At 40.1% G+C, this 279,609-nt stretch overlaps 15 protein-coding genes and 1 pseudogene across 22 annotated transcripts; 4 read left to right on the top strand and 12 right to left on the bottom strand.

Annotated features, from left to right (window-relative positions):
• Positions 1-6,849: 6,849 nt before the first annotated feature.
• si:dkey-251i10.3 (uncharacterized protein LOC553498 homolog) lies at positions 6,850-9,871 on the bottom strand. Its single transcript, XM_061088451.1, has one exon. It carries the CDS (start codon positions 9,815-9,817, stop codon positions 7,544-7,546), a length of 2,274 nt encoding a protein of 757 aa, XP_060944434.1. The 5' UTR covers positions 9,818-9,871; the 3' UTR covers positions 6,850-7,543.
• Positions 9,872-12,261: 2,390 nt separating this feature from the next.
• On the bottom strand, positions 12,262-13,216 carry LOC133021306 (uncharacterized; annotated as a pseudogene).
• Positions 13,217-17,291: 4,075 nt separating this feature from the next.
• ccdc93 (coiled-coil domain containing 93) lies at positions 17,292-57,612 on the top strand. Of its 3 annotated transcripts, XM_061089156.1 has the most exons (24): positions 17,292-17,403; positions 17,796-17,909; positions 20,723-20,817; positions 28,836-28,947; positions 32,067-32,165; positions 33,812-33,868; positions 35,245-35,345; positions 36,127-36,163; positions 39,179-39,277; positions 40,071-40,121; positions 43,540-43,626; positions 43,901-44,014; positions 48,604-48,666; positions 49,003-49,076; positions 51,515-51,596; positions 51,744-51,815; positions 52,706-52,777; positions 55,263-55,371; positions 55,522-55,604; positions 55,818-55,855; positions 55,970-56,054; positions 56,260-56,373; positions 56,700-56,769; positions 56,901-57,612. In XM_061089156.1, exons 1-23 carry the CDS (start codon positions 17,317-17,319, stop codon positions 56,754-56,756), a joined length of 1,902 nt encoding a protein of 633 aa, XP_060945139.1. In that variant the 5' UTR covers positions 17,292-17,316; the 3' UTR covers positions 56,757-56,769; positions 56,901-57,612. The 3 variants fall into 3 exon arrangements, with proteins under 3 accessions (XP_060945139.1, XP_060945138.1, XP_060945140.1); XM_061089155.1 differs by having other exon boundaries at positions 56,700-57,612; XM_061089157.1 differs by lacking the exon at positions 32,067-32,165 and having other exon boundaries at positions 56,700-57,612.
• A 2,584-nt stretch (positions 57,613-60,196) lies between these two features.
• fgf9 (fibroblast growth factor 9) lies at positions 60,197-62,092 on the top strand. The gene is made up of 4 exons (XM_061088084.1): positions 60,197-60,218; positions 61,098-61,226; positions 61,363-61,466; positions 61,910-62,092. Exons 1-4 carry the CDS (start codon positions 60,197-60,199, stop codon positions 62,090-62,092), a joined length of 438 nt encoding a protein of 145 aa, XP_060944067.1.
• Positions 62,093-73,477: 11,385 nt separating this feature from the next.
• Positions 73,478-122,451, top strand: tmprss3a (transmembrane serine protease 3a). The gene is made up of 14 exons (XM_061088083.1): positions 73,478-73,502; positions 73,669-73,721; positions 74,219-74,432; positions 90,406-90,519; positions 105,242-105,358; positions 106,731-106,854; positions 107,779-107,898; positions 112,312-112,358; positions 114,479-114,644; positions 116,363-116,532; positions 117,406-117,501; positions 117,635-117,777; positions 120,269-120,421; positions 121,730-122,451. Exons 1-14 carry the CDS (start codon positions 73,478-73,480, stop codon positions 121,772-121,774), a joined length of 1,587 nt encoding a protein of 528 aa, XP_060944066.1. The 3' UTR covers positions 121,775-122,451.
• On the bottom strand, positions 121,931-143,945 carry pknox1.1 (pbx/knotted 1 homeobox 1.1). Its single transcript, XM_061089160.1, has 10 exons — positions 143,924-143,945; positions 140,383-140,510; positions 138,914-139,085; positions 137,072-137,272; positions 136,152-136,302; positions 135,947-136,044; positions 133,654-133,782; positions 133,491-133,567; positions 125,733-125,899; positions 121,931-123,783 (listed from the first exon to the last, which is right to left on the bottom strand). Exons 2-10 carry the CDS (start codon positions 140,508-140,510, stop codon positions 123,602-123,604), a joined length of 1,305 nt encoding a protein of 434 aa, XP_060945143.1. The 5' UTR covers positions 143,924-143,945; the 3' UTR covers positions 121,931-123,601.
• Positions 143,946-144,435: 490 nt separating this feature from the next.
• ndufv3 (NADH:ubiquinone oxidoreductase subunit V3) lies at positions 144,436-149,793 on the bottom strand. 2 transcript variants are annotated; one of them, XM_061089158.1, is made up of 4 exons: positions 149,648-149,793; positions 148,098-148,209; positions 146,376-147,614; positions 144,436-144,741 (listed from the first exon to the last, which is right to left on the bottom strand). In XM_061089158.1, the coding sequence occupies exons 1-4, from the start codon at positions 149,690-149,692 to the stop codon at positions 144,572-144,574; spliced, it is 1,566 nt and encodes a 521-aa protein (XP_060945141.1). In that variant the 5' UTR covers positions 149,693-149,793; the 3' UTR covers positions 144,436-144,571. The 2 variants fall into 2 exon arrangements, with proteins under 2 accessions (XP_060945141.1, XP_060945142.1); XM_061089159.1 differs by having other exon boundaries at positions 146,376-147,611.
• A 3,274-nt stretch (positions 149,794-153,067) lies between these two features.
• Positions 153,068-162,564, bottom strand: si:ch211-140m22.7 (uncharacterized protein LOC570370 homolog). Of its 2 annotated transcripts, none has more exons than XM_061088909.1 (7): positions 162,500-162,564; positions 161,889-161,942; positions 160,471-160,576; positions 156,876-158,027; positions 155,537-155,600; positions 154,820-154,944; positions 153,068-153,373 (listed from the first exon to the last, which is right to left on the bottom strand). In XM_061088909.1, exons 1-7 carry the CDS (start codon positions 162,548-162,550, stop codon positions 153,342-153,344), a joined length of 1,584 nt encoding a protein of 527 aa, XP_060944892.1. In that variant the 5' UTR covers positions 162,551-162,564; the 3' UTR covers positions 153,068-153,341. The 2 variants fall into 2 exon arrangements, with proteins under 2 accessions (XP_060944892.1, XP_060944893.1); XM_061088910.1 differs by lacking the exon at positions 162,500-162,564 and adding an exon at positions 162,131-162,254.
• Positions 162,565-164,553: 1,989 nt separating this feature from the next.
• On the top strand, positions 164,554-180,998 carry wdr4 (WD repeat domain 4). Of its 2 annotated transcripts, XM_061089020.1 has the most exons (11): positions 164,554-164,668; positions 165,231-165,296; positions 165,540-165,686; positions 165,779-165,935; positions 167,111-167,223; positions 168,819-168,879; positions 169,345-169,449; positions 173,654-173,718; positions 174,560-174,746; positions 176,775-176,844; positions 180,723-180,998. In XM_061089020.1, the coding sequence occupies exons 1-11, from the start codon at positions 164,586-164,588 to the stop codon at positions 180,899-180,901; spliced, it is 1,233 nt and encodes a 410-aa protein (XP_060945003.1). In that variant the 5' UTR covers positions 164,554-164,585; the 3' UTR covers positions 180,902-180,998. The 2 variants fall into 2 exon arrangements, with proteins under 2 accessions (XP_060945003.1, XP_060945004.1); XM_061089021.1 differs by lacking the exon at positions 164,554-164,668 and having other exon boundaries at positions 165,233-165,296; positions 165,593-165,686.
• A 4,033-nt stretch (positions 180,999-185,031) lies between these two features.
• Positions 185,032-193,475, bottom strand: LOC133021412 (uncharacterized). 2 transcript variants are annotated; one of them, XM_061088250.1, is made up of 7 exons: positions 193,293-193,475; positions 192,526-192,646; positions 192,104-192,273; positions 191,071-191,216; positions 190,592-190,736; positions 188,309-188,457; positions 185,032-185,391 (listed from the first exon to the last, which is right to left on the bottom strand). In XM_061088250.1, exons 1-7 carry the CDS (start codon positions 193,330-193,332, stop codon positions 185,302-185,304), a joined length of 861 nt encoding a protein of 286 aa, XP_060944233.1. In that variant the 5' UTR covers positions 193,333-193,475; the 3' UTR covers positions 185,032-185,301. The 2 variants fall into 2 exon arrangements, with proteins under 2 accessions (XP_060944233.1, XP_060944234.1); XM_061088251.1 differs by having other exon boundaries at positions 190,592-190,733.
• Positions 193,476-197,401: 3,926 nt separating this feature from the next.
• On the bottom strand, positions 197,402-218,053 carry LOC133021567 (interferon alpha/beta receptor 1b-like). The gene is made up of 8 exons (XM_061088473.1): positions 217,801-218,053; positions 213,075-213,240; positions 209,257-209,447; positions 208,126-208,286; positions 201,888-202,041; positions 200,007-200,164; positions 198,966-199,138; positions 197,402-198,774 (listed from the first exon to the last, which is right to left on the bottom strand). Exons 1-8 carry the CDS (start codon positions 217,853-217,855, stop codon positions 198,564-198,566), a joined length of 1,269 nt encoding a protein of 422 aa, XP_060944456.1. The 5' UTR covers positions 217,856-218,053; the 3' UTR covers positions 197,402-198,563.
• A 4,233-nt stretch (positions 218,054-222,286) lies between these two features.
• LOC133021303 (interleukin-10 receptor subunit beta-like) lies at positions 222,287-232,167 on the bottom strand. The gene is made up of 7 exons (XM_061088080.1): positions 232,014-232,167; positions 229,694-229,817; positions 228,406-228,587; positions 226,079-226,233; positions 225,763-225,820; positions 225,027-225,172; positions 222,287-223,061 (listed from the first exon to the last, which is right to left on the bottom strand). Exons 1-7 carry the CDS (start codon positions 232,090-232,092, stop codon positions 222,969-222,971), a joined length of 837 nt encoding a protein of 278 aa, XP_060944063.1. The 5' UTR covers positions 232,093-232,167; the 3' UTR covers positions 222,287-222,968.
• A 1,137-nt stretch (positions 232,168-233,304) lies between these two features.
• Positions 233,305-238,392, bottom strand: LOC133021317 (interferon alpha/beta receptor 2-like). The gene is made up of 7 exons (XM_061088101.1): positions 238,256-238,392; positions 237,825-237,957; positions 237,023-237,198; positions 236,674-236,834; positions 235,409-235,571; positions 234,482-234,603; positions 233,305-234,164 (listed from the first exon to the last, which is right to left on the bottom strand). Exons 1-7 carry the CDS (start codon positions 238,290-238,292, stop codon positions 234,138-234,140), a joined length of 819 nt encoding a protein of 272 aa, XP_060944084.1. The 5' UTR covers positions 238,293-238,392; the 3' UTR covers positions 233,305-234,137.
• Positions 238,393-238,693: 301 nt separating this feature from the next.
• LOC133021316 (interferon alpha/beta receptor 2-like) lies at positions 238,694-251,819 on the bottom strand. 2 transcript variants are annotated; one of them, XM_061088099.1, is made up of 8 exons: positions 251,778-251,819; positions 251,041-251,170; positions 250,382-250,502; positions 248,088-248,263; positions 247,196-247,344; positions 244,361-244,520; positions 240,639-240,754; positions 238,694-240,393 (listed from the first exon to the last, which is right to left on the bottom strand). In XM_061088099.1, the coding sequence occupies exons 2-8, from the start codon at positions 251,087-251,089 to the stop codon at positions 239,701-239,703; spliced, it is 1,464 nt and encodes a 487-aa protein (XP_060944082.1). In that variant the 5' UTR covers positions 251,090-251,170; positions 251,778-251,819; the 3' UTR covers positions 238,694-239,700. The 2 variants fall into 2 exon arrangements, with proteins under 2 accessions (XP_060944082.1, XP_060944083.1); XM_061088100.1 differs by having other exon boundaries at positions 251,041-251,135.
• A 1,436-nt stretch (positions 251,820-253,255) lies between these two features.
• On the bottom strand, positions 253,256-265,969 carry crfb1 (cytokine receptor family member b1). The gene is made up of 8 exons (XM_061088098.1): positions 265,872-265,969; positions 265,026-265,146; positions 264,724-264,844; positions 258,253-258,416; positions 257,502-257,662; positions 255,814-255,970; positions 255,182-255,306; positions 253,256-254,719 (listed from the first exon to the last, which is right to left on the bottom strand). Exons 2-8 carry the CDS (start codon positions 265,072-265,074, stop codon positions 253,880-253,882), a joined length of 1,617 nt encoding a protein of 538 aa, XP_060944081.1. The 5' UTR covers positions 265,075-265,146; positions 265,872-265,969; the 3' UTR covers positions 253,256-253,879.
• Positions 265,970-269,851: 3,882 nt separating this feature from the next.
• LOC133021302 (uncharacterized protein C21orf62 homolog) lies at positions 269,852-270,577 on the bottom strand. The gene is given in 1 exon segment (XM_061088079.1): positions 269,852-270,577. A coding segment is annotated over 1 exon segment (726 nt).
• Positions 270,578-279,609: the final 9,032 nt, after the last annotated feature.

Below are 279,609 nucleotides of genomic sequence, written 5' to 3'. Positions count from 1 at the left end.
CACATAGAAATAAAGTCCAACCTTTTGTACATAATTGGTACTATCAGGGAAAGTGATCAGAACTATCCAGATTCATGACCCGACACGATTTATAACTAAATCAATGTTGTCAGTTTTTGTGTGAAGAACTACAGAGACACCCACACAGGCTACAGACAGGAAATAAGGAATATTATCATACAACTTAAATTTCCTTTTAACTTCAATGTTGCAGATGATACGATGCCCCGCCTATCAAGGAATAGATAATTTAGTCGGCCATTATTACGATCAGCTGCGCCACGGTGCCATCAACGGGGCAGGCAGGGCCACCTTCATACAGTCAAATATCTGGGTTTTTGCTTTTAGGTGCTGCACACAAGGCAAAGTGCATTGACATGGAGAGCATAAAAATAACGAAAACAACTACTTTCAAAATTAAAACTTTTTTGTGATGGGGAATTGAGACTGAAAAGTACTGGAAAGGTATATGGGTAGGAGAAGGCATCATATAGCATAAGATATGGCCGCATATGTTCTACATTCATGGTAATGTTATGATATGAAGAACAGTCAACATTCTGCAGATAGACACACAACTCGACTTGACTATTGTAATTCCTTATTATAAGGCTCCACCAATAAGTGCTGTCATGATATGTGTATTTGTATGGCTGCAGCATGGGTGAAGAGCCAAAGACAACTTATCCACTTTGTGGGACAAAGAAGTTAATCTTGAATTTTGAAGTCTTCACAGACTCTGCATCTTGTACAAAATGCTGCAGAACGTGTCCCGACAAGAACCAGGAACAGAGATCACACTTGTCCTGTATTAGCTTCACTACATAGATTTAGAAAATAATTTAAAATCTCCTCCTCACCTACAATTGCCTTTATGGCACCATCATTAAAGAGGTCACAGTACAGTATCACCCCTCTAAAATACTGCGCTCTCAAAATTCAGGCTTACTTGTTGTCCCTAAAGTCCATATCAGCTACAGTATCAAGCTCCTCTCCTTTGGAATCATCTCTCATTTTCAATTGGGAAGGCCCTCTCTGGTTTAAGAGTAGGCCTAAAACCTTTCTTTTTGATAAAGCCTAGATAGAGCAGGTTCAGGTCAGTCTTGGACCAGCTCTTACTTAGGCTGCTATAGGTCTAGAATGTCGGGGAAACATGACACATGAAGCTTCTCTTTCCTTTTCTCCCTCTTCATCACATTAATGTCTCATCAATACACATTACTGACATGGCCTCTTCCCCGGAGTCCTTGTGCTTTCGTTGCAAATCCAGGATCACACTGCTTTCAGACATTCACTGGACCATGTATTGTGGATCATTATCATGGATCGTGATCATAATGGTGGCAGCTGATTGTGGATAATTGCATTATTGCATTCAACAAGAAGAATAAGGTATTGGAGACACAGACAATAGACGATCAACTCATTCTGGATTTTACAAGCAAGTTATTAACAACAATAAATCTATTTTATTTAGAGAGTACCAGTCCTATGCTTTAATGACCACTTTCACAGCCTTTTAATCTTAAAAGGACATTTTCATATGGTCCAAAAATTCAGAATCTTCAGGGCAATGGAAACTGTTCTGAATATGGCTAGTATATAGTGTCAGTATTCTGAATTCAAGACAGCTGATTCACTAAATCTTTTGTTATTTATGTTTTATCTACTCACTGCACCCCTCATATTCCCATGGGATATTCACTTAACCCCAATAATTAGAATGATAAAGGGAGCCGGGTAGGTTGGAGGAGGGTATGGGGGTTTTCAATTAGCTGTCAAGGACTACTTTGAGGGCCCCTGATGCAGCCAGAGAACAGCCAGAGGTACGGTTCATCATTCTGCCTGTGGGCCTTTTCATTATCATACCACTGAGTCCTGCTGTCATTTCCTTCAATATAAATGTGAGTGATGCCGTGTGCGTGTTGGGCTGGGGTGTGGATGGGATGGAGGGGTGGTGCCAGGTTGTCATCGTAAATGTCATCCCCATTGGACCAGTGCAGTACCAGGCTCCCAAATAATAGGCCCTGTGACCTCTCTGTTGTCTATAATTAACCTCTAACCCCCTCCCTCCCTTCCTCTTCCACCAATCCCTAGACTGTCGTGATTTGTGGGAGATGCTGTTTGCTAAGCCTTGCAACCCGTAGCCCCCAATTCTCTCACTATAGGCAAGGGAATAGAATAGAATAAGGGTGTCAAAGAAACACAAGAAAGTGAATGCTGCTCTTGTGTTCCAGTGAACGTGCCATATATTTGGGATGACCTGAACACTCTACATAATGAGGAAAATTATTTGGCACTGCTTGACATTTACTCTAAATCTGCATTAACCACAGCTCCAGCAGCAGGGGAAAAGCTAAGTTTGTACAGACAAGCTTAGCTTGGCTATGAACAAAAGAGAAATGTGCTGGAAAACATAGGTACCTTGCTTGTGCAGGCATATTGACATTTACCACAACAATGACGTATCTGATGAGCAAATAATGACAATATTATGTGTTGGCTAAATAAAGACAAAACTCATTAGAAAGTCAAATGATCCCTAATGGCTGGAGCTGACACTACATAATGGCATTTTGAGGATGTGCCCACAAACAATTAACTAATTAACTAGCAAAGACAGAATTTTACACATAGACATAGATGAGACAAATAAAGTGAAAGCTTTTCTGTATCTTGAGCAGCATCAAGGAGCAAAGGCATCTCATTTCAGGGCAGTGTGTGCTGCAGTGTGTGGTTCATTTCTGTCTGTGCAAATTATTGCTGAGGATATGCAAATGTCCTGTTGCTTGAAGCATCATGGAAGCTATACCAGCATGTGTGTGGCACGTTGAATGATAATGACAAACTGGGTTATATCCCCTGTGAGCAAGCCTGTGGAACAATGATTACAGATTGGCCAGTGTGTCCTTAGCAAGACGGTGATTCTAATGCTAATGCACTCTAATGCATTGAAATATATCTGTACTTGCCATGCAGGAGGAAATATGATGGAATATCACAGTTAGCTGTAATTGTATAAGGAAGTCCTTCTTATTTCTGCTCACAATAAATTATACAGGGGCTTTGGAAATCTTAACTCATTGCACCACCTGCTGGCCATAGACAGGTTCCAGGGTTAATCAAGATTATTTTTGTTCTTGGGCACACTGAAGCAATTATCTACCACTGAGCATACATTTTTTTGATGTATGAGCTTGACTGTATTGTGCACTATTCAATTTTTTCTTTGAGCTGGGAGTCTGTAAAGATGACACAGTAATGTCTCCTCTTTGAATGTACTTTATTTTTATTCAGAGGAGGGTAGCAAGACGGCAAGCTGAGGCACAATGATGCTCAGCTGCACACTCCATGTAGGTTAATGAAAGGGAGGAGAGTCTGAGCTCATGCTGCCTCTGATTGGCTGGTCAGCGATGTGCAGCTTCTCCGCAGAACAACCTGTCACTATTAATCAGACGCCATCTCTTAACAGCCAGCCAAGGCTATCGGAGAGGTGAGCCCATTGCTATTCAGGACGAAACAGATGATAAATCATTTGTACATAATTAGTGCTCAGCAAGGTTACAACTGACACGTATTTTCATCTTAATTAGGAGGTAAAGTTGTTCCATTAATTTAATTTGGTGCGCATGAGCAGCTCTACACCTAACTAAATTAATCTTACACCAGCCAGCAGGGTATGGTGTTGGGCCTTGGATTACAGGAGGAAATGGAAAAGAGTCCTATCAGTTTCATACACAGAACACTGAGGCAGCTAGACTAAAGTGAGGCAGCAGTGGCATAATAAAACTAAATCTTTGTTGTTGTTTTTAGAAGATAGACACTATTGTAAGTATTTAACTCTACTTTACTGTTAATGAAATTGAATTCATTGAATTAGTCTCCATGATGACTAACAGACTCTCAACACACTGCAAGAGGTCATCAGTGAACAGAAAATAAATCAGAATCAGAATCAGAAGTATTTTATTGCCAAGTACGTTCACACATACAAGGAATTTGCTCGGGTAATTGGTGCAAACAATGAACATAGAACATAAAGACGCAATAAATACAACATGCATGGAGAGCAATAAAAAATGGGAAACCAGTATATATTTACTCACTGTTAACTCCTAATTTACTCACTTTTTATCAATATTTATACAAAGCAACATTTATTTTGAGATAAACATTTCTGAATAAAAATATATAAAAAATATAAAATATAAAAAGTGAAGTAAAAAGTGAAATGCCAAATGCAAAACAGTTAACAGTGTCATATTGCAATATGCAATGTAATGCAGTATAATATAATATGATATGATATAATATAATGTGTTAATTTAACACATCCTAGAGGTGTGGGGGTGGAATAAAAGTACGAGTCAGGTGGGGGTCCCGGGCCTTGTTGATAAGGCCCACTGCAGTCGGGAAGGAGCTGGTCTTGTGGCGGGAGGTTTTGGTCCTGATGGCCCGCAGCCTCCTGCCCGAGGGAAGAACCTCAAAGAGTTTGTGACCTGGGTGGGAGGGATCGGCCACAATCTTACCTGCACGCCTCAGGGATCTAGAGGCAAACAGGTCCTGTAGAGATGGCAGATTGCAGCCAATCACCTTCTCAGCAGATCGGATGATCTGCTGCAGCCTCCTTTTGTCGTTAGTGGTGGCAGCAACGAACCAGATGGTGATGGAGGAGGTGAGGATGGACTCAGTGATGCAGGTGTAGAAGTGCACCATCATTGCCTTTGGCAGGTTGAACTTCTTCAGCTGTCACAGGAAGTACATCCTCTGTTGTCCTCTTTTGGTGATGGAGCTGATGATAAGCTCCCATTTGAGGTCCTAGGAGATGATGGTGCCCAGGAAGCGGAAGGACTCAGCAGTGATGACTGGGGCGTCTCTCAGGATGATGGGGGTAGGTGGGGCTGGGTTCCTTCTGAAGTCCACGACCATCTCCACTGTTTTTAGAGCATTGAGCTCCAGGTTGTTCTGCTCACACCAGGACACCAGATGGTCAATCTCCCACCTGTAGGCGGACTCATCCCCATCAGAGATGAGCCCAATGAGGGTGGTGTCATCCGCAAACTTAAGGAGTTTGACGGACTGGTGACTGGTGCAGCTGTTGGTGTACAGGGAGAAGAGAAGAGGTGAAAGAACACAGCTTTGAGGGGAACCGGTGCTAATAGATCTGAATTCAGATACATACTTACCCAGCCTCATGCGTCAGACAGGAAGTCTGTGATCCACCTGCAGGTGGAGTCAGGCACACTCAGCTGGGAGAGCTTCTCCTGTAGCAGATTCGGGATGATAGTGTTGAAGGCAGAGCTGAAGTCCACAAACAGGATCCTGGCGTAGGTTCCTGAGGAGTCCAGGTGCTGGAGGATGAAGTGAAGGGCCATGTTGACTGCATCGTCTACAGACCTGTTGGCTCTGTAGGCAAACTGCAGGGGGTCCAGGAGAGGGTCAGTGATGGCTTCGAGATGGAACAGCTGGAGGCGCTCGAATGCCTTCATCACCACAGAGGTCAGGGCGACAGGTCTGTAATCTGTAAACAAGTATTGCATCTCCTTAATCCTAAAACAAATACTTAAGGGTGTCTCACAAGTGGTTATAATGGAGTAAAATATATAACATTATCAGGGATGTAGGACATTCATATCCATAGCTTTCTGATTTCCAGCCGCAGCAGCCTTTCATATATTTGAGTCAGAATAACTGTCTACTCTTGTTGCAGTCCAGTGGGCAGGGATACGTCCAAGGACTAGGTCTCTTTTCACTGCTGAAGGGTGTATGGAGCTGTAGTAATTGCCCCCAAAAAGTGGTTCAATAGAGAGGAAGGTGGAGAATGACTGATTTAGTAACTATAAGGTTTCAAATGGAATTCTCCACTGCTTCTCGGGCACTCAAGCTGACAACCATTACCTGAACTGATGCGTAGCCCATTACAGCATCCCCTGCTGTAATAGAGTGTCTATCATGTGAAATACAGAGACGTCAGGTGACAAAGCATGCACTTTCACCCATGTGGGAAGGTTTAACCCAAATGTAATGGCTTTTATTTTAGACACTGCTGCATGCTCTCAAAATGTGCTTAAAATCAAGAGTGAAAGAGGAGAGAGGAAGTCAAGCACAGATGTGTAAAAGGCTGCTGTTAGTTGGTGTATAACTCATGAAAGTGCCCACCTCTCTCTCTCTTTCTGGCAGGGCAGTAGAAATTTCCACACTAACCAGTGCTTAACTGAGTTTGAGCAGACTGACAACAGGCTTCAATGACAATGTTCTAAATGATATGATAACTGGTCTATAAAATACTGATCAGTTTCATAAACCTCAGTAGTCCAAAAAAAAGATTTGTATTTAAAAAATGCATAAATGGGAAAATCATTAAATATAACATACTCAAACTATGTTTGATAAATAACTTAAGTCAAATCATCAATTATCAAAGTAATGTGTAATTTTTGATTGACTTGTTGATTCTGCTTTGTATCAAACTGTCAATGTGGGTAGTTTGTAATGTTACAAGCAAAAGAAAGCTGCAGTAGTTTTTGATAACTTACTTTGAGGAATTATAAACATGGTTTCTTTAATTTGACAAAATGAGCATGAGTTCTTAAATGTTGACACTAGCAACTGAACAAGAACTTTGTGTAAATAAAACCCAAGTGAAATGTAAACCAGTAGATCTAATTTGCAAATAGTAACAGTTAAAATTAGACCAAACATATATATCATTAATTTAATGTCTCCTCAATTCATTTATTTTTATATTATGATCCAATTAATAAAGTTTACAATGCCATGTTTATTATGATTGTTACCTTAATATTCCCTTTTTATTCACATCACATTTTCCCTAATGAATCTTCAAAATAGGGTTTGATAGCATTTATTTTTTTACCATGTACATCAGTCTACAGCATGTGTCAGCACTCAACTCAAATGCTGTATTGTCAGTACAGGTAGTTTTGAGGTTCTGGACCATACAAGCATATAAATACAGTATATCTTTCACCAAAATATTGAATTACATAAAAGAGTTGGAATAAGCACCCTTACCAGATTTGTTTAAAAGCATCAACAATGAAAACAGGTAGATAATAACATTTAAAAGCACCAATTCTGCATTATGTGCCTTTTTACTTTAGATTATCTGGAGAAATTGTCTTTTTTGTCCTTACAAACTTTGGTTTAACACACCTCCGGGCGGCAGACTTCGCCTTTTCATTTCACTGGAGATGAAAACTGGACTGAAACACTGGAAAGCAGCAGTTGCTGCTGTAAATGTTATCCTCTTCAGAAGACTCAATATAATCATCTCACATGTTACATATTGTAAGACAACCAACTACAGGGCACATAAGTTGCAAAAATCTTTAACTCCAAAGACATCAATTTCAAATAATTTGATACAATATGAAAAACTCAAGAAAAACATAGATTTCAGGATAGATATTAGACTGATCTTCATCCCAGACAGAGAATTTATTGTTGGCAGTCGTGTTTAGTGGAAAAAAGCTTCAACCTCATCTACTTCTGATAATTTCAGTATTATTTGTTATCCACACTACAGCTTCTTGTCCTTCACCAAATCCTCCCGAGCCATGGGCTCAATGATGGAGCCCAGCTGGGCGATAACCTTTGGCTTGGTGATCTTTTTAACAGTGTGCTCTGTGTTCCAGGTGCGGCCAACGGGAGAACGGACGGTGCTCTCAAACTGCATGTGGTTCTCAAAGGGAAAGGGTAGAGAATTCACCTGGTGGAGGCTAATGGAGCTGTTTCTCTTCTCCGAGATGATGACACTGGGCAGGTGCTGATCTTTCCTGGGTGGAGGCAGCACAGTCTTGATCCTGAACCTCCTGCGTTTGTTGCGAGATGGCTTAAGCCCACCCCCTCCCCACTCACCCCACCCAGGCAGCGTCAGGTCCACCACCTTAGGTCTTCCTGCATCTTCCTGATTCCTCTTGTCCCTAAGGAAGTCTGACATGACATCATCTCCAGCAAAAGCCTCTTTAATGAGCCCCCTCTGTTCCAGTTTTTCATCTGAGTCCTCTGTGTCCTCCACTGCTGGGGCAATCGGAACTTGGATCACTTTTGCCTCTGTGGTGAGAACTTCTTTCAGCTCAGTCCCTCTTTTCCTTTTTCGTTTTTTTCCTGCCTTCAAAGTTGCTGACGGCAGTTTTTCGGTGGCTGGGATGGACTGTGGCTGAACAGGTGCTTTATCAGTTGATAACTCCTGACTGAGGAGATCCACATCCTCCGGAGTACTGATTCTCTGCCCTTCTTCCAGCTGAGCAGAGTCTGTGTGGTTGGCATCCTCTGCTGCATCAGACTGTACTGCTTTGGCATCCTGACGAGAGTTTGCTATAACTTGGAAAAGACTAGTGAACTCACACAGCTGCTCCTCCTCTTTGTTGGAGGTATATTCTGCTGCAAATTTATTGTCATGATCCACAGATATCACAGGCATGATTTCAGCCTCTTGAACCAGACGCAGTTTCCTCCTGTGGTCAAATTCTCTGAGGAGCGCTTCCTCCACAGTTTCCTCCACCTCCTCATAATTCACTTCTTCAGTTTTATTTCCCACCACTCCAGCCCCCTCATCTTTGAAGTCAAAAATGTCAATCCTCTCTGAAGGTTGCTCAGAGAGCTTTCCTCTCATCCAGGGATTTGAAGAATCCAGCCCTCGCTCCGTATCATTAACAAAATCCGGCATCAATTCTGGAGAGTCTACTTCTTCCTCCTCCCCCTCATTATTCAGTGATGTCACCAGCTTCTGGGTCAGCTCTTTATTCACCTCCAATTGCTGCTGCATTGCTTTGCGAGCCCCCTTGTCATATTTAGAAATGATAGCATTTGATTTGGCCCATTTGCCGCTGTTCTGATGCTTCAGTGACATCCTCTCCTGCATCCTGGCAAGCTCCACCTTATTAAGCTCCTCTATAGCAGCTGCTGGGTTTGTCTTAATCATCTCATCAAACAGCTTCAAGAAGTCTTTACGTTTGGCCTTATTATGCACTTTGTGGTATTTCTTGCTCTTGATTTTTCTCTCTCTACGGGCCTTGGCTTCGTAGTAGGACTGCAGTGCCCGGGCCTTCTGTAGCTCTGCACGGCGGATCTTGGCCTCCTCAAGGCTCATGGCGCTCAGAGAAGCCTCCTCAGCAGGGGTCAGGATGGGGTCATTGATGGGCTGCTTGTTGGCAGATAGAAGGGCAAAAATTTCCTGCTCAAGTGGGGTTTGTACCTTCCAGCTCGTCACAACCCTCTCCATAGCTTTGGGTCCAGTGGGCTCCTGATTTAGAGGGAAGAGCAACTGCTCGGCCCTCTGGTTCTGTTTAATGACACCTTTCCACTTAGACACCTCTGTTGATGCCTTCTGAAAAGCAACATCTCTCTGGATCCTCTCACTTTCCTGCTTACTGAGAGAGCATTCGATGGTCTTTTTACTTTGCTCTAGGTTCTTCAGCTGCTTCTTGGTCTTGGCTGGGACTCCGGGGTTTTTTTCCACAGTCACGATGAGCTCCGACAGGTCCATTTTGTCGCCCTCCCCCTCTGCGGTGACGGTAAAGTCCGACATGTAGACGGATGCCTCGGATCGCTCCGCCAGCTTTTTCTTCCTCTGAACCCCGAGAGCGTTGATAGCTTCCAGCAGCTTCTGGCGTTTTCGTTCATCATTGTGGCCGTCGTCCTCCTCCTCTTCCTCGCTGGTGATGTTTACATCTGCCCCATTCAAACGCTCTTCCTCTTCGTCGTAGACTACATGTTTCTTCTTCTCCGACTCTTCGCAGCTATTTTTAACTCTCTTTGAGCTCATCGCCTTAGTCTTGGACATTTTAGCCATGCTGCAGTCACCACACAAGTGTACGGGATAGTAAACACGTGTACTGTCCGTACCGTCAGTCAGACCGTTGTCGGCAAACACTTGCCGTAATGCGAGCAGTAATGTCGTAAATTATCTTCTTCTTTACATTTTAAGGCGGTGACACAAGGGTGTGTTACCGCCCCCAGCTGGAGACAAGGTGTTATAATGTAACAGTTGTTCGGTATCCGTATCCGTGATCCGTTTTAAAATACAGCGAAAAAACAATGATATATTTTCGTTTTAAACCACTAATGGTTGCGTTTTTGTTGAATGAAATAAAGCTAATTCAACAAACGTCACGATTTGGATTTAATATACCTCTTTACATTTCCCAAATGCTTTAAAAAGCAGACAGTGACCTGGAAATGAAAGAAAATATTTCAAAAATAAAATCTAACAAGAATGTTAGATTTGTGTATGTACAAAATACACTTGTCAATAATAAATAAAGGGCTTACATGTTGTTTTATTTTAATTAAGAAATAAAATACATGTCACAGCATGAATTAGCCTTATTTAATCTGTTTTTTGGAATAGTCTGTGTTCTCCTTCCCAAATAGTGACCAAATGATCGAGAGTGACCAGCAAATGTCTCCTCAGGCCACCTCATTCCCCATAGACTATAGACATAACCACCTAATTCTAACTTTTAATGGCCATTTTCGTTCCAATACGATCATGGCACATTATTAGCTACTGGGGCAGAGTCTACAGAAGGGGTGTCCTCGGTTTCTAATGTTCCACTTCTGTGTATTTTGCATTGCTTTGAATAACGCTGAAAGTTCAAGGTAATAATAATATTTCACTACACGTTAGACAACAAAAAATGTACGGAAATGGGAAATTAACAGAAACATAAATTGGTTAAATTATCGGACTTTCTATGTCTGAAATGCCTTTTAAATGTCACTTTTCTGATTTCAATGACTTGTAGCAAAATGTTAATCATAACCTTTACATTCTTGAAGATGTGCATTAATGTTATTTATAGTATTGGTGTTGTGGACAGACTTGTGTTGACCACTATGTAAAGGCACTGCAGTGGATACTTTTACGTAAACAGTAATTCAGAATCATTTTTCAATAATATTAGTATTTAAATAACTTTCTGTATTTTATCTCTGTGTACTGTCCTCTCTACGTTGATTTAACAGTGTCAGTTACTAGTTACAAGTTACACCAGATGCAGATTTTACCCAATGGATAATATAACATATTCTTATAAACACCTGTTTGAAATCAGGGTTCACAATTCAGATGTTTATGAGCTATTAACAGCTCCAACAAATACCATTTTTTTCATTGTAACCATGTTTGCATTTTAAGTAATGGTCATTCTTGCCTACATCGAAGGATCTCAATATTGTGTCCACTGCAAAATAAATGGGACATCACAACCAGTAATAAAAAACATTTATTTTGAAAAGAGCAAACAGAACATATGAAGCCAGCCGAATAAATTAAAGTAGTGTTGAAGGCATTTGGTAACGTGAAAGACTGATTGTTTTTTTTGGGTCGATGTGTGACATGATGTAATTTCTCTATTATACCGTTGAGGGCGGGAGTGGATGAACCCCGGTTAAAGAGTAACGGCCCGGAACGATCTGAAAAATATATGAGTGCAAGCACACAGTTTGAGCAGAAGCAGAGCAGATTTAAGTCCAAAAAGGGGCTATTTGAGTGAAAAGCAATACAAAATCTGAACATAAATACAACAAGTCATGCTCTCAAACTGAAAGACCACGCTCTTTAATAAAGATAGGAGAAAAGCTCCACAGATTGGCACCAGGATCTACAGTTTCAAGATCCTTCTCTGGACACCAATTCATTGCACAAAGTGTTATTGATAAGCGGCATTGTCGAGTTTCTCTATCAACAATAAATATTTGATCGAAATAACTCAAAATAATATAAACGCAAGTTCTGGAACTGCAATGGAGAAAAAAAGGTTAATAGACAAACATTCCAGCCGACTTAAACAAAGAAAAAAATGGAGGATGTGAGCTGAGGCCACATGTGGAGAGGCAGTCTTACTAAGGCCTGCCCAGGGGTGCCACAGCAAAGCACAGCAACAATGGTGCACACAACACTCATATTCCAGTGCTCTCACTTACATGCATTGACGTGGGGACCTCACCCAGAGTGCCTAGCCTCCCAGTTTGGCACTATAACAAAAAACGAATGTAGAAATTAAGAATATAACCAATCACGGTGTAACCCAGTTGATCAAATAAACAAAGATAACAATTCAAACAAACCAAGCAATAAAGTAAAAACTATCAGAAAGGAACAATACATTATTACATTCCATTTAGCTGAAGCTTTTATCCAAAGTGACTTACAATAAGTGCATTAAACCATGAGGGTACAAACCCAGGACAAATATAATCAAGAAAGTACAATTTTCTTTTTTTCTATTTTTTTTATTTAAGTTTGTGGCTGAAGATGTATAGACTTTCTGCTTTCCCGATGTCATTGGGGAGCTCATTCCACCATTTAGGAGCCAGGACAGCAAATAGTTGTGATTTTGTTGATTGTTTAGCTGGCAGTGAGGGAGCAACAAGCCGATTGGCAGATGCAGAGCGGAGTGGACAGGCTGGGGTGTGAGGTTTGACCATGTCCTGGATGTAGACTGTTCACAGCACGGTATGCAAGTACCAGTGTTTTGAAACGGATACAGGCCGCCACTGGTAACCAGGGAGCAGAGGAGTGGAGAAGTGTGAGTGAACTTAGTTAGGTTAATGACCAGTCGAGCTGCTGCATTCTGGATGAGCTGCAGAGGTCGGATTGCACTAGCAGGTAGACCTGCCAGGAGGGAGTTACAATAGTCTAGGCGTGAGATTACCAGGGCCTGGACCAGAACCTGCGCCGACTTCTGAGTGCGAAAATACATATTCTCCTGATGTTGTGCAGCATGAATCTACAGGAACGTGTTGTTTGCACTAATGTTGGCAGTAAGGGAGAGTTGACTGTCGAGTGTCACACCAAGGTTCCAAGCGGTCTGGGTAGGGGCTACCACAGGAAAAGTATTTCAGTCTTGTCAAGGTTGATTATCAAGTGTGCAGACATCCACTGAGAGATGTTGGACAAGCAGAGATTTGTGCTGTTACCTGTGTTTCAGACTGATGAAAAGAGAACTTAGTTGGGTGTTATCTGCATAGCCGTGGTAGGAAAAGACGTGTGAGTGAATAACAGAGCGGAGAGAGTTGTTGTACAGAGAAAGAGGAGGGCACTCAGGACAGAACCTTAAGGGGTCCCAGTAGTTAGTGGACAAGGTTCTGACAGATATCCTCTACACACTGCTGGAGAGTACCTGGTAGGTACGTTCTTTGAGGTAGTATGTGTGGAGGGAGAGTCCAGAGCCTGAGACACCACCATCCTCGGGTCGAACCCTTTACTGGCATCTCACCACCACAGGACTCAAAGTCCAACAAGGCGGCGGCCACATCTGTGAAAGCTCTTAACATATCATTGCTGCTGCTTGCCTACTAGGCTAAGTTGGAGGATGATAGGGTAACTTCACTCACCCCGGCTCATGGGATGAGCTGTTTGTGATGACAGACCTCTGCCTGCGTCTGCACAGGTGTGCAGATCAGGTCTCTGGAAGAGCCATGGCCCTGATGATCACCCAGGTGAGAGCTTGGTGGCTAAACTTATCTAGCCTCTCCAACGAAGAAAAGGCCCAACTCCTCGATGTTCCTGTGGACCCCACAGGCTTATTTGGCCCAGCGGTTGCCACCAAGCAGAAACGAGGTTAGGAGAAAAAGAGAGAGGGGAAGCACTACAGCTTTGCCTCCACAGGAGAGAACCACCTCTTCCCCCAGCCACGACATGGCCAGGTTTCCGCATCCCGAAGCCTCAGACTCATCCTCAGGCTGTCGGCCGGGGCCAGAGCAAGCCACCAGAGCATCACCTGTTGCACTTCTTCTAATGAGGAAGGACAGTGTCGCCAGACGCCTGCTTCCCTCCCTGCAAAAGATGTTTTGTTCCAAGGGGCTTGTTCCAGACCCGGTAGAAGGCATGCAGAGGGAATGTTGTGTTTACAAGAAAACTAATAGGAGAAAGATCAGCGCTGCAGAGAGCTCTGTGGAGCCCCAGCCAAGTCTTCCCCAAAGCACACAGTGCACAAACTCAAACCTGTGCCCAAACACACACCAAACCCTTTTCCTTTCTGTGAAATGTTCAATAAACATCACATGCGGTGCACATCCAGGCCACGGGCGGAGGGTGCAGCCTCATTTGTTCATGAAGAGCATAAAAAACAAACAATTAATATAAATGATGAGGAACGGAGCATGTGGGCTTGCATGACACCACAAGGGGGCAGTATAACTCCACTTATGGGGCAGCAAATCAGCCCGCCTGCTGTATGGGGCAGTGTGAGCTCTGGAGCATGCAGCACGTATTGCTTGCCGCTGCACAGGCACTGGTGAATCAAACCCAGCTGTGTGACAATTGTTGTGGATTATAAAAACTGTGAACAGTGGTTACAAGCTCCAATGTGTGTCCACCAAACCCTGTTTCAATGGGATATTCTAGTAACAGGCCCAGGGGGCAAATGCTTATATCTTGCCGAAAAAATCAATGCTCTGCAAAACATCAAATTTCTAATTCTTGCCAAACTTGCGTTTCAGTCTTCGGATGCGCGGCAATGCAATGCAATGCAATGCAATGCAATGCAAGGATTAAGTGGAATGCAGGAATTTTCTTGTCTGAAAGGTAAGTCCAGGCAGTCGTGTCCATCCATCATTTTTGCTGAGCGGTTCACAATACCCAAGAATTTGACCTATTCTCTGGACATTTCCTCTGTTTCCTTGCTGCCTCTTTCAATGAAGTCATGACTGAACTGTGTCATCAGTAGCTCCTCCAGGTTTATTATCGATATGCGATTGACAGCAGCAGCAGGGCAGCCATTTGTATCCCTGATGTTGTCTCCTCACAGGGGACCATAGATGACCCACCCCAGTAGGGTCTTCACAGCATATGGTCCTTCCCCTTGGCTGTTGACCAGCTCCCAAGGTTCCAATACCTATGATGCATTTGTCCCAATGAGTAGGTCAATGCCAGATTCAATTTCATGAATTTTGATATCGTTCAAGTAAGTTCTTTTTAATTGTTCTTCTTGTGCCTCAAATTCATGCTTTTTCTTCAGGGAAGCAACCCGTTCTATGAACTCATCTGAGTTTGCAACATTCAGTGGTACGGCAATTTCAGTAATGGAGTGGGTTTTTTGTTGTCCAACCTCAAATAACCACACATTTCTATCTTGTATTAACCCATTCAATGTTTAAATTTTATGTTGAAGCCACTGATTTTTCCTTTCAAGTTCATTTTCAGGCAGTGGTAAATTCACCAGAGTGGTGTTCTTTATTTTCAGCACAGAGGTTGATTAACTGGACAAACTTAAATAGTACTTCATTTGCATTTTCCTTTGATTTCATGAGCTCTTTCAGCATTTCCATCAACCTTAGCTTGTTTGCATCTCAAGTTTCTTGTCTTCTGACAACTTTCAATGAACAAAACCCTTGGCAGTATGTTTAATAACCCTTCTCAACATCGCCATCTTGTAACTGAGCATCAGACTTGACAACAAACATATTTGTTCACTGTCCCTTTAAGACTTGTATTGTGATACAGGAAGAAAGTCGTATGCCAATGGCAAAAATGTTTCAAAGAGTTGATATCGTTGTGAGATTGTACTACGATTCAGTCAACCAACTTCATTATAGTAGCCGTTTTCCAATACAGCTTACTATATATAGCTCTCCAATAAAGCTTATAATACTGCACATACCTACTCTTCCTGTACGTCAGCTCTCTTGGTTTCTAATCTTGTCAGTCAGATTAGCACAGGTGGCGACAATTTCCTCTAGATCCAGGATGGCGGTGTCAGGTTTGTGGGTTCAAACAATCCTTGTTCAGTTTTAACGGTTCACAAGCTCAAGTTTCACTCATAGAGAAAGTTCTTTCTTAATTTGCATGGCAATATTCAACATTTCCTGTCCTTTTTCTGCGGTTGTCATTACTACACAGGTGGAATTAGCAGTGATCTTACGCGGACACATCAACAGATTTTCCACTCGATATTTGCACTTTAGTTTGTTGTTTATTGAGATGTCGTTAATGACATGAACATACCAGGTTTTTCAATTCTGTGAGTTGTGTTCTGCTCTGTTCCTGGTCTGGGAGAACTGTGCTTTGTAGATCACTTGTTTTTCTTGACAACAGACCCCTGGGTCAGCTCTTATCACCACAAACTCGCTTGACATCTTCTTTTGTGTCTTCCATGTGCGTATCAGCACTTTTTCACCAGGAGAAATTGTTTTCGTTTTGTTTTTGTGTCTGAGGGAGAAAATGTCTTTTATAAATTCAATGAACAAACGTGTTAAAAAGTAGCTGATTACGTTGCTGATAATGAAAATTAAGGCCTGCCTACTTTATTTCTGCAGAAGATGCCTGATCCAGTAGTCTCCTGTAGTAATATGTTAAAGTTACACCTAATTCAAAGATGCACACACATGTAAAACATTTGTTTTCTTTCTGTCTGCTTCGCTGTAGCTGCAGATAAAGTTAACTATAGTAATAACAGAAGATACGCACAAAATGTACGGTAGCTGTGCGCTATAATAAAGTTTCCTTTCCAAAATAAAATGTCAAATCTTGAGAAAATATGTTTTCAGTTTTTGCAGAGGGAACATTTAATCATTACCCTACTCACAGCAAATAATGAATCAGATTTAATTGAAAATACAAATAAAAGGACTTGAGGATTATAAATGCAGAAAACCTTATATAAGCGGAGGCCAAAACCATTTCGGGCCATTCCACAGTCAGGGGATTTAAATAATTATTTTTAAAAATTTTGAAATCTGACAATCGAGTAGATTCACATCACTTCTGGATCATGTCATGAGAATAAAGCAGATTTTCAGTTTTTTATATTTACGTGGTGTATACCTGTATACATGAGGATATAGTACATATTACACACACCTTCGAATAACTCAGTTCATTTAAAAAGCACAAGGTACTGCAGCTGCCAAATAATATATCCAATTGTTTTAAATATAGATTTTATACAATATGGAACTACATTTATCATCTAAGTGAAGACGGTGTACGGTCGTCTTACATCATATTTCGTTTTCTTTCAAACAAATATTTCAGTGAAACAACCGCAGTACTCTCAAGACGAGCAGAGACGATGACATTATCAAATCCGAGGTACCAATTGCTGAATGACGTAATGCGTCCTCCCGTCCCCGTGTTTTTGCTCTGCAGAGTCCAATCTTCCACGTATGCCACGAACTTGCTATTGATAAACTAAAAGCTCTTATTATAGCAACCGCTGAAATACTTCCGGGTTATTTCACTCCTTTCTAACTAAATGGCCTATTCGATCGATTCGAGTGCACCCAAAGACGTGTACGTCACATTTTGCGATCATGTGACCTATCACGCGCATCGTGTAGCTCAATATGGCGACGGCTTCGTCTGTTTTCCTCAGAGTGAGAACTGGATCGAAGATAGGTGCCCAATATGACCAAGACGGCAACCTTATCCAGGTAAATACAACGTATTTAACACTGCACAAATTATGTTACTGTGAAACAGCAGATATTTGTTAACACATAACATGGACGCTGCTTAGCTAACGGTGGTAAAAGCTAACTCATTCGAAAAAACGTTATTTAAATGTTATTCAAGTGTTTACGGTTAGCGTTAGGACAATGTGAAGAAAAACTGTGGAGAAATGTCAAGCAAAGTGGGACATCAGATGAGAACAGTCCCCCCTACTCGCCTCTTTTCGCACATGTCGCCTAGAAGCAAGCTGAATTAGAAAACTTGACTGCTTTGTGGGAGTCATTGTCTCCATCCGAAGCAGCCCAGCTTCTGTCTTATACTGACGTATACGCTGCTGCTGCTGCTTCTGATTATGATGATGATGTGTCTCCAGGTGGAAACCAGAGAGGACGAAGAGCAGAGTTTCAAACTTGCGGAGATCCTGGAGCTCCTGCTGGCAGCTGGTTACTTCCGAGCCAGGATAAAAGGACTGTCACCTTTTGATAAGGTACACACTGGATCTGTTAAAGTATGGTGTATGGAAAACTGATTAATTAATGCTTGTGCAGTTGAACAAATATCAAAACAAGAATTCCTACATTAATGTAGTAAATTTACAAGAATGAAAGTCGGATATTCATTATAACTTCAAGAGAAAAAAAACAAAACAAAGTCCTTGAAAATTACCCTCAAACAATTAAGTCACATAATTCAGATTTGGTGCAGAAGGAACTACAACAAATGCCGCAGCATTTCCCCTCTCTGCTGCTGGCCACTGTGTTTAGATGTATTACAGGAGATCTCTATGGATCCAGCCTGTCCCCTTTGTTGTAGTTCCTTCTGCACCAAATCTGAAATATGTGACTTAATTGTTTATCAGACCTGGGGTCTCATTTATGAAATATAAATTTATAAAACTTGATGGGAAAATGTGAGCATTTCCACGCAAACTCTGACCCAATCAATACAAACGTTTTGGAGGGGGGGAAGTGGCCATGCAGAAGTTAGGTAGTGATCTTAAGCCAGAATATTGATCCACTTCATCATTGACATTAAAATCAACAGCTTAAATTGTGCGAAAAACAGTATCTGCTCCACCAAAACCTTTTAATTACAAAATATATAAAACAACTTACGGCAAATTAGGTTCAGATGCCATTAAACAGCGGAGTTACAGAGCCGAGTCATTAATAGTTAAATAATATATTCTAACGCTGTGCATGTATCATCAAATCGCTGCAGTGAACTTGACTGTGCCATCAGGCGCACAGAGCGACCTGGAGATCACTTACAAGAAATGAAGAAACTTTCCAAACAATATCCCAGAGTGGAGGTGAGGATCCACTGATGTGAGGGAATCGGTCTGATGCTCTAAATAAATAAATACTGCCGTGACAGTTGGGCGGGGATCTGCGTGATGTGTGCACGTTAATGGAAGGATGAGGAAGAATAGAGGGTTCAGCGATGTCTGATCAGCTGATATCGATTCTATTGATCTGTGATCTTTTTTTTACTTCAGGCTCCGTTCTTTCTCTCGTGTTCACTCTCACAGATTGTATTATCCACAGCAGCAGCAGAGTATCAGTGTATTTTCTTTACTAGTGACATCACTGCTGTCCCATAAAGTTGCTCTTCACCTCCACCTCAATAACAAACACCTCATGTCAGTGTCAGAAAGTATCGCTCCATCTTCTCATCGCTTGATGCTGTGACTCCGTCAGGACTCACGGTGGAAACCCTTTGGTCAACAGCATTTAATATACATGCCTTGCTTTGCATTGACCATTTATGGTTGAAAGTGGGCTTGTGAAGGGCGGATTTGGAGGCAGATCCACGTCGAACGTTTCCAGGTGGACTGTGATTTATAAAGCGAACATTGCGTTCATGTGTGCGTGCGCACGGTGTTATAAGTCGGGATTTTCTGTTGCGTACGCCATTTCCGGCTTTTGTGCAAACGTACACTTTTAGTATGAATCCTACACACTGTTTTATAAATGAGACCCCAGAGCATGTTGTTCAGCCGCGGTTCAGGCCTCGCCAATTTTCTCTGTGTGCCGCGCGTGGTTGTCAGAGAAAATTAACTTTCAACGTTTATCTTTTAAATAAATGTCACAAACATAAATGATTGCAATATTGCATATGCACATTTAATACAAAGCATGTTTCTGTAGACCGAAAATATTTATTCGTTTTCAATTTTTTTATTTTGACATATCTGCAGTAGTAGGAGATGTACGGCTTCATACCTTATGTGTGCAGGACTACTTTTTTAAATAAAAATATAGTAGTCATAGCAGAAACTTCAAAAAGGCTTGAGTTATATTAAAGTTAACTTGTAGAACTTCAGGTGTTTGGCATTAGTCTCTTGCTATCTCTCTCACTCTGTCCCTCTTTCCCCCCCAACTTAATAATGTAAACAGGTAAAGAAACTAAATCGTGATGTATAATCAAATCATCATAACATTTATATTTATAGCTAATTTAAAATATAATATATATAATAATATAGTATTAATATATATATATCCATATAAAATAATATATATAATATGTAATATTTAATATAAATATACAATATAGCAGGGCATTGTGCATGGGGACACACGGGTTGTCCCAAAGCCGACAACACTAGTAGTGTGAGTGAGAGACTATGATGCTACATGTCCGAAAGTATACTAGTGTGTGTGAGAGTATGATGTTACATGTAAGAGTATAGTAGTGTGAGAGAGTATGATGGTACATGTAAGAGACTATAGAAGTGTGTGTGAGAGAGTATACTTGTGTGTATGACCCCAATTATTAATTATCTCTCATAGGGCCTCGTAACAAAGTTGATGTATATTGTCATCATTATATTCATTGCCACTTGTATATTGTATGATGGTACATGTAAGAGTGTGTGTGTTTGAGCGAGTATGGTAGTGTGTGTGAGAGTGTGATAGTACATGTAAGAGAGCATAATAGTGTGTGAGAGTATGATAGTACATGTAAGAGAATATATTAGTGTGTCTGAGAGCTTATGATAGTACATGTAAGAGAGTATACTGGTGTGACAAAGTATTAATTATCTCTCAGGGCTGTACAGTATCTCTCATAGGGCTGTACAGTAAAGTGCAGTGGCACAGGATGATTATACGATCAAGTCAAATCTGTTTGTGCATAAGACAAAACGTTTTTATATGATATCAATATCGACTGATATTAAAAGAAATATTGTGATACGAAATTTCCTTATCGCCCAGCCTACTCAGTCCTACTTATTAATCAATGCAGTTAACCTCCATTCTTGCTAAACCTGTTACCTCTGCCTCCCTTGTTCAGGTGGTCGGGGGTATGACCTGGTGCATCACCACATGTAACTTTGACATTGATGTGGATCTTCTTTTCCAAGAAAATTTGACGATTGGCCTTAAAATGTAAGTGTTTTTTCTGTTTGTTTACTCTTCTCCACAGCTCTTTTTATGCTGAAAGGGTGACTAATTATTATTATTATCAAATCTACTCACCACTATGCTGATGGAGGGCTGGGTGAAGTGTTGGAGTCTACAAAACAGTTCAGAAGTCTCAGGGATAAGCAGTGATAGAGCAGAATCCAATACAATTGAAGTAACTGGTGACCAATGATTGGTGACATTCAAAATCAACTCCAAACGAGGTAATTTAGACCATGTTCTAAGCCTAAATTTCCACTGATATCTTCCGATGAGGTGCGATCAGGGACTGTTAGACATTCTGTTGTCAGCTAGCTTAGCCACTTCCGGTGGACTTTCTGGCCTAAAACACGGTGTAAATCAATCAAATTTAATTTGTAAAGCCCATATTCACAAATCACAATTTGTCTCATAGGGCTTTAACAAGGAGGGACATCCTCTGCCCTTAACCCCTTAAGAGTAAGATTTTTTTTTTAACAGGGTAAAAAGGATATCAAATCAAAATTGCTTGATCGATAAAAAATAACGTAAAATCCTCAGAAAGAGCCACATGTGAGGATCCCTATCCCAGGACGGACAGAAGTGCAATAGATATCACGTGTTAAGCAGAACATCAGCAAGATAAGGGTATTTGCCGCATTGATTAGAATAAACACTTTGTAGCACAATGGAAGGTCAATGAATTGATGGATTATTGTCAGTAATGGTTGAGTATCTGAGGATAAATATTATATATCAAGCAGTCTTTTTGTAATCATAGTCATCACATTATAGATCAGGTTTCCTTGTACTGTGGCGTATTAACCTACCCGCCTGTCCTCCCTCTACACCCCCAAACTTAATTTTTGCAGAAGAAGCGATACTCTGTTTATCATAAACATAAACATTGTTGGGCGTCCTGCCCCTGCTGCTAAAGAAATGGGAAACACTGGATGTTTTTTTTTTAGGGTAATGGGATTAAGGATAGAGGTAGAGAGAGTTGGAGAGAGAAGTCAAGTTGGTGACAGGTAGTGAAATGAATAGCGGCAGGTAGATGGCGAAGTTCTCAGTGCATGATGAAGTTCCCCCAGCAGTCTAGGCATATAGCAGCATAACTAAGGGAGGGTTCAGGGCTCTCCTGATCCAGCCCTTTCTATAAACTTTATCAAAGAGGAATGTTTTATGTTTAACCCTAAATGTAGAGATGGTGTCTGCCTCCTGAACCCAGGTTGGGAGCTGGTTCCAAAGGAGAGGAGCCCGTTAGCTGAAGGTTGTGTAGACTTTTTATATCCACTGTACCAATATTAATACATTAAGCCTGCTGACGTATTTTGAGGGGCCGATTTCATCAATGCAATTATCAATTTGAGGTAATGGATGTGGATCCGGGAAAGTCCATACAAAATCTTTGGCTTCCATCAGACTTGTATCCAGGAAATGTGGGCTCAAACTTGGCACCAAATATCCATTCTGCAAAAAATAATCAACCTCTTTCTTTATGACCTCTCTCTACTCTGCACCAGTGTTAATTTTGGCAGCTATTTATGATTTAGTCTTAGTCTTCAGACGAAAATGCATATTAGTTTAAGTCACATTTAGTCATTTTTATCCTTCTAAAGGCTGCATTATGCTTCTGCGTGTCCGTGGCGCGCGGAGGGACGCACGGATCCCACGGACTCTTTTTGATTTTTGTTTCTCCGACAACTTTACGTGCTGAAGACAATTCACCGCCAAACAGTAGGTGGCGCAATGGAAGACGAGCTTAGAGAAGCCTACCTCCTCGGCGTAGAAGAAGTCCACGTTTGTTTGTTTATATCTATGGTTTAACTCCTCCCGGGTTTCCTCACACACAGTGAACGATTGCAACTAAATAAAATGAAGTGACACCCAGCGGGTCAAAATGCTGATGCTATCGTTTCTTAGCGCAGCGGTTCCCCGGTCTTGTTTCCGAACTGCGTTGCTAATTCCACAGCTTGAAGCTACACGGAGGCAGCTAGCTTCCCCCCCAGCTTCCACACACAGTCAGCCGGGACTCCCGATACTAACTACTACCCAGTGTTTGCTTCTAACCTGACGGTATTATAGAAACAGTGTCATGTTGGCCGTGGAATTAAGTCGTGACAGCAGGTTTTTGCGCTTTTACCACCGCAGTTAGCATGGTGGCTAGCATGCTAGCCAGGGTTCGAATTATCTTTTTGTCGGAGAGGGCGTTTCTCTGTCCGTTTCTCTCCGTACCAGTAAAAACGGAGAAGCATATATCAGCCTTAAGTTTTAGTCTAGTTTTCGTCTACGAAAACTAATTACATTTTAGTCTAGTTTTAGTCACATTTAATAGCCACATTAAACTCCTTATCTTCCCTTCTCAGGTACAGGGACCCCCTGTGTTGTGTCCACAGTACTTAAGTTGTCCATTAGATATCCCTATAGGTCTATAGCAGGGGTCGGCAACCTATACTATCAAAAGAGCCATTTTGCCCTCTCTTTCCCCAAATTAAATTTGGCATAAAAAACTGTTGGCATTTTATTTCTATTTTTACCTGTTACAACAAAGGGAAACACCAAATGCTTATGAAGAGGAGAAGAAAATACACAGGCAAGTGTAGGCCTACTTTGAATTAAATTAAATGCAGAACTATGTAGGGCTATTTGAGTCCTCCCCATATTTGTGGGAAATGTATGAAATAAGAAGTACCCTATTTTGAAATAAATAAAAACATAGCTGCAACCTAATATATTTTAGTTGGTGAAATGTGAAAACAAAAAGTGAAAGCAGATCAGACTGGAGGCGGACAGTGAAACTGCAGCTCGGTACAAACCAACTGCAGCTTCTGCTCTGATCAGGAAGCTGCGGCGCTGATCTCAGAGCAGCTGAGACAAGAGAAACTCTGTGTTTTCAGTGTTTCCACTGTTAAGAAGCAGTTCAGTCAGTCAGTGACTGGCCTTCTTCACGTGAACGAGCTCTCTCTGAGGGAGTGCGCGGGGGCGGAGCCCCGGGACCGGTGCACTATCTGGGAGCACACACACACAGACACACACATTCGCCTGCTCCTGGTACTTCAGGACGGCCTGATACGATGATGTTTTGAAAAATTATTGTGACTTAGTCAACCACCAACATTTTCGTCTCGTCTCGTCAACGAAAGTTGAATTAGATTTAGTCATAGGTTTTATTTTCAAAGATCTGTTTTCGTTACGTCTTCGTCTCGTCTTAGTCACAGGAAAAAGCTGTTAACAAAGATTTTTCGTCATAGTTTTCGTCAACGAAATTAACACTGCATTAACCAGATAGGCATGCTGCTTGATTGGCATAGGGTTTGTCAGAACAATGTCATGAGATATAGCAGAAGTACGGTGGCCCTGAGAGCTTAACGAACAGCAACTTAAGAAAACACATGCAAGTGGACAAAACACAAGCAAAGTTAGAAACATCTCTATCAATTTCTCAACACAGCACAACACAATACGCAGCAAATACAAACCGAGGCCGGTGCGCTCGCCACACACACACACTTACACTTACTTGCCCGCTCCTGGGGCCTCATTTATAACCGTTGCGTACGCACAAAACGGGCCTGAAACGTGCGTACTCCACTTCTCACGCCAACGTTGGGATTTATAAAAACAAACTTGACGGGAAAATGTGCGTATTTCTACGCAAACTTAGACCCTCCCGTACGAGCGTTTTGGGGAGACGGGAAAACGGCGACACAGACGTGACGTGGTGAACTGCAGCAGATTATTGATCCAATTCATCATTTACATTAAAACCAACAGTTTTTCTCGCGCGACGTATCTACTCCACATGAGCCTTTTAATTAAAAAAATATAAAACAACTTTAAGCAAATAAGGTTCAGATTCGATTTAACGGCAGAGTTACGGAGCCGAGTCATTAATAGGTTTTAATAATATCTTCTAACACTGTGCGCGTATCATCAGATCACTGCAGTGAACGGGACTGAGCCAGAGAGAACACAGAGCACAGAGCACAGAGCGCACTGGAGATTACTTATAAGAAATGAGGAAACTTTCCAAATAATATCCCAGAAGAGGTGAGGATCCACTGATGTGAGGGAATCGGTCCGATGCTCTAAATAAATACTGCCGTGACACCGGTGCGGGGAACTGCTCGATGTGTGCATGTGACTGGGAGGACGAGGAGGAAGCGATGGTTCAGCGATCTCTGATCTCACACAGTGTGTTATCCACAGCAGCAGCAGCAGAGTATCAGTGTATTTTCTTTATTAGTGACATCACTGCTGTCCCATAATGTCGCTCTTCACCTCCACCTCACTAACAGACACCTCGCTGTCAGTGTCAGAAAGTTTCACTTCCTCTTCACATCGCTTGATGCCGTGACTCAGTCAGGACTCACGGTGGAAACCCATTGGTCAGCAGCATCATTTAATATTCACGCCGTGCTTTGCGTTGACCATTTATGGTTGAAAGTGGGCGTGTGGAGGGCGGATTTGGAGGCAGATCCACGTACGAACGTTTCCAAGTGGACTGTGATTTTTAAAGCGAACATTGCGTTCAGTTGTACGTGCGCACGGTTTTATAAATCGGAATTATCTTTTGCGTACGCCATTTCCGGATTTTGTACGTACGTACACTTTTAGTATGAATCCTACGCACTCTTTTATAAATGAGGCCCCTGGTATTTCATGATAGCCTGATACGATGATGATTTAAAAAATGAACGTGACGTTCACTCATGTTTATCGTTACGCTTATGTTAATAATATGAAAACTGATTTGTTAATTTCAGCGTTCGCGAAAAATATGCACAACACTGTACTTTACAGCCACTGCAGAGGGGATGAAGAGCCGCAGGTTGCCGACCCCTGTTGACCCCTGGAAGATGGCTACCATAGGCGAGACAGCAGTCTTATCTTATGATGTGGATGGCCCATTCTTAGCCTCTCGGGAGTGATACAGCTTCATCATATTGACATGACGTACTCTGGTCCGTTGCCTGTGGTAATGTGTAGGGATGAGCGAGTACAGCATTATCTGTATCTGTATCTGTTAATCATATGAATTATCTGTATCCGTACTCGGAGTGGGCGGGGCCTAACCCGGAAGTGGGTGTGATTTAACCCGGAAGTGGGCTGGTTCAACATAACTTTCTTTTGAACTTTGAAATTGTTTTATGATTTTTTTATTTTTATTTTTTTTAAATTTATTTCCACACCAGGTGTGTGTGAGTGTGTGTGTGAGTGAGATGCGAGGGACGTTCACTGTCTCCCGGAGAAATGAACACTCTGTGTTTTTAGTATAGAAAGACGTGAATTATATTCGTTCACAAGTCATACAGACTGGTTTTGTTATTTTCACTTTACATTAAGACTTAAAGTTTAGTGCAGTGTAATTGTTTGCCGTGATAATTAAATGCCAGTGTGATAATAAATGACAATTTCAAACCATACAAACTGTCATGTTGTACTGTATTTAATAGAGGTTTACTTTACTGTAAAGTAAGTGTAAATGTAAAGTGAAAATAACAAAACCAGTCATTATGACTTGTGAACAAATATAATTCACGTCTTTCTATACTAAAAACACAGAGTGTTAATTTCTCCGGGAGACAGTGAACGTCCCTCGCATCTCCAGCGCTCCTCTACTGAGCCAATGCAGGTCTCGTGAAAATTTTTCCAAAGACTCGTACCCGAAGACCCAGTCGGGAAATGAACGAATCATTTCTGCTTCCTTGACTGAGCCTATGGAACAGTCCCGATGCGCAGTGAACCTGAGTGACTGAGAGACAGAGAGCTGTTCTGTGAGTGAGTGAGCAGAGCCGTGTGTGACGGGAGGAGCGCTGTGACGCTGTGTGAGGATTTTCATTCAGTCCGATCACAGATAATGACTCCGATTACTCGTATTATACTCGTGATCGGCAAAAGTGCTTTATCCATACCGGATACTCGTTTCAGCCGAGTATCCGGCTCATCTCTAGTAATGTGTTTAAATACCGTAGTATGTGTCACTGAGCTTTTTCTCTTCAACATAAGTGCTAGAAAGTTAAAGGGCCCATATTGTGTAAAATATATTTTCTGTTTTCTGTTTTACTAACCATATAACTTAAAGGGGAACCTCATTTGAAACTCCGTACTGTAACTCAGGACTTACTCCTACATTGGCCGACCGTCCTGCTAAAACTTGAAAAAACACGAGGGCAGTGAAACTTACCGTTCAGAAACATCCTGTTGTAACCGATTGTGAATATATGGCTGGTCTTCTTTAGCTGTATCCAAATACTAACGTGACTTTCAGCTGTGTCTACCAGAGTAAATGTACCAGAATGAGACTGACATATCATCTTAGCGGTACCAATACCTCAAATTACATCCCAGAAAGGTGTAAAATATGGGCCCTTCCGCAATGTCTGTTATAATGTACGTGTTTGTGAATCATACCATTGTGCTAATCTCTGATTTATAAGCTTTTTTTCAGAGGAGCGACAGTGTCTAGGGTTGTACACAACAAGGCTGCTGTACTAGAAAAGTGATCAACTGAGTAAATAGCCTACCAAAGGAATTCTTTCCTTAAAGGTTCAGTGTGTATAATTCAGTGACATCTAATGGTGCAATTGCATGTTGCAGCTGAATGCCCCTCACCTCACCCTCCTCTTCCAAACATGAAAGAGAACCTGTGGGAGCCTTCAGTTGTCATTAAAAACTCAAAATGTATTTAATTTGTCCAGTCTGGGCTACTATAAAAATACATGGCCATAGATAGGATCCACTCCTGATGTAAATATAAAGTATTTAAATATGAAGGGCCCATTCTAGGGTAAAGAAAATAACAATTCATACAATTTTTAAATGAAACACACTAGTGAAAACATCATTAGGATTATTTTATATTCAATTTGCCAATAGATCCCTTTCAGCTAAATCTTACTCACTGGACCTTTTAGAATTCATTTTAAACTTAAGTTATCCTATTGACACTATCGGATAGTCAGTCTCCAAATTCAGTGTTGATAATACCTTACTAGTAAAAATGCCTTGAGATAATGCCTATTATTATGTTTTGGCGCTGTACAAATTAATTGTAAATTCAAATGTAATTGAAAAATGGTCAGACAGAAGGGGGTTTTGCGGAAATATATACTAAATTGTATGTCAGAACAAGATCAAGAGTGTGATTGAAACAGTGACTGGGTTAATTTACATGTTGAATAAAACCAATTTATAATTTATACTAAGTCTATTATTGAATTAAATGCAGAGCTAAGGTTGTCATTAGCAACATGTACATGGATATTGAAATAACCTAGTATGAAAACTTTATCTGTGCTAAAAACTAACTCTTGGCTGAGGGGGTATAAGGAGTAATATGAGTTTTAATGTGGGTGGGGGGCGTTGCTTCATTTGAGCTCACACATTCATCTTTTTGCTGCCAGGTTTCCGTTGACCAACTAAATCAAATCAAATTGAATCAATGACTAGTAGAGATTTCGATCTGACTGGCCTAATATTAAATAGACAACAATTTATTGTTCAATTGTTTGGTTCTGTTATCATAGTTGTATCATTTTGTCATCTCTGTGCAGCACTTTGTCTATCACAATCAATCTTGCACTAGAGGCACAGCTCTCTGGGGCAATTTGGGGTTATGTATCTTGCCCAACAACATTTGGGCATGCTCTACCTCCTGAGCCGCAGCTGCCCCGTTATCCTGAAGGTGAAGTGCAATTGATGGAACATTGTGAATTGGAGTGTGCTTTCGGGCCTGGACAGCTCAACGTCATTGAAGGGAAAATTAATTCCCATCTTCATCATGATAACATCAGGGTGTCTGTCCAAATGCTAAGGTTCAGTAGAAGCTGGTGATATAGCAAGACAATGAACCTGACCACTGAAGAAAATCATTGAATAATATTGTAAAATATTATTTTCTCTGTTATACGATTGAGCACATTGTTTTTTGTCCATACTAATTTAGGCGAAGATCATGTTATATTCTATCACAAGCTTTGCAGGCGATGTTGATCCAGTCAGCGTTATCTGTCTCGTTGCAGAGCCCTGACAGAGAAAATAGTTTCTGTTTTGCCGAAGATGAAGTGCCCTCATCACCTTGAACCCCATCAAATTCAAGGATTGGATTTTATCCACATTTTTCCTGTGATACAAGTAAGAGAGTTCATGACAAACTTTCAGTTAATATTCAACATAAAATGAATCCATTTGCATTGTGTATTAAAAAATGGTAATAATGATATTGTATTTAGCCAATTTGTTTTCCTTCCATGCAACAGCAAGTGGCCGGAGGCATTAAGTTTGCTGGTTCTCAATATATACACTGCTCAAAAAAATTAAAGGAACACTTTTTTTATCAGGGTATGGCATGAATTCAATTGCACTTTTTTGATAATTATCTGGTCAGTTAAGTAGCAGAGGGGGTTGTTAATCAGTTTCAGCTGCATTGGCGTTGATGGAATTAACAACAGGTGCACTAGAGGGGCAACAATGAGACGACCCCCAAAATAGGAGTGGTTTTGCATGTGGAGGCCATTTCAAGTTTCTCCCTCTTGATCACTTCGACTGGTTTTCCATTAGTGTTGGCTTTAGCTAGAGTCATTATCTCTACTGGGAGCATGAGGCAATCTGTGCAACTTCTGTAGGGTTAAGAAACCCTACAGAAGTTGCACAGATTGTCCAACTCCTCCAGGATGGCACATCCATGCGTGCCTTTGCAAGGAAATTTGATGTGTCTCCCAGCATAATCTCCAGAACATGGAGGAGATTCCAGGAGACAGGCAGTTACTGTAGGAGAGCTGGACAGGGCCGTATTAGGTCCTCAACTCATCAGCAGGACCGATTTCTGCTGCTTTGTGCAAGGAGGAACTGGTTGAGCACTGCCCGAGCCCTACAGAATGACCTCCAGCAGGCCACTGGTGTGAATGTCTCTGCCCAAACAGTCAGAAACAGACTTCATGAGGGTGGCCTCAGGGCGCGACGTCCTGTAGTGTGCCCTGTGCTCACTGCCCAGCACCGTGGAGTTCGATTGGCATTTGCTATAGAACACCAGAATTGGCATGTCCGCCACTGGCGCCCTGTGCTTTTCACAGATGAGAGCAGGTTCACCCTGAGCACCTATGATAGACTTGAAAGGGTCTGGAGAAGCCAAGGAGAACGCTATGCTGCCTGCAACATCGTTCAGCATGACCGGTTTGGTGGTGGGTCAGTGATGGTCTGGGGAGGCATATCCATGGAGGGACGCACAGACCTCTACAGGCTAGAGAATGTCAGTCTTACTGCCATTAGGTATCGGTATGAAATCCTTGAACCCATGGTCAGACCCTACGCTGGTGCAGTAGTGCCTGGGTTCCTCCTGATGCACGATAATGCCCCCCAATTTTGGCAAAATGGACAAGTCTGCCACATCACTTTTTCACTATGATTTTCGGGGTGTTAAAATTGAGCCCTCTGTAGGCTGAAAACTTTTATTTCCATCAAAGATGTGGCATCCTTTTGTTCCTAAGACATTAAACTGTCAGTATATCAGTATAAATATCCAACATAATTTTTTTTCACAATGAGATCTGATGTGTTTTCAAAGTGTTCCTTTAATTATTTTGAGCAGTGTATGTACAGGGAACGAAATAAGTATTTGATCCCTTGCCGGTTTTGTAAGTTTGCACCCCCTGACAAAGAAATGATCGGTCTATAATTGTAATGGTAGGTTTATTTTAACAGTAAGAGACAGAATTTCAAATAAAAATCCTCACAAAATATAAATTATAAAGTTATAAATTTATTTGAATTTGATTGAGGGAAATAAGTATTTGATCCCCTACCAACCAGACAGAATTTTGGCTCCTATAAACTGGTCCGATTCGTCCTCTCGCTTTAAGAAAGTACTCAGAATCTCAACTCAATATCTGTCTGCAGAATAGATTTATCAGATTCGGACCTCTCCACCATGGGCAAGACCAAAGAGCTGCCTAAGGACATCAGGGACAAGGCTGGAATGGGCGACAAGACCATCGGCAGGCAGCTTGGTGAGAGGTAGATAACTGTTTGTGTGATTATTCGGAAATGGAAGAAACAAATTTACCATAAATCGCCCTCGGTCTGGGGCTCAACGCAAGATCTCGCCACTTGGGGTATCGATGATCATGACAAAGGTGAGGGAATTAGCCCAGACATTGAAGATGGGTTGTGGATGGGTCTTCCAGCACGACAATGAGCAAAAACATGTCTGACCTCTGTGCTTGCCAATAACAGTATATCCACCAAGTACTAAGTCATGTATTGCTAGGGGATCAAATACTTATTTCTCACAATCAGATGCAAATCAATTCATTATAAATTTATAATAAATTTAATTAACCTACCATTACAATTATAGAGCTTTAATATCTTTGTCAGTGGGCAAATGTACAAAATCGGCAAGGGATCAAATACTTTTTTTCTTTACTTACATACAGTTTGTCCATTCCTTTCTTTTGAACACAATATCTCAAACGCCTTAAGGGAATTTCTTCTATTTTTAAAGGATGAAAGGATGAACTGATTACATTTTGGGGGTCAAAAGTCAAGGTCACAGTGACCTTGCAAAACCCTATTTTGACTTGTCATCATGTCATCTTAAGAACGCCTTGACAGAATCCTTTATAATTTGGCACAATGTTCACTAAGCCTCAAAGATAAACTTCTTGGATTTGGAAAATCAAAGGTCAAGGTCACAGGGGACTCACAAAACATGTTTTTGGCCTCTTGATCGTGATAGCTCATGACAATCTTTTCACTTTCTACTCTACCTTGCTCATTCTTAGTTTGTTACTATACACATATTTTGCTTTTTCTATTCAGACAAATGCATCAAATGGTCCTTTTGTTTATCTTTCAAAATAACATCATTATACTTTCTTTGAATATTAAATACTTAATTTATAGAACTGAATCATCTGCACCAGTGCAGAAACTAACCTCTCAGAAATATGCGGTCTGCGTTCCTTCACATTGTAAATATTCAATAAGTAAAGTTGAATTACAAAATTGAATGAAATTTACATTGGCTGATAAGAAGTGGCTTTTTGGTTGGATCTTTAATTTCCGTATCTTGCCCAAGGACACTTCCGTACAATTAATGGGGGACACTGGGGAGACTTAAGTATCAGCTAAAGAATTCACACACAACTTTAGCCAGAAAATCCAATCTAAGCAAAAGGACCAGTTTGTGGATGGTTGAGTGCTTGCATATATTTGTACTTGTATCTGATCAGCTGTGTGTTGTCTCCTGCAAGTGGCTGGTGAAACGAGCCATAGAAACAAGGGAAGAGATGGGTGACTATGTGAGAGCTTACTCCATTTCTCAGTTCCAGAAGATCCACAGCCTCCCAGAGGTGAGAGTACCGGTATGCCACAGAGCCAGAAGAATAGGCTCAGTGACACTACTTTATAACCATGTGTTTCTGCAATCCCAACATATTGAAAAAAGTGAGGCATCGTAGCTCTTCAGGAATAGGTTATACTTCATGTCACTGTCCATGAATTCTCCAAACTGAAGATAAAAAAAGGAAAGCTTGTGCACTATATGTTTTTGAAGTGTGGTCTTCAGTATTTGGAACAATAAGCTCTTAAAAATTGCATTGTGTCAGTGACACAGGCTGTTCAATTAACAAGAAAAGAAAATTAAGAATGTGACCAGACAGTGTATTGGCAGACACAATATAACAACAATAAAAGAGATGGTGGCCAAAGAAACTTTATATTATGGCACAGATACTGAAATAATATCAAATAGGAATTACAGCTTAACATTAAAATGACAAGAGCAGAAATTGGGCCTCGAATGGATTGTAGATAGATCATCTATCGATTTTCATTGGAATTCATTGCAAAAACTTCTGGACCGATTTAATTGAAGTGGAAAGGTTGCGTTTGGGTTAAAGGAGAACCTCAAGTTTTGGAGTGGATTTGATTTAAAGTGGTGGATCCAGGAACTTTTTTTCACTTCTGTTTTACATTGCGATATTGGATGTTAGCCTTGGCGGAGGTAAACGCTCTTCAAAAGAAGCAACAAAGGCAACAGCACAACAGCTGTCTCAATTTGGGGGCTGCATCCTCTGGGAGCTGCATTTGTAGACCAATTACTTTACAGCGGTGTGACTAAGCTGTCCAAATATCAGCGCTCCTTCAAATGTGTCCTTCCACCCCAGAGCAACAGAGGTTCCACTGGGTTGATACTTTACAGCCAAAAATTATCCCATGATACAAAGACGTAATGGTGGGAAAAAGCGAGGCAAAAACGTCAATTTGGCAATAAAAAAAAGCCATTATTAAATGTTGTCACGCATCCTTTTGTGCACTTTTTTGAAAAAAGTATCGGTTCAGGCACCGTTTAGGCACCGGTATCGTTTTAAAAGTATCGGTTAGGAACCGGTATCGGATAAAAAACAAACAATACCCATCCCTACTTTGGAATGTGCATGTTTTCCTTTGTCGAGGGCCTCACAGCCACAATGGCACTCTCAGCCACAAGCTGTGGCTGAGGGGTAGAGCGGCCGTCCTCTAATCTGATGGTCAGCAGTTCGATCCCCAGTCTTCCCAATCTGCATGCCGAAGTGTCCTTGGGCAAGATGCTGAACCCCGAATTGCCCCTCATAGAATAACAAAGTGCTGCTAATAGATGCACTGTATTTTTAACTGTCATTCTACTTTTTGTATTGTATGTTTGAATTCTGAAAAAACAATTAAGAGTTTTAATCCCCCCCCAAAAAGAGAGCCCTAAATCCAAACATTGAAAATCTAAGTCAAAGTTATGAAGTATATCTTTGTCAGGCATGATGTTTGGTAAGCCAAAAATGTGTCAGATATATCCGCAAAAAATAACAATATGGGACTAAAAAAATCAATACAGTATCAACATTTCATTTAGCAGTACTTTGCAGGTATGTGGTAATAATCCACCACCATGGTTTATTTAACAACTGCATTTAACTGTCCTCTAAATAAGTGTTGATGTTCAAAAGTAACCTTTGTATTGTAGGATGAAGAGTTTCTCCAGCAGAAAGATAAGGCTGTGAAAACAGTGCTGGATGTACTGGTGAGTTGCTACAACTTTAGGCATTGCAGTGGCTTCAGAAAGTATTCAGACCCATGTAGTCTTGGCACACTTCATTGTTTTATTGATTAAATTTTAATGGAAAAACTGATATAATTAAGATGTCTAAAGGATGGGGTGATTTTCTGTGCACATCCCCGGGGAGGAGACCCTAGTGTACAGACTTAACCTATTCAGACCTGCTTGTGGACAGCTCCAAGTACACATGTGAAGGCACCCAAGAAGCATTAGGGTTGCGTTTGAGATCTGACTCATACCACATTCGGACATGATCTGTGACGCATGTGGCCACATTCTTTGTCAGACATAGATTTTTTTAACATATTATCATTATTTTTTTTACTATTTGAAACAAGTGAAATCTTATTTAGTACAGCTGCACATTATGCATGTGTGCAGCTCTATTTAGTGAATGCTCATACCAGCATACACAAACACATTGGCATTTACACATCTGTTTGGTCTATGAACACAAATTATGTAAATAATTATTTTCACATGGAGCGGGGAAGTGAAATCAAATGACAAATGGTCCCTGGAGAGTGGAGACACATTGTAATGAACAGCACCTCATATTTGGATCAAGATCCTCCAGAGAGAGATGTCTGGATTCCCTAGTCCAACATGTTGCTATCATGTCCTTACCCTGAATAAGCAGCAGAAAATGGATTGATGGATATAAAATTTACATTTTGCCCATCAGTGTACATTAAATAGCATACAAAACATGTTTTAACAAATCTTTTTTTTCTGTCACACAATTGTGATGTGATTTGAATCTAGGACTCCTAGATTTGGCCTTGCATCTTGGATCTTATAAAGATGCATCCTTAGTCTTCAGGACAATTCTCTGACTGGCTTTGAGTTGCATAAAGGCCATAATTAATGCCCATAGGACGTCTGTGGAGAGACCTGAAGTTGAACTTCAGATGCTTCATTCATTCCATCTGAGAGTTTGAGAATATCTGTTAGAAAGATTGAGATAAAAAACCCAAATTCAGCTGAGCAAGGCTTGTAGAGACCTACTCAAGAAGACTCTGCCCTCTACTGAGTACTGAGGTCTGGATGCTTTAACCTCTGCCAAGGAGGTAATGCTTTCATCTGTATTTTATTGTGTATCTATTTCATAGCAGGAATACACAAAAACTACAGGACAGATAACCACAAACCTGAGAAGATGTGTGTGTAAGACAGGGCTTTTTTAGGGTTCAATTTGTTAATATGCATGAGCAGATGAAATTTGGTGTGAATCCAGTGTTCCAACAACAATAACCAACAGTTTTCTGATTCCAACAGATGTTACTGTATTTTTGTATTCAATATCATTTTTGACTTGAATGAACACCAACGTTTTGCAGGAAATGTACAAACCGCAAAGAAAGTACAGGAGGCAGAAGGATGCAGGACAGCTTCTGGATGAAGAGTCCAGGGTTCATTCGACCCTGCTGGAATATGGCAGGTAAGATTAGACCTCAGGTATGTGTGTGCTCTCACACTTTCACTGTAACAGAACATCACTGTCATTTTTTTGCATCTCACACATAGGTCTTGACCTATTTAATGTGCCTCGAGATAATGTATATTATGATTTGGCGCTATACAAATTAAATTGATTTGAATCTCCATTTTTAAAGAATTTTTAAATTTGTGAAAAATTCGACCACATGTTAAACAGATTTCCTCAAAAATGTCAGGAATTAGTTGATATAACCCACGCCAGTGCACAAAGGTCCACTAGATAGATATAGAGTGACATCAATTTGTCATCAAAGGGTTTACATGAGGCTTGTACACATTCACAACTGCGCATGCATTCTGCTCCTGCCTGAGTGAACATCATCTCAGGTCGAGTTTGTCTGACATGTTTTTCCATCCATCCTTCCATCACCGCCTCTGTGTAAGAATGTCAGATTTCCTGCTGTAAGTATTGTATGCAGCTTTTTTTATGCAAGCTTTTACTAATATCACTTTGTTTTGTGGCTAAAGGTGTTGCTCAGAGACTGCAAAGTTCTCACATACTGTGTTATTGTCATGATGGATGCACAGTGTGATCTTGCTTTGATGCATTTCTGCATGTGTTTATTTATTTTATCAGACATTCCTCCTTTCGGGAGCTGTTTATCCTAATGTTGCAAACCTTTATGATGTCCTGATGTAATGTGGCATGGTAAAAAATGTTTTATTCCAAATGCAAGGGAAATGGTTTAATTTCCACATCTTTGTCACAATTTTTTCTTCAGGCGATATGGTTTCAGAAAGCAGTCCAAACAAGAAAAGGTTGGTGTTGCAATGATGTAACTTTTTCAAACAACATTTTTCTGTTATTCAAAAAGTGACTTTGCAGATACCATTTCATGTGCTATGATAATTTCACTATTGTTATGATAATTTATTATGTACGCAATCCTATACAGTATGATACAATCCTGTATTATCCTCCCTATTCAGACCAACACATCCGTGTCAAGTTCTAGAGTTGTGTTTTAACCACCTGAGCTACATTGTAGCCACTGATGCTGTTTCGTAGCTGCTTGCCATGGATACAATATATGTGGAAACATATTGATAACCTATACAGCAAGGGGATCCATTACATCACATTTACTTATGATATATATGATTTTGGGAGAGGAAGAGTTTTCCAGATTACTGGTAAACTAACAATCACTCAACAGACGCTTTGGTTTTGGGTTCACTGTAACAACTCGCCATTTAACCACTACACTGTTGTTTAGTTAAACATGTCAACTGTAGACCAGTTAAAACTACACAAATTATTTTCTACATGTCTGTTTAACATGTGGTTATAAATAGAGATCTTAATTGGTCTTTTACTGATTGCACAAAAACTAACAATCGCTGCTGTTGTCAACTCAAGTTAACGTCACTTCGCCTGGTGCACTGTGTGAAAGCTGAGAGAAGAAGTAAATTGTCTTTATTGCTGTACACTATATGACCACTGTCTAAAATTAGATAAGAAGCTTGATACTCTCGTTGTCACCACTCTCGTCAGAGAAAGGATGTTAAAAGCAACGTGAGAAGCTACCTTATGTCTAAATTGCAACATGTCGTCTGCAGTCACTTTTTTGTCAGTTATCACCAAAATAACACAGCAATGTTATAGCAGTAGTTATGTCCAAATATACTCTGATACCATGTAATGTAGGACAGAACTATGTGGATTTGTCAACATAATTCATTTCTATTGCTTAGTTTTCCCCTAATATTTGTGATTTCAAGGCATGCAGGGGCATTTTCTGAACCTTAATTCGAGACAGCTATATAAACCCTAACCTCAAAACTACTCAGATAATTAGTTTTCAAAATATTTGATTACTAAAATTTAGTAATCGTTTATGAATCAATTAATCGTTTGTATTCAGGTTATTGCCTACAGTAATTTCCCAAGAAAAGATCACTTAAAATCTTTTTTCAATGTCAGCCACTAGCAGGAATTTTTTTTATTCATGATTTTAAAGGAGACATATAATGCCCATTTTACCAAGTTGATATGGTTCCTTGGGGTCTTAATGAAATGTCTATAACATTTTTTGGTCAAAATACCACAAGGATCATTTAAAACAGCACCCTTTTTACCCTGTCTAAAACAGCCCTCCTCAGATTGACCTGTGTGTCTGTGTGTCTGTGTGTCTGTGTGTCTGTCTGCCTGTGTGTCTGTGTGTCTGTGTGTCTGTCTGCGTGTTTGTCTGTCTGTCTGTCTGTCTGTCTGTCTGTCTGTCTGTCTGTCTGTCTGTCTGTCTGTCTGTCTGTCTGTCTGTCTGTCTGTCTGTCTGTCTAAACTGTTTGAAATTCTCAATTATTTTGCCATACATATTACTAACACGATTAAACATTCATGCCAGGCTGAGTGATGAAGTTATGAAATGAGCATATCTAGTTCATCAAGAGAAATTCTTGGAATAATTATTGATAAAATAATTTTTTCATCAGACACGTTTAAATGTCAGCTCTCCAACCATAACATAACCTTTTCAACCAAGGTGGACCTGGGCTGATGCTGGAGCTGGTTCGGAGTCATTCTTGCAAACCGCTTTTCCAAGGGCTAAAGGCCGGAGCATGCTTCTGCGTTGTCAGGGGCCCGCAGGCACGCAGCTGTAACGCAGGACTCGTTGTCATTCATGGTTTTCCAACCGTTGCGCGGGTTTCCATGCAATTCCCCGCCAGAACACTAGGCGGAGTAATGTTTTTTGTCGAAGTCGGCTCTTCTTCGTGTGTGGCACGAAGAGGAGCGATTTATATACATCGCCACGGCGGCTCCTCAGAGCCTTTTTCTGGCGGAAAAATCCACCGGTCAGTGACGGGTTATACTAGTGGTCATAGTTTCGGATCTCTTCTGCCAAGTGCTCTTCTATTTGGTCCATATTCGTTCTTCTAAATATTCTGTGGTTTCCGGGCATGAACCGGAAATGCCACTCCGGAAATGATGTAGTCAGCAGACCAATCACAGCCCTTGCGGCCGGGTGACGCTTGCGGGGCTTTGCCGTCTAGTTAGAAAAATTGGCCGACGCACGTAAGGACGTACGAAGGGGCGTGAGGAGCCCGGAAGGGCTCCTGCGTCTCCAGGCCTGTGAAAACGCAGAAGCATGCGCCGGCCTTAAGGCTAAGTCATTGCGTCACTGTAAACGTTACTTATACGTCTCGGATTTCTGAGTAACTCTGGCATCAACTTCAAGAGAAACATCAATAATGGCAGACTACACCAACTTTTTTAAAGTTTGTCTCTTACAATGGTCCTTTTCTTAATGATAAATCTGCCCCCAGCCCCTGACATAAGCGGTTCTGTGTTGGTACCAGAATTGAACCAGTTTTTCTGGCAAAAAGTCAGTTCTTAGGCTTTTGAAAACAAAGAGTTCGTTCTGGATTAGGCACTGGCCCTGAAGCAGCCCTTGAACTGCTAGGTGGAAAGGTGTACCAGTGAGCAAAGAAATTCTAATTCTGTCACTTTTAACACCCAATACAACACAGCTTTTCTGCTCTTATCGCAACATGTTTGTGTGCATGCTTTTGCAGCACTGCACAAGGTGGAGACAGATACGAGCTAACAGGAACAGATCTGAACAAGGCTTCGTATTAACATACATTCAATCTCACATATCAAAAAGCAAAATAGAATTAAAGGTCCCAACCCACCGTGATAAAATTTACTTTACATATTAGTTGCTGCTTGTTGAGAGCACTGGTTATTGTTCTGCCGCTGCAGGGGCTGTCATTGTGGGAGCTGGATGGTAGACGATAACTTAGTTGGTATGAAATGTGTCTTCCCTCCACTAGGTGGATGAGGAAAAGGCTTTGCTGGCCAGCGGCACTCAAATGACCCCTCCTGGGATGGTAGAGGTGTCAGAAGAAGACGACCTGCAGGCAGCAGAGGAGGTGAGTACTTTATGTACTGCGTTACAGATAAAGGGCAAAAGTAGACCTTTTACAAATTCGTTGAAGTAGCAAAAATTTGTAGGAAGTTGATTTTATTTAATTGCAGTTAATTATGCCTGACAGCTAGATATGTGAAATATAATGCATGATACACTTAAGAAACGAGGCAAGAGAAAATATTTATATATAATAGAGGGATTAGAAATAAGTAAAAACCAAAATCACTAACAATTTTTTTTAATCCTTAAATAATTACTTAATTTCAGAGAAAATATTTTAAAAAGTGTAAACTTAATTTCACCTTTTCATCTTTTTCTCTAACAAATTTCATCACATCTTAACAACTGAACAGCTTTACCACCTGCTTTCTTCTTTCTTGTCCTCTTAAATCCAACCCGCTTTTTACTCACTGTGTATTCCTCCTACTCTCCTCACACCAGTTGGGCTCAGAATGCTTATTGGAATTCATAGATTTGACAGTGAGTTTCCTAGGCTGCAATAAAGCTACATCTGTTCAATTAGAAGCGCTCTGTCAAACTTTGACAATTGTCAATGATTTATCTGTAATACGTCCGAGTCTAGATAGGATGGATTCTGGGTCCAGATCCTGACTGTTGCTGTCTATTCATGACTTCTGGTTAAGGAAATGCATTACAATAATTTGTGTTTCCACAGGGAGTGTAGAACAAGACTGCGTTTGTACCATCTGCACCTTGCATCTGTCTGTAAAGTACAGTGAAACTTAACATAGAATTTTCTGCCTTTTAAAATGCAATTTTGTTTTTTCTCTTAGATGCGAATCAAAACTCTGATGACCAGCATGGCTGCTATGGTGAATGAAGAGGTAGACAGAAATCTTTTTTCTGTGTTCTTTCTCTAACCTTACTGACTCGTAAGAAATTAATCACCACAATATTCCTCTATTAATCTGGAATTGTAGTATCCTTCACTATGCAGGTGACCACTCTCACTAAGGACTCTCCTCATCGACATTATGCATAAACACAATCAAAGTTTTTTGAGTTGAAGAATTGTTGGTTGTGACAGAATCATTTGTTTTACTGGAACATTTTATATGGTCCAATCAGTTTTTGCTGTATCCCGCCCAAGGTCAGTTTAATAAATCATTGTAATTTTTTTCTAAACTTAGTGTCATCAAGATTTCACAAAGCATCTATCCTTTCATGGAATATTTCTACCTGAAAGCCATCTCATGGTAACTCTAGGTTACATTTGAGGGCACCCCTGGAGCTCTCCTAATTTCTAAGAAAAAAACAAATCTAAAAATACTCCTGAAAGTAGAATAAACAAATTTGTTATTCTTGAGCCGTTTTGGTCAGTTAAGAGACCTGCTCTGTGATGCCTGTTAAATGCAGGTCTTGGCAATTGAAGGTTTTGTGGCATTGCATTCAGTGTAAACTGAACAAATTAATGTTCAGTGATGTGTGGTTGTGACCAGTGTAGGGATGGGAATCGAGAACCGGTTCTTGTTTAGAACCGGTTCCCAGTGAACCAATTCCTTGGAATCGTTAGCGAAATTCTTTAACGATTCTGCTAACGGTTCCCTGTGCCGTTGCGCATGCGCAAACTTTTTCATTCAGACAGCAGCAAACATGTCAACCAGGCAGAAGCGATCTAAAGTCTGGTTGTATTTCACACGACAAAATGACAGCAACGCCACTTGCAATGCGTGCAAAAGGGCTATTTCGTCGAAGGGAGGAAATACCACCAATATGATGAAGCATTTGAACACGCATGGAATGAAGTTACAGGTGTGTCATGTGTTTGATGCTTGCAGCAGCGCAGCTAACGATAGCGCTGCATCTCTTTCTATCCAAGGTTGTAACAAATCGCCCTGATCAGACCCCAGGGAAAAGTTACGCATTAAATTTTAAGGACACGGGCGGACCCGACCCGCTGTGTTCGTTGCACGCTGCCTGAACAAGTTAACATAAACGAAAAATCACTAATTGGACCGATAACCTTGTTATCGGTCTTACCAAACATTAACTAAATATATATATAAACGAAAAACACTCAAACAGGTTGCTTATAATATCCTGTATTCACACAAAACAGAAATCAAACCCCACATACCCCCGTGTCCGCAAACATTGGCGGACCCATGAACATAAACAAGCTATTTACACACTCAAACATCAATATTTTCCCACCCCAAGTCCATACATAATCCCCAAACAAACGTCCAAAACAAATTGTCTGCAGGTGTGGCGAGGTGAGTGTCGCAAACAAATCAAAGTCCACGCTTTCTCACCCCCTTCCAGTGCCCAGAAAAATGTTCAGTCCACGATATAATCCCTTACAAAACTCCCAGGCAATAATCCCGTTCCAGAGAAAAATAATTTGCAAGTTGTAAATGATTTCCAGTTCCTCGAACCTCTGGCCGCACCGCTAGCCCGCAGCTCCAAAAAAAACACCCCTTGTCGGGACGTCACTTCCCCATATTTAACACATTTCCTTTACAAAAACCCCATATATACATAATCACACAAATAATAAACAATCACACAAATAATAAACAAATGCATACATAGATCCATTTCCTCATTCCTATAGTTTTAAGGTGTCTGACCCATGACATATGTAACTTTTTCGTTCCATAAAGTGCACTGCGGTGACCTTTACAAGGTAAGCTCCTCAAACTTGTGTGAAGCAATTTGCCTTTATTGTGCGTAGTCGATCGAGTTATCTTCTGTCCCGTCGTTTGAAGCATACATTTTAGCTCCGGCATTGGTCTCCCATTATCAGTGATGGGCAGTAGCGACGCGACAGCAACCCGGAGTAGCTCGGCGGCAACTGCGTCGTCGCTCGGCGTAAATAAACCCGTTTGTGCTCTTTTTTCCCCCCCTTGCCCAAAAAGAATCGATAAGGAATCGAATCGATAAGCAGGAATCGATAAGGAATCGGAATCGTTAAAATCTTATCAATACTCATCCCTAGACCAGTGTTAATTTCGTTGACGATAACGATAACGAAAAATATTCGTTAACGCCCCTCTTCCCATGACTAAGACGAGACGAAGACGTAACGAAACGGATCTTTGAAAATAAAAGCTATGACGAAATCTATTTTAATTTTCGTTAACGAGACGAGACGAAACGAAAATGTTGGCGGTTGACTAAGTCACAACAATTTTTAAAAACATAATCGTATCAGGCCGTCATGAAGTACCCGGAGCAGCAAGTGTGTGTGTCTGTGTGTGTGCGCGTGTGTGTGTGCTCCCAGATCAATCCGGTCCCGCGGCTCCGCCCCCTGCCGCCGTGCACTCGCTCAGAGAGACACAGGGAGATCAGAGCTCGTTCACGTGAAGCAGCCGGTCACTGACTCACCGGCTGCTTCTTAACTATGGAAACAGTGAAAACACAGAGTTTCTCTGGTCTCAGCTGCTCTGAGATCAGCGCCGCAGCTTCTGAATCAGAGCAGAAGCTGCAGGTGTTTCTACCGAGCTTCAGTTTCTGTGTCCTCCTCCAGTCTGATCTGCTTTCACTTTTTGTTTTCACATTTCGCCAACTAAAATATATAGGCTGCAGCTATATGTTTTATTTATTTCAAAATAGGGCACTTCTTATTTCATACATTTCCCACAAATATGGGGATGACTCAAATAACCCTACAAAGCCTACACTTGCCTGTGTATTTTCTTCTCCTCTTCATAAGCATTTGGTGTTTCCCTTTGTTGTAACAGGTAAAAATAAATAAAATGTCCACAGTTTTCTTTATTGTTGTTCTATAATTTCATAAATGAAATAATCTACAGATTAGTATAGTATAACTTTATATAAAATTTTATCAGCTTTGTTATCAAATATGTTTTGCGGCTCCAGACAAATTTTATTTAGGGGAAGAGGGGGCAAAATGGCTCTTTTGATAGTAAAGGTTGCCGACCCCTGCTATAGACCTATAGGAGGGATATCTAATGGACAACCTAAGTACTGAAAGCTAGACTATACGCAGTTGTAGACGCAACACAGGGGGTCCCTGGACCTGAGAAGGGAAGATAAGGAGTTTAATGTGGCTATTAAATGTGACTAAAACTAGACTAAAATGTAATTAGTTTGTCGACTACAACTAGACTAAAATGTTCTGAGTTTTCGTCGACGAAAACTAGACTAAAACTAAGAAGGATAAAAATGACTAAATGTGACTAAAACTGATATGCATTTTCGTCTAAAGACTAAGACTAAATCAAAAATAGCTGCCAAAATTAACACTGGTTGTGACTGAGATTTGTCATTCTGCAGGGGAAGCTGACAGCGAGTGCAGTGGGTCAGATAGTTGGACTGCAGTCTGAAGAAATCAAACAGATTGCCTCTGAGTATGCTGAGAAGGTGAGTCTTAAACTAACAATGTCAGTTTTAATTAAAGGAGCAGACTAAATTATATTTTCTACTGCTCAAGGTCAAAGGGAATCAGTCAGAGCACAGTGACACTTAATTGTGATGTATGCTCATAAAGTTGTGTTCAATAATGTTCAATGTTGCATGTAACATCAGGACCATTTGAGTATAGTCCCTGTGTATTAACATTTATGTTACTATCTTTCATCCATTAGCATTCATTTTTTGTAATAATACCTTATTGTAATAATTGTGTGCAAAACAGTCAGAGCTGATCTCAGAGGAGCGTTCAGAGCTCTACGGTCCGTTGCAGCAACACCACAGGGCGGTCACCTCGCTCACCAAACAGATCCAGCAAAAAACGAAACAATTGGAGGAGGTGAGCAGTTCACTGTGGTCTACTTTTCAGTCCACTTAAACCATGTTATGCCTTCCACTGTTTCAAACACTTCTGCAATCACTTGGTTGACATACACTACTGTTCAAAAGTTTGGGGTCACTTAGAAATGTCCTTATTTAAAAAAAAAAACACAGTTTTTTCAATGAAGATAACATTAAATTCATCAGAAATACACTCTATACATTGTTAATGTGGTAAATGACTATTGTAGGTGGAAACGTCTGTTTTTTTATTAAATATCTACATAGATGTATAGAGGCCAATTTCCAGCAACTATCACTCCAGTGTTCTAATGGATGATTAGAAAACCCTTGAAAACCCTTGTGCAATTATGTTAGCACATCTGAAAACTGTTTAGCTGGTGAGAGAAGCTGTAAAACTGGCCTTCCTTTGAGCTATTTGAGTATCTGGAGCATCACATTTGTGCGTTCGATTACACTCTCAAAATGGCCAGAAAAAGAGAACTTTCATGTGAAACTCGCCAGTCTATTCTTGTTCTTAGAAATTAAGGCTATTCCATGCTAGAAATTGAGAGGGAACTGAACATTTCCTACAACGGTGTGTACTAGGGCTGCTCAATTATTGGAAATTTAATCGTGATTACGATTATTGGGTCAAACGATCTCCAAACTACTATAATCGAGTTGAAACGATTATTTTTTAGAAAGAGACGCGCATTCGCAATTCAGCCCCTCCCCCGGAGCATTCAGGCCCCGCTGACTGGCACTCACTCTCCAGCAGCTGTGAAGTGAAGGAGGCGAGTTGTGTGCATGGGGACCGGAGGTATTTAAAAAACCTTGTGAGTGGAAAATGGCAGAGGGAGGGCAGCCCCGTCTGATCGACAAAAAGTGTAAAAAAGTTATGTTGTATGGGAACACGTCGGATTCTTTGAATCCAAGGAGCAGCACCACACGGTGTAGCGGTCGCGCCGCGCAGCGTCCACTCTCTTTAGCGTGCAGCCGCCGGCTGTTCTCACCGGACCCGCGCGAGTCAGCTCGCGATTCTCCGCTTGTTGTTGTATGGAACCTGTTCAATGTCGGGGTTCGGGGGTAAATGATGATGGTCCTCATAGCCCCCCCCCCACCCCTCTCTTTCTCTCTCTCTCTCTCTCTCTCTCTCTCTCTCTCTCTCTCTCTCTCTCTCTGTGTGCTTGTCATGGGGGGGCAGATGGGGACATTTAATAATGAGAGGAAATTTCAAAGTTCTCAGTTACAAAGTGTTTTTATGGAGAGTGTTAATGTTGCCATCATTAAGGGTTTGAATAGCCGGGCACCGATATCCTGGTTTCACGGAGGAATAAGACACGCAGCCGTAATCAGTGTTTACCGGAACCGGAAGTGACTGGTACTTCCGGTTAGTCATTTAAAAATGAATATAAAGCATAGACTTCAGAATAAGGGCACATATTAATAATCGTTTGAATAATCGTGATTTCGTTTTTGTTCAAAATAATCGTGATTATGATTCTTTTCATAATCGAGCAGCCCTAGTGTGTACTACTCCCTTCAGAGAACAGTACAAACGGGCTCTAACCAGAGTAGAAGGAGAAGTGGGAGGCCCCGGTGCACAACTCAGCAAAAAGACAAGTATATTAGAGTCTCTAGTTTGAGAAATAGACGCCTCAAGGTCCTCAACTGGCAGCTTCTTTAAATGGTACCCACAAAACGCCAGTTTCAACATCTACAGTGAAGAGGCAACTCCGGGATGCTGGCCTTCTAATCAGAGTTGCAAAGAAAAAGCCATATCTGAGACTGGCTAATAAAAATAAAAGATTGATATGGCCAAAAGAACACAGACATTGGACAGAGGAAGACTGGAAAAAAGTGTTATGGACAGACGAATCAAAGTTTGAGTTGTTTGGATCACACAGAAGAACATTTGTGACACTCAGAACAGGTGAAAAGATGCTGGAAGAGTGCCTGATGCCATCTGTCAAGCATGGTGGAGGTAATGTGATGCTCTGGGGCTGCTTTGGTGCTGGTATAGTGGGAGATTTGTACATGGTAAAAGGGAATTTAAATAAGGAAGGCTATCACTCCATTTTGCAACACCATGCCATACCCTGTGGACAGCGCTTGATTGGAGCCAATTTCCTCCTACAACAGGACAATGACCCAAAGCACACCTCCAAATTATGCAAGAACTATTTAGGGAAGAAGCAGGCAGCTAGTATGCTGTCTGTAATGGAGTGGCCAGCGCAGTCACCAGATCTCAACCCCGTTGAGCTGTTGTGGGAGCAGCTTGACTGTATGGTACGCAAGAAGTGCCCATTAAGCCAATCCAACTTGTGGGAGGTGCTTCAGGAAGTGTGGGGTGAAATTTCTACAGATTACCTCAACAAATTAACAGCTAGAATGCCAAAGGTCTGCAATGCTGTAATTGCTGCAAACGGAGCATTCTTTGACGAAAGTAAAGTTTGAAGAACACCATTAATATTTCAAATAAAAATCATTATTTCTAACATTGTCAATGTCTTGACTATATTTTCTATTCATTTTGCAACTCATTTTATACATTAAAGTGAGTTTTAATGGAAAACACGAAATTGTCTGGGTGACCCCAAACTTTTGAACAGTAGTGTAAGAACACAAAACTATTTGTTAATGGCGTTGGTTCAGAACCAACATGTAAACAAAACACAGGTTACACTCACCAGGTCAACATAGGGTACAATAATTCCAATAGAACAGACAATACATTTAGAACTTGTATATTGCATGTAGTCTGTTCTCATTTGGTTGGACACATTCATTAACACATTGAAAGGGCTTATTTTTACAATGCTCAAAAAAAATTTTTACGGAACACTTAAATCACACATTAGATATTGATGAACAAATTATTAAACTTGAAAATCTTTTCTGATGTACATTGTATAATTTTTTGATAACAAAATGTATTAACAGTCAATGAAAACCAAAATAGACAACCCATTGATGGCTTTTTACTTAAAGTAAAATGGTCAATTGGTTTCCATTGATATCCAACTGGTGGATCAACCTGCAACTCATCACAGAACGTCCCATAGGTGCTTAATTTAGGTCAGGGGAATATGAGGGCCAGTCAATGGCATTAATGCCTTCGTCATACAGGAACTGCCTACATACAATGGCCACATGAAGCTGGGCATTGTCCTTCACCAGGAGGAACCCAGGGCCCAGCTTGAGGTCTGACAATTGCTTTGAGGATTTCATCCTAACAGCAGTCAGGGTACCGTTTGAAATGACATGGAGGACTGTGCAAGTAGGGCTGGGCAATACGGCCAAAAATAAATATCGGAATACTATTAGCTATATCACAATACACAATATATATATATATATTGATATTTTAAATACCCTCTTAATCACTGTACAAATGTTACGTTCATACATCAAGTATATTCAATATATACCAGCCTCCCGTCTGTGCAACCCTCCAAGGATATGCCTGCCCAGACCATCCGGACCCACCACCAAACCGGTCATCTTGATGATGTTACAGGCAGCATAACATTCACCACAGCATCTCCAGACTTTTTCACGCCTGTCAAGTGTGATCAGTGTGAACCTGCTCATCCGTGAAGAGAACAGGGCGCCAGTGGCAGACCTGCCAATTCTGATGTTCTCTGGCGAATGCCAATGGAGCTCCATGGTGCTGGGCTGTGAGCACAGGTCCCACTAAAGGATGTCAGGCCCTAATGACACCCTCATGGATTCTGTTTCTGAGAGTTTGTTCAGAAACATGCACACCAGTAGCCTGCTGGAGGTTCTTGTGTAGGGCTCTGGCAGTGCTCCTTCTGTTCCTCCTCACACAAAGGAGCAGATACCGGTCCTGCTGCTGGTTTTATGCCCTTCTAGGGCCCTGTCCAGTTCTCTATATGTAGCAGTTGGACTCCTGGTATCTCTTCCATGCTCTTGAGAATGTGCTGGGAGACAGCAAATCTTCTTGCGACTGCATGTATAGATGTGCCATCTTGGAAGAGCTGGACTGCCCGTACAACCTGATTTGGGTGCAGGTACAGCCTCATGCTACCAGTAGAGACAAGGACACTAGCAGAACACAAAACTGGAGAAGACTTGTCTGTGGCAACCACATGCACAACCATTCCCTTTTTGGGGGTTGTCTTGCTTTTGCCTCTATTGCACCTTGTGCTTCCTAAAGGGATGGATTGATATCCTTGAAGTTGGACTGATTTGGTGTTATATTTTGATGACTTAGTTCTTTTGTGGCCCTTACTGCAGCAATTTGTATTTATCTTGTACAGGCAAATTATTGCCTTTTGTTTCAGCTTCGTGAGTGTGAGAATTTAATTCATTCACCAATGTGATATCACTTTAAACGTTATTACCTTTATGGACATTCTATAGACATAAAACATTCTTTGTAGCACTATAACATGATTCTTCTTTAACCTGCAATATAACTTCTTGTAAGTTTAGTTATTTATTGTTCCGACCTTGGGTTACACCCCATGTGGGCCATTATGAATTTTTAATTTTAACAAAATTAAGCTTACAATGATTTCAATCAGTGATCAGGGAAGGTGTTATAATTGTCATTAATAAGTATTCATATATTTATGGCAGCTAAAAGCCAGGCATGCAGAGGTGAAGACAGGCTGTGACGAGGTCAAGAGAAAACTGATGAAGGTAAGATGAAGCTAAAATGTTGTCATGAAACCAAACGGCACAGGAGAACAATGCCAGCAATTTGACAAAAAAACATTGATTACAGAGTTATTGTTTAAGTCTTGGTAGGAACATTTCGGCAGAACCCTCATTTTCAATAGTGCAGAGATACAAACAATACAATAATTACAGACACAAGCATTTTTTTTAAATAATTACTCTCGATAAAATTTTCACTTAAACCTTGGACTTGCCAAAGAAGCATAATTAAGGCAATCCTATTTTGTTTAAAATTAAAGATGGAGAACATTAAAAGATGGGAATATGGCAAAATTGTGAAATCCTGCATCTTCCTAGGCAAAACAGCTCTTGGAGAGCCTGGAAAAAGAGGTCAAGTCTCTAGAAGAGCTGGAGGAGCAGGCTGACAGTGGGTGAGTGGTTGAGAATAATTATTGTTAATTTCTTTTGCAGTTTTCACATATAAACTCTGAACATGTGCAGAGTCCCCCTATTACTCATGCCCATTTAAGATGCATTCTCACTTGCTGAAATATGCCAGGATTGAGTATGCAGGAGGAAGGATAGAAATATCAATACACCCATGCATTCTCTGAATCTTTTCAACAATGACTAGGGGATATCTGATACAACTGTTGGATTAAGAGGAAAAGTGTTTTAATTTATTAAAGTCAATATATAATGAGGAGAAATTAGCTAACAGTCAACAGCCCATATAGATGAGTCTTTGGACTGCATTTTACCTCCTCTACATGACTTGAGATAGGCAGCTCGAGGATGCTGTGTCCATAAAGACCGATGTTGCTCAGACATCTTGGGACATCTAACCACTTTTTCACGTAGGAGTTGATCATTCTCTCCATGTTCTCAACTCTTGAGATAGGAATGTCAACTACTGTAAGTGGCCACATCATTCTGGGTAACAGGCCAAACTGTAGGCACCAGAGCTTTAGTTTATCAGGAAGCATGGACTGGTCGATGTTCTTAAGGCGGCTGCTGATTATAGTCAAACTTTATAATGAACACAAATCTCAAATTTAAGCAACAAAATAAGAGAAACTTCCTGTTTTCACAGACTAATTTCACTTTATAATGACATGTGACCACCTCAGAGTCTGTGTTATGAGCTCTTTGATATATGAAGGGGCTTGATTGTTAAGGCTTTTGTATGTGAGGAGCAGGATCATGAATTATATAGTTTTTTTTATAGGGAGCCAATGCAGCGAAGCTAAGGCAGGAGTCATATGATTTCTCCTTGTTCTTAAGGCGGCTGCTGATTATAGTCAAACTTTAGAATGAAGAAAAATCGCAAATTTAAGCAACAAAGTAAGAGAAACTTCCTGTTTTCACAGACTAATTTCACTTTATAATGACATGTCACCACCTCAGAGTCTGTGTTATGAGCTCTTTGATATATGACGGGGCTTGATTGTTAAGGGCTTTGTATGTGAGGAGCAGGATCATGAATTATATCGGGTTTTTTTATAGGGAGCCAATGCAGCGAAGCTAAGGCAGGAGTCATATGATTTATCCTTGTTCTTGTCAGCACTCGTACTTCAGCATTTTGGCCCAACATGAGGCTTTTCACAGATTTACTGTGACATCCTAATAATAAAGAATTACAATAATCCCCTCTAGAGATAACAAATGTATGGAATACTTTCTCAGCAACCTTCTGGGACAGGATGTTCCTAATTTTCATAATATTGCTCTAGTGGAAGTTTACCTAGAGACTTGTTTTATATGTGGGTCTAATGACATTTCCTGGTCAAACAAATCTCCAAGGTTCCTAACAGTAGAGCTGGGGGCCAAGTTTATACCATCCAAGGTGACTATCTGGTCAGAAAATCTTTCTCTTAGGTGTTTAGGGCCAATTACAATGACCTCAGTTTTGTCTGAATTTAGAAGTAAGAAGTTTTGGGCTTCATTATCTAAGTAACAATTGAAGCTTGCTTGGTGTTTTCTGATGATGTTACCTAAATAAAGCATGTATAAAGTGAAAGTGTCAGTCCAGGGACAGAACCTTGCGGAACTCAATGGCTAATGTTTGTGTGCATCGAGGATTCATTTTTAAGGTTAACTAATTTAAATCTATCTGATAATTATGACTTAAACCAGCCTAGTTCCATTCCTTTATATCCTGCATGCTCTAAATGGGCAAGAGACTTTGACTCCGATTCTTTTTTTTTCTCTGTGTTTTTGGTGATTACCGAGCGAACCATTTGGAGAATGTCTTAGAAGGAATAGCACACCATTCCCAGAACGAGCTGCACGTATTTATGTATTCTTTGTGCATGTACGACAAAAACTGCGAGAGGAGTAGTGTGACGAAATTTCATTTCTGTACCCTTCATTAATATGCTCTATTTCCTCAATGGTTTCAACTCTTGAAGTTGAACTATTTACTGTCATCTGTTTGTAACTTTAGTGCTGTATGATTGATTCTATTTGCTTGTTCATTATGTGTTAATTAAATACCATCTATGCATGTGCGCTTAACTGAACCATGTATTCACCAGAGTGACTGGTTGTCTTGTTAATAAAGTGTTTTCAATTGAACCACACATTTGGAGTATCAACAGGCACATTGACACTGTGGCAGATATTGGAGTGTGGTGATGGAATGGACCCAAATACTGTTTTAAGCGTGGATTTAGTGTCTGTGATAGCACTCAGGTTTTGAAGGATGGAAATGGATTTAATTATTCCTGCTGCCATTTTGCAAAAAGTTTTGAGAGGTTGTCAAACTTTTTTTAATTTTTGACATTTGACATTGCAACCTCTTAAAACTTGTAAAACTTGTGATCTTTGAGTGGTAGCACAATCTAATAGTGTCTATATCGTTAAACAGCTTGTTGGAGAAGCTGAGGGCTCTGGTAACAATGAATGAGAACCTGAAACAGCAAGAGCAGGACTTCCGCACACACTGTAGAGTGAGTACCTCGTCACACATGCACACATTCTGAATCCTGTTTATCCCACTCTGTGTGTAAAGCATAGTATAACTTTAGTTTTTAAGTCTTATATGACAGTTGTATATAATTTGTATGAATTTTCTCTAACATGGATGTGTGGACCAGGACGAGATGGCCCGTCTACAGCAGAACATTGAGGAGTTGAAAATGGCATCAGGACAGGATACAGAGGAAAAGGTATCTAGCACATGTTAGAATTGAGCAATTCTCTGAAACGGTATACAACAAAAGAAGTGGAGAGGGTAGATTGTAGTCTTCAATCCCTGAGAAAAAATAATTGGACGTGAAACCCACCAGTCAAAATTCAGTTCACAGTTCCAAAAATGAACTGTTCATCTGTTAAGTTTTTATTGGGATAGTTATTATTTAGATGACAAACTTACGTTGATGTATTTAGTTATTAATCAATTGTGTCGGATCATGAATCCGGATCCTCCGGCCACTTTAAAACTGAGTCCTGGCTGCGCTCGTCACGTCTCGCGTTGTACTGAGTGAGCACAACATTTAAATTCAGCCTCACAAACTTCGGAGCAAATCAAACAAACACTAAGTAGACTTCATTTACTGATCAGGTCCTAATAACTTGTAATTAGTGTTGGTGTTTATTAGTTATATTGAGTGCTTCTGCCCTGATCATGAAACAGCTGCGCAGGTCGTTGTGCAGCTGAGGACCCTAGTGAAACTCTTTATTTTCACTTTTTGCTGCCACTGTTCTTAAACAAAGTAACTTACCGGCTGATTTACGATAATGGACTCTGGTCCTCTAATCTCACTGTGTGTTGCTCTTACAGTGTACTCTATGGTGTCGCTCTGTTGGAGTGATTGGGGGGCGGTGCCCCAGGGCCTGTGTGCGTATGTGCTCCCAGTATGAGGAGTCTGGGAGAACTCACACCCACCCGCACGCCTATACAATGATGATTTTAAAAATAAGCGGTGTTGTAAAACTGGAGCTTTCACATTATTTGTAAACGGATTAGTTCAGGGCAGCACTCATAAAAAATACGAACGTGTTCATTGAATGCTGTTCATGCACAATACTGCATACTAATCCTTTTTTCTTTTCTCAGGAGAGGAACCAATTGATAGACAAACAGTACAATGCAGACCGAGATAAACTACAGAAGATCCGTCTGGTCATGGTAACTAAATAAACTAAACAAAAGATTTGATGGAGCGGGAGGTCATGGTGTAGTTGACTTATAGATTAACTTGGATGTTCAGATCAATTGTTAATCACTGTCTGGTCTAAAATTTGAGATAGTAAATAAGATTACTCAGACATTAGATAACTCACTCAGGTAACCCAGCTGACATTTCCTAGTGTGGTCATTAGCTCTGTTTACATCCCACCGATCGTTAAAGGGATAGTTCACAGAAAAAATAAAAAATTCACTCATTATCCTCTCAACACCAGCTCAAAGACAGCCATAAGTTGAAAAAGTGAGGAGGGAGGAGTAGAGGAAAGAGCAGAGAAGAGTTGGAGTTCAACATATTAGGGTTTTGCAAGGAGGGAAGATTTTCTTCAATGAGTTTGGAGAAGCTGAGAACTGTGTTGAAAAACCAGGTTGGCGATATATACATGGCTAAGGTTTTGAGACATGGGAATTTGTCAATTGTTTTTAAGAATGAAGAGAAGAGGGAGCAGGCTTGCTGGATGAGAGAAATTGGACGATTCAAAGTGACGAGTGTAAGCCGCATTGAAAGAAGAAGCAAGTGGAGTGATTTGGGGGGTGCCAGTCGGAGTTACAATGGAGGGAATTAAATTAAACCTGAAAGGAGGAACTGTAAGAGGTGATTGGCGGTTGCAGTTGACTCTTTGCTTCTTAAGCTATAGTGTCAGAGAGATACATTCCCAAACCAATGAGATGATAAAATTGTCAAAGAGTTGGTCATACAGCAAAACATGCAAGGGGAGAAAAATATGTGCCAGATCTGGGGAAGATCACAAGTATGAGAAATCAACCATGAACGACCAAAATATTGTAACTGTAGTTATAGTACGGCTTATGGGGGGTGTGAAGTAATGAAAAGGTAAAGGGTGAGGGATCCAACAAGATGATGTATGCAGAGGCTGTGAAAAGGATGAGTTGGAGTTTAGTAAATAGGGAAATAAAAGCACGGAAGCAAGTCATAAAGAATCAGAACAAGACACTGAGGGGAAAGTGAAAATTGACTTGAAGAAACTTTTTTTTTTACTTTCATAGCAGGGGCGGTAAATGCTACAATGGAGGTTAAATCTAAAAACTGAGAGAATTCAAACAATTGTAAAGGCAGCTTCACATCATGCTGAGAGGTTGACATGGGAGGATGTGATGAAAGACATCGGTGTTCAAGGAAATGTAGATGGAAATGGGCCAGCGGCTTACAGTCCCATCACGTGGGCGAAATGCGGCTGGCTGTGGCTCACGGGTAAAAGCAGTCGTCTTGCCCACTGCACCTCTGTACCGTCCAATTTGAAAAGTTCTCTTAGAGAAAAGTGCTGCACATAGATCCACTGTATGAATGCGTTTGTCCTAATTTCCCAATAAGAATCAATAGAATACATACATTTAATGCTCTATGAAGCGAGTGAGAGGTATGCAGACATGGCATTTGAGACAGAGCAACGTGGCTGGAAAGCAATAGTTTGGCTTGTGTAGGCTGGCTGCAGGGGTTTCATTGCAACATCCACCATCAGGTTGCTTAGAGATCTGGGGATCCATGTACAGGCCCTGTGCCAGACCATAAAATAAATTGTCTGCATGATGCTCCAACCAATGGCTATGGATCAGGAGGACGTAGAAACCTTAGACAGAGCTACATGTGAGTGCTCCCTCTCCCAGGAATAAACTGTTTGTAACATAATGGAAAGTGTGTATGTTTAAAGTATTCTGTGCACAATAAAAATGTCTGATAGAGGTGAAGGGACAGCAATGACAAATTAATTGAGGAGTTATTTTAAATAATGGTTGAGTATGTGAGTCGGCATATTGAATATCAAGCAGTCTTGTTGGAAATAATACCCTGCACCCGAAACATTGGCCACATCGTCCGTTTTGATTAAAAAGAAAAATAACAAACCCCCAACACCCTGATTAATAAGTTCCAGAGTCCTACAGAGTTCCTCCGTCTGCCTTTTTCTACTATGATCAGTTAGGTAATTAAACTGGTGTCTTTTGAACATTATTTCCTGACCATAGATTGAAATTGGTGCAGTTTCTGGAGATATTTATTCTTTTATTCTTGCAAATTTTCCCCCAGCATTTTGGAGAAATAGGTAAGGTAGAAAATAGTCTAGATTTACATGGATATAGCTTTCTTAATTTCTTGTGCATTGTCAAGGACATAAAAAGAGCTTTATTCAAAAACATATCATGGGGTTTATCCACTCTTTGATATTATAGTACCTGAAAAAAATATCTGCCAAGGCCTCTTTTGAGAATTACGCGAGAACCTCCATTATTAACATATGATTATAAAAGTATATGATCAAAGTTTCTTGAAACAAATTCACTTGGTTTGTTCACATACTTGAATTCATATTTCATTTAATGGAAATATAACAAAGACAGAGACCTGAGTTTTATTATTTGAAAAACTCCTCTTTGAGCTGAATTACTCTAGCGGTTATTTCACTCTGTTCAGGCTCGGAGGAACCGTGAGATCGCCATCCTGCAGAGGCAGATTGACGAGGTGCCAAGCCGGGCCGAGTTGACCCAGTACCAGAAAAGATTCATTGAACTCTACAGCCAAGGTGCTTTCCACTTCTGTATCTAGTCTAACCAGAATTAGACCAGGAAAGTATTCAGTAGACATTTGATGTATCTCCACTTATGAATTGCACTAAATGTCAGCAGAAGATTAGGAGCAAAGACTATCTACTAATTCTTCTTGTGCCTTTCAGTTTCTGCAACACACAAAGAGACCAAACAGTTCTTCACGCTGTATAACACATTAGATGACAAGAAGATTTATCTTGAGAAGGAGGTCAGTAACAGCATGGTTAGCAACATGGGAAAAAAATGCTAATATAATGAATTCTTCTAGACTGTGGCTTTAAATTAAGATTTGTCTGTGAATTTAGCAGCTCTGTTCAGTTTAACTAGTTATATTAATGAAAAACTAATTAAAGTGAGACACCAGCAGACAATTATACATTCTAAATATTATTCATAAAATTGTGTTTTCTCATATCTGTAGGTGAATCTGCTGAATTCTATTCATGACAACTTTCAACAGTAAGTATAGATATGCTCACCTATCGTATGTTTGTAATATGAGAAGAGAAGTTTCCCATTACCTTCATGGTCTGTCGGTGTGTCAAAGCTGTAATCTCCTGTGCTGGTGTCCAGGGCCATGTCATCTTCAGCAGCCAAAGAGCAATTCCTCAGACAGATGGAGCAAATAGTGGAGGGAATCAAACAAAGCCGGATCAAGGTAGAAATCACTCTCTCTTAAAGAATAATTCAAGTTACGTGACTTTATAGATTTGGAAACATCATTGCTGAATTGAAGTACAGCTGTGGAAGCAGTACAAGAAACCAGACAAGTGATTCAGATGTCCTAACATTGTTTACACTATTACAACACAAGCACAACACAGTTTGTGTGACGCCTGCTTTCTGCCTGTATGGTTTGCCAGATGGAGAAGAAAAAGCAGGAGAACAAAATGAGGAGAGATCGGCTGAATGATGAATACCTGGAGCTGCTCGATAAGCAGAGGCTCTACTTCAAAACTGTCAAGGACTTTAAGGAGGTGAGGAAAATAGTCAAATATCATTATCTTCTTTATTAGTTGTGGATTAAGTTACTTTGCTGAGAGGTGTTGCTGGCACAACAAGCAGTTTATATTAAATAATATCTACAGTCTTAAAAATTCATTCAAATATAAACATAATTACCCACATTTCTCAAAGTCAACAATAGGATCAAGATTTAGATAAATAAGAGACAATCTAAAGTTTATATTGATCATTAGATTTTGTCTCATCATACGTCATATTAGTGAAGTGAAGTGCAGTCATGAAGTAGTTACAAAGAAGTTATGTGACAGTAATGATTCAATGTTTTTTTTCTCTCCAGGAGTGTCGGAAAAATGAAATGCTGCTGTCTAAGATGAGAGCCAAAGGAGCTTCTTAACCCTGACTACAGCGTAAAAAGTTATTTGATATAAACAAAATATTTCCTCTCATGAGCTAAATTAATCATAGTTAACTGTTTGTTTGTTTTTTAACATTACACACATTGTTTCATTGTTATCCTTTATGGCTGATATGTTTGTAGGCCAGCATCTAAAAACCTGTGAGAAGAGTCCAGGATATTATATTGACACTTCGGCATTCACATGTGCCAAATCCAGCTGCCTGAAAAACACAAAGAAACCTTTTAACGTATCAAGTCAAAAGAAGCTATGGAGGGTTTGACGCATGTTGGCGTGATCTTCAACTGAGGTGCGAATGCAGCATCTGCAACAACCAAGATGGTCACCAAATACCAACCAAGTTGAAACTGTTGACTTTCAAGATGAATAATGTTTGGGACCCTTGTAACAATCCTCTTAATCAGAACCTTATATCTGACAACTTTTCACTGTGGGACCGAACAATGTCAAATTTAATCATTACTCAGTTAACATTAACATCACACCTTCAAAGCTGTACTATACTGTACAGTTGCTCTAGCTTGAGAAATGTGATAATGTCGTTTCTGTTGATCCCATGTCAACTCAAGGTGCCTTAACTTTTTTTTTCACTGATAATACATAAATAGGGCATTTATGAACCTAAGTTCTGAAAGTCCATCATAGTATTTTGAACTTTCAAGGTGAAGCTTTAAGCATTGCTCTTTGTTTGATATAATTTTACAGTCAGGCTGCTCGAATGTCATTCTAATGCTTGAGCTCACTTTATGTCTTATATTTGCTTTCACGACCCAATCACCATAAGGTACTTAATATAGCAGCATTTAATGAATAAAATGATCTTAAGAATTGAAATGTCTCTTGTGTTACTAATCTTAGATAAGATGTGTACTGTTAGACGCTATGTGCTGATTAAAGACAGGGTTTTTTATCAGAGTGTTGTCAAAAGTAACATGATGAATCTATGATTGAAACATCCTGTGAATCTCCAAATCAATTCAGATCTGGTACACATGCACAAGCTGGAAAATTGACATCTGTTCCTTACTTAGTCAGCACAAAATGAATTAATTGTAAATGATTAAGAATGCACATTTATCTACTTACAATAACCTTTATAATAACAATATCAGAAACTTTGTGCAAATCTATTAAATATTCAACATTCAAACATCTAATTAACTTAAGTATCATCTATGAGATGTGTCTGCACCTTTGATGATTTGAAAATTGTCAGTGGCCTCAATAATACTTAATTGGATGAAGTTTGGAACAACCGGTGAATTTCCAAGAGCAGGCTCTCAGAACCTCAAATCCGACTGAATATCTAGAGGGACCTGATGGTGGCTGTCGCACTACAGTCTCCATCCAACCTGACAGCTTCAGAGGCTCTGCAGAAAACACGGGCAGAAAAATGGAAACACGGGTGAGGAAACTGTCATGGACTCAAAGCTGTGATGGCTGTCGGAGGTGTTTCAACTTGGTACCCATTAACTGCTCTGAATACGAAGGTCAATGTGATATTTCAGTTTTTCTTAATAAATTTAGCTAAATTGTCTCAATCTATATATTCACTAGGTTATTTTGGAGTATTGAGTTTAGAATGATAGATTATTTAAGCATAAAGCTGCAACATGAAAAGTGGAAAAATTGAAGGGGTTGGAATGCTTCCTGTATGCACTGTGTCTATTTCCTGCTACCCCATGTACAAAGCCAGGTCAACAGTTTAATAGATTTCCCAATCTGGTGTAGAAGAACTTGGCTGAACTGAACATAGCCCAACAACCATCTCCCAACACAGAAATCAAAACACTACCTGAGAGTCTGATTTCCACAGCCTACATCAGGGTTGGACCTCACTAATGCCCATTTGGCTGAATAGGAACAAATCAGGTTCAACATTAGAAGACTGAAACCAGTGGAATTAAGGTTTTTACAGCATCAGTGCCTGATATGACATCTTCAGATCTTGTTTAATGTTTAGATCCTCAATTATGTACCATTGGACATGTAGTGTATTTGTCACTTAAAAGTTCAGTCTAAGATTTAAGTGACAGGGATCTATTGGCAGAAATGTAATATAAAATAATCCTAGTGATGTCTTCCCTGGTGTGTTTCATCTAAATTTAACAATTAGTTAATTTCTTTACCCCACAATGAGCCGTTTTTATATCCAAATACTTTATATCTACATCTGGAGAGGGTCCTCAACGGAGGCCGCCATGTTATTTACAGTCGTCCAAACACGACAAACTAAACACCTTTTGAGTTTTTATGACAAATGAAGGCTACTACAGGTTCTCTTTTGTGTAACTAATTTTTACTAAGCAACAAAATATTTGTAATCTGACAAGGCGAAGAAAAATTGTGTGTTGCCAAATTGTCTTCAGCCAATTTTTTGACGGCCGACAAAAACGTCCAGATATTGCCAGTGTGAACCTGGCTATACTGTGTGTGTCTTGACCCCTGCCGAACCCCCGAGAGTGACTCACCGAACCCCTGGGGTTCGATCAAACCCAGGTTAAGAACCACTGGGTTAGAGGGTATTCAGCTGCATCATGCAACTTCACTACTAGATATCACTCAATTATACACACTGGAACTTTAACATAATTCTGTAAAACTTTCTAAGAAACAAAAATGTATTAGTTGAGGTTATCTTCCACAAGATCACTGAACATTTGTTAGTTTGTATTTAAATTAGGACCATGTTCTTTTCCCTCAGACTACTTGCTGGTTTATCAGCTCACTCTCCAATCACCGTGATTGAGATACTGCACAGACAGTTTACATAACTCTTGTCCATCAAAGGTCTGATTGGGGAACATAAAAACATTTCATGTATGCAGGTCAGTTTTTCTGACTGTACTTTCCAAACCCTTCTATGGTGGGATGAAACTAGATCAGTTATTGTAGGGTACCACTGGAGAGATTGAGTGTGAAAATATAACAAGATGCTTTCTGCAGGAGCTTCAGAGAACATCACATGTTGGTAGTATTACTGATATGTAAGATAATACATAACTGATGTGTGGAAGTATCTCACTGTGCCTCTGTCAGAGCTTCAGAGTAGACAAAGGCACCGAAGAGATAAAAGGAGGAAGTGAGTGAAGAGGAGATGAGCAGAGAGTGCGGTAGAGCACAAATTTGGCAGAGTTAGACAAACAGGAGGCCTTACCTGGTGTTGCTGGACAGATTCTCACTATATCTGAGACTGTGGACCTTTCTCAATAGATATGATTGTTGGTTGTACATCACTGTGTTGCCTGCTGGAAGCTGCTTGATATGTTTCACTATGAATGTTTTCTTGGTGCTGCGTGGTTTCCTTTTGCTCCTGATTTTCTGTGTGTATGATCATGCATTTGGGGCAAAGAGACAACAACCAGTGTTTTCACCTGAAAACCACAACTCTCGCCTCCGAGGTCTCTGGAAGCTACACATGAGGGACTCCCTGCTGAAAGGTAAAGGTCAAACAGCACATAGGAAACTTTCTTTAATGCTTATCCTCTTGTGTTTTTTTTTGCTCTTGATTAAACTGTGTTATGAAAACATGATGATGTTAGTGGGACATGGTGTGGAAGAAAAGCTGTTAGGAAATAAGAACCCTGACTATGTGTCATACAAATCTCTTTCAGGGCTTTCTGTAACTTTTACTTTAGGGTATGATTTTCTTCTATCAATATTGTTGACTGTCTCCTTTGGTCTTCATTAGCTCACACTTTGTTTAACAGTGTAGCTGGTCAAGGCATGTATACTGTCCTCAGGGGTCAAGAAAACGCGTGTCATTTTGGAAGTGTACTATTAAATTAACTTACCATTCCTGCCACCATAATGTGTGTTGTCAAACAAGACTGAAATCTTAATGGACATTTTTGACTGTCTTAATATAATACATGATAACACATATTTTGTATATGTTCACAGATTAATTTTTCACTGTAATCATTAATATACAGAAGCTGCTTCATATATTGAAGTTAATACTATAGGTGTAAGCAGTCTGATTTAAATCTCCTTTCTCGTGATAGCTGTGTGTAGGTTTATTACTGGTGTGAATACTAAAATATATCACTATCACCACTCAGCATGGAAACTGTATCTGTGCAGAAAAAAGGTATTCAATAAAAAAAATAACTGTGGACAGTAGGCACTTCTCTAACTCAGACTACTTGAAGCCTTGTGTCACCATCACATCGACATACGGCCATTTTGGCTTTAAACCAGGAATCTCTTAAAAGGAGGAGGAACAATTCTAATAACATGGCATTTCACCAACAATTATAACTGTTTTTTAAGTACTTTGTACATCAGCAACAACAAATTATCTTTTCACATTGCAGGTCCTAGTCCTCATCCAGTCGAAGAAGGGGTCAAACAGCAGCTGCTTTACTGCCGTGTTGGCATTGGCTACCATCTCCAGATTCTGCCCAGTGGCTCTGTTGGAGGCATCCACAAACCCACAGAGTATTGTAAGTTCAGTCCACACATACAACCTCCTTATCTTACCCATGTGTTAATGTTTCAAGTTTATAAGTCAAGTCTGTATTGTAGATTTGGTCCTTTCATTTATGCTTTGCTCTACTCCGCATTCTAAATCTCAACAAGCTTGGCTCAAGGTGTTTGCTATGAAGCATGGAGTGGTGGGAATCAAAGGAGTCGAGAGTGGTTTGTACCTCTGTATGAGTCGAGAAGGCCTGGCATATGGCGCGGTATGTAGTCCCCCTTCACATCTTCAATACTGTATGGTTTAAATGTATCATATATGTTTATTCCTCAAACCTGAGTCAAAGAGCTGTAAAAAAGCTGTAGATGTAAAAAAAAAAATGAGATTGTACCTAAACACTATAAACAGGTAGCTGGGTGGTTGTGGCTCAGGTGGAAGAGCGGGTCATCCACTAACAAGAAGGTTGGAGGTTTGATCCCTTGCTCCTTATTGCACAAAATGTAGTGTCCTTCAGCAAGATACTGACCCCAAATTGCAGCTGATGGCTGTGTTGGCAGTGGGTGTGTGATGTTTGATAGATACACATAGAGCCACTGCATGAATGTGTGTTAATGTCACAAACTCTAAAGCGCTTTGAGGGGTCATAAAAACAGATAATATTGCTAGGTCTCCATAATGGGACATCATAAATGTGGTTTTCTCTTCCAGGAGCACTTTTCTGCTGACTGCTTGTTGAAGGAGATCCTGGAAGAAAATCATTACACCACCTATTCCTCTCTGTCTCATCCGGGCATCTACCTGGCTCTTTCCCACAAAGGAGACCTCAGAAAAGGTAGCAGTGTGGGCCGCCACCAGTCCTGCACACACTTCCTTCCTAGAAGACCGCCATGATCCGGGCACAGGACAGCCAGCTTTTTGAGAAATAGAGCCAAATTACAAATATAGTTCATGTTGCCAGTCTATCATGTGAGGAGAGCAACAGACCTCCACACAGTAGTTTTCAGGTTTGTCATTTCCACACGTGTATGTTTGACACACATACGTGACAAAATGGACCTCAGTGAGACAGAACAGACGCCACACAGTGTTATGGATACTAGTAACAGTGAATACTCTTTGCCGAAACAAGGTTAACATTCATGCACTTTTCTTTGTGACTGTAACCATAGTGCAAAAAGATTAGTCTCACCAGAAAGAAATGATTTCCCATTGTGTCAGTGTTGAGTTAGCCCATTTTGATGGCCATGTCTTGTCATCTTGTAGAATTTCAATGAAAACAAAGGTCGAAGAGGATTCATTTCATAGTGAGTTTACAACCATGCTCACTCTACCAGTCTCCAAAAGGCCCTGGTGTCTGTAGCTGTAATTGTTTTTTGATTGGATTACTGTTGAAATTATTCAAACAACAAAAGCAGTGAAATATTTAGTTTATAAAAGGCCTCTGCCTCAAACAGTGCCACCTTGGTAACAAATTCAAAAGTGGTTTAGCAATTGTGGCATGTGGGAAGACACTAGGTAATTGTCTGGGTCTTTTTCTGATACCAGTGCTAAAACCTAAAACAACTCCATTGCCTAAATGGTGCCAGAAATGATTCTTTTTTCTTCAAATGACCAAAACTAGGGTTGACTGTAAATTAGATTTTGCTAAACAAATTAAAAGTTGAAATTTTAAGATCTAAACCGTTATCTGTTTAAAGTAAATTTGATAACTAAATAACAGTTTCAGTGCTTAATACAGCAAAATGTTCCAGTCCCATCTTGTGATCAGTTGTCTTCCTACTCCTGTGGCTAAGGACATCCACACTGCCATGCTTGGTATGGGTCATGCAAGCAGTCAAACACGGAGCATCCCTGTTTGCACAATATTGTTTCGCCACCAGATAAAACTGTATTGTTGTCCACAAAAGGTAATAAAAAATTTTATCGACAATATATAGCACAAACATTGTGGAAATATGGTACTACTGCAAAAAAATGTGTAATTTTGAGTCGGTGTGTGCTTTTGCAAAAATGATGTGGGACACTGTAGTTTTCTCTGGACCTCTTCCTACCACGACAGGTGATGACATGTTTAAGGCCGGCGCATGCTTCTGCAACTGCTTTTCAGGCAGCTGTGTCGAAGGACTCGTTCTAATTTATGCTTCCCGAAGGGTTGCGCGTGTTGCAAAGCAATTCACCGCCAGAACACTGGGCAGAGTAACGTTTTTGTCGAAGACGACCTTAGAGACGCCTTCTTTGTGTGTGGCAGTCGTCGTCGACTGTTTATTTACATCGCCACTGCGTCTCCTCATAGCTTTTTTCTGGCGGACAAATCCGCCAGTCAGTGACGGGTTATACAAGTGGTCACACTTTCCCATCTCTTCTGCCAAATGCTCTTCTATTTGGTTCATATTCGTTCTTCTTAATCTTCCGTGGTTTCTGCCGGTATTATGGGGCATGAAACCGGAATTGTGACTCCTGAAAGGATGTAGTTAGCAGACCAATCACAGCCTTGCGGGCTGCGTGAGGCTTGTGGAGCTTTGCCCTATAGTTAGAAAAATTGGGCGACGCACGTAACCACGTAAGAAGGGATACGCAAGCACGTAAGGGGCACGTAAGGGCTCTTGCGCTTGCGTGCTCCTGAAAACGCAGAAGCATGCGCCGGCCTTTAGCTGCATGTTGTCTTTTAACCACTGGCTGTCAAGGTGGTGTCCTGTAAATTGTGTGGGGTTTGTAGATAATTGGCAAACTTTTTGGATGAAACATGGTCTTGTGAGGAGAGACAGCGCTTAATCCCACTTGGGATGGGGGAGCTCTCTTATCTAGGAATATAAAACTATGAAATTACAACCCAGGGTTGGGACCCGGTCGCAGAGCTGCAGTGCTACACACTTCTCTGCGCTCCCTCTTGATCAGTCACACAACAATCCCATAGAGACTGTGTCTGTCAACCATCCCATTAAATTATGTAAATCAAACAATAACAGAGGGAGAATTCTGCACAAAACTCATAAAGATTAACACAACCTCTGCAGCAGCTCAACAAACAAAGACTTTTAAATGTGGACTTTTAAACATAAGATCACTGTCATCAAAGCCTATTCTAGTAAATGAACTAGTCTCAGATCAAAAAGCTGATTTATTGTCCCTCACTGAGACGTGGCTGCATCTCAATGAATATGTCAGCCTAATTGAATCTACTCCCCCCAGTCATGTAAATACACACGTTCCGAGAGACTTTGGCAGAGGAAGTGGAGTTGCTGCTATTTTTAACTCCAGTCTATCAGTTAATCCTAAACTTAAACTATGCTACAACTCAGTCTTGTTCTTAGTCTTCCACACCAATCCAAGAAACACCAACAACCAATCATATTTGCTGTAGTTTAAATGGTTAAATGGTTTTGTATTTATATAAGGCTACTCAAGTCTTGAGGACCACTCAAAGTTCTTTACAGTTCAGTTTTACATTCACCCATTTACACACACATCCATACAGTGCATCTATTAGCAGCACTTTTTTTGTTCGATGAGGGGCAAGTCGGAGTTCCGCCTCATGCCCAAGGACACTTCGGCATTGAGATGGGGAAGACTGGCGATCAGACAGCCGACCTTCAGGTTGGAGGACGACCGCTATACCACTCAGCCACAGCCATCCCTTTACCGTGCTCCTGATGCGTATTCTGAATTTTTCACAGAATTCCCTGAGTTTTTTTATCAAACCTAGTCCTAAAAACCGATAAAATTATTATTACGCTGACTTTAATATTCATGTTGACAATAATAATGATAGCCTTAGCGTAGCAATAACTCCAGTACTAGACTCAATTGATTTCAGTCAGTGTGTACACCAGCTTACTCATTGTTGTAACCACACACTTGACCTTGTGTTATCACACAGTGTAAAAATTTAACCTTAAACAGTACTTCCGCGCAATCCAATTCTATCAGACCATAATTTAATAACCTTCCATTTTTCATTATCTGAATATATGCCACTAATAAAAAACTAATTTTCCAGATGTCTACCTGATAGTGCTATAGCTAAATTTAAGGAAATAATTCCGATTACATTTAAACCCGTATTATCCGTCGATATAAACAACAAATTCATTAAAAACCCTGGCTCCACTGAGATTGACCATGCCGATAGCTCTGCAGACTCATTACGATTAACATTAGACTCAATAGCGCCTCTAAAAAAGAAATATGTCAAACATAGTAAATTAGCCCCGTGGAGTTAAAACAAGTATGAAGAAAACTGGAAAGGAAGTGGCGCTCCAGCAACTGTGTTGAAAATCTCATAGACTGGAAGAGTAGTGTTAAAGCATATAAAAAGGCCTTCCACAAAGGAAGAGCGGCCAACTATTCAAAACTAATAGAAGAGAGTAAAAACAACCGCAGGTTTCTCTTCAGCACTGTAGCCAGGCCGACAAAGAGTCACACCTCCACCGAACCCAGTATTCCAAAATAATCTCAGGTTCTAAACCAACAACTTGTATCTTAGATACCATTCTTACAAAATTAGTTAAAGAAATTCTGCCCCTAATTGATAGAACGTTACTGAACACAGTCAATCTGTCATTATCATCAGGATATGTACCACAGTCCTTTAAAATAGCGGTAATCAAACCCCACCCTAGACCCAGAGGTTTTAGCCAATTACAGACCAATATCTAATCTCCCCTTCCCTAAAATTTTTTAAAAAGTTGTAGCCAATCAGCTGTGTGAGTTTCTCCAGGAAAATAATATATATGAAAACTTTCAGTCTGGGTTTAGAGCTAATCACAGCACAGAGACAGCCTTGGCGAAAGTCACTAATGACCTTCTAATATCTTCAGATCAGGGACTTGTGTCTGTCCTCGTCCTGTAAGATCTTAGTGCAGCATTCGACACAATTGACCATCACATTTTATTACAGAGACTAGAACAGTTAATTAGCATTAAAGGAACCACACTAAACTGGTTTAAATTGTATTTGTCTGAACGCTTCCAATTCGTGCAAATTAATGATGAGTCATCTGTGCGCACCAAAGTTAACCATGGTGTTTCAAAGGGCTCTGTGCTCGGCCCAATTTTATTCTCATATATGCTTCCACTAGGAAACACTCGGTAAATTTCCACTGCTATGCGGATGACACCAAGTTATACTTGTCAATAAAACCTAAACAAAGTAATCAATTAAGTAAACTTCAAGCATGTCTCAAGGACATACAAACCTGGATGACCAGCAATTTTCTCTTATTAAACTCAGATAAAAGAGAGATTATAATACTTGGCCCTGAACACCTCAGAGATACATTATCTAATGATATAGCTGCGCTAGACGACATTGCCCTTGCTTCCAATGAAACAGTCAGGAACTTGGGAGTGATCTTCGATCCTGCTTTGTCCTTTAATTCACACTTCAGAATTCAAATTTAGAATCAGAATCAGAATTACTTTTATTGCCACGTATATTTGCATATATTGGAAATTGCCATGGTGTGGTTGGTGCACTGTACATAAAACAAAACAATATATACAGTTAGAAATAAGAAATATATACATTAAGATACAATAAGTTATGGAGATAAATTATGTGCAGGGAGTCGGTGTGATGCAGGGGGCTTCATTGCAGCAGGACTGCTTGACATATAGCATTGAAGTTATCCTTCAAAATGTTCAAAATACCCTCATCAATGCTGCTTAAAACTTTAATCTTGATGATGTTTTCCTACACTTGACATCTATTGCACTTCTGTCCGTCCTGGGAGAGGGATCCCTCACATGTGGCTCTCTCTGAGGTTTCTATGCATTTTAAACTGGTAAAAGGGTTTTTAGTAGTTTTTCCTTACTCTTGCTAAGTGTTAAGGACAGAGGATGTCACACCATGTGAAAGCCCTATGAGATGAATTGTGATTTGTGAATATGGGCTATACAAATACAATTTGATTGATTGATTGATTGATTGATTGATTGATTGATTGATTGATTGATTGATTGATTGTTTGTTTGTAAACCCCACTGCTATGGGGAAAAAACTGCTCAGGTGGCGCGAGGTTTTAGTCCTGATAGCCCGGAACCTTTTTCCGGATGGAAGACATTGTCTGTCGAATCTGCAGTAAAAGTCATTCGGGTCGTTTGCTAGTTTGAGGTCTTCCACGGAGTGGGGGGATTTGGTTTTGCAGCCAGTGATCACCCGAAGGCCTTTACAGACTGATGAGGAGTCGTTGGCTGCAAAATTGTTGTTCCAGCTTCTTTGAATACTGTCGTTTGGCCTCCTTAATCTCCTTGCCAATCGAGTATTTAGCCAGTCTGAAACTATCCATGTCCCCTCTCTTGAAGGCCACCTCTTTCTCCATACGAAGCTGTTTGAGTTTTGCATGATAAGCCTGGCTGATGGTGCTTTAGCAGTGGTCCAGAGTATTCTCCCCCCTGGTCGGGCATTTAACTAACTGTTTGTATTTGGGGCGTTTGTGAGATAAGTTCTCCTTATTAAAGTCCCCGAGGGCAATAACAGGGGAATACATGTGCTCTCTCCTTCTCTCCACTCCCAGTACCTGCTCGGCATACCTGACGTTGAGCCTTGGGCACGTCAGCTTGCGGTGGTATGTAAACTCGGGCCAGGATGAAAGAGGTGAATTCACGGGGAGAGTAGAACGGTCTGCAGGTTATGAAAAAAGTTTCAATGTCAGGAGAACAGGACTGTAAAATCACTTTCACGTCGCTGCACCAGCCATTGTTTTTATAGAAACAAATCCCTCCGCCTTTTGAAATGTCCTTTCGCAAAAAGATGCAGAAAAACTATTCCAAGTCTTTGTTACATCCAGACTGGATTATTGTAATTCACAGACGGTGTCCATCCAATCTGACTGAGCTTCAGCTTTTTTGACAAGAAGAATGGACAAACATTTCCATCTCTAGATGTGCAAAGCTGGTAGAGACATATCCCAAAAGACTTGCAGCTGTAATTGCAGCGAAAGGAGGTTCTACCAAGTATTGACTCGGGAATGAATACTTATGCACCCAACAGATGTCAACTTTTTTGTTCTCATCACTGTTTGTGTCACAATTAAAGGTATTTTGCACCTTCAAAGTACTATGCATATTGTGTTGATCAAATGGTAAAAAGTCTGTTTAAGTCTATTTGAATTCTAGTTAGTAACAGTACAAAATGGGAAAAAGTCCAAGGGGGGTGAATACTTATGCAAGGCACTGTATATAGTAGGGGGTCCCTGCTCCATTTCTCCACCTGTTTGGGGGTCCTTGGCCTGAAAAACATTGAAGACCCCTGGTCTAGATGTTAATTTCAAGTGTGGTATTTGTGTTTGGAATCTGTTGCTGTCAACTCTCAAAAGAACTGTCACTATCAGTGAAGCAAGCCATCATTAGGCTGAAAAATCGCTGAAAAATCAAAACAATCAGAGAGAGATAGCAAAAACATTAGGTGTGGCCAAATCAACTGTTTGGAACATTCTTAAAAAGAAAGAACGCACTGGTGAGCTCAGCAACACCAAAAGACCCGGAAGACCACGGAAAACAACTGTGGTGGATGACAGAAGAATTATTTCCCTGGTGAAGAAAAACCCCTTCACAACAGTTGGCCAGATCAAGAACACTCTCCAGGAGGTAGGCGTATCTGTGTAAAAGTCAACAATCAAGAGAAGACTTCACCAGAGTAAATACAGAGGGTTCACCACAAGATGTAAATCATTGGTGAGCCTCAAAAACAGGAAGACCAGATTAGAGTTGCCAAAAAACATCTGAAAGAGCCTGTACAGTTCAGGAACAACATCCTATGGACAGATGAGACAAAGATAAACTTGTACCAGAATGATGGGAAGAGAAGAGTATGGAGAAGGGAAGGAACAGCTCATGATCCAAAGCATACCACCTCATCAGTGAAGCATGGTGGAGGTAGTGCTATGGCGTGGGCATGTATGGCTGCCAATGGAACTGGTTCCCTTGTATTTATTGATGATGTGACTTCTGACAAAAGCAGCGGGATGAATTCTGAAGGGTTTCGGGCAATATTATCTGCTCATATTCAGCCAAATGCTTCAGAACTCATTGGACGGCGCTTCACAGTGCAGATGGACAATGCCCCGAAGCATACTGCGAAAGCAGCCAAAGAGCTTTTTAAGGCAAAAAAGTGGAATGTTTTGCAATGGCTAAGTCAATCACCTGATCTGAATACAATTGAGCATGCATTTCACTTGCTTAAGACAAAACTGAAGGGAAAATGCCCCAAGAACAAGCATGAAATGAAGACAGTTGCAGTAGAGGCCTGGCAGAGCATCACTATGGACGAAACCCAGCGTCTGGTGACAATTACATTTATGATTATGTCAGTTTGTCCAATTACTTTTGGTCCCTTAAAAAGGGAGTGCCACGTATAAAATGTGTTGTAATTCCTACACCGTTCACCTGATTTGGATGTAAATAGCCTCAAATTAAAGCTGAAAGTCTTGATTTTTTTCATTCAAAATCCATTGTTGTGGTGTACAGAGCCAAAACGATGAAAATTGTGTCAATGTCCAAATATTTATGGAGTTTGATAAGAGAAATGTGCGGGTCATCCAGGTTTTTATGTCCTTGAGACATGCTCGAAGTTTAGTTAATTGATTACTTTGTTCAGGTTTTATTGACAAGTATAACTGGGTGTCATCCGCATAGCAGTGGAAATTTACCGAGTGTGTCCTGATAATGTTTCCTAGAGGATACATATATAATGAGAATAAAATTGGGCCGAGCACAGAGCCCTGTGGAACACCATGGTTAACTTTGTTGCGCACAGATGACTCATCATTAATTTGCACGAATTGGGAGCGATCAGAAAAATAAGATTTAAACCAGTTTAGGGCGGTTCTTTTAATCTTAATTAACTGTTCTAGTCTCTGTAATAAAATGTTATGGTCAATCGTGTCCAATGCTGCACTGAGATCTAACAGAACGAGGACAGACACAAGTCCCTGATCTGAAGCTATTAGAAGGTCATTAGTGACTTTTGCCAAGGCTGTCTCTGTACTGTGATTGGCTTTTAACCCCGACTGAAAGTCTTCATATATATTATTTTCCTGGAGAAACTCACACAGCTGATTGGCTACAACTTTTTCTAAGATTTTAGACAGGAGGGGAAGATTAGATATTGACCTGTAATTGGCTAAAACCTCTGGGTCTAGGGTGGGTTTTTTGAGTATGGGTTTGATTACAGCTATTTTAAAAGTCTGTGGTACATAACCTGATGATAATGATAGATTGATTGTGTTAAGTAACGAACAATATATTAGGGGCAGAATTTCTTTAAGTAATTTTGTATGAATAGGATCTAAGATACAGGTTGTTGGTTTAGAACCCGAGATTATTTTGGTAAACTGATCACGGGTGATAGAGAGAAGCTGTCTAAATAATGGGAAGGATTCTCAGCCGTTTCTGAGATCTCTGTTGATGGGAGGGTGTTAGTGCCAATTGAGGGCAGGAGATGGTTGATTTTATTTCTAATAGTAAGAATTTTATCATTAAAAAAGGTTTTATTCTCTTCTATTAGTTTTGAATAGTAGGCAGCTCTTGCTTTGTGGGGGGCCTTTTCATATTCTTTAACAGTACTCTTCCAGTCTAGGAGATTTTCAACACTGTTGCTGGAGCGCCACTTCCTTCTAGTTTTTTTGATATTTGTTTCAACTTATGTGTCTTGGAATTATACCACGGAGCTAATTTACTATGTTTGACATTTTTCTTTTTTAGAGGCGTAATGAGTCTGCAGAGCTATTGACGAGGTGGTCAATCTCAATGGAGCTCGGGTTTTTAAAGAATTTGTTGTTTATATTGACGGATAATACGGGTTCGAATGTAATCGGAATTATTTCCTTAAATTTAGCTACAGCACTATCAGGTCTGGTGGTCTGGCGGTGAATTGCTTTGCATCAAGCGCAACCCTTGGGGAACCATAAATCAAAACGAGTCCGTCGACACAGCTGCGTGAAAAGGGGCAGACGCCGTTGCAGAAGCATGCGCCAGCCTTTAGGTGGATCCGGTGCTGATGGTCTGGGGGTCAGAGACCTGTTTCTCCAGCTTCCCACACTGACTCCTATCAGACAGGAAGTCTGTGATCCACATGCAGATGGAGTCAGGCACACTTGTCTGAAGCCGAGCAGGGATTATAGTGTAGAATGCAGTTCTGAAATCCACAAACAGGGTCGGGGCGAGAGGCCACCAGGACGAAACCTCACACCACAAAAACGTTTTTTTCCTGACTGCTGCTGGCCTCGTCAACAAAACCTGGGACCCTATCACTGGACTGCACTAATGTCCCCAGCTGTGATTGTGACACTTTAACTTCCCACGACAAATAACAAACTAACTGTACTTTGCACAATCCAGTCTCTAGTGTTTACTTACTGCACAATCCCTACCCTGGTATTATTTATATTTGCTTCATATTTTTATAGTTTTTATATTTATATTTGCATGGCATTAAAATGCCATGCAAATTATTCTGAAATTCTGAAATGGGGGGGAAATGTCCTGAATGGATTCTGGATGAAAAATTCCTTACCTTCACTAATTAAGTTTTACAAAAATGCATCTTCACTCATATTGATTAACAAGAAAATATATATATGAAAGTATAAATTAAAATGTAAAAGTAAATATCCGAGAGCAATGATAAATGTGCTGACCCAATTTGACAGAGATTTTTAGATTTTTCAAGCCACTTTTATTTGCTCAGTAAAGTTTTAAAAAAAATACAACAAAGTATCAAACAACTTAATCAAACCATATTCAATCCAAAATATGACCAAAAAACAGCTAATCTTTCTTCACAGAACATAAAACTTGCTTGAGGTATCTTTTCAAAATCTTCTACATTACCTGTCAAAAGAAAGACAGTGAAATCAGCTTTCAGTCTTGCCTTTAACGTTCATCTAAAGATACATGTTACGTGCACGTCGAATGAGTCTTCAAGCTCGTTTCTCAATGAACATTTGTGCTCAGACTTTGGACTTTAGTTTTCTGAGGCTGAAAACTTCCTTATCAGTGAAGTTTGGTTGGTCTGTAGCTTCTGTCTTTCTCATGAAGACTGACTGAGTTACAGAACAGTTTTAGATCTGGGATGCAGCGGGGCCATCACCGGCCGAGGCAGGCCCACTCCGGAGGCAGCCGACTGGCTCACACCGGCTCTTTCTGGGCACAAGCGAATCAGATGTCCCTCATTTCCACAGCCAAAACACTTCATCGTACCTGATGTTACATGCACAGTATAATTGGATTCATCAATTTTAAACCTGAAGAACAAATTTTGTTCGTCCTCGTTCTTTTTCAGAACCATGAACATGTGTCTCCTGAGAGACACATGTTTATGGTTTGGAGATTTACAGTAGATGGGGATCATTTTTATCGGGGACATCAAAATCACCACAGCGCTGTTCATTCTTGAAGCAGACTTCCAATATCATAGCCAACAACCTCAGCAACAGACTAGACTAACCTCTTCGACAGAGCAGTCCACAGCCGGACACAGTTTATGGAGGCCAAAGCCTCCACCTGCAGCAGCCATGCTACACAGACACACTGGTAGCTACCAACTAAACTGCTACTACACACACTACTACCACAGAAACACACTCACTCCCAGCATGCACTGAGAGATAGAGAGGTGAATTTGGGTAATGTTGGACCTCAGCTCCAGTCTGTTTATTTCCTGTTCCAATGAAATCTATTCCTTAACTGAAATCACATGCCTTCATGGGGGTGATGTCACAGAAAGGTCTGTTCCTAATTGTTAACAAATTATGTTTGTGATGTATTAAAGCAACAAAATATGCATAACATTTTTTAAATGTCAAATATGATTGATAATGTCAGACAGCATGCTTTAGGTAATCTGAGACAGTCATTTAAATTATATCTACAGCTTGCCATACAGTCCAATCTAATTGCATGGCTCTGGTAAATCTACGTAACAAAAAACACAACTTATTCTACAGTGCATGTGTGTGAGTGTATTTGCATAAAGCAGCTGAATAGTGAAGCTATTGGACAGTGTCCATGCATTGGCCTTCACTTCTCAGAGGACACATGAGTATGTAATCCTACCCAGAGAATGGGAGGTACTTGGTCAACTGATCCCCACTCCGAGTGACAGCACTCACCTGCTCAGATGTCCCTTTGTACCAAAGTTTAGGCACGGCAGGAAGACAGCCATTAAGGCAGAGAGGAGGAAGAAAAGGAAAAGCAAGAGAGGACAGAGAGAAAAAATGACCGGGAATAGGGGTTACTGGAATTAGATTAAGCATAACGAATTTGGAGAATGGCACAATGACGGAAATCTTTGGGGAGAACGGTATGTTGGACATAATTTGGACAAACTCAGTGATACATCCAGCTTTGATAATTCCTGATAGTTTTTCTCTTTGTTTCACCATATCCTCTTCCACCACTTTTATTTCTCTCCTATTGTTCTGTCAGTGTCTCCACTTATCCTACTGTTTCTCTTGTCTTTTTTGCAGATCTTGCTGCCAATGCTGCTGCTGCTGCTGCTGACAAGTCGACCCCCCCATCAGTAAGTGGACAAAATACAGTCACATTAGTGCTGAAGCAATTAGATCACATAACATTCTTTGATTTAAATCAATTTATCTAGATAAATACTTTTGGGCTTGGACTTCTTTCTCAAATCGAAAGAAATTACTTCAAATTTCAATTCGTTTTTTGTAACATTTTATAGGCTGGGGACCTCATCTGTATCTTTTAAATACCCTCCAGACACTCCAACAGGGAAACCTGTTAATTATGAAACTGTTAATTTGGTAATTTCTAATTTTTCTTGCCAATATTCATGTTCATCACTGTCCCCTGGGACCCCAAGCCTGACCAGCAATGGTAGTCATCATGTGGTTAGTCACAATACTGATTTTAAATGGGAAAATATGTAAAAAATATATACAATATATACAATGTATATATATATATATATATATATATATATATATATATAAATAAATAATAATAAATAAATTCTCAAGTAAATTCAGTTTTGTTACATTTTGCCCTGTATAGGAACATAAGGACCCCTCCAGGATAGAGGTGGTCTCTGTAGCAGAAGAGGATCTCCCCATTGTCGAGACCCCCAGCACAGTGAATGTGAGCCCCCTGGTCAGCTTCACTGCTGTCTCCTTGTCAGAGAATAATTCAGCCAAACCTGAAGAGCCCCAGTCTCCAGCTGCACCCAGTTCAACCATGCCAATCACCAAGGTGCAGCCATTTATTCAAGGTGAGACCCTGTGATGCTCTTGAGCAGTGGACGGTGTGTAAATACAGTGTGTTAATACAGCCCCATCCAACATCCTGACACAAAAAAGCCTGCATATAAATGTTGAACCTGATTTAATTAGATAATAATAGTTTACTGGTTAAATACACCTTGTAGACTGTAACGCCGGGTTCACACCAGACGCGGGAGCGACGCCAAAGCGTCGGTAAGCGCAGCGCCAAGCCTCAGAAGCCAGCTGGCTCCCATCCACTCAAATGTCGAACCTTTGTGCAGGTCACACCGGACGCTGAAGCGCCACGCCCAGGCTGCCTAGCGCAGTGCAGCAATCGTTTCGGCGTCAAGTCTATTTTTTGCGCTTGATGGAGCGTATCGCGCCAGGAAACACACTGAAAAATGATTTTAAACGATATTGATGACATATTTTATACGATATAAATGAGGGGGGGCGCTACGTATTTTCCACATAGGCTTGAGTGGAGAATACGTAATTTACCCTCCACACCCAACATTGAATGGAGCAAACAGCGGAGAATTTCTTGAAGATGGATGACATTATATTAATAATTGAAGTGGAGAAGTACAGTGAGCTCTATGATCCTCAGCACATATGAGACAAAAAAGACACATGTTGGGACGCTGTTGCAGTTTATGTTGGAGCAACAAGTAAGTATATGCTTGAAAAAAATGATTAAATGCTGTTTTTCAGCAGGCTGATAACGGCAAAAGTATGTGATATTATTAGCGCAGCGGTAGAGTGTCCGGTGTGAACAGCCAAGCGCCGGCGCTTTAGGGATTAGTGCGGCGCGTCGCTTCCGTGTCCGGTCCGATCTGAACCCGCCTGTGAGCCATACTGCGAATCATACCTTGTGAGGGGCGCTGGCCCAAAAATAGTGTATGTGGTTCGTTAAAGTTTTGGCTGACACTGAGGCTTCTCTTTAACTGGCTGTTGCAGATTTGTTTTCCGTTGGACACAGCTCTCTGCACCGCAGAGACTCCCACTTTTATTTACAGCGAATAGGTATTGATTTCCTTTTTTTTTAAATCTAATATGATTGCTAAACATCCAACGTCACTAAGTCAATTCAGCTCGAGCTGACTGGCTAAGATATAATGACTTTAAGAGGAACTGCGGCAAATCCTGCACTTTCATTAAAAAAAAAAAAAAAGGATAATGGAGCTTGGTCTGGATGGACCCAAAAATAACAAAGAACATATAACAATACAAGGGTTTCTTCTACAAGAGTGCTCCGCACCATAAGTCTGTTTCTCTCAGATTGGCAACACAGGGGGGAAAACATCCCCCTTTCTCCCACAAGGGTAATTAAAGTTCCCCCTGTGTATCTCCATCTAAAAGATTGCCAAGCATCACTGAAGACAATCAGGTTTAGAGCATTATTGTCACCCAAATGCTGAAATTTGAGTCAGCTTTTCCACCTATAGCTTACGGAAAGCTTTATTCACTTCATGGATAGACTTTACAGTGGCATTTTTTGTATTAGATGCTAAACTACAGGTGTCTTAGATGACATCTGGTCGGGTCTCAGTGTTTCCCCTAGGTTTACAGCTTTGGGGGGGGGGGCGGGGGGCGATGGTGGCGGCAGAGCGTCGCGGGGGGGGGGGGGGGGGGGGGCGGTGGCGGCGAGACAGGGAGACAGGGACACAAAAACTTAAAGGAATCATGATGTTAATGTGTTTCTTTTAATGATTTTGAACTTTACATTTTAATTTCTGACCGGCGCTGACAGGCTATTCTGTGATGCTCAGACGTGTTTGTCCAGTTTGTCCTTTCTGTAGGACTGGCAGGGAGACTCTATAAATGGCTGGGTCTGGTTTCCTCTCACAACTGCCTGTTTATGCTGTCTACGTATTCGACAGAACATTCCTAAAACCAAAAAGAAAACTGAAATAATCCCCTATTCATTCTCTATGAACTGTAATTTATCTATCTATCTATCTATTTATTTATGCATGCATGTATACATGTATGTATGTAATGTATGTATTCACTGACTTCCATAAGTAACCTGGATTGCCGGAATCCGGAAAAAAATTTGGATCCGGTACTTATGTTTATCGCGTCTACACGAAGCCCAGTCACGAAAACACGGAAACGCTGGAGCGGATTGGTTGAAATCACTGTAAAGACGTTATGGAGCATGCGCATAAAGTGAAAGAAGACAAAAGTTGAGATCCTACTAGCAATCTTCCCATATATTTGTAAATGTATATATAATAACGACTTCTCTACCACCTGAAATTACTGTTACCACAGCAATCAAACAGGACTAGTTAGAATAGAGCACCTCGCCATAACCCTCGTTTGTGTTAAGTTACCGTTTTGAAACTTCCGTCTGTAATAAAAATATTTTCACGTCAGATTTGCCGGTTAAACAGTGATAGAAGGAAGTGACGCAGCGGGATTAATAATGGTTCAGGCTGAAGTTGCGAGTCGAGGTGCGTTCACGGTTAAATACAACAAGCAGAGAAAGCAGAATTGACCGAGAAATGCGCGTCCCATGTTAACAGCCAGGCGCCTGCGCGCTGGAGAATTGCGACCGGTGTAATACTTATCAAGATCAGTCTTGTACAACCAGGGGGAGTATTGCCCCTCTGACAGCCAAGCTGGGTCAGAACCTATCATCCGGTGGTGACTGAGCAGATTCTTGTCTGGGGCAGGGCGTGCAACACGTGGGCTCTTCTCTGAACTCGGACCCGGAGCAGGAGAGCTCGTCCGGCTGCTCCTCACAGGAGAGGGGCTGTTACCATCCTCATCCACCTGGGAGCGTTTAAAAAACGCGGATATTTTTAACTGCTTCTCAGGTGGTTCATGCGACATCAGGTGGATGCTCTCTGTCCGCTGGTGGGAGGTAGCTCACCTGTGTGTGCGCACGTGTCTGTGTGTGCGCGCATCTGGATGGAACTCCGCCGTGCGCGATACAGAGAGCAGAGGAGAAATCTTTAGGTTACTTTCGTAACCCCGGTTCTCTGAGTAGCATGAGTGAGACCAGTAACCTAAAGTTCTCTTTCTTAGCATTCGTTTCAATGTCTCACTATGGGATATGGAGACTCCCGTATTGCCAGACAAGCTTATCTCGGTGACTGACCACCAGCCCCCCCCTCACTCAGGAGTGAGATCCACATTAGAGCCCACGCTCAGGACAGCGTGGGTCAGGCCAGGGGATGTGACATCCAACCTGTAGTACCTCGCAAATGTGAGGGGAGAAGACCAGCTAGCTGCAGCGCAGATGTCTTGGATAGAGACTCCCTTGAACAGGGCCCAAGAGGTCGCGAGACCTCTAGTAGAATGTGCCCGTAAACCAGTCGGAACCTGAAGGCCCGAGCTGGAGTAGGCCAATGCAATGGCATCCACTATCCAGTGAGAAAGTCTTTGTTTGGTGATAGGTTTGCCCCAGTGGGGCTTAGCCCAGGACACAAACAACGGATCCCCTTTCCTAAAGTTCCTTGTCCTTTCCACATAAGTGTGTAAGGCACGGACAGGGCACAGCATGTGTAACCGCTGCTGTTCCGCAGAACCATAGGGAGGTGGCTGAAAAGCTGCCAGTTCCACTGGGGAGCATGGTTTAACAACCTTAGGAACAAAAGCAGGATTCGGCCTCAGCGTCACCCCAAGGTTCCCCGGGGTGAACCGCATACATGCCAGATGTACAGATAAAGCGTGATTATCACTCACTCGTTTAGCTGTAGCCAAAGCCAATAACAGAGCCACCTTCAGGGATAACGTTTTCATGTCGACGTTATCCAGTGGTTCAAAAGGATGACTAGAGAGGGCACCAAGCACCACTGCTGATCCCAAGATGGTGACATAGTTTTAGAGATGGGAAGCAACCTCCGTGCACCCTTCATAAAACGACAAACCAGGGGGTGTTGGCCGACTGGTTTTCCATCAAATCCAACATGGCAAGCGGAAATAGCTGCCAAGTAAACTTTGACAGTAGAAAATGCCCTCTGTTGATCAATCAAGTCCTGCAGGAAGGACAGGATTGTACCAACTGGACACTGAAAAGGGATTTCCTGTGCCGAAGCACACCAATCCTCAAACAATCTCCACTTACAGTCATAGAGAGACCTAGTGGATGATGCTCTGGCATTCTGAATCGTGTTAACAACACTCTGTGATAACCCAGTCAGGCTCAGATTAAACCACTCACGGGCCAAGCCCACAGGGCGAGGCGCTCCGGATGAGGGTGAAATATCTGCCCGCGCGCCTGGGAGAGCAGGTCCCTGCGCAGCGGGAGAGGCCACGGGTGACCGTGGAGGAGCTGCCTCACTTCCGCCAGCCAGTGCAAAGACGGCCAGTGAGGAGCGATCAAAATCAGTGACAGACGTCGGGGGAATCAAAGCCAGAGGCGGAAACGCGTAAAGCGGCACGCGCGGCCACTCGTGAGCGAACGCGTCCAGCCCCAGCAGTGCGCTCCGGTCGTGCAGGGAGAAGAACAGTGGGCACTGTGTGTTCGCCCTCGACGCAAACAGATCCACTGTCGCGCGGCCGAAAAGTGACCAAATCTGCTCTACTACAGACGGGTGAAGTTTCCACTCCGCGTAGAGAGGATTTCCCCTGGACAAGAGGTCCGCACCCACATTCTGAATTCCGGGAACGTGGGTCGCTCTCACTGAGAGGAGATGCACCTCGCCCCATAATATCAGTCTGCGTGCAAGAGTGTGTAACTGTAGAGAACGTAGACCCCCCTGGCGATTGATATACGCCACTGTGGTCGTATAGTCCGTCCTCACTAACACATGGTGTCCCCGGAGGAACGGCAGAAAATGTTTCATCGTCAGAAACACTGCCATCAACTCCAGATAATTGATATGGGCATGTTTGAGATCTGTGCTCCACATCCCATTCGCGGATCTGCCCTCGAACACACCGCCCCAGCCTGACAGGCTGGCGTCTGTCGTCACCACCTTTCTGGCAGATACCGCGCCCATGCGCACACCCGCTGTCAACAGAGACGGCTGTTGCCGTGGTCGCAGCGCGCTGACGCAGGACGCGCAAACCGTGACACGGCGGCGTCTGTGGCGCACGGGATCCAGTCTGAGAGAAGCCACCCAACGCTGGAAATCTCTCATGTACTGCCTGCCAAGCCTCACCACCAATATGGTTGAGGCCATCAGTCCCAGTAACCGGAGACACAGTCCGTACGTGACCCGACGTGTTACGGCAAAATGAGAGAGAGTGGACCTGAAAGTGTTTACTCTCTCGGCTGATAAGCGAGCCGTGTAGGTCAGTGAATTTAACGTGAGACCCAGAAAGGAAATGTCCTGCCTCGGTGTCAACACGCTCTTTTCCCTGTTCACCACAAACCCCAGATCGGCTCGGTGTGCCAGCACAATGCCTGTGTGCACCGCCGCCTCTTGCTCTGAGCGAGCCAGCAGCAGCCAGTCGTCCAGATAAGTGGCCACGCGTATGCCCCGCTCCCTGAGGGGGGCTATAGCGGCGTCGACACATTTCACAAACACCCTCGGGCTCAGTGACATGCCGAATGGGAGTACTAGGTACTCGTACAATGTGTCCTGAAAAGCGAACCTCAGATATCTCCTGTGCGGAGGATAAATGGGAATGTGAAAATATGCGTCTTTCAGATCGATTGATGTAAACCAGTCCCCCGGCCGGATCAAACGTATCAGCGTTGAATGTGTCAGCATGCGAAACTTGTACCTCCTGAGATACGAGTTCAAAATGCGAAGGTCCAGGATGGGACGTAAGCAACTCCCCCCTTTCTTTGGGACCAGGAAATACCTCGAATAAAAACCTTCCAGTCTCTGCTGGAGTGGCACTATTCGTATGGCACTTTTGTTTAATAGAACTGATATTTCCTCCCGTAACACCCGGGCCGACTCTCCCTGCGCACGGGAAGCGATGAGGCCGTGGAAACGGGGGGGCATCGTGGCGAATTGAAGCCTGTAGCCTTTGGCCAGTGTTTTCAATATCCACTCTGACGCTGTGCATGCTTTCCAACTCTCTAACCTCAAAGTCAGGGGGGAGTGAAGCTATGTCTGACACAGACGATCTCTGGGGGCCCGCACCAGCTGCACACCTCCGAGTATCATCGCGCATGCGCGGCCTGATAGGCTCGAGATGAGCGGAACGGGACGTTTCACCACAGGTGGGACGCTGCTTCCCCCTTGTGGTGTTAAAGGGGACAACAGCTTGCTCTGCACCTCTGTGTGTCGTTTTTGAGTCTTTTTGGAGAGCTGAGAGCCTGTGCCGGTGGAACGAAGCAGGATTCAAAATCCTCGTCGTCACCATCCGACACCAGACAATCCTCGCAGTCGGACTCATCCTCCTCCTCATAGTCCAACATGAGAGGTGGCTCCGTTAGCGGGTCCAGCAAATCCAGCGTGGAGCCCCAGCGCCGAATCTCTGGTTCGGGAGCGTCCTCCTCGGCCACACCGGGTTGGGGTTCCTCGGTGGTGGCCATGAAGAGGATCGGGTCCCCCTCAGAGAGGCTAGCTTGGCGTGCTAGCCGTCGACGGAGGCTCTTCGCTGTGAAGCGGGAGCAGTCGGCGCACGAGCCCGGGTTGCTGATGGCGGCGCGGGCATGTTCCAGCCCGAGACACATGGAGCAGACCTGGTGAGTGTCCGTGCTCGACATTGTATTTCCACAGGTGCACCTAGGCGATTGGCATCGCCTAGGTGCGGGGTGGAATGAAGCTTTGCAGCTTGCTCCATTTAGCTTGGTGTGCTAAAGGGTAGCGAATTATCTGGAGTGATAATCCCTGTTAGCTAGCTAGCTCCGGTAGCAGGCAGTGCGGTGACCGCAGGCTCCCGGTGCCGTTTAGCTATTTAAATTTGAAAACTACCTATGGTGAAGGTAGTCGGGTCGACGTTGCTACTACTAGCGTCCGGCGTAGGAGGTGTTAGCTCCGGTCTATGGACAGCAGCTAGTTAGCATCGACGTTGAGTAGAAAAATGCTTGTTCGTGAAGCGAGAAGAGGTGTTTGAATGCAGTGTTGCCAACTCCTCAGCAAGGAAAGTAGCTATTGGCTGTCCTAAAAATCGCTAAATGACGTCATCGCCTAATTTGCATAATTGTAATGGTCGCTGTAGGACGTACAAAAAGTGAGAAAAAATCACTTTAATATGTTCAGAACTACAAATGAGCTTTCTTCTACAGAAGCGTATTGCATTCACTTGAAAAACAAGTTCTCTATAAAATAAAAAACAGAACTTTTTTCTCAAGTGAATGCAATACGCTTCTGTATTCTTCTGTTGATTCTTTTTTTTTTTTTATCTTGCCATTGAAATAGACCTTCTAGAGGTGTGGAAATGTCTTGATTCTTAGATGCATCCCGATGTGGACTCTGCATCGATGAGACTGAACTCAATGACTCATGTTTTCCAGTGACAGTGAAGATACATTGACACTTACATCTCGGTCTGTAAACCAGGGCAGGATCAGCGGCGGCTTTGCGCATGCGCAATTCATTTGCAGTCTGCTCTTCTCTGCTGTGACTGCAGCTACTGGGAGACTGACCGCCTGTGAGTGCTCTGGGACGGCGGAGGGGATTACGGCAGCACCCGCTGCTCGTTGAGGACAGTAACTGCAGAACGATACGTGCTTTCACGTCAGTCTCCAAAACACCAGAAAGTCTCCAACAACACCAGAAAAAGTCGCTAGATTTGTCGCTAGTAGCTTTTGACAAAAAAAGTCGCCATGAAGGTTTGGAAAGTCACCAGATATAGCGACAAAGTCGCCAAGTTGGCAACACTGTTTGAATGATGTGTGACGCCGCGACCACCGTATTTAAGGTGCCTTGACGCGGACGTCACGACTGCCAGCCTATCAGGGCTGGCGATTTGTTATAGTGCTTCTGTGAATACGCGCGAGGGGCGTATCCCATAGTGAGACATCAAAAGAAAGAGAACCAAACGCGCGATCATGTCGAGACAGAAATGCAAGCTATAGACCTGTTTAATAGAAAATGTAACCTTAAAATGATTTATGTAGAGATCTGGCGCTATATTAAAAAATAAAAAATAAAATAAATAATTAACTTGACCTTCCAGGGGGGGGCGGGAGGTCCCGTTGGGGGGGGGCGCAGCGCCCCCCTAATAGAATGGTAGGGGAAACACTGGGTCTGCTTAGCAACCCACAGTATCTGTCCTATTTTTCAACATGGAATCGCAGACTTTAGTAGAGGGATCACATCTGTTGAAAAGTTTTTTGAGCCTGCCCGAATAAAAATCATCAAAATGACAAGCAACTTTAAACTGATCATCTAACCAATAAAACACTGCTGGATCGACCTTTGACGTTTTACCACCTGTGCTCAGCATGATTTCTTTCCCCTTGTTGTACCAATATAGTTACGCATTTGCAACACAATATACATCCCTGCTGACCATTATTGGCACCCCTTCATTTTTTGCATTACCTGTACAATATCTTCAGAAATAAATGTAAATGTACCAAATTTATATCATGATCTTTTAATTGGAGGTCCAAAGTAATTTAGAAAAGAAAATTGTTTTTCAACTTGCATATTGTAATTTCAAAGAAGAAACAGAAAAAACATCATGTGCAGCAATAACGGCACCCCTCTTTAATATTTGGTTGCACACCGTTTGGCAGTGATGACTAGGGATGGGTATCGTTTGTTTTTTTCCCAAACCGGCTCCTAACCAATACATTTAAAATGATACCGGTGCCTGAACCGATACTTTATCGTGCACAAAACGACGCTTGACAACATTTAAGAAAGGCTTTTTTTATTGCCAAATAAATGAACTGTTTAAATATAAACAGTTAATATATTTATATATGAACTATATAACTATATATAAAAATATTAGTGCTGTCAGTTAAACGCGTTATTTACGGCGTTAACGCAAACCCATTTTAATGCCGTCAATTTTTTTAACGCGAGATTAAGGCAGAGCTGCAGCTGCAGCTTCAGTATCTGTGTTCGGATCTAGTCTGACCTGCTCTCGCTTTTCGTTTTAATATTTCGCTAACTAAAATATATATTTTTAAGCTATTGTAGCGTCCCCGCTTACACAGGACACGGAACTTCTTCGTGGTTTAGTAACCAACCCCCCCCCCCCATTGTTTATTGTTTTAAATTGTTGTTTATCATTTGCGCTTTTGTATTAAACACGAATTCTCTATAAAAAAAAGTTGTTTCACTTGATTTAATTTTGTTACAGGAGATATTCCAAATTATGTACTTAAACTTCTTCAGAGCTGCCAACTCTCACGCTTTCGCCGTGTGACACACGCCTTTGCATGTTTTTTTTGCATCCAATTTCTCACGCCAAAAAAAAATCTGATTTTGGGCCGAGACGCGCACGGCGCACCTCTCTCTCGCTCACTCACGTGCCCGCTGCCGTAGGGGGGGGACTCTACCGGTGATGATTCCTCCGCAGGTTCATCTTCAGAAACTATGTTACGAGTTTTACTTCCTCTAGAGCAGGGGGTTTCAACCGGGGGTCCAGGTGCTCATGCAGGAGTTCGGTTCAGTTCAGTCTTTATTTTTCTGTCTGAAATTTGGCAGCAAAACGAGACTGTGTCCAGTGATTTTTTCCTCTCTGTACCAGCACTGTGCAGGCTGTTAACAAAAGAGAAACTATCTTATTTTGTGTGCCTAGAACTTGTTTCCATTTGCTGAGATATCATAAGGGGCATTGTGTATCACACCTGCTACTGATGAAAGGTCCATGTTTAGTGATATTTACAGAATGTTTTAGTGGTTATACTGTGGTTTATTAATGTTGTTGGGCAGACACAAGAGGCACTTGTTTATAGTTGATTATTTGTTGTCTCTAGAACACATGTGTCAAACTCAAGGCCCACATGTCCTTGGGCGGCTGGGGCTGAGGGGTAGAGTGGTCGTCCTCCAACCTGAAGGTCGGCGGTTCGATCCCCAGTCTGAACCATCTGCATGCCGAAGTGTCCTTGGGCAAGATGCTGAACCCTCAATAGCCCCCCATAGAATAACAAAGTGCTGCAAGTAGATGCACTGTATGAATGTGTGTGTGAATGGGTGAATGTGAAACTGTACTGTAAAGCGCTTTGAGTGGTCTTCATCAGACTAGAAAAGCGCTATATAAATACAAATCCATTTACCATTTACATGTGGCCCGCGAATGAATTATATGTGGCCCGCATGATAAAATCTATTTACTATTAGAGCTGGCCCGCCGGCAGTGTTTTGCAAGTTCTCAATACAAAATAAGTACTGAGAATTCCTGAGGGTCAGTGAACACGTCGGGATGGGGCACGTGACAGTTCAAGACCAATGACAGGCTCTCATTGGCTGACGAGTGGGCGGGTCAACGGTGAATGACAGATCCCACAATGCACTGCCCGTGTGTCGGCGAACGCGCGCCTCACAGTCTGTATCACGTATCACTTGTGACAACTTTCAACTATCCCGCTCCCCAAAAAATGGCAAAACGAAAGGTGCCATTTGAAAACAGGAGCTTTCAAGACAGGTGGGAGGAACAGTATATGATCGTGGATGTAAAGGGTGGATCCGAGAAAAGATGAAGGAGGAAAAAAGTGAGGAAAAAGTGAGTTGACAGCTTATCACTGCATCATACACCAGGAGTCTTTGTGTGGCAAAGCCTTGAAAATGAACATGTGATGAGCATCATAACATTAGCGGTTAACTTTATCAGAGCCAAAGGTTTAAATCACCGCCAGTTCAAGTCTTTTCTGGAGGAGTTAGGTGCAGAATAGTGTGACTTGCGATGGCTGAACCAGGGAAAGGTGCTGGAAAGATTTTTCCAGTTGCGTGAGGAGATCTGTGAGTTTATTGAAAGCAAAGGGAAAGGCACAACAATAAAACGTTTCTGTGTGACATCACGGGGGGGGGGGGGGGGGGGGCGAGGGGGGCCCTGTCGTCACTGACATGTACGCTACAGTGAGGGCTCTTAAAACCAAGCTGCGCCTGTGGGAGACGCAGATGCTGCAGGAAACCTTTTTTTTCTCTTGCTACTACAGGACATTTGATTTTTCTTTGAAGTCAATTATTTTTGGCTGTTGTTTGCCTGTAGAAAATGTTTTCACTGGAAATTACTCTGGAAATACTGCAGATAAAGCCAGAAAGCAATAAATTAAACTGATTTTATTACTTTTATATTTATTTATGTATTATTTATTATTTGTATTTCATTTATTTCATAATTAATGTTGTTTTATCGGCAATACTCCATAGGCCTTGTTAGTTCCAGGTTCAATATGTGCACTAAGGTTCTTTCAATAAGTTTTCAATAAACGTTGAAATTGTGGCCCTCGACTTGAAGCAATTTTTTGATTTCGGCCCACTGCGTATTTGAGTTTGACACCCCTGCTCTAGAAGTTCAGATGCACTGGTCCATTACTATTTGAACCTCAGCATCTAGGGTTCAAAATTTGTAAAATTATACATTATATTGATTATATGCACATTGTTGTTATAATTTTTCAGTCAGTTGAAATAAATCTTGAGGAGAAGCATTTTGAGTTGTTTTGTGTCTGTATAGGCCTACTATAAAAAACACTTTTTAGTTTAGGTACTTGTACTTTTGATACTTAAGTACATTTCAACACCAGATACTTTTGATACTTGCTCTACACAAGCCTTTTAATTAAAAAATATATAAAACAACTTACAGCGAACTACGTTCAGATTCAATTTAACCGTGGAGTTACAGAGCCGAGTCCTTAATAGGTTTTATAAATAATATCTTCTAACACTGTGCATGTATCATCAGATCACTGCAGTGAACGGGACTGTGCCATCAGGCACACAGATCACAGAGCGCACAGGAGATTACAAGAAATGAGGAAACTTTCCAAATAATTTCCCAGAGGAGGTGAGGATCCACTGATGTGAGGGAATCGGTCCGATGCTTTAAATAAATAAATACTGCCGTGACACCGGTGCGGGGTTCTGCTCGATGTGTGCATGCGAATGGAAGGACGAGGAGGAAGTGAGGGTTCAGCGAGATGTGTGAGATATGTGATCTCACATATTGTTTTATCATCACTGCTGTCCCATAAAAGCGTTCCTCACCTCCACCTCACTAACAAACACCTCGATATCAGTGTCAGAAAGTTTCACTTCCTCCAGCAGCATAATTTAATATTAACGCCGTGCTTTGCATTGACCCTTTATGGTTGAAAGTGGGTGTGTGGAGGGCGGATTTGGAGGCAGATCCACGTACGAACGTTTCCAGGTCGACTGTGATTTATAAAGCAAACATTGCGTTCAGGTGTGTGTGCGAGCAGTTTTATAAATCGGAATTATCTTTGGCGTACGCCATTTTCGGCTTTTGTACGTACGTACACTTTTAGTATGAATCCTACGCACTCTTTTATAAATGAGACCCCAGACGCTGCCTTTTTAAGTGTGAGGATCAATCAGCTAACAGCTCTCACCTGTGCTGAGTGATCCTCTGTGGTGCAGGTGAAGGTGCTCTCCCAGCCCCCTCACCTCCACATCTGGCTTTATGGTGAACTCCATAATTTCTGTTTACAAATGGTACAGTATGACTTGCTCTTAACTTTATACCTGTAGATGAAACAGGGTTATGTAATGTTGGTATGTGTTCTCCCCCCCTAGCACTTATAGTGGTGCCCTCTAGAGCAGGTACCTTATCAACTAATTCAGAAGGGAGCTTAGGATTCTGCCCAAATACCAGTTGATAGGGGCTGTAGCCATGAACATTGAGCATACTGTTCATAGCCATAAGGTCCCAGTCTAGGGCACTGTGCCAGTCACATCCATTTTCCCATTTCACCTTCAGGATGTGCTCTGTTACTGTCTGATAATGTCTTTCCAGTAGCCCGTCGCTCCGGGGACTGTATCCTGCTGTTGTTTTGGTCTCAATATTGAGGTTTTCTGCCATGTCTCTGTTCTCCACATTGTAGGATTTTCCACCATTGTCACTGTTTAGTCACCATAGGGGACAGTGGACACTTATCCATGTTTGAATGAAGGACTTTTTAGTTTTTACAATGTTCCCTGCGCTGAAATGTGTGGTCGATGATTTGGAGGTACCATACAACAGTTTCCAACTCATGCTCATTATACATCGAAGCAAGAGATAAACCCACAACAACTGGCTGACAGTGATAATAAGGTCGGATCCTGTATCCTGTTGGCATCTGATTGTGCTGGTGGACCACAATCGAGGTGGCAGCTTATGGTGGATCCTGGCGATGGATTGTGGACTATGGTAGCATCCTATCGTGATGGTGGATCCTGATGGTGGTGGCTGTTGACCGTGGACTATGATGACAAAAAGACTGCTTGATATACAATATGTGTACTCAGATACCATTACTGACAATAATCCATCAATTAATTTACCTTCCATTAAGCTACAAAGTGTTTATTCTAATCAGTAGGGTAGATACCCTTATCTTTCTGATATTCTCCATTACACGGGCCAGGTTTCTACGTTCGTTTACCCTGTTAACAGGGTTTTTTAGTAGTTTTTCCTTACTCTTGTTGAGGGTTAAGGGCACAGGATGTCACACCTTGTTAAAGCCCTATGAGAAAATTTGTGATTTGTGAATATGGGCTATAAAATTTGATTCAATTTGATTGATTGACGAGTTGGATTAACCTGTGATAATTCTTTACTTAGATTTTTGTGTGGTTTTGAATCGAGCCCTCAATGGGTTGACCCTATTAAGAAAAAATGCAAAAACACACGTTTGCATTGGGGCTAGTGGCCTAATTAATTATGACTCAGTCACTTATATACCATCACGCTGTCATGAATGTTGTAAATTTGTTTATTTTGTTTATGTTGATGTGTTAACATTTATATTACATATCTATGTCAGTCCTATGAGATTCCTCACTTGCAGGTTTCTCTCAAAGAGTTTTTCTGGAAGTTTTTCCTTACTCTTGTCGAGGGTTAAGTGTGGATGATGTCACAATTTGTTAATCTCTATATCAGTGGTTCTTAACCTTATTGGAGGTACTGAACCCTGCAAGCTTCATCAGTGCATTCAACGAACCCTTCGTCATTGGACAAATAAAATATTATTTCTTCAAAACATAGGTATATATTTTGTTAGTGCACAAAATTAACCATGCATCAAGTGCACACAAAATCACGGTGTTCAAAGAACAAAACCAACAAACAGGAATTTCACACAAAAACATAACTAATATAATAAATAATATTTATTGCAAATCAATGTGATTTTTGCTGTTGCCTTTCAGATACAGCTTCAGAAATGCGCGGCTTCACTTTGGCAAGTGCGACTCTCATATCGTTTTCACAACAAAGTCTGTTCCTTTTCTTAATTTTCATGTCTACCATCCTCGAAAAGTATTGCACGCAAAAATAAGTTGTAACAAACGGTGTGAGTATCTCAAGGGTCACCAAAACGTTGAGAGCGTTGTTGTTCTGAAGAGTTGCTGTTGAAGCTGGCTTTGCTGAATGACGTACAATCACAACAGCCACAAGTCGACTACTGAGTGCATCAAGTTCCATGCAGCACAGATATCAAAGCTAAGCAATGTGGCGTGATCAGCTGCAGCCAATGACGGCCAAGCGGAGGGGGACTTCACGAATAATACGAGTGGGCTGAATTTATTTTGTGTAACTAATTTTTACTAAGCAACAAAATATTTGTAATCTGACAAGGCGAAGAAAAATTGTGTGTTGCCAAATTGTCTTCAGCCAATTTTTTGACGGCCGACAAAAACGTCCAGATATTGCCAGTGTGAACCTGGCTATACTGTGTGTGTCTTGACCCCTGCCGAACCCCCGAGAGTGACTCACCGAACCCCTGGGGTTCGATCGAACCCAGGTTAAGAACCACTGCTCTATATGATTATGATGATTGATTTAACTACTCCGTACCAAATGCAAATGAGTCTTCAACAAATTCACTCTTTCCTCCTGTTAGAGCAACAATTGATAACAGGTACAATGGCTTGTTTGATAATCTTCTCAATGATGTAGTAGGGCTGCTCAATTAATCGAAATATAATCGTGATTACGATTATTGGGTCAAACGATCTCCAAACTACTATAATCGATTTGAAACGATTATTTGGCATTTTTTTCTAAAGAGACGCACATGCGCAATTCAGTCCCTCCCCCAAAGCATTCAGCGCGGCCCCGCTGACCGGCACTCACTCTTAAGCAGCTGTGAAGTGAAGGAGGCGAGTTGTGTGTGTGGTGACCGGAGGTATTTAAAAAACAGCGCGAGTGGAAAACGGCAGAGTGAGGGCAGCCCCGTCTGATCGACTCTTCGAATCCGACGAGTAGCAGCACCACACAGTGTAGCGGCCGCGCCGCACAGCGTCTATTCTCCAGCGTGCAGCCGCCGGCTGTTCTCACCGGACCCTCGCGGGTCAGCTCGCGATTCTCCGCTTGTTGTTGTATGGAACCCGTTCAATGTCGGGGTTCGGGGGTAAATGATGATGGTCCTCATAGCCCCCCCCACCCCTCTTTCTCTCTCTCTCTCTCTCTCTCTCTCTCTCTCTCTCTCTCTCTCTCTCTCTCTCTCTCTCTCTCTCTCTGTGTGTGCTTGTAGTGGGGGGGGGGGCAGATGGGGACATTTAATAATGAGAGGAAATTTCAAAGTTCTCAGTTACAAAGTGTTTTTATGGAGAATGTTGCCATCATTAAGGGTTTGAATAACAAGGCACCGATATCCTGCATGGTTTCATGGAGGAATAAGACACGCAGCCGTAATCGGTGTTTACCGGAACCGGAAGTGACTGGTACTTCCGGTTAGTCATTAAAAAAAATAAGGGCACATATTAATAATCGTTTGAATAACCGTGATTTAGTTTTTGTCCAAAATAATCGTGATTATGATTTTTTCCATAATCGAGCAGCCCTATGATGTAGTATTCTTGAGGAAAAATGCCAAATTGTATCGATTTTACTTTGTAGATAGTAGAAAAATCTCATATCAGCTTTCTCTGCAATCACCTTATCTCCTGATTAATGAAACACTTGATGTATTGCTCTATTTTGTCTCAGCAGATGATGACATGCAAGAAAGCTGGAAGAACAGACTCTTGGCCTATCGTTTTGAGCTACTAATTGCTTCATGCCTCATCTTGGTGGTCGCTCTCGCTCTCAGCATTGGCCTAGGAGGTGAGGAGCTCAGTGTTGTGTGAACTCTGGACATTGAGCAACAATGGAGCCACTGGAGCAAGGGCTGCCTTTGCTCCATCAATTTATGATGCACTCCTTACATGTTTTACAATTTATGTTCCGCCTACACACACTCACACACACAAACAGCCATGTGATCTTGATTCTTGTTTTGTTTTTTCTTAGCTTTTTTCTCAATCTTGTCCTTGGTCCTAGTACCAAGGAAACTCTGTTCTTTCATTGGTCTCTTAAAATCCAGCATGCTCCTAAAGGTTACTGTTTAGATGACTACATTATTCAAGACATGTAGACCCCTCGACTAATTGGTAAATGTTTATACTTTATGGATGTTGCACTTTTATTGTTTAATCAAACATAGACCCATTCACACTCATATATAAACTCACTGATGGTACTTCCAACTTTCTCTGTTCTTTGTGCATGTTAGTGCATCTGAGTCTCTGTGAAACTATTAGGTCTCCTCTCATTTATAGAAACAAAACTGTGACCATCCACACAGCATTGTGAAAGTGGGAGCCCAGAAGCACTCTGGCGAAATCAACCTTTCAGAATTTATTTAACGTTTTAAAAGTAAAAAGAGCACAAAGACATGACATGAAACCATATATGGATTCCTATAAACTAAAGAGCTGCCACTTGACCAACTGCGGTGGCTTTTTTTTTCTACATTATTTTGTCCTCATATTATTGTTAGCTTAACCTCTGTTACAGGTATTACAAATTTGTTTGGCAAATGGTGATATTGCTAGTTGGCTTTCTGCAGTAGGTATGGGACAGGTAGGGCAGAGGGGAAATTGGAGTTGTTACCAAAAAAACATTTGTTTTGGTCTGAGATGCCATTGATCTAGAGCAGAGGTCTTCAACAGGGGGTCCGCGACCCCTAGGGGGTCCGTGGAGGTACTGCAGGGGGGGTCGCAAAATCTTTGGTTGATAAGACAATTTTTAAAAAAATTAATACTTTTTTTTTTTTTTTTCACGAATTTAAATGTCTTTCAATACACATTAACATGCATCCAACATATTGTGAGGCTGATTTCACCCTCTGCCTAACAACCTCCATCCATCCAAGATTAGGTAAGTTGTTTGCTACCCATCAGGGTCCGACATCTCACTAATGTGGGAGTATGTGTGCCATGCACAGATAGCTTGAGGATTCACTGTCTCTTCTACATGTATGTTAAAAATAAAAACATGAATCTGTGAATTACTTGAATAGCTCAGTGTTGTATGCAAGATATACAGTGGGAACGGAAAGTATTCAGACCCCTTTAAATATTTCACTCTTTGTTTCATTGCAGCAATTTGCAAAAATCAAAAAAGGAAATTTTATTTCTCATTAATGTACACTCAGCACCCCATCTTGACAGAAAAAAAACTAAAAAGTACAAATTTTTGCAAATTTATTAAAAAAGAAAAACTGAAATATCACATGGTCATAAGTATTCAGACCCTTTGCTGTGACACTCATATTTAACTCACATGCTGTCCATTTCTTCTGATCCTCCTTGAGATGGTTCTACTCCTTCATTGGAGTCCAGCTGTGTTTAATTAAACTGATTGGACTTAATTATGAAAGGCACACACCTGTCTATATAAGACCTTACAGCTCACAGTGCATGTCAGAGCAAATGAGAATCATGAGGTCGAAGGAACTGCCCAAAGAGACAGACAGAATTGTGGCAAGGCACAAATCTGGCCAAGATTACAAAATAATTTCTGCAGCACTCAAGGTTCCTAAGAGTACAGTCCTTACATAATCCTTAAATGGAAGAAGTTTGGGACGACCAGAACTCTTCCTAGGCCTGGCTGTCCAGCCAAACTGAGCAATCGTGGGAGAAGAGCCTTGGTGAGAGAGGTAAAGAAGAACCCAAAGATCACTGTGGCTGAGCTCCAGAGATGCAATAGGGAGATGGGAGGAGAGAGATCACTGCAGTCCTCCACCAGTCGGGGCTTTATGGCAGAGTGGCCCGACGGAAGCCTCTCCTCAGTGCAAGACATATGAAAGCCCGCAAAGAGTTTGCCAAAAAACACATGAAGGACTCCCAGATTATGAGAAATAAGATTCTCTGGTCTGATGAGACCAAGTTTGAACTTGTTGGCGTTAATTCTAAGCGGTATGTGTGGAGAAAACCAGGCACTGCTCATCACCTGCCCAATACAATCCCAACAGTGAAACATGGTGGTGGCAGCATCATGCTATGGGAGTGTTTTTCAGCTGCAGGGACAGGACGACTGGTTGCAATTGAAGGAAAGATGAATGAGGCCAAGTACAGAGATATCCTGGAAGAAAACCTCTTCCAGAGTGCTTTGGACCTCAGACTGGGCCGAAGGTTCACCTTCCAACAAGGCAATGACCCTAAGCAGACAGCGAAAATAACAAAGGAGTGGCTTCGGAACAACTATGTGACCATTCTTGACTGGCCCAGCCAGAGCCCTGACCTAAACCCAATTGAGCATCTCTGGAGAGACCTGAAAATGGCTGTCCACCAACGTTCACCATCCAACCTGACGGAACTGGAGAGGATCTGCAACGAAGAATGGCAGAGGATCCCCAAATCCAGCTGTGAAAAACGTGTTGCATCGTTCCCAAGAAGACTCATGGCTATACTAGCTCAAAAGGGTGCTTCTACTCAATACTGAGCAAAGGGTCTGAATACTAATGACCATGTGATATTTCAGTTTTTCTTTTTTAATAAATTTGCAAAAATGTCTACATTTCTGTTTTTTTCTGTCAAGATGGGGTGCTGAGTGTACATTGATGAGAAATAAAATGAACTTTTTTGATTTTAGCAAATGGCTGCAATGAAACGGAGTGAAAAATGTTAAGGGGTCTGAATACTTTCCGTACCCACTGTATGTTTATAAATGGAAGTGGCATGGCCACCCTGTACCTTGCACATGTTAAAATTAAAAACATGAATATATGTTCCCGTGTATTATTTGAATAGCTTAGTATTGAATGCACAATATCAGGGTAGTTATGTTTATACATGGCACTAGGCCCAATTTAATATAAAACACAATTTTATACAATATATATAGTAGGGGGTCCCTGCTCCATCTCTCCATCTGTTTGGGGGTCCTTGGCCTGAAAAACGTTGAAGACCCCTGATCTAGAGCAAGGTTATTCAATACAAATTCAGAGAGGTTCAGATAAAGAAAATGCAAAGCTCTGAATCTTTTGAATAGCTAACCAGAAATATGATTTAGTGCAATAAAAATAGAAGTATTAGATATAGCAACGTCTGTGTGTAGTCAACAACTGACTGTTAAATCAAAGAAAATATAAGGCAATCATATTTTTTACATATTTATTGTAATTATTTTCATTAAACTGGGGGATTTCAAAGTAATAAATGCTCTTTTCCTCAGTAAATGAAACATTTCAAACAAAAAATATGGAACGAGGGGAACAAGATGAACTAACAAGGACAAAGGGAAGCATAGAAACTAATATACACAAGGCAGGGATAAGGTGCAGACTCAATTTTGGTGGCCATCTGCCTCAAACTGTTGGGGAAACGGGTGAATGATCTGAAAGTCTTTAATTTATTATCTTGGGGAGGAGGGTTCCATCTTATCGGCCAAATATCTTGACATGTAGAGTGTGATTGCATGGCACATGGAACACTGTTTATTGCAGTTCAAGCAGTATGTATGTTAATATAGCAATGGCGATACATTTTCCATATATCATGCAGCCCTAGATAGAATACAAGGTTAGTGACATGTAGTAAATTATTTTAATGGTTTTTGGGGCAGAGAGATGGCAAGAGGGAAGGAAAAAAGTGCTCAGTGCATGACAGGTGTTACCCCAGCATTCTACGCATATACAGTGCCTTGCATAAGTTTCACCCCCCTTGAACTTTTCTACATTTCGTCATGGCATAACCACAGATTACAATTTATTTAATGGGGATTTTATGTAATGGACCAACACAAAATAGTCCATCATTTGGAAGTGGGCGGAAATATTACATGGATTTCAAAATGATTTACAAATAAAAATCTGAAAAGTGTTGAGTGCATATGTATTCACCCTTTTTACTGTGAAACCCCTAACAAAGATCTGGTGCGACCAATTGCCTTCACAAGTTACATTTGCAAGTCGAAAGTTAGAAATAGGGTCCACATGTCGGCAATTTAATTTCAGTATAAATACACCTGTTCTGTGAAGGCCTCAGCGTTTGTTAGAGATCATAACTGAACAAACAGCATCATGAAGACCAAGGAGCTCACCAAACAGGTCAGGGATAAAGTTGTGGAGAAGTATGAAGCAGGGTTAGGTTATAAATAAATATCCCAAGCTTTGAACATTTCAAGAAGCACCATAAAATCCATCATCTTGAAATGGAAAGAATATGGCACAACCCCAAACCTACCAAGACAAGGGCGTCGACCCAAACTGACAAGCCGGACAAAATTAATCAGAGGAGCAACCAAGAGGCCCACGGTAAGTCTGGAGGAGCTGCAAAGATCCCCGGCTGAGTGGGGAGAATCTGTCCACAGGACAACTATTAGTCGTGTACTGGCCTTTATGGAAGAGTGGCAAGAAGGAAGCCGTTGTTGAAAGTTAACCATAAGAAATCCCGTTTGGAGTTTGCCAGAAGCCACGTGGGAGACACGGCAAACATGTGTAAGAAGGTTGGGTTTTTGAGAAGGGGTATGAATACAGCTAGCTTAAATTATCGTAGTACATATCATGATGGTAGCGATAGATTGACTGTATTCAGTGCTGTACTATTTATTAGGGGCAGAATTTAGGTGAGATAATTGAGGTCAGCTGGTCAAGGAGGATAAGGGTGAAGCTGTCCAAACAATTAGTAGAATTCTCAGCTGTTCCTGAGATGTCTGTTTTTCATGATGTCTTAAAATCAATTGAGGAAAGGAGAGGGTAGATTTTATTTCTAATAGTAAGAATTTGATCATTTAAGAAGTTTATATAGACATTGCTATTCAGGGATGGGGATGGAGAAAACTAATGTTTATGATGTGTGGGAATGACGTGTTTGAGATCTGCATGATTGTCTTCCCCTGCTACGATGATGCCATCTGGATGAGCAGTCAGCTGTTTGTTGATGAAGACATGCATGTATTGGTTTTCACAAAGAGTGTTGGCCCAGTGTTTACAGATCTTTTTATCAGATGTTACTATGGTATACTGAAGTATAATTACAAGCATTTCATAAGTGTCAAAGGATTTTATTGACAATTACATTAAGTTATGCAAAGAGTCAATATTTGCAGTGTTGACCCTTCTTTTTCAAGACCTCTGCAATCCACTCTGGCATGCTATCAATTAACTTCTGGGCCATCATCCTGACTGATGGCAGCCCATTCTTGCATAATCAAAGCTTGGACTTTGTCAGATTTTGTGGGTTTTTGTTTGTCCACCCGCCTCTTGAGGATTGACCAAATTCTCAATAGGATTAAGGTCTGGGGAGTTTCCTAGCCATGGACCCAAAATTTCGATGTTTTGTTCCCCGAGCCACTTAGTTATCACTTTTGCCTTATGGCACGGTTCTCCATCATGCTGGAAAAGGCATTGTTCGTCACAAAATTGTTCTTGGATGGTTGGGAGAAGTGGCTCTCGGAGGATGTTTTGGTACCATTCTTTATTCATGGCTGTGTTCTTTGGCAAAATTGTTAGTGAGCCCACTCCCTTGGCTGAGAAGCATCCCAACAAATGAATGATCTCAGGATGCTTCACTGTTGGCACGACACAGGACTGATGGTAGCGTTTACCTTTTCTTCTCCAGACAAGCTTTTTTCCAGATGCCCCAAACAATCGGTAAGGGGATTCATCAGAAAAAAGGACTGTTGTGTCCTTCTGTGGCAGGGCTGAAATGCAGTGGAAATGTTTTTTGGGGGATTGAGTTCATTTTCGTGGCAAAGAGGGACTTTGCAATTAATTGCAATTCATCTGATCACTCTTCATAACTTTCTTGAGTATATGCAAATTACCATTATAAAAACTGAGGCAGTTATGCTTGCAACATGACGAGGGCGGTCCGACCCCATCCGAGTCTTCTCCAGGTCCAAACCTCAAGGTGGAAAACGGACGGTCTTCCTCTTCAAAGTTCCGGGACCTGTGCTCATCGTACCTGCGCTGTGATATGTACTTAGCGTTCCGGCACCTTGTGATTTATAAATGAAGCACTGGATACATCATGACCTGCGCGAAAGAGGGCAGAAAACTATGAATTTCACCCTCCTGCACCGCACATCCAAAGCCACTCTTTTCTCTCCCGGCTCTCTCACTCACTCTCACACGTACACACACACACACGACCCCGCCCCCCATGTCACTCACTTACATGCTGCGTTCACTGGTCAGGCACACAGTAGGAAACCAGAACATCATAACATTGTCCCACACAGCAGCTAACAGCGGAGCTGCTACAATGTTTGTGCGGGCCGCACTAACATTAAACTTTCATATTAAGGTGGGGGCCACAAAATATCGTCCCGTGGGCCGCAATTGGCCCGCGGGCCGCGAGTTTGAGACCCCTGTTTTAGATGTAGATGTATTTTTCTCAAAAGCACGTTAAGCTAAAAGCACACGACTTCTTCTTCTGACTTTATGACCTGTCAAATCGTATCTACTATGCGGTTTGCTCCAGCCTAGTGGTGTGGTGGTGAAGTGCAGTCATGCTGTGTTCATGAGCGTCAGGTAGGCTACGGTCTGGCTATGTCCCGTGGTATGGTATCCTATTTTAATTTAACGTCTTTAATGGTAAGAGACCACACAGGGATGGATAATGAGCGTTATTTAACATTAAATTACAATGTCACATATGGCAGACACCTTCAGATATGAGAGACCCCCTCAGATTTTTGACTTTGTTGCTTTCATGGGAGCTAGTCCTCACTCTCTGGGAGCTCGGCTCCCTCTGGCTCCCACGTAATTCGAACACTGGTTACGGGTCTTCAGCGGTCTGTGAACCTCTCCTGTCAACCATTGCTTCTGGTTAGCCCGCAAAGTGATGGTTTCGTTGGCAGTCACATCCTCGATGCATTTGGAGATGTAAGTTGTCACAGGCTCTGTGTACTCTTGTAGGTCAATGTGTGGATTGTGTGTGGCTGCTTGCTTGAAGATGTCCCAGTCTTTGGTGTCAAAGCAGTCCTGAAGTGCACACCCATATCTCCTTCTGGACTGGTTTGGTCACTTTCAACCGTGGCCTGTATGCTGGCTCCAAACAGTGATGTGATCAGAGAGGCCGATGTGGGGGAGGGGGATAGTTCTGTATGCTGTTCAGTTGCAGTGAAACCAGATTCAGTGTGTTATTTCCTGTTGAAAATTTGGTTAAAACTGTCTCTGGGTTGGCATGATTGAAATCCCCTAGCTAGCCTAGCCTAGACATCTCCCCGCTTCCCCTGTCTCTGTATCCTCTCACACCGCTTGCGTTGTCTCCTCACCTGGTTGGAGACAGCAGTCGGGTTCAGTGATGTTGGTGTCCAGCAGAGAAGACCCAAGCTCCAAAGTTTCTGAAGAGCTGTAGGTGATGCTGAGTTGTTTTCGCTGTCGTTACAGGTAGGGGAGAGCGGGGTAATGTGAGACATTTTTTACATTTGCTCCCCTCTAGGTGAGCTGAAATGATATATCAGTCAAATGTACACATTTCCCATTAATTCAGGATGTTTCCTAGCAATGGAAATGATCAGAATGACTTCAGGACAAAGGGCAGTGAAAATATGATTGTTTTTAAAAAAGTGGTCTTGTGTCTCACTTTACCCCAGCATAGGGGTAAAGTGAGACCAGAGAAATCAAGGGGGTAAAGTGATCCACTTTAAAACTACCATAACGACACATGTTGTAATAGTTACAATCCTGACAGCTAGATTGACAACCACACATTCCAAAACTAATATCGGACTAGTAACATAATCATGGGGATTGGTCAATTAAGCACATCTATGATTATTATGATTCATGTGATCTCTTGCACACCCTATCCTACCTGCACATTGTTTCTCTGTCCAATTGGCAGGGACAGGGATATTGTTTTTCTCTGCGTATTCAAATGCCAGTTCACAGCACTTAACTGGAGCAAGGCCATGGAACTGGTCAGCTAGTTGTTTCAAGTGTTTGGCAAGCTCCTCCTCCATCTCATCTTTGAATATTCTCTTTTCTCTCAGCTAATGCACCCCAGGCTACTGATTTTACTTCCCCTTTCTCTTTTTTCTTTATGAATCTTTTGAGGGATGAATTGTCAATATTTCTATCCCTTCCAGCTTTTCTTAAGGACTTCTTTCCTTGCATGACCTCAGCGGCTGCACTCTCCATCTCTGCGAGGGGTGTTTGGCCCCAGGTTGTCTTCCTGGTGTAGTTTCTTGGCATGATGGCTTTTCTACAATGTTTATGACATTAAAAAGTAAAACATATGTAATGTAATATTAAACTAAAATATGTTTAAGACCAACCTTAACTTGTGCTTCATGGTGGGGTAAAGTGAGACACTGTCTAACTTTAACCCACAGCATTTGTCTCACTTTACCCCACAGCCACCATTTTAGAAAAAACAACATCTCTTAGCAATTCAGGGTAATCTTTAGCTAGCATCAATCACATGGTTTTATATGTTGGAAGTTCACCAACATGTATGATATAAGTTTTTCTACCTGAATCAATTTGTTTTGACACAACAGTTGATGAAGTTCTGAGCAAGAAAATTTACTTTTACATGCAAAAAACACATTTTTGTGAAAAAACATCCTTTCCACAGCACCAGCACCAACTTCTCCTTCATGGGAACGGGAGGGGCTTGACAACATAATGGTCAAATGACCACAAATGTGTTCCGTTTCCTCGATACAGGGCGTGTCTCACATTACCCCGCTCTCCCCTACGGCCCTTCTTTTTTCAAATATTTGTTTTTGTAGTGTACTTGTAAATATAAGAAACAGAAGACTGGCTTTTCACTAGTGGATTGCAGGTGTTTTCGTAACATGTATCACAAAAGCAGTACAGGGTATCCCAGTATCCTTTGCACAGACTAAAGTGCTGCTAATAGATGCACTGTATGAATGTGTGTGTGAATGGGTGAATGTAAAACTATACAGTAAAGAGCTTTGAGTGGTAATCAAGACTAGAAAAGCGCTATACAAATACAAAACCATTTACCATTTACTACAACTACGGCACAACCAAGTTTACAAAATACCAAAAATGAAGGTAGTATTCAGTTACCATTAACTATAATTCAGCATAACTAGTGCCTTACCTCTGATATGACCAACCTGTAACATAACATGTTGGAACAGTACTGACAATAGTGTACCCGTTTTTTTCTTTGAAAACGAACGTGTCTCGTTCCACAATGGTAAAGGGTTTTGTATTTATAACGCGCTTTTCTAGTCTTGATGACCACTCAAAGCTCTTTACAGTAAAGTTTTACATTCATCCATTCACACACACATTCATACAGTAGATATTTTAGCAGCACTTTGTTGTTCTATGAGGGTCAATTCAGGGTTCAGCAACTTGCCCAAGGACACTTCGGCATGCAGATGGGGAAGACTTGGGATCGAACTGCCGACCTTCAGGTTGGAGGACGACCGCTCTACCCGTCAGCCACAGCCGCCTTGTCAAACAAGCACATGGCTGCCTCTGTTACATCCCAGCTCACGGACAGCCTGAGCAAGATTGACCAAAGTTTCCTCCCAAGAAAAAATGTAGGTCTAGTGTTAGCAGTTTACTTGTACCAACATCTAATGTGGCCCCTGAAGTTGTGTGATATCACCTAAACAACAGCCATGAAGATTGATGCAAAAGCCAATAATTACAAACGGAAATGGGTTGATCTCCCTCGATGTCTTTTCACTACATCACTGTTTAGGAAAAACACATTTAAGCCGACTCTGAAATCCATCAGCTTGGGTTAAAAACAGGAAAAGGTGAGACTCAAGTTCGAATTTAGAGATTCACCTGACTGGTCTGTCCAATAGATATTTCAGGACTGGTGTATTAAAATTAGCAGGTGTACTTAATTTAATCAACTGGGATAGTTAATGGCGTAGTTTTTTGTACAGCTTTTGAATTGCATAATCTACATTTTCTTCAGGCTTCTCTTTGCAGTCCTGCATTTTAACAATAATGGCAGGTGAGGGGTTGCTTGCGCCAGTGATGGTGAGATGTGATATGCAGTTCGCTACCCAAGGTTCCACAAAGGTGACTGGGTAGTCCGCCCCATTTAGGAGAAGCCATCATACTGTTAGCACCCTCAGTCAGTCCCTAAGTATTATGTACATGAGTCAATTATAATATCCCTGAATGTGATCTAAAAAATGTTCCCTTCCCACTGCATATGCATCAGCCCTCATGGAATCTATGAGAGAGGGTTACTCTAGGTCACCACAGGCTCTAAGTGAGAGCCCAATTGTCGTCCACTGCACCTGCCACCCTTCCACATCCTGCCAAAAGATAACCAAGGATGAGGCAATTGGGCAGTATCTTGCACTGCCTTCATGAGAAGATGGATCCCTCTGTTGCTCTTATTGATGTTTCTTCCATTTTCAATTTTCACTGTGAAAGGTTCTAGGGGGTATGAGAGTCTTCCGACAGAGGTTTTTATATGCTGTATAGACTGAAAATAAATTTGGGATTATACATTTTTTATCTCCCAAATTGGCCCATTTTAAGCCTTTGTAAATCCCCCCTCTCATTAGAAGAAGCTAAATTCTGTCAAAATTGGCTCAAGGTGAGCAGGTCAGGTTGTGATTAGATAAAAAGAGGATGAGCTGGTGGAGCCTAGTTAGAGCGGGAACTGTGCCAGTGACTTAGGAGGCATGCACAAGAAGACAGTCTTCGTGACTGAACTTTCTCTTAGCTTCAATTGTGAATCATCTGCATAAAAATTATGCCATGGTTGGATTTGTATAGAAAACTGTTAAACGCCAAGAAGAGACCCATGAAAAATGCCACAGGTAATATTTGCCTGGCTAGAGAAAACAGTCCCAAATAAAATCAAGAAGGTTCTACTACACAGATAATACTTCAACCAGTCTTGCATTGTCCCTTTCACACCCATCCATTTTTGTCCATTTAAGTCGATCAATTAAAATGCTCTGATCATCTGTATCTTTCTTGATTCTTCTTGTTCTGGGTTTGTACCCTCATGGTTGAATGCACTAATTGTAGGTCACTTTGGATAAAACCGTTAGCTAAATGTAATGTATCAGACGCAGCAGAGATCCTCTGCAGCACCATAATGGTAAAACAAAGTCATTTAAGACTTATAAGAGCACAGTTTTGGTTCATGTATATCTGCAAAAAACCTGAATAAAACGTTTAAAGAGAGAGTGTTTTTTCATAAAGGTTGAGCTGCAAATATACCCCTTTCTCCAGTACTTTGAACAAAAACAGTTATTTAGTAAAGGGTCTAAAATTATTTGAATTTTTGAGTGTCAATGTTAGCTTTGTTAGGTAAAGGCGGTACAACAATGATCAAAAATTTTGAGGAAAAACTCCAAAGGATAATGACTTATTAAATATTGTTATGTCTAAAGATAAAAACACAAAGACCTCTCTTAAAAATCTAGTGGGTAAAACTTCTAAAGGAGAGGAGGAAGATTTCATGCCATTACTCTAACATAACCCTCAATAATGCAGACAGAGGTTGGTGGATAACACAGCTGATGGTCCTAAAATGCAAGTTTGGGATGTGGGAATTTGCAGTGAAAAAATTATGCGAGAAATCTGTAGATTTGAATATTGTTAAGTGTTAATTTTGGGTGATATTTCACCCAAAAATTAAAATTCGCTTTTGGAGTTTCAGGGGTAAACAGCATTGCAGCCAAATCCAATACAATTGAAGTAACTAGTGACCTCCATACTGCTCCTGTGGTGCCATCCATTCAAATTCCACTTGAAACAAGTTATTTACCCAATGTTTTTAGTATTAGTGTTCTTTATGACAAAAAATGCCTCAATTGTTTAATCTGGGACAGGTCACTTTGTTAACTGGGACAATATTATGCTTTAAAAAAAGCATAAATCACCTTCCTTTATTAATGCTGAGATCAACATTACCTTTTTTTCCGCAAAATAATTCACAGAATTCAAAATTGCAAAAAATGTCCAAGATTACCCAAATTCACCCGACGCTGCCATTTTTTTGTAAAAAACACTTTCTGACATAAGGCAGGAAGTGTTGCCTTTTATACAGACATATATTCAAAGTGTTGCCTTTTATATGGACATTAGTATATAACTAGGACATAACATCTAAAATGATTTCCTATCCTCTTGTTCGCTCAAATACGCATAGCTGGCATTCATCATGTACACAGGTAATTTACACACTTCTCTGAAGTTTGGAGCATTTGTTTAATCTGACTTGTCATGTTCATACAACCTTACTATACAAAAAACTTTGAGAAATTTAGGATAAGAATAATAAAACTGGTCTGGCATGAGGCCTATTGTTATTTTGCATGGCACCAAAGAGGAGGATTTAAAAAAAAAAAAGTGCTTGAAGCAGTCTGCAAACACATATTTCACAATATCTTATGTGAAGGAACCTATTGCCAGATTTACTGGATGTCAACACCACATTTATAACACATACAGTAAGCATTTCTCTGATGCTATCTTTTGACACCAAAATGACTGTTCCAGTTAGAGTTACGCTGGGTTTACACCGGGCGCTGAAGCGTAGCCTTAAATAACAGCTGACTCCCATCCACTCCCATGTTAATCCTTTGTGCTGGTCCCACCAGAGGTTGAAGCCCTGCGCTGCGCCAAGGCTGCCTAGCGCCGTGCAGCGATCGTTTCGGCGTCGAGTCTATTTTTTGCGCTTGACGCGATCGTATCGCTCTGGGAAACACAGTGAAAAATGATTTTAAACGATAGTGATGACATATTTTATATGATATAAATGATAAAATATGCATCCCATAGTTTGTATTCCCCCTCTGTTGTCCTGGCATTTTAATTTTACCAATCACATTATTAAATGTCCCCCTCTGCCCCCACTACAGCCACACAAGCAGTCATAAAGATAAAAAGGGGGGGTGTCTACGTACTCTCCCCATAGGCTTGAGTGGAGAATACGTAATTACCCTCGACACCCGACATTGAACGGAGCAAACAGCGGAGAAGTTCTTGAAGATGGATGACATTAAATTAATAATTTAAGTGGAGAAGTAGTACAGTGAGCTGTACAATCCTCGGCACATGTTGAATAAAGACAACATTAAAAAGAACAAATGCTGGGACGCCGTTGCAGTTAATGACAAATATCAGCTGTATGTGTGATTACGGAGAGGAATCGCAGGATGACCGCCGCGGCGTTAAGGGTGTCCGGTGTGACCGCCGGCGCGCTAGGGATTAGCGCTTACGCGTCGCTTCAGCGCCCGGTGTAAACCCGGCGTTAGAGTTGTACATGGTGCATTGAATACCCAATCAATTTGTCTTTGTAATTTCTAACAATATCTTTTCACAAATATTTTGTTGAATTAATCTGCTTATAAAAATACTTTCTAAGGCAGAAAAAAGAGCCCTTTGAGTAAACTCTAAAAGAAGTTGTCACTGTCATTGTTCAGTCTTCCTTTATGAGTATTATTCCAGCTGCAGTCCCATCACTTCATGGAAAAATGACACTAATACAATATTCAATGCCTCGGTCAGGTCTTATGGACAGTTTATGGTTATTACAGTCTATGTCCCTCAGCTCCTCATCGGACCTAGTCGATAGTAACCTGGCCACAAGTGGGTTACAAATGCATAATATATTTAATAGACCAAAATAATCAAATTTACTAATTATATTCAATTACCATGAAATGTAGACCCTTATATCGTCATCTTTTATTGTCAACTATTCCAGTTGTTATAGTTTACTTAGTTTACAATAGAGTATATAAGATTGCTGAAATGTAACAGTTTTGGCTTTTGTTAAGTGATTTATTGGCCTTTTATTGATCTTCCTGGATCGTTCTGGTCACTTTAACCCTAATGTCCCGACAGCACATCACGTCACGTGCTGTGTAGCAGGTTTAAACGTGTATCAAAAAACGCTTAAGTGAATTAAACAAACACAAAGTAAACGTCAGTCCTGTATGCATCCTAATAACTTGTGATCAGTGTTTATTGTTAGTAAGTGAGCACAGGTCAGAAGAGTGAGGAAGAAACAGACTCTTACAGAGACACAGGAGGACCGGACATTTAATGTGGTCTGTCCTGATCCTAGAGCAGCGCTGTTATTCATATAAATATTCTGTGGAGTCTACGTCCACGTTGCGATACATCCAAGAATCGATAAATGTCCTCAGCTCTGTGAAGGTTACAGCATTCAGCACCTTAGTTATTGCAGCCCAGGTTTAAAAATGTTTTAAACATCATCACTCTGGAGGACACGCAACAGAGAAGTGTTCCTTTTGTGGTTTCCACCTCTGACTCAATTACTTAAATTTCTGCTGTAAAATTCTTCTCTATTTTACATTTTCTCTATAACTTCAACTTCTCTGATCTTTTCACCGCTTTCTTCATGACAATCAATAAGATGTCCTTATATGGAGAATTAGTAAATAATAAAGTTTCTTTCCTCTTCCTTCCTTATTGTATTACAATCAACCTAAACTGTGCTGACAACATTATGAGAAATGCACTTGATGTTGGTCCACCTTTGGTCTTTAAATCATTGCGAAACAAATATATCTTTTAACTTAGTTTGACCTGCTTCACTATGTGTATCTACAGTGGGTCTGAGCTGTGTGGGAAGGTTTCGTTGTGGCTCATCATCTCAGTGCATCAGCTCCTCGGCTCAGTGTGATGGAGAGGTGGACTGTGACAATGGAGAGGATGAGCTCGGCTGTGGTGAGACACACATACACACATACAGTTTAAACACATAGGACTAGATGTGTATTATCGATGGATTATCAGAATCTGCTGTTTGTAAACCCATCAGTGTCATTTAGTCATGGCAAATATGTATCAGAATACAAAAACAACACTCTATTTTCCTAAACTATCATATTTCTTCTAATTTGTTTAGCACCAAAAGCAATGTTACGAAGTGCTTCTTACACAATAAACAATAAAAGCAGAGATACAGGGGGAAAAAAAATCAAACTTCATGTCGTTTGTCTGAACAGTTGCCATGAATATCTAAGGCCAAATATGATACACATTTAAAGCGTAATTTGTGTGGTTCTCCCTTTTTTACATTTTTGGTGGTGTTTATACACATAATGCAAGTTATGAATACAACCATGGATCTATGAGATGAACGATTATTATTAGTTTATGAATTTTTGCTGCTATCATTAATAACAACTTTACATCCATAATTATAATCTCTCTCTTCTCTCTTTTCCACCCACCTATCCCCTAACTGGTCGAGGCAGTTGGCCTCTCACACTGAGTCGAGTTCTGCTAGAGGTTTCTTACAGTTATTGAAGGAGCTTCTTATCCACAGTCACCAAAGTGCTTGCTCATTGTGGGAACTGTTTGGTTTCTCTATAAATATTCCTAAGGTCTTGACTTTCTATGTAAAGTGCCTTTATATCATTTTAATTATATATTAAAATATATTTAAGTCCAACCACTGCTAACAGGGGATAAGGACAACTCAAATAGCACCAAAAAGGAGATGGTGTTTTTAGAATATAAATATCCAACACCCTAATTATTACCATTGGCAATCAAAATATATTCAACCAACCCAAACAAGGCTAGTGAACTATACAAAAGAAATAGCTGTTCTAGCAACTTTTCCCAAAAAATTAGAAAAAACACCCACTAAAAGAGAAGGTTGAAAACAAAAATCCCTGCTCACTGCAACAGGGCCACTTGGGAACTCAGCACATCAAATCCAGATAATTGTATCTTTCCTGCCATCGAGCTTAAAAATTATTCCAAACAAAACAATTAGCATCCTGTGCCCAGCTTACCAAATGCACACAGACACACTGGACATGTGCGCTATCAATTAATCACGTTTTTTAACAAAGCAAAGTTAAAAATGTTAAGCTAGTTATAACTAGACGTTTTGGTGAAATACACATCTCTAAATGCATCCACCTTTACAATATGGCAACCGCGTAGTCCCGTCACAGTTGCTTGCTTTGCCTGTTTGGAAATCAAACTTGAACCTTTAAAACATGACTTTTTGCAAGTAATTCATATGTCTCTCTCTGTCTGTTTACCTGTCTGTCTGTCTGTCTGGTGATGTCTGAACGTCAAGTGCGTTTAAGTGGGAAGAGCTCTGTGTTGCAGGTCCAGAAAGGGGGTTTATGGAGGACAGTCTGCTCAGAGGAATGGAACAACTGGCTGGGTGTCTCTGCCTGCAAGCAGCTGGGATACACAAGGTCCTGGCTGGAACTTAAGTCTCTTGGATTACTTTTTCTTTTTTATCTGTATGTTATTTGTTTGTGATAGCAGATTTGTCCTTGTGCCCACTATTTGTTCAAATGGTTTTCCTTACGTGGACACTCCTTGTTCAGAACTTTTTTTACAGCTTAGGAACAATAGCCCACTTGTATACTGGTTATTCATGCTGGTCCGGAGTAAAATTTCTCATTAACTATTAGATGGATAGTGGTGGTTTTGGTTTTTGTAGAGACCACAAATTAAATCCTTGTGACATTAATTTAAGACTTCATGTGCAGAATAGCCTCAACTACCTTGATTTAGGCAACAGCATGACGTTTTCTCTGCCAGGCCAAACATTACTTCTTTTCACTACTACTCATAGTAACATTTCTAATCAATTTTCTTACATCCAGATGTTTGGTTATTGGTGTGTATGCTTCCAGAGGACCTGTATGTCATTAGGTATAGTGCTCAGTGGTATACTCTTAATTTATGAAACTGATTATTTAAAAAGCAGCCAATGATAAACAACATGTGTTTTAACGGTGACATGTAGATTAACTCATGTAATTCATAAAACGGCCCAAGAGCATTTGCACATTAACACTTTGTGTACGCCTGAGTGTGCCACCATCATAAAATCATCATTATTATTGCATGTTGGCTATTTCAGAAGTATATTTAGCCTCAATACAATCTTCAGACCCAAGTTAACAACTTATCAAATTAAAAGCTCTGTAATTCCGCTGAACACATTACAGCAACAATTGAGCTTGTCTGTCTGTCTGCATATTTCACTTATCGACTTGTCGACTTCACATTTGGCATGTGTATTCTTAGTGGTCATGAGAAGTGGAATGCAGCAGTTAATGCCTTCACATGCAGTCTCATCTTTAGCTCTACATTCTCTGTCATGTCAGGTATGTGGAGTCGTTCTTCGTTTCTCTAACATCTATTGAGCAAGAACTTCAGCACAACCTGGTGTCCATCAGCCTGAATAAGTCACGGATCATCAAACTCCAGAACCCCACAACCCTCAGGTACAAAGCACCTCCCCATCTGAACAAAGAAAATAGAATGCAGCCTAATTGTTCTAATGGTCAACTTCATACATTTGCTCAGAAATCCTGGTGTTTTTAAAAGGTTTGTACAGAATTATAAACATATATTGCTCAAAACAGTACTCACTGCATGATGGGAGTTCCCCGAGCATTCTAGGCATATAGCAATATAACTGTTATAGGCCTAGGGATGGTTCAGGGCTCACCTGAGCCAGACCTATTTATTTAGAATATAGGACAAGCTGTTGAATGTCTCTTGTATGTTTGTAGGTCTGCATAATTTAGGATACCAACCATCAGTAGATGTTAGCAGTTTTTATTGAACCATTGGATGTTAGGGACATAACTTCCCTTAGTAACTGAGCGTAATCAAGTGTTTTGGCATTGTAATCAATGATACAGGCTTAACTTGAGGGTACGCTGACGCTAAAGATATACACTATGACTGGCTACTGGCTTGTATGGTGGTACTATGAAATCCATAGTACCATAGCCATTACCTCTAAGCCTTTTTAGAATAAATGCTTTTTTAATTAAAGAACATAGGACAAAATGGTACATTTTGCCGCACTAATTAATGCTGCCAGTTGATGTTATCAGATGTAAGTGACCACCAGCGGATGTTAGGGACATATCTTCAGTTGTGTACCTTAGACTCATCAGGGGTTTCAGCCTTTTTATCACAAGACACCCTCTTCTGAGGCAGGCCCACCACAGTTTGATCAGAGCTGAGTGCATGTCCCTAGCATCTTGGGGACCAGTTGGGTATTTCGACCTGATCCAGAGCTAGGGCTGTCGCAATTAGTTGACGTCATCGATGACGTTGACGCTGAAAATGCGTCAACATCAATATTTTAAACCGACGCGTCGGACCCATACAAATTATACATTTACCTTTTCGATTTCTATAACGTTTCATTTCAATTCATTATAACAAATGTTCTTCAGTATCATTACGTATCGCCGGGTTTACACCGGACGACGAAGCGCTGCACCACGCAGCACTCTTCTCAAGCGTGAGCAGGCGCCCAGCGGTTCACATGGGAAGCGCATTTCTCAGCGCCGGTCAGCCAACGATTCTGCTTTCTCCGCTTGTTGTTGTATGTAACCTGTTCAATGTACTGGTTTGGGGGTAAATGATGATGGTCGTCTTAGCCCCCCCCCCCCCTCTTTCTCTCTGCCACTCTCTGTCTATCTATCTGCTTGTGTGCTTGTAGCGGATGGGTAGAGGGGGTCATTTAATTATGTGTTTGGGAAAATTGGGGAAACTAAAACTCAACATAAGGGGAATACAAAGTATGGGATGCATATTTGATCATTTATATCATATAAAATGTCATTAATATCGTTTAAAATCATTTTCCAGTGTGTTTCCTGGCGCGATACGCTCGCGACGAGCGGAAAAAAAAGACCGAGGTATCGTTCAATGTTATTCACAACAGTTGATTGACATGTAGGTTTAGCTAATAGGAAGCCCCTATGTTGGTATGTTGTGGACCAATAGGAGGAGGCAATGAATGTGGGGGGCGGTGTCAGACACGGAAGTGAGGACCCGAATAAAGATGTCAACATTAGTACACAGTCTGTCTCACGCACATTATTAAACGAACTCGACAGACTCCACAACATTGGTGAGGCGCATCGCAGCCCATGTGAACCGCACAAAGGTTTAACAGGGGAATGGATAGGAGGCGCCTGGCTTTCCTTGGCGATGCGCGGTGCAGCGCTTTGGAAATGAAATGGTCAATTTGATTTTTTAGGAGGAAAATTTATCGTTTAGATTAATCGACGCATCGGTAAAATAGTCGACAGATTAATCGATAGAAAAATAGTCGTTAGTGGCAGCCCTTTCCAGAGCCATTGGCTGTAGCGTTCTGCAGTGTGTGATGTTTCATTTTATGGTTTGGCACAGGGTTGTCTATTGGATCTCAAGATCTTTGAGCAACCTGATGGTGGATGTTGCAATGACACCCTTGCAGAAAACCTCCACAAGGCAAACTATTGCTTTCCAGCCACGTTGCTCTGTCTCAAATGCCATGTCTGCCTACTGCAGCCATTTCCCCTCATTCTTCTATATTATACTCCCTGGTAGGGTTGCAAACCGAAATTCGGTTTCAAATTAGAAACAAATCCAAAATGCCAAATACCTTACCCCTATGTGACTACATCATGCACCACGCAACAGGCTGTCCATTTGTTTCAACGCGACCTAGCATGCATGGTTAACATGGCTAAGATGAGCCGCGATAAACGATCAAAAGTGTGGCTTTACTTTACTTTAAAAAAGACAAAGACGAAAAGGCAAAGTGTCCTGCATGTAGGAAGCTCACCAAACATTTAAGGTAGCATCGATCTGAAAGACTGTTTAGCGTTTAATGTACTGCTGTCTCCGAACCTGAGTGTGTCATCTTCAGCTAGCCCTAGTACTGAAGCACCTCGATAGCACCTCCAGTAGAGCGAGCCGTGATGGCTCCCTGGTATTCAAGGGAAACCTGACTAACATGACTCGTATGATGTATGTCAGTAGGTTTCCTATCAACATGACGGACAACAAGCAGCTAAATTATCAACAAATGGTTGAACTGCTACTGATTTCTACTGTGTTGTTATAGAATACATGAGAGATTAATATGTGTCAGAGATCTTAAAGTTGACAGTTATTGATGTAACATTAGTTTACACGGACAATTATAACATTTTCTTCTCCTATTTATCAACAAATATGACTATGTGTTGTTTGGGTTACTTTTATGGAAAAAGTTTCAACATTGCCTCTATCTCAGTTACTACTAATTTACATAGTTGGGTTAAAACATTGAGCATGTCTGATGAGGCTCTGAGATGAGTTGCGTGGGTTTTCTTTTGTAATGTCCCCTGTCTACCACAAGGCATTACTACTGCTGCCCCGGTGTAACAAGAAACACAGTTACTGTGCATTGATCCAGTCCAATAAAGACTTTTGAGAGACTTATTTTACAAACAGTGAGGATTTGCATGAGGGTAGCTGGAGTTGAGCATAGTGGGCAGGATGAATCTTTGTTTATATATGATTCACAAATAGTACTAGAATCAACTATTTCCATACATATTATTTATTTCATAGCCAGAATAAATATATATGAACATGGGTATATGCAGTGAAAATCCAGACTCACACAGATAAGTTGCGTTGCATAATAAACATCAATGCCTTCCTGGACAGATCAGTATATTCCAAGTACACATGCAAAAATGTATCAGGTGGCTCTGTGAGAGGATCAGCTTCAAAGCAGTATCACAAGATAAATACACAAGTCTGTCCTGCTCCGTGGAATTGAGGCCTGTTATAAAGCATTATATAAATACAGACCATTTACCATGATGCTTGTAACGATAGACACAAAAATGGAAGAAAAAGGAATTTATATATCTCTGTGTTAAAAAGGAATGTCATACATGTAGAAGACACAAACAGAGTTGTTTTATTATTATTTTTGTCTGAAGCCATTAAAAATTCATCTGTAACCGTGCTGCTTCTGTGCTTGATTCTAAATCCTGATTGAAATACTTCAAATACCCTGCAAACACTTGGTATAAACATGTGAATTGTATAATCTGATCACAAGTAGACAGCTCTAAGTACAGATGTGAACGCACTTAGATCGGATAGTGATCCGATCACGCTAGGCCACATTCAAAGGTGTTAAGCAGTTTGAATGCCAATCTGTTCTGGGCTACATAAGGAGCGCCTACTCAGCTGAGGTCCTCTGACCCGCTGCAGTTTCATTATGAACTGAACCTATTTTTACTCGAATCTTTGCCCATACACTGATTTGTTTGTGGCCAACGCCAAAATATTAACACTGACCACAACTTTTTCCAATATTGACATTTTGCTTCACTGTAGTTCATTCAGCACCTCCTGACTCCTCTCTCTCACAAGCACACTTAAACAGTGACTCTCGTCACTGAGACTGTGTAAACATAATTTGGTCTGAACTAACACATATGATGAATAAGTGTTCATTTGCAACCAGAGTAGGTAAGTGAGATCCGATTACAAGTGGTCACAGGAGACACATTCAGGACGCATTGTAATGTGAACGCACGTATTCAGGGCTGTCCACTTGTGATCAGATGTCACTGATGAATCTAATATTTCATCATATATTGCACTAAATCATCACTATTTTGACGTCTTGAAATTCCAAAGCTATGCATAAGGAAATCCCCTACCCCTGAATATCCATGCTTAATAAGAATGATTATTTTCTATATGCATTTGAATCTTCTGTATTATGCTATTTTTTCCTGATATGTAAAGTGCCTGGATATTAACATCTTATCTTATCATACTTCAAAGATTACTTGGTTCCTCTGTGGTTTTGACCTCCATCTCCTGTGTCATCACAGTAAGACTCAGTGCAGCTCAGGGAGGGTGACAACTCTGAAATGTCTGGGTGAGAAAACATATTGAGGACTGAGTGATCTATCTTCTTGTCCTGGCTCTTTTTTACTTTAAGATAGAGTTTATGGGCTCTTGCATGTGTGTATGGTCTTCAATGCTTGCACCGTATATGTGTGTAATTCCTCTGTGTTTGTTCTGACAAGTGGTTTCTATCCTTTTTTAAACAGTCAGTCAGAAAAACTCATTGCTGTAATTCATGATGTGAAATTCTTTATAATTCTACTTGAGTTTATTGTAATTACATGAGTGTGTACAATAATTTGTTTATGGTACTTGAGTGATTCTGTTTTTGCATGCACCGTCGATTGATACTGATCTTATGGTTCAAGACTGCTCTTAGCTTGGAGCAATATTTATAAGCTTCAATTAAAATTTTACATAAGATCAGATGGCTTGTGAGGAATATACATTTTTTGTCAAGATTGATTAACAGATGAGGACCTAAAAACAGGCTCCAAATGACGACCTAAACTGTCTTTAATCCGACTTACTAGTATAGTGAACATATAGGCAGTTAGATCAGGCAAAGGTAGCTAAAATTAAAAAAAAGAGGTAAAAGGCAAGACTAAAAGCTGAATATTGAGAGTACCCCGATCGATGGCAGGGCTGCCAGAGAACAGGACAACTCAGGGGGGACAATGCAAAGGCAGGTTTGACAGAGAACAGAACTTAAGCAAGTGGCCCAGGAAAGGGCATACAGGCAGAGCCATCCAGAGGACAGCCTTTGGGAAGGGCATACATGCAGAGCAGTTCTGGAGGATGGCTCAGCAACTGAGCAGAGGCAGGAGACCACCGGTGAAAGATGAACCTCTCCTGAGGCAGAGCAGGAGGCCGCCAGGGAAGGCCAAATCTCTCTGGAGGCAGAGCATTAGGCCAATTGCCAAGGCGAGAACACATGTCTTACCGAAGGCTGCTGGTGCCCAGAAGGTACAGGGAGAGCTAACCGGGGACCAGCAGCTGGTGGTCACTGGTCAAAAGAGTTGGTCGGACCACAAACTGAGGTTTAAGAGCAGTGGCTGGTCTGATCAATGACATAGAGCTATTAACTAAGGAGGACCAAGAAAAGGAGCTTAAATTTGCCAGTGTACCAACTGAGGGTCAGGAACAAGAGGTTGAGGCGGCTGTACGGCAACACGAAATGAGGCACAGGAGTGGCGTCAGCCAGGACAGAGTAGATGATCTCTGACGCAAGACAAGAGTAGACTCCCCACACTGGAACAGACTGTGTGTTGTAGGGACCCTCAAATCAGGTTCTGGCTTGGTGTCACTGGCAGCTCTTAGCAGTGAGGACTCTATATATCTAGGCAGCTGAGTCTCTGTTGGTATGGGCATCTGAATTTCTGTGGAACTGGGTAGCTTGCAAGCCTGTAGGGGGTAGTGTACCGAAGAATTAAAATTCACTCATTATCTACTTACCACTATGCCAATGGGGGATGGGTGAAGTGTTTGAGTCCACAAAACACTTTTGGAGTTTCAGGGATAAACAGCATTGCAGCCAAATCCAATACAGTTGAACTAACTGTTGACTCCTTCTTTATCATACAAAAACTACAGAAAAAAATGGCTCCGTACTGCTTTAGGATAGGCATTTCATGGTTTTATACGTTTGAAGAAGTGGTTCCCAGTTACTTCAATTGTACTGTTGCCCAAGTGTTTTGTGGATTTATTATCTAAGCACCCATCCATCAGCATAGTGGTGACTAGATAATAATGAGTGAATTCTAATTTTTATGTAAACTATCCCTTTAAGCTTAGGCTCGCTGTTGGAAACCTGGGGCTGAGCAGTGGGCTGGCAGCTGAATAGCTGGCATTGTTTGGATGTTTTTTGTTTCTGTGGCCAATGGTGTCTTCTAATATATCTAGGAGTGATAGTCTAAAGAGGCCCTCTAAATGGAGATGTATCCAAGTCTGGTTCCTCTAGGTCAGAGTCAGACCAACAGTATAGCAGTGTGCTATCAGGCTGGACACAAAGAGACTTGGAGGCTTGCTACTAGTTGACTGGGTAGCTGGTTGGGTGGCTCATATTAATAAAGGCCAGCTCAGCCCAGTGTATTTGAATTGATTGTGGAATTGTCGAACTGCTGAATTTGACCCTTGTCATGTTTTCTCCAGAATGCGGCTCCAGGCCTCAGTACAACACTCGTATTGTTGGAGGGAACATCTCAAAACCGGGTCAGTTCCCCTGGCAAGTCAGCCTCCACTACAGCAGTGAACACCTGTGTGGAGGCTCCATCATAACGTCACGCTGGATCCTCACTGCGGCACATTGTGTGTATGGGTGAGTCACACGATCAAACTTGAACAATCCCCAATGAGATGTTAATGTACACTTTCAAAGGAGATGCAAAGTATGTAAGTTAATAATCCAAATAATAGCTCTTTATAAAGCTCCACAATCTATTAAAATGAATATGCTTTCTCTTATAATTGATGCTTATCTGAGTGGCCTAATTAGTACTCTATTTACATCACGTGGGTGGTGTTGGGATTGTATGCAGCCAGATTGCGAATAAGGGAAAATGAGTAATTACATTTCCTCTGTAAGGAGATACAATCTAGGACAATTCAATGTCACTGCTACTACGTAGCTATATAATCTTATTGGCCAATATTGGGCAGGTGTCGAAAAAAACATGAAGCAAAACTTTTAGAATTAATAAATTTGAATTTGTTATCCAATTTTGTGATGTCACTTATATATTGAGGGATGTCAGAAAAATTAGGAAAATAATGAACAAATTTGTTTTCCATTGTACTTTATGAAATAGTTTTCAAAAAACTTAAATGTAAACTGTTGGTATCTGGGGAAACCCTGATTATCACATTTACCAACATAGAAATGGGCAACTGTCAACCAGTCGCTGAAGAAATTATGAATTTGTTGCACATAAATGCACTTTATGGTTTTGTATTTATATAGTGCTTTTCTAGTCTTGATGACCACTCAAAGATCTTTGCAGTACAGTTTGACATTCACCCATTCACACACCCATTCATACAATGCATCTATTAGCAGCACTTTGTTGTTCTATGAGGGGCAATAAGGGGTTCAGCATCTTGCCCAAGGACCCTTCGGCATGCAGATGGGGAAAACTGGGGATTGAACTGCCAACCCTCAGGTTGAAGGATAACTGCTCTATCCCTCAGCCACAGCCGCCCGCAAAGGGCAACTCTGGCAGAGAGTGTGAATGTAAAACTGTTCTGTAAAGTGCTTTGAGTGGTCATCAAGACTATAAAATGGCTATATAAATACAAACCATTTACTAATCAGGATTCACCTGATCCATTCCTATCTATAGCTTTTATTTAATTATAAGAGGAATGTTTAAGTCTAGCCTCTAATATAGAGATGGTGTCTGCCTCCTGAACCCAAAGTAGGAGCTGGTTCCACAGGAGAGGAGCCTGGCAGCTGAAGGCTCTACCTCTAATTCTACTCTTAGAGACTCTAGGAACCACAAGAGAGTCTGTATTTTGGGACCAAAGTGGACCAAAACTTTTGTGTGCATAGAGGATTCATTGTTAAAATGTAACAAATTGGAATCTATCTGATAAGTACGACCTTAACCAGCCAAGTGCAGAGTGTTTCTTCAATCTAACCTGTGTTTTTCTACGGTGAGGATCTACGCACCGTGCCAAAACCCTGCCCGACTTTGTGTGTAAGGAACGTTAATTGTCACCTGCTCCCGGTTCTGCTAATTGAGCCAGAGCCCCTGGATCAAGTCCTAACTTTTGGAGATCTGCGACTCAGAACTGAACTGTGGGATTGCCTGCCTGCCTCTTCCTGTTTCTGCTGCTTAAGAAATTACAGGACATAGCTGTTTCACATTACTGGGGTTGTTCCTATTGGTTTATTTTTTTGAGGATTTTGTTTAAATTAGCAAAACATTAAACTGCAGAGAAAGGAAACTTTACTCTGTAAAAATATATTTAACTGGGCTCCTCACGTTGACTGACATGAATTCTGTGCTTCACGTCCTCTGTCCTGTCTCTAATCAGGTTTGCAGATCCATCCATGTGGGTCGTCCATGTGGGGCTGACGGAGCAACTAGTCCACGGGGCACAGTCTCTGGCTGTAGAGCAGATCATCTATCATGCCCGCTATAGGCCCAAAGGACTGGATTTCGACATTGCACTGATGAAACTCACCATGCCACTTGTTTTTAACGGTATTGTTATTTGAAGTCATACTTTTCCAAGATCCGGGTGAGCGTACCACCATCCATTCATAGCGCAAAGGCTTCGAGACCTCTGCTACTGCTCCTCAGCATTTGCAGTATCAGACTCATTGGAAGTGGTCAGATGGTCAACAGTTCTCTGATCCATGAGGATCTGGGGCCCTTTTGTAGTCTTGGTCACTTTTCCTGGTTGGTAACTAATCGATGTTAATATATAATGTATATCAAAGCTCATTGCTTGGTTTACCTTTTTGAGTCTACAGAGCCGTAGAGATAAAAAAATTACTTAAACTTCAACTAGTTTTAAAATGAAAAAGATTTAATTTTATTCTCTCTTTCTCTCCCCATCCCACTTCCCATCATCCCTGCCTTTCTGTTCCTTCTCCCTGACAGCAGACTTTCATTATGCGGATTAGTTGTCTGTATCAGCTCTTACCCATTAGATGTCACTTGTCTTATTTCTGTACCGTTTGGCTTAAATTTAGTGTTTTTTTAAACAGCTGATTGATGTATCATTCAGTCCAGAGCAGTGTCCAGCTGGAAACAGAATTTTGGTGTCATGATGTGATTACACATTAGCTCAATGATTGTTGATGATGATTACTACTACTACTACCACCTCTATTACTACTACTACAACACACACACACTTCCATCTTAGTGAGGACACTCATTGACATATTACATTTCCTAACCCCCACACCCTAACCTTAACCATTCAAACTAAAAAGTGATGTCCTCACTTTCCAAATATGTCCTCACTCTGAAGCGTCTATGCTTAAAATGGTCCTTACAAAGATAAAAGTACATGAACTCACACACACAGGTAGACTTGGAGACATTGTCCATTAATGTTCTCTTTAGGCTTTGTGGAGCCCATCTGCCTGCCTAACCATGGGGAGGATTTTGTGGAGGGCACCATGTGCTGGATATCTGGATGGGGAGCAACTGAGGGTGATGGTGAGAGACGGCCCTAGCTTCAATTTGAATTGGCTCTAATATGAAAACTGCATTACTCATAGCTATAACTCATAACCTATCAAAGCTTATTTGTATTTTGCTAACACATAAATGTCCATGTCATTTTTCCCAGGAGAAACCAGTGTGTTTCTGCGCTCGGCCATGATTCCGCTTCTCTCGACTAAAACCTGCAACCAGCCAGAAGTTTACCATGGCTTCATCTCCTCAGGGATGATCTGTGCCGGGTACCTGGAAGGAGGAATTGACTCATGTCAGGTTATACAGATTTTTTGAAGCATTAAACACAGGCTCACATTGATTCAGGCCATCTGAGAAACCCTCAATGATAGGAATCGCTTCAGTACAAGTTTTATGGATTCATTATTCTGAATTAAAAACACATAACATTAATTATTGAAAAGACAAAACACCCTATTTACAGTTCTGATTGGAGATAAACACCTGAACAACTGAATATTTTTAGATTTCTGTGCTTGTTTAATGGAAGAAAGTAAAGCTATGATTGCAGTTTTGAAAGTAAATGATAATGTGACACGTAAAGAGCTACTGGATCAAGCTCCAACAGATGATTGTTGCTAAGGGTTGTCAGAGGTGACCGGGGCAAATGGGGTGCTGTTAACATGATCATGTGATCTCCGCAGCAGAGTTAATACGTCACTTTTGTCTCTGCCTGGCTGCTCCACCTCTCGCCTGAATAATGCAGAGGATTTGCAGCTGTTGTGAACGCATCTGTGCAGAAAACCTCCAGCTCTGTATATGGGTTGTGGTTCATCCAGGTTTTTATGTCCTTGAGACATGCTTGGAGTTTCTTCAATTAATAAAACTGGGTGTCATCTGCATAGCAGTGAAAATTTACAGAGTGTGTTCTGATAATGTTTCCTAGCGGAAGCATATATAATGAAAATACAATTGGGCCGAGCACAGAACCCTGTGGAACATCGTGGTTAACTTTGCTGTGCACAGATGACTCATCATTCATTTTACCAAATTAGAATCGTTAATGTCCATGTCCAAGATGTGTTTCTGAGCCCATATCAATCTCCTCAATATCCGTGGTGGTCCACCATCTGCGGCCCACAAGTTGCCCCTCAGATAGCATTCCAACTCGTATTGTTAAGGACCATGGACCATGCATTTTGTTATTGATATATACCTATCTTGTCTCTGGTAATGCTGTTGTGCAGCCCTTGTTTAAAAAGGACAATCTCGATCCCTATGTTCTCTGTCTAACTTCGGCCAATTTCTAATCTGCCTTTCTTGTCTAATGTCCTGGAGAAAGTAGTTCTCACGCAGCTTCAGGCATTTCTAGTTTACCATAATGTTCCAGTCTGGTTTTAAACATCGTCATAGCACTGAAACTGCTCCTTTAAGGGTTTTTAACGATCTGATCAGTGGCGGCTTGTTTTGAAGTTTTGGCAATCCGAGGACCTGGGGCCATTCTTTAATTAGTTGTTGCAGATTCTCCACGGGACACAGCTCTCTGGGTCTCATACACTCCAACTTTGATTTTTATGCGACCTGACCAGCAAAGATATGGTGACTTCAGGTGCAAATGTGGCAAATTGGGTAATTTCTTCGAAAAAACACCCTTTCACAAGAAAAAAAGAAGATATAGTAACTTGGTCCGAACCAACCCGTTTTACAGATTCAGTAGCTGGCAAGTGATCAAGGATGAGTTTACACCCGGGCTTTACCTAGCTGAACTTCTTCATGTTTGGCCTCCAGCTAGAGGCCAGCCACTTAGCTGCTCCTTGACTCAAACTCATGGAACAGCTCTCTTCTCAATATTAGATCTGCCCCCTCTTAAGCCCACTTCAAATCATTGTTAAAAAATGTTATTATGCCAGCAGATTTTATTATCATTAGGTATATGATATATTGCATATTGTTGTTTTTTTGTTGTACCTTTTACTTTGTAAAGCACTTTGGTCAACCAAGTGGTTTTAAATTTGCTATATAAATAAAGTCGACATGGACAATGATATAATTATAAAAAACTCATAAATATTTTGTGTACTCTGAGACACACACTAAAGGTAGTTTGATCTATTGGTTACTATTCTTAATAAGATGCAATCTGTGAATATATCTGTAATCTGAATGGTCTATAATTACAGGAAACTTCAGCTATGTAGGTTGGTCTTCTGCTCTACAACTGTACTCATATCATTAGCCAATCAGAGAAGATGATTTGCATTAAGTGCTCCATCACTGTTACTACTATTGATAACTGGGTGCCGCTTGAAATTTTGAGCCCTATGAAAGAATGTTATACAACTGCGACACTGACATTCGGCGACGCAACTACAGCTAGTGTGGCCAGGGCATGAAAGTTCACCTTCTGTTCTGCTTGTAGCACACCTGGAAAGCAAGCAAGACTGAACCATGCAGTGAACAGAGAAAGGGGTGAAATATAAAGTCAATCGTGATCATTTTTTGTTTTTAATAACATGTACATAGATTAAAAATATATTATTTTAATGACATTACCTAACCAATAATAATAGCAATAATAGTGTTCTCTGAAGGCCCCTGTTTGTGCTGGGCACTCGAAATTGTCTTTTTTTCCGTTTTCATTTGACATGCAGCCTACTTCAAACACACATGGAAACATTACCAATTCAGGAGAAATAAACCCTGTTTAATTTGACAAAAAGCAGAATGAATTCTAATTAACCTTTGCAGGGAACCTGTAAAATATGTGAAAATAATGTACTCATTTGTGAAGGGTGCTGTCTTTCCTCAGGGGGACAGCGGAGGTCCTCTAGCCTGTGAGGACTCATCTGTATGGAAGCTGGTGGGAGCAACCAGCTGGGGCATTGGCTGCGCTATGAGGAACAAGCCAGGTGTTTACACACGCATAACACAGTCACTCAGCTGGATCCGCCAACAGATGGAGGTCAGTACATGACAAGCAGTGCACTCTTTCATTACCTGCCTCTTTAGGAGAAATAGGGGCTTTCTGTATTCACGTAACATCCTAGGGCTAAAGTAACTACTGAGTAAGTTACGAGAATCTTCATAAAGGAAGGGGAATGTGGGTCCTAAAGGTAAGACTCATAAGATTTGACTAACTCACAGAGCACTTCTTCTCTAAACAAAGACAAAGACTAGCTCAAAACCACCATACCTCAATGTGTCACTGTTTTAGAGAGAGTCTGAAATGGGAGTTCTCTCAGAAGTCTCGGCATACAGCAGGGATGTTCAGGGCCTGCCTGATCCAGCCCATAACTAAACGTTACCAAAAAGGAATGTTTTAAGTCTAACCTTAAATATAGAGTTAGTGTCTGCCCCACAAACCCAGAGCTGGTCCCACAGGGGAAAACCTGGTAGCTGAAGGTTCTACAGAGGATTCCTGATGTCTGCATGTATCTGCCAGACACACAAGTATGGGATAGTAATAAGATGAATTTCGACTAAATATAGATGAATTTCACGATTTCGTGATGTAACCCTGACAGTGTGTTTATTATTATTTAGATTATGGACCTTAATCCCAATAAATATTTACATCACAGTATGAAAATCAAAGGTGTAAATTAGCGATTGCTGCTAGCACCAGGATGCTAGGGCCAGTTAAAAAAATATATATTTGAGACTTGTCTTAAGTGTTGGTCTAGTCTTAATTTTGCTAACTGTAGAATGGTTAACTGCTACTCTGTTTAAAAAGAAAAGCAGATTTTTTTTAAGCTTAAAAAGCTCAAAATGGTTTGTCTGCCATTAGTTTAATAATTAATTACAATTTACCCATAATTAATATCAAACTAGTCCAATATAATAACCCTGCAGTAAATATAACGTTTTTATTCTTGTTTTGTATATGGTAATGTTATCATGGCACATGTTTCATGAGGTTGATCTAACAGAGGACTGGTACTTCAGTAAAACGGATAAGGGATTTTATGAGGGGATTTGAAGATATACTTCTCTTACCATTCCATTGTCTCTTCTTTTGAAGCTCAACTACTTGTGCCACCTGTTGCTCCTGGATGGACAATCAAATCAATGTTATGGACTTTTATTTGTTGGCTTGAAAAATGTTTAACCTCGAATTGAGTGATACTTTGCAATAGAAGTTTATAAAGATGTACCAACAGGTATAAAGATATGATCTTGTCAAATGCAACAGGCACATTAGATACATGGCTCATTAGTCTTGTTTCCATGTCTGTATATTTGTGTTAAAGACTCATTTTCTGTCTTTCAGAGAGAAGAGGCCCACATTTCTCCAACTCTGAGTACAGACAACTAAATCCACTGTACTTACATATCTGGATTCTGTTTGGACAGTATCACAGTTAACAAATACACCCTAACTGTACCACAGCAGAATGACAGAGCATGTGAACCATTACATTCCTGTTTGGGGACAAATCTGATGGAGCCAGAGACAAGATACAGTGCAAAGCAGAGTTAGGCATAATTTATTCCAAAATAGAAAGCTCTAAGGCAAAACCGACATGAAAAGTTAACAGAGCGTCATAAAAAGCAAGATGGACGCAAGGTAGGGACCAAGAGCTCAGCAAGGGCCTCTGCAACCTCAGGCCACATGAACTTAACCAATCAAGTCTCAACTTTGAAAGAGGGATATAAACTAGGTAACTGCAACTATTGACAGACAACTGTTGTACAGTACAATATTACAAATATTTAGACAAGAGGCACCCCAATTTGTGCTGTAAAAAAACTGATAAGGACATTTCAAATGTTAAACTACTTGTGTCTGTAGTAACAGGGGAACCAACAGAGGCTGCAGCACTTAGTCCTTCAGGCTGGCAATGAGCAGAGTTCAACTTTCCACATGCTCTCTCACTGCAGTAGCATGTAGGTATCCATAAATAAAAGTTTAAGGCGTGCAAAAAGTTCACTGCTTCTTGATGATGGAGTTCATATCTCACTGTGGAGATTACCCTCCAATGTGTTTCCATCTCAGACCCTTGTGATTGTGTGATTAGCATAGTGTTCTGGATTGTGCATTTGAGAAAGTGATGCCTACACTATTAATGTAGACTGATTAAAAATGTAATGTATGGTACACACATGTTGATAAAAGTGGAGCTGTATTTTTAACCTGACGACAGTCAGGTTACTGTGTCAGATAACTGATGCTGCAGCACAAGAAGGAACATTATTAACAATACTTTACAGAGCCACAAGTGTTCTACTGTTTAGTGTCTATTTGACCAATTTCAACAAGGGTCAGACTCTCTTTTTGTGCTTCTTGAAAAGATTATTTAAAAAAGAACACACATAAGGCCTTGTTAGTATTGTAAATTTAAAACCAATTTAAATAGCAATTTTCATCAGCATTCAATTTCTTTTTCTGTTTTTTAGAAAACATCAAAGAACCCTGGAAAACAGGGTTGCTACCTGTAATTATGAATCTGTACATGAATGCTCCTTACAAAACAGGAGAACACAAAAAACAAAGAAAACCCCCACTAATTTCATAATTTTGTATATAAAAATAAGCATCTCTTTTTTCCCCTCAATCTCTTCACTTGGGTTCTGCTTGGCCTGCAGGGATCCGTGTCAGAGCTGTGGAGTCGGTCGAGACAGTGTACACATCTACTCAAAACACAAGCATGCAAAAAGTGAAGACAATCCCTTACAGATACAAATTTTAAGTGTTGGCATCCATAATGTGAAATCAGCTGGAAAATGGTGAACAGGGGCAAAGAAAAAAAAAATCATATCAGTCAGAATTTATTAACGGAGCATTGAAACTTGCTTTGGGTGTTTTTAACACTCATTTTTCTCCTGTTTATTTGATTTAATCTTTTTGAGCTTAAATATAAAAAAGTGCACTCGCCTACATCAAGTAAACAATAAAAAAAACTGTTTCTGAAATGAAACTCCTGATCTACACACACACACACACAGCAAAAACGCCGTTCAGCAGGGCGAAGGGTTGGAAGAATGCAGGACAGCTTCTGTTATGTCCCATTTTGTGCTATATGTAAACCTAATTTATGTCTGTACTATGATTCATGTGTTTGAGATTGTACATGTATTGTGTAGAACATTTTACGCATGACTTGTGTGTACGTGTAGATCCGTGGGTGAGGGAGCATGTCCTCTACTGCAGTGAGTCGCTGTTGTCCAGGCCCAGCCCGGCCATGTCTGCATCATCGTCCTCATCTCCGCTGTCTCCTGATTCGTCTTCACTGTGGCCTCCAAGCATCACCTGTTGTACCGCCAGTGTAGCACCATCTGATGTCAGGCTATGAAGACTTTCCACATTCATTGTCACCACCGTACCTGAGAATGAGCGATGATGGGAAAGAAATACCATTTAAGAACAAGTTTGAGTGAGAAATAACTTTGTTGAGGCTGACGTCTCCCAGCAGTGCTGCTGTTAACATGTTCAGCTATAACAAATCAGAATCATCAGAAACTGTTCTTAGCTTGCTACTGTTATTTCATTACATCTTTTATTTATTGCTTTAACTGGCACTTCAGGACTATAGAAGATTTTTACGCTGCCTATCCTGACTGCTTCCTTTGAGACTTACAGATTAATCTGATAAAGGCAGAGGATTTAATTAAGCACACATTATACTGGGAACCTCAAGCAAGTCTTAGAAGGATGCATCACATCATTAAATCAGGTTTTTAAGGGGCCAACACGTGGAAGGGAGATGGCAGCACTGATGTACACTGAACACACAGTGAATTAACGATTAAATCAAAATACTGAATGAAGAGAGGAATTTGCCAGTAAGAAAAAACAATACGAAAATTATGATGTAAGCAAGTATGTTGCCTGACGTGAATACAATCAAACAATTATAATTTGTGTGTGTAGTGGAAGAAGAGCAACAAAACCCCTTCAGCAAAGAGAAGCATAAAATAATCATCTGTGAAATACAGCAGAAGATATCTCTAAAGATTTGTGAAAGACTGGAATCATCCATGTCCATTGATCCATCACCAAACTAGAACTGTAGAATTTCCCTAAAGTTGTCCCTGAGATGTTACAATCAAGAGGCCATACAGTGACCTTGCCATTTTACCCCCAAATTCAAGATTAGACATTTGAATTCCAAGTTACTGTTTTTTCAGATGTAATGAAATCCCTTTCAGCATTTGTGATATATCGTGCTGACAACCTGTGACCTTGACTGTGAATGTTTGAACTAAATTCATTTACACCAAGTTTTTACCCTAAATGCCTGCTAATATCTTCCAAGAGGGTGCATTCACGGACCCTCGGACACACCATCACGTCGCTACACCCGCTAGCTTAGCCACTACTGGTGGACTTTTAGGCTTAAAACACGATGTTAATTACACTGTTTAAATTTGAATATGAATGTCGGGGCTTGCGGACACTTGACACCACACAAGCAGATGGAGGCATGTTATGTTTTTTCTGTTTCATTTAATCTGAAGTCTAGGTCACCATTGGCTTCAATTGTATTGGACTTTGCTGCAACAAAGTTTTCTCAGAGACTCCAGAAGTGTTTTTATGGACTCAAACTCTCACCCACCCCTCCATCAGCATAGTAGTGAGTAGATAATGAATTTCCCCTGCATTCCCTTTAATATACTGCCAATTGAGTTTTGAGACCTTATCCAAACAGTTACAAATTTTTATCCTCTCTGAGCTTCAGCACATTGAATAAGAAGTTAATGGATCCTACATTGAAATACAATGCTTTAGTTTGCTTTGAGTAAGTTTATGTTAATATAGAAAGAACTTTGTAAAGTCCTCTTGACAAACAGTGCGCACGTCATTTCAATATTAGTTCATGCACAGAAGGTTGATAGGTGTGTTGACTAAGAGCTGAGGTGGTTTATATTAAGGTTGAGTTGTCTGTCCGTATTAGGAGTGACAAGGTGCTTATGCAAGTGAAGATAAATAAGACTCAAAAAGATAGAAAAAAAAGTACGGTTTTACCTAAAATTTTAAATATGATTATTTGTTTGACTTAGGTGAATCCGTCAAATTACTTTTATAATCACCCAAATAGTAATTTCTACACTAATATAAACTTGCTGAGACTTGGGAGGTTATTGTAGTATCCATTATTTTATTTCAAATTGAACATGCTGAAGCTCAGAGCATGAAAAAAAAAGAACATTCAAATACTTACCAGAAGTTCTGACTGTAAGGTTTTTCTTCTTTTTGTCATAACATTGTGAGGCCATTTCTTTATAACCTTTCAATTTAAATACAAACTGTACATAGAAACATTTCTGTGTACCATCTGGCATAGTCATATGCTGCTGGCTGCCTCCCCCAGTGGCAATGGAATCAGGCCAGAAGCGCTGCAGTGGCCGGTTTTGAGGCGTTTTCTTCTTGGTTTTGGGTGTGTCAGAGGAGCTTGCGTCCAACATGGGCTGCAGGATCCGCCTCCGTGCATTTATAAACCTGGAGAAACAGAACAACCTCACTTGGTTTGTCTTTTTGTGGATGCTCTGGCTAAAATGTGGGCTTTTGTGGTTTCTCAAAGGCGCTGCTGGCCTTTACACCTCCAGCCCTGACAGACCGTGATGAAATCATATCCCCCTTTAAATCATCCAATTAATTTGGTTCAATGTCACTGGCTTCACCAAGGCATAATTACTGCCTGACATGTTCAATCTAAACATCACTTAAACAGAACCCGCCTGATAATGTGAAGTAGGCTAAAATGTTTCAAAAAACAACACACAATTATGCAAGTTAAAGAAATTCAAGAGCAAATGCGATGTATCGCATGATTTGTCTCACCTGTGTTTATTATTACACTTCATTTTTTATGTTAAATATACAGACTACAGTTTTACTTTTTACTTTTGAAACCCTTTACTTTTGGAAAGCCTAACCACAGAAATACAACAGAAGGAGAAGAAAAAGACAGTGAACAACAGCATTCAAAGACAAACAGCAGACATGCCAAGAAGGAAGCGCCAATCACTGTCAACAAGTCTTGATGCCAAACGCAAGAGATTAGAGTGCAGCTGTGATCTTCAGAGAAGTCGGTTAAGGGTAAGGAGTAAGTAAACCAGAAAAGGACGAAAACCTCCAGGGTCAGTTGTGTTGAGTACTTAAAAAAATTGCTATGGAAGTTGGTCAAAGTACTGTCCACTTTGTTGCTTTAGCAACTGGATACAAGCATTGATGGAACCATGAATTTTGTGGTTTACCAGAATATCCTGAAGCAGAATGGTCAAATCAGTTTGTAAATTAAAGATCAAGTGCAGTTTGGTTACGCAGCAGGACAATGATCCGAAGCACTCAAGCAAATCCACCTCTGAGTGGTTAAAAAAATAAATACAAATGTTTGACTGATTTGGAGTGGCCTAGTCAAAGTTGACTTAAAACCTAGACATTAAACTGACAGTTCATGCTTGCAAATCCTCCAATGGAGCTGAATGAAAATTAATTTCCTTGAGGAAAAAGTTTCTCCACAGCTAAGTAAAAGACTCATCGCAAGTTATCGGTAATTGCCACCAAGGTTGAGCTTGATGTTAGCCTTCAGCATGTAGCTAACTAGGACTGCCACTAACGACTATTTCTCTATATATTAATCTGTAGACTATTTTACCGATGTGTCTATAAATCTAAACGATTCATTTTCCTCCAAAAAAATCTAATTGACCATTTCATTTCATTTCCAAAGCGCCGCGCATCGCCAAGGAAAGCCAGGCGCCTCCTATCCACCCCCCTGTTAAACCTTTGTGCTGTTCACATGGGCTGCGATGCACCTCGCCCTGCACAGATGGTTTCGGCGTCGAGTTCGCCTAATAATGTGCGTGAGACAGACTGTGTACTAATGTTGAAATCTTTATTCGGATCCTCACTTCCATGCTAAACCTACGTATCAATCAACTGTTGTGAATAACATCTATTTTTTGCGCTTGACGCAAGCGTATCGCGCCAGGAAACACTGGAAAATTATTTTAAACGATATTAATGACATTTTATGATATAAATTATCAAATATGCATCCCATACCTTGTATTCCCCTTATGTTGTCCTGGAGTTTTAATTTCCCCAAACACATAATTAAATGACCTCTCTGCCCATCCACTACAAGCACACAAGCAGATAGACAGAGAGAGGGAGAGAGGGGGGGGAGACCCTCATGAAGACCATCATAATTTACCCCCAAACCAGTACATTGAACAGGTTACATACAACAATAAGCGGAGAAAGCAGAATAATTGGCTGACTGGCGCTGAGAAATGCACGTCCCGTGTGAACAGCTGGGCACCTGCTCACTCTTGAGAAGGGTTGCCGCGCGGTGCAGCGCTTCGGCATCCGGTGTAAACCCGGCGTTACGTAATGATACTGAAGAACATTTGCTATAATGAATTGAAATGAAACGTTATAGAAATCGAAAAGGTAAATCTATAATTTGTGTGGGTCCGACGCGTCGGTTTAAAATATTGATGTCAACGCATTTTCAGTGTCGACGTCATCGATGACGTCGACCAAATCGCAGCTCCCTATAGCTAACAAAGCTGGTATCTATCACCTCAAGAATTGTTTCAGCTGAAGAAGAACTTGCTCACCTAAAAAGTAATTTCAAGAAAGAATTTACTGTACTCTGTACTCAAGAAGGCACATTCGATGGCTCTCCTGGCTGATCTCAGATGTACAATGTGTTCTTTGGGCGCTTCTGGTACATTCCTCCATATGTTCTGGGAATGTCCACCCGTAGCCCGTTTTTGGAATCAAGTCTGATCTCAGTTATAAAATATATTCTCACAGACTGTTCCGGTGTCTGTACCTACCCTGCTCTTCAGCAATTTATATCAATTGAAGGCTTCTAGTTACCAGAAAATACTTACTTTTGCTTGCCTGATTGTTGCCAAGAATGTGATGGCTATGCGGTCTTAACACCTTGACAAGCTCTGTGAGCAAATGGATTCTCACGTTCCTTGATGTTACACTTTTACAAAAAATGTACGGAACACGTAATCGTCACCGTATAACACGAAGTCAGTTAAATTCACGGATAAGAATCTGTCCATCAAGGAAGCACAAGAGATTGTGAATCACTTTCAATTGCTGTGGTGCAGATGAAAGTGACAACAGGTGGAATAGAGGCAAAAGCAAGACAACACGCAACCCCTGTGTCGAAAAGAAAAAAAAAAAAAGAGTAGCTCACAAGTCTATAAAGTGTGGGCACCCCTGCTCTAGAAGAACCTGTGCTCACAGTCCAGTACCGTGCAGCTTGAATAGTATTCCTAAGAGAACACCAGAATTGGCAGATCCAACACTGGCGCCCTGATCTCTTCACAGGCGTGAAAGAGTCTGGAAACATCGTAATGAACATCATCCAGCGTGAGCGGTTTGGCAGTGGGTCAGTGATGATCTAGGGAGGCATATCCTTGGAGTGTCACAGACCTCCATGTCATAGCCAGCGCTATCCTGGCTGTTAAGTACCAGGATGAAATCCTCAGACGGATTGTCAAACCTAAGACTGGTGCATTGGGCCCCGGCCTCCTTCTGGCTCAGGACAATGCCCGACCTCATGTGGCCAGTGTGTAGACAGTTCCGATACACACTATGGAGTCACATTATGGGAGCGGTCAGTGATTTAAATTTTTTACTTAGATTTTCAGTGTTGTTTTAAAACAGGCCCTCAATGGGTTGATTATTTCGGATTCCATTAGGGCTGCAATTACAAGTAAAACATGAGATAACGTTGTTAAATATCATGATGGAGACGATATGACTTGCGATAAATTAACATTAACAGTCCCTGGCTACAGACGCAGACACCATGGACAGCTCCACAGCCAGGAGAAGGCGCATAACCCGGCCTCGGTGCAACCTGGTCTCTGTTTTCAAATTCAGTTTTCCCTGATCTCTTCTTCTGACAAAGATTCACTGATGGAAAAACCTAAATAACTGAGGTAAGTAACAGTTTCCCCACTGATTTTTCTGTCTTTTTGTGAAGTGCAAAACAATTGAGTGTGGCGAATCATTTACCTTTTTTGAACTAACTTACAAGTTGATAACGAAATATGTTTTTTTGGAAAATTGCATGAACGTTGAAATAGCTGGTTGCTTTTTGCAAGTTAATTTGTGTACAATGGTTCTGACGGAGCATACAGACTCCTTATTAGGGTAAAGCTCTGGTGCATTTGTGCTCAAGTTACGCTGGAAAACGATCAGATTTAACAAGGACAAAGATTATAATAAACAATTTTATATCCTATAAAGATTATCTAAATTAATTTGACAACAACATGGTAAACTTTAATGCACTTTTGGAAACTTAAAGCTTTGCATGCCACATATATTGAACTGATGGAGAACACAAAAAAGTTAAATGAATATAGTTGGTATCAAATGTGCACATACAGAGAAGGAAATAAGTATTTGATCCCTTGCCGATTTTGTAAGTTTGCCCACTGACTAAGGAATGAACAGTATATAATTGTAATGGTTGGTTTATTGTAATAGTGAGAGACAGAATATTAACAGAAATATCCAGAAAATCACAAGATATAAAAGTTATAAATTGATATGCATTTGATTGATCCACTGCTGCCATCAGGATCCAACATCAGCTGCCACCTTGATCGTGGTCCACCACCACTATCAGATTCCAACATTATACAGGATCCGCCAATATGATAATGATCTTTGATTCGAGATCAACCATCATAATTCACGTTGTGGCTGCAGCCACATGCAGTGTTTTAAGAAAATAAGACCAACTTACACATGGGTCATGTATAACTTTAGCCTCTTGTGATAAGGCTCAACAAGCAATCTTGTGTCATCACACACTGATGTGCAAAGGACTAGTGTAAGGACAATTACAAAGAGAGACTGATACGACATATAGTCCCCAACCGCAGATGTGCCCCCTACTTCTGAATGTGTGCATCGATCAGAAATTAGCTTAGCTTCATCACGTTCCAGGGGTGAGTCACATGGTCTTGTTCCTTCTCTCTTTAAGGCACACGCTCTTCACTCTCACTGCCTTGTACATAATTTCACCCAGATTTGCTCACAGGTATTGAAAATTTGCATTGATTCATTTAATGTGAATCGGTACCCGGTAGTACTGACGTAATTCAGCGGGTATCCTTAAAAGTACAGAGTTAGATGCCCAACCCTAGCTGTGGCATCTTTTTTGTGGCTTAAAGGTTCATACTTAGATTTATTTATATTTAAAACAAGATGTCACATTTTATTAGAGGCTACTTAGTACTAAATTATTAAATTTAAGTGATTTTTTTTTTTATACTGAATCGTTCTTCACAGCCTAAATTGTTTACATTGTATGGCGTGGCGATCTTGTATCGTGTTGGCATTTGATAATGTTGGCGGACCATGATCCAGGTGGCCCCTGATGTTGGATCCTGATGGCGGTAGTGGATCATGATTGTGGACTATGGTGCCATCCGATCGTGATGGTGGATCCTGATCTTGGTGGCTGCTGACTAGGGGTGCAACGATTAGTCGACAAAAATCGATGACAAAAATAGTCGCCAACGAACTTACTCGTCGATGAATCGTCGATGTCATAGCACGTGTTTCTCGTGCAGCGCAGCGGAACTAAAAGTCGTTTTACCGGAGGTGCTGATAGAAGTAGCTGAGGAGAGAGCCATCTCGCTCCCTTCCTATCTCTGAAAGTCGCGCATGTGCAATAGTGACAAAACACGGACCAATGGCGGCGTCCGCTGCAGCAGCATCGCATACCAGAAAGTAAAAAGTTCGGGAGAACTTCACCCGTAGCAGCCCGAAAAAAACTACCTGCAGTATTTGTTGCGGCAGACCTGCTCTCCATGGAAGCAGGACACGTGCATGTGAGGGGGAGGAGTCACTTGTCGACGATGCAGACTCGCCTCTGTCAGATGTTATATATAAACGTTTATACCCGTGCGCAGGATTCTAGCATCCATTACAAAAATATGGTTTAAACTTTTTTTTAACGAGTTTAAAAGCAAAAAGTTATCCTATTGCCTGACAAACGTCTTTTTTTAATCACAATTATTTAGTCTGAAGAAGACTGTAGTTTTGTTTGTTGATGTTTATATTGCTGTTACTTTCCCTGTCCTTTTTGTTAACACGAAAAATGGATTACTTGATTTTTAATTTATTTTTAGTACCAGCACTTGGCCTGTTCTTGGTTCACAGTAAAAAGGGAAACTTAAATTTAAATTATTTTTTTTAATTAGCACTTTACTTTGCCTGTCCTTGGTTTTAAATGGACAAAAACTTGATTTCTTTGCTTTTGTGTCAACAGTACCCTTATATGAAGCAAAGTTTATTAAAAAACATTTTTGTGAATGAAGTATCGATCTTTATTGTCTTTATTTTCAGTCATCACATGCCTCGAACAACCTCAAGCTAAATTAAAAAGCTCCTTGCTAAATAATTGCAATTGAGAATTTGTGTCATTCATAATCCAATTAGTCGCTTAATCGTTTCAATAATCGGTGACTAATCGACTATCAGAATAGTCGTTAGTTGCAGCCCTACTGCTGACATACAATACGTCTACTCTATCGGTACTGACAATAATCCATCAATTCAATGACCTTGACATTTTTTTACTTGAGCAAAGAGTAATAGAGCCACAATGATGGAATAACCCTCAAGAGTCCTCGAAGTTTACCGTTTGTTCGATTCACTGATTATTAAGACAAGTTTTTAAACATGTTGGAAAAAAGTCAGTTAAGCAAGTCTCTCACTCGTTCTCTCAGTCGTTAGGACTTCACTTTAGTATTAACTTTAAGTTGTTGGAGAGAAAAAAAAGCCTCAGACTTGTTTTCTCTTCAGTTTCATTTCACGTGATGTTGTGGTGCTCTTCATTGTGAAATCAGATTACAGCTAACGGTCTTCTTCAAAAAGACTTGCTCTCACACTTTTAGGACTCGTCTCCTCTCTAAGATGAGCGGTGTTCGTTGCTCTCATTTTTCAAACATTTATTCCTGAGAGGAAACGTATTCGTCACATGACACAAGACATGGGTTTGGCTGGTTTACTGCCCACGTCTCAGGAGACGCTGCCACAGTGTGTGCCGATTAATCGATGACTAAATCAGTTGCAAACTATTTTTATAATCAATTTGAATGGATGAATTCGATTAGTTGTTGCAGGCCTATGTAGCTTCATGAACTAATACAGCAGGTTATTATTAAGATCAGTCTACTTGTGAGTGATAAGAAGATATCAGAGGAGCAGAATCACTTGTTGACCAGAGTAATGGTCAACAGCAGGGCTACACAAAATGAATGTCAAATCAACGTGGATAGCACTAACCAATGTTAAAATGTGTTTTAGTCTGATTTTTGGATTGAAAACCTTACTTCTCAATAACAGCACACTTGTTATCACACTAAGAGTCTATAATCCATTTTAAAGCACTTCCAAAATAAAGAAGTGAGTTCAGATTTATATGACTGGTTATATTAATTGATGAAAAAACAGCCAAATACGGTAAAATAGAAAATTGATGATGTGATTTGGATAGTTAACTGCTGAATTGTAATGTGGATGAAATGGATAGACAGTCTGAAGAGGATTAAAAGCTTCAAAGTTGCACAGTGTTTAAAACCTAATGACTGGTAGCGAAAAAATGTGCACATATGGACCTCAGACGTCAGTCCAGGGATTATGCGTGGTTTGATGGCTCAGTGGCTGGACAATGATTGTGTAGCCGAGGGTTTACTTCATTTATACATTAGTAGAAGGAGGACACGAAAGATGTGTGGGTGAACCAGGACAACAGGTCCGTCCATTTCCCCTTTACTCGTCATCTCCTCTCTCTCCACAAAATAATCACTTCCGTTGGTGACCCTTCACAACAAGAGTACCAACAGAGACACTGCTTATGACAGGAAATACAAACCAACCTACCACATTAAAGCAAATAAACAAAATGGCTTAGAAAGATGAAAGTCAAGAAAAAAAGCTCCTGTTCGGACAGTGACATTTGATGGTGAAGTTTCATGGTACTGGACTGTGTCTTTACAGAACATCAGGTTACCAGGACACCATAACTCACCAGTTGTTGACTTGCAGAAGTGTCAGGTTTGTCTGAGTAGCTATCTGTTTCTTTTCATCCTCTGTTGGATATGGATGCTAAAGAAGAGAATGGAGAGGAAATGTTTCATTGTTCAGTGTTTTCAAGCATTACACAGGAAAAGATTTGACACACAAAGACTCACCCCAATGTGCTGGAAGAGCCATGAGCGCATGACATTGGTGGCGTGTTTGGGTAGAACACCACGCTTGTTCTTTGTTGAATTGTCATCATGATTAAAGAGATTCAAGTCCTGGTGAAACTGCAGTTGGAGCTAAGCAAAAAAACATTGATTAGTCCACCTTTTCTCGTTTGTCTGTCAGCATCAACATGTTGCTCCACTCCTTTTCAACAGTTTCAGTGTAGATTTATATTTTAAAACTCTGAATTAATTATCTTATCTTTTCTAACAAGTTCACCCAAAAAATATAATTCACTCATTATCTACTCGCCCCTATGCTGATGAAGATTTATTTATGTATTGTCTACCAATTGCATCATGTTTATGTGTCATATAGGCAGAGTGGAGCATGAGAGAGACAGGTTGTCACTGGTTGGAATACAAGCTTTGAAATAGGTTTAATAAATCTTAAAACCAAAGATAGACAGACATTGATCCCAAATGTCTGCAAGTCAGACCAAAACTGCTTCTTTTTTTTCAACATCATAACAGAAGATGAGTTTACCCACATTAAAAATCCAAAACAGATAGTGTAACGCTTCAAACGCCCTCACACCATGCTGACACCATCTCAGCTGTCAGAGAGGCTCCTGGCTTTTAAGACCAATAGTGGTAAGGGTTAGGTGCAAAACTAAATTCAAAATATTTACTTAATTTAACTCCATACATCTTGATGTAAACAGTTTCATTAAAACTGACAAAGAAAACAAATGTTTTTTGGAATGAGTGTAATTCGTCACTTTGGGAAAGTTTTATGTTTTAACGACCCTCCGAAGAGGCACAAGCTCTAACGTGTTGTTTAAGGACGCTTCAAATAAACCTGAAACATCAGTTGAAAGTCTTGACCATCTATGGGAAATATGCTTAGTAGTCTTGGCTTCCTCATTCGGTGGCAAAAGAGCAGACTTTGACCAGTTGACTTTAGAACCTGAAAGTGCCAAAAACTCATCTTAAATAGATATATTAGAGAATGATGCCGGAGAATGATGTTAATTTATTTTTTGACCACTGTGCGTGGCAGAGCTACGTCTTCTGAATAATTGACCGATAAAGTGGATTCAAAATTGGCAAAAGTTTTTTTGGTTCTTGTAACTTAGATTGTCGTGCTTTACGCTGATTGGAGCCAAACAGTGTAGTATTACTCATAATTAAACCTTTGGTTGAATCCCACAATATCCTAGGATCGTCAACCGAGCAGAGATTAAAATCCCAAAACTTCTGCAAACTGTGTCTTAAATTCCCCCTGCTTTGGCAGAGTGGTATTGAAGCTCCAGCTTGGCGCTCGTGAGGAAATAGATTCAAGATTCATGAGTTTATCGTCATATGCACAACGATTACATTAAGCAGTCGCTTGCAATGAAATGCTTGGGTCACAGGCTCTTATAGCAATGCTCAGAATATAACAAGCAGAAAAAATATAGAGTAAAATAAGATAAAATAGAATATCAAAATTTTAAATAAATTAAATATACATATCTAAAATATATATATATACACCTAAAGAAAAAATGAAATACTGCTAAACACCACCACACAGGGCACACCTTTACGATCCAAGAGGGCAATGGGAAGCAAAGCAACATTATGTTAAAATTTAGGTGATGCAAATATGTAATCGATTCTAGAAGAGGACTTGTGTCAGGAAGAGAAAAAGGAATAGTCTTATTGTGAGCCCAATACCGTTTGCCCAAGCCTGTAAGGCTGAGGATGCTTACTCCTGATCCCTAGCCTCCGACCTGCAAGTCTCATTATCTACTAGATCCAAAACCACATTAAAATCTCCCGCCGATAAAATTTCTTGCCACTAAATTCTGTTTTGACCACAGTCAGCCTCCCTGCTGTGTCCTGAATTTTTAATTCAAGGTTACATCTGGCTACTAGAGCAACACCCATGGTCTTTGTGGAAGACGAGGAAAATGCTAATACATGATAAAATTTAAATAGTCTGTGACAACATGGATGGGATGAGTTTTTCGACTCATCTTAAATTTCTATTAAGGAAAAGTTATATTGCGATAATTATCGATGTTGTTTTATCACCCAGCCCTACTGTAATGTATTATAAACGTCATCAACACACCTACTCCCTTGTGGTGAATCCTGCAAAAGACACTCTCCAGCTTTAACTTGGGGTATGGCCAATGAAACTTTGCTCTCACTGACATTTGCATTCTCATATACAGCCCCTCCAGAGATCATCTGGAGATTCTCTGGAATTTGGTGCATGTCTCTAAGCAGTTAAAGAGAGATGTACTACCTGATTGTTTTGGACACGTATTGTCCCAGGAGAAAGTGTCTGTGTCACCACCTGGCCCTGGGGAGTGACAACTGTAACTGGCTGGTACACTGTGCCACCTGTTAATTAACGGAAACGCACACACACAGGTTGCACAGTAAGCTTAGACCAAAGATTCCCACTGGTACATGACAATTTCTGAGCTGCTATCACAACAGTTCATTACCTGAAGGAGGGGTTGTATGCCATGATGACATACCTGCGACCACCTGGGTTGGGTTGACGGCTGTCACGGTAACGTTCCCTTGGTGTAGGGCTGATGCTGGAACCACAATTTGACCCTGGGGACTGATGGTCCCTGAGATGGAGCTGGGGTTCTGCATCAGAGTATGCACGTGCAAAATAGGCCTGAGTCAAATATGTACATTTTCCATATTGATTGCTCTTTCAGCTTGATTTAATTTTTTTTATTGTGTAGCAGATTAAAGAAGTAAACAAACTGAAATGCATTACAAGCAAAGGAACCTGATACAATGCAATAACTATGTCAGTATCTTGAGTGAGACTTTCACATCATAGGCAGCAACAGATCTTACTGCCCGTGATTGCAATTTCTTGCACTTTTGTGCCCACCAAGACCAAGTATACAATAGGTGAATGGAAACAAACAGCAATAGGAGGATCAATGTCATTGTGTAATGGTCATTGTGACTGCAACATAAAAAAAATGTTGTCTAGCTATACTTTCTGTATGCACACACATATTAATCTCATCCCCTATTGGGATGGGACCTGAGGGGAAAGAGTTTTTATAAATAAATTATTATTGATAATTATAATAATAATAATAATAATGTTTATTATCATTACAATTCATTAAATATAATTAACTTATGCCCTTAACATAAGTATATTACTTCTACATAAAACAGGGCCTTAAAGTCGCAACATTTTGGCCAAATTTCCAAGATATCAATTTTATTCTTAGTTAAAAAAACATTTTACACATGTATGTACAGTCCAATTATGTTCCAGTGGGCAGTCCGACTCTGAGGTACAGAAGAATTTGAGTTAGTTTCTCCTGGAAGGGAGAGCTTATCACTAACCATTTCATGGAGAAGCGTACAGTCCATTAACAGTACATACCTGGGGCTTGGTGGGTGAGAGACTCGGGGCATGGCCTTGTACAGGGGAATATGGGCTGCCTGGCTCCCCACTGAGCAACGTCTCACTGTTCATCTTTGTCTTGAGGCAAGCAATGTAGCGGCTACAGAAGTCCTTGCACAGGTCACTCACCTTCTCCAGCTCCAGCAGGTGAATCCGCAGCACCTGGATGGCTTTAACCATCTGGAGGTCAGAGATATAAAGAAAACAAAAAAAAAAGGTTTGTGACAGTTGACAAAGGAAAATTGTCTTCCTCAAACTGAATGCCCATTCCACTGCCCATTAAGTATCTGATGTTGAGGACTTGACCTCGAAAAACCAGTCTTACTTTGTATCTTACCCACTTTTGTCCTACCTCATTTCATAATTTCTTTGCCTTTGTGATGCTGGCATGTAGTTCTGATTTTATCCCAGTATTTTACTTTTAGGATATATTTTTTTAGGTCTGATTCCACACACAGATTCACCAGCATAGAGTACAGTACCAGGTACACACCTGGTAATAACAAGAGTTTTTGTGATCCGATCACAGGTGGACAGCTCTAAGTGCGTGCATTCACACCTAGCATAGAAATGTGGTTCCAGATGGATCTCACCTCCCTGCTCGATACAAACAAACATGTACATAAACCCTTTTCAAGCTGACCAAGTTATGTTTTTGCACAGTCCTTTTACCCAGACTATGTGTGTGTATGTGTGTTGGCATAAGCAAGTGAAAGCTAGGTAGAGTATGAATGAATACCGTGCAGCTATGAAGAAAGATTTTAAGGACAGTATCGATCATTATGTGGTGATCAGAGTTGACATTGTGACAGTGGTCAGCTGAGTAGGAGGTATTTCATATGTGGTCTAGGACGCATTCACACTTCTAAAAGAATGTGGACACACATGGACCAGACCACTTTCGAATGATGATTGGAGTGATCAGTTCTCTATCAAATCTGAGTGCGTTCACACCTGTACCACAGCTCAAGACCGTACCTGAGCTGTCCACTCTGATACAAGTAGTTAGGTCTGAAAGTACCCAAATAAGTCCTGAATGTGTCCTGGGATCGAATCACTCAAACCACATTCAGAGGAGGTCTGGGAAGCATTTGGCCCCATTATTTTCCCTGTGGGAATGCAAACACGTCCTGGGCCATGTGTGAAGGACCGTCTACTCATGTGAACATTTGTTATCGAACAAAAGTTTGATAATGAGCCAAACACATTTGAAGGCTTCTCCATGTATTACTTTCTTTATAGCCACTGCCAAAATATCAAACCTGACCAGCCTTAATGACAATGATAAGGACATCTGATCATTCTTAGAAGGTACTACACTTTCATTCACAGGTCGAAATAAACAGTGGTGAACAATACTGCATCTCACTATGCCGCTGAGGTCAAAGGTCCCATTTTGTATTATTTCGTGAAATACCTCATGCCGATGACTTATTTTGGTCAAATACCTCTGAACGGAACGGTTTCAGAAATTTGCTTGTGTTACTACAATTCCCCCCCAAACATCTCAAATAACTTTAAATTGTGCATTCAAATCAATGGTGACTGTTAAGAAAAACGAGTCTATATCCATTTAAAATTTAAGTCCAGTGACCTCTCCAGCTACAAACACTTCTATAAAAGGCACTTTCACTTCTTCTGCTGCCAATTACAATCACATTTTTTATAGATATGTAGTTCTCTGTTAGAAAGGGTTAAAACCTTGGGGTGTTATTCGTGTGTCACCATAGTTATCCTCCACCAAAATGCACCAAGGAAAAAACATAAACGCAACAACCGGAAACTTGTGAATTTCTACCCAGATTTGTAGAGTTATCTCACCAAGTTGTCGAGTTCAGGGTCCTCGCTGAAGAAGGGTTTGCCCTCTTTCTCCTGATTGCGGACAAAGTTCTCAATGTCCACATCAAAGCTTGCCGAGGTAATGCAATCAGAGCTCAGTGTGGACTGTTCACACTTCTCAAACAGCAGGGCCAACAGAGGGAACAGGGGATGCCTGTGAAGGTGTCCACACACATGCACACACTGTTACTAAAGTCATTATCAGACATGACCTGCGGAGGATCTCCGGAAAATTGGGTCCGGACTTTCTCCACAGTTTGACTTTCACACATGGACAACGCAGCAGGAGGCTCTCTGCAAAGATACATTCACAACAGAAATAAATCCACTGCAGGATTAAGGTGAGGTGTGTTGCAGGAGGCAGATAAAGGACATGAAATTATTAATTAGATACGTTTTTGTCTGTGTCTTCTATGTGTATGTATATTTTTGTTATTTCTCTCATTTTTGTGTCTGTCGCGTTTTAGAAGTGTCATCAACTCCCACACTCGCTCATGGTGAATCCAGAAGGGGATCTCCTGCTGAGAATTCCCTGCAGGATTTACCCTCAGCGACTGCTACTTTACAGTGGCAGACCGGAAGTCTCTGCAGAGAGTATTGAGAACTATGTAAAACATCATAGGTGTCTCCCTCTTCACCTTAGCAGACATATATTAAGACCGGTGTGTCAGAAAGGCCCACAACATAATGGTCGACCCCTCTCCCCCCTCCCTGCAACTCTGCCATCTGGGAGGAGAGCATCTGTGCAAAATCTGGCAGATTCTGCAGACTTTCTACGGACTTTTTACTAGGGAGCCAGGTAGAGAAAGTCCTCAGAAACTTTGGATGCTCTCAGTCAGGCATTTGCACTCACACACACAGCTCGCCCAGATAAACTACAGAGGATCTGCAGATACTTCCAAAATGCACAAATCCTGAAACAAAAAGGTGTTTATGATACATGAAAATAAATCATGAAAATAGATACTCAGCAAATCAAAATGAAGTCAAGACAAACTGCTGTCTCAAATAATCATAATTTTTTCCTTTCTTACAGCACCTTTATGCAAAATGAGCACACACAAGTTCACTGAGGTCAAATCAAACTTCAGTATTCTGCTCAGTTAAGTGGCCAATTACAAATACCAACCATCAATTAATTTGAGATTGTGGGACTTGTTTGCAGCCATGGTTATTATTTCAATAGGAAGCATGCAAATAAAATTTGTTAATACAAGAAAAATATCACCATTGGTCTTAACACACTCTTTTGAATTTCAAATACCAGTAATTTGAAAGTCACATGCACAAAGGGGAGAGCTTCACGAATATCATGTGAGGTTTCCTTAGGGCAATTTAGGTTCTGGCAAATCTGAGTTCCAACAGGGAAAGAGGACAGATATTTAAGAATAGAGGGGGGTTGTTATATTCTCTTTCTAAACAAACAAGCACACATGCAGAATTTGGTCTACCGATATATGGAGGCTTTGTCCGCGTCCATGGGTGTCTGCGGCTCTGTTGTTGCCGGGCTTGGCACCTCTGCCAACGTCCCCTCAAACTTCTGCTCTGAACCACTGCCTACTTTTACCAGACCTTGCATCTGCAGAGAAAGACATTAAGATGAAAAAAAGCAATGGAGACAGAAACAGATAGAAGGGGTGAAGATAAAGGCAGAGAACAACTGACATGAAATCATCATGTGAAGAACTAGAGTAGCTTGGGGGCAAAGTTTAACAGAGTAGTCTTGGTTCAATATAAAACTTGTCATGATGACAAGGTCTGAAAAACCTAACTGTGCAGTATTCAGAGTCGTGTTTACTGTGATATTCAACAAACAAAAAAGTTATTAGTGTCATGAGTTGTCAGTCCAATATTTTTCATTGCCAATCACCAGCACCATTAGTTGGGTAATCTGATTTGAGATACTTTTTTCTTTAGGTTCAACGTAAAAACATAATTATTTTGACATAAAATGACTTATGTATCTGGGATGGCCAGATGCACCTAAATCTGCATTTTGCCACACTGTTTGGTCTCGTTGATTTTCTTTGTGGACACAGAATGGCTAGACTGCATCCACAGTGATGTATTACCATTGCAATACCGACCTAACAACTACCCAATCTGATGTTACGATTGATAGCATTTTTGAATATAATCCAGGACCTGGGACTAGGGTTGCAAAGTGGCGGAAAGTTTCCGGAAACTTTCCATGGGAAGTTAAGCTCGGGAATTTGGGGAATTTTGAAAAAAAACAAAACTACGCAAATTAAACGCTGAGCAATAAAAACATAATTCAACCCTCTATTTTAAAGATGTATGGAATGCAGCACAAGCTGCACGTTGAATTTCAACCCTCCACTGTGCATTTTTCCATCACATGCACAGATAATTCCCAGCATCCTTCACACTACAGCAGGGCTATTGAGGCCTGCTGTAGTGTGCAGGACTAGTCAGGTAAGCTTCGATGATATTACTGGGGAAAACATATTAGCATGCTGATTGAGGATTGTTCATCTGTTCATCTAGCCTATTTCTAGGCTATATTTTTACAGGCGATTCCAATTGTTTGGCTAACTATTTATATCTCTGGCATTGCATTAGTGTTTTTTTACATACTTTTTTCTCATCTTATGCTACAGAACAATGCAACATGCACTATCTCATGTGAGGAGACATTTAACCCCATCCAATGTAGAAGGAAAGGCTGTGTACATTTGCAAATACTGTGCAAAGACCTATGTTAAGAATGACACAACGATGCAGAAGCATATAGTCAAGTGCCCAAAGTTTTCTCAGGGCTCAAATCAGCCTATGACAAAACAAAATGTTTATATTTATGTCTGTATATGACAAGGTAAATACAGTTAGTATAAATTACCCACAACATTTCCAGTTTATTCCCATTAATTCCTGTTAATTCCCGTTAATTCCCATGGAAAGTTTCCAACTTTGAATATTCCCGGAATTTTGCAACCCTACCTGGGACATACATGTTCACACATAATGTGCTTTCTTACCCTAGGATCTCCTCCCCTAATACTAGCACTAACACCATCCCCAACCAATGTGACTGAGCACAACAATGACTCAGATTGAGTTCCAACAGGAACAAAATAATCACTTGCATGAGGTATAAAATGTCTCATTAGTCATAGATTTTTCTCAGTTTGACATCCCCAAATGTAGCAGTTGAATAAAGATGTTTTGTAGGCAAATTGCAAAAGAAGTTAAAAACCTCTGGGCATAAATAGGGCTTTAAATTGCATCAGTGTCCCTTCTACAATTACATTTTTATAGTGGCTTACCGTAGACAGAGCACAGTGACAACGGATTACTAAAACCAATGTGAAAGCATCAAAATTGCTCGGTTCTAGTGTTAAATATATTTAGTGTTTCCTTTTGTTTGGTTATTCAGGCAGACATATCACCGTCAAAATACTACAAAATACTGTAAATGTAGGTATTGTCCCTCTCACCCACCTGCTGCTCTCCCTTTGGATACTTGTCTATGGAAACCGACTGGGCTGCCATCACGTTCACTGCAGATGCTGCAAACACTGGGGCATTATAGTGTGCAGGGACAGGTGGCCAACCTACACAATGCATAGTTTCAGTCAGACTTTACCTGTCAAGATAGACTTGACCTGCATGAGGTACCCATAGTGTAGGCATGTAACTTGACTACCATGATGTCAGGATTAAAACACTATTAGCTATTTTAACTGGACAAATATGTCCAAGGAACTCAAAATATTTGATGGTGGATAATTATTTACTGGATTTTATGTTTCATGTACTGGCAAACGTCTAACTTAACAGACTTAATGTTAAACATTAAGGCTAATACATGTATAATTAGCTAGCAAATTACATATGCATCAAATGTAGGATATAAGCAAAAGTAATAAAACGACAAAATTGTAAATGTTGGTGACACTCAAAATACCAGTAATTTTATGAAGATATATTCCCATTGTCAATATATATAAACATGTCTATTCACTGACTCTTAAAACAAAGAGATAAGTTCACACCCGCAATTGTGGACGATTGATAATATCCCGTTACTGATATAAACACACCCACCACGATGGACTTAGCTTTTAGCCTGGTCTTAGCTGCTCACATATTATTTGTGGCGGCAAGTAAAGTTTGAGATCATATCTGGGCAAACAAATATCCTCCAACTAGGATTATGTTGTTGTTAATCGGCGACAAACTAGTTCGTTTGGAGTATGCCTTCTTTTTCAACAATATTGAGCTAGCTAGTCTGTTACGCTAACGCTACATTCGCATTAGCTCGTTGACTCCAACCGAGAAAGGGCAGCCGTTCGGACGAGCTACCAGCTAATGTTAACTATGCTGCTAACTATTTACTGTAAGTGTTTCTCATGAGTGAGCGATGGACCTTATATGCAAAGCGCCATATTTAGCAAGGGAATCAATGCCAGAAAACAAGCTAAACTCGCTAGCCAGGTCCTAAAAGGACGCCGCTGCGGATTGATACGAGGCAAGCCGTTAGCTCGGTTAACAAGCATTAGCAGTATTATCATGTTTGAATCAACATTGTGAATGAATATGCATTTCTGGTCAACAGAGTTCAGTAATTCGACTGCAGTCACATTAAGAATTACTGTCTGCACACCAGGAGAACTAGGTTGTTCTCAAAGCCTCTCCACATGAATCCATAACGCGTAGACAGCAGCCCTGTCCTTCCCTCCCTCCCCGGTAGCCACACAACTGTCGGGCCTCATTTCTTGCTCTCTCGCCCTTTGCTTTTCCACAATCCGCCTCTGCTCCCACAACGCCGACATATTCTCTAACCCCCTCCTCTTGTATACTGGTTTTTTTTATTCTTCCCGGAGCTACGCCACCCGTGTTTCTCTTCCACGAGCACACTCCGCTGCCCTCACTAGGTCCGCGCTGCTCGCCCCGGGGCATTTTTGCGTGCGGCCCAGATTGTTTGATTGATAGGGAACGGAAAAAGAGGGATTTTGAGTGACAGCTTACCTGGGTGCCAATCTTCGTCACACTGACAAGCGGCTGCAGCAATCGGGACCCGCAGTTGTCGCGGTGCGTCATCACGTAAGGGCACGCTGGGGCGCTCGGATAATGAATATTCGTGAAGGGGCGGGGACATGACGTCCCTCTGCACCCTGCTGGCGTTTTTGCTCGCTAGTCACTGCTCTCATTTACGCATTTTCTACGCATATCTCCAGTTTACACTTATTTATGCAGATTATCTCACGTGCACTCTTACACACAAATAACAATAGCTGATTGATTACTCCTAAAAGAAGAAAAATTGCCAGGATAATTAGGGCATTGTGTGTAGGGAGGCAGGCTCGGAGTCAGAATTGTAATCATTAAAAGAGAAATACAGATGAGCCACTTGCACACTCAGCTCTATTTAAATGATGTCCCCAAGGCAGAATAGCAGCATAAAAAAATCATTCTTATCGCTTTATACACCTACTCCTTTATGTGAGACAAAACAGAATCACACCAGGCAAAAACAAACATCATTTCCTATTTGGGAACTTTAATAATATAAGATCTTTAACAGCTGAATTTCAAGCTGTGACAGGTGGTGGATGACCTTATGAAAAAAGGAAAACACCATCACCAAAATATTAAGGTTTGTAGCTGTACGCTCCTCTAGTGTCTGGGCGAGGGTCTGCCAGAAGACGGCTGAGGGAGACGAAACTTTGCCATCTCTACATCCAGGTCAGCAAATGTGTAAGGGGTGTAGCAGTGGTGCTGGTAGTTTTTATAAGTGCTGTTGTCAAATGGCTCCTCAGGCTCTGGAGGTGCCGCTACGACAATCTCTGCGGGAAGAGGGGAAAAACAGAAGGGCATGTCAGAAGGTCTGGGGCAAAGATTAATATCACAAGTCTTCCTGCTCTGTATTTCAACAGAAATAGCACAATGTTAGCCAAATGAAATCCTGGTTCTCATCTGTGTCCTTATCACTCTTCCTATTTTTCAGGTAACAAAGGTTATTAATTTTGATCTGGTCATATCTGATAAGCAATAGAATGTGAACAAAATGTAGTTTACTTCAAAAACAATTTGGAAAGGTTCTTGAAAGGACTACACATTTACAAATTCACACATGTTGACAAAGGTGGTTTACAGTGGATCATGAGTGTGGAGACATACTGGTGTAAAAACCCTCAGGGAACATGTTTGTAAGAGGAAAGCATCAGTGTGAATGTGCTTTCACAGAGAAAAGTAAGCCCACTAGATAAAATAATACCAGAGGCATGTAAGAAATATATTTTCAAGGACACATCAATGTTTTATGAAGACTTGGATGGTTTTGATTACTCATTTGTGTAATGTCCTTTCAATACCAATACCAACCAGTAAGGTTAGAAACAATATATAAAAAAGAACAAAGTATCATACACATAAAACATCAGAGAAATACATTAAAAAACATTCATTAATTGATGCAGTGCTTATCCCAAAGGCTTAAAGGTGAGAAACAGGTGATAAAGTTAAGAACCCAAGTGTTATTGGTCATATTATGACCATGAGCCAGTTCTCTTTTTTTTAAAGCGTCTAGGTGATTTGTAATCCTGGTTCCAGAAATACTTCATCTGACTCCAATCACTCCCAGATCTGCTCATCCAGGTGCTGTCAGGGACAGGAGGACATTTAACACATCTTACCTACTACCACAGCCTGACCATGTGCACTCTCTTACTGTTAGCAATAGCAATACCTGGCACAGTGGAACAAAACAATGGTGTTATTACATGCAACCTTAAAATGAACTCATAACACCTGTAACCAGGTTTAAAATTTAGCAGTGATTGCCCAGAGCTGAGTCCCATAACCCATTTTCCATGAAACAGAACCAGTATGAACGGAAAATAGGCCAAAGTGAGAAAGATATAAAAATAAACTAATATGAATCATATTTTCTGGGAATGATGATGGATTTGGAAACTTTAAGATACAACTATGGTATGGTAGATTCCCAATCACAAAAGGAGTGGAATTAAACAGAAACTTGAGTAGGATTAGTGTCACAGTATGCAATTAGCAATGACACTTTGACCATACATTGACAGCATAGTTGTGTGGGTGGGTCGAAGATAAACAAGTCTAAATTGCAATTGGCAAATGCAACGTTAAAGAGTAGCAAAATGCAGCATGCACTGTCTAGATACATGCACACTATGCCAACCTGACCACAGTGAACAACTGTAATGGGAATTAAGATTTCACATTGATGAAAAAAAAAATTTTTTTTGAAGAATCGGGAATTACATTAAGAAAATCTGTGAAAGCAAAAAGGAACTAGCATCTATGGAGGAAGCTGATGCCTTACATGAATTAGCAGAACACAGAATATGTTAGAATGAGTAAAGAAAAGTTTGGTTATCTCAATGATCAACAGAGAAGAGAGAGAGAAGTGGAGATTTTGGGGAAAGAATGGTGTAGTGTATACCCTCAGATGGTTCAACTGTGGCCTCTGCCTGCAGATCTGCTTCTTCAGCTTCAACTATGACTGGAGCAGGGTCCATCAGCTCCTCGGGGCTTTCCACAGGTGCAGAAACCTCAGCTGGTGTCTCAGCAGCAACTAGAGCGGGGGCAGCTTCAGCTTCTAAAGGCTCTGTAGTAGCTTCTTCAGGGGCTTCTTCAACAGCATCTCCAAGGGCTTCGGCAGAGGCACAATCTGTAGTTTCAACCGGAGCATCAGATGGATTTTTTTCCGTATTTGCAGCCTCGGCCATAACTTTGGTTGGAGCTTCTACATGAGCACAAGGGACAGCAGGAGATGGAATGTCCTCTACCACTTGTGGAGCAGGATTCAAAGCAGCTTCAGCTAAGACAGTGCCGTCTAGAGTGTCTTCAGCAGCAGTGCAGATCTCAGAAGCAGAATCCACCAACTCATCAGAATTGACAGTGGGTGTCTCCATGGTAGCTTGAGCTGCTTCTATGGATGCTAAAACTGTTGGAGCAGTGTCCTGGTCAGCATCAACAGCAGGGGCAGGATTATCTACAATTTCTGGTGGAATTTCCTTCTCATCTTCCCTTGTGCCTTCCTTCATCTTTGATGTGACCATATGAACTTCTGCTTCTTCTTTCATTGATTCTGCTACTAGTGGTGGTGAGGTCTTGGTCTGGGTCCTCACTTCGGACTTCTCATCCCCAGAGCCAGTGTCAGTGTCAGAGTCAGAGTCAGAGTCAGAGTCTGAATCAGAGTCTGAATCAGAGTCTGAGCTGTCCAATGAGGATGAAGAAATATCAGCTGCTGGATCACCAAGATCAGAGGAAGCTGTGGTGTTTGGGACTACATCATCTAAGGGAGAGGCTGCAGTTGGATTGTCGAATGGTGATAGTGTTGTTCTAGCTGCATAGACCAGGGACTCAGCTGTTGTGTCAACTACAGATGGAGGAGTGTCATCGACAACCTGAGCAACATCTGGGCTGGGAGCTGGATGTGAAGAACCAGATGGAGTCTCTTCTGCCTGTGTGATAGCTAAAGATGGATCACTGGCAACAATGACAGGCAATATAGCTACTGCAGCAGTTTCTGCTTCTGTAGTGGCAGTGGAACTGGTCACTGGTACAGCTACCCCTATAGACTGTGCGGGGAAAAACCCAGGCTGTGAAAATCTAACTGGGAAGGCAACTGAAGTCTTGGAGGTTAGTAAAGTTGCTCTCTCCTCTGGTGTCTCTGCTGCTGAAGAAAATGGTAAATGGGACAAGAGCAGTTAATAACATAAACAGTGAAATTCCTTAGACTTCATCTTGCAACAAAATCTGCTTTCCCGGAATTAAATTGATTAATCAGAATAAAATAAAAAAAATTGCTTCCACACAATATTCAGCAATCAAAATACATGCACTTCCAGTACTGTTTTAACTCGTTTATGGCGTCAACGTATCTCCGTTCAGAATTCAACACAGTCAGAAACACAATCAGATACAATTTTAATAATATTCAATTTAATTTAAACTGAATTATTATGGGTAGAATGGATGACTGGAAGAGATAATTTTTAGACCTTTCTCTGTGAAATAAAGTTACATGTTAAGCTTTAAATCACAAACTATATATATATATATATCACTGTGGATAAAAAATAAAATACACAATAACAACCAGTTAGTAAAACATTTGACGTAAATTTTAAACAAAGGCAACATAATCAAAAGGTCTTACTCTTGCTCGCAGCCTTGGTCTTTTTGGTTGACTTGGCTGTCTCTTCAGCCTGAGTGCAGAGCGCAGCAGCTGATCCACTCCTCAGGACGCCCCAGCTCTCCAACTGGAGACACTGAACAAAAGCTCTTTTTGAGTAAAAGCCAAAACACTGACATGTACTGTCTTATATCATAACATTCTGGACCCTGATCATCAGATTGAATAATTTTTTTCATTTGACCTCGTTAACATGGTCATGTACATATTTATTTTGTCAACGTGCTCTGTCGACATTTAAGTGGTAATAGTGTTTGTTAAGTAAATCTAAAATGTTCAAGTCAACTGTATATAAATTGTGAATATATAAAAAGAGTAAATTTGAACTATCAGTAAAGCTGCACTGCACTCATCAGCACCTCCCACCTATTGTGTGGCATTTGATGGGTCTCTCATACAAGAAGATGTTCTTAACCTTGTCTACAGAGCTTTGCCTGCCTTGGTTGGTTATCCAAAAATTAAAACAGCCTTTAGTTAAACACAGCAGCAAATCCAGAATTTCTCAAAACCCTGATTGAGATGAAGGTAGTGACTCATAAGGCTAAGCTTTTGGGAAACTTCATTAAGTCATAAGCCAAGTTTTGCTTCTAGTTAATGTATGTAACAATGCAATCTGTTCGTAACAAATACACTAAAAGTATACAAAAAGATGACCACCAAGGTTCTCCACTCCTCTGTGTCAAACATCTCGATTAACAATGTTCCTGAGGTACCTTGAAATACTTGTGCACAAACCAGGATGAACACGGACACAGTCGGAATATTCCGTAGCTCAAAATAACACAAGATGAGACTATGACAGGAAGTTGTACTTTAATCCTTTCAGTGATTCACCATGAATAGCAACCAATGAGCTCACTGAGTCCAGGCACTGTATCTGTTGAATAAGAACTATAGTTTATCTTAAAATTATTTACTTTACAGTAATAGTCTTAAAATATAATGTAATACCACATATAACATATATCAATTGCAAACATCATGTGCATTTTTAAAATTATTTCTCAGAAACCATAGTGTCCACTAGAACTGTGCAATTTCTCTGACCAAGATTGCAGGTCATTCAGTAAAAGACACCTGAATTACTGGTAATGTAATGCAAGGTACGTTTGCATTTCTAAAAACGATATACATGTGTTGTTTCTAAGAAAACTAACGCTATAATGTATTACTATGTAAATGCTTCTGGTTAAGGTCATATTTTCCGACCAGACTATAACCATTACCACAGCACACTTGTGTCACCCCGGCCAATGTCAAATAAATTAAATGAAATGTATCAATAGTAAGTTTCAGAAGGATCATGTGTATAAATGTCATGGTGTTACGATGTGGGTAGGTAAGGTGTTTGTGAACAGATGCTAGCTGGTGGCTCTGAAGCACACCAACTGTTTAAGGGTCGTGGGTCAGAATTTCGCCTGCACTATCTTAAATAAACGCTATGCTGCTCTCCATTTGTGTATATTCCAAACACGATACATTAAAACGGCGGGAAACAAATGGATTGTTTTTACCTTGAAACAACCGTGTCGACCTAATCGCAGCATGGATGTCGCCATTTTGTGTTAACTGAAGGTAAACACAACTCTTCTTCTTCTTCTTCTTCTTCTTCTTCTTCTTCTTCTTCTTCTTCTTCTTCTTCTTCTTCTTCTTCTTCTTCTTCTTCTTCTTTTTATTTGCTTTTGGTAAACAACAATTTTGCGCATTACCGCCACCTGCTAGTATGGAGTGTGGCTCAGGATATCTTATTATGTATTCTATTAAAATAGAAAAACGTATATTCTCTCAATTATATTTGTTATTCTCAGATAGTAAAATAGTATTCGATAACACTTGCATTTTGATTTGTAAAAAAGGTTTCCCCCACAATAATCACACTTTCCTGGATCATGTTTTTCTTATTTGCAGAGTAATTTTTAGTCCTGTGTCCAAATCTAAGTCTTGATATTATGTGTCCTTCTTTTCTGTTTCTTCCTGCCCATCTTGTTTCTTCCAATTTCCTTTGAATTCGGTAAAACCATACTCCTTTCCTGTCTTCCTCCCATTGTTTCTGCCACATTTCCCTCAAGCTCTGTTTCATGGTAGTCTCTGCCTTACTGAGACTGACCGACATATCAGTGCAGCTATTTTCCGCAGCCTCCTTTGCAAGTTTACTACTGTCAGGCCCATTATTTGAATTCTGTATAAAGGTTTTTTGTATGCTGGCTAACATTGTCTTCTACACATTAACTGAAGTGCAAAAAATAAGAAACGGTAGTGCAAAGACTGTCCATGAACATTCAGGACACAGGACCTTTGTAATTATTTTCTGAATAGGAGACCTCTCACATGAACGCTGAGCTCCAGCAGAGTAACATAAACCTGAGAATAATCATATAAATAAGAGTAACCTAGAGCTTCAATCAAATTGAGAAAAATAAACAAATGTTTACTGCTAGAGTCCAGTCCAGTTGGCTGCAAGGTCATGACCCAAAATGTTAAATTCATTTGGGAATATTGGCATTTTTGTTCAGAAAAAGGAGTTGGTGAACATGCTCAGATGTTAAAGTGCTCCTCTGGGCCGTTACTATATCTCCTGCAGTGGAGAACATCCTTTCCACATACACACTAGGTATATTTTAAACTCTGAAACTCTCCTCGTCATGCTTTGCCAGCCAGGGGCTGTTACATATATAATTGTAAAAAAAAAAAAACAACCTTGTTTTACAGTATCGATATAATCGCAGGCGCAAAATATCGCGATACTGAACAGAATCGATTTTTTCCCCCACCATTACTTCAAAGATGTTCTATCTGCCCCTTTGAACAAATCAGCAGTGTATTCCTCTTGCCTTAATAAATCTTCATTCTCCTCTATCATAGTTTCTCTTCCTCTTTTCCCCTCTTCACTATTATTGTGTGACCTATGAAGTTTTTGCCAACATCTCTGCTTCTGAATTACAAAATCTCCTCCAAAAATCCATCTTTGTATTTTTTTAGAATACTCCTTACATTTGTTTGCAGCTTATTATATTCAATTACATTCTAGGGTCCCTGAGTCGCCATCCTTATCCCGTCACAAACCAGGTAATGCCATCCGCCGAATCCTAAATCCAACAATCGTAATTATAGCCTAAGTAACAAAAAAGTTTTCCGGTCCAACCATTAAACAACACACAACTTCCTCCCTCAACCAACGGTTCCCCCCTGTCTTTAATGGCAGGGTACAGACCAACTTCAAAGTTGCATAGGAGTGTGTAATATCGTATGTTTCCACCACAACTAGCTCATCTTTCTCTCCGCTAACAGTGTTGCAGCCAAATTGACCCCTTTTCAGACAAAACAACAGAAAAAAACAAAACATTCCCCCATGCTTGTGTGTTGTCACCCAAGTCCTCATTCTGATAGATCTCAGTGCAGCATTCGACACAATTGGCCATCACATTTTATTACAGAGACTAAAACAGTTAATTAGCATTAAAGGAACTGCACTAAACTGGTTTAAATCTTATTTTTCTGATCGCTTCCAATTCGTGCAAATTAATGATGAGTCATCTGTGCGCACCAAAATTAACCATGGTGTTCCACAGGGCTCTGTGCTTGGCCCAATTTTATTCTCATTATATATGCTTCCACGAGGAAACATTATCAGGACACACTCGGTAAATTTCCGTTGCTAAGCGGATGACACCCAGTTATACTTGTCAATAAAACCTAATCAATTAACTAAACTTCGAGCATGTCTCAAGGACATAAAAACCTGGATGACCCACAATTTTCTCTTATTAAACTCAGATAAAACAGAGGTTATAATACTTGGCCCTGAACACCTTAGAGATACATTATCTAATGATAAAGCTGCGATAGACGACATTGCCCTTGCTTCCAATGACAGTCAGGAACTTGGGAGTGATATTCGATCCTGAGTTTTGTCCTTTAATTCTCACTTAAAACAAATTTCTATGACCGCCTTTTTCCACTTGCGTAATATCTAAAAAATCCAACATGTCCTTTCGCAAAAAGATGCAGAAAAACTAGTCCACGGCAATGTTACATCCAGACTGGACTATTGTAATTCATTATTATCAGGCTCCAGCAGTAAGTCGTAAAAGACTCGGCAGCTTGTCCAAAATGCTGCAGCACGTGTCCTGACGAGAACCAAGAAAAGAGACCACATTTCTCCAGTATGAGCATCACTGAACTGGCTTCCGGTTAAATCTAAAATAGAATTTAAAATCAAAATCTCACCTTCAAGGGCCTTAATAATATAGTGCGATTTTACCTTAAAGATCTGATAGTACCTCATCAACCCACTAGAGCAATCCGATCCCAGAATTAAGGCTTACTTGTCGTCCCCAAAGTCTCTAAAAGTAGAATAGGAGCCAGAGCTTTCAGCCATCAAGCCGCTCTCCTGTGGAATAATCTCTCACTTGTAGTTCGGGAGGCAGGGAATGCCTCAACATGGGTCTTGTTGGTATGATTACACGGTGATTGATGATCATTGATCGAGCACCCATGAGGCTGAAAATTATATAGTAAGAACTCAGATATATATATTATGTCTATTCATAGGATAAATCAAAATACATTGTAACTTAGATCTGGAACCACTCTTTTGTTTGTTTCATTTCTGCCTCCTGGTACATGTGAACTTATCATGTATTGCACACCTTGTATGTAACTTATCTGGCTTGAAATTAAATTTAAAAATGTTTATTGTATTTTCAACTCCTGCATACGGACTGAAGTGGATTAAATAAAACCCTGGTTTGGAGAATACATATACTCTACTTGGTTATATTTTCAAATAAAAATAGCTGCAATTATTTTTTTCAGTTTGCTTGCAATTCATGTTCATTACGAGTGTTTGAGGAATTTAAATGCTAAAACGGAGTCACATTCAAGATTAATTTGCGATGTTGTGATGTCAGCATCAGAAAGAGGTATAAACACAATAGATATGAAATGGAATTTAATGTTTTCCTTATACTAAGCTCTGACATGGATGAATCTAAACAGTTTATGTCACAGCTCAATCTCACTTTGTCCGCCAAATACGTTCATCTACTACTTTATCTTCCACATCTAGTCATTGAAACAGGTCTAGTCTCAGACACAAAGCAAGATTCAAGAGTTTGCTGCAACTTGACAGTAAACAGACATTTAATGTTCCACTATGGAGATGTACAGGAAACAGGTGTCAGTAGAAAAGGTTCAAAGTGCTGATGTTCACTTCTGGGAAACTTCATCCAAGCTGGGCTCTAAAAAAAACACACACAAAGTAGAGCTGTTAGTCCAGAATCAAATTGTAATAACATTTATAGTTTGAAGTTCTCACTGTAGCAAAATATTTGACCAATCCATGTGTAGCAAAAGGAAGATTTAGTGCATTGATATTTGAGATTAGCTTTTCAAGGAACAGGCACTCAAAACAGGTCAATCTGAGGAGGGCTGTTTTAGACAGGGTAAAAAGGTGCTGTTTTAAATGATCCTTGTGGTATTTTGACCAGAAAATGTTACAGACATTTCATTAAGACCCCAAGGAACCATATCAACTTGTGGTAAAATGGGCATAATATGCCCCCTTTAAGCAAATGTAGGCATTCTATAAAAAGGTAGGTGGTTGTGTTGTCTCTCTTGCTGATGCCAAGTGAACATCTGTCCCGATCCCCTGACTTCTGCAATTGTTGAAGGTATGAGAGTGGTTTCTGCATTGTTTGTGCCCTGGTTTATCATTCATATGTTACTGTTTGAGTCATCTTCAGACTTTCTATCACGGATGACTGTTGGTGGGTTTTATCCACTTCTTTTAGTATTATGCTACATAGAGAAAACAGGTGCTTAATTTTAGGGAATTGCTGATTGTAGCCTACATGCAACATAGTCTCCTCTTGCCCTGCCCTGAGCTAACAGCATAAACTGATAGGTATGTAGCCAATTGGGGCTTCAGTTTGATTCATGTTATTATTCATGAGTTAAACTTCTTACATCCCACTGCTTTACATAAAGATGAAGCAAATCAAGATGGTGATCGTGCAGGTTTTTCAATAAGCGGAATATCTTATTTATATCCAGTAGCACATAAAACTGTAATTGAAATCACTGTGATAAGCATCTAAGGAAAATAGTTAATCAAGCAGACAAAACAAGTTTGACATGTATGTTTTCAGTGAGGGGCAGAAGTTTCTTTGGACAGGACTAATGTTACATTGAAGCTGACTGACTATTATATTAATCAATAGATACATCTGTTCCGTCTGTCCTTTAGTTGTGTCCCTATTATAATGTTGGTTGATAATGTCACTTTAACAACGTGATATATATGGCTGCTGATGACATAGCGATTGGTATCACCAAAAAATATCTCTCACACAATGAGAATACATGTTAACACATTAATGTAATGGAAACACAAACCAAATTATAGTCAAATATCTTTGACTATAAAAAGCCATTGACTTATACCCATCCAATGATTTTTTAATCAGCTGTAAAGCAGCTTTTAGCAGCTGCAACTGGATTTATTTTAGCGTTTCTCCTCCTTGAATTTTTCTAAAATATAAGTTTGAATCCTTGCTGTTAAATATGCAGCTCTGCTTGTCAGTGTCTGTGACTGGTCATAAGCTGTAAACAGTGTCCCTTACATGTGAATGTACACAGCAATTGCAGCTATTCAATAGTTTAAATAGTTAAATAATTTGCCTCACCTGTGAATTTGAAGTCAGGGAAAGATGTTAGGTCTCCACCACCATAGAGTCTCTGAAGCTTTGCAATCTCCTCTGCTAAAGCCTTCTCATATTCTGAACCTGCATCGACCAGCCCCCCAGCAGCCCTACAGGACAATGACAAAAAACAGGTGTCAGCTTAAGTCATTTCATTTACTACCAGCTTAAATGCACTTTACAGGCATGAAATCATTTCATGCGGATGAAAATTAACATTAAATTGTTCAATTTTTATTGGGATATTTTAGATGACAAACTTACGATGTATTAAGATATTAATTGATGGTGTCGGATCATGTCTGCGTGTCGCTCCAGTAATTTCAACACTGAGTCCGGACTGTGAGCGTCAAGTCTCGTGTTGTACTGAACAAATGTGAGTGCGCGCTGTCTTCACACACACGCATGCAAGCTGGAGTGAACGTCACTCACGTTCATCATATGAAAACTGAATCTTTCAATTCATCGTTCACTAAAAATATAACTGTTCCTGCACAACACTGTACAGGGAGCCACTGCAGAGGGGCTGAAGAGCTGCATGCGGCTCCAGAGAGGGTTGCTGACCGATGAACTAGAGCACGAATAAACCCCCCCCCCCCCGCAATGTCTGATTTAGCAGAACCTCTACCAAACCTTGACAAAATTAACTACAGTGCAACAGTACAGTTAAGTTCCTTAAGAGATAAATGCAGCGAGACTCACTGGCTTTTTGTCGAGTACTCGCGGATGGAGTCCAAGAAGAGCTTCTGAATTGGGTCCATTGGAGCTGATAGTCACAAGAAGAACAATTAATTTCTCTTCATAGAAAAACACAAATATCACGATCATGCATTTGGAATTTATATAGATTCAGCTATATCTGGTTTTAACTGTATCCCTCATGCAAAGAACAGCACTTGGTGGTAGAGTGTAAGCAGTTACAGTGGTCAGACAGAGAAAAATGTGTGAGAGGTTAAGTCAGTCTACATGTCAAAGGTTGCTGTGCTACACACATTCACAGCATTGTTGCAATATATATCGATTATAAACACTCTAGTAATTTAATACATTTAAAAATAAAGTCCAAAGAACCTGGCTAAACACAGTAACCAGTCTACAGTCACACCAAGTGCTTTCACCATCAAGGAAATTTCACATTTAACCTTTATCCATTAGCAAAATTGTTGGATCAAAGATGAAGGGACAGATTACATTTGACCTTTACCATGCGTTGCCATAATTAGTATGAAAACTTTCAAGGGTGGACAGGAATTTAAGATAAAAATAAATAAATATATATATATGTACATATATATACATATATATATGTATATATATATATATACATATATATAGTATAAAAAGGTCAGATGACAGTAGAAATTGTGACATACACCTTAACCAGTGTAAGCAGTACCCATTATATTATGTTTAGTACAAAATCAAGCAAAATAATTGCATTACATCACAACACATAACTTGGGAAAATTGGGAGTGCTAATGCTTTTTAACAGTGGACCTTAAACCAACAAAACTCCTGTAATTTTCAAAATTAAAAAAAAACAATGAGCAAACGGTGTGAAGAACAGTTCATGCAGTAAGTTTGATTGAAAAAGGTGAAAGCAGTTAGCAGGCAGTTGTTACTTAGACTAGAAAAAAAGTGTGTGGAAATACAGCAAGCCAGAGATCTCTAGACAACGTTCTATCACACCCGTTTTACATGTCAAATGGCTGAAGCAGCACAAACACATGAGAAAACTTGAGCTACATTTGTGATGACCTAGTAGGGGTCAGTTAGGGTTATATGTGCTGGTGATTATGGAGAAGGTAGGGTATTGTAAAAATGCATCAGGTAACACTAAGGAACTAATAGAAACATTGTGCAATGCTAGAACAAAAATGTGTTTGTGATGTTGGGCATCTTTACAGTTTATCCTTACACTCAGCACAAACAACTGTCGTTGCTTATATAAAAGGATGATAAAAATGACTGCTGGTCAATTGTAGGTTCCACAGAGGAAAAGAGAAGGGTTGGAGGAGAGGGGGAGGTTGTAGTTTGTACCCTCAGATGGTTCAGCTGGGGCTTCCACCTGCAGTTCCTCTCCTGCAGCTTCAGCTATGACTGGAGCAGGGTCCACCAGCTCTTCAGCACTTTCTACAGAGGCAGAAACCTCTGCTGGGGCCACTTCGACGGGAGAAGCTTCAGCCACGTGCGCTAGGGCAGAATCGACAAGGGCAGATTCAGCTACGGGTGCTGGGGCCCCATCGACAAGAGCAGCTTCAGCCACAGGCGCTGGGGCCGCGTCTACAGTAGCAGCTTCAGCCACAGACTCTGGGGCCGCGTCTACGGGAGCAGTTTCAGCCACAGACTCTGGGGCCGCGTCGACGGGAGCAGCTTCAGCCACAGACTCTGGGGCCACGTCTACGGGAGCAGCTTCAGCCACAGACTCTGGGGCCACGTCTACGGGAGCAGCTTCAGCCACAGACTCTGGGGCCGCCTCTAGGGGAGCAGCTTCAGACTCTGGGGCCACGTCTACGGGAGCAGCTTCAGCCACAGACTCTGGGGCCGCCTCTAGGGGAGCAGCTTCAGCCACAGACTCTGGGGCCACGTCTACGGGAGCAGCTTCAGCCACAGACTCTGGGGCCGCCTCTAGGGGAGCAGCTTCAGCCACAGACTCTGGGGCCGCCTCTATGGGAGCAGCTTCAGCCACAGACTCTGGGGCCACGTCTACAGGAGCAGCTTCAGCCACAGACACTGGGGCCATGTCTACAGGAGCAGCCACAGACTCTGGGGCTTCAGGGGCTGGTGCTGACTCAGGGACTGCTTCAATGGGAGCAACTTGAGCAGGCTGTTCAGCTGGTGGAGTGGTAGCAGTTTCAGCTATAAATGCAGCAGCTTCTGCAACAGCCTCAACCACTGGTACAGTTTCAGCAACCGCTTCCGCAACCGCTTCAGCAACAACTTCAATAATAGGTGTAGCTTCAGTGGCAGCTTCAGCAACAGACACAGCTTCTGGGACACATTCAGAGACTGTTTCAACGACAGGTATGGATTCTGTTGCTGAAGCTGTGAGAGAAACCCCAAGCACTGGATCAGCGACTGTTTCAGCTGCAGCTACGGCTGTCGCTGCAGAAACTTCTTTCTTGGGAGGCACATATGACTTGTGCTGGACAAGTTTCTCTAGATCGAAGTATGTTTGAGCCTGGTCTTTGTCTAGGATAAAGGAGGAGGGCAAGCAGACAAGATGCATTATTTTTTTTTACATGTGTAAATGGTTGGCATTACAAAATGTTCATATTATTACATTTTTCAAACTGAAGAATTTCTGGATGGTTGTCTTGTGATAGCACATAAGGACCATTGTAAGTGAAAATAAAAAAAATACTGAGTGAGGGTCATTATTATAAGAAAAATGGCTGTAATACACAGTATAGTATAGTATAGTACATACTATAGTATCTGATATATGTATATGATATGTACTGCTTTACAAGAAAATACAAAAGTAAAAACATCACAGGGCTACAAGTTAGTCACATGGACAAAGCAAAGGTATTGTAGAAAATTGTATGATAGTAAATACTTGAAGTATATGATCAAAAGGACCCAAAACTCATTCACACTGGTCAGCTGAGGAGGCAGTTAGCATGTGAAATAATATTCAAAAGATTTAACTGAAGTGTAGCTGTGATGGACACAATAATAAGTCTATTATCTTCATGTACAGTGGCAATGACCCAATGTAATGACCTGGGTTTATGCATTCATTGTAGAGCCTATTTATTGGCCAGTGTTGGCCTTTCTCAGATATCAGTATCCACGTACATGTTGTCTGAAGGGATATGCAACAATTATGCTTGGGGTCATTTTGAAATGGTGAGAACACTTAAAGGTTCAGTGTGTAAGATTTAGTGATATCTAGTGGTGAAGTTGCATGTTGCAGCAGAACACCCCTCAACTCAAACTCCCCCTCCAAACCTGGGGTAGCCTTCAGTTGTCAGTTTGGGCTACTGTTAAAAAAACATGGCAGCGTCTATAGAGAGGACCTGTTCCCGATGTAAAAATAAAGTATTTAATTATCACTAGGATTATTATATATAACATTTACACCAGTAGATCCGTTTCACCTCAAATCTTACACACTGGACCTTAAAACAGATTATTCTCAAACAAAGAAAAACAATAAAGTTGGAAAAAAAGTACTTCTTGGGTAATTTCTGTTCATGGTCCCAGAGTAGGTGACCTGAAAAAATATCACAGGGCAAAACCCATCATCTGTACTTAAAATGGCCCAACAACCTCAGCAGTTGGAAAAGCAAGATCTACTTGTGATTTTTGATGTACATTTGAGACACTTGGGTTTAAGATCAAAATATGAAATTGAGACAAGAACAGGAGTTCAGCTTTTCTTTAACAGAAGAAATCCAAGTCGAAAGCCAAGAATAGACATTCAGAGATATGAAATGTTTAAATAAAATAGATCTAAAAATAAGGCAACAAGAACCATCTGTAGCACACATGTTAAAATATATTTTGTTCACTTGGTTTGGGTCAAACAAAAGGTCCTTTGTCTGAGTTGCTTCACACATCTAGATATAAATTATATAAAAGCTTAAATTCTGAACTCTTTATATTCATCTATTGGCCTTCCACCCAAACTTGTTCTGCCTACACAAAAACAAATAGGGAAATAATTTTAAAAAGGGGACTTATATAAAGTGGTACACACTGGTTGTGTTATGGGCCCCTCATATTTACATATTACTGTTATTAGTCAACATAAAAGCATATTCATTTACATCTTACACCCTTAATTAAGATATTAGCTTCACAGTCATTTTATTTCTTATTATCTGACATGTAGGAAAGACCAAGAGATTGTGTAGAGAAAGAGAAAGAAAATCAGCATTGGTCGAGGGAGCTATAGGTTGAATAAAAGACAGCAAGTGCCAGTTGCGAACATATGGCAGTGAAATAAAGAGACAAATTTCCTGATTGTTTAATAGTGGTTACGTTCTTAAGCAGCTGGAAGAAAAAATTGTGATCGGCTCTCTAACAACAACAGATGTTTTGGTGCTGTGGTAAAAATTATCATTATGACACTGTCAGGACAAGTATATACATGCACAGGCATTGCCCCATCCAATACTTCTCATTAAGTTTTTAAATTCCACCCCCCTGCATGTAAGGTTAAGGGAACATCTGTAAATTAAAGCATCTACTGAGAGCTTGAATGTGAGGTTTAAGGAGAAACACCTCAGAAGCAGTCTTAAAGACAGGCCTAATTGTATTTTTACCATTTATTCAAATCATTTTTATTTACATGTGTATGTATATTTTCACGGAAGGAAGGAAAGCCCACATTAGCATTTGTTTTAATGAAAGTGCTTGTTACAACTTGCGCGAGGGTTTATCTAACAACTGAATATTTTGACTTCTTGACAGAAAATACCAAGATAAAGTGTGTAATCATTCAGCCTAAAATTACAGATATTTCTGGTCCATAACAGCCAGCACTAATCCCTGTACTGTTGTATCTACTAAGGAAATACAAATAACTTAAACACTGTTGCCTGACATGTTTCTCCCTTGACCAGCTCAATGACACTGTCAATGCAAGAACTAAAGAAACAGCTACATGTTTTGATAAACCTACCTGAGATGTTCTTTTTGGACGATTTTTTGTTACCACCAGATTTTGTGCTTAGGGCTACAGCTACAGGGGCTCTGCTTAGAGTACTCCACCTGTCAGCCTGCAAGCACTGTCAAAAACACATAGAACATTGATTTCAGTTACATTCTTTTCTCACCTCAGAGGAGTGGTAACTGAGTACTGTCAAAATGTCAAATTTACAACTAAGCAAAACCAGTTCAGCTAAACCAGGACTTGAAGGAGATAAAAATACAGCTGTGTGTCCAGCTTAACAAGTGGGGGTATAAGGAAGGTGCCATATAAGGTCTGCTCCACAGATGATTTAGGGAAATGCTACATAGTGTTTAGTAATTATCCTCAGAAAATGTTGGGAGTCCAAAAACAATCATCAGTCTAATTATGCAATAACTTCAACATTTTACTTCTAAAAAAGGACACAGCAGCTAGGTTTACATAAACAATGTGTTGCTTAAAATGGCAGCTTCAGAGGACACAGCAGGGGCATGTGTCAGTAACAACCCCCCTGAAAGTCAACCAACTTAAAAATGTGACTTCTTCCCATGCTATCATGAAAATCTAGTGACAGTAACATTTCTTTGTAGCTTAAAAAGTTACTGGGAACTTATTCGGTTTTGACCATCTTTTAAAAGTTGTCAGTATTTTCAAGATCATTGTCTCTGTCCTTGACAGTACACTTAGCCTATTATATCTTAGCCTACATTAAACATCTCAGGAGTGTCAGTATACACACAGACACAGACTTTGATTTCCAATTTAATATCCAAAACATCTCCTTCCAGTCTGATTTTATCATCTGTTTGTTCCAGCTACTCATTGAAGCTTGCGGTAAGTGTTTTACAGCTAATTTCAACTAAGCCTCCGTTTTTTTCATAGGACATTTTAAACATTAGAATCTCCACTAGAACATTCATTTAAGTTATGTGAGTTTCCATAGTGTCTGGTTAGAAAAAAATGACTTCAATCCAACCACAAAACATGTCCATTACTACTTTTATGCATTGTCAATCTCAAATGTAATCATCAAATCTATATTAATAATAACATTGACATAAATGCTCAGCCAACCAAGGTTCATATGAATATCAACCACAACTGACATGACCACATGCACTGACCCAGCTTCAGTCTATAGGCCTGGTGTTTGGTTTAAGCCTGCACCACTAGCTAACTCTCTAATAAACTCGCTCGCTCCATGTTATAACTTGTGACGTTGGTGAGTCTTGTTTCATTTGTCGGTCAGCTCAGAAATGTATTAAAAAAAAACACCAATTTAGAACGCATGAAGCTGAGGCCAGTGATAGCTCCACATACAGAGCATGGTGGTTAGCAGTTAACAGTCAGCCAAACATTTGCAACATTATTTCCAATTATTTAATGAAATAACGCTTAAAATGTATTACCTTGATACAACCCAGTCGTCCCATCCTCAGGAGCGTAGCTGCCATCTCTCCGTGCTGGCATTTAGTGAGCACACAAGAAGTTAACACAATGATAACCACATCGAAATATCTTGAACATGCATTTAGCAACATTAGCACCGTGCAACAAAACAGAACTGCAATGAAGACAACTGCTACGTCAACGTATCCAACCTTGTCTCGGTGAGACTAAAGGTAGCCTGTAAGAATCAGATCGCTGTTACCTTTGATTAAATGGTGCTTACAAATGTTCCCTTTCTGCAGTGCAGAGGTCCAGTAGCAACGCACACTGACTTGGTCACCTTTATGTAACATGTGACAGTGAACGCCCCCCTTCTGAGCAGCCCGTTATCACTATGCCTTTCACAGTCCCTGGCTTATTCAGCACATTAACAATTGTCCGTCATTAATGCTTTATGCATGTTGGACGTGGATTAGTGTTGGTGTATGTACCGAAAATGAACATTTAACAGTACATCTACTAAGTTATGAATGTTTTTTTCCCAACATTCCCTGCACCTCTGTTTTTACCTTCTCTGCTTATATATTTTATTTTTCTATCATAGTTAAGAAAGCTGAACTTGTGTACCTACTGTGTGAAACACCCTGTCCCCACTCAGGGAACAAAGCCAGCTTGTGTACATTCTGTACTTTTTCGATGGGGCGTGCCGTCTGTGACGTAAATTTACCGCGACAGACCAATCTTTCATTAAAAGAGGAACAGAACTGGAAACAACCATTATAATAATCATAATAATAATAATAATAATAATTAATATTAAATATGAAGCACCTTTTAAAAATAAGGTTTACAAGGGGCTTTACATGATTAAAACAAAAATAAAGCTAAATAAATAAAAACATAAATAAAACATTAAGAGCGGATCACAGGAAGGCAAGGCAAGTGTGTTTTAAGAAGAGCCTCAAATGAGGCAAGAAATTTCACCATTCCCGATCTCCTCAGGCAGGTTGTTCCAAAGTCTGGGGGCATGAATGGCAAATGCTCTGTCACCTTGTATACAAGGGGATTGTATACAGGTTGGTTGTATAACATACAGGAACATACAAACATACAAGCCAGGGGTGTTGTAAAATATAAATATAAATCATATAAATATCCTGTAAAGTTTAAAATATCAAAAGTTTTAGCAGCCTTTTTGTTAGATTATTTGGAAATTAAGTTTACATATCATAAAAACATAAAACAGGGTATTTTATGGATGAAAAACAAAAACCAAATACCACATTTTTCCAAAAAAGTGAAAAGTATGGTCAATGATAAACTTACAGACATCCTTCCAGTATTGGTGTGGGAGCAATGCCAAAAAAGGGTGCAAGACTGTTTCTGGATGCTCATCACAGAGAGTCCAGTTTGCAGGTAATTGATTTGCATGTGTCAAGAAAAATGTTGTGTCATCCACCAGTTGACTAATGATAACATCCCTACCGGCTATGGAGAAAATGCAAAATATGTTCTATTGAATCAAAGGCCTGAAAGAGGTTTAGAAAGAGGACAAAACTATCTTAAGATACCAGTTCAGAGTAATTAAGTATGTCCAAGTCTAACATTGTTAAAAATAAATATATTTCTCATAAAGCGTAACTGAGTCTGATCAATAATTGTGTCAAGGACTGCTTTTAGTCAACAAGGCAATCATTTTTTAATCTTTATCAAGTACAGAAATAGGTCTTCAATTATCGATAAAATTCAAAATGATTTGTAAAATTCTGCAGTTAAGCCATCTGTTTCCAGAGATAAATTATTCTTTAATTGGGCTATAGAGTCAGCAATTTCCTGGCATCCAAGAGGGTTGTAGCAGTAATGTTTTATCAATTTAATGACTATATTTTTACAGTCACATGCAATATGACTTCTTTGTCTTAGCCTTGTTCCAAAATCGAGTAATTGATTTCTTCTTTAACTGTTTTGGGTTCCAATAGGGAGTTATTTAGTTTCCAGTAGGGTTTATCAAAAGTAACATAAGACTCATGATTAAACCACATTTCATCACACCATTGTGTTTTCCCAAAGTTGACATCAGAAGATGTAGAATGAGTTTTGGTTGTTCAGCTAATAAGATCAAGGCTTTTCATGCCTCAAACCCCTGGTATTAAGATGAACTATAGACAAAGACAACTTCAATAAAGAACAAGAGAAAAAAGTGAGCAGCAAGTTCCAACCAGGTGAAAAGAAGACTGCAGCAACTATAGGGGAACCATGCTCTGCATCATTTAAAGAAAATACCAGTATAATTAACATAAATATGTGACAATCCAAATAAAAGTTCAGCGTCATTGGCCTTAAATTTGACCCAGAAAAACATTAACTATTTAGCATTGGTTTATTGAAAGCTAAATAAATAAATGTAACAGAGTCTCTGGACTATAGTATAAATATGAATCTAGTTCAAAACATAGACACAAAAGGAGAGAAGACCCTTAAAAGGAAATAGTGTTATTCAGTGTTATTTACAATCTGTTTTACTAAATGGGAAAAACTGTTATTCAGGAGGGAGGTGAGCTCCAGATCCGTGGATGAAGTGAAAGATGTTCTGATCTGACGTTCCACACTCCTATCCGATAGGTGGCGGTGATGCGCCTATAAGCTTGTTTGCCAACCTCCAATCAAATCAAAAGAAGAAGAAGAAGTGTGAGCCTCTGTCGCGTGCTACCAACAACATGACAGCGGTGGGTTTCTGTGGAAAGTGGTTTATTTCCAACTGCGACAAGAAACTCGTTGCAGTTCACACTAAACAGAACAGGTAAGAACCATTCTTAATGCGTCTTATATCATGTATGACTTCAGGCAGATGTGTGACGTTGTGGTCACTGGTCCGGACCGCAGTTTTAGCTCAGTCTTTGACTAACGTTTGACTTGTTACTGCGAGTTGAAAACTGTTAATTTTCCCTAAATGTTTGAAAAGTGTGAGACGACATAGCAACTGAGGGACACAGTTTGGCCTTCATCGCAGGATCATCATCGTTACCACTATTAGCATGATGTCACGTGTGATGCCGTCTTGATCTACAAAGTGATGTCGTAGTTGTGACCGTAATCATAGTTGCAAAAGGTAGAAAGTGACAAATGTTTAAATGCGTTCAAAAAGGCTTTAAGATTTAGTTTTTGCATATATATAATTATTATGGGCCGTAACACCTGAAGTATGAGCTCCTTTGCAGCATTTTCCTTTTTTAAAATAAGTATATGGAATCAGTATTTTACATTGAATTGGTATATGGGAAATACAGCTTTGAGGCTATGAAGTTAGACTGAACTGAGTGTATACCATACTACTGTATCTGCTCTTCTCTACTTTATCACAGAAAACCATTCGTTTTTGACTGCAGCACTGCTGAGAAGAGGCCAAAGAATACAACGAATGACAACAGGTAAAAACAAGAAGATGGTGATGGGTTGTTAAGTAAAGGTTAAGCATTTATCCTTTGCTAAGAAAAATAATGCAAACAAAAAGAAAGGGATAACTCTAAATTTAATAAAAGAAACAAACCAAAAACAAAACAGGTCAGATTCATAGTTTTCTGGTCTCAACAATAGGATTATGGAAAGATTAACATAGTGTAATTTAAATATATCCATGTATAACAGCTGTGGCTTGTGTTCTCTGTCATCAGTGATGATGTTGCCTCAGAGGAAATGGGAAGTGACACAGTCCTTGCGTTCACAGTGTCTCCCTCTGGAAATCTGGTGGCACTGACTGATGACACCAAGAGACTGGTTTTATTTCACTGTGAGCCTTCATGGCAGTGTACCAGCATCAGGTACAACTTAAAACTCACTCTTGTACTGCAAACAGGTAATGATGCAGGATGTGCAATAGCAGATCTATTAATAATATGTGTGACTTACACAGATGGGTGGCAAGGAGGTGCACAACCCTTGTGTTCAGCAAGGCTGAGGATGAGCTGCTGGTTGCTGATAAATCAGGAGATGTGTACTCCTTCTCGGTGGTGGAACCGCAGAGGGATGGTGAGCTGAAGATGGGACACCTGTCCATGTTGCTAGCTATAGTAAGGAACACTAAGCTGCATAAACACTGGGCAAATAACACCATCACAAGTGTAGTCTAGAGAATTGTGTGTGTCATTATGTGCAAGGGCCTAAAGATCCACAATTACAGCTAATTAGTCACTCAGACCTTTTTGACAAACATCTCACCACAAAGTTGTCTTGCATAGCTGCATCATATGTCCTTTCATAGCAGATATAGTTACAGTGACTAGATGTTCTGGTTTTTCTAACCCTAACCATATTGTCTCAATGTCAAGCTGGGTGTCCCGAGTCCCCCCAAAAAACATGTGAACTGTCTTGGTTTTTACCACAATTAAAATATGATGTTTATCATGTTTCAGTACTGATCGGTCTGTATGTGTCAATCAATAAAAGTATTGTTGTCAAGGCTGTTGCTAGTTTATGAGTCATAGGCAAGTAACATGGTCTTTGACACTGGCAGCTGTTTCCAGCAGAACTCCTATTGTGCTCATGCGCATACATGTGCATATGCATTCAGTGTAGTGTACAATTATTTGTGTTTTGCTCCAAAATAGGGGGAAGTGGAAGTGATGTCTGTAGAGCTAGGTGACTTTTACCTTGATGTTCTTTACAGCTTTATAACAACTTGACAAAAACATGTATGCATGTGGTGCAGGAGTAGCAGCAGAGTGAACAGAGAGAACAGCTGATTTTTAAAATGTGTTACAATTCAATCACTGATGCATTAATGACCTTTGTGGGAGCAGCGGTTTCCTCTGCATAGTTCACAGCCACGCTTAGTCTTTGCAAACAGAAATGACTTATGTGAGCATTTGCATAAAGAGCGGAAAGTGAGATTTGATGGCAAGTTTGGACAGTGGATCACTTGGGTATTACAGTACAAATGGAACCACTGCTCTTAGTGTGCCTTTTAAGGTCCCATCTTACACCTGCCTTAACATGTAAAACACAAGGGTCACGTTAAATGCATGATGGGAGTTCTCCCAAAGGTTTATGCCTACAGCAGCATAACTAAGGGAATGGATCAGGGCTCATATCAGCCAGCACTAGCTATTGCCTTTTTCCAAAGGAGCGCTTTAATTCTAGTCTGCCTCCTGGTTGTGCTCTGAGCTCTCTGAGAAATTTAACAGTACAGGTCTGTTTAGTACTCTTGCTAAGTTCCAGTTCACTTAACCCTTCTGTTGTTTTTCAGACTATGTCACCGGATGACAAATACATCATCACAGCTGACCGTGATGAGAAGATCAGAGTGAGCCACTTCAGGTGTCCATACAACATCCAGTCCTTCTGCCTGGGACATCAACAGTGAGTTAATTACCCTAAAGGAGGAAAATCTGCAAGTTCTTGAACACTCATTGCAATACAACTATACTGCTACAGGGCTCCAGAGTGTAACTGTTATGGAAGTTTTCTGGAAGCTGGTGAAAGGAGAAATCAGGCAGCAGCATATACAAACACTTACAGAGTAACATGAGCAATTGTGTCCCCCAAGTCTCAAGATGTCTCCTACAGCATCCCCATATATCTTCCTCTACGTCACCCAATCCAACAGTACATCCATGAATGGCTAGAATTGCTGTCACTCTCTGTTACATGTAGGTGTTCGCATCTTATTGGATAGTTAAGCCTTAATATGCATTTCTAAATCACATTGTGTCCTTATATTTTGACACCGTGTCAGGGATTATTTTATCGCCCAGCCATAGGTGGGCAATACCATAAACTTAGGTTTAATCTAATACTAAGTAATTCAGGGCCAATATTGCAGATACAGTTACTGATACTTTTTAATATTAAAACACTGGACAATTTTTTAAATGATAAAAATACATACGTGAAAATAGTTTTTTACTTTTTTAACTGAATATTATATTCAACCAGTTTTATATTTCTGGTTTGAGATATTCTCGTGGAAATTTCGTGAAAACAATGGAATCAACAACAAGAGAGTACTTTTTCTAGTTTTATTCATCACCTGTAGGTGGACGCTCTGCAGTCAAAAACAAGAAGTTCCTCACTGAGAGGCACCTGTGGAACATACATCACTTCTCTTGACATGCTTACCTTGTTTGGCACCAAAGTTAAAAGTGGACCTGAATAGGAGACAGGTGTTCATGACAAGATTATGTGTTTAGAGTAAACAGCTCTTTTCCTCTATGCGCAGGTAACAACATAGAAGAGAGAAACTGAAACCGATCCCTTCGTATCGATCCTATTGCCGCCACAATCGATTGTCACAGTTCAGAGTATTGGTAGTATCAACATTTTGGGATCGATTCGCCCATCCCTAACAGAAACAAAACCTTATAAGATATATACAGTATATTGTGTAAATGGATGGTAAATGGATTTGTATTTATATAGCGCTTTTCTAGTCTGATGATGACCACTCAAAGCGCTTTACAGTACAGTTTCACATTCACCCATTCACACACACATTCATACAGTGCATCTACTTGCAGCACTTTGTTATTCTATGGGGGGCCATTCAGGGTTCAGCATCTTGCCCAAGGACACTTCGGCATGCAGATGGTTCAGACTGGGGATCGAACCGCCGACCTTCAGGTTGGAGGACGACCACTCTACCCCCTCAGCCACAGCCGCCCATTGTGTGCAATATTATGTTTTGAACTGCGTTCACTGTAGTACTGGAGTACACAAAGCATAGAGTAGTCACTTGTTCTTCACAAATGACTGACAAACACAGGATGATAACACGATAATGGAAGGGGATACTAATTACTCCTGCACGATATCAGGAATTCAATTATAGCATGATTACCTGAAATTTTACACCCCTAATATTTTTATAGTAGATTGTTTTGTGTGCATGCTCAATACAGTTTACTGTTGCATTTTTTCATTACTGTTAATGTTTTTTTTTACATATTTTCTCTTAGGTTTGTCAGTGCCTTGCTGGTCCCATCAGCTCAACCCCACTGTCTGCTCTCTGGATCAGGGGTTAGTTACATCAACAAACACATGCATTTTGCTCTATGCTTGAACTGCAATAAATGGTGTTCCATGTGCCATGCATTCACGCTCTGCATTTCAATATATTTGGCCAATCAGAGGGAGCCCTGCTGCTCTAGATGATAAATTAAAGATATAAATATCATTGACAAGATTTTCTGTCATTGAATCATTGTTGGAAGAAGAGCAAAAAATTAACACCAAAAAAACTATCATTTATTTCTTAAGTTACTTTTCAATTTTGGCAAGGCAAAGCCATGTAAACAATGGAAATGTTAAGAAATGGTGCTTAATAAATAGGTTGTACTGAGGACAATGTACATTCAACACAAAATCAACTGCAGGTGAACACTTTGACTGTATATCATCAAAGTTAACTCAGTGTTGATCAGGTACAATTTGAAAAACTAGTGTATTTTTCAGGGTAATGTTAATTGTTTTTGTGACTGTCAGGACGGGACCGTGAAGCTGTGGGAGTATGAGTCTGGCCTTAGGCTACAAAGCTGGGACCTCAAAGAACTTGAAGAGACACCAAGCTCTAAAGATGACAAAGAGAAGGTAACCACAACATGATTGCACTGCAACACTGCAAAAACAATTCACACTATGAATTAGGGCTGAACGATTTGGGGAAATAATCTAATTGTGATTTTTTTCCCCCAATATTGCGATTTAATATGCGATTTTTTTATTTGATCCAATTTTTTCCCCCCAACAAAACGTAATGAATGATTTAAATATGACCAACACAATATTAGATACATTTAGTAATAATATTTAAAATTATAGGTGTCTTACTGCTCCCAAGTCAGAAACATTTCACACAACTGAAAAATTGAATTTGCCTCTACTATACTCTGAAAATATTTTGTAAAATCAAAGTAAATAAAGTTATAAATAAAAAACGGAGAAATGCACAGGCCACAAAGTCAAACAGTTCAACTGCATGTATGAACAGTTTCCTGAAGTTAATGAAATGGTCCCACTCCTCAAAATGTGATTTTTAACCCTTTTCGAACACAAGTCCCCGAACAGACAGAGTGTGTGTGTGTGTGTGTGTGGAGCCACAACACAGCAGACATGAGGCACTGTAAAGCCTTGAGCATCCCGTTCATGTCCCGGTGGTTGTGCAGCGGTACGGAGGCGCCGGGCCTCAGCGGGAACACCCCCATGCTGAGCACCTCCGTCTCGCAGATGTGCGTGTAGGGGACCGGGGGGCTCTGGGGATTTTCAGGTCCGCCGCCCACACCGCGGTCACCAGCGAGATGAGCTTGCTCTATGTTTGCGCCACGTAGGTGACGCCGGCCTGTTTCGCTATCTTCTGGATCAGCGGAGTTGTGTTGTCCCGCGGCATTCTGGCTGCGGGTGCGGACGGCAGCCCGGTGCGCTACTCTCGTTCGCACGTGATAATCGCGCACGTTGCGATTAGGAAATCGCGTTTTATCATATCGCGATTAAATCGCAAATGCAATTAATCGTTCAGCCCTACTGGAATGCAGAAAATACTATAGTATGAATTAACTGAGTATGAATTGGTTAGCATGTTAATATGCTAACTGCTAACACAATCTACCCTTGAAAATCAATGTTAAGTAAATACTGTATATGTGATTAGGATTGGCAATTCTGTTTGGCTGTCTTTAAAGGGATAGTTCAGCCAGAAATTTAAATTGACTTATCTACTCACAACTTATCTGGTTCACTGAGCTGAGTATCATAGATAAACTCTTAGTTTCAGATGGTTGAATAGATTTGTTGTGTTGCCAAGTGGCGCAGATATCACCTTGTAGCAAATCTTGCACACTGTGTGGTGTTGCTCCTCGTCGGATTCTTTGAATCCGAAGTGTTCCCATACAAGTGAACTTTTCCTATCCTTTTTGTCGATCAAATAGGGCTGCCCTCCCTCTGCCATTTTCCACTCGCGCTGTTTTTTAAATACCGCCGGTCACCACACACACAACTCGCCTCCTTCACTTTACAGCTGCTTGAGAGTGAGTGCCAGTCAGCAGGGCAACGTTGAATGCTTTGGGTGAAGGACTGAATTGCGCATGCGTGTCTCTTTAGAAAAAAATGCTATTAATTGCACAGCCCTAGTGTGACCCTACTACCTGATTGTCCACTCTCTCTCTGAGATGGCAGCTGAATATACTTTCAAGGTAGATGCACATCTGCCGGCATCCAACAATGACTGAAGAAAACGAAGAATAGCGGCCACCAAGCAACTCCCTGGGAACTCAATGTGTGTGCTGCACCCCTGTGGAAAAAAAGCTTCCACCGATTAGTGTAGAGCAGTGGTTCCCAAACTTTTGACAGTCCCGTACCCCTTCAGACATTCAATCTCCAGCTACGTACCCCCCGCCATGGACGGGGACTGTCGACCGGGGGGGACTGTTGAATCACGGATCAAGGAATCTTAACGCGCGCATGTTTCCTGGATGTGCCAGCCATCACTAGTATGATGGGAGAGCAATTTAGGGTCTGGCCAACACCTCTGAAGCTCTTCAATATAGGGCTTCCAAGGAGGGACTGAAAAGGCTGTGGTGCTTTCTATAAAATAGCACTTTGGTGAGTACTGGAATTACAGACATGTTGTGACAATCAGAAAACTATTATCACATTACTGTCTTTGCCTGCCTTGCACTCCTCCGTTTTAACACCCCCACTCATTCCCATATCACTGTCAGAATTTCATTCATAGTAAAATTCACACCAGCAATCCAGCCAAATCAAATCATAACAACTCAACTATGTGCGCAATGGACTAGTCAGTCCATTGCCTGAGCACAGCAGCTCTTTTGATGTGTGGGTCTGTGAAGTAGTTCAGCAGCCTTGCCCTCGAAATCATCATCCATTCGTGTAGAGAGTCCAACCTGTGTAGAGCGTCTGTGGTGTTGGTGCCTGGATGACGAATCTTTGTAGGATTGTGTATTACCTTGTGTGGAGCGTCACAGAGTCCCAAGAGTTGCAGAGGGGGGCAGGATAAAGCCTGACCAACAACTGACCGACAGTACTGTGAGTCAACGCTGACTATGTTTACTCCTCAAAAAAGTTAAGGGAACACTTAATCATCACAGTAAGACACCAGGTCTGTTAAACCTCAGGGATATCAATCTGTCCATTTAGGAAACACAAGTGATTGTGAATACATTTCACCAGCTTTGGTACGGAAAGTCTTCACATCTTCCGCCGCAGACTAAAGACACATCTCCCTGACCTAAATCCAATTGAGCAGCTATGAGACGTTAAGTTTTGGTGTGACCGACGCCACCAAGTCACCAGAGGGATCACATTGGATTTACCCTCTACATCTGTTCTAGTTGTTCTTTCAGTCCTTGGTACTTCTTGATCTTCTCATGCTCCTTTTCTCTGATGTTACTGTCCTCTGGGATTCCCACATCTATCACTACTGCCCTCTTCTTTTGTTGGTCTGCCACTGCTTTGTTTGGTTGGTTAGCCATCAGGTTGTCCTAGAATCTGAAGTCCCACAAGATCTTAGCTCTCAACCACCTTTGGTGTTATGTCCCATAGGGACTTGGGTACATCTAATCCATATTCTGCACAGATGTTCCTGTTCCCTATCCAGTTACTTGGTTGTACTCGGTGAACACCATCCCTGCCTGCATCTTACACTCTGCTACTATGTGCTGGACCTTGCCTTCACCTTGGGTCTTGTCTACCTTGGTAGACCATTGTCTCTATGAATTTTGTGCTTATGGCCTGGTTTATAATGTTCCTTCTGTCTGAGGTATTCCACAAAGCAGCTCGTCAGATTGGGCCAATATTCCTGATGTAGTCCTGGATTTCCTTGTTTCATCCTGGATAGTGGCTCCCGGGCTCTTCAGCCTCCCTCCTTTCGCTCAGTGTACAGCCTCAGGTTGCTAGACTTGGGTGAATCCAACCATGCACTGTGAGGTGCTTCCTTGTTTTGAAATTCGTAGCGTCTATCTCCTCCATGGCTAGGTAATTACACCAGCTAGGTATCTGAGGACTGGCTATGTAAATGGATCAGACCTTGTTCTTTTCATTCAGCTGATTTTTCAGCACTTCCCTAACTCTAGATCTTTTTGAACTTTTCAGGGGTAAACAGTGTTGTAGCCAAGGTGACCCCTTCCTTATACATAATAAAACAACAGAAAAAAACACAACATGCCTCCATACTGCTTGTGAGGTGCCAGCAAACTTATCCTCCCCTTCCAAACATGAAAGAGAACCTGTGGTAACCTTCAGTTTTGATAAAAACTCAAAGGGTGTTTAGTTTTTATCCAGTCTGGACTACTACAAGAAACATGGTGGCCTCCATTGAGATGTACCCCCCTGATGTAAATATATAGTATTTCAATATAAAGGGCCCATTCTAAGGGACTTGGTTTTCGTTTGTTTCTTTAACATGATATCTAAAGATCAGCTTAAGGGAATGTCTTCAAATTTGGTACAAATGTTCACTTGGACTCAAAGATGAACGATTAAATTTCAGTGTTAATAGGCCATAGTGACCTTATTTGTTTGCTTCACTCCAGAGTTTATGATCCTGTTTTTAAAAATCATGAAAAATAGGTTGTGAACATTTTGTGCTTGGTACAACATTAGACTAGGTGCTCACAGTCAGGACTCTGCGTTAAAATGAGTAGGGACACGCAGACATGATCAGACACCATCGATTAATAACCAACCACATGATCGTAAGTTTGTCATCTAAATAATCCCAATAAAAAAATGGAACAAATGAACATTTGATCCACTTTCTTTTTTTCTTATTGTCCAGAGGCCAACTGTGTGTCGTATCATCAGCTCCCCTGATGGATGTCTCATTGCTGTGCAGTGTGAAAGGTGAGTCTAACTGTTAATTGGTCCTTTGTTTTTGTTTTCATGTCAAACCATCAGACTTTTGGACCACACAGTCGGAGACATTGATGAGATAGGTTCCGAATTCTAATAAAGAACCGTGGATTGGAGTTGAGTTCGGTCGAAAATTAGTGTGCTCTCTGCTCAATTGCAAATCAAAAGCCTGGACCGTCTGTTGTCCCAATTGGTCCCACTCAGGCCCCAAGCTGACACTTGGCAAAAACATGTTTATTCCTTTAACCATGTGTATTCATCTCTGAAAGAAACATGGAAGGACTCTGAAGTATTAAAGATTAATTTCCGAGTACATTCTCATGTTTGTATGAGCTACTCCATTCATAATATTAAAAACATGCTATTCTTCATGTCCATTGTTGCTCAAATATGGTACAAAATCATTAGAAATGTATTTGGATAAAATAAAGATTGGTATCTCATTTGTGCAAAAAACGTGATTTTACCCCGTTATTTTTCTGTTCTCCTCAGTAGGAAAGTATGTACCTGAGGTTTCTTGTGAAAGGATCTTCTTCAGTCACTGTGTGAACTAGATTCATGTTGTTTCTCACAGTGTTTGCCTTATAATGTGTTCATGTAAGTTTACTCGATCCTTTTCAGCAACACTGTTATTGAAGCTGTTTTTATCTTTTGTATGACAGCTACACCTCTTCCCAGGCTATAGAGCTGATTCTTAAAGACAGTCTGCAGACACTGGCTAATCAGTGAAATCATCTATAACTCAATCTTCCACAATCAGAATTGGCCTCTAAAATACAGATAGATCCACTCAGAGACTAGTTGATCACTAATGTTTCTTATGTGTCCCCAGAGTATCTGCAGTTCAGTTTTTCACTCTGGACCTGGTGGGTAAAGAGAAGCTTATGCCACACAGTCGGCTGTCCTTGCCACAGTGTCCCCTCGACATGACCTTTGACTCAGAGAAACAGCTCTGGGTGCTGATGGAGTCTAATGATGCACCACTCCAAATCTTCTCACACAGACAAGGCTCCTGGGAGGTACAGTTGGATAAATGTACACACATTTAGACATTGACCTAAGTTGATATTATTAATTTTGGCTGCTTTATGCACAAAATCCACAGACGGATTTTCAAATTATTACAGATTTTCACTACTGATCAATGGTTTGGAGCACTTGGTGTAATGTCGCAATGGGTTTGAAATAAGCATTGAACAAAGGAATACTAATAATGGTGGAAAGCATACATTTTTACCAATTTTTAATAATTGAAAAGAGCTATGGGTTTCCCATAACATTTTTCCCCAGTTTTTCTGCAGTGAGAGAGTATCAGGTCTGGTCTTAGGGTGGTAGTGACAATATGTGCTGAGAAGCTAAGCCACTGGCCCACTTCCACCAACATCTCCCAGTCTCAGGCTTGTTCATACTGACCATTCCTTGTCACTTTGAGAATGTGGTTAGGAGTACCAAGATGTCATTGTAACATCGACCTGTGTGTACACGGTATCCAAACATTAGCATGGCTCCTGCTCCGCGTACACTGTGTGCCATATGCATCAACGTAACCTGACTTAGCTGTGACACTATTCCAGCCACCTGATTGGTTCGGGCTATTCTCATTATCATTTGCTGTTTCTGTTGTCTGTCAAAACATAGATGGAATGAGTTCTAGCAACGTTATATTGACCATGTCTTAAATTTCTATCGAGGAATGTTATACTATAATTATTATTGCTATCGTTTTATTGCCCTAGGTCCAAGATGCTTTTTTGTAAGTCTGGCCATGATGCCTACCGATTTTCATACAATTTTGTGAAACATGCCGTTGGGGCTGCTTTGTTGACATTTTGTAGGGATCGTTATGGAGCCATTTTGCCACACCTATATGCAAGAACCCTAACCCCATATTGGAAGTAAATGTTATTTATTTCCGACGTGTGCATGTTTAGCCCCCAAAAAATGCAATACATTTTAAAACTAAACACCAACTTTTGGCGCGTGGCAACAGCGTTTTGATAACACACAAGATTCATGAACCTATTATCGACCAGGTCTAAATGTGGCTGGATGTGTTCAAGCTGCTATGAGGAGTACATTTCAGTGTAAAAGATGTAATTTCTTGTTGCTAGTAGGTGGCCCTATTACTATATCAGATTATTGGTATGTAGATGTGTTCAGGCCAGGATGCTTATCAAACTTGAAGTTGGGTGCAGGTTGCATAAAGTGCACTAATGCTACAACTTCCTGTTTCATGGCAGAGAGAGAGCACAATTTTTAACCATCAAGGTGTTTAGATTGCACCGGCCAAATTTAGAGACAATGTTATTAGTCCTCTTGGAGAACTTCGCAAAGTTTTTTCGCCAAACAACACTCAATCACATATGTCTGACTTCCTGATGGGCTTGGAATAGGGGTCCCCTTGACTCCCATGCTCAAAAACCTTTTCACACACAAATCTGTGCACATCTGAATTTTGTGCAAAGTTTCAGCTAAAGTTACACATGTTTAGTCTGTCAAATATGCAATTCATTGGAAGAGAAAACATTATCAGGAAACCTACTCAAACAACGAAAGTTTTTTATTCAGTCATCTTCTTCAGATGTAATAAAATAACAGAAAAAAAACACAACACGCCTCCATACTGCTCCTGTAGTGAAATCCATGTGTACAGAAGACCACAGAGTCGCCAGTTACTTCAACTGTATTGGATTCGGCTTGGTTTACCCGATACTCCAAAAGTGTTTTGTTGACTCAAACAATTCACCCACCCCTCCATCGGCATAGTACTGAGCAAATAATGAGTCAATTTACATTTTTTGGTGAAGTATCCCTTTAAGTCGCATCTGATTTGGCATTATCTTAAATTCTGACAGATTTGCTCCAGAAAGTACTCAGTTGCTCTACAAGAATTGGATTGATATCTTTTTATTCATAGATGTTCTATGGGCTCTGGTCTTTGACCTAGCCACTCAAAAACAGTTTGGTGTAGTTCACATGTTCCAATTATAATTCCATCCTGTTTGCACTGGTTCTCAATGACCTGTGTGCTCTCCTGCTTCATCTAGTGTGATTCTAAGAGCCCTGAACTCCACACAGTCACTGAAGTCTTCATGCCACATTGGGAAACGATTGAAGGTGAGTCATGAAACAAACACACACAAAAACACACCACCACAGCGTTTTGGCTTGTCAGTGCATCTTAAGTGTCTGCGCTCTTATTATCATCCCACTTGTACCCTCTATACAAAAATAATTGTGAGGTCTTGTGACATGTATCATGTATCACATGCCAACTCACCCTAAGCATCTTGAGCTGCTAACACAGACCACATACAGAACATTTTGGCTCATAATGATCTGCTTCATCAGTGCAACATCTGAAATTATCTAATGAACGCAGCATGTCAAACTGTGGATCACTCAATGTTGACTTAGGGACTTGGAAAACTGTATCTGGCTCAACCTGCTGTGGTTCTCTTCACCATTTGATATATACTTTTGTTTCGGGGACATTTATTTTACACATTACACAGTTTAAGATTGGCCATAAATCTTCCCTCATCAAAAATGACATTGTTACATAAAAAAATATTTTGTCTTCATATCAATTATGCTCCATAATTATTTCATAAAGGCTATAAACTGCTATTTCCCTAAATAAAGCATACAAATCGTCTATTTTACAGAGATCTGGAACCCGAATACATTGATAAACACAAACAGCATGACATAGTACAGCACATTTATCTGAGCAAAGCTTCTGTCCCTTTTTAGCTTGTGTAGTAGATTTAGAAATGGCAGGGGAAAGTGGATTAGGCATGTGTCAGCCCATTACTTTAGTCCAGGTTGAAAAAAATTAAAATGCTATGAGAACGATTGCCATGCAGTGGTTTACAGACATGTCTGTTTCATAGATGGTTGCCATACACTCATTCTATTTAAAGAATGAGTGTATGGCTAATTAGGATCCATCATCAGCTGCCACCTCGATCGTGGTCTACCACCATTATCAGATGCCAACGATAAATGATCCGCCATTATTATTACGATCAGCCAGCACGATAGCCTGACGTTGTCACACTCATTATTCTAGTCAGAATATGAGTCTGAGACCGCTCCATTGGGCTGTGATTATGGGGCGTGTTTCAACAGAACCAGGAAACAAAATGCCTCTTCGCTCAATTGGATAGACCTACAACCAATCAGAGCAACGTAGTATGTGACGTATGTCAAGCGACGCATAGTTGTTTTCAGTTGTCTGTTTCACAAGTTTATTCACTCTCTAAATAAATCAATGAAACTGCTGCTAATGCCGCTCGTATATCCACCGGAGGCAAAGCCCCCAGGAAGCAGCTGGAGACCAGGGCTGCTCGTGAGAGCCCCGGCCGCTGGCGGCGTGAAGAAGCCCGCTACGGATCTCTCTCAGAGCCTCGCTACTGGCCCGGGACCGGCCCGGGGCTCTGAGAGAGATCCGTCCCTACCAGAAATCCACGGAGCTGCTGATCCGCACGCTGCGTGGCAGAGCTCCGCTGTCATGGCTCTGCAGGAGCGTTTTACACTTCCTTGTTGCTCCAACATTAACAGCGTCCCAACATGTGTCTTTTGTCTCATATGTGCTGAGGAGCGTAGCGCCCCCCCCCCCCCCCACTCTCTTTTTATTTATATGGCTGCAGAATCGGGGCCAGCTGATAAATTAAACTTTTTATGATTCCCGTAGGAGGACGGCAAAAACATCTGTTCGATCTACAAATGCCTTGATCGCGTTCCTCTGTTCCTCTTTCAAAATGAATGCGCTGTCGATGTCTCTGAAACAGACTCGATGGAAGCATCGACACATCTCAGCTCTGCAGGCAGCGCTCTCTGATGACGTGGTTGATTACGTCACTGTAGATCATCTGTCAATCATCGTATAAAGCCTGCCCTGACGATTTGATTGGTCCGATCAGCTCCTGATCGGCCATAGTTTCTCCCCAACGGAGCGACTCCAGACCGAACTTCCCGAACAACAAATGTTGTGGGCGGGGCTAAGTTCGTCTGGCACCCAGGCTACCAGCACGACACAGAATCCGCCAAACTGGATCAACCATTACCGTCTCTGATACGCGATCCACAGATCGTAATCCATGATGTGGCCACAGCTGCGGCCCTGGATCTGTGGGCGATAAGGCAAAGGGACTCCGGGGAAGGGATCAAGTCAGAAACATGTATTGATGAGATATGAATTACTTTGATGTGATAATGATTTGAGAAGAGGAAGGAGAAGCTAGAAAGAGAAGCTCTGTGTGTCAAGTATCATAAATTCCCTTTGCACCTTAGCGTCGTGAGGTGTTTTTGCCTTTTTAATCAATGATACAGGCGGAACTTGAGGGTACACTGATGCTCAAGGTAAATCTGACTGGCTACTGGTTTGTATGGCAGTACTATAGAGGCCATGTGGCCCACTCAGTAGATTAGACATCAATACCTCTATGCCTTTCTAAACTAAATTCTTCCCATTTTAGAACATAGGACAAGTTACGTTCTGCCGCACTCATTAATGCACACCGCCAGTTGATGTTATCGACCTTCTAGTCTAGACCTATAGCAGCATAACTAAGAGCAGGTCTAAGACAAGCCTGGACCAGCTCTAACTATATAGCTTGATCAATAAGGAAGGTTTTAAGTATACTCTTAAACGTACAGATGGTGTCTGCTTTCGAACTGAACGTGAGAGATTATTCCACAGAAGAGGGGCGTGATGGCTGAAAAATACGATTCAAACCAGTTTAGGGCGGTTCCTTTAATGCTAATTAACTTCTAGTCTCTGTAATAAAATGTGATGGTCAATTGTGTTGAATGCTGCACTGAGATCTAACAGACCGAGGACAGACACAAATCCCTGATCTGAAGCTATAAGAAGGTCATTAGTGACTTTTGCCAAGGCTGTCTCTGTACTGTGATTGGCTGTGAACCCCGACTGAAAGTCTTCATGTATATTATTTTCCTGGATAAACTCACACAGCTGATTGGCTACAACTTTTTCTAAGAATTTAGACAGGAAGGGGAGATTAGATATTGGTCTGTAGTTAGCTAAAACCTCTGGGTCTAGGGTGGGTTTTTTGAGAAGGGCTTTGATTACCGCTATTTTAAAGGACTGTGGTTCATGTCCTGATGATAATGATAGATTAATTGTGTTCAGTAACGAACTATCAATTAGGGGCAGAATTTCTTTGAGTAATTTTGTAGGACTGGGATCTAAGATACAGGTTGTTGGTTTAGAACCTGAGATTATTTTGGAAAATTGATCATGGATGATCAGAGAGAAGATGTCTAAATAATGGGTAGGATACTCAGCCGTTCATGAGATTTCTGTTCTTGGTAGGGTATTAGTGCCAATTGAGGGCAGGAGATGGTTGATTTTATTTCTAATAGTTTGAATTTTATCATTAAAAAAGGTCATAAAGATATTGCTATTTAGGGATCGAGGAATACTGGGTTCGGTGGAGGTGTGACTCTGTCAGCCTGGAGCTGAAGAGAAACCTGGGGTTGTTTTTATTCTCTTCTATTAGTTTTGAATAGTAGGCAGCTCTTGCTTTGTGGAGGGCCTTTTTATATGCTTTAACACTACAGAGTATGCATGAAATGTGCAGACCTGACCCCTGTTTTCCATACGTGTGTTTATATGTATTAATATATATGTATGTAGGTATGTTTATATATAAATCCAGTATAACCTGGCGCTTGCCAGTTCAGACAACTAACTGGGCTCGTCAACAGCGGTTGAAGGTTTGTTTTTTTTCATACATTCTTAAGTTACCTTAAACTGCAGTGCACTCTCATTTGTTATGGTGATGGTCACGAAGCATCAGAAGCAACTGCCCTGCTTACACACACAAACACATGTATATATGACATTTTCTTTTTTGACTTTTAAGAGGAGAACATTTTGATTACACTGTATTACCCTAACCCTTTAACATGTGTGCAGCTGTGGTTCTTGTCACCAACTTTCTTACTGTTCTCTTACACAACAGCCTCCACCAGGACCAACAACCGGTTCGAGCATCTGTTCAAAATGAGTTTTGACAATGTGACAGTATATCTACAGAAGAAGCAACAGAGACTGGAGGACCAGCAGCTGAAGAGGACGATAACACAGAAGACTAACAACAAGAGGGCCAAGAAGGTCACATCAGGAGCTGTAAATCAATAATCAACAGCACTATTATTTCCTTTCTTTGATTCTTGAATGAATCTAAGTTGAAACCTGTGTAAATTGATTTTTCAAAATAAACATTTTTGACATTTAACTGTGGCCTGTTGCTGCCTTCATCATTGCTTGGGAGTGTGCACCTCTCCCCACATTTACTGCTGCTCTTCACTCTCTTTGACTTTATTAACTATATCAATTGCATTTAGATAATGTATGTTTTGATTTGGCACAATAAAGTTGAACTTTAATTGATTTTTCTAAATAAACATTTTTGACATTTAACTGTGGCCTGTTGCTGCCTTCATCATTGCTTGGGAGTGTGCACCTCTCCCCACATTTACTGCTGCTCTTCACTCTCTTTGACTTTATTAACTATATCAATTGCATTTAGATAATGTATGTTTTGTAATAAAGTTGAACTTTAATTGAATTTTGCCATATTTTTATACCTCCATGCCAGTGTCAGTCGAGCCAGAGGTATTCTATGGGTTGCCTGTTCTTCTGTTCTTTAGTCTCATGCTTGTGAACGCAATATCTCATTGGACACATTGGGCCTCATGCAAAAACAGATTTGTTAATTAATGTGTAGGAGTGATTTAGGAGAACTTGCCACATTTACAAATTTAGTTTTGAATTTTCTTTCAGGTAAGAACACAATTGTATGCTACATTAGTTTGAAGCAGGTATAAATAAGTATAATAATTACACCTCATTATGGCGACAATATTCTGTGTAATATGCAATTTTAATTATAATTCTACATTTATCAATGTACCTTCTTAATGGCGATGGCCAGGGAAGCACATAGCTCCATTGTACTGCAAAATAGTGGCGATTGGAATGTCTTGTGCAAGGAGTGCATGGAGATGGCTGCTTTATTGGTGCTTTGTAAGTTGCCACTGTCTCAAAAAATTAAGCCCAAATTATGGCTTAGGTCTTTAAAAATGTTTTTTTTAAATAATAAAAAAAAAACTAAATGTGAAATAAAAACTAAACCAAAAGTAAAACAATCGTGTTGGGTGCTACCTTTTGTGACCTTTTCGCGACTTCTACAGAGATTTCTCATAGTTAAAGCGGCACACAAGGAGTAAAGCACATAGCTGCGGAGCAGACTTTGCTTTATTACCTGCGTGACGTCATAGGCAGCTCCTGGGGGATCAGGGGAGTTTGAATTCAAACAGAGTTCCACACCTGAGGGGGCAACAAGGAGTTATGGCTCAATTTTACCAACTGCTGCTGAATCTCTGGGAAATATGACAAGAGAAAAAAAGATAAACACTGGTGTTGCCTCCTGGATGGAAATCTCTACTGATAGACAAAGGGTTTCAGACCAACACTGAAGTCTTTTCAGTAGAACAGGTAATTTACTATACCAGTATAATTGTTACAGGAGTAGACCACTGTGGCATGTTGCAGCAATAAGAAAGGTTTCAAACTCCAATGAAGGCTAAGCCTTTTTCAGATCCAGCTTTGAATCTGGATTGGAGTTTCCACTGGAACAGACAGGTAAGTTGTAACATTAGAAATTGTAATGTTGGTTTTCTAATGTTTTATTTTGAAACATAATGGTATGGGCCTTTTGTAGACATTTGGCAAACTTTTTAGAGGAAACCTGGTCTCGTGAGGAGAGACGGCGTTCATCCCACTTGGGATGGAGCGGCTCACTTATCTAGGACTATAACTAGAGTTGGGACCAGGACGCTGAGCTGCAGCCTGACAGTTTTCTTCACACCCTCTGGATCAGTCACACAACCACAACCTTATAAAGACCATGTCTGTCAAATCAAACATTAACAGAGGGAGTATTCCGCACAAGAAACAAATAAAGATAACCTCTGCAACAACACAACAAAGAAAGACAATTAAATGTGGACTCTTAGATGTAAGATAATTGTAATCAAAGGCTCTTTTAGTTAATGAATTAGTCTCAGATCACAATATTGATTTATTGTCCCTCAATGAGATCTGGCTGCATCATGAAGAATATAACAGCCTAAATTAATCTACTCCCCCTAGTCATATAAATACACACATTCCCTGAGACTCTGGCCGAAGAGGTGGAGTTGCGGCTATTTTTAACTCCTATCAATTAATCCTAAACCTAAACTAAGCTACAACTCATTTGAAAGTCTTGTTCTTTCTTTCTCTTTCACACCCATCCAAAAAATCACAACAGCAAATCATATTTGCTGTAGTTAACCATGCTCCTACGGCCTATTCAGAATTTTTAACCGACTTCCCGGAGTTTCTATCAAGCCTTGTTGTGGTTAGCCTGTGGTATCTAACAAGCTGCTAACTCAGCAACATGTCTGCTTGGTGTCACGTTTGGTGTGGAGGGGTGCGTTCGGAGGCTGGACTGGTACCTGCTGGGTGGGGCTGAGAGACGAGTGCGATTCCATGATGACATCATACGGAGAGCAAGTACAAAACATGACGTTTCAATAACATATTTCTTAAAATGTACTGAGTGACAAAGTCAGCTGAGTGACTGTTTTCATACTTTGAGGGTCCGTCCTGACCCTGTTAAAGTAATTAAGGATAATACAAGCCCAGAAAAATTATTTGACACTAAATGGGCCCTTTAAGTCTCAAAATCTGAACAGTTTACAGCTTATTCAGCTTTTATATGCGAAAAGTTGCAAACTTTACACACAAATATACAATTTTTTCAAAATAATAGGGATCATTTCAGTAATCGCATATAAACATTTCACTTTGAAGCTACATTACTACATACATTTTTTTTTATCACTTACAGGCAGTACAACAAATTGTTCACACAATGTTGACACAATCTTTGATCTTAATTAACAATTACTTCATATTAGACATCAGGCATTGAATCCTTGATCAATGTGAAAGTATTAAATAAGCAATTCAAAATGAATTTCATAGCAAGAACATCAAAAAGAGAGCATCCAAATTAACATTAATACAAATCATTAGACTTGTTTTATGACATGTTTTCAATGTTAAATTCTACCATGCAAACGGAAATTCTAATAATGTCTGCTATGTTTGTACCATGTGAATTTATGGGTTTATGAGTGTATCTTATATCATTCTCCACCAGTTTTGTTTTAACAATACCGTACTCCACAAAACCCATAAATACTGTAGAGGTGAACGGAACTTTATGGTTTTCAGAGCATTAAAAACACTTTTCCCATCTCTCACTCTTCTCTCCCCTCGTTTCCATCTACCACTCCTTTCCTTATCTTTTTTCCCTGCTCCTCGAGGCAGATGGCTTCCCACATTGAGTTAATGAAGGAGTTTTTTCTCTCCATAGTTGCTACAGTGTTTGCTCATTGTGGGAACTGTTGGTTTCTCTATAAATGTTAAGGTCTTCACCTTCTATATAAAATACCTTGAGATAATCTATATTATGATTTGGGCGCTATACATATACAATTTAATTTAAATTGATTTATTTAAAAACAGTAGTGTGTCAGAAACTGTTTCCTGTTACTCCTACTGCCACTACCAACTATTTCTACTCCTACTAATAATAATGTACTTTGGGTACAAATTCATCTCATTCATTCAATCATTATATAGGTGTAAAAGCATCAAACAGGCATTTATAATCAACACAAAAAAGGGTTAGAAATATGAAATTACAAATATGATTCCATGTTTAGGAATACTGACCGTTTAATCTTTTGTGTTACTTGTACAACAAACACAAGAAGAAGACTTAGGATTGACTTTCAAGAAAGGACAGCCTTGTTTGGAAGCTTGCAGTCTTAATATTAGCTATTTAATGGCAATAAGTTTGAGACATGACTCAAAGTCACTACATCCAAAGCCTGCATCATCCAACTAACAGACACATCCTAAATTCATCAGCAAAGGACATTTGGCAGTTTTGGTCATGTAGGTGGAGAGAAATTATAGTGGCGGCCACTATTAGAGACAGACAACAGCAACATTACAGTTTTAACTGGTTGGAGACAAAATTGAAATGCTTAAAATTAAACAAATTAACCATTTAAAAATACAAAATATTTAAGATTCATGATTTTTCACCAGTGATGATCTTCCATCAAACAAATAGGCAGAAGCCACACTGATTCTGTGTAACTGCTGTCTGCTTTCGTTTCAACTCTTTTTGAGCTGATTTAAAAGGCACTTTTCTGGAATTCAACATCCATTATGGGCCTAATGATTGTCAAGAGAGGAATACATTTTAGTGTTTATAACCTTCAGTTGATTTATCCTGATCCAAATCCATCTCAGCAGAAAGTCAGGCTTCAGGGAGAAGCAGATTACATACAGTTTAACTGTAGGGGAGTCAGTTGTACGTTTCAGAGAGCATCTGAAACAGGTCAAACCTAATCCCTACAACAGCAAAATGAGCAGGACACATGGATGTAGAGCAGAGGGAGGGCAGGCTGCTTTCATTCAATAGTGGAAATTATATCACAATGCTCCTCACAGATGCTGCTGGTGTAGCTGCAAATCTGACGCCCTGGAAATGGCATCAGAAACTGGAAAAGAAAAATGTATTTAAGTTTAATGCCATATAAGTTGTTCAAAGGTTAGTAGTGGATTAACTGTTTCTATAGATTTTATGTATTTCATCAACTTTGTAGTACTGATGCTTGAATTTGGAAAGCTACACCATTACATACAGTGAGTTTTCCATGATAGGCATGGTTTCCTTATTGTGTAACAAGCTGCTTATTCCACTGCAAACATTGTGACATGTCATAGTAGGAAAAGTATGTGTTACTGATAACATTCACAATGGATCCGTTCAGTTCAGTTCAATTGTAGTTCAACTTCAAGACTGTGACCGTGTGACAGTGAGCCAGCATGAACAGCACGAGGATGCTGAGACTGAAGCAGCTACAGTAAATTTCTGTTACTGTAAGCACAGGGCAGCTGTGGCTCAGGCGGTATAGAGGGTCATTCACTAACAAGGTCAGTGGTTTCATCCCTGGCTGCTCGATTCAATGTGCTGAAGTGTCCTTAGGCAAGACACTGAGGGCTTTCCATTTAGTATGTTTGCCTTAATGAATATTCATTATCGGCGGTTTCTACCGGAGTGCGCAAAATATTGGGAGGATTAGATGCAAATACTTTAATTTAGCACACGCATTGTGAATTACAAGGCCTGAAAATAATCGTGGTGATCGTGACTGCGTCTGTGTTTAATAGTTTGAAAGTTAGGTGCTAATCGACACAGCGCTGCACACATATATTGAGGAGGAGACGGCACGGAAGAAGACATAGAATTTTTTTTTTTTTCAGAATGTGAACCACACCTGCTGCGCAATATTGGTCAGAGGCATCTCGTCCACCTGTTTTATTTGCTGAGGTTAACAAGAATATTCAATATATTAATGGGAAAGAAGCCAGATGCTATTGACATTGGACTTTCGCCGATCGCTCCTACTCTCGTCAGTCACAGGAATCATTGTGTATTGGCCCAAAAGTCGGTCTTCACACAAACTCGACCATCGTTAATGGCTGCTGCAGACTAGAGGATTTTCAACCCTGAACAATTTTACAAAAGGACATAATGACAGATTTAAGCGATATTTTATCTTGATGCCGTTTCGAGTCAAATTTGAATGTCGGCCTTACGGACACTAGGATGCTGGTTTTGTTGACTCAAACACTTTTTGGGAGAATTATCCTTATAATGCCTTGTGCTGCATTATGTGCATCAATGATTGTAATTCTCAAAATGCTTGGCAGCTGATTATAGGAGGGCATTTCTGTTGATTTTGGGAAATGACATGAGTCATAGTATCCATACTATCTTGCTTTTTAGGATCTCAACTCTCTTGGGTCACTTAAACCTTTAGATGGTATATTTTTTCATTCTTAAATTGTAGAAATTGAGAAAATAATACTGTGTTAGTGGGGCATTATCAGCGTCGGCTGCAGGAGGGAGGGGGTGAGGATGGGGTTCTGGGATCAGTGGACAGGTGTTCCAGGTCAACTACTGGCTCTCTCCTCTTTATCAGCATTAGCACTCTGGGACGCGTGGCCCCGGGAGCAAGAAGGCAACGCCTGGAGAGATTACCCGTGCATATATGTATGTGAATAGCTGAAAGAATAAAGAAAGCATTACGGAAATCATACCTGTGGTCCTGAGTGTTCATGACGGAAAACCCACAGTAACAGAGAGGTTTGTTACAAATACACTGATCTACTCTTAAGTAGAGCTGTCAAACGATTAAAATATTTAATCGCGATTAATCGCATTTTGTCATAGTTAACTCGCGATTAATCGCAATTAATCGCAAATTTGTATCTATTCTGAATGTTCCTTCCTTTATTATTTTTCCATAATTTTACTTTCGTTTTAATGCTCTTATCAACATGGAAAAGTGGATTGGCTTGCTTTATGCAAATGTTTTATATTATTGAAAAACAACATTGCCAAACAGGGTGGTACAAAATAAAATTATAAAGTGCACATTTCAGGTAAACAAGGACTCAGCCTATAGTGCAGTTAAACCATGGCTTAATATTTTCTTTTTTTCAAGTTTGCTGTGAACATAGCAGTCAGTCCTCTTATTTCAGAAACAAATAAAAGGTAAGCCTACTACTTCTTTGCTTTAAGCTAGCTACTCAACAGACAAGCAACAAATAACAAACAAACAAAATACACAGGCAGGTGTCGGACTACTTTGAAATAAATGAAACACAGAACTTTGTAGGGCTATCCTCCCCTTATTTGTGGAAAATGTATGAAATAAGAAGTACCCTATTTTTAAATAAATAAAAACATATAGCTGCAGCCTAATAGTGTAACGGACTGGGTTTATGTTTATGTTTGGTTTTGACGTATGCTCAGTAAAACACTGTTGAAGGAGCGCTCTGATGTCTGACGGTCAGTGAAGAGGTCTGGGTGGGACATGTGACTGTTTGGACCAATAGGATGGGGGGATCGGGGATCAATGAGGAAGTGAAGTGTTGATGTCTGCGAGTGACGGAGTAACAGCGAGAGATGCACATGTTCGTGTAGAGGAAAATACCAGTTACTAAACCACGAAGAAGTTCTGTGTCCTGTGGGACGCTACAATAGCTTTAAAATATATATTTTAGGTGGCGAAATATTAAAACAAAAAGCGAGAGCAGGTCAGACTGGAGGCGAACACAGATACTGAAGCTGCAGCTGCAGCTCTGCTTTAACTCGAGTTAAAAAAATTGACGGCGTTAAAATGGGTTTGCGTTAACGCCGTTAATAACGCGTTAAACTGACAGCCCTACTCTTAAGTATTTAAAGTAACAGAAATTTGAACCAGGGGGGATTTATCCCTATCATGCCACTGTAAAAGCAATGAAATCTTCCTGTCTTACACAATATATCTGATTAAGCTCATACACACAGTGAATATCTACAACGTATGACCTAGTGGTTGTATGGTTAATGGTTTTCATGCTCACGTGTTCTGGGATCTCGCACGGAGGTTGAAGCCAATGTTTGATTCTCTGGTGTCGGCAGACGAGGAAGTACCCTATCCCAGATATCAGAAAGGCCACGGAAATGACAACCACCACAGCTACTATCAAATCTGTTTGTTTTGGCTTGTGTCCTGGAAAAGGTAAGGTACACACACAAACACACACACACACACACACACACACACACACACACACACACACACACACACACACACACACACACACACACACACACACACACACACACACACACACACACACACACACACACACACACACACACACACACACAAGAAAACAGAAGCAACACATTACATCCCTCATCAGCAATATCAGGAAGGTGAGGTGCCTGCTCAGAGCCTAAAGATCACAGCCTGTTCACCCAGGTGCCATCTGGCAAGTAAGGTAAAGTATTTTTAAGTTGTAAGGAATCACTAAGTCAAGTCAATTAATCCTTCTCATGATGTTCGTGTGACTACAATTTTGGTTTGTCAGCGCTTAGTTTAATACAGCAGTGTGTGTACAGACAGGAGGACAAATAATCAGAATAGAAACTTGTGATATCTTTAGGAAAACTGTAAAGACCAAAACAACCAACCCAATTGGACTGGGACTTAAATATCCCCGAAACTTTTTTTGTCTGGCTTTTAAAAAACGTTCCCAGCAGCATCTGTAATGTCAACTGGCAGAACAACTTTATGGAGTCAATCACATAGTTGACAGAACTTTAAACCCTGTTAATTGACATTTTGCAAATCTAAAACACCCATTTTGCAAAACTCTAAACACATGCTCATTCACAATACACATTCAGCAGTGTAGTGCACTATACCCAGAATGACACACACAGGCCCTAAAGCTTAAAAACAAGTAACACCCTGTTGTCCTTGGTAACACACAACCACTTAAAATTGAATGCACACGTGTCCAATCATTTTACTTTAGGGCCACACAAGTTCAAGTCCAATGTTTGTTTTCACCATACTCTCCCTCCCTAACGCCGAAGCACCACGCCAATCCCTAGAGCGCCAGCGCTAGGCTGTTCACACCGGACGCTTCTATACTTTTGCTGTTATCAGCCTACAGTAAAAACAGCATTTAATCATTGTTTTCAAGCATATACTTACTTGTAATTGCAACAGCGTCCCAACATGTGTATTTTTGTCTCATATGTGCTGAGGATCATACACTGTACTTCTCCACTTCAATTATTAATTTAATGTCATCCATCTTCAAGAACTTTTCCACTGTTTGCTCCGTTAAATGTCGGGTGTGGAGGGTAGATCACGTATTCTCCACTCAAGCCTACTCAATACCCCCCCTCTCTCTTTTTATCTATATGACTGCTTGTGTGGCTGTAGTGCATGGGCAGAGGGAGACATTACCAATGTGATTGGTAAAATTGGTAAAATTAAAACTCCAGGACAACAGAGGGGGAGGGGAATACAAAGTATGGGATGCATATTGGATCATTTATTTCATATAAAATATGTCATCAATATCGTTTAAAACCATTTGTCACTGTGTTTCCTGGCGCGATACGCTCGCGTCAAGCGCAAAAAATTGACTCAACGCCGAAACGATCGCTGCACAGCGCTAGGCAGCCTTGGCGCGGCGCGGCGCTTCAGCGTCCGGTGTGAACCGCACAGAGGTTTAACATGGGGGTTGATGGGAGCCAGCTGGCTTTTCTGGCTTGGCGCTTACGCGTCCGGTGTGAACCCGGGGTAAGCCCCCCCAAAAGATTTTATCTCAGCATGGCAGTAGAAAGTGCTATGACCGAAGCCCCTATACCCAGGAAAATGGATGCAGCATGTGGTGATTATAGGATCTATTCTAACTGGATCGGTCATGGCAGGATTCAGCATGAATAAGGATTTTCCCATTGCTTAGCAAGGGAGGGATTGCCTTTGATATAGATGAAGTCCTGTGGTCTGACACGGCCCAGAGGCATGATGCTGTGGCAGAATGAAGGATTGACATTGCCTTCTGTAAAATCATAAAGTGCATATAGTTGTTTTTTATTTTTGCTGCATTTATTCATGAGTGTGTAATGATTGCTGAGTAGTGTTTACGTATTGGCTGGCTTGGTCTATTATCTGAGGGCATTGTTTGGTTTTGGGTAAAGATGAATAAATTGCTTGATTTTTCAAGTCAAAGGTTTTGTGAGTGTAGCTTGAATTTGAGAGTTTGTGTGTACTGTTTTGAGGAAAGGAAGATTCAGGAAATGCATTTTAGCAATTCATATCAACTGTAACATGGTCTTACTTGAAACAGGGATGACCTCACACCGGGTGCAACTTTCCAGTCCAACTGGTTGTTCGTGGAGAATATACTGCACCTTCGTACAGTAACGTTGACCCTCCTCCAGCTTTAGGATGGTCACTGAAGAAGTACCATATTCATACTTCTGCTGAAGAGATGTTTGGATTACAATGACATGTTAATTGTTACACGCCTATAATAACAATATTGATAATAATGTGTGTGTGTGTGTGTGTGTAATGTGTAGGGAGACAAGCATTGCCTACAGCTCTTCTGGAGTCCTGTATTTACTCTCACACTGTATATATTCTGTTTATTGTATATATTAGTTTGTATTCCACTTCCAATTTTTTTTATATTTCTATAAGTATGGCATGTTTACTTATTATTTCTTTACAGATGTGAATGTAATGTTAGTCCCATACACATAGAAAAGAAGCAACAGCATACTGCATTCTTGCTAAGTTGATGATAAGTCTCACCTGCAGTGACTCTCCTTCCTTGCCATAGTAAACCTTGTGTATTACATGGTCTGCATAATCCCAAACCATGCTGTGGTTCCCGCTCAGATTTACAGTCAGTGAGCCAGGCCGTGCAACCAGTCTTACCTCAGGGCTACAAGAGTCACCTTGAAAAAAAGAGGGTACAAATTCACTGAGAAAATCTCATTTACAAACCGTTTAATTATCCATGTTGCTGCTGTTGTTAAAATTAAATATGAATGAAAACAAGAAAATCAGAACTAAACAACTGTTCACATAAAACAGAAGGAAAGTTACAAAACTTGACTAACTATGCAGAGGAAAGTGTATATTGCACCACATAAGAGGAGTTTTTAGCTGTTAAGGGATGCTCTACATACGCACAAGTCTGCATCTCATTCCAGGGCAGGAACACAGGGAGCCCTGCACAGCTCAACTGCCCCAGCCAGAGCACAGAGAGACGTTGCAGGGACCCAGGGGGCGCTGCACAGCTCCACTGGCCTACCCAGAGTGCGTACATCTCGGCTACTGGACCACAAAGCCAGGGCGAATTTTGCAGGTGGCCTGCATAGCTCTCCAGCCTGAGGCAGACCTCACACAGCTGGGGCAGGAACACAGGGACCATGGACAGCTCCACTGGCCCAGCCAGAGTACGCACATCCCGGCCACTGGACCACCAAGCCCGGGGGAAAGCACCCAGAGCACGATTCCACAGGCAGTGTCGGTTGCTAAGCAAGATCTAAGCAACATTCTTACACCCAGGCCAAACTGGGTGCGGTAGCGGGGCAGAGGGAGTATTTCTCATGCTGGTCTGGTATAACGACTGTATTTCCTTGGTTATGATCTCAACTAAATGCCAGCACTCCTGGTATATAGTCATGCATCTTTCGGTATTGCGATGACAATATATTATGCAATCAAATTTGCTATTGCACAATTTACATGATGTATTGTGTATGTAGGCCTATATGTATATGTACAGCAAAAGATAGTGAGCATTGTCCTGTTTACATGGCAGGTCCTGGTTTCTTACCAAATCTGCTACAGGCTTTGACTGGTTCTGAGGTCAGCCCGTGTCTCTCTGCCTGCACACGGAGCATAACACAGCCACGCTCACTCTCATCTCTGGTGATAGTGACATTACATGAGTGGAAAGATGTCTGGGTGCAGGCTGGTACATCTTCCCACACAATGTTGTCAAAGCTAAGGATAGGGTACAGAAACAACACATTAACATCAGTCCAGAACCTGGATAATGACAGTATCATTTATTGATGTGTCACTCAACTTTTTGTTTGATTGTATCATTGTTGCAGCTGTAAGACACATTTCATATATTAAACTGAAATATAGTACAGCAAAACCAGCAAAGACACTGGTTGTGTGTTAACATGAAAATATCGAGACTCCTCAGTCTCAGCCAAAATGAAATCATTGCACATTGAACATCCTCACCTACGGTACTGAACAGTGTAGGTGACATCTCTCTCTTCAGTGGCAGGAGTCCATGTCAGCAGCCACTTATCAACATGAACGTTTTGTGGTGGTGCCGGTGTAGCCTCAGACACCACTGGAACTGATGGGAATGAATTAACCAGTGAATTTTGTTTCTGAGAATCATACTGTTATTTGATGGGAAGAGGATCTCTTTGTATAAATTTCAATTAAAGGTTTGATTGTTAACGGTCTTTTACTAACAGAATGTACATAAAATGAAGTGTAATGTTGTTCCATCTTGTAAATGCAATGCATTTATGTCTCTTAACAGCATTTCCACGACATGCCTTAACTCAAAAACTGAAGCGTTATTTGTTCAAAGAACAATTCCCGGCAGTCATTAGTCACTGTCTCTTACAAGAAAAGTAACCAGGGAGCTACGAGTGAGCTTCATCTTCCTGTAGCTGCTGTTTTCCGTAGTTACATGACTAGATATTTTGTTGATCCAGAGGGGAATTTAAAACAGGCCAAAACGAGTCAAGAATAAGTGCACTGCAAGTGAAATGAGAGTCTAGCCACCGGAACTACTAGAGTGCTATCTCTGTAAAGAAGTTCTAATGGAGATATTGACAAAACAATATTTGAAGTACAAGGGGATTGAAAGACAAAAGTAACAGAAGCAGGGTATTGAGGCCAAATTTAAGTGTACTAAAAAAAAAGTCAAACTTAAAATACAAGACGAGATATATAACAAAGGCTTCAACGAAAGCGGTCACTGAAATTACCTTGGACGACGGCTTGAATACAGAGCAACATGAGAAGCATCGCGACTGCGTCATTTCAGTGAGTAATCAAAGTTGTCTCCACTGAAAACATAATGTATATGTTGTACTATAACTTTGGCAGAGACGTCTTTTTTTACTGCGACACTTCCCTAAAGGGAGTGTTTGGGAAGTTACGTTAATAGAGAGAGAGGAATAGAGAGAGAGAGATTTGGAGCTTTACCGCCACCAACTGTTCTGGAGGGTCTAATAAACTTAAAGCTGAATCCCATAAGCAAAACGCTCTGTTCTGCAATCAATCCAAACATATAGTTTCTAGCAAGTTACATAAGCAAACACTCAAGTGTATGTGCACCTGTCTTCCATGTAGAGACATGTACCACATATGAAGTGGATATAAAATAATTTAGCATGATCTGTCCCTGTCCATGACAAGGATACTGATAGGAGCAAAAAAGACAAACCTTTAACGTGAAATAAAATCTGCTGGCTGGACCCTCAACAAGAGTAATGAAAAACTACTAAAAACCTTTTTAACAGGTAAAAATATGTAGAAACCTCAGAGAGAGCCACATGTGAGGGATCCCTCTCCCAGGACGGACAGAAGTGTCAAGTGTAAGAAAACATCATCAGGATTAAAGTTTTTAGCAGCATCGATGAGGGTAAACATTTTTCAATACTATATGTGAAGCAGTCCTGCTGCAAGCATAGTCTCTGGTCAGCAGCCAGCAAGATCACGTTCCAGCATCAGGATGGGATCCACTATAGTCCACAGTTATTGTCCACTGCCGCCAGTTAGAATCCATTATCAGCTGCCGCCTCGGTCGTGGTCCACCATCATCCGATGCCAACGCGACAAAGGATCCTCCACTACACTACGATCAGCAGGCACGATACAGAATCCACCGAACTGGATCCACCATTGCGACCTCTGACGCGCGATCCACAATCATATCCATGGTGCGGCCACAGCTGTGGCCCTGCATCCGTGGGCGCTAAGGCACAGAAACTCCGGGAAAGGGGTCAAGTTAGTAACATGTACTGATGAGATAAGAATGACCTTGATGTGTTAGGGATGGAGAAAAGGAAGGAAAATCAGGAAAGAGAAGCTCGGTGTGTCTTGTGTCATAAATTCCCTGTGCGTCTTAGCATCATCAGGGGTTTTTGCCTTTTAATCAATTTTGGAACATAGGGAGAGTTACTTTCTGCCGCAGTAATTAGCTCTAACTATAAGCTTTATCAAAAAGGAAGGTTTTGAGTCTACTCTTAAACGAACAGAGCGTGTCTGCTTCCCGAACTGAAAGTGAGAGATTATTCCACAGGAGTGGGGCTTGATGGCTAAAAGCTCTGGCTCCTACTCTACTTTTAGAGACTTTAGGGACGACAAGTAAACCTGAATTCTGGGATCGGAGTGCTCTAGTAGGTTGATATGGTATTAACATCTCTGGTAAAAAGGTGCCATATCATTAAGGGCCTTGAAGGTGAGGAGGAGAATTTTAAATTCTATTCTTGATTTAACAGGAAGCCAGTGTAGCGATGCTAATACTGGAGAAATGTGCTCTCTTTTCTTAGTTCTTGTCAGGACACGTGCTGCGGCATTTTGGACAAGCTGCAGAGTCTTTAACGACTTACTGCTGGAGCCAGATAATAATGAATTACAATAGTCCAGTCTCGATGTAACAAAGGCGTGGAGTAGTTTTTCTGCATCTTTTTGCTAAAGGACATGTCTGATTTTTGAGATATTAAGCAAGTGGAAAAAGGCGGTCCTAGAAATTTGTTTTAAGTGACTATTAAAGGACAAATCAGGATCGAAGATCACTCCCAAGTTCCTGACTGTGTCATTGGAAGCAAGGGCAATGTCATCTAGCGCAGCTATATCATTAGATAATGTTTCTCTAAGGTGTTTAGGGCAGAGTATTATAACCTCAGTTTTATTTGAGTTTAATAAGAGAAAATTGCGGGTCATCCAGGTTTTTATGTCCTTGAGACATGCTCAAAGTTTAGTTAATTGATTACTTTGATCAGGTTTTATTGACAAATATAACTGGGTGTCATCCGCATAACAGTGAAAATTTACCGAGTGTGTCCTGATAATGTTTCTTAGTGGAAGCATATATAATGAGAATAAAATTGGGCCGAGCACAGACCCTTGTGGAACACCATGGTTAACTTTGGTGCGCACAGATGACTCATCATTAAATTGTACAAATTGGGAGCGATCAGAAAAATAAGATTTAAACAAGTTCAGGGCCGTTCCTTTAATGTTAATTAACTGTTTTAGTCTCTGTAATAAAATTTGATGGTCAATTGTGTCGAATGCTGCACTGAGATCTAACAGAACGAGGACAGACACAAGTCCCTGATCTGAAGCTATTAGAAGGTCATTAGTGACTTTTGCCAGGGCTGTCTCTGTGCTGTGATTGGTTCTAAACCCAGACTGAAAGTCTTCATATATATTATTTTCCTGGAGGAACTCACACAGCTGATTGTCTACAACTTTTTCTAAGATTTTAGACAGGAAGGGGAGATTAGATATTGGCCTGTAATTTGCTAAAACCTCTGGGTCTATGGTGGGTTTTTTGAGTAGGGGTTTGATTACAGCTATTTTAAAAGACTGTGGTACATAACCTGATGATAATGACAGATTGATTGTGTTAAGAAGCGAACTATCTATTAGGGGCAGAATTTCTTTAAGTAATTTAGTTGGAATCGGATCTAAGATACAGGTTGTTGGTTTAGAACCTGAGATTATTTTGGTAAACTGGTCACGGGTTATCAGAGAGAAGCTGTCTAAGTAATGGGAAGGATTCTCAGCTGTTTCTGAGATCTCTGTTGTTGGGAGGGTATTAGTGCCAATTGAGGGCAGGAGATGGTTGATTTTATTTCTAATAGTTAGAATTTTATCATTAAAAAAGGTCATAAAGATATTGCTATTTAGGGATCGAGGAATACTGGGTTCGTTGGAGGTGTGACTGTCAGCCTGGCTACAGTGCTGAAGAGAAACCTTGGGTTGTTTTTATTCTCTTCTATTAGTTTTGAATAATAGGCAGCTCTTGCTTTGTGGAGAGCCTTTTTTTATTCTTTAACACTACTCTTCCAGTCTAGGAGATTTTCAACACTGTTGCTGGAGCGCCACTTCCTTTCTAATTTTCTTGATATTTGTTTCAACTCATGTGTCTTGGAATTATACCACGGAGCTAATTGACTATGTTTTACACATTTCTTTTTTATGTCATCTATATTATCGATTTTGACCGTGTACTCGGCCTTGCCGCCACTCGACCCGTAGAGTCCCAACCCGGCGATAAAGATCCACTTTATGGAGGCACAGCACCACTTATTCCTGACTGTGTATCTAGTGCAGTATATCAATCAATCAATCTATCAAATTTTATTTGTATAGTCCATATTCACAAATTACAATAAGTCTCTTAGGGCTTTAACAAGGTGTGACATCCTCTGCCCTCATATATATTTATGTTCTTACACTTGCTTTGTCTTTTTTGTATAAATAAATATAATTGTTTTGTTCTAAATACAAAAAAAACATACTACTTCACTGCTAAATTAATGTGAGATTAAATAGGATAAGGGGGAAAATACATGCTTAAATCGAGGGTGATAATTCAGCCAGTGCTGTAATATTTCCTAAAATATTATGTTTTTCAAAGTCTGACACACAATCTGGTACAGTTAGGGTGTCGCAAATTAAATATTCAATCAAAGTCATGTATATTTGGTTATTACACACTAAACTGAGATGGAGACAGTCAACAATTAAAGGATGTGACTATGGGAAAACTGACATAAAAAAATATTTAATCACCATGAAAAACGTGACAGGTACAGAGGTGCAATGACTCATTCATCAATCACACAAAAACAACTACTGTATTTTGATAATCTACTAATGATGGGCATTTTCCAAAAACGGACATTTTAGAGACTAAATTATGAATCAGGAAATTTATCGACAGATAAATTGAAAAAGAAGAGTCAATAGTTGCAGCCCTACTGAGGCTAAACATTGTTGCAGTCTTGTGTAAGTGCGTGCCTGAGAGAGAGAGAGAGAGAATCAGCATGCAGAAAAGTCACTAATTTAGGCACAGAGGTTTCGCTTTGGGGTGTTTTATTTCATTATCTTTGATTGTCCATTAACATGGCTGCTGTAGATTCACAGCTTCACAAGAGGCTTAGACACAATATCAACAAAGAAAATATGTTCAGACAATGCAGAGGAAATTCAGCAACAACGATGAACCTATTTCACAAAAAAATTGCTCAGGTTCTTTTGATCTTAGTTGAATGTAAAGTCATGGATTAAGTGATATGGAAAAACAAGTAAGGTAACATTTATAACTAACTGAACCAGGTTTCTCCATAAAAACCTAAAAAATACACACAAAACATGAAAACAGCAGAAGTAGAAATAATATTTTATTCAAGTTATATGCAAATATGACAAAAAAAATCTCTTTTCAGAACAAGCGAAACTGAAATGGCACCAAGATCCTATTAGAATCATAAATGTAATTAAATTGTGTTTAAGCTTTTCTCAGATCCACATCACAAGCACACCAAATAAAACCTAATTATCTTTAACTAATTGTTTTAGAAACAAACATAACTATTAAGAGGATCTTTTATGGATGGACTGATAACTACCTTGATTACGAGACATTTTATCAAAATGTTTAACAACCGAACCATTTTAAATATCATTGTGTCAGTAGTGACAATGACCAGCACTGCCCAGGCATACAATATATTTACATGGATACATGTAGAAACTCAATGTTTGGAGGGAGCATGATTTGATTTTACACTCAAAAACATTATTAATGCAGACTGAAACAAATATACACTAAATCCCTCAGACAGTCATATTTCAGCGACATGTCAACCCCTCACAGAATAAAATCAGGATTAAGACATTGGCTGCTGAAGATGAGCACTAACAGTACTCCTGGTTGGTGCCAAATTTAGGTCACTGAAGGAACTGGATCTTCAAACGCAATTTTAAAGAGAGCTACACAAACACTGAAGTAGTTTCTTTTTAGTTTAACAACACACTTCCTTCTTGGAAAGTGAGATGGTGAATGATAGGTCAACAGTTTTCTTCCTTGTGTGAGTCATTCGTGACCTTGTTTTTTCTAGAAATTGTTTTTACAGGAACAAAAAGCCACACTGTCATTATCCACAAACCTCCAGTTTCCTTAACATCATCCTTGCTTTATGTTTCTTCGAAACAAATATATTTTTCAATGCATATGTTCAGACACACATGTCTACAATGCCCTCATCTGCTATCAGAAGTTGTGTCTCGAGCCCTGGAGTCATTTCCTGCATCTTTACCTGCTCCAGGTCTTCAGTTCCTGTGCAGGTTTGACTGCTGTTGAGCTGTGACAGGTTGGAGGTTCCCCCAGTAGAATAAACTCCAGAGTCTCCACTGCTGCTGCTGCTGCCCTGACGACTGTGTCTTCCACTGGAACCGTCAAGGATAAGGTATATTTAGTAATTTGTTGTTTTTTCTCTAAAGTTGTATTAGTTTTCAGCAATACTGGTAAAAAAATTAAACAATACAAATACCAGAATATAATGTCTACATTCCTATCAAATACACGTTGTAAATATCAATGGAAAATGTGAGCAGATGTAGCATAGATTAAAATCTACCTGGTATCTGACTTCAGGTCTGATGGAGGAGCTGCCATGCCATCAGGACGAAATATGTGGATTTCCAGGGCTGTTGGCTCAGCACAAATGATCACATTATCACACAGCAGCTCTGATTCTGAACCCGGAGTGAGGAGGCGAGGAATGTCAGAACCAGGAGAGTCATAGATATACTGGAGGGGGGGCAAAGGGGAGGAAAAGAGAAGAGAGACTGAGATGAGACACTCTGGAAAAAAACTTGGTGAGCGGCTAGATTTATATATTAGCCCTATGTTCTTTTATGAACTACTAACAAAACTTTGTGAATATAAAGGTTATTTTACCGTAAATATCAGAATTATGAACACAAACTTGATTTGCCTCCTGTATGCATTCAGCCAAAGCTGTAATGCATGACTATTAAACAAGCGGCCTGTGGGCCTTGCCCTTTGGAATTTTTTTGTGGCCTGCAAGACTGGCTGGAAATCATGCTGGCATGTGTGCGAAGTGTAATATAATACGACCAAGGCAGCCAGGTACATGCACTCATGTGCGAATTGGATCGTGCTTGTGTGCTCACACAAATGGCAATCAGAGGAGACACTGCACTGGTTCACATAATAGCAAATATTTAAGGAGAAGCTAAAATGAAAGCTGTCTGTCTGTAGTCTGAGTGATTATATTAGTCTGACATGAATCTGGTTTAACCTTTGTAAACTTAAATCTACTGTCTTAAACAACAAGCCCCTTCCCTGTCGATCTCTAACAAAAATACCTGCAGAAAGAGCAACAGCAGTAGAAAGAAGAAACTTAGAAACTGTACTTTAGTTTTCATGTCAAATTCACCAAAATCATATAATGTGAATAATCATTCTTAATTTTTTAATTCAAATTCTTTTAAATAGTTCAAATGTTAAACACCTTGTACTTTCTCGGGATGGAATGCAACCAATTGCACAAACCCACAGTGATTTTTCTATTTAGCCCACTTGATATTGAAGTTGTATAGCCCTGCAGCATTGAGATAATTCAGACAATTGCATGCTGTCACCCCTTACGTACTTCCTTGAAATGTGGAGGCAACTGGTTGGAGGGGTACAACGTTGCCTTGAGTGTTTTGTAGCACCAAAAGGGGCCGTAGAGTATGAACAGCATGACAAGGAAGAAGATCACCAGAGAGCCCACGAAGTACAGGATGATCTGCCACCATGGAGTATTACCTGTTAAAGTGCAGAAACAAAAGCAGTGAATCACTCACACAGGGTTTCTACAGTTTTTCTAATGACATTAAATCAAAAACTTCTGTCCTATCAAAAACCACAATTATCGTTAGTGAAAGGGGGGAAATGAAAAGAATCCACATCAAAGCTGCAAAAGTTCTCACTTCCCTGCTCTATGTTCAAATTATCACGCATGTCATTCGTGTTAACGAAGACCAAATTATGTTGTTTACGGATGTCTCCAGTGCCAATCTTTGTGTGTGCGTATGTATGTGTATCTTGGTCTGAGAGAAAGAGAGCAAGTGGAGTTAAGAACAACTGAATGAATAACTCCACAGCTCTGCTATGAAGACATTTTTTTATCAATTTCCTTCGAAGACGAAGAAGAGACCTTCATACAATATGTGGCCCAGGACACACAATGAAAAGAATGTGGCCACATACTTTCCAGACTACCTTTGAATGTGGTTTCAGTGATTGGATCTCAGGACAAATTTGCAATGCTGCTGCAGATATGCCACAGCAGAGCGGCCAGCATAGTGAAGGACCCTTTCCACTCTGGACATCATCTGTTTGGCCTGCTGCCCTCTGGCAGACGCTTCAGGTGAATAAAAACACGGACAAACAGACTGAAAAACAGCTTTTACCCCTCGGCCATAAGAGAATTGAACTCTTTAAAATTTTTCTTTTACATAGACTATATTGCTCTACTAGTACAACTACAGATTTATCTGCTATAATTAAGAGCTGACTTGGTTACTAAAACGGGACCCTTTGCCCAAAGATTTGAAGCCAAACTGTAGAATAAAGAAAGTGTTTTGATTCACCAAATACATTTCTGGATTTAGTATACAGCTGCACAACATCAGCTGACTGCTGCCTGCAGACGGACAAAAGATTAATTCAAGGAAAAAACAGATTACACGCTTTGCCGCAAGTCGAGTATGCTGTTTTCCTGCTGCAGTGAAGAAAAACCAGCGGAATAAGCTGAATCCTGCTGTCGAGCCCACGTCTTGGGCTGGTGTGTGATGTTGTTAACAACATGACCTTTTCCCTACTGCGTGCCCTAGCTGCTTGCTGTGGGTCCCTCCATACGTTATGAATGGCTCGATGTGATGCAGCAGCTCTTCAACACAGACAAACGGTGGACATTTCTCTTTTAACAGCAATACACAGATCAGCTGTTCCTCTATTGTGAGACAGTGGGCTGTGCACGTTGCCATGTTGGTTTGTGACATAATGGTGAACACTATTGACTTCTTTGCGCTTTTTCACAGAATCTTTTTTTGTATGGGTTATTATATTACCCAGCCATAGACCCATTCAAATTTTTCCTGTCTAAATGTCAGACTGATGCTAAGAGGGACACTCTTCAAGATTATTGGCTATATTATCACATGCATTTCATTATAATCCAGTTACAGAAAAGTTGGTTGTATCTCTGGTCAAAGTTAATTGTAAATTTGTTTGTAAAGCTAAATATGCATGCGAGCCTGATATCGCACTGAAACATTTGTGTCCTTTGTCACATTTTTTTAAAATTTGTTGACCCCTGACAAATGCTGTGATTATGGACAGTTTGAAGTTTTGTCAAAGTAATAGTAAACAGGGCACCCAAATGGCTAGCAGTGACCCTGGACATACATTCTTAATCACTCATATCAACAGATGATTCAATAGTTCAGTCCCCCTAGGTCTATTAGAGATTGTGTTGCTCAGTTACCTTCAGTTTGCATACACTGGGGCGAAGTGAAGCTACTGCTCTTGTTGTAGAAGTCGTTGCATGACTGGATGCTCACACAGTACAACGTCCAAGCCTTTAGGCCTGGCAAAGTCACCAGTTTGGCCTCGCTGCTTAACGTCTGGGTTCTTAAGGCCTGAGGGACACATGGGACAGGTTAATCAAACTTTACTCTTTAATTTAATTAAGCCATGACACAACAACATTATCTGATCTCAACATGATCTGTGATGTGATGTCGGGAAGGAGGTGATAGATAATAAGGTCAAAGAAATTATAAAAAATTCCTCTGGTAGATGAAAATCAAAATATCACTTTTACACAGTATTTGTTCCAGTAATGGCGCTCCTGTACGTACTGAAGTGATGATTTTGTTAATTTCTATGAAATTGATATAATTTATCTCATCAGAGTCTCTTGACTCGGTGTCCTCCCTCCATACTCCTGCTGACCTGTGCTCATTTTACACTTTAACATTAACACCAACACTAATCACTAATAAGTTATTAGGATCTGAACAGTACCAACGCTATGTTATTATGAGTATGTGTTATTTAAACACATGAAACCAACATTTAGTGCACACATAACACACACAACACAATAAGCATAGCTAGTATATCAGTGTTTAGTGACAGGAACCATCCGGATTCATGATATGACATCATCGATTAATAATAAATAAATAAATGTGATTGTCAGTTTGTGTGTGAAGAGTGACAGACCAGCAGACACACACACACACAAGTTCCTAGAAGAAACACTAACATACTAACCTAATGCAATACATGAACTAGAAGCCCATCCAAATAATAACAATCCCACCCTCTTTACATTCATATATTAAATGATTATATTTATTACTTTGGTTGTGTGTGGTTTATTTTGTTTGTGTTTTATTTATTTAGGATTTTTCAAACATTTATAATTGTAATTAAAATGTCGGACTGAATATTCTTAAGAATTTAAAGTTCATTGCTCTTTGAAAGGGTATAATTGCAATATAATATTGTAGGTGCACCTTAAGTATGCTCTGGTGCACCTAAATCCACCAATGTAAAAACTTAGTCTGGAGCCCTGCCTAAGTCAACAAATTCTGTTGTTTTAAACCAGTCTTTACAGTTTACAGATGTGTCGAACTGTTTTTGTGTGTGAGTGCTTGTTGAGGTGTGATATTGTGGAGGTAATTTCAAACAAACAGACATTTAAACTGTAGAGGGTCAGAGACGTCAGCTGAGTTGGTGTCGGTACGCGAAAAGCAAGAAAACCTAATAATGTAGCGGCACTGATGGCTACCATATTCTGTTATTCTTCTTGATCTTTTTTCGGAGCAGCACAAAGAAGAAGAAGATGTAACATGAGCTTGAAAGTGCTATTAGATTCCCAACAGATCTAAATGTGGACACTGGTGACGAGGATTAATACCAAGTGTATATTTGATAAGCTGAATAGAATTTGAAAAACATTTTTAAAAGGCTGCACAAAATTGAGAAAAAATGTGATATGCAATAATGTTGTTGAATAATGCGAAGACAATATGACATGGATAAATAAACAAATGCTTAAGTATACAGTGTTAAAGTCTTTCTGCCTTGGTTTCAATGCTAACATAGTACACATACACTGAGTAGCCTATTTTGAAACTGCATTATTTCCAATTCCATCAACATGGTTTTATTGAAACAATTTATAGACATCAATTTGGACTGGGGAAAACATGATCACTAGCAGTTTCCAATGTACTAGAATTTTGTCAGGAGACGAGGCAGCTTGAAATTCTCTATTCAGTCAGGTCTGCAGGAAAAAAAAAATATATATATTCCACCTAACTCATGTATATAAAGTATCCTGTGACATCTTTCCATATTTATTAAAGCATATTTGCACTCTGCATTAACCATTGAACTATTTCTCCATTTCCTTCACACTGTTGTTGTGTTTTTCATGTTCATATATGTATACTTTAATATATATATAGAGATACATTATCTAATGATATAGCTGCAATAGACGACATTGCCCTTGCTTCCAATGATAGTCACGAACTTGGGAGTGATCTTCGATCCTGATTTGTCCTTTAATTTTCACTTAAAACTAATTTCTAGGACGGCCTTTTTCCACTTGCGTAATATCTCAAATCAAACATATCCTTCGCAAAAAGATGCAGAAAAACTAGTGCACGCCTTTGTTACATCCAGACTGGACTATTGTAATTCATTATTATCAGGTTCCAGCAGTAAGCAGTTAAAGACTCTGCAGCTTGTCCAAAATGCCGCAGCACGTGTCCTGACGACAACCAAGAGAGGAGAGCACATTTCTCCAGTATTAGCGTCGCTACACTGATTCCAGTTAAATCAAGAATAGAATTTAAAATTCTCCTCCTCAACTTCAAGGCCCTTAATAATATGGCGCCTTCTTACCTTAAAGAGATGTTAGTACCTTATCAACCCACTAATGCACTCCGCTCCCAGAATTCAGGCTTACTTGGCGTCCCTAAAGTCTCTTAAAGTAGACTAGGAGCCAGAGCTTTCAGCCATCAAGCCCCTCTCCTGTGGAATAAATTCTCGCTTTCATTTCGGGAAGCAGACACCAATTGTACGTTTAAAAGTAGGCTTAAAACCTTCCTTTTTGATACAGCGTATAGTTAGAGCTGGTTCAGGCTTGTCTTATACCTGCTCTTAGTTATGCTGCTATAGGTCTAGAAGGTTGATAACACCAACTGGCGGTATGCATTAATAAGGGCGGCAGAGTGTAACTTAACCTTTGTTCTAAAATAGGAAACGTTTAGTTCAAAAAGGCATAGAGGTATTGATGTCTGATCTACTGAATGGGGCACATGGCTTTCATAGTACTGCCATACAAACTAGTAGCCAGTCAGATTTACCTTGAGCCTCAATGCACCCTCAAGTTCGGCCTGTATCATTGTATCATGATTACAAGGCAAAAAGACCTGATGGTGCAAAGGGAATTTATGACACATGACACACGGAGCTTCTCTTTCCAGCTTCTCCTTCCTCTTCTCCCTCCTTATCACATCAAAATAATGCATATCACATCAATACATGTTTCTGACTTGACTCCTTCCCCGGAGTCCCTGTGCCTTATTGCCCGCAGATCCAGGGCCGCAGCTGTGGCCACATCATCATGGATTGCTATTTGTGGATTGCGTGTCGGTGGTCGCGGTGGTGGATCCAGTGTGGTGGATTCTATGTCGTGCCGGCTGATTGTAGAGTGAATGGTGGATCCTTTGTCGCGTTGGCGTCAGATAATGGTGGTGGACCACGACCAAGGTGGCAGCTGATGATGGATCCTAACTGGCGGCAGTGGACAATGACTGTGGACTACATTGGCATCCGATCTTGATGGTGGATCGTGATCTTGCTGGCTGCTGACTATAGACTATGATTGCAGCAGGACTGCTTGACATATAGTATTGAAGTTATCCTTCAAAATGTTTACCCTCATCATTGCTGCTAAAACCTTATCTTTATGATGTTTTCCTACACTTGACACTCAACGCATTTTTACCCTGCTAAACGTTTTTTTTTTAAGTAGTTTTTCCTTACTATAGTTGAGGGTTAAGGACAGAGGATGTCTCACAATGTTACAGCCCTATGAGACAAATTGTGTTTTGTGAATATGGGCTATGCAAATAAAATTTGATTGATTGATTGACAGCTTTCTTCCAACTGCGCAATATTGGGAAAATTAGGAACATCCTGTGTTAGAAGGATGCTGAGAAACTCATCCATGCATTTGTTACCTATAGACTTGATTACTTTAATTCTTTATTATCAGGATGTCACAGTAAGTCTGTGAAAACCTTCAGTTGGTACAAAATGCTGCAGCACGAGTGCTGAAAGGAACTAGAAGGAGAGATCATATTACTCCTGTCTTAGCTTGTCTGCATTAGCTTCTTCTAAAATTCTGAATATAATTCAAAAAACTGCTCCTCACATATAAAGCCCTTAACAATCAAGCCCCTTCATATATCAAGGAGCTCATAACATCATATTATCCAAATAGATCACTTCACTCCCAAACTACAGGTTATCTTGTGGTTCCTAGAATCAGTAATAGTTGAATGGGAGGTAGAGCCTTCAGCTACCAGGCTCATCTCTTGTGGAACCAGCTCACCAGCACTCCTCTGGGCTCGGGAGGCAGACACCATCTCTACAGTTAAGGTTAAACTTAAAACTTTCCTTTTTGATAAAGCCTATCTATAGTTAGGGCTGGATCAGGTGAGTCATGATGAACCATCCCTTAGTTATGCTGCTATAGGTCTAGACTGCCCCTCACCGCATTCACTTATGCGTCTATGTGTCTTTTCCTCCCATAGTCTCTTTCTCTCTTTGCAGGTATCTCTGACTCCAGAGCTGCAGGAAAACAATTTATTATTATTCATATTATTAACAATAATACCTATTATTAATTAATTATTATATGAATTGTTGCTGCTATTATCAATAATCAATAGCATATTTACACTCTTATTGTTTTCATCATAGCTAATCACAAGTCTGATGAAACCTGATGGTGCACAAGTGTTCCTGGTCTCTCTCTCCTCTCTCACTTTCTCCTCTTTTCTACCCAACTCTCCTCTTCTCCTAATTTTTCCCTGCTCACCCCAACCGGTCGAGGCAGATGGCTGCCCACACTCAGTCTGGTTCTGCCAGAGGTTTCTTCCAGTAAATGAAGGAGTTTTTTCTCTCCACAGTCGCCAATGTGCTTGCTCATTGTGGGAACTGTTGGGCTTCTCTATAAATTTGAAGGTCTTGACCTTCTATGTAACGTGTTTTGAGATAATGTATTTTATGATTTGGAGCTATACAAACAAAATTGAATTGAATTGAACTGAATTATCTAGGGCGGTAGGGCTCCATCTGATGGCCAAATATACTGTATTGACATCGGAGAATGAATGCATGGCACATGGAATAACATTTATGGCAGACAAGGAGTCTTGTGCAACCCACATAGGGTATGTTGATATGGGGATGATGGTAAATTTGTATTTAGCCCTACATTTAATTACAGGTGTAAATTGGGTATAACTTCAAAAAATTACCTCTACCCAGATCTAAATAGTCTACCCATTTATAGCCAATCAATACCATGCAAATTGTTTTTATCATGCCTTGACAAACTGGCTTTGAAACAATAATTTTCCACAAATAAATGATTAAATTTGAGGATTTCAATAACAATCTTCTCCTAAATTAGAGACTGAAGCTTCCATTGTATAATATTTAGCATGCAATCTGTCCTTAAAGCAAATGATCTGACCAACTCTTAAGATCTGAGCAAGTTATGGGTTATTTTAGAATGCATTGTAATAATATGGTTCCTCCTCGTCAAACCAGTTTTAAGACAGACCTGCTAAATGCTTTAATGCGAAAGGAGCTAGCAGGAAATAATGGCACCAGACATGAAGTCAAGTCACTCTTTCTCATGTTGTACTCTAAGCACAGACAGGAAACATCTCTGCTACGTGTGAAGATTACAAATCAAAATCAATAAACTAACTTTACTTTATTAAAGTACTTCCTTAAACAGTGTACAGGGCCTTTCTTTACCTAAAGTGAAAAAGGTAACATCCTGTTATTTGAGGCAGGCAGGTCTGTATTAAAGATAATCCCCTATTTGTTTGATTTATAATTGGCCTTGTTTTAATACATCGTCCTGTTTGCTATCTGCTCCTTGTCAACAAGAAACACAGAAAACTATATTAGGTCATGATGAATGCAGAGTTGATATATAAGATACTTAGTACTAAATAAACATGTAGACAAGTGAGATTTTCCCCACCTACTTCTGATATGTTTAACAGAACCACAGCGTGCAGATTAGACTAATTGAGTTCTGGCAAACTTAAATTTTGATTTTCAATGCTCATAAATAAAATCTGATGCAATAGACGTTTGTGCAAACACAAATATAATGAAGTTAAATTATATGTTTCATTATCATACATTTTCTGCATGCTTTACATTTGTGGTTATTCTGTCAGTTTAAATCCTGCGTTGTGTGAACCAAAGTGAATGTTAATTCTTAATTCCTAATTCTCCTTTACAATAATTATTAAAATTTGTACGATCAGGCAGACAAATTACTTGAAATATGATGAAATAGGTAGGTGGTATTAGCATGTGCCAGAGGTCTCAAAGACAAGAACGAATATTGTTCACATGGTTGTATGTCAGAAGGATGAGCTGCCTACCTTTGAGTCTTCAGGATGTTCCCAGTAGAGGATGTGGTAGTACATTTCTGAAAGATGTTCCTTCATGGAGGTGTTGATGCTTGTCAATGGTTCAGAGATGAAAACATCGAGGTCACTTCCAGCAGGTGCAAGGTCCACTTTGGCAGGAGGGCCCAGAGCAGCTGAGACACAGGATGAGATCCAGGAGTGAATAGATTAAGGTCTGTCATACTGTATGTGTTCTTTCCTCAAAGCACAAACAAAGTATTTATTAATTTAAAATAAATACATAAATAAATGGAACCTCTTTTATAAATTCTAACCACAGAAATGTAGGGTGATAAGCATTGATTACAACTGATAATTATACAATTAACTGGTATTTTCGATAATTGAATCCATTTCCAATCCATCATTTAGTTAGGTCCATAAATATTTGTACATTGACACAATTTTCATCATTTTGGCTCTGTACACCACCACAATGGATTTTGAATAAAAAAATAGATGTGCTTTAAGTCCAGATTTTAAGCTTTAATTTGAGGCTATTTACATCCAAATCAGGTGAACGGTGTAGGAATTACAACACATTTTATACGTTGCACCCCCCCTCTTTAAGGGACCAAAAGTGATAGATATCAGTAAACAAATTCACAATGAAGTTTCTAAATAATTCCAATACTAGATAAAAGTAAGTAGAATACCATAAAGAAAAATACCAATTTAAACTAAAGAAAAGACATTGCTCTTAACTTGCTAAATGCATATAAAATATTAATTGATTACAGTGCTTTTACTGAGTTACTATTCAACACCCAGAGTGAACAGACTTTACCTAGACTCCTTGCATGATTACTACTGAACTCTACACTGTTGTTTTGATAGTTTGGCGTGTTTTGAGACTGATCACAACACACCAAGGCTCCGTTCTAAGAAATGTGGTGCATGGCTCTATCAACATCTCTTTGTGGTTCAATCTTCTCTGTCTACCAAAGAATGTTTTTTTCATTTTGATGGTCTGTGGTGTACTATCTAAGGTTACATGCTGCCATACACTCTTTCCTGTAAGCTGCCAAAACATTTAGAGGAAGTGTTTCATTATCTCATTCCCCTCTTCATTCACTTGTCTTCATTTCATCCCTTCTCTCTTACCATTTTTATCAGGGCAGAATTCCAATTGCACCCATTTGGAGTGATGCCCATTTGCATTGGCTCGAACACGAAGCACATAAATGCCCAGGTAGTGCAGGCCGCGCATTGTAAGATCACATGACCTGCGTGACTTTGCCTCACATGCCGGGGACCAGTTTGGACTCGTCTTCTGGGACTCCAGCTTATACTTCCTGAGGAGATGAGCAAACACATATTCGGGCATCACTTATGGTAACTTAAAACACCAGCCATTTTGAGGTAGACATCCTTTATTAGAACAAATTGGAAGAAACATAAGGAGTGCTTAATCATTATTAATAGACACACAGGGAGGAGCAAATTACTGACAGGGCTTTGTTATGGTCCAAACATGTATGAACAGACCCAAATGAACACTCTAAGCGAACATAGAGAACCTGTGCATGGCTCCATGGTTGTGTCGGCACCCTTGACTCACCATAGTTCTGATTGTCTGCACTAATCAGAAATGACATTGGCTTGATCACGTTCCAGGGCTGAGTCACATGGTCTCCCAGAGAAAAATCTAATATAATCATATATAAGGACAGACCGGAGGAATTAGAAAGGATTTGGAGACCACTTATCTCCTCTATACGTAGAAGGCTCTATTACCCCTGGGTAGCAATGTTCAGGATCAGAGTGGGAAGTTGTGTTATTAGGGCCCGAGCACAGACATCAAAGGTGTCTGGTGAGACCCTAAATTGTAATGATTATTATTATTATTATTATTCAGGCAAATGAATTGGCTTTTTGAGGGCTTTAACATGCTCAACTTCTTACCAAAATTTGCAGAAAGTTAGAAAGTGGTGAAAATTTACGTATTCTGAAGGAATTTTCAATGGGCGTCGCAAAATGGCTCAACGGTGCCCCCCGAGACAGCCCGAGACCCCCGGAAGGTGTTCCCATTGACCTATCTTCACAAAAATCGATATAAAAGGTGTATCATGACCAGACAAACAAAAAAGTCTCTTGGTGCAATTGGAAAAACACAACAGGAAGCCTGCTATTTTGCATTTAGTGGCCAGTTTGGCCATATTCCAAATTTTTTCTTTGATACACTTGTACCAGGGTTTTCATCGGATCAACTTCAAATTGAGATGAGTGTCATCACAACAAGATGGAGATACAAACTGACTGACAGATTTTTTTTTAATCACACGGTGTGACCGTGGCGTGGTGTCAAAGTTTGATTACACGCCATTAAAACACGATGTTCTGTAACGCGGACATACATGGACCATGAATCCTTTGATTTCAGTCTTCCTAGATCAAAGGAAACTTTATGTCTTGCAAAGGTTACGTCTCTCTCTCTCTCAGAACTGGTTATTTTTTATTATTATTATTCAGGCAAATTAATTGGCTTTTTGAGGGCTTTAACATGCTGAACTTATTACCAAAATTTGCAGAAAGTTAGAAAGTGGTGAAAATTTACATATTCTGAAGGAATTTTCAATGGGCATCGCAAAATGGCTCAACGGTGCCCCCGAGACCCCTGGAACGTGTTCACATTGACCGATCTTCACAAAACTCGACACACAGGTGTATCATGACCAGACAAACAAAAAATGTATTTAGGTGCAATTGGAAAACACAACAGGAAGCCTGCTATTTTGCATTGTGGCCATTTTGGCCATATTCCACATTTTTTTATTATTATTATTCAGGCAAATGAATTGGCTTTTTGAGGGCTTTAATTTGTAGTTATTTTTGTCATGTGTTGATCCATTGTATTACTTAAAAAGGCTATTGTTTAAGCACTTTGCACTTTTTTGTTTGATGGAACGTGTGGTGGGAGGCTTTGAATAATGACAAATATTTCTCCCTAACTAATCAAAAAACAAATTTTTGCTCAACATAAATCATTAACTGCTCTTAAGAATGCAATTATTAACAATGCAGGTTAGGTTTCAGTTAAGAATTAGTTGAAAACCATTGTAATGAACATGTCAATCAACTATTAATAAGGCTATATTGTGGTAGATAGACAGTCATTGAGGCACAACAATAGTTTTCTGGTTGAATGTTCATTATTATTTGTACTTTGATTACAAGTGTCAGTTTGGCCTCATTTTATATAACTACAATCTGGCCCATATCCTATGTGACCTAGCCTCTGCCAAATTAATTTGATAAAAAAAAAAGTAAACCCCCAAAAAACAAACCCTTTACACCTTGTATCATAACCAAAATAATATATATATATATATTATATATATTGTTACATCTGCCCCTCGGACTTCTTCTACCATGCCCTCTACCTCTTGTTCTGGGTTCTACTAACCTGCTACCATTCCCTGAGTTGTTCTCCCTATGTGGGTGATTGCCTGCAGGTGCACCGGAGTCAGAACAGAGCCTCACCAGCTAAACTCAGCCTTACCAGCTCCATGCTGCAAGATCATAGTCTCTGATACCAGTTACTGTTGCTACGCTTCAAGCCATATATCGGTACTTGTGTTTGCTATTTAGCATTTAGCCCTTGTTATCTGATCCTCATACTATTCTCCATTTCCCTTCTCCAGCTCCTCCTGTTCTAGCTCCGGTCCCTGCTCTCTGAATAACCGTCTGGACCTTTCACCTTTAACCCCATCATTCCTGCCTCAGCCTAAAGCTCCTGGCTCCCCACACTGCAGCCTGGCAATAAATACCTTTCACCTACTCCTGTTTCCCTGTCTGTGTTTGCACCTCGGTTCACTGTCCAACAGTTCCAGATAACATATATATATAATATTCTTCTTTAATTTATTCATGGCTCCGTAAGCTAATGTTAGTCTTGATATGATGTAGAGCAACTCACAGCTCACGTTGTAGCCTGGAAGCAAGTTAAAGTGAAATGCTAAAGGAAAACTTGACCAAAATTCCTCGGTTATTTGAAAAATTATCTAGTGAAATTAAGTATTTTTTAAATTATGAATATTGAGTCTATCCAACCGCTTTACAAAAACTTTCTACTTACATTCATGTTGGATGTAATGAACATGTAAAGAGTAAATCATATTTATGATACAGCTATAAACTATTAAGCAGAACTTTATCACACATTCAGACGCTTAACAATAACAACACAGAGTACAGTGACACCATTTTCTTGGTTCGAACTTCGAAGAACTTACGATACTGGCATTACCGGCCAACATTATTTGAGATCAAGCTAGTCACAACCAACTTGTTTCTTGGCTGACAATTGCTGTCTCTCTTCTTTATATTTGAGGTACAGCAGTGGACACCAACCTTTTCCAGGCCAAGATCACTTTTTAATTCCAAACGTAACCCGAGATCTACCACCCTGATATCTTCCAAAAATCCCAGTTAGGATGGTCATATTCATTATTTTTTGCAATTTGCATTAAAGGCTGAATGTACAAGAAATAAATATACACAAAGAGAGGCAGTTTTGCAATTTTTCTATGAATATCAATTCATATTTACAATGCACAATATGTAGCTTCTCAGTTCCACATCATGTTCTGCAGAGAAGCTGCTACTGCAGCACAAAGTTTTTACATATAGGCTTTGATTTGAATATGGCCACAAATATGATTATTGGCTTTTATGAAGGAACTCCCTTGTACTCAAATAAATACCTGTACTACACAGTTTGAAGCCGTGCATCTTCCGTTCTTGCAAATATTTCACAATAAAAAAACAAACAAACAACCGACACACAACTGAAATGCGGCGCAACGACAGCCAGTGAGTCCAGAGAGTTGGGGGATAGACAGCGAAGACTGAGAGATCGACCAGTAGATCGCGATCAACGGGTTGGTGATCACTGATGTGTATGTTTGAGTAAGACTCACCCAACATATTGTGTGGTAAAGGTGACAGCATGACTCTCTGTGTGATTCTGGTCCCAGTCCCAGCTTAATGCGTAATTGGTGTTCAAAGTGATCATGATCAGGTCCCGTGGCGGGGCCAGCTCTGGTCCAACTGCTGCCAAAGTTGCTACAGCAATACAGTCAATTTCTGTAAAAAAAATAAAACAGATTCAGAAGTGAACAGACACAAAAAGGCACACATTTGCTGGTTCCTGTTTCTAAAATGTGAAAATATTCTGCTTTTTATTTGTCATGACATGATTGAAAATGTGATATCTTCTGAATTTGTAATCAATGACACTGATTTCCATATTGGAACAATTTGTCCATGACTTTGCAGTAGTTACAAAGTCATTAATGAAAAACAATGTGTTGACCTTTTAGTTTATTTGTTCATTTTTATTCTGATAATAGGAGCTGCAGGTATGTGATGATGTGCGACTCCTCATCTCCTTTTTTTTTGCTGCTATTGGCACCCGTAAAAATTGTCCCTTGTTTGAAATAAAATGTTGCATCGGTTAGAAAAAAAATTCAAAGCACATCTCTAGTAAAAGAAGTTGCAGGGGACATTTTTTCTGTATTGAGAATATTGTTGTGACTATACTTACATACCTTTACTAGTGATCACAACAAAAACGTGTTCACAAAAAACGGCAACAACTGACTCCCCAGTTTCGCTGTACTGACAAATTTAGTGTTGAACCAGGTAGGAGAAAACTGGTGCAGCTCTGAAGAACTCTTGGGTTAAATAGGCGTTTTACCTTTCCCTTCTAGGTATAAGTCAGATGTGACATTGTAGGGGGCTCTGCTCTAGTGGTCGTGGAAAGGGAAGAACTTCTCATTTGTGTCCTCCTGCACAAACCGTGCTGGCACCTGCTGGCACAGGCTCTGGATCAACTCTATTAGCAGCTTAATGTGAAAAGTCTACTCCTTTTTTCATTTGTGTGGTAAACAGTTCATATTAGGGATGCAACTTATGGATTTTTCCGGCCGACACCGATAACCGATAATTACATGCTTAACATGGCGGATACCATTACCGATAATTATTTCACATTTCTTGAAAAGAAGTCCATAGCCTGTAGTTCATGTTACGCTCCAAACATGAGGGTAAATTTGCAAAATATAGTAGGCAAATATGGATTCAATAATATTCCATTGTTAACACAACAGTTCTGACCAGGGCCGGGTCTAGACAGGCATGTATGAGGGGGCAGCCACAAATCTTGAGGGGGCATTGTGCTTTATTATATTATTATTATTATAAATTGGGATTTAGTTTGAGGGGGCACAACATTTATTTGAGGGGACCAGGCCCCCTCTTGCCCCTGCCTAGACCCGGCCCTGGTTCTGACTCAGTTCTGAGTGTTTCTTTAGTTTTTCCGTGAATTTAAGAGAAAACTTCAAACAACTTCATGTGGAGAAGAATTTCTCCTTCAAAAGAATTTAAATTACATATTTTGATCTCAAATATGTCAAATATCTCAAATAAGATATTTCAATGTAATAAACAGTAATTCAGATAAAATAATGGGCATTCAAAAATAAAGGCTATTATAGAACTGAAAGCCTGATAAAAACTTTCAAAAGCACATGGAATATTATGCTCAACAAAAGAAAAGGAAAAAGGTTGAGGACAGCTTATGTACTTTTAATGCATGAGAGTATGGAAGGTTTCTCCATACTTTGGCCTTCATGTAGCATAAATCGTATATAAAATGTTTCACATAAAAACTCAAAATAAATTAAATGCAATGACAATAACTCTGAACAGAAATGTCAATTATTAAACACAATTAGTTACAAAAAAATGTAATGAATGAGGGCTGTTATTGAACTGACAGGCAGCTGTGTGCGAGTGCATGCAATAATGTCCGTTTCATATTGTAAGCTATTCTGCTTAGTTAGCTTTATTGTGGAAATGGTTTGTGTTTCCTGTCATAAGCAGTGTGTCTGTTGGGACTGTTGTTGTGAAGGCTCACCAACAGAAGTGGCTGGGTTGTGGAGAGAGAGGAGTAAAGAAGAAACATGTTGTCCTGGTTCACCCATACATATTTCGTGTCCTTCTTCTACTAATGTATAAATTAAGTAAACCCTCGGCTACAAAATCATCATCCAGCCATCGAGCCGTCAAACCAAGCATAATCACTGGACTGATGTCTGAGGTCCATAAGTCCGTTTTAAAACTTACAATCAATCAAATTATATTTGTATAGCCCATATTCTCATTGGCATCTATCAGACTATGAATGTGTGCGGCAACCACATCATATAGGGCAGGACATATCTGAAAAATAGAAGCAACTTGGCAGAGTGCAGGCTGGCTCGAAATGTGCCATTAGCTGGCGAAAACCTTTGTCTTCTACCACGGAAATTCACTGGTCATCAAGAGCGATACTTTCCGTGATAATGTCATTGATTGCCCTAGCCAATCGGCTTGTTGCTCCCTCACTGGGAGCTAAACACTAAACAAAATCACGACTGTTCACTGTCCTGTCTCCTAAAGGGTGGAATGAGCTCCCCATTGACATCAGGAAAGCAGAACGTCGATACATCTTCCGCCGCAAACTAAAAACACACCTCTTCCTATACCTTGAATAAAAGTTTAAAGTTACAATTTAATAGCACTTTGTAGTTTGGCTTTCTTGAAGAAATTGTACTTTCTTGATTGTTGTTGTTCTGGGTTTGTACCTTCATGGTTGATGCACTTATTGTAATTCGCTTTGGATAAAAGCGTCAGCTAAATGAAATGTAATGTAGTGTAGCCTATGGACTGTATTTAGCAAACTCCCTGCAGTTCTCATATACCTGCTGCATAGGCACTGCTGCACTGACACTTGCTTTGGCCTTTTTCCCCCTCACTTTGCTGGCTGCAAGCGCCTTCTATTCTCGCCATACATTGTTGTTGCGATGACAGTCATTAAGGTGACTTATGAGATTGGTGGTGATAAAAATTTTCCCCCTGTCGGAACCTTTGCACATTTGTTGCAAATCGTGATCCTCCAGTCGCTTTTGCAGGTGTGAAAAACGTCCACACCGGCAACATAGTTTCACTTCCAACATAAACACATCACAGATAGGCACGGATGTACTCGTGCCTGTACTCGATGTTGGAGTTCGTGTTACAGAGTGTATTTTACCAGAGGCTAGCAGAAAATATTAAGATGAGCGAGTTATCAAGGATGATACTGAATCCATAAATGGATTCAGTGTGGCCTGCAGACCCCAGCTTCACTCTCTAAACCCCCACCCTGTTCACCGTCACCTGATACATTACCCTGCTATTCCTCAGCCGAACCCACTGAGGAGCCCGTGCAGCTGGGAAGGACTGGAAAGTCTTTAATGCGGCCAGCCTGGCCACACCTGGCTCAGTGCCCTAGCCGGCCAAAAGATTAAGCTCATCAGTCCGAGGACGAACCCTGTTGAGCCATACACAATCCTCCATTCATGAAGACCCGTCCAGAAATTTGTTAGAAGCCAAACTGTTTTCTAATTCACTCTCTCTCTCTCCCTATCAAGGCCCTGGTAGAGTCAGGATTCGACGAGAACTTTATAGACCCTAATCTGGTTTCGCAGATCAACATTCCTCTCACCCCACTTTCAAAACCGGGAGAGGTGAGTGCCTTAGATGGCAGATACTTAGCTAGAATCCCTCACCAAACCCTACCTATTATCCCAATCACTTCCGGCAATCACCAAGAAATCATCCAATTTCTGGTTATCATTCAACCTTCTCCATCCCCTGTGGAGGCAGGGTTTTTCTTTGTTAGGAGAAAGACGGTTCCCTGCAGCCCTGAATTGACTTTTTAACCCTCAACAATATCACTGTTTAGGGGCTGATTAATTGAAGAAATTATCAAAAGATAAAAGAAAAACAAGTGTGTGTAGTTACATCTCTTCCATAGTAGTATTCGCCCATACTCCACACACGCACTTGACTTGACCTCAGCATTCAGGCATATCACTGCCAAACGCTAATTCTCCCCAGCACAGGTTTTCATGAAACTGCAGATGATTTCTATTTAACTGATAGAGTATCTAGATGTTATAATCAAAAATCCACCAATTTAGCTTTATGCAGACATGATATTGTCCTGGGTGATTCACCATATAACAAGGTACAATTCTGTCATGTATGTGTAGTTGAGCAGCTTTAAAACCACTAGTTACTTTATGTACTTCCTTGACATTGTAGCTAAACACTTCAATACAAAGAGACGCTTTTTTCTTGTGATTATGCTTTGGCCCGACATAAGTGTAAAACTTGCTTTCTCTTTTTACACACGATCATCTCGGTGTAGAATGTCCCAGTGCTTTCTCATTCTCTGAGCTTGTCAGACGACAACATTTTTGGGGTGTGTATTCTAGTTTTTGCTAGATTCTGCAATTGGGCCTGAATGTTGGCGGACGTTAACTCTAATCGTAAACTTGCGTTGACTTGAAAGTCTGACAAAAGAACAACGATTACAACAGTTTCCATACTTCCTCATCAAAAATGTAGCTGAACATTCAGACTCAAATGGGATGTAGCGTTTGAAGAAGGATGTAGCTGCTCGAAACGAATGCAGTTGTGTCATCATGTAGTAGTTACACATCCACCACTCTGCAGTTATTTGTATTTTATATCCATGTCACTTATTTAGCGCTGTGTTGGCGTCGTAGTGAAATGTATTAACAGCTTTAAGCATTAGGCAGCAAAATAACTTACCAACACTTTTTTGAAGGCAAACAAGGAGAAGGCCGACATACAAAGCTGAGGACATGTTGGTGTTTCGTGTTGAAACACATAAAGCTTCTCGTGTACTCTGAGTTCCTCTTGAGGTTCTGCCTGACGAACGCACCTCGGCCCTCCGCTGCCAGAGAGCTAACTCTTCGCCGTCAACATGTCTTCCTCGTTGGTGTTTGTTGAAAATGGGAAAACCCGCCTACCGATGTATTACCGCCACCGACTGGGCTGGAGTATTTCTGGAAATGAAGATGCGACAGTTTCTTTTACTGGCGAAAGTCTTACTCTTCTATGATTCAGAGTTTTTGGCCTGCGGAAATACATAAAAACAAACAACCTAACTTAAAGTTAAATCTTCTTCATTAAACCAGTTTCTTTTAAAAACTCAAAAAATATTTTATATTTTCCTTCTCCAATACTTAACAAATTCTTCAGGTAAAACTCTTCCACCCCACATCCCCTCAGCTCATTTGTAGTTTTGTGTCTGTGTGTTATATTTTTGGCAGTTACAGATGACATGCTCCACAGATTCCTCCCCAAAACCACATTGACACTGTCCTGATGGATTTTTCCCTATTAATTGTTTTATTTAGTCCTGTTCTTAGTCTTGCTATAACCTTTTGTTCTCTAGTATTTTTCCCCATTGTTTTCATTTCTCATTGTTTGTATCTGAGGTTCAGGGGCATTTCTCCCATCTGCACTTGAACAGCTATATTTTGGGAGGTCTTAATAGCTCCACAACATAGTCTCAGTCCCTGGTTTTGTATCCTCTCTATTTATTTAGCCTGTTTGTTCTGTAAACCATAATCCCATAGTATACAACTGATCTAATTAGTGCTATATATATTCTTCATAGCTCTTCTTCAGACCCTCTGAGACACCTCATTACATTGAGAACTATTTAGCATTTTTCCTCCATCTTATTTATATGTACAGTCCAGGTCAGCTTCAAATAAAACCCAAGATATCGGAATGTGCTTACCTGCTCTAGTTGTTCCCCATACATTTTTGATACTCTCTTACCTTTTTCCAAGAAAATATCATTACTCTAGTATTTTCCCATGAATGCATGAATCTCAATGCATATTCACATTTCTTGACCACCCTAATTGCACATTGCATCTTCTCTTGGACAATTTTTTTTTTTAGTTTTCATCGCTTTTTCATAAAGCCCCATCATCAGCAAATAATGATCTTCCTATATCAGCACTTATATCTGAGTACACATCACTAATCATGATGGAAAAAGGTATTGGGCTGATGACACTGCCCTGGGGCGTTCCGTTATCTACCTTACACCTGGTCGATATAGTCGTTTCCATCTTGCCCTGGATATATCTATCAAATAAATAGTTTTTTATCTAATTAAAAGTTGATTGATTGATCCTGTTATTCCCATTTTATCTAGTTTAATCATTAAACCCTCTTTCCATACCATGTCATAAGCCTTCTCAACATCTACCAACACTGCCATTATAACTTCTTTACTAACTGGAGATTTTCTAATTTCTGTCTCTAAACAGATTATTGGATCCATTGTTCCCCTCCCTTTCCTAAACCCACTCAGATAAGGAGATAACAAGCCCCTGCTCTCAATATGGAATGTTATTCTCTCAGTGATCATCCTTTCCATTATTTTTACAATATGAGATGTAAGTGCGATTGGTCTGTAGCTTGTTGGTTTTGTCGGGTCCTTTCCTGGTTTATTATAGGTATGATGACTTCTTCCTTCCAGTTAGTGGGTAATTTTCCCTTTTCCCATATTTTATTATATATACCTAAAAGTAAAATGTCTGTCTGCTTCCCCAAATGGTTTAACTATATGTAACGGATTTGATCTTTCCCTGGAGATGTTAACCCAGTTTTTCCTATAGCTCTCCTCATCCCGCAAAGTAAAAGGTGCATCCATCACACCATTTGTACTTTTATCTTCTCTGTATAATCCATGGGTTTGTTTGTTTAGTTTCTTCGCTCCCTTGCTTCCTTTCCTCTGTTAGATTGTCAGAACTGTGAACTAAAATTGGGGTTTCTCTTTAATTCTTTCTTTTTGCTTCTAGGGATTGATAACTTTTAGTGTAATTTCTCCAAACATTTTCTATATCTTGATTTCGGTCTATTTCCTCATTTCCCATCTCAGATAAGTACTTAAACAGTTTCAACATTTTGGTTGCATCCCTTTCCCACACTGCTCATACTCATGATCCTCACCACATCTTGCACACCTTCTTTTTCCTTTACATGTCATAGCAGTATGACCAAATCTTTGACATTTAAAGGATCTTATCGGTTTTGGTATATATTACCTCACTGTTTATGCCATGTATCCCGCATTCTTGTAAATTATCATCAAAATGGTCACCCGCTTCCTCCAAATTACTCATCATTTGTTTTCTTGCCCCTACTCTGCCAAAAGAATGTCCTTGTTTCTCTTTTTCTTTCACCCTACTGGCTGATTTCCGTACACTCCCCACTCTATCCCATTCCCATAACCCATAACTGTGCCTAACCCCCGCCATTTTCGCTTCTCTGTTGGATCTCCCCATACCTTCCAGAGTGATCCCTTGCCTCCGATTAACAGATGTCACCCGCAGTTTCCTGTTGGATTCATCAGTCATGTCTACTCTCACCTTTGAACTTTTAACCATAAGTCAACAACGTTTTGAAAACAAATTACGCTCCATATCGTCAGTTGCCCTGGCAACAGTGTTTACAGTTAGGTGCTTTTTAAAGATTGGTGCTGATATTTTCTTGTTTAAATTTCTTGCTCTTCTACATGTATGCAGACAGACTGGGGTCATACCTTGGACCTCGTATGCACCCTGGGTTTGAAAGTATCCTTTGCCGAATTGCTATATTTTTTAAATATCTGAGAACAAATGTTCATTCAACTGTGATCACCAGTGGTAAATATTGTCTTAACCCACTGGTCGTACACTCACATCTTTAATGAGCACAGCATTTCAATGTTCTGCCCAATATTTGATTGCCAAAGCACTCTGAATATTCTCTTACCAATGATCTGACAGTTTTAACTCTGTGTGTCTGTCATCCTTAAATATTGTTGCTCCAGTTAAAGCTAGGACAAAGGCATCTGAGAGAAAACTACCTTGGATAAATGACAATTTTAGAAGCTGTAAAAGGGATTGTAGGAAATCAGAGCGAAGATGGAGAGAAATCTGGACTCTCAATTCATTACAATATCACAAAGGAATTTTTATTACAACCCAACAATATGGTTAAGGCACATACTATTTCTCTGAACTGATATCTACCCACCAGCAAAACCCTAGATGTTTATTTGACTGATGGTCGATCAGTTGGTTAATCTACCTCCTCCTTGTGCCCCAGTTAATAATGATGCAGACTGTGAGAAGTTCTCTGTCTAATGGTTCTGTTCGATTATACTGCGTGGCAGTGTGGGTTCATCTGCTGTTAAAAAAACGGGACTAGATCCCTTCCTCCTTTAGAATTAGAGGCCAATTTCAAAATTACCAACACGTGCTCAGTCCTTGTACTGCTGGACCTGAGTGCAACCTTTGACACCATAGACCACTACCTCTTATTGGACAGCCCGAGGCACTAGGTAGGGGTTTCTGTTATGGTTTTAGATTGGTATAAATTTTACCTCACAAACATAAGGTTCTGTGTTTCTGTAAATAATATTTTTGTGAAGTATGGGGTTCCCCAGGGGTCAGTTTTGGGGTCCAATTATATTTTCCTTATGCATGCTGCCCTTGGGTCACATCATAAACAAGCAGGGTGTTTCATTGAATTTTTATGCGGAGTACCGTGTTAAACCCACAGACCCTGGTTTGTTGAGTTCTCTAAACCAGTGGCTCTCAAACTTTTTCTGTCATGCCCATCTTTGGATCTAGAATATTTTTCATGCCCGAACCGCTCCCCTGCCCCAACAAAATTATGACAAAATACACATGAACATTAAATCCACATTTCTTTCAGGAATTTCTGATGTGCAAATACAAAACCTTTTTAAACAACTTTTTGTGACATTTGTCGCTTTTTTCAAAAAATTGTGCCATAACTGCTTAAATTCAACTTAATTGAAGTACTTTTGGAGATATTTATCACTACATTCTTCCATCAGTCTGTACTTTTTCAATAATAGAGAAAAAATGTATTCAATTATAATCACTTTGTTACAAAGATGATAAAGCTCAACCAAAAAGAACACATGCATGTGACTGGGGTGTAATTTTTCTAAGTATCTTCTTAATTTGTTGGGTCTCATAGAGTTTTCAGACATAAAATACACACTTGTCTCTCCTCATGCTCTACCGCATTGACTGTGCACCCAAGAGCAAGATAGGCTTCATCGTACTTTCTTTTCAACTTGGTTTTTGAACACTGTCTCTTGTTTGTCCCTGACAGGCTGCTTTACGTGAACGAGCTCTGATCTCACTGTGTGTGTCTCTGAGAGTGAGTGGAATCACTGCTGTAAACAACTGTCGTCTGTCAGATCATTTTAATTGGACCTGAGCACATGCCTAGGTAAATACTGCCATCTGCTGGTCTTTTATTGGATCATATCAACCCTGCTGCAAAGAAACTTGGCGTCTGGGTTGACAGCAATTTAACTTTTAACGCTAACACAGCTGATACATCATATTTTAATCCTCTCTGAAATATTTCAATATTATTTTGAAACTTTAACTTTTAAAGACATAGAAATTATTTTATATGCTTTTATTACATTACATTGTGACTATTGTAGCAGACTTTTTACTTCCCTAACCCAAACATCTATTGATCGACTCCAGACTCCACAGAACTAATTTGCCAGGCTTCTAGGGTCTTTGTTTGATTTTTCTCTCTCCATGGCCTTTCTCCAAGCTACATATCAGATCTTTCAGTATTTTATGAGCCGTCATGTGCTGTACATTAAGATCCTCGGGCAGAGATCTTCTGTGTGTTCCAAGTATTAGATTATAAACTATAAACTAAAGGGTACAGGCATTTCTTGTTGCCCTGACACATTTATATCTCAACTGTTGAAAATTTTGCCAATCCGTTGGGGTCTTTGAGCTCTGTGCTTTTACCCAAATGCCTTAACTTTAGCAACTCAGAGATTTCTGGTGAAAACCAGGGGTAAGATCTGCTTTTTAAAGGGAGCATGCTTATTTGCTAAGGAATTAAATGATTCGGACTTTGTGATAGATCTCCTCCGGTGGGTGGGAATTCTGCATGACCAAGTAGATGTTGGAGTTGGGTGGTGCCAGCAGATACTAGATATAGGAAAGAGGCAAGTTGATTCAGATTTGTGCTTCAGTTTTTGTTGATTGCTTAAACCAGGGGTGGGCAAACTTTTTGACTCGCGGGCCACAATGGGTTCAAAAATTTGACAGAGGGCCGGGCCAGGAACAGATGGATGGAGTGTTTGTGTGAACTAATATAAATGACATGGAAAAATCATTAGATGAAAGGATTTGGCCTTTACCAAGTAGCAAAGCACTTATTTGCAAGGCCATTTAACATAAACCCGCCTTCAGAAAAAGGCTTGCTAGCCTTTGCTATTTCGAATGCCCTCTAAAAAAGATGCCTTGGTAGATGACTCTTTAAACGCAGTATGTCTGTGAAAAAAATGTTGCTGAGTCTGTAAAGTAGGCAAAGAGTAAAAGCGAAGGGAGATCATGTGCCCTTTCGAGCCCTATACACCACACTCCCGGGCAAATTTAATTTAGCTGGCGCTGTTATCCAAAGCGACTTACAATAAGTCAGGGGCGTTTCTAGGATTGAAAGAAGGGGGGGGCTTAGCCCCTAAGGATGCAGAATGTTTGCGCGCAGACAGTTCATAGATTGGTTCAATCAGAAAGAGTGTGATTTTTCTCTGTATCTTTGCTTGCAATCATTCAGTATAAGATAACAGAAGAGACAGAATCTCCATCACACCGGCTCCTTCAGCCCTGTCAGTCTGGGTTACAACCCAGAACATCAAGAATCAAGAAAGTACGATTTCTTCAAAAATAAAGCAAAACTACAAAGTTCTATAAGCATGTGCCATTAAAGTGCTACAAAATTGTTAGTTCAAAAAAAAAAAAAAAAAAAAATTTAATTTCAATTTTTTTTTTTTTTATCTGGACAAGTTCGGCGGGCCGGATAAAAAAGCCCAGCAGGCCGTATACGGCCCGCGGGCCGTACTTTGCCCATGTCTGGCTTAAACAGTCGTGTTCACTCATTTTCAAAACAGTTAACAGACAGGCTGAAACAGAGGCAGACAATCTAAAATGATACATTTAGTTTAGGCTTAGTCAGTCAAATGAATCGTAATTACAGTATGTGCAATAAAGCACAAGATAATTTTACTATTTTATTTAATTTACAAAAAATGTAACCCTGCCCTTTTGAGATTAAGATTATCTGTTGAAATGCAGAAAAAAAGAGACTCGGTCCAGACTTTCTCCCGAGGTTGCCTTTCCCACATTAACAATGCATTAGATTCTCCACTCCGACATGTTCACAACAGCAACAAATCCTCCGGAAGACTGAGGTGAGGGTTGACGCAGCAGTTAGAGGCAGAATGTAACACATTAATTGCTGCGGAGATCACTTGATTTTGTCAACACCAGCCTTGCGCTATTATCACCAAGAACTCTCTTTACATCTTCGTCTGTGTTTGTGTTTTATTTTAGGTGTTTTAATTTTGTGTTTTAACTGTTGCCCCCCCCCCTCCCCCCCACTTGCTCACGTCAATCCTGTGGAGGATCTCCAGCTGTATTCGCACATAATCTCCTCCAAAGTTTCTGCTGACTTTGCACTAGGGGGCCAGCAGACAAAGACCGAAGAAACTCAGGAGAATCTCACTCAGACATTTGCGTTCACACATACACCTCCTCCTCCAACTGAGAAGACTTCTGTTGTGCTAAGACGGTGATGATGGAGATCAAGGGGATCCCAGTTTCCTTAAGTGTCTTAACAATTGAGAAAAACTTAATTTATATTAATACAAAATGTCATTAATAAAATGGTTAAATATCCAACTGAAGGGACACTTTCTGAGTCTAACATGAATGCCAACATTTAAGATCCAATTACATGCATACATCTGAAATCAGCATGCCAATTTTGTGAACATTTAAGATCATGCTTTGTTGCTCCCCAAATTAGTTGTCCGAATTTTAAGGTGAATCTGTGATTACAAACGAACCTTGTAAACAAAAACAGTACACGCACATAGATATAAACATACACACCTCTTTGAAGTGCTGCGGCAGTGAATCTGTAGGACAAAGAAAGTGAGATATACTTTTCCGATACACCACCACAATCACAACCAGAGCCGCTGCCATTGCCATGAAGACAAATGTCAGAATTGCTGCCACCCAAGGAGGTTCTTGTTCTACAGAAAAATCAGACAAAGAACAGCAGAAGTAATCAGTATTTTTTACCGTACAGTAAAAAAGCCTAATGGATGCTGCTAAAAATCCTGATGATGTTTTCTTACACCTGACATCTATTGCACTTCTGTCCGTCCTGAGAGAGGGATCCCTCACATGTGGCTCTCTCTGAGGTTTCTACATATTTTTACCTGTGAAAAGGGTTTTTAGTAGTTTTTCCTTACTCTTGTTGAGGGTTAAGGACAGAGGATGTCACACAATGTTAAAGCCCCATGAGACGAATTGTTATTTGTGAATGTGGGCTATACAAATAAAACTTGATTGATTGATTGATTGATTGATTGATACTTGTGTATCAGTACTAATGAGATATCTACATGTAATCCCAAAATTTTACTTTTACTGATAATTTCCTTTTATAAATGGTTTAAGCAAAAAACATATTAATTAGGGCAACATCGTAGACATAACCTTCGAAACAACGTTGTGCTTCCATTAACATTGCCAGTTAACACAAATAATGGGAAGAGGAGAAAAAAAACTCATGTTATTATGACTAAGGAAAATTCATGTATTAATTCAAGATGCTTACCACATTGCATCTTCAGAAATCGTACGAGTGTACTTAAGTAACTGGACTTGCTTGTGATCTAGAACCGAAGAATACTCTTCGAACAGAGTTGAAACATCTTCAAGAAACAAAAGCAAGTCCAGTTGCCTACGTTCACTTGAACAACTTCTGAAGATACCATAAGAAGCATACTTGGGTAGAGATTTGTTTGTCAAGTGTCAAGCAATTAATCATTTCCCCAAACATAATGCTTTGTCTTTTGCTCCTAAAAGTCTTCCACACAAATCTATATATAATACATAAGAGATCTTCTTAGAAATAAAAAACATGTATCCACCTTGTGTTTCTGGCTGTCCTTCCAGTAGGTGATTTCGTAAGTGGCAAAAATGTAAACATTTCTGAGGGTTGAGATCACCATCACTGGGTCTATAATGCTGACTTCGATAGCGGCCCCATTAGACACAAGAGAGACATTGGGTGAACCAATGATGGCTGGGGAAGAAAGAGAAAAGAATGGGTCACAGCTTCTTTAATGGCACAAAAAGTAAGGAGGAAGCTGTTCTTCAAGACCGAACAAAGCTTTGGTCCTGAATTAAACAATGGAAAAGCTAAATTTCCAGACCGTAGTTGTAAATACAAAAAGGTTATTGACTTGATTTGACATATAAATTGTGTATTGTGTGTTAAAGCTGCTTGGTAAGACCACATTAGGAGCAGTACGTTTTGGATCTCAAGTTGATTTTATTGATTAATGAGGCAAGTTTAGCTTTTTTTTTATTCATGGCTGCGATATTCCATTATCCCCTTCTGTATGTATACTCTGTAATCTAGATACACTTAGCACAAATTCAACACAGTCCTACTAGTAACCTTAACAATCGCCGGGAAACTTTAGTATTTATAATACTTGGTCAATGCATTAGTAAATTAGAATATTGCTGTCTATCTACTATTATTAACAAAATTAATGGGAGTTTTAATATACTATGCATTGAAGGGGTGCGTGTTTTACATTTTCTAGGACAGTCTGGCCTTCATCATTTGTGCATACGCATGGTCTGAGGAAGTAATAGATTTGCTAGTACTTTGCGAACAAATTTAGGTGAGAACATATTGATATATCCCAGATAAACGTTCGTACGCAAGGTTTAACCACATTTTTGTGCGTACGCACTGTTTGTGAATGAGGCCCAATGTTAGTTCAAGGGACTTTGACCTTTGACCATGTACAGTACATCTAGTTCAAAAGTCCAAGTGAATATTGAACCAAACTCATCCACTGAGTGGAGGGGTTATATTTGACATTGAGACAGAGACTCTGAGTGGATGGGTTATATGTTACATTGTGCCAGAGACACTGAGTGGACAGGTTTATATTTTACATTGAGACAGAGACTGAGTGGAAGGGTTTATACGTTACATTGAGACAGAGACTCTGAGTTGACGGGTTATATTTTACATTGAGACAGAGACTCTGAGTTGACGGGTTATATTTTACATTGAGACAGAGACTCTGAGTTGACGGGTTATACAGTTTCACATTCAGAATGAAAGAGCAGAGAAGTTGGATCTTGAGCACATTGTTGAGGACCTCATTATGCAAAAGTATTACAAAGAGCTGTTCAGACAGGTGTGTGCAACAAATCAACCATTTGTTATATTTCACTCTTTAGCTGCTTTATTCTCGTTTTAATTGGTTTAAGTGGCAGCAGTTTGATCTATGTAGCTTAATGCTCAAATTAAAATTAACAGTGTTGTCTAATCTATAGCTGTAAGTTACCATTATCTACTGTAACCATCAATTATCAACTGTTTTGCAGAGGCTTTAAGTTGCCTAACTTGTTTTCACATAGAACAATACCATAACCAATGCATGGTAACCTATTGATGTCCTTTATTTTAATACTTTCATCAAATATCCTTATTATCAACATCTTAACTGAAATACGTTTTACTTTTATCTCAGTACATTTTTGTTAGTACTGGAGTAAAATGTCTTCTAACTTAAATAAAGTACTTTTATTGGACTTTCAAGCTCTGCTTAAGTAATAGTAAATAAGGAAAATATTTGGCTCTTTAGCTGTAAATGCTTCACTGTGTTCACCAGGATGAGCAATCTCCATCTGCTCTTTTTAAATGGTTGTGTAAAATTGGTTGTTAAAACTTGCTGAAAACAGCTACCTCCTGTTGTTTGAAATAACTAAATGAGCACTGTGAAGCCTGAACCAGAACAGTATATGGTCTCTAAATGGTCTTTATGTATATAGCACCTTTTTTTTATTCTTGATGACACTCAAAGCGCTTCACACACACATTCTACAGTGCATCCATTTGCAGCTCTTTTGCAAACTGAATTTTCAGTGGGTTTGGCATCCGTTAAATTACAGTTATTTAGCTACATTACAAAAAACTAAATCAGATTTTTTTGGTAGACCAATCAATTATGTAATCTTTATTTGAATTCTGGTGGCTGATGATTCAGCTAAACAAATTATTTTTAATACATCTCATCATAAGTTTTTACAAGATATGTCTCTGAGAGAAGATCACTTGTATTTCCAGATACAGTACAGTCACTGTGCACCTTTTGTTAACATTGACCTCTTTAAATGAACATGTGCAGAGTTTAAGTGTTAAGCCATGACACACAGCGGTTCTACTCACTGTCTTTGTCCAAGGTAATGTGGTTACTTTCCACCCAGGCAGAACTCTCTGACCCCAATTGCGCCCGCACTCGGCCAGTATACTTTCCATTCTCAGTGATGGATGGAAGGATGAGGCGAGTGAAGTCACATTCAAGGGTGGAGATGTTCACACACCCTGTTGTGTAGGTTGTGACTGAAGTTCTGTGAACAAATATTGCACAGGTATTACCAATTTGCCAGCAATGATTTCAGTTAGTAAGTGTGTTTGTAATTACAACATACAAAAAGTATTGGAAGAACCCTTGATGTTTGACCCTGGGCTTGATTACAAGCAAGTCTGCTAATACTTTAGATTAATTTGCATTTTTAAAGCTACATTAATTGTGCTGAAGACATATTGTCATTTTAACCCTCACATTTAGCGTTTGATCACCCTAATGTGCATACAAGCAACATCAAACAGACACAGAGCAACATTAGCACTTTATTTGGAGTTGGGTTTGTGTCCAGAATCCAGCAGAATGAGGATCACATATTTAACATGTTATTATCATTCACTTAATGTGACTGATAGAACTGTCTGTTAGAAAACAACTGCTTATACACAGTAAATATCCCGCTGTTCCAGATCAACTTTAAGCCTTTTGCATAAATAAAGTCTGCAGAGGCTCTCAATTGGACATTTGTGTTCACACATACACCAGTGCATGTCTGAAAGCAGCTTTAGTATTAATTTGGAATTGTGTTAAAGTTCTTCTGAGGAATTCAAGTCCAATTAAAAATATCAGCTGTCCTGAGGGAAATATCAGGCTCTGTTTTCTGCTGAGCAGGTAGTGGACAGTGGCTTCAAACAGCTGCCTGCTATACTGAAAGTGATGATGAAAGTGTAATGTGTCTGCCTCTCTTTGCAGCTTAGTTTTGTTCGTCAAAGTTTATTAAGGTCATTATTTGTCTGCCATTTGGAGATGGGCAGATATCTTGCCTCTTGTTCATCCTGTAGTAGTTCAGCTGTGTCTCCTTTAGTATGAAAGCGTTGTCAACTCAACTCACACTTGGCTTGAAACATCTACTTTCAGACTCTGTCGCAGTAGTTGAACAAACATAGAACACAGTTTCATTTTACTTAACTGTATTAGATATTTGTGGCCATCACACAGCAGCACAATAGATAGGTATCTCTATAAATTAAGAGAGGTAGCATGTGGAACAGCAGTGATAAGTAAAGTCATAAAAAATTCAAAACAGACACAAACTGATCTACATGGCACTGACAGGGTTTCTTGGTGCGTATGTTAGTGTTGACTCACTTGTACTCCGTTCTGTAGACCAGGTTGTTGGCTGCCCCTTTAGATGGATTCCAACTTAGCACCAGGTTCATGTTGTAGGAGGTCAAGTTCACATTTGTGGGTCTGCTGAGGATTCCCAATACCACTGCAAACATATTAAAATTAAGTAGGAATTATCATAATTACACTCAGGGATGGAGACTTTAGACACTTGCCGACTACGTAGACCTGCACCCATGCAATAATCCAATCGGCTAATCATATGGCGTCAATGCAATTGTCAGTTAATGTTCACATTAAAGGGATAGTTCATCCAAAAATGAAATTTCTGTCATCATCTACTCACCACTATGCAGATGGAGGGGTAGGTTAAGTATCTGAGTCCACAAACACTTCTGCAGTCTCAGGGGTAAACTTTGTTAGAGCAGAATCCAATACAATCGAAGTCAATGGTGAGTACTTCTTTAGATATAATAAAATCGTTCTGTTCAGGTCACTAATCAGCTACACTGTTTATCCCTGAGACTCCAAAAGTGTTTCTAGCGAACACTAATCAGACGTAATTATATAAGTTTATTTTATGTTTGTTTGTTTCACCCTCTACCACACACACTGCGAGACAAGACATGGAGCGCACAGCCAGGACATCAGGGTTAAAGTGAGAGGAACGATCAAGATTCATTATCCGACATCATCGAAAGATAACTAAATAAATGTGCTTGTTTTTGTCTTTGTGAAGACCGACAGAAACGAGCAGACAACAACATACACACTGAAGGCGGGAAGTTCTTTCCGCGCATTATGACGCAACGCAGTGTTATCCATCAACCTACCTAACCCTAACCCCCAGATTACGATCGGGACCCAACTTTGTCAGGCTAATCGATAACACAAAGCTGGTAATTAATTTGTTAAGTCAACACATGCTTTCCTACATTTAATTTGAGTGCATGAACGTAAAGGGGCAGTGTTTACTGCATATGACCATCACCGACATGGACAATTGTAATGGCAGCAAAGAGGAGCAAACTGTTATATTTGAAAAATATGGGAAGTATAAACAGATTATCCGGACTAAAAAAACACAGGTACAGCTGCTAAATGCAGGAAGGACAGCTGTTAAAAAATCCTGATTGTGTGGAACACTTGGGAAAAATATATATTACGTGGACACAACATAATAATGGAAACGAGAAACACACCCAGAACATCAATATCAGTAACTCCCACAAGTATAGAAACATAAGAATATGCAGACTGTCTGTGGTTTTGTGAGCACATTGTTCATATGTGTCAGGTTGGTTATGTTTGGCTCCAGCAACTGACAAAGGTTTATCATGCCCTCTGATGAGAGGCTATATCTTTCATAAAGATACTCATCGGAGTAGGTTCTTATCTTATTTTGCTCCATGGGATCCTCTAAGAATGCTGATGTCATGATTCAAAGGAATTGATTGGTCAGTGGGTGGTGTTTTTATACAGGTTCATCTCTAATCTCCAATTTTACCATAAAGTTAGGAGTTCAGCATAAGTTTCCATGGTGATTAACCCTTAAGTTAACCTGAAGTTACCCTGATAAATCCCGCGGATATCTTCAAGATAATATTAATTTGGATCAAATGTACCTCTTTAATGAACATGGGCTGAATTTTCAAATGAAAAGCCATGACAGACTGAGTCTCTACTTAGTGTCTTTATCCAAAGTAATGTGGTTACTTCCCACACAAAAAACACATGTTAATACTAGGTGTGTACAGGGTCTAAGATAATGCTCCATGTCACAAAGCAAAAAACTAAACCTGGTGTAATTAACATGACAGTGAGCTCAGTAATCTTCAGTGCCCTCCCCAGTCAGCAGATGTAAATCCAGGAGAACCATTGGGATGTGAAAGAACAGGAGATGGTGCATCTGACAAATCTGCAGACATTATGTGATGTCATCATGTCAACATGGAAGTACTGAGGCTGTGTGACAGCAGTTGCAGGAACTATACCCAGGATCAGTAAAGTGTTCATTGAATGCTCAAATGGTGGTTATATCAAACAGAAATGTCATGGTCATGACTACTGCCCTTGAATAAAGCCACAACTACTTGTGTTGCCTTTGTTATGATCATCCTCAGGGTATCAAAATTCACTCTTCATACATTATTTCACCAAAAGTAGCATCTCTACCCGAGGTATATGAATAATATGGACAAGAAATAAGAAACATAACGTTCATTTTCTGAGCAGGTGATCAATCCATCAGTATCAAACATTTAGGCTATATGTTATTCAACGTATTTTCCTGAACAGTTGACACCTGACACACAGCGGCTCCGCGACAAAGTGAAATTACCTGTGGGTGTAGAAAGAGTCAGGAGGAAGGCAATGATGATGACTGACATCTCTCTTTGAGGCTCCTCTGAGGTTATCATTAAGTCCAGCAAGTGTGTGACGAGCTGTTTCACTTCTGAACCGAGTGTTTCCTAGTAGAGTTCACTCTCAAGAGGCGGAGTGTCCGCGGAAACGAAACTGCCGTAGTTTTCCAGTAATCTGACAGTTGGTGACGCTGTAAAAAAAGACCACTCATGTTGACAGCGGCTTCTACAAGGGGAGGGGCTACAGCAGGTGTGTGTATGCGCCTGTGTTTTGGGAGTGGGAGGGAGAGCAGAGGAAGATTTCCAAGGGAAGTTATCCCCTCCCTAATTGCTATAAATTATATATATATGATTCATTTTCCACTTGTAATGACTTAATTTTTCAACCAATATTATTCATAATCATAAATACCAAATATGTATCTATTTTCAGTATTTTACCCTTTAAAATAGCACTTGTTAATAAAATAGCCCAACTATTTATTTTTTATATTTAAGAAAACACGAAAGATATCAACAATAATGAAAAAAATATTATTTTCAAAAATACTAAATGATATTGGGATTTATTTCTGTTGTGTAAACACAGACTGGCACATGTATTTTTTTTACATTTTTAGTTTTGTGTAGTTACACATTTAGCGAAAAAATCCTCTTAACACAGTAAGGACAATTATGGCTCCCATCCACAACCCCCCGCCAAAACTGCTTTAGAAATATTACATATTAATAATATTTCAATATCACATGATATAACAACTTCAGTTCTGTTCAGACCAGGTTCAGACTTACCTAATATTATTTTATGTCCAGTAATGTAACCCTTTAAAAAATAGAAATATATTTTAGGTGGAAATAGATGTATGACATATTTTTGAGATTATCAAAGCCTCAGAATGTATGGTCAAATATGGATCTATCACATGTATTTGTTTACTCATGAATTTTGACCTATCCAATATGGCAACAAAAGTGACACATGGCATCGACATGTGTAACATATGTCAATGAGATATCTATCTTGAGCATGAACCTAGCTCAGCAAACGCCATATTACAAACACATTTGGGATGAGATTAATTCCAATATAGCCCTAAGAGATTTGGGAATTACATGGTTGAATGAAAACTAATGTAGACCTTTTCAATATTAGCAAATCAAACACAAGCCAAAGAAAATAGCAAGAGTGATCCAAATAAGACTTTGATGAAGAGTCAATTAACCCTGTGTACCCAGAGCACTGATAACGTCAGATATCAGAAAAAAGTTTATTAGTTGATTTTATTAACTGATTTTGAATGAATGGTAGTTACATCAAAGCTGGTTTTCATTTTAGTTGTGAATGCACCTTTCCCAATTTTTTGCACACATCAAGGTGGGGTGCCACCATGATAAAGGCATCACCATCCAGATTAGGTCAAAGTATCAAATACATTTGTTGAAAAAACATGGTGAACTGGAGAAAATTTCGTCAACCTGCTTCATTTTAATGAAAATTGTTTAATGAAAACCTAAAAGAGACATATGAAATATTAATATCATCAATGGCATATTCTCATCGTATAGTACAACAGCTTGTTAATAAAACCAGTAACCATGTGAAGAAATAATGAAAAAGTAACACTTTGCTCATCTGGGAGAGAAGAGGCTGGACAGCAGGATTCAAAATATATTCTGTAAAGTTTGCGTATTTTTACTTTTTTGCATTATTACGCTAAACACATGTATGAGTACAACTCAATTGTGGTTATTAAAATATAATCTTCTTGCTAAGATCAAGTATCATTCATAAGTTAAGGTATTTTGAATGCGATCAATGATCATGCATCCCAAGTATTCTTTGAGTTTTAAAGTGTTTTGAATAACAATGACTTCATTCATTTTTATTACATTTAGAGTCAGAAAAAATTGAAATACTGACATAAAGACAGTATTATAACAATTTGCGAAAAACTTTTCACTTTGATACTTAACCAGAGATTTTTCTCTCAGAGCTTCGGCCAGCTCTAAAACTAGCTGCCCCAATCTAGCTCCTCTGATCTTTAGGGATAGTGCCAGTTCATAGGCTTCCTCTCCCTCTCACAGCTGCTCCTCAGGTCCCTTCATGATGAACTTGTGTATGACTGGAGCTTAAAGAGACAATGACAGAGACAGTCACACTTAAATCATCCAATTTACAGAAATCCTTACAGGAGCATTCTCTTCACGTCCCTGTCCTAGTTTTAATATTGTGAATAGACTTTGGTAGGTTACTTTTTCGTATATTCTGGAAATATAATAAAAGAATGGTTACATTTTTTATATAATGATGGTGATCTGGATGGAGATCCTGAAAAATTGCATGACTTTTGATCGACCTTTACTCATTCACCTGCTACATTCAATAATTTAAGCTTCACCTTGTCTCAAATAATTATCTGTGTTCCAGCACAGTTGCATTACTTACCAGACATGTGGATAGGTGTTGTCTTAGTATTGTGAAGCTCCGCTGACCACCAGTAACAACCAATCCAGTTATGAGGAAGCTCAGTATACAAAAAAAACCCAGCAGGCCGATAACCAAATACACTGTTAGAAAAGAGGACAATATATCAGATGACTCAACTCTGCTTTTTGGAACATACATTTTTAGTTAAATCAGAAATGGTATTACATGTGGAAAAATTGAATATTAAGTTAGATTTCAGTTTTCACTGCTAATTGGCATGTACTTACTGTGGTCATGCTTCAATGATAAACTAATAACTTAGTATATTCAAACATATATAGTGACATAAAGATGTTAAAAATGTAGATACTCAAAAAATCTAACCCTACTTTCATGCAGACAGCTTTAGTGACACCTGATTACCTGGCAGCTGAGTACATCACTTCACAGCAGAGGATACGTTTATACAGTGGGTTATCTTAAAACAATACTCAAATTCCCAAATTTACATTAAAAGGTTCACTGTCTAGGGAAATACGAATTGAAAATGTTTTACTAAAGTAAAAGATGTTCAACATCAACCATCACCTCCAGTGTATGAAAGATGTGTGATTAAGTGCTTTGCATAGATGCACTCTAACGTACTTTGATTGGTGGATAAGACTGGAAAAGGGCTTTATAAGTACTGTCCATTTACCATGTAAAACTGTCATCATATTTGTTATCACAAGATCCATGTTCTTATCTAAATGTCATTATTGAACAAAGCAGGTAGAGAAAAGGTGAAGAGACATATATATGTCTTGATGGTATATTGCACCAACATTAACATCAACATTTAAAAGCTGATGGCACAAAAGAAGAAAAAGGATCACACATTTTTGCATTTGTTTTGGTTATTTCATGTAGGGATGCTGAGTATTCAAGTAAACAAGAGTGACATACATGAGCTTCTGGATGAAGGATGGCTGGTGAATGCACAGTGAGGTTTACTGGCGACATGGTTGGATTTGAGGAGTGCTGTCACAGAGATGCTCACACAGTACTCAACACCTGGCTGCAGGTACATGATCACTTTCTCTTCACTGTACGGCAGATCCAGTCTGAACTGAAACATACAAACCAGGAGATTAGGGGGAAAAAATGAAAAGCAAAACGTGGGGAATAGATTATTTGTTATTTACCAAGTCTGAATATTGGTAAATAACAAATAATTGTTATTATTATATATCAATATATATAAATATTATTATTATTGAAGTGGTGAACCTTTATTTCTTTGTTCAGCTTTCACCCATTTCTAAAGTGTTAACACAAACTGTTGTCGTAGTAAAAGTGATGAAAATCATTTCCTGTGTCAAAGTACTGTATTTTTTCTCAAGAAAGAGTTGGCCGCATACCTGATGTTCAGATAAAGAAAAAGAAACAACAACATATCCACTAAAGTGTAAAATGCATCAGTTAGTCTGTTAATAGAATCTTTAAATTTTTTGTAACACTCGAAGTTGGTTAAGATAAGAAAATAGAACCCATATCCCCTGGATGTTTAACCTATATCTGCTTAAAGAATAAAAGATTTGTGTCTGCTTTTTTGCCCTAATTTGGGGCAGGAATTGTGATCTGACCATCATTCTGTACAAAAATGGTTAAGCCCTCCACTTTCATCTCATCATATTTGTACATTCTAGCTGGCACGAAAGCAGGCCAAAAGATTGAATATACAGATGTGAAAATGAATTCCTTTCTGTTCTCATCCGGCTGAACATTTTCTCAAACACAGGAAGACACAAGTCAGCGAGAGGAAGACGTGGGCAAAACCACACACAATCTGAAAAAGAGCCATTTTACAATAGATATGGGGCAACAAGTGTGTTTCAAAACTGTAGACTTTAAACAAGTCCTTAAAAGAGACAAAGAAGAGCTGCTCGATTGTTTGCTGATTTGATTAGTCTGTATTGTCCCTGCTCTGGTGCCATGTATGGAACTTCCAAAGACAGTGATTCTTCTGATGATTTTTCTAGTTTTCTAGTGATTTTCTAGTGATTAACAAATACATAATGAAATCATTTCTCATAGTTACACATTAGCTCGTTAGTGCTGTAAACACTGTTAGTGAAACTGAAGGTTAGGAAAAAACAAAACAACAATCCTACAGTAGAGTCAAAATAGGAATATAAAAATACTGAGAAGTGCAACTGTGTAACAAATACCTGTGCCCCATCCCTGGTCCTTTGCACATGCAGGATCACTCCTCTGTATAGGTTCTCCAGCTGCAGGCTGCACTGGAGGCCCTTTGTTGCAGGAGGTTTGAGCTGCAGGATCAAACAGTTCCCACAGCCAGACACAGACACATCCGGAGGTCCCAGCACAGCTATGGGGAGAAACATTTATTTAATTTCATCAACTAATACGAGAGTAATCACAGGACAAAGAATTGTCATTTAAAAAAAGAAGCAGCCTAATGATGGTTGCTCTTTGAGGGAAATGAGGAAATGTTGGGCAACATGTTCTTAAATATTTGTGTGTAACATATTTTGAACTGTGTCTGTGGTATCTCACTGTCTGACATAGGCTGGAACCAGCCTGATTTGGTCCAGCTGGATGTCTGGGTGGTTGTGAAGGCTTGGACTCGGGCTTTGTAGTGAGTGTATGGGTCAGTGAACACTCTGGTTAGGTTGCACATCTGTCCAGCTGTCAGCTCCAAACAACCAACCACTGGTCTCCACAAGTTCTTCCTTCAAAGTGAAAGAAGATACAGAAACGGAAAGAGAAAGACTGATCATAACCCGAGAGCATTGTTGATTGACATATCATCACCACAGCAAGTGAAACATAGTGCTGACATCATTGATGTTGTTTGCAGCTTCATAAAAACTGGACTGTTAAAGGAATTAGAAAATTTTCAGAAATAACAATTAAACATGACACACTCTACAGAACGAGGCGGAAGCTAAACAAACTAATAAGTGAACAAATCAGTGAAAGGAGGGGTATTTATTTGTATTGCTTTTATTCCATCATGTACTTTGTGTTACTTTTTTTTAAATTAACTTTATACAAATATTAAAACTGTTACATTTAACACCTCTTATAAGAGGCCTATTCATACAGTCGATGGGATGACATCCAGCTGACAGTTGATTTGTGATTAATGTGATAATGAAGAAGATGTCATTATATAATTAGGGTTTTGTTATTTGTAATTTGTCCAGAAATCATCAGAAAATTAGTGCATCAGTGATAGATGTTAAGATGTAGGACATTGGTAGTTCAGCAAGTGCAATCAAGGGGTCATACATATTGGTACTTAGTCTGCCTCAATGTGTTATGTCCTCTCTCTACCTGTCTCTTGATTGAATACCTGTTGTTGATGATTTGGACGGTGAAGTGTGTGTCGGAGAGGGTCCCAGGACCTGGCAGGAAGTTGAGTGTATGCTCCATGTTGAAGGACGAGATGGAAACATCGGAAGGTGGTGTTAGAGAAACACCAAACACTATAAAGGGAGAGAATAAGAACATAAACTTAAAAGAGAGTGAGTAATTATTTAAATTTTAAATGTCTCAGTCCTGTCTTCACCATTATTTTAACTTTGCATTACAGACAGTTACATTCTGCCAAAATGTAAGAAAGTTAATTCTGATTGATTAAAATGAATTGCCAAAATTTAGATACACACATCAACACGCACACCTCTATATACAACTTACACTGTAAGTATATGAACAAAAGTGTAAAAATACAGAAAAGCAGCTGATTAAATACATAAATCAACAGAAAACAAAAAGCATTACCAAGGTGTAACTGCAGAAGAAGTGTCCAAAGACCCATTGTCTGTCCGTAGACTGTGTTATGACCAGCAGTCTTGTGCAAAGTTATTATGACTCCTTTTGCGTTCAAGCACACAACATATAGAAGGGGATGGGAGGGAGCTGGGGGTACGAGTGGGGTTGTTTTCTTCATGTAGCGTTCTGAGTTTCTATTTCCCCAGAAGTCCCTCCCTCTGTACACTGCCCTGCAAATCCTGCAACTAACTCAGTGAGTTTTATTGTCACTGGACAGAAACAGGCTTGAATCAGCAAACTTGACATTGCCTTTAATTTGTTCTGTTCTGTCCCAGTTTTACTGTTATCCTTCTGATGTACTTGTCTGTACAAAGTGAAATTGAACAAATTACACATTGTTAACTTGCTGTTGCTTTTCTTGCAATAATTGAATTGAAAGAACACAACTTACCAAATGAAATGCTACTTTATTATTGTGAAAAATGCATGTGCACAGCTTAAGAATGAGTAACAGGTTACATTGAGTATTTCGGCACTGAGTTTAAAGTATGGCAGGATTTTACGCTCAATATGTAAAATTACATTTTCACAGTTTCTGAATGTTAATATACTGTTTGATTAAACATACAGATACAATCATAATGACACATGTAACAGTAATAATACACATATCCTGTGGCAATGTGTAACTTTACATAAGTTCATTGGTAATGATTCTACACTGACCATGACGATGACCATATGATCAATCCATACAAATTTTATCAAAGCATCACATTTTTTATTTTTTTTATAATACTCAATTTGGTTTCAGCTCTAGTTCAAGATCAATACATATTCTGGAGACAGGGAATTATCTTAGGACCTTTAAGCACTATTCCTATGTATTAACCTTTTCTCCAAATTCAATGTCTAGAGCACACTGAGAGACAATGTCGTAAGTTAAAATCCCATTTGAATAAACTTTTGTACTGGAAAACTTCATCAGTGATATTGAGACTAATTCAGCTGAAGAAATGTTGTCAAGTGTACCTACTTTCCCTCAGTTAACAAACAAACATGGAAATATATGTACTGTATGTAAAAAAAAAAAAAAAAACAACAACACAATTACTAATGTTTAAGGTTGTGTTGTGCACATGGGGAGAGACAGCATTTTCACACTTATTCTGATTCAACAAAATCTCTTCTGTCTCTACTGCAGAAACTTGATGTGAAATCAATCAGTCATTTAATCAAAACCTTATACAATATTCATACAGCTGCCAACACAGAGTAAGTAAAACAGCCCTTACAGAAGCACAAAGAGTACGGTTTGACCCAAAGTGAGGTGTTTTTCTGAAGAGAATTACTCACCAAAAATCAGTTGTCAAAATCCGAATTTAGATCAGTGACAGTCTTTCTTTGGATTTATCACATTATGAAATAATCCAAATGGGAAAACTTGTAGACTTCTACTTAAAATTCTGTAACACATCTGTGCATGGACGCCCCATATATCCAGCGTGTTCCTCTTCTTCTACATCTTCAATAGAAGAGCAGGAAACTGTTTCTATGGCCACCTCCTTAGTATCCCAAGTTTGTGAAGGTTGAATTAGACTGATTTTTTTTTCCTCTGAGGCTGAGTGAGACTGTGGCTCTACCTCTCCCAGGTCTGAATGAGATTCCTCCACCCCTTTCTTCTCATTCCTTCCAAACGTTAATGTGAGGAGATTCACATCCTGGTTGTGTGTCTTTCTCATCACCTCCTTCTTCTCCCTATCCTTATCTTTTATTCCTACTGTCAAACTGTCTGTGTCAGTGCTCTTTTTATGGTTCAGTCCAGGAGTGGGATGTATCTCTTTTACTTGGGAATTGAGGACTTCAGGCTGTGAACTGAAGTCTGATATTTGGTTTGAAAAGATACTGAGCTGTGGTTCAGGCTCTCGAGACAAGGGGGCTGACAAAGAGGATGAGCCCACCCGCAGTGAATAATCTCCTCTGCACCCATCATGGCTTTCTGTTCCACTTTCAACATCACTTTCATCTGATGACTGGTTGCTCCTCTTTTCACTTGAAGAGATCAGTGTTGGCTTAACATTCAAAAAGGTGTGTGACGAGCTGTAGGGATCAATGGTCAGAATCCCTTCAAGATGATTAATGGTTGTCTGAGTCAGACAAAGAAAAAAAAAGACCAGTTAAACAGCAGATATTGAACAGATGAATCAGGTTATTGATCAATGAAGATTTTGAAATTTGATAGATAGTGAGTCCTGTATCAAATAAAATGACTGAACCCGTCTTAGTTCCAGAACCTAAATTGAACATAATTTCATGAACACCAATGTAGTACGCAACAGTTTGTTTCTGTGTGTTGGCAACTTTCTAAAATCTAAATGCATCTTTTACTCACCAGGACCAGTGGTAGTGGCCTCCTTTTCAGACAGATGGAACCAGTGATCACCAAAATGACCAGGATAACCAGACCTAACATCAGCAATGAACATAATACAGCTGAGAGCCACTGGTCTGTAGAAACAAGAGATAGTTCAGGAGAGGTTGTGAAAGTATTATGGTAAAAAGGTTGTGATATAGATGACCTCATGATCTTATTATCAGATGATTTTGATTATACTGAAATTGAATAAACCAATTATAGACGGTATCAATGAAAGGCATCCACAACATATTAATATGCTGCTTACTGTGTGAAAGTCAATACTCTGCATGTGTGTTGCTTGTATCCTATTTTGAATGCAGACAACTAAAGTAAAGTAAAAAGTAAATAAAAAGAGTTAGAATTCTCTGTTAGGATTCAGAACTGATTCACAAATCTTTATTTGTAATTATTAGTTAATAACTTTATGTTGACGGACGAAACAAAAAGCATCAGGCCAATGTTCTATCCAACAGCTCCAGTCCCCTACACTCTGAATTCCAGACTTTGCCTTCCGGCTCTCAATTCACATTTCCACCTGGGTTTAGGATTAAGTGGTTAGGTTGCATGTTGCAGCTGAATACCCTTCACCCTCCCCTTTCGAAACATGAAAGAGAACCTGTGGTAGCCTTCTGTCATCATAAAAACTCAAACTTAGTTTGTCCAGTTTTGATTACTGAAAAAAACATGGCGGCCGCCGTAGAGAGGACCAGATCCTGATTTAAATATAGAGTATTTAAATATAAAGGGCCCATTCTATGGTAAAGAAAAAAAATGTTACAATTTAGATGATTACATAATAGTGAAAGCATCAGTACAATTATTTTATATCCATTTTCTGCCAATAGATCCCTTTCAACTAAATCTTACACACAGGACATTTAAGATAGCAGGTACAAGCACTCATCCCCTCAGGCTTTATCTTTTAAATGCAGGATGGGGGAAGAGTTAGTGTGACCAAGGCTATTCACTTGGCTAAGTGTGTAGTGTAGTGTTGTTTGGAATGACATGACAATGTGGCTCTTGTATGATGATAATGATGAAGATGATATTGACTTATATTTCTTTGATAACTATGTCGTTGTTGATGGCTGTTTGTATAACGGATGGTAAGATGCTGATCAGGTTATCAGTATGCCTGTACGCTGCACTATATTTGGACTGTCTGACTCTTGCACTTGATCCTATTCATTCAGTGTTTTTTCCCTTTTCGTGTATTTATATGCTATTTACATGATACAATTTGTATGTATTTAAATATATATATACATACATACATGTATGTTTTATATCATACATGTAGTCAGAGCTCCTCCCATTTCCCTTATTGCACTATATGTCCAAGTTCTTTTATGTCTTATGTACTTCCTTATGTGTTGCACCTAATCTTGTATAGGATTAGGATAAAGGTTAGGGCTACTTACATAATGTACATACCCCATGAACAGTGTATATACCCTAATCATGCAATGCCGACTATTTTACATTTTAATGATGCCATCTCATAATACCATAAACATATAAAAAGGTGTTGTATTTTGCATAATGACATTTAGGGAAGAAACTATAATAGGGTACTGTAACATACACCATTACTGCTGTATATACCACGATACATCGTATTAATCAGCATAGACAATAGTTATCAAAGTAGGGCAGTTAACTCCATTACTGACAAAACGATAACAAGCAGTTGTCCAACACCTCTAAAACCTCTAGTCAAGTGATGAAAACAATCAAATCATTGTCTGTTTCTTTTAAAAAGCAACATGCCTGTACAGCAATTTGGATAATGATGGCTGACAATAATAGTACTAATATCGCAGTAACCACACAGCAAAGAGACTGTTCTCTAACATTAACATAACATTTATGTGAACATTAACAACTAGAATGGCGCTGTGAGAGCGCATACCTCTGGCGAGTCTATCGCCCTATCTCGCTATGTCCAGCAGTGTTTCCGATTAAGTCTCTTGACTGTGGTTGCCCACCTTCTTTAAATTGCGAGATAGGGCTTCTTTTGACAATTTCAAAGATTTCCAAGGCAAATTTCACAAACAGGCTCAATGATACAAATTACCTGAAGTGGTGCCTGTAGAGGAATTTTTGAAAATCCTCACACGTTACTGTATATGCCACTATATATTAATGTATATTGTATATTACACATCATATCTGTACAGGAGAATAGTGCCTGTCTAAATTCCACAGATACTCCCTTCTCTCTCTAAGCAGTAGCCAAGGTTAGGTCAAAGATAAAGGGCCAACCAACAATGCATTGTAGCATCTATGTTGAGGGACTTTCATATCTAACTCAGATGCGCCAGACAGAGAGACACCAACTTCAACTCTCACCGACTTTAACTATTTTGCGTATTTCACCAGTGGTAAGACGCAAGGACACAATGTGGTTTAGTTATGCATAATTTATGCTTAACAATCCAATAGTGAGCGAACACCTTATAAAGGTCACCTAAGTGCACTTTATGTATCAGTAAAATGTACATATTTCATCGGTCAGACGCCTTAAAATTATAAGGATGAGGGAAGGGATCTTTGTATGTATTTGTGTATTGTATGTGTTATTATGTATATATGGGTTTCTTTAACGGCAAATATGATAAATGGGGGGGAAGTGACGTCCCGCAGAGGATTCTTTTTTGTTTGTGCGGGCCGGCGGAGCTACCAGAGGTTCGAGGGAACTGCGATCACTTAAGACCTACATGGTATTTTCTCGACGAAACAGGATTATTGCTTGGGAGACACTTAATGGATTACCGCAAGTACTGAAAATTTTCTGGGCACTTGGAAGGTGGTGAGGACAGCGTGGACATTGTTTGGATGTTTTTTGACAACTCACCACGCCACACCTGCATACTTTTTGTTTGGGACGTTGCTTGGGGATAATGTTATGAACCTGGGCTGGGGAAATATTGATGTTCGGGATTTGTGTTAATAGCGTGTTTATGTTCACGTGTCCGACTTTGTTTGCTGGGACATGTCGAGGTGATATGTGGGGATGATAGTGTTTTGTGTAATACAGATTATTGTACGCAACCTGTTTGGGTCATTTCGTTTATATATATATTTATTTCATGAGTGGTGAGACCGATGACAAGGTTTCGGTCCAAACAGTGATTAATCGTTTATTATAAATTGGTCAGGCAGCGCGCGCCCGTACACAGTGGCACGGGTCCACCCGTGCTCCCTAAAATGAATAGCATAGAAATTTTCGCCTGTGGTCTTAAACAGGGCAAATTGTTACAGAGAGTGACAGCAATTCTAGCCATTCATGGATGTGCTGTTAGAATGGGGGACGCAAGTAGAGGAAGATATACTGGATATATATGCTGTGGGAGACATCTTGTGGGTGACAATTGCTCATGTTACTCTGTTAGCATTTGTATATTGTTCCACCTTGATGACTTGATGCATCAAGTATACATTAAAATCATTAAAATCATCTGCATAAGACATCAGCTGCTGCCTGAGTTCTCCTTTCACCAGCTTCGCAGTAAGGTTCCATAACAGCGCCTAGCCGACAACTAGCAGCTAGCTGACCCTCAAGTAGCTGACAGCACCCATCCGTCACCTATGCATAATTTTAAGCCCTAGTGTAATTCTAACAGGTTAATTCTACTCAAATGAAACCACCAAACATTTTAAGTTCATATTTACAAAGACCACATGACCTGTACCTGCAGTATAGATGCCAGAGGTGGAAGAACATACAGGTTGACTGTAGTTGGACGCCTTGGACTCAAGTTTATCCAAGATGCAGATAGAGACGCAGTACTGTCTGCCAGGGGCCAGGTCCTCCAAAATCTGTCTTCTCAGGGACCTGATGTCCTTGAAAAACTGCACAGAGATGACAGACCACTGTTAGATAAGTAGTAGACTTAGAAGGAAACATCGAGACAAACACAGTATTATTCACACAGTAAGCCATTTGTTAATTTTTTTATACATAATGTATGCACATGTGTATATTTATCTGTACCTATATAAATTATTAAATTATGAGAATTGTTTGGTGATTGTATATGCTTAACATTCACGCATTATAAACGTGCACGCGGCAGGTTACTGTCTTCACTCCTCTGTGGCTTTTTAAGAATTCTGGCATTATGGACTGACCCAGTAAATTAACACACGTTCAGTAGTAATCATGCCTGTGGCTAGTGACCAATTATAAATCAAAAGTAGTTAATTGGTTGATTTAGTAACTGTAATGGAAACATGTACTAAGTATGTTTGAAACCTATGTTGTAGTTGAAAAGTAGGTTTTATGACCTATATCTACATACATATACAACCTGTCTAAATACGTTATGACTTTGTTTTAATTGTCTGAACTGTGTATGACCTGAAAACTGTCAGACCCTTTAGATTCCCCAAAGAACTGAATGTATGTGTGCTTATCTCCAAAGGAAACACATGTAAATCAGTTGTCTGTGTTTAGCTAGCTCTCTCCCTGCACCTACAGAACCAGTCTGGATTGGCTGAGAGTAATAGCCTTTGTCCTCCTATATGAGATCATTGTATTTGACTGTCCTGCATCTTCACTCTGAGATCCTTGTGGTTTCTCTGCAGAAAGCCCCTTATTAAATACACATAGATAACTTTGGTGTATTTCCAGATTTCCATCACATAACAGAGGGAATTTTTTTTTTACACTTGGGCAGGTTCGTTTGGATATACACTACTGTTCTAAAGTTTGGGTCACTTAGAAATTGTCTTATTTTTCAAAGAAAAGCACTGTTTTTTTCAATGAATATAACATTAAATTAATCAGAAATACACTCTATACATTGTTAATGTGGTAAATGACTATTCTAGGTGGAAACGTCTGGTTTTTAAAGAAATATCTACATAGGTGTATAGAGGCCCATTTCCTATCCCTCCAGTGTTCTAATCAGGGGCGGCTCCTGGCATAGGCGAAGTAGGCGGTTGCCTAGGGCGCAAAATGCCGAGAGGGCGGCACAAGGGACTGATTTATCATGACGTGACACATGCAATATAAACCAAAACATTCACATCACAACATCATCTTCTAAACCCGGGGACGCACCGGAGATAGAAGCGCAGCGAGGCGCCACGAAAGCTGTCCGCTTCCTTTCCGCGCCCATGTTAAATAATTGGGCTGTTCGCACCGGCAGCGTTGTGCCGGGAAGCTGCGGGCAGCGCCGCGGCCGGCTCGCGATCTGCAGCGATGGTTCCGGGGTCTGTTCTATTGTTTTTCGCTCGCTGCGAGCAAATCGGGCCGGAAAACACACTGAAAATTGATATATTTCAAACGATCTATCATGTCACTACAGATATGATGTCGGAAATGGAAAAAACTGGCCAATAAAAGAAGATTAAAAGAAAAGATTGATATCTTGTTAAAGCCCTATGAGACGAATTGTGATTTGTGAATATGGGCTATACAAATAAAATTTGATTGATTGATTGATATCGGCAAAAGAACACAGACATTGGACAGAGGAAGATTGGAAAAAAGTGTTATGGACAGACGAATCAAAGTTTGAGGTGTTTGGATCACACAGAAGAACATTTGTGAGACGCAGAACAGGTGAAAAGATGCTGGAAGAGTGCCTGATGCCATCTGTCAAGCATGGTGGAGGTAATGTGACGCTCTGGGGCTGCTTTGGTGCTGGTAAAGTGGGAGATTTGTACAAGGTAAAAGGGATTTTAAATAAGCTAGGCTATCACTCCATTTTGCAACGCCATGCCATACCCTGTGGAGAGCGCTTGATTGGAGCCAATTTCCTCCTACAACAGGACAATGACTCAAAGCACACCTCCAAATTATGCAATAACTATTTAGGGAAGAAGCAGGCAGCTGGTATGCTGTCTGTAATGAAGTGGCCAGCGCAGTCACCAGATCTCAACCCCATTGAGCTGTTGTGGGAGCAGCTTGACCGTATGGTACGCAAGAAGTGCCCATCAAGCCAACCCAACTTGTGGGAGGTGCTTCAGGAAGCGTGGGGTGACATTTTTACAGATTACCTCAACAAATTAACAGCTAGAATGCCAAAGGTCTGCAATGCTGTAATTGCTGCAAATGGAGCATTCTTTGACGAAAGCAAAGTTTGAGAACAAAATTAATATTTCAAATAAAAATCATTATTTCTAACCTTGTCAATGTCTTGACTAAATTTTCTATTCATTTTGCAACTCCTTTGATAAATAAAAGTGTGAGATTTCATGGAAAACAAGAAATGGTGTGGGTGACCCCAAACTTTTGAACGGTAGTGTACATTTCTTTTTTTTCTGAAGTGAAAAGCACTGAATAGCATTCCTGAACAATAAAATACAATAACAGTTCACAGCTGAAAATGTCACAGTTGAGAGATCTTTTGAAATCATTTCTCGACTTGATGAATTCCACCTGTATCAGCAGCATAACGCCAACGTTACACAGCCTGCTGTATTTGGTAATTTGAATGCCCTGTTAAACCTCTTAGTCGTTATGACATAAGAAGAAAAATCTGTATTGTTAAGACACTATGTGAGCCCATGTACAATACCTTGGCTCTTTCTGCACTGTTGCATTCAATCTTGAGTTTGTAACTGAGTGTGTCATAGATCTCTCTTCTGTGTTCCATGGGGGGGTGAAGGTCCACACAAAGATTCCTTCCACAGGTTGTCACAGTCAGGTGTGGCAGGTCCAACTGAGCTGGAGGACACAGATCAGACACAGGGTAAACAGCTTTGCAGCCGAATCCAATACAATTGAAGTAAATTGTGACAGCATTCTTAGATGTAACCGTTGAGGTGGGTGCGGATGTTAAAGGATCTCTGAGGAGGAAAAGGGTCTTCAGAGACTGGCAAAATCATTTTACCTACTCTGATGAGTATCTTTATGATGGATATAGATTCTTATCAGAGGGAATGATAAACCTTTTTCAACTGCTGGAGCCAAACATAACCAACCTGACACAAAGGAGCAATGTGCTTACCAAACCAGAGACTGTCTGCTTTGCTGTACATTTCTTTACTTGTGGGAGCTACTGATATTGATGAAATGGGTGTGTTAGCAGTTAGTTTTATACTTTAATCCTTCCCTTTCAGTAGGTATATCCTATGAAATGAAATTTGGATTTGGAATGGTTGATAGATGGTTTACAGATTTACATTGTAACAGCCCCCATCCATCCCTCCCCTCCCTCTCACTGAGACTCTAACTACAACGTTGCGCGGTGTGCAATGTCCTTAAGGGTCCAATGTGTCAGATTAAGGTGAAAGGGATCCAGTTGCAGATATTGAATATGATGTTTTCACTAGTGTGTTTTATCTTTTTAAAGTAGCTCAGACTGGACAAACTAAACACCTTTTTAGTTTTTATGACAACTGAGGGCAGCCACAGGTACTCTTTCATGTTTTGAAGGGGAGGGTTACATGAGGGGTATTTCCACTTACTGTCTTTGAAGGGTATATATCCTGAGTGAATCACTGCTTGTGAGGCCTGTCCTTCCTGCACTGTCACAACCCGGACAAAGTGGACTTCTCTTTGGTCATAAAAAGCCCCTGTGAGGTCACAAACCAGAGGGTAGTGGACATTCTCACAGCCAGCCACTGGCACCCAGGATGTTCCCCTTCAGGAGGGAAAGAATATGACTTACTGGTGTGAAAAGAACAACAAAATAATGTATCCTTTGCACCAATATGTACTAGGGATGTAAGTTTGACAGAGAGGGTTAGAGAGGGAGTATGTTTTACTAATGTAATTTGACCTCTAAAATCATTATCAGCCATTGCAATTTCACATTAAAGGCCTATGACTGCCTATCCATAAAAATGCATTTATTTTGAAGCAAATACAGGAAATGGTCAAGAATCAACTGCAGCTTTACACTTACAGTAGATGAACTGAGCAAAAGAGACAACTGCTTGATTTGACTGAATGATGTGTGGCCAATGTTTTATCTGTTTCAAAAAGTTTTATTCTGGTTAGTTTTGACATGGTGGTTTGTGTATTACACATGTGAAAAGTGCATTTGCAAATACTGATTGATGCCATTCAAACCAACAAGTATCATGGCAAGCGTCAAGAAAAGAAGGTGCCAAAATGAACAAAGGAAAAAAAATTCTTGAAGTAGAAGCCAGTATGCCTAGTTTGTGAGGACTTAGTTGTGACGATGAAAAACCAACAATAACTTTGTGCTTCATTACAGCTTCGAAACATGCTAAACTGAATGAGTGTGAGAAAAGTACTTACATAAAGTCCCATTTTAGATGGAGTTTTGCTTGTATATACTTATTGTTTACCATTATTAAAGAAAAAGGCAATATTTTCTATAATCTGTCTTCAATTCACCACCTCACGTCTACATTGCCAATTTCCAGTCCCCCCACAGGCAACCATCATAGGTGAGGTTATCTTGAGTTGACAAGTAAGTCAAAAGTAAAAGGCCAATGTTATACAAACATGTAGAAAAGTAATAGCTACAACAGTTTGGTCTACAGTCTCCTGGCAATGTGTTTTCCCAACCACAGCGAGGTGGTTAAGCTATGACTGAGTTGTTATGGAGAATAAAGGCTGTCTATCTGTAGTCTAAGTGATTATGTAATTTCACCTAGGGGGTCCGCGGAGGTACTGCAGGGGGGTCGCGAAATCTTTGGTTGATTAGACAATTTTTTTAATTTTTAATTTATTTTCGAACCAATTTTTTTTCCCACAAACTTAAATGTCTTTAAATACACATTAACATGCATCCAACATATTGTTAGGCTGATTTGACCCTCTGCCTGACATCCGTCCAATATTAGATAAGTTGTGTGCTACCCATCAGGGTCCGACATCTCACTAATGTGGGAGTATGTGTGCCATCCACAGATGGCTTAAGGATTCACTGTCTCTTCTACATGTTTAAAATAAAAACATGAATCTGTGAATTACTTTAATAGCTCAGTGTTGTATGCAAGATGTATGTTTATAAATGGCAGTGGCATGGCCACCCTGCACCTTGCACATGTTTAAATTAAAAACATGAATATATGAACCCGTGTAATATTTGAATAGCTTAGTATTGAATGCACAATAACAGGGTAGCTATGTTTATACATGGCACTAGTCCCAGTTTAATATAAAACCCAATTTTATACACTATATAGTAGGGGGTCCCTGCTCCATCTCTCCACCAGTTTGGGGGTCCTTGGCCTGAAAAACGTTGAAGACCCCTGCTCTAAATAATTCACTGCATGTTCACAATCAGATAGACAAACAAAAATAATAATTATCAGTGTAAATTAAGGAGTAGATACAATAGAATGTATTGGAGGCCCAAAATTTGAGCTTTGAAAGCCAAATTAGTTCTCCATGGGTTAATGCCCCTGATATAATTATAACAAAATCATTTAGTGAAGAGGTCACAGTTTGATACATCTTTGATGTGGTGGATCAAAAGTCATTTTTGCTATAGATTTTTTTTTTTCTTGTTGCCTTTTTAAGATATGTCCTATACAAATAAAGTTATTATTTAAGAGAACCATTGCTGTTGCTTCACAGAAATTCCATTGTGGGGGGCAATATATTGGCTCATATATCAGTATCTGAAATTGTTTATTCCCCAATATCAGTAATAGCATATCAGTAATAGCATTGGCTATTACTGATATATGCCATTTCAGCATGCGAGAGCTCTAAATAAGACAGTAATGAAACAGTAATGAAAAAAAACATATATATCCATAAAAATGCATATAACACCCACTTGTCAGTGATAATGGTGACATTGTAGTACACTCCAGTGGGGGTCTGTGGTCCTGGTTGCCATTTCAACATATGGCTTGGGGTCAGGATTAGGTTGACAGGCGGGGGCAGTTCACTCATAGCTGCAAGTACAATCAGTTAGTCAATGGAAATACAAATATAATGACTTTCAAAATGTATTTGTACTGAAGTCTTAGTTTTATTTCTGTTTGTAGTCACTGCAAATATATTTTATTCTGTGCTAAGCCATTCTGTGCAATCCAGAGATATCCAAAGGTATTGTTGTGATTCAGGCCATGTGCTTAGAACAACTGAAGGACTACAGGAAACCCAGAAGTCTGACTCAGGCCATGATTTATCTGTGGTGATTTGATCAGAGAGAAAATCCTGACTTATAAAACCGTGCGCATTGCGCACGCACACCTGAACGCAATGTTCGCTTTATAAATCACAGTCCACCTGGAAACATTCGTACGTGGATCTGAAACTGGTAGAAATGTGTAAGGCTATATACTCAACACAGGAAATAATATCTTAACTCATTTGTACGCTTATTTACATGATGCACAGCTGCATCAACTTGCATCCTGCAAACACCCTGATTGGGGAAGTTCAACACTGCTTGCTGGGTTTAGCTACACCACTTATCTGTGAACTTACCTAACAGGATCTGAAGCAGCCATGTGAGCATCCAAATGAAAGGAGTCATAACAGCTGGAGCAGAACTGCAGCCATCACACCTCTTTTAACCATGTCTGTCATCAGAGATCTGCAGTTAGCCTCACTACGACTTTTAAAAGACATAATATTATATCAATCAATAAACCTTGTACAGCCCATATGCATAAATCACAATTTGTCTCAGTGCTTAGCCAGGGGTGACATCCTCTGTTCTTAACCCTCAACTAGAGTAAGGAAAAACTGCCCAAAAGACCTCAGAGAGAGCGACATGTGAGGGATCCCACTCCTAGGACGGACAGAAGTGCAATAGATGCCGCGTGTATCAAGTAGTTACATTAAGTCTTAGTTACTCGGACTACAAATGAAAATGGGATGAATTTATTTTTAAGTTATCTCTGCTGTGAAGTGAGTCTCTGCCACCTCAGTCTGTTTTCATATTAGTAACAGTTAACATGACAGTTAAATGTCTTCAACTCCCTTAAGTGTCATCTTTTCATCATACATTCAGTTGAACATTATTTTCAAGCGGAAAAATGCCTTCATATTAAAGACTGTGTCTAGAAATAAACAAAGCTTCATCCCTCTCTCCAGGTGCCCATTGTCTAGAATGCTCCTTTCTAAACATGTGAACTAACTGACAAGCCGAGGCTTTCACAATTACTCAGAAGCTACAAGACGAGTGTTATATGTTTGTAATATTATAGACCAGTCCTTACCACAAGACCATCGATGTATCATTATTTCCGCTACAGTCTACGGCTACTCGTGATGCCTTTATGAACCTCTGGAACAGTTGCAACCCCCCCAAAAAACTCACTTCATAACAAATGACATAATAATACTAATAGACTTATTTATAAATTACTTTGCTTTTGCAGATACAGTGGTTAAGAGACACTTTGTTTGTATGGAAATGTTAGACTGTCTATTTAAGTATTTTAGCATAAACCTTTGAAAGAAGACACGCATAATGGAGGCTATTCTTATGGTATGTTACAATGCAAATACATTTACAAAATACAAAGCATTTTCACAAGAGTCTTCTGCTCTAGCCGTCTCAAATTTAAGCTTGCCTCCTACTGTTTACTGAATTCGGTAACCCAAATCCTCCTTGGTTGTATAATAGTTGCAGTTTTTCCGGTAGGTCCTAAATGCATCGTCTGGGGAAGTGCTGATAGAAAGTCATGTGACTAAGCAGAAGTGAACGAGCTTCAGACCAGTATACTGCGTGTACCTCGCGGGAGCGCGCACTGCTATAACGGAAATACCTTCTATGGGTAAAGACGCTCTCAGTCGTAATCATCTCTATGGCAATGTACTGTTTAAAAGCTATATAATTTCGTTTGTTTATTTATGATGATTAATGTCAGATTCCTGTTGTTTATGAATGTTATTTGACTGTTAAAGACGAAAATCCCAAACTGCCTAAAACTCAACTCAGTTAAGTATCAGTGTTGATATGTATGTGTGCTGCAAAGAGCAACATGTTCCATTTATTTTGAAAAGTCAGGAAACAGCTTATTTCTAAAACACTACTAATTGACTGCGATGAAAAACGACATTAGTTCAAAGCAAGATAGAAAGGAGAATCCATGAAAAGCTGAGAAATGCTCAGAGCACACTTGGTGACATTAGTGAGGAAAGCACATGTTGTGGAACTCAGCTGCTGACCAGCTAGGAGATTACTAATTTGTTCCCCTTTTTCATAATTTACTGACAATACCAGGTGAACTGACCTGAAGAAGCCTCAAATAAGAGAGATTAAAGGTTTGCAGCAAATATGGTGCAAAACACATTCACACATGCAACACAAATGTGAAGTCATTGACAATATATCAATGAGAATTGAACACCTGTCGGATATTTGCTCACAAATCCTTTCTTTTCTCTTGGATATTTTTCTTGCACAAACACAAGATAGCAACTACCACGGATTGAATCTGCCGGCACAAATGCTGTTTTTTGGTCAAAAATTACAAGTTCTGCATGTTCTCACTTTTGCAGCAAGTGTTTTGTGTGTCTGTAGACTGGCGTGCGCTTCAATCAGATTGGAGAACCTCATTGGTCAATAAAACAAGATCTTCTTTGATTTGTAATGGTGGTTGGCAAACAGGTTTAGAGATCATCCAATATCTCCATCATCTCAACACACACACACACACATGCACAAACACAGTGACTTTGGACACCTCTGTAAACTCAGACTGGCTCAAAACAGTTGTTGGTCTTTACTAACACAAATTACATATTTGTTCATTTGCATGTATAGAGTAGGGAATTGAGATGTGAAGTCACAGGAGACATATTCATGTGTGTACGGGGCAAGATACTCACTTACACAAGTCCCTTATTACAAATCACTAATGCCTTCAGAAGTTGCCAACATGTGCGGTTACATTGGAGTTGTAGCTGTCTAGGAAAGGTAATGATGTGTTGCGTCTTTGCCTTAAACAGATTTTAGAGCAGTTTCATTTCACATGTTTAAGGGTCCAGTAAAAACATGAATGTCCCTGTGACATGAGTTGACAGTAACTAGCAGCTCAACATGAAAATTCAATGCTGCTCTCCGTTGTTTAGGCCTTGTTTTACAGGAAACAAAAGACTTAAATGTATTACTATGATTTAAATTTTAACAACATATTATTATATATATTTAGCAAATAACGCAGAGATACAGAACTGGGAACATGCATATTTCATGTCTTGGGGCCTTTAAGGTATTTCATTTGGACCTGTTGGGAAGAAAAACATTAATAAATACTCATACACAGTGTATAAGTTTCTCATACTTATAAACACATCAGAGCCACATACTATATCACGTGTGAGCAATATATTCACAGATTTTTTCATCGTCCTCCTCTCCCTCTTGTTTCTCCTCATGTTGCTTATTGATGCAGCCAGAAGTGTTTGCACGCATACCTTCATACCCAGCCTCAGTAAAGTCTTCATGTGTGTCTTTCATTAACCCCACAGTTGTCTGATCGTCTGATTGAGTTTGTGAGTCTGTGTTGCTTAAACTCCATTTTTGGACCCTTTGTAGAGGGTCCGGATCAGGTAGTTTCAGAAAGTTTGAGAAGGGCTCATTTGCGTTGTGTTCTTCTTCCTCTTCCTCTCCTACAGTCATTGCAGCAAGGGTGACTGAAAACAGATTGACATCGCCAGAGCTGTCAAACACCTTCTCTTTCTTCATCTCATCCTCCTTCTCCTCCCCCTGCCCACCTGTGACATGTCCCTGGAGTCTGATGTGACCCTCTTCAGGCACGATAGAAACCTTTGTTCCTGCAGCTTTGACCAAATCTTCATCTAGACCCACAAGTGTAACCCCATCATCCAACTCTGCATCTGACAGCTCCACCTCAGCTGACAACCTCTCTGTCAAACTCCCACAGTCTGCTGCTGAAGCTGGCTCCCTATGCATCAACATGTTGCCAGAACCCAAGCACAAACTTTCACCCGTGGAACATCGTGCAGCTCTGTCCATGTATACGTTAATTTGTTCCTCTTCCTCGTCCTCATCTTCATCCTCATTTCCCATGGCATGAAATTGCACTGTGGGCTCTTTGTGCTGCCTCTGTTTCTCCATCTGTGGGTTAATGGAGACTGGGTCTGGGATTGTTTCCTCTGGTGTCATGGTGTAGCCTTGGACCAGAGCCATCTGGAGTGAGGGAACAAGAAGGAAGTTTAATACTCACAATACAGATACAGATCATAACCCACAAAATATTACAATAATTACCTAAATTTTATTGGGGTAGTGGCAAATACAATCTCAATAGATATCTGAAAGCCTAGCCATCTGCATGGCTAGATACCACGACCCCTGGCATAGGCGACATAGGCGGTTGCCAAGGGCGCAAAATGCAGAGAGGGCGCCACAAGAGGCTGATCTATCATGCAATGTTGACCAACACAGTAACTGGGAAAGCGCCGGGAAACCCCCTCGGGCCTACTTGCAATCTACAGCGATGGTTTCTCCGCTGTTCTCCTGGAGTTTCAATTTCCCAGACTTTTTGGCAATCTGAAATCTCGCCTAGGGCTCCAACATTGCCAGGGCTGGCCCTGCCACGACCGACCAACATACAGACAGACAGACAGAAATACAGAAATACAGACTTACTAGTACTGTAGGCAGATCCTTCAGTTTACAAAGGAATCCAGTGTAGTACAGGCAGGACATGATGGTTAAGGAGATACCCACGAAAAATATCAGAAGAACAGCAACTACACCTAAAACAACAGGGTCTGGAGAGAGAGAGAGAGAGAGAGAGAGAGAGAGAGAGAGAGAGAGAGAGAGAGAGAGAGAGAGAGAGAGAGAGAGAGAGTAATCAAAAGTAACTTACATTGAACTTACATTTTACTGTGCTTAAATTACAACAATAGAGGCCACAAACTTCATGTTTCAGCTTAACATTCAATGTTTCCAATCTGATTTAGACTTTTATTCCGGTGTTAACTGACTGAGCTCTAATGTAATAGCAGAAAAATTGTGTTTCCCTGCAGAGTATAAGCAACTGGCAGTAGACCCTTCATGCAATAGGACGAACAGTATTGTCCATTAGTTAAATGATAGCAGAAAAAAAACATTGTTTAAAAAAGGCTAAAATAGCAGATAAAATATATTGTGTCCCCTATTAATGTGCCTATAGGCACCTTTACCAAGTAAACTCTATATGAAACACTGACATCTAAACATTAATACCCTAACATTGTTACAAAAGCATGACATTCAGGTCTCAATGTTCAGCTCACCTTTTCGCTGTTCCACGGTGCTGGTGAAGATGCATTTCAAAGAGGATGGCTCAGTGTTTTTGTTTGAGGTAATCTCTGTGTGTACTTGTACACAGTACTCCTCACCTCTGTTAAGGTTATGAAGAGTATAACTCCTGTTTTGTATGATGTAGGTTCCCTGCATTTTAAATAAAGAGAAAATATGATTAAAATGATTTCTTAGGACTCAATACATCACTCACAGTTTCAGTCACATTATTGGATTTAATACTTGGTTTTCACATCAGGCCATTGTCTCATCTTTCCAAGCATTCAACAATATTGTAACGCAGTGCACAGATGGCAATATTTTCACTCCAAGAAGGAAATGGGAGTTCATAGTCCTACTAATTTCCTACAGATCCAAAGGTGCTCTCATAGCAGAAATAATCATATGTTACATTGAGTTATACCAGAAAGGTACAGAGATAAGTGAATGGGTAGTCTAGTAACTTTGGAATAAAGTCATGACAATGTCTGATCAGAGAGAGACTCTCACTAAGATACTTTGCATGGCCATCCCACAATTTACATAAAAGACAAAGATCTGATGTGCAACGCTGCTTTCAGGAACACAACCTTTAGTCTTAGCCATGGGCAGGTTTAATGCCACTGCATAGGAGGCTTGATGTGTAAACAAGATCAACGTGAGAATGAGAATCATTTTTGTTCTATTGCCCAGGATTAGTAGCACATGTTTTAACCTTAGATAATATGTGCAGGATACAATAAAGCAAGCACAAGGAGAAGCAAAGATGTAATTTTGAAGTAAGGTAATCCCAACATTAAATAGTCCACTAAGATTTAGCTGAACCAATGCCAGAATCTCTCCCACTAGAGAACAGCTACCAATAGAAAATGTTTGGCTAACCAGTTTTCTATATCACTTAAGTTTAGATATTTAATCTAATATACCATGTGAACACACACCCACTTTATTAGAAACACCTGTTATCCTACATTTCCCGACAATTATCCAGTCAGCTAATCATGTTGTGGAATCTATCTCACTTCTGCCTGTCCTGGGAAAGGGATCCCTGTAAGTGACCTAAATAACATCATTTCCGTACGACGTAATTTCCGGACCTCAAACTTCCTGCTTCTTTCCCTACATCACAACAAACCCAAACACACCTACGATTCTACGATTAATGTGACGTGTGTGTTAAGCCAGCGGAGTTGTCCGGCTGACGGTGGCTCGTTAGAGCACTGACGGCATGTGTGTACGGTCACATACAGCCACCATGCTAACTACGGTGGTAACAGTGCAAAAACCCGCTGTCACGACTTTAATTCCACTTCTATCATGACACTGTTTCTACAATACCATCAGGTTAGAAGCAAACACTGGGTAGTAGTTAGTGTCGGGAGTCCCTGCTGACTGTGCGTGGAAGCTGGGCTTGAAGCTAGCTAGCTCCGTGTAGCTTTACATTAGAGAGCTGCAGAGAGGCGACTGGCAGTATGAATGTGCTGCTGAAAAATCTGCAGAAATTATGTGATGCTACAAGAGGTTTCCAACACAAAGAACTGAGGCTGTCTGAGTGCAAATGGAGGCCCAGTGCAGTATTAGTGTGATCATGCTAATAAAGTGCTCACTAGTGTACTTCATAAACACTTGAGAACCAGTAAGAATTTAGTGGTGTGAAATAGGAGCAAAATGTATTTCTTACCACTACTTTTTCTCCCCTCGTGCAAACAACTCTGAAACGGGAATAGTAGAATTTCTGTATATCATCAATTCCTGAGCTCCTATCAGCCTCTGGCAACGTCATGTTGATTTGTATGCAGTTGCCACATCCAGCAAGTGAGACTTCTGGAGGACCTATTGAGGCTTATCACAAGAAGAAACACAAAAATAAATTGAACATGTTTTTTTACCAAGGGCAATTTTCTCCCACCACAAGTAGATCTCTATGCGATTAGCTACTTTAGCCAATTCAGTTTTGGATAGGGTAAAAGGAAAGGAACTGAAATAATCCATGTATAAGTAGAATGAATTAGTCTGAGAAATTTGTAGGGGACACAGGGATAAAAAGGATTGAACAAAAGGTGTCTGGCAGCTCTGCAATGTCTTAGAAACAGCTGTGCTTTGAGTATAGATTATGTAATGTTTATTTTAGCTAGCAAGTCAGCATGTTAACATTTGCCAATCAGCACTTAACAGATTGATGCTGACAGATAATTAATTATCAAATTAATCCAATAAATGTATAAAAATAAAGAGGTTTATTTATATGACCAATTATCTACTTGATTTATTTTTCCTCTACTGACTTTTTTTTATTATCAATTGATCATTTCAGTATAGTTAACGGTTAACTTACTTATTTTACTGAACAGACTTACAACTGACAAATACAAGCTATATTAGAAAAATTACAATATATGCATGCAACTCAAAGGAAAATCATTTTTACATACTGTCTCTGTAAGGGATGAAAGTGTATTTGTTGGTCACAGGAGACGAGGTTTGGTTGTCGTATGCCTGGACAGTCAGGTAATACTGTAATAGGTTGCTTAGCTTCAGCTTTAATGATGTTGTCGTTGAGTTCAGTTCCTGTTTATCTGTTTTGTCCCCATAGACCCTGCAAAATAAGAAACAGATTTCCAACCTTCAATTTCACGCTTGCCCTGTACTCTTAGTTTTATGTCTATTATCTCTGTCACCACATAAGTAAAATTGATTTAAATGAAAATGTAATGGTAGAGACTACTACCCTTTATAAGGTTAAGTTATATCTTACAACACACATACTCAATAGGGGTCAGAGTTCAGAGATCAATTTAAAAAAGGAGTTGTTTTTTTAACCTGGTCAGGCAAAGAAAAGAGAAGTTAACAGTGAATATGAGGAACAGAGGGTGAGTAGACTGAGGACTACTTGTTCATTCTATCTGAGAGAAGCACACGGCCAATGTGCATCAACTCACTGTTGAGTGAGCAAGACATACCAGAGTCACAGGTTATGTTATGTTTCAATATTATAACTAGGGCTGGGCAAAGATTAAAATTTTTAATCGCGATTAATCGCATGATTTCCCTGATTAATCACGATTAATCGCATTTGTATACGCAAAATCCAATAATGAATTAAAAAGTAGTGTATAGCGCAATTTTATTTTCAATGTTCTGCCATATGAACGAAAGTGCCATAACATTTTTTGTGCAAACACTTTTAACATCAGCATTTAATACAGTAGCAGTTAAATAAAATATTCAGTGTAAATCTCAACTTAACAATTTTATCAAAGCAAATACAAAATTAAACGTCAATGCCACTGCCAGGGCATTAATGTTATCCTCTTCGTTATGAAAAATGTATACTCCTCCCTGCGTCTAACGTAGTCTGCCGAAGCCTCGCTCCACTTGCTGTTTCGTTGAGTGATTTGCTGATATCAACTGTGTGTTTTGCATTTAGGTGATATTTTAGACTGGAAGTACTCCGGTGATAAGAAAATTCACCTTGGCAGTGGCTAGAAATTACTTTGGTTCTGTCGACTCCGCCGTCTGGAAGAACTTTAAAATGAAAATGGCCATGTAAAAGCTCCGTACCCTTATCCATGGTTGTTTATCCGCCAATTATTTCTTTTTTCCTGTTCCGCAGCAGTCAGCAACAGACTTTCACAAAATAAAAGCCTGACTTTGACAATAAAACAATAAATAATCAAACCTGAGTTAATGCGAGATAAAATAATTAATCAAGTTAAATCATCACTTGAGTTAACTCGATTAAAACGAGTTAACTTGCCCAGCCCTAATTATACATGTCACCAGCATGCTTACTGAGCTGACAACTTTGCAAGTTTCTTTGGCTCTAATTTGTACTATTAGTGAAAATGTTATAATAGGGTTGTCTTCAGTGTTAGAGGGAATTGGCAAAGTTCATGAATTGCAGTGGAGACTTTATTTAGTTTAAATATTACCCCCCAAGTATCTGACAAATTGAGACACGTCGGCATTAGTGGGCCAGATAGACGTCACATCATGTTGTCAGAAGTTTCTGAACATTCAAGTCTTTTTGTCAATCTGTGCCTATTCAAACAAGTTCTGAAACTATCCATTTCGTCCTCCATTTTTACCTGTGTCAAAAAGAACAGAAAATAAATATTGGAGATTAAGTCCTTTATAAAATATATATTTTTAGGTGAACAATGCTTTTATAGACCTGGCTCACTCAAATTGACAATAGAAAATGAATGTCAACATCAAATAAGTAGTATCCGATTGCATGAAATCACACCAAATGGTTCGATATAACAAAGCACCTTCCCATGTAGATACATATTGGATAATCTTACAGAGACGGTCATCAGTGTGGCAATATGGGGCCCCTATCAAATTATGGGGGAAAACACACAAGGTGCCAGTATAACTGAAGAGAAGTTGAGAAACTTTTTGTCATCAGTCCGTACTTTTTCAAAAATAGAGAAAACATAAATTAAAGTATAATCACTCTGTTACTATGATGATAAAGCTCAACCAAAAACAACATATGCAGATTCTTGGCAAGAAAGATGGGCAAGTCACTATGTGAGAATCTAAGTCTTATCAACTGTATTAGTGGCTGCAATGAGACTGTTTTGCACTGCACATAATTTCAAACGGGTTGCAGGCTTGATAATGCCACTCTTAGGTCATTTTCAATATTGTGCCTAGATCTGTACTTTGTTTTCAGTGAGGCAACAGCAGAAAAGCCGATCTCACAGAGATAGGATTGGCAAAGGGAAGCAGAATCCTCACAGCCCTCTGCCCTATGAGTGGATGCTCTCTCTCCCCACCAAGCCAGAATTCACTCAGTGTCAGCAGGTGGTGATGCATTGAATGGATCTCTCACCCAGTCTTACTGAGCACTGTTGTTTTTTTAAGTACTTTTGAAAGAATTCCTTTTGGAAGAGGTCATCTAAAATGTTGCATATATACGTCTTGCAACTGTGTTATTGGAGAGTGGAATAACCTTCAGTTTTGAGGCGCTGGTCTCATAAAGCATCATTGACAATATATCTAAAGCTGTGGGGAGTATGAGATCCTCTGCTATCGTGTGTGGCTTTTTGCACTGGGCAATTATATATTCAACCTTGAATGATGCCATAGTTGCTTTGCAGTTCATGTTCCTGCTGACGATATTCATCAAGTTTTCTCAGAATAATCTCGAGTGGCTTATGATGTGACTGGGGTGTATTGTTTCTAAGTTTCTTCTTAATTTGTTGGTTCTCATACTGTCAGCTGCCAGAGTTTTGTCTCTCCTCATCTCCTACCGCATTCACTGTGAACCAAATCGAAAGATACAGTTGCAATCAGAAATATTCAACCCCCCAAAGATTTTAAGGATTTATCAATTACAGTTTTTTCAAAGAGCAAGATTCTGCTTCGGATGACTTCTTTATGAGTTGAGTGATACAAAAAATCAACACGGAAAATGCATGATGTAGTATTTGTGTGTAACAGTATATTTTGTTAAGATAGCCATGTCACAATTATTCAACCCCTATATAATATTGTTGTTTTTAAAGCTGTCTGACAGTTTCTATCGCTTAAAGTGGAGTTGAAACATAATTAAGCCTTTGGGAACTCTATAATGATTCTTCATTTACTTTAGCTGTGATGCATGTATAAACCCCACCATTGAAGTATTAAAGGTGAGTTGCAATCATAGGAAAGACAAAGATGCTTCCACAAAAGCTGAGAGAGGAGATTATTTTGACAAACCTGAAGGGCCTTGGGGAAATCTTCTTATACCCAAGGCCCTTCAGGTTTGATGAAATAATCTGAATAAGGAAGTTTAAAACTTATGGAGCAGCTTCAAACCAGCCTGGCCTTGGAAGAAAGCCAACAATCTTGATCGTGTACCTGACATCATGGATTCTCAGAAATACCAGGCCATTTTAAAGAGGAATGTGATGCCTTCTGTTGACAAATTAAACCTTAGTGATCATTGGACATTCCAGCAAGACAATGATCCAAAGCCCACTTCCAAGTCAAGCAAAGCTTGGTTGAGAAAAAGATCCTGGAACGTCCTGGAGTGGCCTTCAAAGTCACCAGATTTAAATCTGATTGAAATTCTTTGAGGGGATTTAAAGAAGGCAGTTGCAGCACGGAAGCCATCAAACATCACTGAGCTAGAGGCTTTTGCACGTGAAAAATGGGCAAAGATTCTGACCGAGAGGTGTGAGAAGCTTGTCCGCACTTAGCGAAAACGTTTGTTAGAAGTTATAAAAGCTAGGCGAAGCACCAAGTACTAAATCTGGGGGTTGAATAATACTGCACATGCACATGTGTTAAAAGAGTTACATTTTTCATTTGAACTTCAAAGTTAAGTCAACTTCTGTTGTCAAAATAATATGTATCAATAAATATCTTTTGTTGCTTAATGATTTTTTTTTGTCATTTATTGTCATTTTCTTTCATCCACATTACTATAATGTCTTTTGAGGTGAGGGAGTTGAATATCTCTGATTGCAACTGTAGGTTTCGTCATACTTTCTCTTTAACTTGGTTTATGAACACTGTGTCTTGTTTGTCTCGCTTGCTTTCTTTTTCCTCCCTGTCACTGACCGAACACTATATCTACGGTGAAAGAACGATTTGATTACTGTTCGGCCGTTAAAGAGATTTTGACGTCAAAACATTATTTTGCTACACCATTAGTTCCACATCACATTTCCCCCTCCCAGTCGCGCACCCACCTGTTATGCTGGGGCGCGCCACACAGTTTGAGAATAACTGCTCTAAAGTATCATCTGGCCTCTCTGTGGTCACAGCTAGATCACACAGTGAGGTGACACAGAAGATGTGTTCCATCAATGGAAACAAACACTGGTTGGAAACTGAAACCGCCCAAGCAGAGCTTTTAGAGCGAAAAAACACCTCACAGATATTCCATCAAAGAAAATGCTGAAGTAAACCACAGATTATCAGACAGACCATGTTCTGACTGAAAATGTGACCAATTTAAAGGTCACAAAAGATCCTGAGCGTCAGAGAGGCTGATAAAAACTAAAATCCTTAAAAAAGCCAACAATGTATTAAAATCAGCTTCTAATCGTAAAACTGAAAGTGAATAGACCTTAATTTGTTGCTACAATTCTCCATGGGTTCCCAAACCTTCCTAAACATCAAATTCAAAGAGTTTTCAACTAGTTTCAAGGCTCAATCCTATAAATTCTAGGACATAGACAACAATATATTTTTATTTTAAAATATAAATCCATGCCCTTCCAATGACCAATGTCTATTTATGTATATTTTTAATGATTTTATTTAAATTTTTTCAATTTACCAGAATTTAAAGAAATTTAAAGCACCATGGGAACCCTGAATCTCTCATTGTACAGAAAACTGCGAGGGCATGCAACTGTGGCAAGTATGTTAGACTTAGGCTGAGGAAAGACAGAGGTGGATGGTTTTGTCACTGTTTAATAATCTGTCCGCTTGTGCTGGACTAATTTAATTTTGATATTAAATAACACCTCATGATCCATGTTTCTACAGTAGTGTGAAACCTTGGTTTTCTTAACCATGAGTTTTGTGAATTGCAAAGGGAAGCTGAATGTATTTAATTCTCTTATGTTACTTACAAGAAAGACAATGTATATTCACTTGATGGGAAAAAGCAGACTGCTGTGGAATTCCCCAGCAACTGAAAGGCAGAACTTCTAAACTGCTTCACAAAAAACAAGTTGCGCACGTTTTGGAACACTTGAGATTTGTTCTGGAGTAAAGTAATGTTGTTATCTTATTCGGGGTACCATTATTGAAGAACTAAAATGATACATTGATGTCAATTAGACAATGCTTCTCACTCCTTCCCCTACTTTCGTTTATGTTACTATATTTCTGTGATTGATTGTATTGTGATTTTTTTAATAACCTCAATTACCTCACCTCTCCACAAGGACTGAGAAATATGGTCATTGGCATATTGTGATATTCATTGTTATCTGTTTTTGTTGTAATAAACAATAAAACAAACCAAAGTTTTTAACTGTTAAATACTGTCTAAAATTTCAAACGGAAGTCTAACAATCCAAAGTACGCCTTGTATGCTTGGTGCTACAGAAAAATGTACAGAATCAACAGAACAGTCGAATGAGACAGTGTTTCTAACCAAAAGAGGAAATGGCATCATGCAGTTTGTGGCAGGAAATGAGAGCAGTGATAGCCAACAAGATGGCTCCCCCTCTCTCTCTTTTCTCCCCCATTCCCAACCACCTCTCTTTTCTCCACATTTATCTCCTTCCTCTCCAACCGGTCAAGGCAGTTGGCTTCCCAACAACTGGGAACAACTGAGTTAAGTTCTGCTAGAGCAGGGGTCAGTTATAAGGGGTGCATAGCCCACATCCAGACCCAGTTGCTGTCCTATTGGGACCTGAAACTTCCACTAACACTTGTTTAGCGACCCAGGACACTCATTGACCCTCTTTATACATGTTTCGTATGCTCAGGGCAATAACAGTATGTCTTATATGTTATCAGACTGTAGCTATTGTTAAAAGCATCAAAGAAACAAAATAACACCATTCAAGCACAGATTTAAAATGCTGACAGCTTAAGCTAAAGCTCACTTCTCTCACTGAACAAGAAAAATGGGATATTATAGCTGTTGAGTTATAAAATGAGTAATAATTGTAAGAAAAATTGTTGAGACGGTCAAGTGAAAATTTGTTAACAAAAATAGAAAAAAGTAAGGGAAAACTTAAAACATACATTTTATGACTTTTTATAAAATCAAGCTTTCTATGATGGATTTTATTCATGTGACATAAGAAAAGAGGATTTGTGTTACAGTCCTTATCTATACTCCTTCACTTTTCAATGTAAACATGGCAATCAATGTAAATAAAAACATTATTAAAGTTGAATTGAACTGAAGATGTTGGACATGGAAATGACCTTACCATGTGAGGATCCTGTACTGTGTACCTGGTGGAGTGCCAGGTCCAGGATCCCATCGCATGACATGGTGGAAGTTAACAGAGATGACAGAAACATTGAGTGGAGCAGGAAGGCCAGTGGAAGCTGTGGGAGCAACAAGTTCACATGTGATGCAGTCTGACTCAGAGGTGCGATGAAACTACAAGGTACAAAACACACGTGAAAGAGCACTATCATGAGTTGCTAGCACTGATTAAGTGGGTGAGTTGAGGAGAACGGTATCTGAGCTATTCTGAAGTACAATTAGCTAGTCTGAGTAACTCACCGGAATCAGGCAGTAACATGGAACACAGAATGAGAGCCAAACAGTGCATCCTTGCGTACTCAGTAAGCACCAGGTAGAAGCCTCTGTCTGTCTCACACTCTGGTCACTGCACTGGTACTCTCTGCAAATAAAACACAACGTATTCCTTTAGTTCAGTGCAGAGGAGTCAGTTGGACATTACGTCACGTTACTTCTCGTGTTGTGTAGCATATGAGATGTGTCTCATGAACTCTAGAGCCACTCAAATAAACACAAAGTAAACATCGGTCCTGTACGTGTCCTTATAACTTGTGATCAAGGATGGTGTTTATTGTTAAAGTGTAAAGTGAGCACAGGTCAGAGGGGGATTGAGGCGGAAGCAGACTGCGACAGAGACTCTGACGACCTCTGATGAGCGTCTGTCGGATCCTGAAGCAGCGCTGTTTATAATTAAGTGGTGGAATACGATTAAAGTATGCATCACAGCATAGTCGTCCCCGTCCGCATCGTGATGTATCTAAGATTTGAGAAATGTCCACACTTCACTTTATGTTTGGGCGTATGTAATTACAGGCTTATATGTAGGTGTTAATACAAAATTCCGATTGATAAAATATAACTTAAGTGTGTGGACACATATGTGAAAGTGAGCCAAGAACAGTTTCTCCTGACATGAGTCTAGAGTTTAGAGAACAGCGCTTTGAGAAGTTGAATACGTCACCACAACCACTACGTATAATCAGTCACTCAGTCAAGAGCGGTTTAACATGGACCTTCAGACTTTTAAACCGTAAAGACGTGGTTGTAGCGACCGAATAAACGCGATCAAACATCCCTTGTCATGGTATTAAATGTTCAGTGACTTACCCAGACACACTTGCCCATGCCGGAGTCGTCTTTCCAGTATTCGAAAAGCAAAAGCGAAGGGATTTTCCTGTGGACTCATCTGTGAGTCCAACCCTGAGATGTACACCTTCCTGACTTCCTGTGTCATCTTCAAAGTAAAAGTCGGGGTAAATTCCCGCACTCTCACACGCAGACACAAACGGTCCCAAAACGATCTTTAAATGATCAGCGGATTTTGAGGAAGTTGGAACAGAAATTTTAGCCGATGTGTCTACTGATCCAAACCAGCGCCAGTAAGAGAAGGCGAAGCACACTCAATAGCCATTATAGAAAGCCTTTTACCTGTATAAACCAATTATGGTAAAATATAGTTTAGGGTGGTTTAATCCGTGTTTGTTGCATTAAGGCCAACTTCAGAAACACATGTTGTACCATATCTATGGATGATTGATTAGTGGAATTCTCATAATTGTCAGTTAAAAAGTGACAAGTCAGAAGTCACCATTATTGGGGCAAAAACAAACAGAAAAGAAATCTCTTAAATTGTCACTATAGTCTCTGGAAACAGGTCAGAAATAGTGATCCCGGATGCTACCCTTTCTCTCCCCACTCACATTAAAAGCATAGTGAAAGCGTAAAAACATCACTTATAGACTGCTATCATATGCTGCTCATATGAAAGTGTATCTTTATCCCTTACAGCTACGTTAGAATGAAGCTGCTAGTTATCTACCTACTCACCTACCTATCTACTCACCAACCCAACTTCTTACCTACCTACTCACCAACCTACCTAGCAAGCTACCTACCTACACTATACCCATCCACCTACCTACACTACCTACCAATCCACTTACCTACCTACAAAACCTACCCTACCTACCTTTCTACCTACCTAAATCTCATCCCTCTCAAGTGTGTTTGTAATCGTGCATTCTGGTCTTGATGATGGCATATTAGAACATTATATTTAGGCTTTCAACGCACTAACCCCCCTACCCACCCCCTACCTACACCTACCTACCCTACCCTATCTCCCCACCCACCCGACCACCTACACTACCTACCCATCCACCTACCCTATCCACCCACCTACCTACACTAAACCCATCCACCCCTACCTACATACCTACCTATCTACATCTCATCCCTCTCAAATGTGTTTTAATCTTGTGTACTGTTCTTGCTGATGGCATATTAGAACATACTATTTGGGCTTTCTCTGGCCACGGGATCACATTTAATCGCTGTGTGTCATGCGCTCTTGAATGCCAGGGGGGTTTTGGTGGCAGGTGTACCAAAACCAGCTTGTGTGATGGAAATGTATTATTCTGAAGCAAGTCAGAGGAGACAGTAAACATTTCCATAAGGAAGCTATGGCAGGAGGAGATAGAGCTGCTCATCTGTTAACCAGAAGATTGGTTAAATTTCTGTGTGCCACAGTGTCCTTGAACAAGATATTAAACCCAAAGTTTCCCCTGATTGTTGTGCCAGCAGTGTGTGGTGTGTAATAGAGAAAGTACAACAGATAGATGAAATATATGAATGATTGTGAAATTGGCAAAACTATACTGTAAAGCATTTTGAGTTTAATTTCCCTACAGGGATCAATACAGTATTCAATCTATCTATCTATGTATCTATCTGTGAGAAAGTGAGAAAACATCAATATTCAAAGTGTGAAAACCCCAAAAATGTAATTCAAATTTAACAATCATGCAGTGCCACAAGCCCTATGAATTCCTTTTAAGTAGTTTACTTGAGGTCAGCTTGACCACAAGCCTATATAAGGCAATCAACTGAACTTCAAATGATGATCAGATAATTGTGAGAGCAAAGTATTTCAGAACCAGTATGCGATAGAACATATGCATGGACAAATTACCAATTAACATAAGGTTGGCATAATGTTCATCCACAACAAATCTGAAAGCTTAAATGGATTTGTATTTATATAGCGCTTTTCTAGTCTGATGAAGACTACTCAAAGCGCTTTACAGTACAGTTTCACATTCACCCATTCACACACACATTCATACAGTGCATCTACTTGCAGCACTTTTGTTATTCTATGGGGGGCTATTGAGGGTTCAGCATCTTGCCCAAGGACACTTCGGCATGCAGATGGTTCAGACTGGGGATCGAACCGCCGACCTTCAGGTTGGAGGACGACCACTCTACCCCTCAGCCACAGCCGCCCTTAACTGCTGCTAGCTTGTAAATAAATCATTACCAGTAAGACAGGTGTATATACAACGATATGCACCCCATGAGTTGCTAAGATAATAGTAATAACAATAATAGCTTGAATTTATATAGCGCCTTGCACCAGAAAAGAAAAGAAAGTAATTTGCACCAAACAGGACAGAAATAAACAGCATTAATGGCAGGGTTGAGTGTTAACTGAGGCTAAAGGCCTTAGTGAAAGGTTAGGTGGTGCTTCAGGAGTTTTTATGAAGCTGTCCAGAGATGCAGCATTGGTGATTTCGGTGTGTAGAGAGTTCCATAGGTTTGGGGCTGCGGCGCAGAAGGCTCTATCTCAAAAGGTTCACAAGTTGATGTTGGGAATGAAATGCAAACCTGTGTTGGATGACCACAGTCTTCTGAGCTGAGTGTAGGGGAGGAGGAGGTCAATTAGATATTGTGGGGCTAGGGCATGGAGGGATTTATAGGTGAGAAGGAGGAGTTTAGTCGATGTGGGCCTTGATCTGGAGTCGGTGAAGGTGAATGAGGGTCCGGGTGATGTGCTGCTAAGGTTAAGTGTGGGTGAGAACCCTGGCGACAGAGTTCTGCACATACTGGAGTCTGTTCAGGACATTGTCTGGTACACTGGACAGGACTCTGTTTCTGCCAGAACGTCAGGGAATGAAGGCCTGAGTCTGGAGATGTTTTTGAAATGAAAGAAAGAAGATTTCGTAACAGCTTTTATGTGGGATTGGAAATAGAGGGTGGAGTCAAGAATGACACCCGGCTTGCGGACCTTGGGGGATGAGATGAGATGAGCAGCTGTTAATGTCGAGGAGGAGATCTCCAACCTTATGGAGCAGAGCCTTGGGGCCACAACTATTGGCTTGGATGGATGAGGGTTTGGATAGAGCTTGGTGTCATCGGCATAGGAGTGGAAGTTAAGACTATGTTGATGGATGATACAACCAAGCGGTACAGAGATACATAGATACAATATAAAACTGTGCTATACCACACTCTCAAAACACAGTGCATTTGTATGACCATGTGCAGACTATACTGAAAGGTAAAACCAGGGAAACATCATTGACTAAGGATGGACCTCAGTGACTAAACATGCTTTTGGACCTGTTCCAACCTTCGGTATCAATAGCCATCTTGGGGATCCTGACAGCTTTAAATAAAGGTGTGAATGCACCTAATATGCACTGAGACTGAGGGGGTGGCTTAGCGAATCAAAATATTCAAGCACAATATTTAATTTATTTGAAATAATAAAGATATAGTTTATAAGTCAGTGTTTATATTGTGGTGTTGACAAAAATAAATCAAATTAGTCAATACACTACTTTTGGTTTATTGCGTACTGAGTAGGATGCATTTGAGTTGTAATTGAGAAGGTAGGGTAGGAAGTGTAGGTAGGTGGGTGGGTATAGTGTAGGTTGATGAGTAGGTAGAAAAGTAGGGGGGTTATGTTCTAATATGCCATCACCAAGAACAGCATGCAAGATTAAAACACACTTGAGAGGGATGAAGGATGAGATGAGAGAAGAAATATCTGGGCAGTTTCTTTCAGGGATGTAAACACAGCTTCCGAAGTGTAGCACAAATTAAATCATAAGTGTCCGTAAGGAAATTCCATCAGTAAAAGGTACATTTTTGTCCCTCAAGCCACACTTAAAAGAGAACTTCAGCACAGCCGTCAGTTATATGTTTCCTTACAAAAAAGAACAAAAATAATCTAGATATGTTCTTTGTTACTCCGGTGTATCACTTGTGCATACCTAAGTGTGCCCTTGAATGGAAACATTTTGTTAGTAGACAAAAGTAATGCACAGGCTCTGCAGATACTTTGCATCCTTCTCACTGGGGTCATCGGGAGTAGCAGAGGATGGCAGAGGAAGGGGAATGGTCAGGTGGGGAAAGTGCTGGGAGAAAGTGTAAGCATGTGGTCCTACAACACTGTAAGCCTTCAGGGTAGAGAACCCATTAAGCAATGCTACATCCAGTATGGTCACAAAAAAGAATGAGGAAAGGTCCAAGGAGAGTGTCTCTAACTGTTATTTCCTGTTGGGGTATGGTGCTTCTGGTACTGAACTGTGAATCCTAAGGGTCTGTAGACCAAGCAAAGCGAGGTAGTGTCTTCCCATTGGTTTTATTCCACAAAAAGACGGCTGTAAATGGCCAACCCTGCTTCTGTTCAGCAGCTCATCCAGGACCCAGAGATTGTTTACCCAGACAGTAAGTCGTCCAGGATCTCCGAGCCCAGAAGGGGTCAAAGCAGAGCGCAAGACAGCGTGGCATATGCACAGCCGGTTGGCAAGAGTCTCATTGCACTCCTGTAAAGGTGTGGAGCAGCTGCAGTTCTGCAGGTTGTAGCCTGGGGCTCCACCTTCAAACAACATTGTGGTATTGACCAGCAGAGAAGTTTCAGATGTGGGGGTAGAATCCGTTGTCTGAAAAATGTTGGTCATGAAGACTAGCAACCACAATAACCGTAGCAACAAGGGAGAAAAACCTTTGTTTGGAGACATCTCCATGGAGATCAAACAGACTACATCTTCACCATGTTGAGGGAGCGTGGATAATACAGACTTGGACAACCCTGTTGACAGACAGAAGTAAAGTTACCATGTGTTTGTACAAGATATTATATGCTATATTGTCATGTAGCCATGGCATCACATAGTGTCAGATAAAATAGCGATGATGTCACATACTGTCATATAAGAGCAAAAGTACATTAACAATAGAGCTTTTGATATTATCTCATAGTAAATAGCAAAGTTCAGCATCAGATGTTATATGCACTTCTCTTAAAGGGACTCTTACCTTTGTTGCATTTTTACACTTTTTTTGGATAAGGTTAAATTGGTATTAATAAGGTAATGACACTCTAAAATGCAAGACAGACCCACTAGGAGTAAAAACAAACAATTATTTCACTCTCATAATATTTAGTGAAAACTTCAACCAATAAAATTCTTCGGACCGAAGGACCTTATTGGCCGACAGACCTGTCTGTTTGCTGCATGGACATGCAGGTTTTCCGTCTGCTTCTTGTGGCGCATTCGGGCCCGCGTCATCAAGGCATGTGAATGTAAATGTATATAACTTACCGAATCCATTGCTTTGGTAAACAAAAACTCACGTGCGTGCGCGGAGGCAGTAGGTTGAAAGTCTGCTTGTAAATAAAGTTTCTTCAAAAAAACACCGCGGATGGGAACGAGGGGGTGGGGCATTGGAGGAAGGCGGGATGATTTGAATGTGCTGTAATTCTCAAATGCAACAAAGGTAAGAGTCCCTTTAATGTGAATGGTCCCTGATAAAATAATAAATACTGTGGTATCACCAGAGGTTTAACCACTAAGAAGGGTGTAGGGCAGTGCGTCACAGAAGCATAGCCATGCACCCCAGCCGTGCCTTCTTGGAGATGCAGTTCTCTCAGCATCCATCTTGTGGGAATGTAGCCACTCTCAGTGTGAGGCACATAACGCCCCTCTATAACACACCCTCTTGTGATGCCACTAGGGAATTAACGGGAATATACGGGAATTAACGGGAATTAACGGGAATACACTGGAAATGTTGTGGGTAATTTATACTCACTGTATTTACCTTGTCATATACAGACATAAATATAAACATTTTGTTGTGTCATAGGCTGATTTGAGCCCTGAGGAAACTTTGGGCACTTGACTATATGCTTCTGCATCTTAACATAGGTCTTTGCAAGTATTTGCAAATGTACACAGCCTTTCCTTCTACATTGGATAAGGTGAAATGTCTCCTCACATGAGATAGTGCATGTGGCATTGTTCTGTAGAATAAGATGAGAAAAAAGTTTGTAAAAAAAACACTAATGCAATGCTAGAGATATAAATAGTTAGCCAAACAATTGGAATAGTCTGTAAAAATATTTTACAATTGATGGATAAATGAATGGAAATAGGCGAACAGATGAACAATCCTCAATTAGCATGTGTAACCGGTCTTTCCTATGCGTCGTGAAACCTGCGTTGTGTCTAGTGGATTGATGACCGGAACGTGTTCTTTTGTAACAGGACCTTTATTTCTCGTCTCTGTTCAGATCACAGTATAACAGCGTCAGTCACATGCCGTCTCTTTCACATCCAGAACATTCTAAATAAATCTCAAAATAATTTACATCTTAACAAAAGTATAAATATAATAACAAAAATACTAAACAACAAAACATACCTGTTCACATCACAGTATAACAGCGTCAGTCACATGCCTAACATAAAAAGAAGATAAAAAGGCACTCTTCAAGAACACCTACGCACATGCACAGAAATCTAATCTCTTTGCTAAAACACTCTGAACTAATTAAAGAATGAAAATGAAACATCAAAACATGAAGCAATTTGACTAATATAATCTTATAAAACAGATTAAACATTCTAGACAGTTTACAGACAACTTAAACTATGAACTTTGCACATTTGTGTCGCGCTGTGCATTATACATCCCGTCTCTTCCACATCCAGAACATTCTGGCGAGACAGGTGAAAACAAACACAATAACCACTCGCGACCTCCAGGGGTCGCCAAACACACGCAATACAAAATCAACTACACACAAAAACAGAGGGATTTCTGGTGAAATTAAGCAACAATTCCCATACCTGCTACACATGCTAATATATTTTCTCCAGTAATATCATCGAAACTTACCTGACTAGTCCCGCACACTACAGCAGGCCTCAATCAGCCCTGCTGTATTGTGAAGGATGCTGGGAACTATCTGTGCATGTGATGGAAGAATGCACAGTGGAGGGTTGAATTTCAACTTATTATTTTAAGATGTATGGAATATACATCTTAAAATAGAGTTTTGAATGATGTTTTTATTGCTCAGCGTCTAATTTGCATAGTTTTTTTTTTTTTTCAAAATTCCCAAAATTCCCAAGCTTAATATTCCCGTGGAAAGTTTCCGGAAATGTTCTGAAAATTTTCCCGGAAACTTTCCACCCCTTTGCAACCCTAGATGCCACACAACAATGTTTTAATATTTCATACCAAGCCAAGTGTGGGCCTTGGTTCAAGATAAATTTAGTTGCAGTGAGTAGTGGTGTGAGAAGAGGAAGTTTAGGATGTATTGAGAAGTAAACACTTCTGTTTGAGTTAGAAGATGCTCTCCTTAATTATGGCCTACCTTGGTTATTGTGCAATATTTCACAACAATCACAAGCAACTTTCTCTCAGCAAATACTTTGTGCAGCTTGCCAATTTGAGTATTGAACTAACCACATGAGTTTGATGAGTTTGACGGAATGGGGACTTGCTAGTTTGGGCAACATTGTTGCCCAAACTAGCAAGTCCCCATTCCGTCCCCATTCCGTCCCCATTCCGTCCCCATTCCGTCCCCATTCCGTCCCCATTCCGTCCCCATTCCGTCCCCATTCCGTCCCCATTCCGTCCCCATTCCGTCCCCATTCCGTCGAGAACTTTTAGCTGGTTTTGGTTTTGATGTTCTCTTTTTCTTCACCTAAGAAGGACAGAAAAACTAAGTAAAGAAAATAAAACCATATAATTCATTTAATGAAAACAGAAAAATGGAAAGTGTATTGAAAGTGTTACAATACCAGAGTAGTGTTGAGCTCTTTGATCAGAGATTGTGTTACCTTATCCATCTCATCAAGATGAGTCTCTGCATTATCTTCTGATGACATATTGCCTAAACAATACAGATTAAACATGTTAAAGCCATGATAGGGCCCCAGTAGTAGTAACCCAATTCCCTCCTCTGCATTTCCCTGTCACATTTGAATGAAAACACACAGTACAGCCCATATAAATTAATAGTCAAAGATCCTGCCAGGCTTTTCTAATATATAGTTATGTCATTTAGATGGTTTTAATGATCCTTACCATATCCGAGGAGCGCCAGCAGGACGGGCAGCAGGTTGACAGCCCGTGGCATCCCCGAGAGTCTGTGCCTCTGTTTCCTGCTACTCCACATGACTGTCGTCTGCCACCATCTCTGCCCTCTGAAAATCAGAGGCAAATCACAAAAAATGTAGTAATCCTCAAGAATGTAGAGCTGCCATCACTACACAAGTGTGGAAGCAACAGGAGAGCTTTGTTCATGACAAAGAATCATGAGGCTGAGTCATGTCATTGCTTTAAATAGAATATGGTTTATAGACTCTGACTTTATTTAATAAAATAACTTCTGTTGTACATTTTAGTCAATATGTTCCTTATGCATTGTGTGAACACTGTGAGGACGTATAACACATACTTGATGTATACACCTCAGCTTTGTAGTGTTTTATGTTTATTAAGTGTTTATCATTCTCTGTCCACGAAGAAGAATTTAGAAGAAGAAGAAGAAGAAGAAGAAGAAGAAGAAGAAGAAGAAGAAGAAGAAGAAGAAGAAGAAGAAGAAGAAGAAGAAGAAGAAGAAGAAGAAGAAGAAGAAGAAGAAGAAGAAGAAGACAACCTTCACTCAGGAGCAAACATCTGAAAATAATTATTAGTTACTTGTTTTCCATCATGTGTTTCTTGTACATTTAGGTTGGATGGTAATTCTAATACACATGAGTAACTATATATACTTCTAATCACACTCAGGCTCGTTCACGCTGTTTTGTCAGTTGAATAATGAGGAATGTCCCCAACAAATAAACAAAGCATGAAAAACTAGTGTGATAAATGTGAAAATGGACTGTTTTTATGTGTAATTCTTGGTCCAGGTGTAGTTTGTGCCGACCTGAAACTTTAAAAAAGAGCAGCAGGAACGCACGTGCGGTGCTCGGTGCTGAGTGGAACATGAACCCGTTATACTCACATTTCTCCGGGAATCCGCTCAGCATCGGTCAAATTTCTCCAGAGTGTCTCCACTGAGCGTCCGAGCGTGAGGCGCAAGACCGGGGCTTAAAGATGGAATGGTTTTCCAACAGTCTTGAAGTGTTCCCAGCGGTGCTGAGCGCTTGTTGGCTGCTTTGCCTTCACTCTGTGGTCCAACTCATCCCAGACCATCTCATTTGGGTTTAGGTCGGTAGGTTGTGGAGGCCAGCTGATCTGACGCAGCACTCCAACACTCTGCCTCTTGGTCAAATAGCCCTTACATAGCCTGGAGGTGTGTTTGGGGTCATTGTCCTTGTTGAAATACAAATGCTGGTCCTACTAAGCACAAACCAGATGGGATGGCATGTTGCTGCAGAATGTTGTGGTAGGCATGCTGGTTAAATATGCCTTGAATTTTGAATAAATCACCAACAGTATCACCAGCAAAGCCCCTCCAAACCATCTCATCTCCTCCTCCATGCTTAACGGTGGGAAGCACACATGTAGAGACCACCACTAACCTTTTGTGCATCTTGCAAAGACATGACGGTTGGAACAAAAAATTAAAATTTGGACTCATCAGACCAAAGTACAGATTTCCACTGGTTTAATGTCCATTCCTTGCGTCTCTTAGCCCAAGCAAGTCTCTTCTTGTTGTTGTTCTTCCTCAGCTGTGGCTTCTTTGCAGCAATTTGACGAAGAAGGCCTGATCCACCAGTTTCCCCTGGACAGCTGATGTTGAGATGTGTCTGCTACTTGAACTCTGCGAAGCATTTATGTTGCCTCTAATCTGAGGTGCTGTTAATTTGCGGTTTCTGAGGCTGGTAACTCTAATGAACTTATCCTCAGCAGCAGAGTTAATACTTGGTCTTCCTGTCCTGCGGTCCTCATGAGAGCCAGTTTCACCATGGCAATTGATGGTTTTCGCAACTGAACTTGAGGATTCATTCAAAGTTCTTGAAATTTTCCGGATTTACTTCCTGTATTAAAGTTATGATGGACTGTCGTTTCTCTTTACTTTGTTGAATGGTTCTTGCCATAATATGGATTAGAACTGTAGTCGAATAGGCCTATTCACTCTATAGAGCTGTTCACCAACCCTGCCTCTGCACACCACAACTGAGGGTCTCAAACACATTAAGAAGGCAAGAAATTCCACAAATTATCTCTTGACAAGGCAAACCTGTTAATTGAAAACCATTCCAAGTACCTACCTCATGAAGCTGGTTGAAAGAAGGGCAAGAGTGTGCAAAGCTGTCATCAAAGCAAAAAGGTGGCTACTTTGAAGAATCTAAAATATAATACATATTCTGGTTTGTTGAGCATTTTTTGGTTTACCACATAATTCCATATGTGTTCCTTCATAGTTTGGATGTCTTCAATATTAACCTGCAATGTAGAAAGAAAGAAAAATAAAGAAAAACCATTGATTGAGAATGTGTGTCCAAACTTTTGACTGGAACTGTATAATTCTCAAACAGAGGCTTTAAAACAGACATCACAGAATTTGGAAAGAAGCGGCATTTCACCAATCAAGATGATTTTCATCTAGCCCGGAAAGACAGTCTAATTATGTACAAGAAAGCGCTCCAAAATGTCAAACCTCCTATTATTATGTATCATGAATAGAAGAAAATAAAACCAACCCAAAGTTCCTCTTAAGTACCATGGCCAGGATGAGAGAGTCATAGCTATACTGATCCATCTATTCCTTCAACTCTTAGCAGTAATGATTTCATGAGCTTCTTCACTAATAAAATTGTAACAACAGTAACAAATTCACCACCTCCTCCCCACAAATAACAAAGATGCACTGCATAGTAACTTTCCTCAATAGATCTTTCATTTTACTAATGTCTTCCTTTTAACCATCAACATGTTAACTAGACCATATCACAATTATACTTTTTAAGAAAGTTTTTCCTCTAATTGACAGTTCCATATTTAATCAGATTAACATTTCTTTATTAACAGTAATGATAATAAAGATGATAAATTGTAAAAACAGGAAAAAATTCACCACCTCCTCCCCACAAATAACAAAGATGCACTGTATAGTAACTTTCCTCAATAGATCTTTCATTTTACTAATGTCTTCCTTTTAACCATCAACATGTCATCTAGACCCTATCACAATTATACTTTTTAAGAAAGTTTTTCCTCTAATTGACAGTTCCATATTAAATCAGATTAACATTTCTTTATTAACTGGTTACGTACCACAGACTTTTAAGGTAGCAGTATTTAGACCTCTGCTTAAAAAGTGCACTCTTGATCCAGATAATTTAGCTAATTATAAACCCTAAAAAAATCTTCCCTTTATTTTAATAATTCTTCAAAAAGCCATTGCTCAGAGAAAAGTCTGTATGAAGACTTTCAGTCAGGATTTGGATCCATCACAGGTCACAGCACAGAAATACCCCTTTTAAAAGTTACCAATGACTTGTCAGATAGATTCCAATTTGTTTACAAAGTCTTTGTGTTATTGTATATGCTTCTTTTGGGGAGCATTATCAGAAAACACCACATACTGTACACTTCCATTGTTACGCAGATGGCAACCAGCTCTACATATCTATGAAGCCTGCATGTATCTTATCACTTAGTTAAAATGCTGTATCCTTGTCATTATAGTTATGGCTTAGAACTTGTCCTTTCTAAATTCAGACAAACTGCTTTCTTCTACTGAACATTATCATGACAATTAGACACTGTCTCAAAAGGATGTTAAGAAAACTAGTCCATGCTTTTGTTCCTCTTTTTGTTGAGATGGTGTCTGCCTCCCGCACCCAGAGTGGGAGCTGGTTCTACAGGAGAGGAACCTGGTAGCTGAAGGCTCTACCTCACATTCTACTCTAACAGACTCTACAGGACCCTCATGAGAGCCTGTATTAATGAGACATGTCAACAGGAAGGAGTTGTATCAAAGCCAATGTGGCCAGTGAGCCGAGCTGCCATTTTGCTGTGAAGCAAATGTGGATCATTACCACCTACTCGTAACAAGAGGCACAGGCCACTGAATGAGTTCTACACATCTTTAACTCTTAAAATTGCAGCCAACCCATTATTGTCTTCTGCTGTAACCCCACTTCTCTGTGTTTGGATCACCTCTGATATGTATCTCATTCATCACTAGTGTAGTGTCCCAGTTACAATATACTGTGCTGGAGTTTAAGAGCCTCTTTGTCAGGGTTTTTGGACTGCTGTACCCTTAATGACCATGTGGGGTCCTCAGTGTTCCTTCTTTCCTGTCACATGTGTTTTGATTTGATTGTTTCATTGTGTTCACCTGTGCGTTATCTGCTAGCCTTTAAGTCACCTGATTCTCTTTGTGTTTGCCGAGTCTTGGAATTGACAACCTTGAGTTAAGTTACGTGAGTTGATCAGAGAACTTCTTCTTTAGATACTATACCTGTGTTGAACCTTTTTTGTCTTGAGATCTTTTTGTTACCTGTTTTTGGACATTCTTAGTTTACTCTGTTATATTGACCAGACTGTGTTTTTAGTTGTCTGGAAGTATTTTTAGTTGCTGTTCAAACCGTATGGATTCCTCTGCCTGAACTAAGTAAAGAAACCTTTTTTGATTCCCTACAAACAACTCGTCTGCCTCTCTCTGCATCTGAGTCGTCAACCCTCATAGCTAAGTGGTAGGCAATCCGCCTACTTCACGGGAGACCCAGTTTCGAATCCCAACTGATCCTTATACTCTTAAGTCTCTCTTTTGTCAAAACCGGATTCCACGGGAATAATGCTCAGATTCTATTCTAAAATCCTCATCTTTGTTCTGTCAACATTTAAAGATTTTCCTGTGAGCATAGTTTAAGAGCTTTTCTTTTATCTTGTATCAAAGGATGTTCAGGTTTCTGGCTATAGCTTAAATCAGTTTCATAATGCATGTGTGGCAAACTTTTGTACAAACGTATGCGATATTACTGCATGAGTGAATCTCAAACAGTTGCATGCCAGTTCTAACCCTTTTTAAATTTGTTTTTAAAAAGCTCACTTGTTTGTAAATATATGAATGTAGTGGTGGAAAACAGATTTTTAATGTTAAAGATGATTTTTTAAATTTGAACTTTGACTAAAATCATGATAACGTTATAAGCATGTTGTTTTTTTTGTCCTTGTGTTTGCTTCAGTCACTTTATTTCCACTTTCGCTACAGTCTGAGCATGGCGCCAATAAAGCTGCCGGCTCATGGTGACTACAGACCTCTGAGTAATTCTTCTGAACACCGTTTACCTTAATGGTCAGCACAGGCAATTGCACTTTCAGATAAAAGCTTCCTGTAAGAGGATGCTGTTAGCTTAAGGTTATTCCTAAGGGTAAACATAATCTTCAGACTTTTTGACTTGTTTAGTGTTTTTTCAATTTCACATGTTTTGTTTGGATCACTGGCTGCTCAGGTCTTCCCTCTTTTGCACAGTTTTAGAACAATGTGATGTTGATGGCCTGTATTCTATGCAAATTCAACATATCCAAGATACATTTTTGTTGCCCAGCTTCACTGAACCTCATCAGCCGTCCTAATGACCTGTACCATGGAGTTAGTTATCAAGTGTCTCAGTTAACCTTGGTTTTTCTTATCAAGCTATGAGCATCTTCATGTGACAGAGGCAGAGCCGTGAATAAAGTTCTCATTACAGTATGAGAAACTAGAATTACCGCACACAAATAAACATGTGAGGTCACAACAAATTCTATTCAGGTCATCCTTGAGTCCAAGTGAATGTTTGTGCCAGACACAAAACAACCC

The sequence above is a fragment of the Limanda limanda genome, chromosome 16, assembly GCF_963576545.1.
Source record: "Limanda limanda chromosome 16, fLimLim1.1, whole genome shotgun sequence".
Taxonomy (NCBI): domain Eukaryota; kingdom Metazoa; phylum Chordata; class Actinopteri; order Pleuronectiformes; family Pleuronectidae; genus Limanda; species Limanda limanda.
This window is presented reverse-complemented; position numbering and strand designations above follow the sequence as displayed.

Coding starts and splice junctions, on each gene's coding strand:
- si:dkey-251i10.3 (XM_061088451.1), bottom strand. CDS start 9,817: ATGGCTAAAATGTCCAAGACTAAGGCGATGAGCTCAAAGAGAGTTAAA.
- ccdc93 (XM_061089156.1), top strand. CDS start 17,317: ATGGCGACGGCTTCGTCTGTTTTCCTCAGAGTGAGAACTGGATCGAAG. Junction 20,818..28,835: donor TTGACGATTGGCCTTAAAAT/GTAAGTGTTTTT, acceptor GTCTCGTTGCAG/AGCCCTGACAGAGAAAATAG. Junction 32,166..33,811: donor AGATCCACAGCCTCCCAGAG/GTGAGAGTACCG, acceptor TTTGTATTGTAG/GATGAAGAGTTTCTCCAGCA.
- fgf9 (XM_061088084.1), top strand. CDS start 60,197: ATGAGGGACTCCCTGCTGAAAG. Junction 60,219..61,097: donor GAGGGACTCCCTGCTGAAAG/GTAAAGGTCAAA, acceptor TTCACATTGCAG/GTCCTAGTCCTCATCCAGTC. Junction 61,467..61,909: donor AAGGCCTGGCATATGGCGCG/GTATGTAGTCCC, acceptor TTTCTCTTCCAG/GAGCACTTTTCTGCTGACTG.
- tmprss3a (XM_061088083.1), top strand. CDS start 73,478: ATGACGGAAATCTTTGGGGAGAACG. Junction 73,722..74,218: donor ACAAGTCGACCCCCCCATCA/GTAAGTGGACAA, acceptor TGCCCTGTATAG/GAACATAAGGACCCCTCCAG. Junction 112,359..114,478: donor GACAACTCTGAAATGTCTGG/GTGAGAAAACAT, acceptor TGTTTTCTCCAG/AATGCGGCTCCAGGCCTCAG.
- pknox1.1 (XM_061089160.1), bottom strand. CDS start 140,510: ATGCAAGGTCTGGTAAAAGTAGGCAGTGGTTCAGAGCAGAAGTTTGAG. Junction 136,045..136,151: donor GCATACAACCCCTCCTTCAG/GTAATGAACTGT, acceptor GTTAATTAACAG/GTGGCACAGTGTACCAGCCA. Junction 125,900..133,490: donor CTTCTGCAAGTCAACAACTG/GTGAGTTATGGT, acceptor CTGTTTCTCCAG/GTTTATAAATGCACGGAGGC.
- ndufv3 (XM_061089158.1), bottom strand. CDS start 149,692: ATGGCGACATCCATGCTGCGATTAGGTCGACACGGTTGTTTCAAG. Junction 147,615..148,097: donor GACCAAGGCTGCGAGCAAGA/GTAAGACCTTTT, acceptor CATTTTCTTCAG/CAGCAGAGACACCAGAGGAG. Junction 144,742..146,375: donor CACAGTTGAACCATCTGAGG/GTATACACTACA, acceptor CTCTTCCCGCAG/AGATTGTCGTAGCGGCACCT.
- si:ch211-140m22.7 (XM_061088909.1), bottom strand. CDS start 162,550: ATGTACACAAGCTGGCTTTGTTCCCTGAGTGGGGACAGGGTGTTTCAC. Junction 160,577..161,888: donor GACGACTGGGTTGTATCAAG/GTAATACATTTT, acceptor TGTTTTTGACAG/TGCTTGCAGGCTGACAGGTG. Junction 153,374..154,819: donor CCCTGACTTCAAATTCACAG/GTGAGGCAAATT, acceptor TGTTTTTTTTAG/AGCCCAGCTTGGATGAAGTT.
- wdr4 (XM_061089020.1), top strand. CDS start 164,586: ATGACAGCGGTGGGTTTCTGTGGAAAGTGGTTTATTTCCAACTGCGAC. Junction 165,297..165,539: donor AATACAACGAATGACAACAG/GTAAAAACAAGA, acceptor CTCTGTCATCAG/TGATGATGTTGCCTCAGAGG. Junction 173,719..174,559: donor ATTGCTGTGCAGTGTGAAAG/GTGAGTCTAACT, acceptor ATGTGTCCCCAG/AGTATCTGCAGTTCAGTTTT.
- LOC133021412 (XM_061088250.1), bottom strand. CDS start 193,332: ATGCTTCTCATGTTGCTCTGTATTCAAGCCGTCGTCCAAG. Junction 192,647..193,292: donor TATTCAAGCCGTCGTCCAAG/GTAATTTCAGTG, acceptor CATTCCCATCAG/TTCCAGTGGTGTCTGAGGCT. Junction 191,217..192,103: donor CAAAGCCTGTAGCAGATTTG/GTAAGAAACCAG, acceptor CTTTTTTTCAAG/GTGACTCTTGTAGCCCTGAG.
- LOC133021567 (XM_061088473.1), bottom strand. CDS start 217,855: ATGTCCTCAGCTTTGTATGTCGGCCTTCTCCTTGTTTGCCTTCAAAAA. Junction 208,287..209,256: donor ATTCTGCCCTGATAAAAATG/GTAAGAGAGAAG, acceptor CCTGTGTCTCAG/CTGCTCTGGGCCCTCCTGCC. Junction 198,775..198,965: donor GACCTGAAGTCAGATACCAG/GTAGATTTTAAT, acceptor TGACGGTTCCAG/TGGAAGACACAGTCGTCAGG.
- LOC133021303 (XM_061088080.1), bottom strand. CDS start 232,092: ATGATAACCTCAGAGGAGCCTCAAAGAGAGATGTCAGTCATCATCATT. Junction 229,818..232,013: donor GACTCTTTCTACACCCACAG/GTAATTTCACTT, acceptor ATATGTTTGCAG/TGGTATTGGGAATCCTCAGC. Junction 225,821..226,078: donor AGGACAGCCAGAAACACAAG/GTGGATACATGT, acceptor CTTCGGTTCTAG/ATCACAAGCAAGTCCAGTTA.
- LOC133021317 (XM_061088101.1), bottom strand. CDS start 238,292: ATGGGTCTTTGGACACTTCTTCTGCAGTTACACCTTG. Junction 237,199..237,824: donor GTCCAAATCATCAACAACAG/GTATTCAATCAA, acceptor TTCACTTTGAAG/GAAGAACTTGTGGAGACCAG. Junction 234,604..235,408: donor TCCTTCATCCAGAAGCTCAT/GTATGTCACTCT, acceptor CTTTTCTAACAG/TGTATTTGGTTATCGGCCTG.
- LOC133021316 (XM_061088099.1), bottom strand. CDS start 251,089: ATGACTCCTTTCATTTGGATGCTCACATGGCTGCTTCAGATCCTGTTA. Junction 248,264..250,381: donor GTCACCATTATCACTGACAA/GTGGGTGTTATA, acceptor TCCCTCCTGAAG/GGGAACATCCTGGGTGCCAG. Junction 240,394..240,638: donor GGCCACTACCACTGGTCCTG/GTGAGTAAAAGA, acceptor TGTCTGACTCAG/ACAACCATTAATCATCTTGA.
- crfb1 (XM_061088098.1), bottom strand. CDS start 265,074: ATGCACTGTTTGGCTCTCATTCTGTGTTCCATGTTACTGCCTGATTCC. Junction 264,845..265,025: donor CATGTTACTGCCTGATTCCG/GTGAGTTACTCA, acceptor TTGCTCCCACAG/CTTCCACTGGCCTTCCTGCT. Junction 258,417..264,723: donor CAGTACAGGATCCTCACATG/GTAAGGTCATTT, acceptor CTTATTTTGCAG/GGTCTATGGGGACAAAACAG.